Raw genomic sequence first — 253,161 nt, forward strand, 5'->3', positions numbered from 1 at the left:
CTTACCTTTGGCATCTTTGAGGAAAAAAAACCTGTATTCTATATACTTTTATTCTACTTTTAAGTGGAAATAACTGTTTTTGCTTTATCTTAAAAATGAAGACACCAGCTTTTTGATATATACTATATAGTAGCCTACACATTCAGCAGATATGCATTGGCATTCAAGTTTTTTTTTACCCTCCTGATTTCATTATTAAAAATGCTTAAAGACTCAGTTTTTATCTTGCTGATAACAAACAATATGAAGATGATGTTTGTGTCATGATGAGCGCCTGTGTGTTTGTGTGTGTTTGTGTGGGTGTTGAATTTGAAGCAGTAAACCGCTTCACCTCGAAAAATTGAACCCATTCTAATTAAGCAATTCAAAAGAGGCCTCTGAAAAAATGGATGAGATTCTTGAAAGGTTTCATGATTTGAACTGGAAGGCTTGTTATCTGACAGCAATCGTGTTATCTCTGCCTTGAGGACACTTAGTCGAGTCTTAAATCTCTCCCAGCATGAAGTAAAGAACAAATCCTTGTGCTGATCGGCTTACTGTAAATGGTAGACTGGTATTAATAGAATAAAAGGTAGTTTTACTGCTGCTGATGGGGATGTTTTAGAAGCACAAAATCTGACACGTCTGATTTCTTACAGTTAGCTTATTCAAGGTCATTACACCGACGCTTTGAGCTCTTTGTTTTACAGCTCAGGCTCAGAGTCCCTTTAATATTTTCAATGGTAATTCTTGATTCATGATTTCTTTGAGGGGGGGGAGTTTTAGTTTGCCATCATTTTTTTTTTCATTTCCATGCAGTTCAGGGACGTTTATTGTCACTTTTTTTTGAGTTTCTGTGTTTTTCTTCAGTGGAACTAGATGTAGCGAGGTCTTACTCGCCTTCGTTTCCACGTTTTTGAAACGCTTTTCCATTTCGGCGAAGGACACGCGAAGCTGTTTATACCATCCACGATGAAGAATGTGTAATTCAGGAGAGCTAAAGGAGATGATCTGACTTGTATTCTTCGAGTGTGCAGGCATGTGCGTCTCCAATATTAGCGTCGTCCTCATCTCACTGCTAATGCCATAGGACTCTGTTTTTTTTTTTTTTGGAACTTCTCATATATCATGTAGCGGATGTGGCAGCAGCAGCTTATTGCATGGCATTTAAAGTGTCACTTTGAAGCTATCTGCTTAATGCAAGTGTGGTGGAAGATGGCCTCGGTCAGTGCTATACCTGGAGGTTGGTGGTGGTGGTGGGGGGGGGGGGGGGGGGGAGTGTCGGGGAAAGATAACAGGCAGCCGCATTATTTTTCATGGGGAAATCAAAGGTTCAAGGTGTTTCTGAGTCAGGGAACAAGTGCGAAACACGAGCCTTTTAGCAGGCCCGTGTTCACATTGGGCTCATTAGCCCAACACTGGGTGAGTGATTGGATGATTACTTGTTATTGTTTGATTGTAATGGGGATTATTAAAGTGATTAATTGGGCTATGGGATGATTGAGATGTTGAGGCAGGCTCGCTCCAGCTGGTATACGTGCAGCTGGTGCAGCGTTCAAAGGTCATCAGTACTTTAGTTTCATCTTTTGGACATTAAATCTCGACCGAATGCAGGAATCGAGTGAGAAATCATTCAAATTGATGATCATTTGAACACCATGTGGAAATAAATGCTCACACATTTCACGCTAACAACAATACCCCCTCCCCAAGGATAACTTTTACATTTTCAAGCACAGAAACATTGCTATCATATTTATAATTTAGACTCTCTCTTTCAGTGTGCTTTCGGTTCAAAGTAGACTTAAGATCTGCATTTTTTTAAAAGCTTTGGTACTTTTTCAACACTACTGTTCATCAAAACAACTGAGTTTGTCCCGTTTTAAAGACCATTTTGACAAACTTATGACATTTCATGCTTAGAATAGAGTAAAAAAAAAACAAAAAAAACATCTCCGAGTACTGTGCGGTTAAAACATGGAGCTTCAACAGCTTCGAGCAAATTGATCAGTATGACTGCAGATAGAGAAAAAAAAAAAAAAAAAAAAAGACCATGAACTCATCTTTAGGACATCCTGTGAAAATGTCATGCAAACGTCAATATTCTCATCAGAGAGCAGTGTTTCTATTTTCTTTATAAAAAAATTATTGTGCATTTCTTTGCATTATTCAATCACCAGCTTTTCTCGAGTGTTATAGATCTTTCGATTTCTTTGACATGGGGCATATGGTAATATTAATCCAGTATAGCCTACTATCGGGTGCAATATTATGTTTTAATCATAGAGATAATTATCAGCTTTCAGCAAGTCCATGTGATTTGAGCCAAGAGAGGAACTTTAATCTCATCTTCAGTAGTTCCATGCAAGCCAACAATGTCCCTTAAAGAAAACAGTTGATCATATCTACCATCAGCTCAAATCAAACAGTTGATGGACAGTTCATGCGCCATATTTTCACTTTTCAGAGAAACAGGCAGTGGATTTCGCATAAAAATTGCAGTCTCAGGCACAGACAGAATATAACATAGGTCTCCCTGCCAGCCCCCAGGCAAGATAAAGCGTAGCCAGAGAGATGCTTTTTTTTTTTTCTTAAGGGGTTGTAGCGTCCTATCTCTGCTAGGTGGAGCCCGAGTATACTGCGAGAGCGGCAATCCACATCCGAGTTTTTCCTCTCACCTTTCACTGGTCTCCACACAGAATTACTCCCAGCCAGTGCGCACAATTGGTTTGTCATAGTCGCAGAAAAGAGCTCAGGTTTTAGGGACCCAAACAACTTGGACTCTTTTCTCACCTGCGGAGCTTCTTCTTTTTTTTTTTTAACCTCACAATATTTCCACTTCCTTCATCCCTCGTGTGTCCAATTCTTCTGGATATTTTTTTTTTCTTTTTTGTTGTGTTGAGTGGCGAGGTCGTTTTTTTTTTTTTTTTTTTTTTTCCAGCTCCGGGACGTGATGTAGCCCCCGCACAAGAAGGACGCCTCGTGCCATAAAGGGATGTAAAGAAAGGGGGGGGTACCTACAACAGTGCCGTGGATACACCGCGAGGAAGCTGCTGTTTACTGCGCGCAACATCACCAGGACACTCGGGATTGTGGACGCACGGCAGATTAAACGAGAGTCCATTTTACATTTAACGAGGATATTGAACTATTTGGATTCTCTCTCCTCCATGCATTGCGCGTGAAGCGGTGTCCAACGCCTGCAAGAGACTTTACAGTGAATGTATCGCTTTTACTTTGAATGGAAGGACGTGAGCGGTTATCTCCACTGCACCAGTGATTTCTAAATCCGCGGTAAGTGTGACTTTCCTTGACAAAATGCATGTGCGCACGTCTACGGTTATTCAGCTGAGGGCGATATTAAAGCCCACGAGTGACTGAGTGAATGAATGAAACCCTGCAGCAGTGTTGATGCGCTCTGTAATGCCAGTCTTGGCATGCACTCTTCTCTTAATTACTTTAACTGGGTTATCGATGCGTTCAGGTGCAATCAGCGCTGATCAACGCGCCACATATTGATAGCCTAAAAATGTCAATTTCCTGTTCGAATCATAGGAGCTTAAGGGAAGAGGAGATGTGTGGTTTTTTTTTTTTAATCCCCTTACTTGGTGATGTTAACAATATGCTTTTATGTTAAACGGCTTTGTAAAGAAGTTGCACGTTTGATGCATTCCTATGAATGAAGTTTTGATACAGGCAGCCTACAAATAGAAATATCGTCCAGCTCCAAAAGGAATTTGTTGAGCTTATGCTACAGGCTAAGACACTAGCTGTCTGTAAATTGTGTCTTAAAAGGGTGTTTGATGCCAGAAATGTACCTCTGCAGGCCTGCATGCTGTTGCAGTTTGTTGCTTAAAATGTACTGGGGGTGTTAGGAGGATATATGCACACTGCATTTTACATGAGGTGTGTGTGTGTGTTAAGGATAAAATAATAAAGATGTAAAAATGTCAAACATACTTGATATCCCTCTTCATTTAGTTAAATGTTTTTTGTTTTTACATTATTTTTGTTGGGCAAGATGTGTTGCAGTAAAAAGAAAAACAGAGTCTCTGCTCAGATATCTGGATTTCTTGCACATATAGGCTACAGTAGGAATATCGCCCATGCTGAGGAAGACATGCTTTTCTCACTCTGAAAGAAGTGCAGGGTTGAGGGGTCACTGTTGCTGAATGCTTTGATGTGAGGACAGCACCCTGTCTTTCAACATCAAAATCAAAGTGAAAATGTACCCAAGCCTATCACTCTGAATCAGATCTGATGTTTTCATTTCCAATGGGAGGCTTGGAATATGCTCGGATCCTTTTTTATTTTTATTTTTTTTTTTGTTCCTAAATTAAATAACTTGTAGATGATCTTATCGCATGAGTGTTTATCTTGTTTAGGATTTGTGTGATTCAGACGAGTGACTGACTCTCATGATGCATCTCAGAATGTCATTATTGTCGGCTGTATCCTTATTTGACAATTACATTCATTTTATCCAGAGCTGCAGTGCCATCTGTCACGTAATCTGCATTGGTAGAAGTGCCCTCAAGCAGATGACACACACACACACACACACACACACACACACACACACACACACACACACACACACACATGCAGTCCCCTCTACCAACAGCACAAGCCTTTTTGACTTTCTCCTTTGCTTAAACTCAATATTGAACGCTTTCTGACTAAACAGTGGTGTCTATCTTCACTTTGTGTTCATCTGTTTTGATTCACTTAATTGCCCCCTTGGTGGAATATCACCTCGGCTTTTATTTGATTTAACAGCCGTTGAACCTTGCATCTGGTGTGATACCTGATGGGAGGATGCTGTATGGAAATCAAACAATTACTCCTTTGCCTTAGATGAACTTTTGTTGCGTTTGCAGTCCATTGTAGGAGGAGAGCGTGTGCTACATATTGATTGGGCAAAGAAACACATAGAGATAAGGAACGATGGCACACGGGCAGAGTGTTTATTTTTTTTGTGGTGTATCACCTTCAATTTCTTCCACAAGTTCATGCTGTTTAACTATTGCAAAAACTCATTTTTTTTAATTGTATTAATCAATTACATTCCCTTGTCTTTCACAGAAATGGTGACAAGCCTTTCCCTGAAAAACACACTTTACCGGAATCATTAGCCGCCTCATGAATGAGTTAGTCAAGGCTGCTTTTGTCTGCATACAGTGACTCATTCTATCATGTGTTTTTTTTTTTTTTTAGTCCGACACTTTGTGCTCGCACATTGTTCCTCCCCTTGTATTCCATTACAGCAATATGTGTTAATTTGTCGCCCTCATTGATAGAGAAGCAGTCGTTTTCTTTTTCTTCTTCATGTATCGTTGCTCCAAAGTAACCCCACCAGTCTGTGATGTCGCCTCTCTCAACCCCATTGATGTAGTGCAGTTTTTCAGCGAGTGATTTTCCCTTTCCTGTGGCGGTTCCATTTATTTGATTTGATTTTTTTTTTTTTTTTGTACCTTTTTTGGATACAATAGCAAAAGCCAGGAGGAATCCAATTTGTCGTTGTGGTATGAATAGAGACATGGGCTCTTTCATTTTCTTCATTAGGTTACGGCTTCATGGCTCATATTATGGACGGTGGGGCTTTTACCGATGTTTCAATTTGGATAACCGTTCTTCAAAGTTAGATTCTTGAAAGTCTCTTAGTGACAAATGTTTCCTATTTTCTAATCTTGAACCGACAAATGAAGGTATACATTTTCTTTGTAGATGAACTGCACCTTTCTAGCTTTACACTTGTCTCTTTCACTGTTAAGATGTCTTGTAGTTGTCGCAAGCTGTGATAGCTTTGTCCAAATACAGATTGGTTGGTGTGAAGCAGAATAACTGAGTGAATGAACCCTTTTTTAAATCTATTTCTAAATATTTTTTTTTCCTTTAGGGATCTGGCCTTGCTTTATACAGCTGAATATAAAGGTCAAGGTCATATGCTTCACACTCTTTCAGATGTTGGATTCATATTTTCTCGCCCTGAGTGTACAGTCATCTCTCTCGGGATCAGAGAGTGGATTGGTTGTGATTCACTTCTCATGTTTATCCTGTTTTCCACGTATATTTAGCACTTAAAATCAAGATTAGTTGTGTTATTATTAATCAATTTGGATATGCAAAAGGTGCCGATATGCTTTAAGTTGTTTGGTAGTTAGGGTTAAATCGTCAGGTTTTGGCGGTTAGATTGCAATAGCAGCAAATTTGATGGTCTCCATGGCGACCAATCACTGAACTCTTTCATGGAATAATGTACTGTAAGGTCACTCATTTGTCAGTACACTTAACCTGAATCTAGTACAAGTTTTTTTTTCTTCCCTGTAGAGCTTTTATGAACATTTTAAAGTTTTGCTTATCTGGAGGATCTAATTTTCCATTTTAAAGAAGGACATGGTGTTGGTTAGCCACTGAGTGCTCGTGGCTGGTTTGGAAGACAGCCACTGTGGTACCTTCATTTTTGTCCAGCTTTTAGGACGTTAATGGCTAATACATCCAATTGTCTCAAGTTCTAACTTTTCATAGTTAGAGGAAAACAGTAAATTGCTGTAACCAGGGCGAATGTTAACTATTGCTCAACACATGCTACACATTTCCATCCGTTGCATCAGTTAATCGTCAAACTCTGCTGCATGGTGAAAGAGAAAAACCTGGAACGCACCTACCAAAATATATCATTATTTGTTCTCCATTTTTGATTCAGCAATTAGTTACTAAGAAGAAACGGACTCAGTGATATAAAAAAAAATGAAGAATCTTTAAAGTGATTTGTTTGCCAAATAGATTGAAATGAACCAGCCTCTAAACTGTTGACAGAATATCTTTGGGTTTTGGGACTGTTGATCTGACATGACATTTTGAGGGTATCACATTGGGATTAAGGACATTTGGACATTTTTAACAATTTCCTGATGTTTTAAATAACAAACAGATTAACCAGGTTGAACTTTTATATCTTTGTTTATCTGTTACTGGAAATAATCAGTTTAAACAACAGCTCTAGTTTTCTGTGCTGCTTGATTTGATGGACTTGAAGGCCAGGTTGAATAGTTAAATTTTAACCAGGGACCTCTCACTGTGCGCCAATAGAAGCACTGATGCACTGTGTCAGGTGTCAATCCCACCATGAGCCTCACCTTATTTAGTTAAATATTACACAGGGAGACTACTAACTGCTGTATTTCTCTCATACTCTATTTGCAGTCTGCTTGATAGTTGTTCATTAAGCATATTGGAACTGTTTTTAAGGACAAAAAGGGGAATGGTTTCAAGCACTGAACAAGCTTTTGTACTTTATTTTAAATCCTCGTGCTCATGACATGATTAGTCTGGAACTATTAGACATCTTTTTTTTGATTTGTCAAAGACAGCACAAGTAAGAAAATGAGGACCCAACAGAAAACGGCTCTCTGAAAGCTGTCCTAATGATGGATTTTTGGGACTTCTTTCGCCATTGAAATGTTTATCACTGTGGCTGGATGCTGAAGTTGTTCGGCATCACAGAAGCATCTTCAGCTATGGGAAATTACTCATTATGTTTTGTCTGATTTTTCTCCCACAATTTTCAGATAATAAGAGGCTCCATCTTCAGTGTAACCCGATAGATAAGTCCGGACTTCAGTGGCTAAAGACATTCTGGGTCATATCTCTTTGACACACAATTTGCTCATAATATCTTTTCAACATAATGCTTTAATTTGTACATGGAAACATTTAAAGCGAGCGCACCTTCTATACTGTGTTCACATTCCTGTGGTCAGAATATCTCCTGCTGCTGCTACAGCGAGGCCCTCGCTTTTTCTAAGGTCCCAAAGACCGGAGTTATCATGCTGTTAGGAGCAAGACAGGTTTGTCTGCTGGGGGGCCTTTTCTCTGGCACTAATGCCACAGAAGGAGAGAAGCAAAACGCTGAAATATAAGAAGTGAAAGCACGAGAGCGAGGAAAAAGGTCCTTGAGGTCTACGCCTCTCAACACTTTAGCTGTCCCGTCTCGTAAAAGAGCTACGACACAAAGGTTTGGAGACAAGCTTTCACAACCCCCTCCTGGCAGGAAATGGGGGTTGGAGTTGTGATGGAGACTTCAGCTGGTGCTTGATGGAAAGAACAGACAATTCTTTTCTTGATTCTGTAGAGGTCTTTTAGAGTGACTCCAATGTTCGGGAGCATTTCACATGCTGAAGTCAAAAGAAAACAGGAGATCTTTCTCAAACAGATGCTTTGTGAATCGCACATTTTGCTTATTGAATGTAGTATGTTAGCAGGTCAACTAAAGAACAGCTTTCATGTAATGTTTGGCAATTACATTTAACCCTCCTGCAGATGACACTGATGATAAAAATAAGGTTATCAAGGATTAAAACATGAAATATCTAAAACGGGGGAAAAAAAATACATCTGAATATTTGTGATGAAGCGTTTTCTACAAATGTCACATAAAAAAAAAATGAGTGTGATGTTATTTGGCAGCTTTTTATATCTTTTGAGAAAGAGAAATCTCAAAGTTGTCTTTAGCTAAATTGCCAAACCCAATATTTTTCTCTCTCTTACCGTCTTGTATTTACCATTCTCATAAGTAGAATTGAAAAAAAATCTAGGACAGTTATCTGTGGCTGTTATCAGCAAAATAATCATTTAGGTTAAGAGGAAAAGGATAGTTTAGTGTATTGATGAGCCTCATTTAAATTGCTAACGGATTTGCAGGGAATATTATACCACTCCAGTGAGAAGTAGAAAGGGAAAAAAATGAACTTAACAATACACATAGTTACTGGTAATGCCATACAATGAATCAGAAAGAAACATGTTTGGATTTAGTCAAACATTGGATGACGGCAAAATCAGTTTTGGATGCAAATGCTTTTTGGTACTTTAACCCTAACTCTATCCCTATGTACGCACAAAGAACCCACTAAGCCTAGACTATTTTGAATTCCACAAGCACGTCATTTTAATTTATGCATTCAATTTTAATAAAGGCCTTCAACGCTGGTACATTGTCAAGCTCAATGTAGCCAGTGACCAGTGACAGACAGTGTGCTTTAAAAACATCTCATGTTTAAGACTGCAGCTTTCATTATCTGCAAGCCACCCCACCACCCTTAATTTGACATGTAGTTAAGTTGTCCCTGGGGGGGTCAAAACACTTAGCGGACGCATTTCAACACTCAACAACTTCTGCAGGCAGAGATACAAAGATTGCATGCCAAGAGGATGTGAGCGCAGAGCATTAAGTAGCTTCTGCAGATGCAGATATGCGTTCATTTTAAGAATGGAGAGGGAGATGCTATCTCTCCATTGCAGCAAGGATTCTTATAAGAACATTGCTCACAGATAAGGGCCTCTGCAGTATGTCTGACCAGTGAACAGTGCAGAGATCAAATCACTTGCTCCTTACTTGGTTGAAATCTGCACTGACGCTTTTAGCACTCGTATCTGTATTCCAAAAACGCAGTTTATTGTACGGCATTGTTAACCGCAGCCCCAATAAGACAGAGAGGCCCCGAGAAAATTAAAACCCTCGAGTACAAAGGATACATTCTCTCGGCTGGAGTGCAGATATGGACCAAAAATGTCAACTTAGCATTTAAAGCTATCCAAGCCACTCTTACGACCTAGTTGGTGGTGTTAAAAGGTACCCAAAAGCTATCAAACTGACAAAGCCTGACAGAGCCGCAGTACATCAACCGCTTTACTACTCTGTAAAATCTGATACATTTGTCTATGTGCATTTTACAATATGACGGCAACTTTTTGCTCTAAAATTGATGGCTTTCCTTTGTTCTAAAGGTTGTTTTTTTTTTTTCCTTCTGAACTCTGGACCAGTAAAGAGGATTCAAACAAAGATGCAATGCTTCTCTGAGACCGACGCTCTAAAAGAAGTTAATTTATGGCCTGTTTCGGAGGCAGGTTTGGGCTTGAATACATAATAAGGTAGTGCACCTGCAGCCGCATACAAATGAATGGAAATGACGGTTAGTATTTACGCCTCCCTAAACCACTGGGACCTCCTGATCAGACCACTAATTGGGCAGCAAAGAGAAATGAAGATAGCTTCCTTGTTCGGAGGCTGCTGTATCTGCAAAACTCAGGCGCAGATTTGCACATGCCACACAAAAATCATCTGCTCCACTTACAGAAATGTGCACTGTGGCAGTGGGAAACAGACATAATCCGAGAGGTAACGGCAAATGCTGACTTCAATCTGTGTTTTATACTCTTAATGTAATCAAAGTGTTAAATTATTCAGGTAATTCCTGTGTAACTTGAATGATATGAGGTATAGTAGCTCTTCATCAAGGCTATAATAAGACAACTAGCCCCTTAACAAGGAAGTGTAAAAGTCTCCCACCCCTCCATCATGGCAACAAGCTCCCCAGACTGTATAAACAGTAGATACATTATGTTGCCTCTTTATAGTTGTTTTTGCACCTCTCTGCTGTTGTTAAACATCTATTCAATCATCTTTTTCTCTTTGCAGTAGTAATGTTGCTCTGTTGTCATTTTGTGTAGTTTTGTAGCAGACATGGAATATGGAATTTGGCCTTTCCAGGAGAAATCAGCGTGGTTATTATCAATATGATGTTATTGTTAATTCTGTTAGCATTTATTTATTTTTTATAAAGATTTAGGTAATGGATTCATTCTTGTCTAAGATGGTTCTTTAGCATTCAGCTGTCTTGCTACATTAATGTGAATAGCATGTGTTGGTGATATTGATGAAGTATACCCTCATAACTTTGTTTTCACATTAGCACTCTTTTGCTTTAGAAATGGATCGCCTATGAGGACGTTCTTCATTAACTATAGATGCTAATATTAGGATAATCGTTAGGTAGAGATTCCATTAATCTGGAAAATGTTTTGTTATTCCCAGACTGAGCCACACTCAGCGTCAGTAGAACTTCTGCCGCGTTCAATTTAACTCGGAACTTGGAAGGACGTCACACCCGAGTTAACTGCGTTCCAGTCGCAAGTCGGAAAAAGCAACATGGACGCTGTCCAGGAGTACCTTTGTTTTGTTAGCTAATACCAGACGATAATAACACACGACGTGATAGTTTCTGACCGAAAATAACAGGAAAACACCTCCGCAGAGAGAACTTGCACAATATCATCGATGTGTGTGATTTAATTCCACAAAAAGACGACTAAGCTGTTAATAAACTCAACAGTTGCATCTTAAACGTCCCTTTCGTTGCACGTAGCAGCCATATTGGATCTGAACTCTGGCTACTTTTTTTTTTTTCTCAGAGTTTCCGAGTCGTAATTGCAACTTCAGGGGGCGTTCCAGTTGACACTTCCGAATGGGAACTGGGAATTTCCCACTTACGAGATCAACTGGACTGCACCATTCATCGTGTTTTATCATATTCGTAACAATTTTTCCTATATGTGTACGTTTTTTTTTTTTTTCTAAAATAGTTCACTGTAATGTCTTCCAGCCCCAGCTTGTTAAAAATTTGGTCTAATTAGGGCCCGAACACGACATGACTGTACATCAAGGGGGGCGTGGCCACAGCTGGGAATCAAACTTGGACGTTTTGACTTTTTGTGCCAAAGATAGAAAATCATTTAAACTCTCATATACAATACTCTACCTTCTTCAACGTTCACATGTATGATCATGGTCTGCCTCTGAACACATTCACATAAGCCTGAACAGCCTGTGTGACCATCGCAAATGATTGCTCGCCATCAAACAGGAAGTGGCCTACTGCCCCCTACTGCAAGGAGTAATTACTACCTCCCATACAAAGTTAAATTTGCTCCAAATTTCACATGTATCACCATAGTGCCAGCCAGAACTGCTCTACGTAAAAATAATCTGTGATCTTCATTGCGTTGCCTATTTGAACTTGTCAGTGCTTCGACTTTTACACAAATCCATCTCCTGGCCTGCTCCTTGGCCCCAACTCGCTGCTGCTGCTGCGTTTCCCGCGGTCGCGACACACCCCCACATGCACGAAGTGCGAGGGCCCTTCGTCACCGCTTGCGGTTTTAATTAAATGGATGTTGCTAATGTGGAGTAGGCTAAGGGGCGTGAAGAGAGAGAGTTACTGCCAGTTACTTTTGTCTGCAGTGGGACTGTTTAGTGGCCGTTTGTATCTTGTCCTGTTTTTGTGATTTTATTTTTGCGTCGGAAGTAATTTCATGTATGTCTGAAGTTGATTTGCACCTTTGTTGACATTTTCTTATTTTAATTTTTTGACTTCTTTAAGTATGGTTGTGACTCTTCTATTAATCTTCTATTATATTTATTTGGCAACACTGTGTTGTATTTTGATCGACTTTTCAAAAACGTCTGTCACTGTAGAGAGGCTCTGGCTCAGAAATCCTTTGAGCCACTAGTGCCCTTGCTTTGTTCAGCAATCCATCTATGCTCCTCAAAGGGTTGACATCTTTTAAAAAAAAATGACAGAAAAATAATTTAACCTTTAATGCATGAACACCTTGCAGAATGATAATTACAATATCCTGTTAAAATACCCATTTACATTTAGAATACCATCTCCCCAATCATACTTGACAAGATTTGCAGAGGTGGATAATGAAACTATTTCTGCACAGGATTGATGCTTCTATTTTGTGGTTGTTTCCTTTTTTCTTAATTAAAAGAAGCCACATTTGTAATGCATTCAATCAGAGTGTATTCATTCTATTGATCAAAATCTGGTTCCACTTGTGCCTTAAAAATGTATTTCAGCATTTCCCCCCTATGCTTGTGACTTAGGCTGAATTGATTTTCCAAATCAATGATGGGATTGGATTCAGGACTGTAGGAGAGGAGGGTTGGTATCTGGTGGAACCCTCTGCCTCAGCCAGCTCACTCCTCAAGAGCAGTCCCCTGTAACTCCCTCGTTTTAGCCGCCGTTCACAGGGAGCAGTGCATTTAAATCTCTACACACCTGCTTTATCTCGGGTTGGTATAGTGACAGCAGCAAGTGAGTATCCTCTGGCAAATATAAACTTCCCTGCCAACCCTTTGTCACCTTTGGAATGGAGATGACTGAATTGATGTACCGCCCCAGTGGAGCAAAACGGTTTAAATGACAACACATTTTTGTCTCACCTTGAACTTAATTGACTGCCTGAAAGCTAGCGTTTGAAAAATTGCTGACGGAAAGGCTTCCCTTGGTGTTTTGAAACTGTAGCTATCGACAGAGCCGGTTTGGCATTGTTTTTAGACTGCTGTCACATCTGCATGCGCCATGCGCCCACACTCACACGTTAAGATGGATGGTATCTTTATAAGGTTGTGAATTATGCATGGTTCATGTGTTGCATATTACTCCTAATGGGCTGAATGTCTGTATGCATTAGTATGTAAAGCCTTTCTCCAGGTGAAAGTATTGAAGTGAGACTTAAAATGGTTTTGCTTTGGGGTTGGAAATAACCTGTTATTCCCATTTCTGCCTCTCAGTAAGAAGAAGCAGTTGTTAACAAGGTGCCTCATGACAAGTAGGTTGATAACCCAGGTTCCCACAAGCATCTCTGTCAGCCATGACAGCTTGAGGACTGGATGGCAGTTACGCTGTCACTGGAAAAGACCAGCTGCCCCTCTCCACGCCATTCGCTCCTCCATTGGTCTTGCCTGTGATGCCGTGCCGCCGCGGCGCAATGTTGGCAACTGTGGGATTTCTTAGATGGGGAGCCACAAGACTGTAATCAGTCATTATGTCAGAAGCGAGCCCCGTGAGCCCCGCTCCAGCTCATTCAGCCAAATAATAAGCAGCAGATAACACCGCTGGCGTGCAGGCAGGAAGGGAACCCCCCCCCCCGCGGGCAAGAAGCTAAAAAAAAAACGGGGGGGCCTTTTCCTCTCGTCCTCCACAGGGCTGTCACCTTGGCTCAAGGGCTGGGTACAAGCTTAACATACAGCGGATGGAACATTTTGGCATTTTTGGAACAACACACCTTGTGCTGCTGATTGGGAATGAGTGGGTTTGGTTGAGAAAAAGATCTTTCCCGTCAACTACACTTAAAAATGTTGGTCCTCTGGGCCTCACGATCCCTAGCCCCCACGGTTGTAACCACTGGCACAGGAACTTTGCTTTCAAGAGGTAATGAATTTACCCTCACTCAGGGAAAGAAGCTATCTGAAGTAAAGGTAATTTATTTAAAAAGAAAAACCATCTCCTCCTCAGTTGACGTCCTCCTAATACCCAGGCTGTAAATCTTCGGTGTCTAGCTCATGGTCTGGTGATTTTCTTTTCTTTTAATGTTGATTTTCTTTTCCTCGGCTTTCGGCCAGGAACTGATGGTTTTGAAAACTTTCCACCATACAAGTTGATGAGAGACAACCTGCCCTACCATCAATGTCCAAGTTTACAGCCTGAGTGTAGCGAGGGCATTCATGGCAGTGACAGCAGTGAAGGGGTTTTGCAGTGGCTGCCTCTGTACTATGACACATTCCTCGCAGGTGCTTTCCAAAAATGTTGATGCTGTCAGCAGTAATTAAAAGAGATGCTCTCACAAGAATCACTGACAAAACACCAGTATCACAGGAAAACAATGTGAAATCATGAGTCTTAATAGTTAAAGGCAGAATTTTAACTGGCCCAAGTGGGGCAGTGAAATGTGCAGTCAGCTGGCGAAAAGACTTTTCATCATTTGTCAAAAATGATTGCCAATTAAAGAAGTGCGCTGCATGTTTTAATTTGTGAAGAGATCAAAATAAAGTCAAAATCCAAACTCGCTTCAAAATTTCCAGCAGCTGATGAAATCAAAAAGTTTTCTTTCTACATTTTTAAAGATATTCACTGCGAGCTATCCACCACAGGAATGCTGACTTGTGATTTTGAATAGGAAGAAAAAAAAAAGACCCCCCCACTCCCATTTTTTTTCTTTCAGCCTGATTCCTTTCCCCTCACCCTCCGTGGAGTTTTGTCATTCCATAACAAGGGTCACAGTCCCCCATTGTCTCTCGATGGCATTCCTCTGCATGGTAGTATTGACTGGATCTGTTGGCTGTGCGGTGCCTTATAAAAACCATACATCATTTAGAAGACAGAATGACAGACAGGGGGGAGTTGAGATGTCAGATTGTCCTCTCCAGGCAATTGACATCCACTCCCTTCTTCTTCTTCTCCACATTGTTACTCTATCTCCTGACATAGCCTGCATTCATAGTTGCAGTCCCTTGTTAGTACACCAGACAATCTCAGGATATACATTTTCTCTTAAGGTGGATGTTGCAGGAATATTCTGCCTCATATGTTTAAGGGTTTTAAGATGCACAGGCTATAAAGTCATAGAGATATAAATGTTATTTGTATATCCGCTTGCCACATTATAGCTGTTTCACTTCTGTATGCATGCAAAGATTACTAGCTATATTAATCTCGTCAAAATGTTAAGCTTTTATAATCTTCCCATGGACCCCTTTTACCCTCTCATACATAATAAATGTGGCTAAAAGTCAGCCTGGCATACAGCAAATAGCTTAACACAATTGTATGCTAGTTGCACATGGAATTATGAAAGACTGCAGCATGCCACCAGACAATGAGCTCACTCAGGTCAGCGTAGGTCAACCCTTTTATGGAATTTCTGCCCATAATGATTAATAAGGGGAGGTGTAGTTATTGCCTTGGAAGTCATCAGTGGAATGCTGGAGTTAAGCAGTTATCTGTAATCCAGTTTCATTACACCTTCGCTTGCAGTTTCTCTTACTTAATGCATCGTTGTGTCGTCTTCTGTTTATTCGGTGTGCTGTACAGTCTCTACTAATGAACAGCCCGTTATTGATTGGTACCGTCAACAGACATTGCTTTGTTCACCATTTCTTATCAGGTCAGTCGTCCACCAGGAGATATCGAAAGGTGACATCCCACTACTTTTTTGTGGCTCCAGACCAAAAAGTGTATTTAGCAGGGAGTTGTGTTGTGTCGCCCGTGAGCGCTGTGAAAGGTTAGGCTCCTGTAATCTTGTTTATGTTTTTGGTCAGTAGTAAGCCTCCCTAAGCCAGCTTTGTGTCAAACACAGCTGGAGAGGCCTTTGCAATTGCAGTAGAGCAGAAATAATTGGTCCAGCAGCTCGGATGCTGCCATGACACACAGGTAATTTGCTAATTTCTGTCTCTCAGCTGGTGTTACCAGTGCAGGAGGCTGCGGTCTTTTGGAAGAGTTTGTGAAAATGATTTAGACTCGCGAAGTTGCTTTGGAGGTAATGGGAATTGAGCAGAGCAAACAACTTGTGTAATTACGGCTACTGATTGTTTTTCTAACTTTTGCAGTTGCAAATTCCTACTGTTTGAATGAACTTGTGTGATTATGCAGTTAAATAATAGAACCCCCTGCTATCCGCAACTAAGTGTCTTCACATCATCTCCTCCATGTTGTGGGAGGTTCTTTTCTGCTGTGCCTTATCATCTCGTGTTTTGTCACAGAGTGGCGGTCAATACGCCGAACCGCCATTCAGTCATCGTGAGCCCTGCATATGTGATGCAGCAGCATTCCCGAGAGAGTCCTTTTTCCCCCTGATTCCAATGTGGATGACTTTGAGCAGGCCACCTCCGAACTGATGCAGAAATTTAGATCGGTAAGTCCGTAGAAGCCACTTTTAATTATACTGGCAGCAAAGGATGAAATTGAGCAGGAACAAAGTGCTTTTTGTGCATCGATTTTTCTCTGCATCTGTAGACATGCTGGAGAGAGAGAGAGAGGGAGAGACAATTGTAACCTTTGCTTGCGATGCACTGCAGGCAAACACAGGAGCTTTATGTGTGGCTTTTTTTTTCTCCCCCCCTTCCTTATTTTTTAATACAATGAGAGCATGTGCATGAAACCCATTCTGATCTCATTAGGGGAATGCCATTGAATTGAATAGTGAGGAAGGCAGGTCTGGAAAGAGGCCACACAAGCACTTCCCCGTGATAGGGTTTTGATGAATTCTGTGTTCTGTTTTGACATCTGACAGAACTTTGGTGACCCTTTGGTGTGGCTTTTTGTAACTTTAATGACAAGGTGGTGTCAGGCTTTTGGAGAGATCCTCTGAAGTCATTCTGTCGTCCCCCTAAGGATTCATGTCCATTTCAGTGGCTGTTTCCAGTAATCTTAAGCCTTTATTTTGGCAGAAAGTCACCTCACCTGTGTATCGGGGAGACTGACTGCCACCTTGATTGCCCTTAGGTCCCCATGGATTCCTGCCCATCTTGGCTACCGCAGATGACTCTGGACTATAAAAAGACCTGTTCCTTTGGAAAGCGACGACAGCCTGCCTTTTGTTTGCTTGTTTTCAGATGGAGCTTCCTCGTGTTTTCTTGATTACTTCCTCTGTCCGTGTGCTTTACACAGTCACACCAGCAGATGCGGCAATTCGTCATGCATAAGAAACCCCACTTCGACAGCCCATCTGTCTCCTTGTGTCTGTTACCATGCACCAGCAGTTTGTTTTCGTACCTACTGCCCATATACAAAATTTAAGACCTGCAAAATATGCTGAACCAATCTCATGACCTCTCTACCTTATTCTAAAATCTCATTCCCGACCTATACGTGACCCAAGTAACAGAAACCAGAAAATATACTTACTGTCACCTTATATAGCTTCTGAGACTCGTGGAAAGATTTGCCATTTGGTGCCCTGCTATACTGTTACCTCCACTGGATGGCTGGAATGAATTATTATGCCCCGTTAAAATGAAATTTGACTCCCCCGACCTGATTCCTAGAAGAACTTACAAAAACAGCATGCCAAACCATAACAGGTAAAAAGCAAGAAGGTCAAAAGGATTGCTTTAATAGCTCTGGGAAATGATACCAACAACTGGAGCTATTTACCATTTCACCAAGTCAACTGACATTATAAAAACCACTGCATACTGATAAGAGTAATGAAAAACAATGTAACAAGGCCATTTGACAAACCCTATTGCTTGACAAGAATGTCAATATTGCACTATTTTGCAAGACCCTGTCCAACATTCTTTTTCCTTGTATTTTGATCTGGTTAAGATTGTTGTGTCAATAAAATATGATTCAGTTATAGTCAGGGTAAGGCATCTAAATCACTTTGCTAAGGTTCTGGCATGATTAGTTTAAAGCAATTTCAAAATCTTGGTGCAGGAAAAGATTACAGCGACGTGGTGGATCATCAATGGCATGTCTGTAGTTCATTGAACTTAAGTTTTCAACCTATCAATCAGAAGTGCCATCTGCTAATCCATCACCCCAGAGCCTTTTTTGTTACCTTCCTACCAAGCAAGAATGTCAATATTGGACTATTTTGAAATTACCTTGAAGACATTTAGTGCCAACATTTGCTGGCTATTACAATGGCATCATTAAAACATGACCTGGAACTGAACGAGCTGGTCTTAAGTGTTAAATGTGTTGTTGCCTTTGAGGCAAACACATCTAGCTGTAGATGCCTGATATATTTATGAATGAGGTAGATCTTGACAAATATTTGCTGTTTTACTTATTTCGTATCTTTTAATGTATTCATGTGTCTCAGATTAAGTTTTTTTTAGTATCGCTGCAAGCTGTTTGTATGAAACTTTGTTATCTGTGCTTCTTCCTGTCCTGGCCAGGAAACCTTTGAAAAAGAGATTTTAAATATCAATGAATTTTTCTCGTGGTTAAATAAAGGTAAAATAAAAATAAATGGAAAGATTATTATTTACAGTACATGTATAGCCAGAGTTTTGCAGTTCAAACAGTTGGTTAGGATTAGGGAAAATCTAAACTAACATGAAGGCTTTAAATGTAATTTGTGTGATTGATTGAAATTTAATTTGAATTTTCTCAACAGTACCTTGTTTTCTGTATGAAGGGTACAAAACTTCAATTGGCACTTGATGATTAAGGAATTTGCTATAATGTTGGGATAGGACTATACTGCATTACTTTCAATGCCAAAATTGTTCTAACTACAGCTATTACACTGTCAAAATGAGAAAATAATGTCGTTATTACTATTAAATTATGATTAAGATATGTTAAGTCAGGGTTGGAAATATATGGCTCAAGCCATGGCAGGGTTTGGCAAATACCATTCTGTCATTGCTTGGGGGAGACTACAGTTAATAAAATAATCAATATGTATTGACCTTGGGATTGATTGACCTTCAGGCTACAGAACAGTGAGACCAGCTAGCTACCATCCATTGTCTCGTTTTCCGTCTTGCTGCATAAAGAGTTAACTTCTTACTACAGTGAAACTTCACATTTGCATTGTACATACATTGTAAATGCAGCTCAATCTTATGTGGATATGTGGCTCCCAGAATACTAGGCTGAATATATCGTTTTTGCTGTGGCTTTGTTTTGGTTCTAGAAACTTGCCCAATTAGCCAGCATGAGGTTGTTGCGAAAACGCAAGGTGCTTCAAAGCTGCAGGATTCCATTAGTATGCTGGTCTCTTTTTTTGTTGAGTATTGAGCTTTGGTAACCACAACACAAGGCTGCTCACCATTATGATTGTTTCTGGTTCCTGCTTCCACCACCAACCATAGCAGCCACGTCCCTGCTCGGACGACTAAATGTGGCATTTCTGGTGACAGGAACAGATTGGATTTAGGGGGGGGCTTTAAGTGTCCTTTCAGAGTGCAGCGTAAAGGTTATGCATACCTGGCTTTTCACTGACAAACACTGCACATCTGAGCATTACATTTCTCTCTGCAGCCTTTTCTTGTAATTCTGAGCATTAAGACACCTTTCCCTCACATTGTGGCCGTGCATTACCAAGGCTAGCTACTGTTCCCCCCCCCCCCCGCCATCTGCTCGGTTCTGTCACATTTGCCCATTGCAATTGACACTCTGAAAACATCGCCCTCTTCTCTCTGTTGTGCCCAGGAAAAATCAAACACGTTTCTTAGTCTATATTGTGGCATTAAAGCACTAAATTGCCAAATGCTGCCAAATCAGCCCCGAGGATGGAATAATGCGGTGCAGTTTTTCAGCGATAGAGAGATGCCTATCATTCTTTTGCTGAGCTTTTACTCTCCTCAGGGCTACGTGTTTAATATGACTCTACAGATGTGATTTAGTGGGCAGATAGCCTTGGGACTCAGGGGTCAGTGCTTCAAACACCTCTGTTGTATGGCTACAACTCATGTAGGTAAAGGTTATAGTGAGGATCTTGGATATGTTTTGCATCTGGATATAGCCAAGAACAACCACCAAGGCCTTTTTGCTTTGCCAACGAACACCAGATGACACAAATGTTATATTTTACAGATTATTTAAAATAATCAGGTTTTTTTTTTGTCTTTCCTGCATATTTCCTAAAAGAATTCTTTCACAGAGCGTCAAATTTCCAAGACATCAATTCTTTCAACTCCCATCCCACCCTGTCTATATTAATTCTCGTTTTAAATACGGTTTTTCTCCAGCCTAGACTCGTTCTATACCTTATTGCTCTCTGATGCGTGTTGCTACCCCACAGATTTATGTCTGAGCTGAAGGATGGCTGTCCAATTTTCAGCATGGATAGCAGTGCTGGCAGCATTGTGTGTGTTTTAAAAGCATTCATCGGATATGTGTTAAGGTAGTACGGACATCACATCCATGTAAATCTTGTTGGCTATCAAAAGTTGGCTATTCCTGTCACATACAGCCATTAGCTTGTGTATGGCAGTGATTTGTCACGCTGGTTCTTTCCATCTAGATGATACAAAGTGTTGGAAATTGTGTGAATTGGTATACAATTGGACTGGATTTGAAACCATGATTCAGCAAATGGGCATGCAAAGTTTTAGCTGTTAAATTCCTCAAATTGTCAGATTTTTCTCCTGCTGGTTGTTATTTTAAAGATAATTAAAACTTTTATCACATGAATGGCCAATGCACTCATCCCTGTTAATGTGTTATGAATACCAAATTGGAAATTAGTCAATCAGTTATGTCTGCCCTTGGATTTTGTATTTTTGTTTTTGAAAAAATTGATGGCCAAAATGGCTTTCACGTTACATACTTTTGAGGGCAAATGTATTTCCTTTCCTTGCAGATTGCCTTTCCGAACCGTAAGGGGATGATCTATATGTAGCACACATTGCACCACTATTTGGCACCAAATATATACTTTATTAAGCCTACATTTAACAGAATGTGTGTGCAGAGGGAATTGGGGAGATTAAAACTGCAAAGACCAAGATGCTAAATTCTACAATGTGTTTATAATTCAAACATCAGCATACTCCTCTTTGAGAAGAAATACATGCATTGCTAACGTATTTATGTTTCTAGTTTTACAGGTCAGACATAGTAAATATAAATGTCATAGCCCTTGCCTTTTAACTATTTTCAAAATGGGTGAATTAAAGAAAGTGATTGAGCTGGTCTGGTGTTCTATTTGCACTGACCAGTCGGCTAAGGGTCTCCACTATTCGGCTTTATAGGTCACTGCTATTCTCCACTAGTCACCTATGAAGACCTATGGCCCCACGTTAAGCCCAATTTATAGCCTCAATAGTCAAAAGTTTTCCTTGAAGAAACTATAGAAAACCTAAATCCGTCACATACCAGTAGACATCTCCCCAGCATGGGGGCACACAGCCCATTACTGTGTTGATGCAGTTATAGTTATGTCTTTCTTTGTAGTCACCGTGAAAGGTTGACATGCCCCCAGATGACTGCCCCCCTCCTCACGAGGGTCCTGCGATATCTCGGTTGTCTCCTTCCAGGCCTGAATGGGCACATTGTGCTGCAGCCCGCTGCTGCTCCAACAGACCTCTAGGTCCTCCACACACACCTGTCAAGCCATGTCCTTGGCGCCTTGGGGTGCTGAGACACTCCAGAGCCCCCCTGCTGCACACATGGTTATTGAACCCTTGCACGCCCATACAAACACACACATACACACACACCTTAAGCAGCCATATGAGAAGAAATAAACACATGTGGTTACACAGGCTTATGTAAAGACATAGACATGTATACAGAGTAATACACAATTTAATTTCACCTCAACTCAGAGCATGCATACATGCCCTTTCTCTAACACACACACACACACACACACACACACACACACACACACACTCTCACACTTTCAAAGACTTGTCTTTATTGGAAACACACCTCACTCCCCTTAACTATGCTGAGGTTGTATTGAGTGTGCAGGTCGGCTTCAGAATTCAGAAAGGGTCAAGTTCCATATTTGTCAGGCTAGGGAGGGCGAGGGCACAGAAGGCTGGTTGAGGCTCACATGGAAACAGGATTGAGAAGTAAACTACTTGTAACTCGATATGCTGCTTCAATCAGTTGCAGGTTTTCTGCGTTCCAGTTAAGAGGAGAAATACTTTGCTTCCAAAGAGCCAATATGTTTGATTTACATTTGTGCTGAAATGGTAGAAGGAAATCAATCAGCAGTTGTTTTCTATAATTGATAGAGAGCAGAATACATTAGCTGTTATTAATCAATCAGATTGAAAGGAAATACATAGCAACCATAAAATGTTGAAATATTTTCTTAACGAAAACATACTCAGAAAAACTAGCTTCTTTAATTAGGACATTTGTTAGAAAAAGCTGACATATGACTTTTGGACCATTGTCCAAAAACAAACAAACACTAGATGTGAAGACGTCATCTTGGGCTGTGTGGACTTTTATAGACACCTTCAATTCAAAACATTCAACCATTTTCTTGGGGGGGAGGAAAAAAGGCACATTCATCAACAATGAAAATTGCGGCCGTTAATCATTAATGTAAGCATTAAGATTCAAAGGAAAATGTAATTTCCATCCTTTTTTTTTAAATTTATTTATTAACCATCAAACATGAGAAGGAAATTGAAACCTTAGGTTCTGTGATCTTTCAGTAGTGTTGCACAGACCCATTGAGAATCAAAGGAGAATACGCTGAGGCCTTGGTTTACATTAATAAGAATCAGACGGGCATTATTTTCAGTAGCATGGCATGTTTCGAGAGCTCTATATAATGAATGACCCGTTGAATGTAATGCTCTTTTTTTTGATGTCTTGCAGCACTTATCTCATCTCAAGTACACACTCCTCGTCTCTGTGCCTCTTCTATGGCCTTGGCCGGTAACCCTTCACAAGAACAAATGTAGCGTTACCATCACAGAAGAATTGCTAAATGGCTGATTGTACATGCAAACAACGTGCACCCTCGTGAAAGGACCTATGGTGTCAAGTCCCACAAGTGTCACCCGAACAATTTTCCTCCCTATTGACTTTTATGTTCTGCTGCAAGGTTGGTCGTCGTGGTGCATATGTATGTATTCCAAATAAAAGACAAGCGTGATTATCATAATGAGATTCTCCTGCTCAGGTAAACAGCTCTCCGTTCCCAGGAGAGCGGGAGATTTTCACGTGGACGTTTGGCATTTTGACGGCTTATTTTTGACAATAGGCTTCATGCGTTTCGTATCGGGCACCTTAAGACTTTTAAAGAATTGGCTCTGAGCTAGGATTTTTGAGTAAGATCATGTGATAACAGAAAACCTTGCTTTGGCTTAAGAAGCAATCTAGGGCTGAGAAAAATCAAAACAAGACATTTACATAAATATTCAAACACATGTGCCTGCATACATCTACAAAGAAACCTTCAAATGACTGTCTGTAGTTTGTATTTCAACAGATGAAGATACAGGCACACATGCGTTCAATACAGAGAAACCTACAGGCTTGACGTCCTAAGCTACATCTCTTTCCAATTAAAGCCAATTAGGGCTCATGTATAAGAAAGTCTGCAGGGGAAGGACCACGGCGTTCAACACTGTACATCCCTCATCACCTCCTCTCATTGGTATGCCACGGCGCGAGAGAGAAATATGGACTGAGGGAAAAATCATGAAGATAATCATAGAGGGAGGAGAAATATGAGAAAGAGAAGCAAGCCGAGGAAGTGAAGAGGCAGAGAATTTAAATGAGGATGTGTAAGTATACATAATCTTCCTGGAGTTGCCAACAACTTCAGTCAATTGTTATCAGCTTGCCTGAATTTAATGCGACCCTTGGGGGTAGGGATGCTGCCTGCCTGCGCATTATAAATGCTGCCCATTGACCTTAGCTTCTGAATGAGAAATCCGTGCCTGGCTATGATTACTTACCTGATAAAAGTGATGCAATTTGTTAAGCTGAAATTCCATAAATAGTGAGGACTTGCTTTTTTATTCACATTTTTTTTTTTCTCATGCCGTGATTAAACTCTTTCTATATGCAGTTTAATTCTCATAGTGCGCGAGGAGTTGTGGCTACATTGGCTGAAAGTCATCATGGTGTGTTATACTAGGAGTGCACTTTACCTGAGGGTGCAAACGAAATCTTTATGAAGCCGGGTTATTTCAGTTGCTGAGAGCAGCTCATTTGAAAGAGTGTGCATTGAAACAGCTGCAAGTAGTCGAATAAGCACTTAACACTTCACACGGGAGTATGTAGGTTACTCAAGGCCGACTTCTCTTGTAAAAGATGCCGCCATTTCAATACTTTTTTTCTGTTCATTAGCCGTATCTCTTTTGCCTTTGGCCTCATTGTGCACAGGCCGACTTGTCAGTTACAGCGTTTGCAACCGCGGGGTCGTTTAATTTAGAGCCCCGCACTGCAGATTAGAGCTTTTGTTGTGAGCGGCCGCGACTACTGTAACGTGGCTGTTTGGGTCAGCGATGGGCACAATAGCTTTGTTACTCTCGCTGACTTCCTCACTATTGCAGCTCCCCCACTCTCTCTCTTTCTCTCTCTCTCTCTCTCTCTCTCTCTCTCGCTCTCTCTCTCTCTCTCTCAGCACATTTTCCACTTGGCTGATAAAATAAGCCACTCTTTGATGAGCTTTCGGCGGGCCACGGTGCCGTGCCTCAGTAAATGCTTTTATAGAGACACACCACAGGCTGTCGACTTGGATCAGTCATACAGCGGCCGCATGCATCCACTGCTTTATCATGTGTTCCTTTGTCTCCTAATAGCGCAGTTTTTTTTTTTTTTTTTTTTTGACACACAATGAAAAGCTGGTGCTAATATATTTCAAGGATGACTGAAACAATATGTAGTTTTTTCCTCCTTGAGACATGTCGACTTTGTTAATCCTGCTCGGTTTCCCTTCAGTTTCTCTAATCCATGCCCCTGTACAATTCTGATTAGTTGTCTACCTTTGAAACAGCACGAAGCCTGAGGCTGTGGTAACCAACAGCTGCACACTTAGTACATGCTGCAGAGCGTTAGACAGCGATTGCATCCAACCCAAAATAAAAAGAATAGACGGTTATGGGTTTAAGACTTGAACGAATCAGAATGAACATTTTTATTTGGAACGATTTTTTTTTTTCTGCTGTTTTTTACGAGTTTTCTTCCTTGAAATGGAAATAGCAGTTACATTGAGTATTTCATCCACAAGCTGGTTCTAGTGTCAGCTTATATATTTCAATTCCATTTCAAATGTGCAACTTTTCTACCTTGAGGTATGTAGAGTAGTGTTATGCTCTTGTTCTCTACAGCTGCATAGTCACTACATGCTCGAGCAGCTAGACAGGAAGTTGACTCATAATAAAAAAGAGAACATGTTCACTATAAATTGCATCTTATAGGCATCATATTTAGCTGTAAAGTTCAGTTTGAAACTATTTTTCTTCATTGTTACCATTTACTTTGCTTTAAATGTGAAAAAAAAGCTTTGCTGAGTTTTTATTTTCACATGCTGTACCACTAATCTTTTTAAAGGATGCACTGACTCAATATGCAGCGTCATCTCCTCGAGATGTTTAGAACAATTAAGTTCCTGCTCAGTTTTCTTTTCCAAAACATGCCCTTGTAAATTTTATCGTGATTAGTTGTCTACCTTTCAAACAGCATGACGCCTGAGGCTGAAGTAACCAACAGCTGTGCAGCCAGTGCAGGCTGAAGGATAGCAGACGGTGAGTGCATCCAACCCCAAAAATAATAATAAAAAAAGATAATTATTATGGTTTTGGTTTTGTATGAGACCTCTTTATTTCTTTGAGCATTTGATTTGGATGATAAAGAAAAGGTCTACTTCCTCTTCTTATTTCGACTCTTCTCTAGAGATGTGTAGCCCTGCACTTGTGCTTTCTTTTGTTCGTGTGTGATTACTTCTTCAGATTAAACGCGTTAGACTTTTCATTCAGTTTTTTTTTTTTTTTTTAAAGAACATAAATGAAATGAAGGGAACTAAGGCCAGTGTTGGTAGCTGTGATGAATTCACACCTTCAAAGGAGATTTTGTAAGCTCTTTTAAACAGGGAGGTCAACACATTTATTTGCACGCTTTGAAGGCAATGCTAGTCACTTATAATGTTAGAACACAGCAGCCTTTTAGAAAACAATGATAGATCCTTTTTTTTTTAAACTGTTTTTTAAAAGTTTACTTTGTTCTTCTTTTCAAGTTTTTAGTTTTTCATTTAAGGAAGAGTATGCTCTGCATCTGTCATGGCAGAAAAGCATTGATACACCCAACACTACTGTTAGGCATGCTGTGAAACATGGTCCGCTGCACTTGTGAGCACAGTCAACAGCGATGTCCAGCACACTGTACCACAATGAATCACATTTGGGGTGTGAAATCAAATTTAGGTGCAAGTTCATGGCAGTGAGAGCGGGACAGTCAGCCTGTGTTTCATCATTTTGTAATTTACCAACCTCCCTTCCACCATGGGAACTAAAAAAAAACAAAAAAAAACAGAGTAGAGTAGATAATGTGATTAAGAAGAAAGGCCAAAGGCGTCCTTTTGTGGATCATTTTGTGTGTGTAAACGCTCTCCTTTTTGGTTTTGTGCCTTTCTGCAGTATGGAGTCATTCACTTACAGATATTGAGTGATCCTGGCTGGCTCACTTGGCAATGCAACAAAAGTATTTCACATTCCTTGTTGCCCTCTGTAATACTGATGGACTGTGTAACCTATATTATAAGACAGTGAAAAATTAATAACATCATGTAAAACCAAAATACCACTGTCGTTTAGTCTCAGCATGATATCCCAGAAGGCTTTCGTGACATGAAAAACACATATTGTTTTGCATCATTTTTAAATAATCTGTAGAAGAAAGTTGCAATAAGAGGTCATTATGTAGAGCTCACTGAGAAAAATCCTTCCTTGAGCCCTTTTATTAAAGAACACCCTGCCAGGATTTGACCGAGCTAGCAGGTAGCACAAAACGTTGTCAGCAACGATTTGAAACTTGAATAACCTCTGTGTTTAAAAAAAAAAAAAGGACTAAATTAAAAAATCTTGCCCTCTTTTCCTCCTGTCAGATGCTAACTTTAATCTTAGCCTAGCTTGTATTTATGTCTAAGGTTATCATACAATTAGCTAAGGGTCTTGTCTATTTTTATTGGATTGAGCTAACATTAGCTTAATGACTGTTAGCTTGCAGTAGACGGGCAAATGATGTGTAGCCTACACAATTCGGATCGGTCAATTTTCTTCATTGAGGGAGTAAGTTCTTAAAATATGATTTCCTAGCAATGATCCTGGGCCAGTGGGCCAATGGCATAATTCACTTAATATCAACCCCTGTGTTGGTTTGCACTAACATTAGCTCATGAGTGTTAGCTTGTCTCAACATTACCTTGACGGTTAGCTTTTAGTAACGTGAGCTCAAGTTACAACACCTAAAGTAACTAGAGTTCAGGTTCAAAGTTCAAAATGTTAGCTCATGTGTATTCATAGACATTAAATATGCATGTTTATTTCTAATTTGAGTGTTCTTTTGGTGATTATACAAAATAACATGATAATATCTAGTATTTTACGGACTTGGTTATTGCACTTTTAATACAGGCTTACCTTAAATCTTGTATAGTTATTTCAATATCTCCCAGAAAAACGTACAATGAGGTTCTTTTCGGACATCATTAGTGTCTTGCTGCAGTAAAAACTCAGCACAGTGACTCCAAAATTCAGTTTTCATTAACAAGCAACTTGGCATTAACAAGCGGCTGTATCACACTGTGTCACATTAGGTCCTCCATCTGTGATGCTTCAGTAAAATTGCATACCTTTTGGTTTAAACGTCCTTGTAGTAATGGTGCAAGTTTTCCTTGAGTGCCTGGAACTGCCTCTTGTACATTTCTCTGCTCCAGAAAACCCTTTGAAGATCCGTTGGAAGCTTCAGTTCTCAACTCCTGCCAGTGCTTAAAGACAGATCATTAGAAGAGAGCAGGTTCAAACAGTGAGAGGAGCGGTGGATTTGTGTTTAAAAAGGCATAAATATGTTAAATTAGAGTTTGTACAATTGCTGTAATTACCGCAAATCAGATCTACATCAAGTGTAATCTGATGATGAAAGTCGGTTACGGACCGTTTAACTGCCTGGGTCATAATTTAAATTTTCTGTGATCCCTGTGTCTCCCTTTGTGCAACAATTTGCTCTTTGCATTGCTGCAATATGGTGCGATTTGTATTCCTTTCCAAACACTTCCAGGCTTGGTAAATGACTGGCAGATGCTCTGTTGACCACAACGAGCTCCGCTGGTTCAGCCGAATTGACCTATGGCATCTGCTTTCTCCGCCAAAGTCTCAAATTTGATCAAACGTAATGAACAGCAGATTTGATGCACCACGTCCCCGGCACTTGTGCAGAGGCCAGGATCAGTTGGCCATTGTGCCTGTGCCTGGAAGACATTTGAAAGTTTGGCAGTGTAATTGAGTTGTTGTTTTTTTTTTTGTTTCTATTGTTTGTTTCACTTCACAATGAAAGTGGAACAATTTTACTTGGAGTATTTCCGATCTGTGACAGACTTGCAGAAAGCCAGACCTGAAGACAACAGAAGATATGTTTATTTTCTTTTGTTTGTCTCTGCTTTATTATGGAGATAGAAGGTACTTTAAAGCAGGTGCTATAAAAAGAAATGTGGATATGTGGTAGACAACCCAAACAGGTCAACGTAAAAAAAAAAAGCCTTTTTAATTCTGTTTAATCCAATATCTGCTTGATTAGCATTTTAAACACAGGTCTTCTGATGAATCCCTTTTTAACTTCGGCTCATTATTCAAGCCTCTAACCTGCTATCAACGCCTTAATTATAAGCTTTGGTCCTCATCTCCTCTTTTATGATTGCAGGTGAGATTTAATTAGAAAGCATGCAAAGATAGTTTGCATCACAATAATGAAAGGGAGTGAGGTGACATGGTTTTCAGAAATATCCTTTTCTGTTTCACTGAACCCAATTTGAATGAATGCATGTGTAGCTGTCCATTTAATTAACGGAGAAAACCACTTCACCTGTGGACACTGCTATCAGACCAGCAGGTTTCCTGTTAAATGACGAGTGAGCGAAAGGTAATGAAGGCAGGAAGAGAGCAGGAGGCAAGAGATGTATTGTTTCAAAGGCGGAGAAGAGGCAGAGCAAGGGGAGCAAAAAAAAGTGTGCGAGGGGAAGTGAGACGGCGCAAAAGAAAGAGGGTGACTGGGGGAGGCAGTCATCAAAATGCTAATGTTGCATGGGATATTTACTGCACAGTGTTAATGCAGTTTAAAGCAGGCTCTTTGTCCTGCAGCCCATCACCAAGCCCCTGTTGGGCCCTAATAAATCAGCCATTAAAAGCTGATGTGACCTGAATAGCGTTTCATACAGCGACGAGCGGGCTCTAATTCCAGTGTGGGGACAACAGCTGAAAAATTTATGAAGATGCCACTTAATGAGGGCTGACCCAGAAGTGACCGAAATATAAAGTTTGTTTTTGATGCTGTTACGGGGGAAAAAAATAAATATTTCTGCCATAGCGATTACTATAAGGCAAGTTTTCCTGAGTTAACAGTGACTCAAAGTCGTCTTGGCAGACATCAAAACTTCCTCCTGCTGGACTTTTTAATTATGTCCCCTGTCATTTATTGTGAACAAATAATACGTGTTGAAATGCTGAACTTATGCAGCGCTAACCTTGTTCTTTTTTTTTTTTTCCCCTCTTTCCTCACAGGAAACAGAAGATGGTTTTATTATCTGGCATGTGAAATGCAGGACTTGTGAAAAGACTCAAACTCCTTCTTCAATCAAGGTATTTTTTTTGATTTAGTCCCTTTTTTTTCTTCTTCTGCAATTCGACCTGAAAACAAAAAGGCTTAAAAATATGTGTTGTTTCATGTTGTTGACTCGATCTGAGATTATCCACACAGCGACCTAATGAAGAGCGCTCGTGTGGGCCGATTGGGCCTGTTGCTTTCCGAGCAATAGGATCTTTATGAAAATGATTCATGCAAGGTACTCATCGTAATATGCAAATCTGTGGGACATCACCAGTAAGCCTTTAATTTCTGCTGCCAGCAACAAGGAGGGCTCCTTTTTTTATTATCATTATTTTTTTTTACGTACCTACCGAGTGTGTGTTTGGATTTCATTCCCTGATGCAAATGATGTTTTCAGTGTAATCATGCAAAAGCACAGCTGGCTTCCATTTCTCTCCGCCTCGAGTCTCCTGCTCCACACACTACACCCTCAACCCCACCCGCCTCCACCTCTTAACCACCAAAACCTTCACGCACCAACTCGTCCTCCTCTCTCTCCCTCTCTCTCGCTCGCTCTCTCTCTCTATCTGTCTCGGCCTCTCTGCCTGTTTGTCATTGTTGTCGTCTGCAACCCTGTGTTTGCTCTCTGCGTCTCTCTGCGTACTTATCTGCTTTCCCTTTCCTCGCCGGCTAAAGCCCGCCCCTCCTCACCCTGTCGATACACACACAAACACACAAACACACACACACACACACACACACTTCCCTCCACCAACCCTCTCCATACTTAATGGAGCCACCAGCCTCTGTGCCTCCTGCAGTGAGCCTGGATTGAATTCAATTAGGGAGATTGTTTGCCCTCCAGAGTTTACTGGTGGGCTCTGTGGATGATAGGTTTGCCTGCCGCTGCCGACACCGCCCCTCCTCCTCCTCCCTTCCTTCCTTCATTCACACAAACACCTACACACACACACACACACACACACACACACACACACAAACATACTCCGCTTCATCCATCGACCCTGCTTCACCTCCATCCAACTCAATCCTACCCCTCCCTCTTCGTTTTCCCTAACCGCTTCCTTACAGCGCTGAATATTTATTTCTTGGGTACATTGTTTACATTGCTTTTCGAGGCCCCCGTCGATGTTTTCATGTTATTTTACAGCCTCGTATTCAACAAGATCAAGGCATAAAAACTTGCCACCGAGGGAGAATGTGTCATTTCACCTTTTTTTTTCGATAAGGCCTCGGGGGCTCATATCCTCTGCGCGACTGTTTCAGGAGAATTGATGGGATGGGAGATTTCAGAGGGAGAATAATTGAGCTGCAGTTGAGCTCAATCCCAGCATCTACCTCCTACACGCGCACACTCATCCCGGGATAATCCCATTTTTAGAATTAATTTGCCACTCCGCTAGCATATCCCTCTCCGGCACAAAAGAAAGGGGCAGTGAATTTGCTGACATGGGAGAAACGGTCACATTAGTTGCAAGGTGAAAATAGAATAGTGCTGTCATTTGAATAACATTGAGAGCAGCAGGCGGTAGCTGTGCGTGCCGCTGGCGTGTGCCTTTTTTTTTTTTAAATATGAAGAGTAAATCTGACACAAACATAATGGGCTTGGTCTCTGTTCTGTGCAGAAACACATTCCAACGACTCGTCCTGCATCCCGCTGCTTTCCTCCAGATGTCACGCTGTGTGAAGGTGTTCTGGTGCTTCTCAGGAATCACATACTGTATTCGTGCTGAAAGATGTCAAATGAATTAAAAGCTAAGGATCGCTTTGATGAGAGATACCCTAACGCTCTCCGACGTGTAATCACAACCTTTTTTTTTTTTAAACCTAATTTGCGCTCACTTTAGATTACGTCTCATCGACGTCAGTGAGATCTTTTTCCTGCCAAGAAGTAAATACAATCTTCTTGATTTACAAACACACACCTACAAGTGTGCGGGGTTAATTCTACGCTAAGGTAATTGATTCTTGCTGGGGATTGTTTCAAGTTGAAGATATTCCACTAAAACTTTGCCATAAAACGACTCGGAACAAATTGTTCCAAATCGAGCAATCACCTTAATTAGAATTTTTTCCAAGGAAGAAAACCAGCTACATTCATTTTTTTTTTTCATATATTGAAAGACTTTGAGTTTCTTTAGAACTTTTCGACATTAATCCAAAGTTATTATGTACCCCTGATAATAAAATGCTGTTATTCTGCAGGGAATGTCTTCATACCATGTTGGACTTACAAAGATGTCTGGGTTCTAGATGTTTGTCGGGAAGTAATTATCAAGGAAAGATCTTTGATTTTACAAATCTAGAACAGCAAGCTTTCTTTCAAGAGAACAAACCTTTCCATCCTCCTGAAATACTTTGCATACCCAACATGGTTGCCCGTAGCACCGGCCATTCAAGTTAGTTTGACCATAATGGCCTGCGATGACATTAGCCCTGCCAAGCTTTGGTTCTGTTATCTTAAAGCCCTGCCATTTGTTTTCATAGTGTGATCCTGCCCAGACCTCTCCAAAACATGCAAAGCAGCTCATTTGAATGGAAAGGGAGAGAAGAGCCTTTTGGCCGATGTCAGCAGTGTTCTTCGATTTGAATCCTGTCCAGAGATAGTTGACTTTGCACGTCTTTGTTGTTTGTGTCCTGTTACTTGGGCGACTGCGGTCAGCGCCCCAAGCCGTCTGGCTCGAGGACACCGGACAGGGTGTGGAAACCGGCTAAATCACCTCATTATTTCAAAGGCACACATTGCTTTGACGTAGTGCAACGCAAAATTGGTTGACCCTCTTTGCAAATTGGCGTTGTCTTGACAACAGCAACCAGCGGATATAATGTATTCACTTGAGACATGTTTGTGGTCATTTTGTCCCAAGTTCATATGAGAACAGTCCTGCATCTGCATAAACATGTCACTCATTCATCTCTAACCCTAAGCCTAAATTGGGGTTGGACATTGTGGAAAAATATGTGTACTTGGAAGATGCCCTTAATTATCAAACGATCGTTGATTTTCACCTAAAGTGTACGTACATTAGCCTAAGGTGGCAGTTTCAGGAATCATCAAAGTAGTTTAATTTAGGCCAGCATGCCACTCCAATGCAATTATTTGTTTTTGTTTGAGCAGCCTTTTTGCACTTAAGGCATCTGTAACCTTAATAATTCAGCATCGGGTGCTTTGGGGATATATATATATATATATATATCTGTGTGTGTGTGTGTGTGTGTGGTGGTCTTTCTATATCAGCAAATGCGTGCATGTCAGCTGGGATGTGAAAAAAATGTGCCTGCACATCTGCTTAATGTGGTGTTATGCTGCGATGTTTGTCCATGTCCACCCACTCCACCTATTCCTATACAATATTCATGTACTCTGTAGCCCTACATTACTCTCTCTCTTTCTCTCTCTCTCTCTTTTCAAGCTGCATAATCATGATAAAAGCATGATTTCATTCATCTGTGATTTCTGCATGCAGAACATGCAGTTAGCTGAGCATAGGTATACAGTATTAAAGGGGGAAACACTGTCTTCCTCAAAATGTAACAAAATTGCCAACCAGAGCATGCAAAGTTCAGTTAATATACTCACCCTATATTTCCTTTTTCTGTTTTTTTTAATTTATTTTTGTCTAAACCCCATGAAGTCACTATCCTGGCACGCTTTTCTTTTTTAACATTGTTTGTTGGCCGGATTTCTGCAAAACCACACTTTTACAACAACTTGTCCTTCCCCCCCCCCCCTCCCCTCCTCTCTCCCAATCTTTTCCCTCTCACACATAAACTCACACTGTTATTGCCTGTCACAACCCACCTCTTTCAGTCCCAACAGGGCTGTGCAGGTGAACGTTTTTTTGGCTTGTCTTGATTGGGAGAGGTAAAAGTCCATTCGACAATGGTGCCCCGTGAAACGAGAGAAGGGGTTACTGGGATGTAAGTGCGAGTGGCCTGTCACGGGCCCAGGCTCGCTCTCCTGATACCTGCCCTGACAGTTTGGGCCGTCTTAATAAAACGACACCCTTGACAGTGAACTCACACAGCTAGCTGAATGGCCCCTCTCCCATCGCCTTGTGCCAGCTCTACCTCTCCTTTCTCTTCCCACTGTGACTCTCCATGGCACCACTCCTCCTCACCGTGGCCATTTATGCTAATCTAAACGAACGAGACGATCTGTTGACGGTGATTAGATCCAAACGCGCCTCGCACCTCTGGGGCTACGCTGATACCATCTGACACGACAGAAGAATCAAAAGTAGCAACGGCCCTAATTTGAAGGACACTGATGCTATTTGAGCTTCTAGGCATTGGGTTAGAGATATGGTAAGTGGATACTGAAGTCAGTGTTTACAGTGTCCAAATGCATCTTGACTAGAGAGTTGCCTGCTAACTTGAAGAGCGTTTCCTGTCTGGTTTTTGTTACACTGATTCTCACTTGAACTCCTCCTGCACCCTGTCCAACGCTTCAGCTCCGGCGAAGGTGTGCAGCTCTAATCAGCTCCGTTTGATGTGCGGAGGCAGAAGGCTTTACGGAGGGAGCCGAGATCTCTTAGGACATTAAGGGGAGAGTAGAGGAAGAGATTACTGCTGGTCTTTTTATAGAGGATCACTCCATCTTGTCCTTTTTAGCTCACTCATTAGTTCTCGCCTTCCCCCCCGGAGGGCGATTCTCTCTTTCTGTCTCTCACCAAGACCGGGGCCACTTGCCTCATGTTGGCGAGGAACCTGTCTTGGCTATCAGTTAACCACCAAATATGAATCCCCGAGCCCTGCTGCCGTTGTCAAGTCCCAGTCAGAAGGCACTCGTGTGGTCGGAGCTGCTCCTGTGATGGCAGGTACTGGGATGGAAAAAAAAAAGATCCCAGGAGAGGGGAAAGGGAAGCAGATGAATAATGATTTGCACTCCCTTTTCTTTTGTTGGCAGTGGAAAGCATGACATGCCTTTACTCTGTTTTCTTCCCCCAATTCCCCTCCATTTCCTCCCCCTTCGGCTGGTACCTGTGAAATCAGACATCCTTCTGTGCCTGTCAAAAAATAACCAACAGTCTGCGACTTGCTGTCGGGGGAGTTCACCGCCTTACAAACTGGCAAACACGCCGAGGTAATCAGAAGTTGTCAAAAGCGAAGTGTCCTCCGTTATGGCTGAAAGTGCGGTCCATGTTTGCCTGTCGAACATCAGAGCTTTTGGCTGCGGTCTATGTGTGCTAATGGCCTCCTTATAAACTGGAATCATTCAATAATGTCCTGAGACCGCATATTCGCCAGCATATTTGTTGTTTAGCATAAGATAATGGAGACACAGATGGGGGGGGAAAAAAAAAAAAGCTGCTTTTTGTCACTGCCGTCCAACCCTATTGTGTGATGTCTGGCTTTCTCGGACTTTCATAACCGCTTCTGATTATGCATCATTTTCTGAGCACAACAACCGCTGCTCCTTTTTTTTGTTTGTTTTTGCATATTCCCAAGCGGTCATTTACATATTTGTCCTCCATATGCATGACCCCACTCCCTAGCCCCTCTTGAGAGGAAGCACCTGTCCTACGGAAACACAACCGGAGAAATTATTGATTTGCATCTGTTTATCTGAGATGAAGCCGGGCGCCTCCCTGCTGTCAGCCGCGCGTCCTCCGCGTGACGATCCCGAAGGTTGCGATCACGCCCGTCTGTCCTTTTTTTTTTAACGGTGGCTCTAAACCGCGGACAGGGGGCTGCAATCTGTTTCCACCCTTCCTTGAATTTTATTTACAGCCCCAGCCCGGCAATAAAGCTCCAAATTTATGGCTTACTTTTTAATTAGAAATAATGTCTTGTAGAGTTTTAATGATGGATGGTTTAATCAATATATAGACCGCGGCTTGGCCCTATGATGAACGTCCGTATTGACAGCGTGCAGAGTAGCCTAACTCAACACTGTGTCTTTCAAAGAAATATGTAGTGTTTTGTTGGGGTGATGGAAACTGTACACTGCCCCTTTCTACGCCTCGCTTCATTCTGTCTCCCTCCTTTTTTTGCTGTCTCTTGCTACTCTGTCAACACTTTTTCACAACAGGCGATGTTTTCTCCAGAATGAATCAACCTCCGCTGTCACACTGCATTTAGGCAATTATTTTTTACCTCGGTAAAAAACCCCATTGTGTTGGATGCCACATTTGCTCGGGTTTAAATAAAGTAAGTGTTGAAGGTAGGGTTCCCGTGAATGGAAACTGACAAGCTTGGTGGAATGCAGTTCTCAATAGGTAGAAATCTTTTTTTAAACGGGTAAAGCAATTTTTCTTTTTTCTTTTTTTCAGGTTTAGAAAAGAGGGAGCAGAAAGGATTTTCGAAGGCGAATAATTAAATAGGAATCAAGTCAATGGGATTTGTTCCCTGGCGCTGTGGATGATTGCGTAATATACACCTGGGAGGGAATTATGGTACTTGACAACTGAAGTTCAATTTTGTCACTTGTGGCTTATTGAGAAGTGTTCGGGCAAGGCTTTGAAGAATGTATGGAACTCTCTGATGGGCGGAAAGCAGCAATTAAAGTGGTGAGGAGTGCTTCTGATCTCATCCACCGTTTGCTTGATGAAGGTCTAGAACTGCAATATTGCGAACAAATGTCTGTTTCCAAGTCGGGCAGTGTGCGGGACTTTGCCTGTACGTTTCTGGATGGACACATTGCTCTCCTACGCGCCAGTCTTAAGAATAGATATGAAAAGGATTTTTCAGTTTAAAATCTTCAGAGATTCAAATTTAAAGTGAATTACGTTTTAGCCGCGTCCCGAAGTGATCTTTGCAATGTGATTGTTGGTGCTACACACCAGACCACCTGCCTCCAAGAGAACTCTAATAGATGGAATAATCTTGTCCATATATGCACAGACACGGAAAACCAACACACAGCAGCAGTATACCACTGTCCTCTAAGACCAACCACAAAGCCTTTCTTTCTCATTGATTAGTGTTGCAGTCACTGCCCAGGGCATGCAGCGGCCCCAATAATGTCTTTATGCTTTGTTTTCATGCTCTCTGGAATAGAATAACAAGGAATGAAATGGATCCCATGCTTTGGAGCTTGACTAGTCCCCTCTAGTCAATGGTTAACTGTTCTTCGGCAATTCAAAGCATCCGGGCTCTGTCGCAACTGACCGCACTTCTGTAGATCTTGACCTGGGTTGGTTTTCCTACTGACCCCCCCCCCCCCCACACACACACACACACAGCCTCACGGCCTCACTTCCACTGTTCTCCCAATTCCTTCATTCTGCTGGCATGTCTGAGCTTATCTTGCCGCCTTTGTGCAACATAAGCACGCAGATAAGCAGCATATTGGGCAGGGTTACTCATGTCTGTCTTGTTCATTCATCAGAATCCTCTAATTCCCCCCCCAGAAAACCTATTTCCCAGACTGCAGGTGGCCCGTGTTGTAACACCAAGGGCAGGCCTGATCTCTACAAAGCAAACATAGACATTTAGTCACCGCTGCCGCTTTTGTATTCCCCACAAGTGCCGGTAATGCTCCACTATGCATGTGTGCTGCGAGTGTACACATGACTAATCTCGAAGACATTAGAAAAACAGACCACAGATAGGTACGCAGCTTAACCCGAGATTAACAGTGAAACCGGGAATTATTCATCTGTTGTATTTTCCCCCTTGATTGACAGATTTGTTGGCACACACAAAATAAACAGATTCCTACAGGGATCTTTACAGTGGTTACCCATAAGCCCAAGAGTCCACAGGTGTTTCCAGTTGTGCTATATCTTTTGAGAAGCCTAGAGCCTCCAGCAGGCTTTAACTCGCCTTTCTCCAAGCATGACCCAGTTCTTGCAAATCCATGACACACAGAACCCTAACTACGTTTGAGGTGAGTTTATTAGGAACAAGCTGCTACAAAGCGGAGTTAGAGTAATGCCCTGAGACTCCAACTGGTCCTGTTTCACCAGTAAGGGGTCAGCCCCCGTCCACGATTTTCGTTCTGGGCAGTTAATTAGGAATTAGAACATGGCACGACCCGCAGGATGTTCTCCATGGTTAGAATAATGAACACCTGGAAATGACATTGAGCAAGAGCGGGAAGAGAAATTCATTTGGCTTGTGCGCAAGTCATTCCATTAAGACTTTTGAACTCTTGCGGCCTTGATAATTACACATCTTTTCTCCATTTCTTTGCAGTCTCTGTACATGCACGCGGAATTCATTTAATTAATTTTGAACGATTTAAGGGATTGAGGTGTTCCCTGGCTGGGAAAATTGGACTCCTATAAGTCATGTGATCTGTGGTTTAATAAAGTTAGTGAGAGGAAGATACTTAAATGTATTGGGCAGAGATGGGAATGAATGCAGTCGTACACAGCGCCCATGAAATCTTTTGTAAACCAGTTTTACTTTCTTTGAAATATTTAGATTGAGGTTTGTCTGACTCCATTTCTTTACAGGTTTGTATAAAGTGGGGGTAATAATACATTTAGAAAAGTATGCATGTAGATAAATAATCCCAATTTAATAATGTAACATTTTTTGCAGCAATTCCCCTGTTGCTTATGTGGTTTTAGAAATTATGAGCAGGGATGAACTTTTAATTCTTTGTCAAATCTATGTTGCCTGCTCATATCTTATGCTCCATTTCTATCACCCAAACGGTAACTGCCTCGGTGCTGATTGCATATTCAGAGTCGAATGCAGCACAGAGGGAGCATGTATTCCACGGCCAAAAAATACAGACCTTAAAAGTTTCATATACATGCTCTGTTTTATAAAAAAAAAAAAAAAGGAGAAATCCAATTCAAACTGCAATTCTCATATTGCTTTTCTGTTGCAACTTGCATGTTCATGTGGGCTCACAGTGATTTTAACATTCTGCTTGTTTATATGGCTCAGTTTTTGCTTCCCGTCTGCCTTATCATAATCATTTGGCCCAATGCCTTGATTCGAATGGGTGAATTGTTCCACCCTGAGTAGGTAGAGTATGATACATCTGCTCGTAGGCCACATTATTTTATCAGCTGCATTTGCAGGTCACAGTGCAGAAGGTGGTGTGTGTGTGTTTTTTTTCTTCTTCTCCCTCTGTCTGTGCTGGCAGTGAGTACGCCCCAGTACACACAGTCCCTCGATGCAGTCTGGCAGACCTAGTGAATCATCTTCCCGTCACAGGTGGAGGAAATACAACAGCGGGATTGGCAGTCCAAAGGTGGCGTCTGGCCCGCTGTTGAGTGAGGTGTTTGGCTTGCTTCCGCTGGAAACGAGGATATGTCATATTTTTCATGCAGGAGGAGGAAAGTAGTCCTGAGAGTTTGCATTTTCTCTACCCAGAAGGAGCAAACCAGTTATGCTGTTAAGTGAATCAAATTATTTTGAAGATTATATTCCAATTCCCTTACAAAGTAGCACCATTGGTAAGAATTGTAGCTATGCTTGCATTTCTTTTTGTGTGGTTGTCTTGCACTCTTCATGTGCGTTTGAGAGGCTGTTTTTAAAAAAAAATCCTTTTAGGGAAGGTGGTTGCGAGGGCCGCTGATCAAAGGCAGGATCCTCAGGGCCAACAAGGGCCTCAGCGCGAGCAGCAGATGTTTCCCGTCTCCGTTAGCGCCTCAGTTAGAGCCATCCCTGTTTAACCAGCTCCTGCTAATAGTCCCCGCTGGTGTCGAGTACGCGGGATCGCTTTTCTTCTCTTTTGTGTGCCGAACATGGGACTGAGCACGAAACGCCAGGGATATCTTGTTCCTTCTGTGACACTCTCATTGTGCTCCTCGGTGAATTTTTGGCCAGAAAAAAATGCCTTTTTTTTTTTTTTTTTTTTCCAGTAATTGGGTGTGAATGAAACACTTGCGCTTGCCTATTGTCTACAGTATACTCTTGCATTCAGGCCAGTGATTAAACAAGCCAAGAGAGAAGGGTAGAGAAGGGTATAGAAAACTGTGTTGGAGGGGGAAGTTCATATTTAAGGCATCAATGGGAGATACAGCAAGAAAAAGACCGGTGCACTCGGGGAAAAAAAAAATCCAAAAAATCTGGCATTTAAGCTTGCGGAAAGTGAGGAAAAGCAAAAAGATACTAAACTTTCCAGAAGTAGCAAGGGGATGCATATGGTTTCCAGCATGTGAGAATAAAGACAATTCACAACCCTTGGACTGGAATCCAAAGAGGACAAACACTGTTTTTAATATGGAACAGCTAGATAAGAACAGGGTTGTTCATATGGCATGCGGGAGATTGATTGAGAGATTCGGTGGGCCTAATTGTGCTGTACCATCTGCCCAAGTTACAGAACCTGCCAGGCATGTGACAGTTTCCAACAGGCTCACTGACGAGCAGATGTGTGCAGGAGAGTGTACGTTTATGTGTGTGTGTGTGTGTGTGTGTGTGTGTGTGTGTGTTCAAGCAAGTCAATCTCACTTTACTTTGTGATCACATCTTCTTTTAGGGAATTAAGACAAGAATATTTCTGTCTCGAATCACAGAGAAGTGACAAATGCAAATGCACATTGTGAAAGTTCCTCTTTCTGCATAATTAAATCTCTTTGTGTGGCACTTTTCTTGTGTGTCTTATTATTTTTGGGATCTGCCAGTAATTTTGGAGCAGTCATCGGTGCTGTCAGCATTGCTATTGATATAACAGCCTGACAAATGTCATAGGCACAGAATGAATTAGCATAAATCAATCAACCAATCCCCCCCCTCCCCCTTTCCTTCCACAATGAAACATATCACCAGTGGAATTTCACAAAAGAAACTAACAAGATGCTCTACACAAAACACGAATACTAATTCATCCAGTAAACTCATTTGGTATTCATTAAGATGGACGATGAGGGAATGTTCTCAAACCAAATCTGCATACAGCATATTATTTGCAAGGGACGGACGTAAAACAAAAAGAAACTTTGTACTTGTTATCTCAATTACTTCGATAGCTGAGATTTGTCATGGAGTAGGTATATATTTTAGGAGATTGCTTGTTCTGTAAGAGAAGAGCTGATTGATGCAACCGCTGAAGTAAAAATTAAGCTATGCTGCTGCTGTCGGTTAGCTTGCACAAGATAAAGACTGTAAAAATCAAAGACAGCTGACCTGGGTTTATTAGCTTACCTATTACCATATTACATGTAGAAAATCAGATTTCTAATCAAATAGAATGGGATCCAACATTATTGGAGCTGGTAGGCGTATTTTGTAACCTTTGACCATCTGTTTACTAGCTCCCCGTCTTAATGCTAAGCTAACTGTATGTTTTACCATAGAAAAATAAGAAGGACATTCATTTAATCAGACAAAAAGGAAATAATAAATTGGCTAATATTTTGATTACTCAATACATTTAAATGATTATACAAAAAGGCTCTTTGCTATACCCTGAACGACAAACCTGGATATTCCCAAACGGAGAATATAGCTTATTACTGAATCACCCAGATCTCTCTAAAGTCAGACACCGAAATGATTCCAACAAATGGAAGAAGGTACAGTACACTACCCTTTACTCGCTTCCAAGAAGAGCAAAAATTGGACATATTTGTCTTGCCAAAGTGAGGACACCAGATTAGCATTGCAAGCTAATTGCATCTTTCTATCAAATCAGCAGCAAACATCCTTCTGCTGCTTTCTCCATGCCAGGGGTTTGACTTGGCTTTCATATCTCCTTATACTCCCTTTTAGCTATCAGTGGCTTATATCATTACTGTTACTACTATAATCAATTAATTATAAGACATTCATCGAGAGATTGTGTGCTGCATCTTTTAGGTATATAACAATGATAGCCAAATGTTTAGCAGTCACTTAAGGGCTACTGAAAAATACAATTTCAAAGATTTGCATTCATTGCTATTTATAAATTGCAGCTGGACTCTCTCGTCCCAAGAGTGAACATTTAACGGCCTCATTTATTGAGTTATCAAGCCGCAGTATCTCCACCTAAATAAAATGTACATGGAATCCTTGTTAATGTCCAGCAGCAGGCCAGGCCGCCAAACATGACAATAAAAGAATGGATTTGAATTTGCATGCAGGAATAGAAAGTTAACTGGTGCAAATCCTTCAGGTGATGTCAACAATACGACAATGAGGACATTTTGTGCTTTCAAATGTTGTAAAGACACGAACCGCAGACGAGATTCCATCTTACTTAATCATGTTTATAAAGAAAATGGGACCAAAAGTTGTGTCCATTGTTGTCATATCTTTGCTTGTCTTTGTGTTCTACAACCCTGTCCCTTTTTCTTGATTTGGCCACAGATGACAGCGGAGGTTGGCATGTGTTTCATATTCTGCATACTCATATCCCTAAGTCCCTCTTGTAATTACTATTCAGTAGATGCACTGTTTGGCACAAGGACAAGAGTTTGCATAATTTATGCAGAGCCGTCATCAATTTTTGAAAAATGGCCCCGGCCTTTTCTTGTGCTTTTAACTAAATAGATGCACTTCAGCCTGGACATAAAACGACCACAAGGAAACGGGAAAACTTTATTTATATCTTTACCTAAACTTTGAACCAATGCAGACTTTAGGCAGTAGATTAAAGCTGCGATATCCAGCTTCAGACTTCACTTGTTCTCCCACTGGGATAAGGCGACAACACTGTATGAAAAATGTAAAAATAATACTTTGCAAGACATCTCCTCTGCCTCCTGAAAAAGTCAGCTCTAAGATAAAGTTGTTGAAGATGAAATGTGTGTGATAAAACCTGGCAAACTTCCTCTGGATGTGTCCCTTAGGACTGTCACCTGAGGACAGGAAACTTTACTCTAAATCCCAAGAGAAGGTTCCTTTTTTTTTTTAGTTTAATGAAGATCAGCACGATGTAAATAAACTCCCTTTATGTTACTTTTTCTATGCCCATACATCCCACATTGGATTCCTGTGTCCCTAATCCTTGTTATGAACGTTTTTTCCTGCTGAATTGTCCTCTGGTTTGGATTACAGTAATCTATGGATATAACATCGCAATCCTTTTCTGTTGCCAGACCACAGGATGGATGTTTGCTGTACTTTTTCTAGCTCTTTTGTTTGATGTCCTACAAAGACGGAAAATTGGCATTTGTCCTTTAATTTCTCAATAGCTTATGTCGACTGGACTGGGAAGCATTATCCAGAATTCTGGAGGTAAATGGTAAGATTGAATAATAAGCTTCTTGGCTCCTCTGCCTTTTCTTTCTGTCTCTGGTGATTGAGTATAAAAAAAGCGGCATATAATTGCATGTTTGTCTCTTTTTAGTCCTAAATCTGCTGCATGGAACTCCTAGGTAGCCATTTTTAATCTCCAAAAATGTGATTATGTTATTATTTTTCTTTATTTGGACATATTTTTTGTTAGCTCTGTGATCTATTTAAAAAAAAAACATTTGTTATATAATATGCATTAGGATGAACCAAATCTTGGAAAGGATCATCATTTCTCATCATTTTTGATTTAATCTTTTTTGCAGACAAATCCCTTGTTGTACCAATCTACAGACTATTATTACATATTTTTATTTAGAACTATAGATATAAAAGTATGTTGCTGGTACAACGTCAAGTCAGTGATGATTTATGGACATATTTAATGGGCCATGGTTCCATTCAGACAGAGCTCATCAGATCATATTACCATTCTCTCATGCAGACTTAACATTTCCATTTAAGCCTGCTGTTTGCATCTGTGGAACCAATCAATAACCCAGCAGAGTGTGTTATTTGCATGGTAACTACCGCGGAGAAGGCGAGGAAAGTCGAGTTTTAAAAGAAAGTTCCTGTGCAACATCCTCTTAAAGGTCGCATGAGAGCACTCTCCCCTTCGACCTTGGAAATATCTGTTTTGGGTAGAAAAAAGAATCAGATAAAAAACTCAGTGACTTTGACTGTGCTTAATGACCGTTCTGCACAGACAAAACAAGGGCAACGATGCAGAAATATTCTCAAAATGGCTTACTAGAAGCGTTATTGCCCAATCTTTTTTTCTTTCCTGAAGGAAAACAGATCGATGTGCTTCACTTGGTTAGGGCACTCTTGGGATGTATTACTCGTTTTTGTGACACAAAGCACCAAAGCCGGGATTTTACCGAGGTTTTTGGATGCCAGACAAATATGTCAGAGGCGTCTCACTTCATAATCTGACCTGGAGAGCTGTAGAATTTGAATACATACATATTTACAAGGAATAACATTTTGTTATGGATGGATTTGTCTGATATCCCACTTACTCTGCACTATGTATTGTGTTGTCGGATTGGAGCCTGACCATTTATTACAGCCTCAAAGAACCTGCGTGGAGACAGTGATGGAGAATGCTGAATACTCGATTGTATTTATTTGGGATTTAAATGGAAAGATGAACATTAAGTATTTATTTAGTATTATACAGAGGTTAGCCACTGTTTGCAACCTCTCCTGAACTCTATCAGAAAAAGAAACTTTCCCTAACTGAAGGCAACAGCATGAGGATACTTCTCCTTTTCTCAGCTGCCAGAGACAGCTTGAGTTTTTCCTTCAGTCCATCAGTTTACACACAACACTGCTGAAAGTGGATATGACGCCATATGGCACTCTGAACCCTCGAACTACACTCTTCTAAGTGCTAAGTGCTTCATTTTTCACACTTGCACGAGGTCCGCTGTATTTATAATTCATTCAGCGGAAGGGCGAGCTTCACACGGTGGACGATACATTATATGCATGTTTAAACAATTTAACGCCCCCAAACCGCGTCGCCTTCTCTGAGCTCATGCACTACAGGGTTTTCCTTCTCTGTTTGAAGATGGGACCCAGGATATGTTGCCCTATTAGAAAGCAATAACGGATAAATTGCTTTACAGATGTTTAATAAAGGAGCGCTATGAAAGACCGCAGGCTCTGAATAATTTCATTTCCAATCGTTCAAATTTGACACATTATTAAAATTTGAACGCTTTTTATTTTTTATTTTTTATTCTTGACCTGGAGGGTGTTGCTGTGTTTATTTGGTGGGAAATATCATATGCAAGTCTGACTCGCAGAACTATCCATCAGAGCATTTGCACTGAGCTGAGTTATGCGTTTGACACTTGTTTCCCATCATGCACTAGCTCTATATGAACACAGATGTGCATTCATGCTGCTCACACTCAATTTAGCATGAAACGTGAGTCAGGTTTCAGGCCCCGGCTTAATAACTGTGCTCTGGTGTTTAATGCTCGGGTCATGCTGTCCATGTGGTGTGATGGGATACATGGGAATGAAGACATGCTTTGACTTTGGCATGTGCACGCCGTGTGTTTTGATTGCAGCTGCACAGCACTGACAAACAGCTCAGGGAAAACTGAGCTGCTCAAAACCCACATGAGGACAAGGAAAAAAAAAAAAAAAACGAAAACACCACATCTAGCCAGCGGGTTATGGTTCCCTTCTTGTTGAGCCTATCAGCAGGAGAGTAAACACTTAAGCGTGGCAAAATTCAGCTTGTTTCATTTTACGAGGTAGGATTCGGCTCCTAAATTTGTAAAAAAAAAAAAAATGTGCCCACAGTTATTCGGGCTACAACTGGCTGTTGGCAGAGCTCCTTCCTACTTCTATTTCTAAGCCTGTTTATTTTTCTGATATCACGCATCACATGTTACAGTCTAAATCATAAAAAGTGACTCAAACTAGTCTACATTTCAATTTCTGAGTTTTTTTCCATGATTTCAGACATTAGTAGACATAAACAGCCTTTGATTTTTATTTTTTTTTGTCTGCTTATGTTGAATTTGCCTTCAGAAATTATAGCTGGCCGCTTGTATTAGCTTGAAGCTAGGTAGCATTTACATTAGCTTCCTAAATTGGCTATTAAACCATCTTGGCCGTAAAAAATAAATAAAAAAAGAATGTTTTGTATCCTGCCTGTACCTACAAGCTGATGTATCCAACTATTGCCGTGCTCATCTAAAATGTGTTCTTCTTGCTACTCTTTTTAGTATGCTAGTTAGCATAGCACCCTTGTTAGTGCAGTGAAAATTAGATAAACACCCAATTTATTTGATTCCTCACAATTTGGAGTTTGTGGTTTTGGATTTTGGAGGGCAGATAAAAAGACTGTTGACTTTCTTTAAGTCCTGCATTGTCTGTCGCTAAATTTGCTAAAACATTGATCCCTGTGACGGCAACTCAGTATGATAAGAAATACAGCGCATAGATGACGCAAAGAACATCATGTGCAGCATTTATTGCTGTTTCAAAGTAGCCGAGACGCTAATCGGCAGCAGTACCATTAAACTAATTTTGATAAAACTCTTCAGAAAATCATGATGACTTTGGTCCGCTGATTCTAAATGAATGCCAACATTACACGTCGCAAACTGTCTCCGTCTCCCCTTTTTTTTTTTTACACCCACACTTACACACACTGCTTCGTCTCACTCAAGCCATTTGAATTTTTAAGGGATCGTCAAAGAAACTGTCAGCATCAGCTTGCACGGGAGAAATCGCTCAGACGCAGTGAGTTATTGGCACCATTTGGTGCGAGCATTAGTGCGTGCGTTCAGGCTGGGATCGCTGAGGTGTGCTTCATCCTGAATAATGATTTGCAGAGTCGGACCGAACACGGGACATTTCTCCGTGTCACTCCACTTAACATGTGCCTTTTCCGTTCTGATGACAGGTCCCTGGGTTTGACTGAATATCTGCTGGAAAAGCTGTGGGGAAAGGGGTGGGGGGGGGGGGGGGGGGGGGGGCGTGTTCAGAGCAGCCAAACTAAAACCATGTGGTGATTAAAAGCAGTTCTAGAAAATCATTTAGAGAGGGCTGTAACATTGAGATTATAAGAATAAACCCAAGTGTTGCTGTGGTCTGAATCAAGTTTTCACTGTGCATACCCTTTGACATTCTCCTCTGACATTACATTTGCTTTATTGTATTATTTTTATTTGAGAGTTGTTACATTATCTTTACTCCTTCCTTGTGCATTAGCCTCTGTGAACTTTATTTCCCCTCATGATGATTCAGAGGAATCTATTGTAATGTTGGCATTATGCTTAAAACACAATGCTTGCTAGAATATATACACACATACTCACACACACACACACACACACACACACACACACTTGGAATGTGTTTTGGCTGACATCTGAATCAGCTCCGGAGGCATTATGGGAGGTCAAAGCAGATGCAGCCTATATGCAGATAAAGCTGCAGCGATTGGAGCAGAAATGATTGCAATTCACGCTTGTGGGCTTTTTCTCTGCACAGTTTAGACAACAGAAAAAAAGCAGGAGCAGAGCAGTGCATGTTGCCATCATCAATCACCTCAGAGGCTGTGATGTGTCAAAAGCATGAATGGCATGATTCTCATAGATAGGGCTGTTTAAAATTCAGGCGTCTGGATATGTTGCGAGAGGAGATTCCGTCAGAGCTGAACCAGAGGGGAAGCTCATCTCACGGTCCCACTCACTATGTTTACATGCATTTAGAAGTCCAGGTTATGAAGGGAAACCAGGCATGGAGGAAGGAAATCAGAGACATGTTTCCCTATAATGATTACCCAAAAAGTTCTGACTACAAGCACCCATTGGACTTGAATTGAGGAAGCCAATATGTACTGCAGGGTAGTATTGATTTAAGGTATGGCTGAGGTTTCAGATAGTTCTTTTTGAGCGTTTACATTGGCAAAACATTGACAGATTTTCATTATTCTCTGACTGTGCCTGACTTAAACAAAGTCCAACAGTGAAACCTTGGGTTTGATTGTTTAAATTAAAAAAATCTATGACTTTGAAATGCAATATATTGTTCCATCTTGCTCTAAAAACAAGGTTTCTCTTAATCCCTTACGCTGATTCAGGAAAACCAAGTTTCCTGGCTGCATTATGTTTAAGATATCAGGTTACAGCAAGGCCAACAATAACCAGGTTTTGTAAAGGGACAAGGCTAGCATTATATGTACGCCTTTTTTCTTATCGTCAACCAATGCCATGAGAAAAAACCATCATTGGTGTTAGCTTGTCTTTCTGTCCGTCACACTCAGCCTTAAGTCTAATTTCTCCGACTAAAGACCTACATTTTAAATGCTTAGTTTCTGCAAATGTTGCTCAAGTGGGAGTAAATAGTGCATTTGTTCAGGATTATCTTCAGCTGCAGATTAATACACATCTGGTGCATTAGAGAGTATTTGCAGCATTAGGATGGGGTAATGTGGGATTCAAAGTAAACCATTATGCTCATATACATCTTAATGAAGGAACATGTCACCTATAGTCCATCTATTAGACACGTTGACAAGCATTTAATAGTTCACAGAAAAGTGGAGAATGATGGAAGAGATAAATTCGATGTATATAGGTTTGGTTTAAGTAGAATGCACTTCTTTGTGAGATATTGCCAATGGGATAAGTTAACAGTAAGAAATACATTAGAATATCCTTTAACATTTTCTTTAAAGTCTTCTTAATGTTTTGCCCTTAATAGAGAAATGATTCATTTTGAAATTAAAGACGACACCAAGGCTTGGAGCTGGGTTTCGTTTTTTTCCTGGCTCCCAGTGTTTTAAAGACCCTTAATGGTAACGTTTGCAATGAGTTATACAAAACTGCACTGAAGGAAACCTCTCGAGTAAAATAGTCCCTGTGATATATGTACGGTCCCAGACAAGTCTACACCATTTAAGTGTTTAAATTTATGTGAGTTAGATCTGCCACACGAATGAATTTAAGTCTCCCAAATTGGCTGGATCACATTTCTCATTTTTCAATCTCAGCTTGGATGCCACTATCAACTTTGATGAAACCTCTCAAACTCAAGATGGTAACAGATTTTTTTTTAAAAAGGAAAGCAGCCTCTCTACTGGGAGTTCTAAGTCATCTGTTAATCAGAGACAACCATAATTATCCTAGAAGTGAGGCATTCTTGTCATTACTCAGTCTGCATGCCCAGCATTGCCAAGAGTTGCCGAACTATATCCATGCTGATGCTTTCTTCACATGAGCATAGAGGTGTTGGCTGCTGCTGCCATATTATCACCCTTCCCCAGGGACATATTGAGTAATAAATATTAGATCCACCAGTACTGTTTCACACAGATGATGATATTAGACTTGCCAGCCTGAGGCATCAGCTGTGTGTGCTGGATGTCTGTCAGAGCAAGAGTCCTCCCCTCCCCCAACACCAGACTCCCCCCCCCCCCCGTGCTGTCACCAACTGGTCCAGGGATTGCATGCCAGATTTGTGGTCCCAGAGACCCCACTTTGCTTTGTTTCCAAGTCAAAGAAGAGCATTGAAATGGACTCATGATATAGAAAACAGAATTCTGCTCTCCCTTGCCGGCTTCAAATGGGGGGCCACGGTGGGGTTGGTTTGTAAAGGGCTTGTGGGAAGGATAGTGTTTCAGACACACTCCTGATGGCCTGTTGCGCAGCTTGAAAACATTTCACTGTTGGACTGGAATAAAAATGAAATAAGAGAAATCTAAAGAGAAAGGACTGTGGGGTGGAAAGTCCTGTTCACTTGAGATTTGGGCATCCAGATGTAAGTTTGTGATAAAAAAAAAAAGAAGTGCCTTACAGGACTCCCCAGATATGAGTCAACGTTGTTCTGTCTGAGATGGCGTGAGGTTTTGGATCAAACAGGATCATCAGGGATGCAAAAAAATAAAAAAAAAAGGCTACTGTGAGATTGGCATCTGTGTCGAAATGATTTGACAGAGACGCTTGAGTAAGTACACATCTCTGAGATTTTCTCAATGAATAAAAAATTGGAACGTAGATGGGCTTTGTAGCAGACTTTCAAAGTGTCGGAGTTGTCACTCTTGCTTAAATAAGACGAGTTTAGATTCATGGTTACAGCTGTGAGGGTTTTTTAAGGCATAGTGGCACTAACAGCAAGAGCTAACATCTACATACTGGGATGCTAGTAATGATAATGCTGGCACGATAATTAATGCTCCATGAGAGTTTCTCAGGCTCTGCTTTTTTTATTTTTTTTGTAATGCTGACATTGCTGGTATAATAAGAAATGTTGATCTGAGGACATAGCTTGAAAAAAAAAAACTTGTGTGGATAATCAAAGTGTTATCACTGGGGAACATGATACTCTAAAGGAAATGATCTTCCAAGCCATACAATGGTTCTAAAGCTATTTAATGTAATCTTCTTGGAAAATAGAACTAATTAGGTGGATTTGCTTGTGATTTGGCGCTTAATGATAGACATTGAGACCAACCCGTATTGCCATCCCTAGAGTCATAGCACTAGTTCATAATAAATAAATGTACCCATTCATTTAATTCGTATGCAGAGACATTGTAGACATTGTTAATTGAGTTTAGTAAATAAATGAGTTTGGCATAAAAACCTAACTGGATGACTTCACTACTCTTACTTGCCAATCTTTTTGGCCAAATTAAATACAGGTTGCTTTGGAGACCTCCCAGCATTGATACGCTTGTTATTGATTGGGAAAAGGCCCATGCCACCAAACCAGATTCCTGTTTTCCCGTCTGCATAAACAGGAGGCAATCTCATTTAAAAACTGACAGCGCTCCGAGTGGGCCCGCGAAACTTCCACTTATTTGGGGGTGTAGTGCTCTGCAAAGTCAAAAGCAATTACTGGCCTTGCTCTGTAGAGGGGCAGAATTGTGTTTGTGGCCATGGCGTAAGTGGCTAAAAAAAACCATCACACCAGGGTACAATTAGGACTTGGAACTGTGTCACAAGTCGCGACGATTGTGTGTTTTGTCAATTTAAGCATTTTAATGCTGCCGAGGAGGAAGAAACAGGAAGAGCAGCAGGTTAGGAATGCAAAGGAGCAACTGTGTAAGAGTATTTGTCATAGAAGAGGACAGTGTTTATGCACTTGCTCTGTTCTCCACAATATATCGGAGCTGCCAACAAACACACAATATTGCATTTTCTACAGAGGATCTGGGTGCAAACCCTATTATTATGCTTTCCAGTCCAATCACACTGCAATTGTTAGGCCTTCCAGGTCCATCCATCCAAACCCCTTATTTGAATCCATATTGTGTGTTTGTAATGCTTTTTCTTAAACAGACTGTCCAATGTAGCAGCCTGTAACTGTCCAATATGTGTGTAAGCCCCAATCGGGGCACTGTAAAGGCTGTGGTTTACGGTCTGTTCCTGTACACTGACATTCGCTCACTATCCCCCGGCCGTGATGTGGCTGCCTCACCCTGAGAGGACCTCCGCATTTAGATTTAGAAAAGGTCGCCTGCAGAGTCCAACCCAAACACATTCTGCCACTCGGCCAAGAGGGCAAGGTCAGTCAGTGGATTTTGTGTGTGTGTGTGTGTGTGTGTGTGTGTGTGTGTGTGTGTGTGTGTGTGTGTGTGTGTGTGTGTGTGTGTGTGTGTGTGTGTGTGTGTGTGTGTGTGTGTGTGTGTGTGTGTGTGTGTGTGTGTGTGTGTGTGTGTGTGTGTGTGTGTGTGTGTGTGTGTGTGTGTGTGTGTGTGTGTGTGTGTGTGTGTGACGCCTCTCCCTGAAATGTGTCTAAGTACATTAAAGCACACACAGGTCACAGAGTGCCTCCACATTGGGTGTACTAGACTTACTGACCGTTCATGTCTGTGAAACACACAAGATAAAAACATAAAAATCAACTTGACTCTCGCTCTGTTGTCTCCTAACAGAGTTCCAGTGTGTTTTCACAGTTGTACTTGAACTAAGTCTTTAATGACTTAATTAGAATTAGTCAGCATCCAGTGAAATAGACCAGTACAACCTAAATGGCGTTTTTTTCCCTCAGTAAATTGCTCAGCATGAGAGTCGCTGCTGCTGAGTCTATTACAACTACTGCACTAATTGAAATCATGGTTTATGCAATGCTGCGGCAAATCCCATGCCTACGTTTTCTCCTTTGTGTTAGGGAAAGTGGTGTACTGCATGGGATGCAAGGAAAAAAAACACATCAAGATGAAGAAAAAGCTTACTTGAGAGTCAGTCGACATTTAGATTGAGGTTGATTTTAACCTCAAGGCCCCAGCTTTCTCATCAAGTTTCAGAACTGGAGGTAAGACCAGGCATCCAGAGACCAGCCGTGATTTGTCAGACCTTAGAGCACTTGCCTTGACAAGAGAGAAGAGAATTGCTCTCTTTGTCCGGAGACATACCCCATGAGGAAGTTTGCCCAGACCAATCACACTTTCATCAAACTCCATTCTAGGCTACCCTGAGTGAGGATTGAAGGACCCCAAAGCCTCTCAGCTCTCTAGACTTCTAACATATTCTACGAGCAGGCAGCTCTTCTCCATGCCTTGGAAAAAAAAAAAAAAAGAAATACCCAATTATAGATGATTATCTCTGAGCATTTTTTGTACAAGGCAGACTCAAGAAAGACAGGAAAAGCAGTTGGCAAGTTTCAGGGCTTCACAGGGCAACCTGATCCATAATGATTCGGAAATGGTTCATACCATCTTGGCTTGGCTGGCAGCTGTTGCCAGTGTACTCTGGGCTGTTTCTTTTCACTCAGGTCTGCGTTGGCTGACTGTGTAAGTGTTACAAAAAAAAAAGTACAACAAAAACAGTTTTATTATAAGAATACTTTCAATTGTATTCCTCTGAACACCTTGAAGTGTTATCCACATTCTTTCGCTTTTTCTGAACTTCTCAATTTTGAGTTAAAAAGAAAGTCAGTCCTCCCGGGTTCTAGCAGGGCCTTCACAAGTTTATTCTTGCCCGCTAATCGATCACTCCGAAAGCAGGGTCACTGAGGTCTTCACAAGTGAAGCTCTCTCATATTTCAGCCAGTGCTTTCTAAAAGTGGTTAGACAACACAAAAGGAGCCAACAAAGCCAACACCGTGACTGTTGACCCTTGGGTCAGCTATGTTTGGATGATTATTTACCTTAAAACACTAGGGGACTAACATTGGTGATTCAACAAGGAAAGAGATTATTGTGGTTGACAAATACTTGTTGGATGAATTGTTTGCCTCATGTTTTTTTTCCAACATTTTCCTGATACTTACTTTCTAAACAAAGTTTTTTTCCAGTCGGACTGATTTACTGTCTTTCAGATTATGGAAGACGAGAAAACAACCCAAACCAAACCCTCTGAATGAAATCAGAGTTGCAGTACATTGATGTGATATAATCTTGAAATTAGAAGCCACATTAAAAGTTTGGGTCAAAGTTCAACCCTCAGTACAAAACACACACCAACAATACAGCAACAACAGCTGCAGGAATTCACAAGATGATATGTAGGACAGTCATTTCTAAAACTGCAGAGTTATTCTTACACAATGTTTGCTTTATTGCTTGAATGTATTCCAGCAATGTCACTGGTGAATCAATACTGTCTCGCAACACAACATATTGCATTGATTATTTTGGTCACACTTTCATATTGGTATTTGCAGATTGAGGAATATTGCCAGGATCATTACTTTTCACACAATAACAGACAGAGCAGGTTCTTTCAAAAGGTGTGTTGGCTGAAATGTCAACGCTTTAATGAAGACGGCCTGTCAATAGTTGGCAACTAAATCATTTTTCACACCCTGTTCAAAACGAATACCGTCACTACTTTGCTTACAAGATGTAACAAGACGTAACGGAAATGGTTGGTCATTTAGGACAATATGATCTCAATGAGGCTATTCTTTCTGTAATTTAAAACAGGATTTGAGAAAAACTTGTCTCTTTTCTGTTTGTCATTTCTATGTCGAGATTGAGCATGTATTCATGAGCATATCTGCACACACCTGCCGCCTGTTCCAACCGCTGGATTTCCCTGGTTTCTTCTCTCTTTCTCCCCCCTTCCTCTCCCTCTAATTGAGCTATGAGTAGAGTCCAGGTGGAACCCATTTGAATTCCCTGTGGTCGTGACCATTGTGGTTGCTCGTGACACAGTCATAGCTCTCATTTCCAGACCGTTTACAACATATTCTTGCCATTGCTAACGCTCGCCACAATCATTATGCCACCTAGACGCACGATAGCAATTTGCGGTCAAAAAGCACTAACACAGACATGCGGGACCAGATGGAAGGCGGAATTAACATCGTAATCAAGTCTGTATTGAGTGCATGCAGCAAGATACATAATGTAGCCTCCTATTGTGCATTGCATTTGCCTAGCCAGGGATGATATGCAATTCATGTTTTAAGATTTCATTATATTCTGTGCACTTGGCTCAGCATCAGATAATGATATTGAAATGCATGCGCCATTGGGATCAGTGTTATTGACATTGGAATTTGCTGTACCCCTGATTCAGGGGCTGAGCTAAAATTGCTGCTGTTGTTTGTGAGTGTGTGTGTGTATGCAAGTACGTTTTTTTTTTTCCCTCTCTTCTGAAATCTGGCAGGGAATGAAGTGTCTATTGGAAAATTATGCAAATGCAGTTAGAGGGAATACAAAATGAAGGGAAATTGGGACCTGAAAAGTCACATGCAAATAAAAAGAAAATAAATGGAGCAGATGCCCTCCAAACATTGCAGAACTGAGAAAAAATGGCCTGATTGGGCTTTGTTTCACGCGTGAAAGGGTGTGCCTTGTGCTGCGCTTCTCTGTATGCTGTTGAAAAAAAGTGCTTTATATGGTTAACAAGCGTTCTCTATGCTGCCCATATTGAAAACAAAAAGAGGTTTGCTATAGATGGACAGCCATTCATGTTTTTCCTCAATAAGAACCAGGTGTTTATTAGCACATTCAGATAAGCCTCGTCAAAGTTTATAGCCATACTACAATAGCTGCTCTTTAAGTTTATAGCTGGGGCTAAAATCAGAATGCTGTCTTGCTAACGATGATATAGTGATGTGCTTATTTTAAACAAGTGTGTTTACCATGTTCAACAGTATTTGCAAATGAAATCAGATAACTGACATGCACACTTTAGAACCGTTTTAGCCCGCTAACACATGCTAAAATCAAACTTTTCTTCAATAAGTTTGAATACAAATCTAATGATATAAGTTTGCATTAGCAAATATTATATGCATTCTTAATGACCTACATGTTTATTAATTGAAGTAATCTTACCACATTCAGCATCTAAGTTGAGCAAACAGAATATTTAAGCTCAAATCAATGACATTACTAACATGCTAATATTGAATAGGTCTTTTACTACATTCACCATCTAAGTTGGCATGCATTATAAGTATGCTAACATGCTCAAAAAGACAACACTAACATGCTTCTCTCTAGCAGATATGTTCACCACATTCTCCATCTAAGTTTAGCATGCTAACAATACAATGTTAGCACACCCTTTTCACACGGGTCTGTTTACCGTCTTCACTGCCTAAGTTAAGCATGCAGAGTTAACAAAATAAAAAGGACTAATTTGCCTATTTTAAGCAGTTCTAATGTTCCACATTCGCCATCTAAGTTAAGTATATAGACTTGGTATGCTAACTAGCTTACAGAAACACTACTAACAGGCTTTTTTTTTAAGCAGGTGTAATGCCTAGCTTGTTCAGTCAAAGTTTGATTTGCTAGTATGCTCACTTCAACTTGTTAAAGATCCAAACAAAATTACAGCTGGGTATATTTGAATTTCTCACCACTACAATTCATCTTGAATAAAACATGAATGGGTGTACCTGTTTTTTGTTGGGTAGTCTTTAGATTCTTACAGTCTGGATTGAACAGCGTTGCCTTTCTTATTGCTATGCCTCTGACAATGCTAAAAATCATGTGAAGCCTTTGGCACCATAGATGAGGTCATATTTTCTACAACACATCTATCATACCCATAACCTTGCCAATACTGTCATCTTGTATCATTGAAAATTGCACGTCAGCACAATACATTGGCGATATATTGATACAGCTGTCTAAAGAGAAATCTATACACTGCAAGGGATATACCTTTGAGGTCCCAGCGTGTTGAATCTATATATCTATATATCTTCTTCTATGTTATATAATAGTGAATATTGGGAGTATTGGGAGCACAATCCATTTTAGTCCCCCTGCGTTTGTATAATGTGTCACATTTTAGCTCACATCCAAAATGAAGCCTGGCCAAATAATGGCTCTCGGTGTTTGTGGGCACAGCATGCCAATTGCTTCTGGAAGGTGATTAATGGCTAATAGGTAATGTTGTCATGGTAACCTGCCCATCTGACTCCCTATGGCGTCAAAAGCTGAAGTCAAGGCTGTACATTGGACTCCCTCACACTGCAATAAATGACCTTCAGATATCAGCTAATATACGTTTCCTTTACATCTCAGTCCTTGTCTTTTATCCTTTGTGTACATTTCATCCATCTCTCTCTCTATTTATCTAGATCGGTCCTCCCTCTCGCTTATCCTCCATCTTTCATTCTTTAACATTCCTCCATTCCCCAGTTCTTGAAAGTCCATCGCTCTCTCTTTCCTCTCCTGCCTATTACCCCGCCTCTTCCTCTCCTTCTTCTTTTGTCTGGCAGCCATTTGAGCTGCAGAAGGAGAGATATGTCTAGAGAGAAAGAAGATAGGATGAAGGAAGACGTGGAAAATGGATAGTGTCTGAGCTTTGCTTTATAATGGAGAACTGTCTCAAGGCGCACATTTCCTTCCTTTAAACGATGCATCTATCTGCATTTATTCACCTCAGCTCTACGTCCACTGAGGCCTTTGTGCTTATGTTTCTCCTCTTTGTATAAATGTAACCCATCCCAATTGTAGGCATGTGTAATGTTAAATATTTGTTCTATTTGTTTTCAGCTTGTTTTTTTATTGTTTGCCAGGTAATTTCCTCCTAATGGATTGTGTTTCTATTGTTATGTAGTTAGTTGGTGTTTTGTGTGACAGGAGGGGTTGCAGTGCCTTTGTGCACACAGAAAGGAGGAGGGAGGGTCCCATTATTTAACCTGAGCCATCAGTCACACTCAACAAGCCTATCATATAGGGCCATTCAGAGACTCTGGCGGCTAAAGTTAGCGCTATTATCTGCCTGTCACTGGCTAGCTGTGTTGCGGTCCCTCGTGGAAAACCAATTGTATGAGTGAATGCCTTGTCAAGCTCCAGGGATGCTCACATTGCCTTAAAAAGAGCACTCTCCATTCACCTTCAGTGTGTCACACCTTTCAACTCGCATTAAAAAAAAAGCATGATTTTGACATTTCTGCTGTTTTTCTATGTTACAGAAAAAAAAAAAAAAAAAGACCGCTCAATTTTTAAGCCATCAGTGATGTTTGGAAACTCAACCAAGTGGAAAAAAATAATGTTCATACCTCTGGAAGTGAAAGGATCATCTCACTTATAATCATCTCAGCTCATCTCTTAAGATTTCCGAGTGAGTGCTCATCAATCAAACGGTATGCAGACAGCGTGCGTGATTAATATTCATCTTTATATATGAGGTGCTCCATTTGCATGAACACTTGTCTGTCTCATGAAAATTACCTCCAGTCCTCCGTGCTGGTGTGATAAGCATCTGGACATGGAACATGTTGAAAATGTAAGACGTGGTACTCAACCCGGCAACACGATCACACTTCATTACATATTGTTATGTGGGAGGGCTTCAAGCAGGCGTGACTAGTAACATCATACTTAGCGTGCCCCCATCAGATAACACACAGGATCAAGTTTCACTTTGTTGCAGAAGCATTGTATGGAACGAGTCCTGATTAATGGAAATCATCTTTGGTTTCCTCAGGTCAGGATGTGACAGATGGAGAAATGCCCTCCAGGTAGTGATGTGCATCTGTGTGATGGCTTTCTTTACATTCAGGGTAACGGAGATGACGGCGCTGAAGTGTGGAAGATATTTCTGGTTAATTCAAAACTATTTTCAGATTGATCCAGGTATATTTCAGGTGCCATTTAAATACGCACACATGTATGAAGAGAACATGTCTTTTCAATTTGATCAGAAACTTAAAAAATGCTGCTTGAGCCAGCATGGTGACCGCCACCAACAGGCTTCTGAAGCACCCTTCAGTAACCAATGGGTGACTTCACTCAGGCTTCTTACCCTATAATGTATAGTCCATGTGCTGCACTAGTTAATTTCATAAGAAAATTTTAAAAAAAGCATGCTGCCTACAGATTCATGCATCATACTGTAGTTGACATTTCATCGAAGGCAGTTATAAAGTGAAAGGACAAATAATAATGCCTTTCAATACTCACAGAGTTTCCGAATGAACCTTTTTGTTCCTTTGCATTAGCGTGTATGCTACAGAGAAGAGTTCTGCCATGCTGCTCAGAGTGACAGTGACCTTCGATGCAAATTGGTAGTTGTGAATTTAAATATGAAAAGCATGTGCAAATAGCATGGAAAGCGAATGGCATACTGTGTTGTGCTGCTGGCAGACACTTGAACATCAGAGAAAGAAAAGGAAACAAGGTCCAATTTTCAGTCATAAAAGTTTACCTATCGCTTAAAAAAAAAAATGTTTTTAATGAACTGAAATTGAAAGTAACGCACTTAATACCAAGACGCATTTATTTAGATTTTTAGCTTGCCCTCGCTAGAACTGATCTATTTCAGGTGTTGTGTCATCGACAAATCACAGTCACACAAACTGCCTAATTGCAACATCACACATTTGACTCCCACCCAACGACAGGAGACTGAGGAGTGTTATCGATGCCATGGTAGCGGATGGTATTTTGTCGCACGTCAACATCTTCTTTCATAGCTTTTACCACCAAAATCATATCAACACGAGCATCCTTGACACCTTTTCCAGAAAAGTGTTTTTGTCATTTTCCATCACACATGATTAATGAATCAATGTAAATTTCATCATGTACAGGCTTATTTCTGGATCCTTAAATCAAGCTCATTTGTTTTGGTTTCCCTTAACGCTCTTGGCCTCTCATTTGTCTTTTCACCAAGTCAGATTATTGCTGTGAGACTACATATTCCCCCCCCCGTGATAACCACTGTGGTATCACCCGTCTCTGTTTTGCTTTAACTAGATAGAAAAGTCAATTCATTCAATCTGTCAGGTTTCATCTTGGGGCCCCGTTGGCACTCGCACCGTCGCTGAAATAACAAAAACAACATCATCGCAGATTAGAAAAAGTAGCTCCGCAAGGAGACGGCGAGGCGGTGAGGAAGAAGTCTCCTTGATGTGGCAGAGAACAGAAGCTGCGGTCGCCGCTCGGCCCCGCTAAATGTTGGCCGGTTTATCTAAGGGAGTTATACAGAATTCCCCTCAGAACAAGTACCCTTGAAACGTCAGCACCGTAATGTATCATAAAGCTCCTTCTGGAATACAAGACAAGTTGGCAATGCTGGACTTCTGCTCTGTCTTTTTTGTCTTCTCATTTTTCTTACATTGAACTTGGTCCAAGCCCTCCTCATAAATATGTATTTTATGATGTGTTGTTTTGGCGGTTGATAGCACTTCATGTACCTAAGCCCACAGGTTTTTTTTTTCTTTCTTTCTTTCTTTCTTTCTTTCTTTCTTTCGAGAACAAATTAACAACTTTGATAGCGAAGTGTTTTTCATTTTATTTTAACACCTGTGCAAGTAGTCCCTGCTTTATCGGCTGTGCTGTGAGATACGGCGCGTAGAGTCTCACTCAAACACACACACACACACAAATACACACAGAAAGCTACACATTGTCATTGTCTTTCCCTGTAAAAAACAACTGCTACCTTTTGGTACTTTATTTCTCTTGATTTTTTTTTTTCAGGTGCAAAAACCTGCAGAATAAGCCAGATATTTTAACATGTTGTCGTTCCCCTGCCTCCCTTTTTTGTCTCTTTTTCTCTGCCACCAATTTAGAAGTTGTCCTACAGTATAAACTTCAAGTCCAATTTGCCGCTTGGACAGTGAATTTGAATGCGATTATTCCAGGAATAATGTGTTTTTTTTTCCCTGTCAAGGGAGTCGCACTATCTGATTTGATGTCATATTTAATTTCGCTCTCCGGCAGCTGTCACGGCGTTTTATTAAAAGCGCTGTTTACTCACAAGGATATTTTCTTTGATCAAAAAAGAATCCATCACACTGCTATTTTAATGTCTTAAAAGCCCTGTCATCATGTGTATGTATAAAAAGAATTGAAGTCAACGGTACAGCAGATGTGGTTCAGAAGAGTTGTTGGACTTCTAGTTTTTTTTGCTCCTCTCTCCTAAGACTTTGCGGATGAGAAAGATGACTTTTAACCTCTTAATATCACACAAATGGTCTGTTTATGCAGAGACATGCCATTCTCAAACCTATAAATAATTGCTCCAAAAGATCAGATTACTCTAATGGAAGATTTTTTTTTTTCGATTAGGAGCTAGATTTTGAGACTGAAAGAAGTCATAGCATAACTCCATTACGGATGTCTGTAAGAGGTGTATTTAAAATGTAATGTCAGTCAACCTCCCCAGTGCCTTGTCCTTTGATGCAGCGTGCTAGTTTTGACCTTTTGTAACCAGATTTCCCAGCATCCCACAATGGAATTATCTCCCAGCAATATTAAATGCAGCATAGAATGCTTAATGTGCAAGGGATAATGCGCGTGTAGAGGGATGGCGGCATTGTGTGTGTGTGTGTGTGTGCACTCTGTGGCTTGTATCATTTTGCAGAGATTATATTTCTGCGGCAGATCATGGCTGATAGTGGATAACAGAGGGGCTTGGATTGCCTAATCATTAAAGCGGACTTAACCTTAATAGCATGATATGGGCTTGATGGGAGATAATCTCATCAGAATATAGATTGAAAATACATGTATCCTCATTTAACTGGTTTTTCCCCCCCGTGTATTTATTTTAGTTCAGAGTTTTGGGTTTGAAACTTGTGTGCCATTGTTTAAATATCCACTCCGACTCCATTAAATCACATTTTACAATTCTAATCCAAGTATGCTGTCTCGTAATATTTGGCAATAACTTCACTCAGTGTCTTGTGCGTAGCGGTAATGTCACATTGTGTATAAAGATGGACATCGAGTCCCCACCTCTTTCCATTATGAAGCCAAAATATACATATAAGTGGGCTCAGACGTCTTGGCGCTGGTGATGTCATTGGTAGCCAGAGTATGTGCAAGAGAAATGTGTCGGTGTTAGTGTCTCATCTTTTCCGCCACCCAAAACACGTTTAATCGAGTAAAAAAACATGGTAAGGCTCAGTGGTTAAATCATGCTTCCCATGTACACAGGTATTAGCCCTTGAAGCGGCAATGTCAGATTCCCTCCCTTGGCCATTTACCGCATGTCATCCCCCACTCTCTCCCTGTTTCTGACTCTATCCAATCTACTCTGTCCTCTAAATAAAAGCCTAAAGAAAAGGCTTGAAAAAAAGATTGTCAAAATCTTAAAGTTAATTTAAGTGCAAGTTACATCCTCATGTACTTTGTTTGTATAACACTGCAGGAACTAATAACGGCTAAGGCTCATCAGAAAACACTTTGACAAAAATCTTCATGATAGGAACCAGACAGAAACTGTGTTCAAGAAAAAAATGGTTTGATCTGTTTTTTTTAATTTTATAGTTATCTCCCATCTGTTAACATGGAGGAGGTGGGCTTTGTAACCTGTACGACAGCTCACTCACCTGGGGGTGATCTAGATGTTTTAGCTTCACTTCTGGGGATTTGTCTTGTCACCCATATTCATTTTTAAAGGCTATGTGACGGCGTTCCAGAGAAATTTGTGGAGGTCAAAGTTAGCTTTGTCTCTTTGGGCTGATTAAAGTGCATCTGATCAGGCGATGTTTTTTTTTTGTCTGGTATTTTGGAATCAAAGCCTTTCGAGCAAAGTAGTCTTTTCTAAAATATTCACAGGTGCAAAATCTCAAATTGTGAAGTTATGTCACGTACTCAGAGGGAATGAAAAAAAAACCCACAGCAGAGCTTCTGATGTCAATTACCAAAAGGCCTCGCCAGAATACACCCAAGGTCTGGAGCATACATACTCAATACACACACACACACACACATTTGTTTTCCAAAAGTTGCTTCATCGCTCCCTCCTTGCGTCTCCGTAGGAGTGATTTGTTGTTAAGGTGGGGGAGTTAACACATCGATGAGCAACAAACAACAGAATATCCCAAAATACATGATGGATTTCACGCTGTCACACCCGGTGCGAGTTGATCTGACTGGAGATCGAGCAACTTGCACCCAGTCAGTCGATGACAACTCGAAAACCCACAACGCCATAAGGAATGCTCACAAGGATGCTGAAGCCTTGGTCGATCCATCTGTTGTGTGTCTTACTGGAAAAAGACACAGTTTAGTTTTAAATGAAAAAAACTGTTTTCTTAAAGCTAACTAAACTTTCTTTTTTTATTTCTTTGACAGATTCTGGACTGCATCCAGGTTCTGAGCAGCAGGACTTGTGTCCTTGTGGTGAACGTGGCACAGTGGAGGGAGCCGTGCCATAAAGGTGGAACCCCAATTCCGGCATTTGCCAGCTAAAGACTGACCTAAACCGGGACCTTCAGCAGCGGGCGGTAAGAGGAGGAGGAGGCCATGTGGACCGCACGCCTGCTTGTCCTCGCCAGCCTCTTTGCACCAGCCGCTCTGGGTGAGTTTAGCTCATTAGGGGGCTGGTGTTTGTCTGGGTTGGCGTCTATGTGAATGTGTGGGTGTTTGCACCAACACATACCTCTTGAATTTGTTTTGAAGCCTTACAGAATTCTATCCTTTAGCTATAAAAGTGCCTCATTCTGGGATCCAGAAGTCTTTTGAGTTTTTCTGCCTTTTTGTCTTCTTTTCTCCTCTCGCTAATTAGCACTTTTTTCACTTCTCAATACTCCCCTGAAACTTTTGTCTCCACTTTTCTTATTTGCACTCTCGTGTGTTTCTCGTTTTTTTCAAACCTATTTTGAGATCCTTCCCTCTCTCTCTTACGTCTCGTTCTCTTCCTCTGCTGGTGTTGGTAATGAACAGAAATGACTTACAAAGAATCATTAACACTGCCTCAGCTTTGTAGCACATGTTCAGTAAAACAAGAAGAGCAGGGGGAAAAAAAAGGACCTCTTTTATCATTTCACGCATTAAGATCTTAAGATTAAGTTGCTAAGTCTATCTCCCCCCCCCCCCCCCACCCCCTTTTCTCTTAAATGGAAACCACTCTGGTTTTGCAGAGTTTCCCTTTTTCTGTCTGTGGATTGTTTCAGAGGCTAAATGAAGTAATTTAAATTCAGATTAGAGACTTCTTTGGTGGTGGTCGGGTGGATTGTGTGTGTGTGTGTGTGTGTGTGTGTGTGTGTGAAGTGTGTGAGTGAGTGCAGATGGGCTGGTTGGTAACAATCAGCTAGAGTTTAGATGTAGGAAGTATTGGGAGGGGGGCAATAGCCCGTAACAATGTTAATTTGACATGGCTAAAACCATTAATGGGAGATTTGAGGCTAATTGAATTGTTTTTTATGCTGTAGTATCTTTATGCTGTACTTGGTTCATCATCCAATGCTAATGAAAGCCCACTTATGGCATCTGTAGTTTGCCTTAATGCTCAAAAGAAAGAGGACAGGTGACAGCAGTATGCTATATATCCAGTTTGCTTAATATTAGTGTTCTTTAGGGTTATGACTGTTTTTTCTCGCTGCTGTTCACCCGCTTCGTCAGATATCAGTGTTGTTCATTATATCCCTTCAACTCCAAAGTCATTTCTCAGACATTTAACCAGCCGGGGGAAATCATTCTGGGTTGTTTCTTCTCTGCAGGACAGTGGGATTCTGTATGTAGTCTCATTTTCTGATTGACATCATGGAGTAACAAACAAAGAACAGACGGCTGAAACTTCCAGTTGTTCAGAGTTTTGAACAGCTTGGTCATTTGCCAACACTGAAACTGGAGCCATGAGAGACAGACGGTTAACACTGGCTTCCTTTTTAATAATGTGAGAAGGATTAAACAGAGTTTGCGTAGAGTAGCGTCCCATGGAGTGCTAACCTTATCCAGCAAGTCTAACTAACTTCTGATTTCCTTGAGGAACTTATTTAGCTGAACTTTTTTTTTTGTTTTCTTGGTTGTATAATAACTAAAAAAAAAAAAATGGGACAGAGGGACTTAACAACTGCTAAAGGTTGATACAGTAGTGAATGCGGGGCAGTGATGTCATGAACAGGTCTCCTCTTCTTTTACAAATTAGAAATTAAAAAAAAAACAAAAAACAGTTAACTGATCCGATTTAACCACAATGTTTATTTTAATCAATCAAACCAGCAGGGTTAGACATACATAGTATTTATTCTTTAAAAAAAAATCCCTCAAAATACCCTTCATTATTATTACAAAGACATTAAAGAAACCATTATGACTGGTTTAAATCTTTTTGGCCACTGCTACAACACAGAACCATAGACCATGTGTCAAGGGAGTTTATTTTCCCAAACTCCTGATAACATGATCAAATATGATGAGACACAATATGGCAGGATAACACGGCACAACAGTATATATACCCTGTAACAACTGTAGGGAGAACACTTTGATGATATTGCACGAACCCTACAGCCCCAAGAAACATTCTTCACAATGATTGTGTTTACCGAAGCACAAGTGAGTTTTTGAAACAGTTGCATTGGGGGCCTTGAAACTTTCATATAATCTGCCAGATCGTAAAAGCTCCTACTCAGAGGTGAGGATGGGAGATTTGTCCGACAATATTTTCTGTGCTGACCTGAGTACAGACTGCGCATATATTGACAGGAGGGACTGATGTTCACTCCTCACCATAAACCTCCACAGCTCCGTATCTGATGAGCAAGCTGGGATTTTAACTGTACAGAGAGATTGTGTGTGTGTGTGTGTGTGTGTGTGTGTGTGTGTGTGTGTGTGTGTGTGTGTGTGTGTGTGTGTATTGTGCTTGACATCACGTACCTGATGATTGCTCACTAACACAGCCGGGTAAAAGAAAAATGTTATCCTTGTTTGCACCATACAGTACAAACTAAATCTGTGTAGAAAATGAAATGTGAATTCCTATTCTATTTCTTGTGTACAATTATAAGATTGTAGTTGCCCTCAAATACCCTCAACAACAATTCCAAACACTGTAAGGAGCCAGACACACACACACACACACACACACACACACACGAGCATATAACTGGGCAAAGAACCATAAATAGTAAATAGGTTCTGTGCGGTCAGTGTCATTGGTCCTCATTGTTTTAACCTCTTGACCTTTTATTGGATTAGCATTGAGTCTAAAGTGCTGCCTACAACAGATGTGTCAATCACACGGCATGTAAGCATCCCTCAACCTGTCCGTGTGAATCTTCAGTCTGAATTTCTCATTCTTAGCCGCACTGTCAGACATGTTTTCATGTTTTTTTGTCCACACCGTTCTCTCACTGGAAATCTTCTATTCCCAAAACACCATTCAAGCCAACAACATTTTAGGATTACAAAGATGTAAATTGATGGTCTCTTTGGCTGGATGAGCAGGAACTCCAAGACAACCAGCCTCAGCCGATTAGGGAGTGTCATCGGGGATGGATGTGAATGGTTTCAAGAAGATGGGAATTTAAATAAATGTGGCCCCTGTGGAAACCCTACGACAACCATTTTGGTCAAGGGAATATTTTTAGCAAATACGCCAAACACTGAAAATAATATTAGCAAGTCACTTTTTCTAGTTTGAGGGCTTAGTTTTCCTTCGATCCAGGCTTCTATTGCTGTGTTTATTGCAACAAAAAACATGGGAAATTATTTTTTCTCAATATTTTAGCCCATTTACAAGTTATTGACTATATTCAGAATTAGTTCATGACTACTATTTCAAACATTTTCTGGATTTGTGGCTTGATTTTCTTACCTATAGGGCTGCCATCGCCTTCAGTTTATGTCAACGTGGTGTGAAAATATGAAATATGATACGAGAAAACATGTATTTTATCTGAACAGCTGTTTTAGCCATTTCTGAGAGGCAGCAATGCATGCATGATTTCTGACAAATGAGCTGAAACGTGCACGAACAAAAAGAAAACCTACACGCAGTCCCTTAAATCAATCATGCTGCTTTGTCGGAAACACTCGGACAATCAATCACTCATTGATCCCACGCGAATTGGTGACATCCAACTGACAAACCATCTAGCAGCCCTGGTTTTTAGAACAACATTGGAGCATTTAAGGCTTGTTTAAACAACAGATGAAGTGGTTGAAATCCCTTGTAAAAAAAAAAATTCTGACAGTTTTATGAAGAAAAAAAAAAAAAAAAAAAAAAAAAGAACAATTTGACACCCAGCACAGCAGTGTTGCTATAAGCAGACTCGACCAGATGTTGCCAGTGAATTGTTCTGCAGCTGTGGGAGCTTTAGTGGGAATATTCACCACAGTGTCATTGTGCATGCGTCTCCCTGAGAGTGTTGGAGATGTGGACTTTGGGGGATGCTAGCCTACTTCTGGCTTCATAGTCCCTTTTGTCTTTTCGGTCCCGGGCATGCACACACATGTTCACGGCTGAATGGATTCACACACGGGGAATAGCGCTGTTTCTTTTGACACACATGGCAAGTGCTGATCCCAGGTGTTCAAAATAATGCACAGACTTGCATCGGATGAAGACGAGGAATATTTTTGGACAAGTGTCTCAGCAGGAAGATGAAAAGAGCCGATGATAGGATGAAGGCGAAGGACCTATGAGGATGTGTGTGGGTGGAGTTAAGTGCCTTCGGTTCCTGTGTGTGTGTGTGTGTGTGCATGTGTGCCGTCTTGCATGGCTTCCTTTTTGTGTGTCCTGCAAGATTAATAAAAAAGGTTCTCTTCTCAGATGCAGGCGCTGGGTTGAAAAATGCGTGAAAAGCCATCCTTGTCATTGTTTTGGTAGCCGTGAGTAACAAAAGGAAAAGCAATGTCCCAAACACTCCGGCCACGCCTGAGCAGCGCATTAATCATGCATTTCTGTGCACGCAAAACGCTCTTGGAAGGATTTCATATTCATCCCACTTAATACCGCGCCGTGGAATCGGGAGACATGGCGGCTATAATGGATGACGGCTCGTGAACCAATGGAGGGGACGAAAGCGTGAAGTCTGACATGTATTTTTCATGGTCAGAAACGACTGCATACATCAAGTCTGAAAGCAGATGTCATCATGGGGAAAGGGGGGGGAGGGGGGGGTAGGTAATGAGGGATGGACGAGACAGGGAGGCATCTGCTCAGCACATGTGTACGGTGACTCAGAAGGGGTCCAAAGGTCTTCCATTAGGAGAAGCAGGCTGCAAATAAGGAATCTATGCAAATTCAAAAATATTTCAAGAACTATATTATACAACTATTGAGTATGTCTCCATCCCCTTCCGTTGTACAAAATTGAAGCCAAAAAGTGTCTACACTTAGACAAGCACAGAAAGAAGGGATCTGATTGGTTAAGCCACAGAATTGAAGTCTCGTCTCTTATGCTTACCAAAGCACTCATTGAATCTATACTGCCAAATTGTCGATGAACCTTTAGGTCAGTACAGTCTACAGCAGAGGAGAAGCCGTCTACATCAGTATCACCGTTCCTGGGTAAAAAGCTTCTCAGAAACTCTCAAGGGCAAAGAAAAATTCTATACACTGGCCAAAAATATAAATCAATGTTTGATGCACAAGAGCTACTGACTCAAGTAAAAATGTGATGTGTAATACTAGAATTTCAATTACCAAAACAGCTCGATGTCTATCAGTATCCACCTGTCACTCAAAGTGACCTCCCCATTAGTTATGTATAACTGAATGCTTGACATATAAAACAGATGGGTTAGAATATTTCAGCCTTCAGCCCTTGTGCAGTTGTCATGAATAGAGAAACGAGCTACAGAGACGGAAATCATTTATTTTGTACCAGGCTGTAAACATGTTGTTTCTGCCGCAAAAAAAAACAGCTTTATATATGGGCCATAAAGGGAATCTTTTGTGGTTTAGAGGTCAGCCTCAAGTGGATATGCAAGGTGGTACTTTTTATTTCTGTTTCACATCCGCATTGGGTTTATTTTTTTTACCCTTGAGGTTGGCACTTGGTGTCTCTTCATGGAAATTCTTTTGAATGTTGTATTGCGTTTTCCCTTTTCAGCCGCTCTGTAGACGTGTGTGTTTGTTGGTTTTCCATGGGTCTCCGATCAAGGTCAGGTAGGAGCAGTTATACATCGGGTCTAAGAAGACAGAATGTAAAGAAAAAAATACCTTTCCCTTTCTGAGGAGAGTCATATAGAGTCATACTCTTTTAATGCTCACACAGAGTTTCATCCAGGCCACCGTGCACTTTACACAAACACCCTCTGTTGCTTACATTGAGGCATCAGCACACATATTCAAAGGTTAGCTGTGTGTAACCAAACAACAACAACGACATAAAAAACCCTGACGTCACCCTCCCTGTTCCTGTATCCGATCCACTTAATTAATCTCCTTGTGCCAGGGCACCGTCTCCGACCGCCAAGGCATCCCTGGATTTGCCTAATTTGCTTAATTAATTAAACAAATGATTTATTTGAGCTCATATTTCAAAGCGGCAGAAAGTTCTTTGTAAAGCCCACAGAGGCATGTACTGTTTTGTTGTGACTGTGAGACGCCTCTTGAAGCGTAGAAGAAATAAGCGGTCTTCGGAGTGGGTGGATGTCAATCACTCACTTGGAGCTGCATAATGTACGGGCAGATAGACGTCAGAGCCGTGCTGAATTATGTATGCATTAATAGATTAAGGATATAACTTTGAACAGTGTTTTTATGAAGTGTTTATGAAGTGTCAGTGTTTTATGAAGATGAGGCAGAGGGATGTGCATAGTTATTTTGTCTTTGGTAGAAGGAAAGAAAGTAGAAGGAAAAAAGTTTTATAACTGCAGGTTTTGAAGACTCAAAATATTGACCTTACATATTCCATCAGGGTTTATATGTGTAGTGTGTGGAATACATAAAGGTACAAAGGACGGGCAAGGGAATTGGAAAACCTTTTTTTTTTTTCAATTAACTACCAGCTGATTCCCAACACAACATCCAGATAAAATACAGTTAAACTTTACACTTAATCCAGAGGTAGTGTTTAAAAATGGTTGATGGTTTTGGGCTCAGTTCAGTATTTATAAAACACATTTTCTAATTACCAGATACATTTTTTAAGTGTTCCAAATCCAGCCTAAGTCAGGTTACAAGTGGATTCATGCTCATGCTCTATTTTGATACATTAAGTTGATTTCTTTATTAAACATTGTTGTTGAAACATGTGTTTCCAATGCAAGCATTGTATATCTATTTGCATGGCTAGAATGTCCCACGCTGCGCTCATACTAATCCAGTATTTTGCATACATACTGTGCATGTCATACACAGCATAAAGGACATGCTAAATAGCATTACACAACACACACAGTATGTGACTGTGGCAATGAATCCTTAAGGCCAACTCTGTGTAATCACATACATTAAAGGCATCTCAGAGCAGTTATTCTTCTTCATGTATTGATTAAAGCCAGCACAAATGCCAACAACTGGATGGCACAATTCTTACAGGGACTATGCTAATGTAAGTGGATTATGTTTATCGGTAGTATTTTTACTTTGTAGCGTTTTAGTTTTGCAGGTTAACGTGTGCGATATGTGAAGTAGGACGAGCATCTAAATGCTCAATTTGTTTTGCAAATACTGAGGCATAAACTAAAGTCTCAAACAAACTGAAAGTAAGACTTAATGCCACGAGAGGAAAAGTCAGGAGCACAGAAAAAGTGGCAGTAATTCATCTTTGGGGGATATAAATGTCTTAACCAAATTTACGGTAATCCATGCAACAGTTGTGAAGATATTTCACTCGACCACAAACAGAAAGCTGGTGGTGAAGCGGGAGGAAATGTCAGGGGATCCCATCCTCTGGGGCCCATGAATGCCTCTGCATACTCACATTGTAATCTATTGCCTACTCCAAGAGAGATTTAAGTCTGGTCCTCTAGACCACAATGTTGAAATGTCCAAAACGCCATCCTTGTTTAGTGCTTATGTTAGTCATACACAAGTTTTACAATAGCATACGCCTCATTCACACTGGTATGGAGGTAGAAAATAAGTCCAACACCCTGCAAACTTCAGCTTGGAATGAAGAATGTGGTGCACATACTGGTGCAATAAATGTCACGGCAAGGCCACAAAGTGCTAAACAGGCTCAGACGGATAACTTCGGCCTCTGCAAGTTGACATTAGCACATCCCGAGTGCATAGTCACCGCACTTTATCTTCATTCGCATGAAAATATAGCACCGTGCGGGATAAACAAAAACCAGTTCAGCTTAAAAGATAGGGATGATGAGATGACACGGACACATTTCAGTTGAGAGGACTTGAGAACAACAGATTTTAATTAAACAACAGAGAAATTTATTGCCTGCTAAATGCATTCCCTAAGTAGTTTCTTACTTGAATATCACATAAAACGTTGATGGCTTCTGAAAATGGTTTTTGATGATATTCTCTAAAATGCCTTGGGTTTAATGCTTTAACAGATTTTTTTTATTTGCCTCTCTTTTTACAGGGAATGGATTATGCTTATCCCCCCCCCCATACATAAGCCACACAAGGTTTCTGGAAAAAGATAATAGTGTCGCAGTTATGAAAAAATTAACTTTGTTGTTATACCTAGCCTTGGGGTGGCCTCTGCAGCTGTCATTTGGATTCCAGATTATTCCATTGCTTCATTCTGCATGATGATTTTCTTTTATTTTTGTAAAGGAGTTTTATTGGGTCTTATATTTGGGCAGGAATTATTATTATTTTTTTAAACCTTATTTTACATAACTGCTTTGAGTTTTTGTTTGTATTCATTTTTCCACCCTTGGTTACATTTTGTGTGGCATTTGGCATGGCGCTCAGAAATCCCCTCCCTTTTATGTTCTTCTGTAATGAGTGAAAAATCAATACCTGCTTGATATGGGGGAATAAAAGAATGGCCTTTGCTGCCCGTGGCATCCCCAGCGACTGCTTGACATTGCCAAATTGCTGTCAGAACTGGCAACCCAAGAGGAATGAATGACAGCAACATTAAGAATGGCAGGGTGGGGTTAAATACCCCCGCATGTTTTATAGGTGTCCCGACTTGGACCTGTGTATATCTTCCAAATACGATTCTTAGACTCCCCATTCATTGAGCCCAGTTACACAGGCATAATACGGTAAGCGCTGAATGATGCCATTTAAAGTAGACTCGCTGCTGGCCGAATGGTGTTTAATGAGTACAGATATTGACAGCGAGGTCAAGTGGTCGTGGATGCTAGTTTACATTAGGCTGCATTGTGTGTGTGTGTGTGTGTGTGTTGTGTGTTGTGTGTTGTGTGTTGTTTGTACTTTCTGGAAGAGCAGAGAGAGATTTGCTGAAGTAACCCTGCAGACCAGCTCACAGGGCAAAAATGGTGGGCGTGCAACACCAACAGGGTTTCCCACACTGCATAACAGCAGGGGTCAGGCAGTAATTTGGCATGTGGGCGGGAAGCAAGGAGCAGGAAGGGCAAACAGGAAGCACACAGAGAGACACAATGCGGCGACCTATGCTTTACTCAATTTGTGAAATTAATAACTTTTTTCTCCTCCAGCCACAGTGTGAAATCTATACGAGCGACGTATGCTTTTTTATCCCGCCGCCTTTCAAAATAAATCCGACATGCAGATGACACATTTGCATTGTGATGACACAGGAGATGCTGTGAAAGACTAGGCCGATGATTACATGTAGCTATAGACAGAACAGCGCTGTATATGCAAATGTAGCGGCTTTGTCGGATTGGCACAATCATGGGTGAGGTTATGACCGTGTGCATGGTGAAGCTGTCAGAGCCCCCCTTCCCCCTCCCCCGACACACCAACATGATGAATTGTTACTGCGGCAGTACATGATTACAGTATACGCCTCGAGGCTATTCTATTTGCATGTTTGCTAATTATTCAGATTAGAATCTTCCCTTTTTAAACCACATGTTGCTAATAACGTGCGGCGATATTTTCGATTTTTGAATGTGTGTGTTTGTCTGTGGAAGGAGAGTTGGTGGAGGGGGTGTATTTGGTGAGGTTGTGCAAATCTTTATCTACAACCGTTCAATGTATCATCTGTCCAACATCAAAGATAACCCTTGACCTGATATATGACGTGAACTGACAGTGACATTCATGGGTTACTTTGATTTAGCTGTATCCAGCTGTGATAAGGATTTGATGCTTGTAATTATAAAATTGTTCCTTAATTGCAATTTCTAATGCTGAAAAGCCTCAGGAAATGTGTCTTTGGTGGTTACATGCTACGTTTCAATGAATCTAATGCAACAAAGAAATACAGGAAGACATTGAGACTGAAGCTAACAGCTGTAGCAGCTAGCCACAAATTAGCGTAAATAAACAGTGGACTAGTGGCTGCAGTTTGATTTTTGGGAGATGATCAAATGCAGTCGTTTAAATCATTCAATAAGGGTAAGTTAGCATGGCTTCAATATTAGCATTGGTCATGCAAGGCTAGCTGTTTCAAGTCTTTGTGCATAGCTAACTTTAGGGTAACGCGTCCTGGGGGTACTCTAACTCTAATCTTACTACAAGTGTCTACAAGGTTGATGGCTAGCTAGCTAGCTATCTTCGTGTTTGACCTTTAAGAGACTTTTGATCAAGTTGTCGTGGTTTTGTCATTTGTTCATGACATTGACACACGTGAAGCTCTCTAAGAGGCTTTGCATTTCGACTTAAGCGTGTGCTACATGTGCCGAGATTGACGCACTACATGAAACAGTGAAGCGTCGCAATGGCATCAGTCTTGTAAATTTAGACCACGTTCTTTAGCTTTAATATTAAGCTGTACAGCGAGAACACCCAGACGACTGCTTCCCTTCTTTCGTTTGTGCATTTGTCAGAAATTATTTATCATAGCCTTGTGTTGTTTGCTGAGTGAGGGAGGCTTTGTCGAGTGCTACAGGAGCAGAAGGGAGCATTACAGAGCTGCTGAGGAAAATTAAGGTGGCTTCTTTTGTACAGCTCAGAGGACGGGGGTGAAGCGACAACATCTTTATTGGACCAACAAAGGGAATAATTGAAAACCAAAAAAAGCATACGCAATTGATTGGTTATTTAATGTATTCATACAGAAACAAAGAAAAAGTAGAGCTCTTTCATCATTGCTTCAAAATACAGTTCAATACAAGACGCAGTAGGACAATTACGGGTAAGCCTGTTTATGACCCTGCTCTCTCCCTCCCCACTGCTCTGTCATTGAATAAACCAAGCATGCACAGTAACTGGTGATTTCATCGCAGCAAATCAATATGGAGAATTGTAAAGTCTGCATTCAGAGCGAACGGGTGGGGGTGAGGATCAAATGATACTGTGGCACAGATTAGCCCATGAGACCTCGATGATAAGGGAGAGGGAGGAAGAAAAGAGAGGTGGTGGTGGTGGTGAAGGTGTGGGGAAGGTTTGGGTGATACTAGAGATGGCCTTCAATATGGCCCAGTGGCCTTGTAGGGGAATTCAATACGGCCATTGACAAAAGAAGGCCTCCATTGTGGAGCCTCCTTTGGGAAGCCGTTCCATTTCCTTATTAATTGTGCTCTCATTAAAATAAAAGGAAGGGGAGAAGGGAACGGATAGCGCACGAATAGTGATAGCTCTTCTGTGTTGCCTCCTTGTTTGGAGGAAAGCCAAGGTCAAGTAGTTTACAGTTCCAGCGCTTTATACAGGATGGAAAATACACTGTAGTTTATGTATTTTATGTACTGCACTCACAGTACACACTGATATGCACACACATTCCCTGCCTTTATCTTCCTCTTCCCTTGCCCTCCTACACACAGAAACACAAATCTTCCTTATGGGGCTCCATCCGCATCCTCTGCAGATGTACAGTATCACGACTCAGAGGGCACGGCTTCGGCTCTGACTCGCACCACAGCTGTCAGACATGGGAGGAGTCGTCACTCCAGGCTGTGGATCACTGATAAGCTAACCAAATATACTCCTCGACGAAGCCCTTTAACTCTCCGCTTATCTGGTTTATTACCACTTGGGTAATATTATTGTTACTTTTTAAACATCATTTACATGAGTTATAATGACATTGAACTTACCAACTCAATTGCTCAATCTAGCTGTGAAGGTTAGATGGTGGTTGAAGAAAACCAAAGCAAACAATATATCCTTTATGGAAAGTCAAAAGGGACATCATTTGAACAGTCTTTTTATTTTCTCTTCTGAAACACTTTTGACCCTTTAACATTTGTGAACGACTTATTTTTGACGGTCTTGTCAGAGTCTTGGATAAAAGCTCTTAACTTGGTGAAAAGAAAGTTATCATGAGGGATAGTAACGATGACCTCATCTATGACATAAGACCAAAGTTTTGAATAAACCGCAGTTATCTTTTAAGAGGTGTGAGATGATACATTTCCCACTGCCAAAAACAAGATTATCAATGGCAAAACAATTCCGATACAGACTAGTCATGTTTCCATTTGAGACTCATTTCAAGTAGTTTTAATCAATATGGCAAAAACCTAAAAAAAGAAAAAAAAAGATACCTACACTACCAGAGATTATTAACATTTTTCAGGATTTAACAACTTAGCTCCAGTTTCTTGTTCTCAGAAAATGAAACATATCCTCAGTCACACCGATACAAACTGAAACACAAACATCTGCTGCTTATGGCTGTTTCTGTATATCTAATATCTTGATTGTACCTTTAATTGAAGTTGAAGATCATTTCTAACTTGCATTACAAATAATAAAGAACCCAATTGATTATACATATAGACATAAAGACATGTTCCCCTTCCCATAAGGAGCTGCTGCTTGTCACATTTGACAGCCCTCAGATATACATGTTTTTATGTATGAATTGCTACAGATCACCCGTGTCATCTGTGGAATATATTTCCTCCCAGTTCATGACACAATCTTCCAAACTGAGATGGAGAATACCATCATGGAGATGTCTCTTCTTTTTTTCTTTTTTTTTGGGGGGGTGCGGGGGGAGTCTGGGTTAAAGGGCAGAAGCCATAACTTTCACAGACATCTTGTTGTGCCTGAGACCCTACAAAAGACCAACTGTGTCAAATAAGAAAAATTGCAGGTGCACATTCCCCAGTGGTAGAACTCCCTCTTGCCTCCCACTCCCGACACACACATTAACCCACACATACACGCATGCTGCCTCCGTGATCACTGCCCCTCATTTGTTGGTGGGTTTAGGAGGAGGAGGAGGTGGGGGGGTAGAGCGGGATCCTCTTTCACTGTGATAATACTCTCCTTTCTCTGCCACGAGATGGACAGAGGAATGGGTTGAAACTGGAGCGGCAGAGTGAGCGATGTCATTCCACAGCGAGCGACGGCATCAAACAATATGGCATGCCATTTTTTTATGGTCCCACTGCAGATGTTTCTTAGCTGCGTGTTGTCGGTTAACACAATGGTGGGTATTTTGTACAGGGTTATGGTGAATATCCCAAGGGTGGCCCTTTGACTGGGAGGTCTGGATTTATTGTCTAGCGCCCAATTCTTGAAGTCATGAATATGTCAAATGGGTTAGAAAGTGAGGGTGCAAGTGCAGTTTGAACGCAGCACAATTTTCCCAATCATGTTTAAGAATACGGCTTTGCCACATCGTCGACCCTAACCCAGATTTTCACGACTTCTATCCATGTAAACAAGAACTACTTATAGCCATAAAGGATGAGTCTCGTTAGCTTTTATGTCCAAGTTAGCCTGCTAATCAGCTAACTGATTTACACCCTGTGGCATCAATACACTTCCTGCTAATATCACCTGGAGTAGTTGTTCCCAACCTTTTCACCACATGGCCCTTTAAAGATTAAAAATACCATCCCTTTGACACAACATACATAAACCCTCGTCCCCCACCTGGTCTCTAGAAATGACTTTTTTCAATACTAAACTGATTTTCTTGTTACAGTTGATGCCGAATCACAAGACTAACGAACCAAAAAAGGCAACAAAAGCACGTTGCTAATAAAATATCATGTATTACAAAATATCATGTGTAAAGTCAGTGATGTCATTTTATTTAACAGAATCATAAAACATTCAGTAATGAAATGGAATGGTGATACTTCCATATAAACTTACCTATATGTTAAAAATGACTTTACAAGACGAACATATTTAATGCAGTTATGATGGATCCATAATCCTTTAAGCAAAGGGATTGAAAACCAATCTGTTATTGAAATTATGAAGCACCCTGTTGGGTTCATCCGGCTGGCCAAGCTGACAATTTGACTCCACACATTTATGGAGATAAAAAAAATTAAGAAAAAGTTTGGACTTACACTAATGCATGCAACCAGGGAAGCTTGAAGTTCTCCTGTAACAGGTTTTTCAGATAAATTAGTTGAATTCGGAGGTGTAAACCTGTCTCAATGTGACATTGTGTCACGCATCACAGCTTTACACCTGCTTGTGTGAAACCATGTGTTCCCAGAAATCTTACATCCCCTCCTATTTCATGCTTCTCGTACTCGTTGTCGAATTCCAATCTGCCACTTGTAAATATTCTTCAGCCAGATGATTTAAAGCATGAGCATCATGTACATCTTGCCTCATACATATTCAGTCCTCATTACCTCCACACAATAACCGTGTGTCTGATACCTGTCACTTTAAATACAGGAGAAAAAACACGATCAAAGGGGATCATTGTGGCTGTGTGTCTTAGATGCAGCGTAGCCACCCAGGCTAATTTCAGCAGCGCTGCTGTGATTGCGCACATGTGAATGCGATTACTTCACACTCCGTGGGTGGTTTAAGGAATCGTTGCTTTCACATTCACCTCTATCTTTAACACTAGGTTGTTTTTTTTTCTCAAGCACCTTTTTTTTTACCTGCTTTCTTGTCCTTCCAACTTTTATCCCACTTTTCCACCCTCACTTTCTTCACAAATCCATCTTTACCCTGATGTCACCCACATACTCCCTTTGCTCATTTCTTTATGTTCAACTTTTTGACTGTTGGTGTGCCAGTGCTTACTGTGCTTTGCTACAAGTTTATCTCTTGCTTTTGTCATCCTACTGAAATAGAACTCCTTCCTTTTTAAAGAAATGTGCAGAATCTGAGCACTACAATGGCCTTTGAAATGACCTGTATTATCTCAAACCAAGCCAAGTTCACTGATTTGACAATAACTCTTTGCAAAAGAATGGCACCAGCTGTATGAAAATGTGTTTACATTTAAAAACACCAGATATTTGGTTGATTCAAAAGGAGAAGACATATTGGCATCCAGAGTATATTTCATGAGCAGTAAAACGTTGAGCTCGGCCTTTGTTTGGATATCATTTTCAAGTGATTTAAATGTGAACATTTTACAACCATCCAGCTGAACCCAATACAAGTTGTAACCAGTCAACCCACCACCTTTGATTCATCAAAAATGCCATCAAAGGAGTTCTTGATCAAGAAACAGATAACCGAGTGTATAGAAGTTAATCATAAAAGCCACATTTTTACATGAACAAGAAGATGTATGGACATATGAAAGCCTGGGACTGTAGTAGCGGTTTGACATCAAATTGAATCAGTGCTACACTTTTTTCAGGGATGTTGTAGCTCAAGGAGTATGAAGAGAAACACAGCAAACAGAGGACTTCATTTAGAAATTGTCTTCCTTGAACGGTGTCACGGTTCTTGCGCGTAGGTGTATTAGATAGAAATATTCCCCTTGGGAAAAAAAACACCCTCCACCCAATGAATAATGTATCAAAGGGAGCACAAATGCATACACACACACGTGAAGGATGAACAAACCACATAGGAATCAACAAAAGAAAGGGGTTGTTAAGTACAAACTAATCTGGTAATGCCACCCAGCTACAGATTGCACCCCCCTTTGGGTTCTTATGGTATATAGGGCAAACCCCACCCCCAACGGCTTTCCTATTTAATCTCCTTGTTATCTAGTCATACAGTTCCCAAGTATTTAGTTTAGGGATTTGATGTGTATCTTATGCTAAACATATTTTTATCATCCATTAGGTGTGTGGTAAAATCTAGGACATTGCACTAACATTTATGCATGTGTTCTGTATTTGTGAGTGAAAATGTTTGGCCATGAAAAAGTTGCTCCACTGGCACGAATAATGTACAACTAATGTCTTTGTTATAACAAATGCTTATGCATGAAATCACATTTTAATTTAGTCATTTAAATAATTTCCTGTTCTTCATTATGTAAGTAAACATTACAGCACCGAGCTGTAATTGGTATTAATTCATGCTATTTGCCCCTCGGATATTTCACTGCAGTAAAAAAAAAAAAAAAAAAAACATAAAAAAATAAAAACACACTTGCAGTAGTAGAAGGAGAATTGGGTTTATTTCCAAACTGCTTTGCAGCAGAGAAAAAAGACGAATCACTCAAATGTAATTCACAGAGTCCGTGTGCGGGGAATACTTTTGATAAAATACAAGGCAAACCAGTTCATACAAGGACGCTGTGAATGCAAGCGACGCTTCTCTGGTTTTGTCTTCAAACTGCGAGAAATTGGAAAATTACATTCCACAACCGCAAATTCCAAAACGAGGCCGCATTTTTTTTTCATTCATTCCTTGTGACAAAAGGAACAAAATATTTCATCAACAACCAATATTGTGTTTTATGTAACTTGTGTTGCTAGGTCTTCTCCGCTGCCGCTTTTTTTAAGATGAAAAATATATATATTTTCTTATCAGCCTGCAGCAAATGACTGGCCATATTGTACATACTATTGATTTAGATTAAAGTGTGTGTTTTGCTGTTGTAGGCAGACACACTCATATGGTGTGCCAAAGCAGACAGCTGTGAGCTAAGCAGGAGTTCAGCTCAATGTGTGCCCTCCATTGCGCCATTATTACACCTCTAATAATCCAACCCCCCCCCCCCCCCCCCCCCCACCTCCCATTTAGACAGCCTGGTTTCCTATTCATCACAGGAGGAGGCATTTTAAGGTGTTCTGATATTGGTCAGTGCTGTATGTCCCGTTATGGGAGCCTTTACAATGCTGTGTTGCCGTGGCAATAAATGAAGTGCAGTCAAGTGTTAACATGAATGAAGCGTCCTTTAGATACAGGAGTGTGCATTACATACAGCGTGACAATGAACGCAAAGTACATGTGTTACATCTCTCATTGGAACATTTTGTAAATAACTAATTTAGAAAATAGGCACACACCAACGTTGTTTTATATCACTTAAGAAGAAGTTGAACTCATTAGTTTTCCTGCTGGTTTTAAATACAAACTGCCTACGACTTCATAAACAAGACTTTGAATATGTTTGTGGTTTGACTGTGGTTACAAGGAAACTATTCAAATATTACTTTAAGCAGTTTTACTAAAACAGATGAATAATTTAGTGCTAAGCAGAGTGAGAATCCAAATAAATGCTGAATAATAAACATATCTGCTACCAGTGTTTGAAAATTGCAAGTATATTGCTTTGATACTTACATTGAATTCAGTGCTACTGTGACACTATATTTGCTTGACCACTGTCCTTTTTTTCCAAGAGTAAGATTGACTTACAAATATATCATTAAACGTACAAATGATCCCATGCAATGGATTCAAATAATAACTTACAAGCACACATTTTGGATACAGTTTTGCAGCGATGGTGGTAACAGGATAGCTACCGGACCTGCATGCTGTTTATGCTGGCCGCCTGCAAAAGGAGAGCAACCAACATCAGCAAAGACACAACACACCCAGGACACAGTCTGTTTGTCCCCCTACCATCTGGGAAGAGCTTCTTTCCCTGAGCTGTAGTCTCCCATCACCCCCTCCCCCCCCCCCATCGCCAAAATAATGATATTGCAACAGTAACTGGAGTATTGTTTCCTATGTATAAAAAAAGACTATTGTCAAATTTTGGCTCAAAAAATATCTATGTCTGAAATCTACGAGTAGTAACACCGACGTGCTAATACCAAAATAGCTCCTTCAGGATGCCTCCGAACAGACGCACACTTTGTTCTATATTGATTCCCTGGCCCCTGTCTTACAGTGTTTTCCTTGTGTGAACACTGAACAGCCTCCGTTTCCTGAGAGGTTCCGATTAAGAGCGCTTGCTCTGCAGTCTGTCTCAGTTCACCATGCTAAACTTAGCCGCGCTCTTGCCTCCAGTGCGCCGTTAGGCAATACCATCTGATAATGTGTGGTAAAAGAAGAGTGAGGAAAAGACCCCCCCCCCAACCCCCCCCCCGCTCGCACAAGCCGAAAAATCGGGCTGTTGTTTCTTTTCTTTGACCTCAATTACTATCAGGGCATGTGTTACTACAGGGGCATGTTGAGTCATGTCTGCTCTGGGAGCTGTGTGTGTGTGTGTGTGTGTGTGTGTGTGTGTGTGTGTGTGTGTGTGTGTGTGTGTGTGTGTGTGTGTGTGTGTGTGTGTGTGTGTGTGTGTGTGTGTGTGTGTGTGTGTGTGTGTGTGTGTGTGTGTGTGTGTGTGTGTGTGTGTGTGTGTGTGTGTGTGTGTGTGTGTGTGTGTGTGTGTGTGTGTGTGTGTGTGTGTGTGTGTGTGTGTGTGACGGAGGATTGTGTTCATTTTAGCCCAGAAGGCATCGTACAGTAGGTGGGGGCCAAGGTGCATTAGTCCTGGCTGAGATGCTCTCTTGAGTAATGTTGGCTCCTGTAGGTGGGTTAAAGAAAAGGGGAATAAGAGGTGCAGGAGGAGGGAGTAGGAAACGAAGGCGCGGGGGAGGGGGGGGGAATACGGTAGGTATCAGACATGACGGGAGCTGAACAAAGCCCAGCTGGCTGTCAGGAGCGCCGCACACTCACCTCCGGCTTGGACAAAATCTGACAAATTGTCACTACGCTGATATGAAACAGAGCCGACGTCTCTGCTCTGTTTACAGTTTGAAAGGAAAATTGGGTAATGACCAAGGCTTTGTCAAAATGATCACAAAAACATTGAAATAGCAGCTAAAGTATGTTTCTGAATCTGTTCCACAGTTTCTATTCTTTTTTTTTTTTTAAACCAGCTGTTGTAAATCTAGGACTTTGATTTGTTTAGATGAATCCAGAGTTCCACATTGTCTGACCACATCGTTCATGTGAAACTTCTGAAGAGTGGATGTCGCACTCCTGAGTGATAGAATGAGGCGTTTCAGGACATCTCCAGGGTCAAATGCATATTGAAATATCTGTGGGACAGAAGAAAGGATTTCAAATCGAGGTGAGCCATCCATGCTGTTCGTGTTTATTGAACGTGCTAATCCTCGCAGGTTCTAGCAAACATCCGCCGCAAGCTAATGAAACGGTTCATCGCTGAGAGTACGAGCGAATTTCGATTGGCGCCTTGTGTCCGTGTGCCTAAGTCGCAAAAGCGATGTGTCACTTTAAATACAGAATGTGCGATGTGATCAGCTTTTAGGTCATGGGTGTCGTCACTCAGTTGTCATTTCTCCCCTTTGAAAAATTTCTGTCGGGTCGAGCTGTATATTCCAAACGAATTAGTTTCCCCCCCCCGTGAATGCTGCATGGAGTGTTATCAAGCAGCAGCGCGTTATTTGTGTTTCTTTTTGTGCAGCGCGCGTCTTGGCAGGTGAAGAGTGAGTTTCTATGGTGACAAGGAACGCGATAACATTAAAACATGCCCCGCGCTCGCCGTTGTCTACGAAGTCCGTTGCTAATCAAATTCTTGATTGAGCCTCTCAAGCAACACTGAAAGAAATCACAGATTTTGACTCGTCTGAAGAGGATTCGACCTAAAGTAGCTAGAACATTGTTAGCTGCAAACTGAAGTAGTTTTTAAACCTAACACCATGATGGGAGCCTTCCCCGTACCCTCTTCTTTTCTTTTTTTTTTCCCTCTCTCTCTCCTTGCCACGGCTATGCACTTAATGAATTGAAGTAGTGATTAATTAAATGAAAGTGCTTGCCTGATGGAAAGAAGACACTTCACCCCTGTGTTCTCAGTATGTGAATCAAGCCTTTATGGAGTGACGGCACGCTACTTGTATTTGTTAGTTGTGTGTGCACAAACATGAGGTTACTGTCTGCTGGAGGTATATCACGCTGGAGGGTTGACGGGGGGGGGGAGTTGCTGTGCTCTGCAGAATCCTCTCCGTCTACTGTAGCAGCCAATTTATTAACTGTCACAGTTATTAACTTTAGCTGTGTCAATACGTTGTCACAGAGCGAAAGAAGAAAAGGCAATGCACTGCTACTCTACTGTTTTTTATTTTATTTCACGAAGTCGAAGGAAGCGGCATCTCATAAAAAAACAAATCTAATAATCGCCATGTGAGGAGGTTGACTGTCTCTGGTCCTCCCTCTGTGCTAATTTGTTAACACTGAGGAGATCATTTCATCCCCCCCCCCCCTGCCCGAAGCATCATGGGCAGTTTGACTGACGACCTCTAAACTCCACGTCTGCACGTCGCCCGCCCCGCGCGTAAACGCCATCACTCTTTCCCCTCTGCTGGATTCTGCGAGTGCGCGGCGCGTTGCCAATTAATGTGCTCAAATGCGTGTCAGCAAAAACAAATGGCTCGTTCATGCAGAGCAGCGAACAGATATCTGGCTCCTGTCATAATGAGTAATGCTAATTGTGCTTAGCGGGATCGTTGGTCAAAGTTGTCAGAAGGCATCAAGTCGATTTGAGGAATTCGTCAAGATGGTTCTCGTGGGCGGCTAATAGATTCATCACTGTAGAGGTGTTATTTGTCATACAGCTACTTGAGTTCCCCCCCCCCAAAAAAAAACAGCCTTACTATGCCAAATTCTTCCAGCTGATAAACTTTCCTGCAAGTTTTTTGGCCTTCTTGGCAATGCAATCACGAATGTCTGCAGCAATTCCAATCCTCAAATTGCCCCATGCACCAAAAAAAAAAAAAAAAAAGCACTGTTTTATTGATGCTGTTCTCTTCTTCCGTGCTGCATCTGCAGAGTTCTTTGACAGTTCAGTTCCTGGATAATTTTTGCACTCTTGTGTAAAAAGCCTTTGAGATTCCACTTGCCTTGGGCCATATGTAAACGTAATTTACTTGGGAGAACAATTTGCCTGAACTGTTTCTCACATTAAGACAAATAATCCCTCATCAATTATTGAAAATGCTGCATTTTTATTTTTATTTTTTCATTATTCCTCGGGTTGCAATCCAACCAGATCTTCCCCTCTCAATGCAAAGCAGTCCTTCAAGCTACTTATTTTATTATTTGACCCTCTTAGAAAAGCCCTCATTGCAAACCAGGAAGTGGGTGTGACGGGCTCGCGGTGGTCTAATCAAATAACGGTATCGAGATGCAGTCGCTAATTAATCACCGGCTCTTGAGGGACGGACCCACCCGGCCGGTTCTCAGTGGAGAAAGAGACATTTGATCTGTTGAATCAGCTTCCTTGTCGTCTCCTCCCTTTCTCTTCCATCTATCTTCCATTAATTCAATAAAGTCAGAGTTCATTTAGATGCAACCCCGCACCCCCCCCCACCACACACACACACTTTCACTTCTCTTTGTATTAGTGCTATCTGCTACACAAACCGAGCCTCCTTTTTGAAGAACTCAAATATTTCATAGTCACATCCATTTCATCCATTTCTGGGAACGTCTTTGGCCCTTTTCCATACTCTCCAGCTGCCTAATCGAGAGAGCATTATTATTTATTGGGAAATTATCCACTGTGTCTGAGCTTAAACACTTAAGCCAAAGCCTGAAAAATGATCTGACAGCATGTTTCTCTTGTTGAGAGCTGTCACAAGTGCCTCGACATGTGCTTATCCGAGGGACGCTGGTCCGCTCACTTGGACTCATTGTAATTACGTGCGGCGGTTGACCTTAACTCCTTCTCCCTGACATGTTTTTCTTGGGAGATGAAATGCAATACAAGCTCCCCGAAGACCCCTGTTTTGTTACTAATGATGACTTTTAAATGTCATTGTTACTGTGCTCCGTGTACACTTCAAGGCCCGCTGGTTCTGAGAAGGTAATTGCTCTTTACTTGGTATGACTGGCCCAAGAATGAGCTCTGCTTGTAGACAGCAAAAGTGAGCTTCTTTTTTTTTTTTTTTCTCACTTTAAACCCTCCCCCCCCCCAAAAAAAAAATGCAAACTCCAAAAGCATTTCCCCCCTCGGAGTCGGTTTTTAAAGGCTCTGCGGGGGAGCGACATTTTCCAAATGAACATTTCTCTCCCTGACCTTTCCGTTGCCCTTTTTGGTGAGTAATTACGTTTTTTGAAATATTCATTTGTGAGTTATGTCATTTGCGAGCATCCTGATGAATAACACTGCTCTGTAGTGTGGAAGTAATGAAAGCATCCGGCATGACCCCGAACTACTTCTTCCTTTTTTCTTTTTCTTTTTTCTTCTCCTCCCCACAGTTTTATGCTCTGCGCTTGACGGAGGAATTATCAAGGGAGAATCTGCAGAGGGGAAAAAGAGACACACTGCATATATAAAAAAAAAAAAAAGAAGCTCTAAAGTATTATCTGGAGAGGGGAAGACGGATTGAAAAGAACATGGAACTTAGATAGGACTTTCAATAAGACAATTTAGATTTTCAATAGCTCCGTCGATGATGTGTTCAGGTACACAGCGATGCGTGCGAGCGGGGCAGGATGCTGGCTCTTGAAACCAGAGAAATATGAGCCCTATCAATCACCGCCTCCGGGCACAAATGTAATTACACCACAGTTGTTGACTGGTCGGGTAATCCGAGCCATGGCTGGCATGCGTTGGCTTGCTTACATTAGGGGATGGCTGGTGCCCATGTTGACGCCGTCATTGCTCGCCACTTCTGTGTTCTTTTTTCAGGATCCAGGCTTGACTTGAACTCTTGTTTTTAAAGGATTCAAGGCACGGCACATTATACAGATCAACGAAAAAATCAAGATTCATATTATTCAGAAGCATTTGAGAGGCTTTTTTGTGTCTTTCTCTGCACTCGCAGTGCTCTCAGAAGAAGACAAAACATTGCAACAAAAGCTTGAAGTGCTTAATCAAAGCAAGATCAACCTTCCTCCTTCAGTGTCAATTACGGGTCTGTCATTTATCTAAGTGCACCTGCCAAAGTCAACCCAACTTCTTTCATTTCTCCATGGTTGTCGCTTTCAAAGAAGTTTGGTGTTTTTTCTTTCAGAGTGATACTTCTCAGGGGGTGGAATAAATCTCACCATTAAGAGGAAGATAATTGATGGCTTTCATCACCAGAACAAATACAATTATTCCAATCTGTGATGATTCAGTGGAAAGCGAGCTTTACGGTGTTGGGTTTGATGGATTCATAAGACTAAGTGATTCAGTGCTGAAGGTCCCTTTCATGTTTGTTGCACCTCACCTTTCTGTTGTCTCATCAGTTTTTGGTAACCGTCAGGGCAAGATTAGAAGTGGAACCTGGCTGACATTTGAAAGAAAATGAAAATGTCAGAGATCGTTTACGCACACAGGAACGCAGTTTGATGAACACCTGTGCCCGGGTGACTCAAATCATGACTCTTTTTTTTTTCATCAGTGGAGTAGTGTGACATTTGACTCTACATGATTTATCCTGATCTAAAAAAGCGTTACAATGTTCCGTTTCAAAATGGATATTTCAAAAGTGGCCCACGTGGTCCTCGTCTGTGAACACCTTCTCATGCCTCATGCCTCAGTTTCCACTCATCGTGTTTCCACAGCAAGCGCCGCCTGCGCACTAGAAAACACATGTGAAACAACAGTAAATTAAAACTGACATGGAAAAACTTTTCTTCTGTCAAAGCCTCATGGAGTCACTGGTCATGGGCGAAACGGTTGCGTGCAGCTCCATGGAGAGCTGACCCGATACGACCTTTGTTCTTTTCTCAAACATTAGCTTACATATCCAACTTATAAACACTTATATTAGCTGAGATTTAAAGTTATATTGCTTGCCAGCAGGTCAAATATTCGCTCCTCTTTTAGCTCCGACTACCTCTCTATCAACACTCAAAGGTTATATGGTTCTAAATTGTCTCTAACACTTAACTTTTGGATAACTTGGATAATCTAAGAGAACCAGGATGAACTGGGAAACACCCAAAATGCCATGTGAGTCAAAACGCAGCGGAAAAAAAGTCAATTTATCTTTTTAACTGCTCGAAACAAATCTGAAGGAAAGCAGAGATGTTCGCTCTAAAACCACAATACATGGTTTTCTTCATGTGACAAAGTTAGTTCACTCAAGGTCCACGTATTAGTACTTAAATGCTGAATGTTTCTCTGCCTATCAGTGTAAACATCTGATAAGAGTCCCAGAGAATCTTCTTCTTCTGCACATATTTACATAAGAAATATTCTTCTGTTTCTTGTTTCCAAGCTTAAACGTGCCTTTGAATCACAATATTGATTTAAGGTGATAAAGTCCGTCTAGTCTCACACGTTGAACACTCTCTCTCCAGCCCTCGTTTCTGCGCCTCTTTCTATCCGTCCTCCCTGATGAATGTCTGTGCTGCACATCGTCTCGCGGTGGCTCTCGCGGCTCACACGCTCTGCTCTGGATTTGATAAAAATCACACTCCCCCCTCTGCGGTCACTCAGGCCAATGTTTACGTTCCTCGCCCATTTTTCTATCCTCGCTTGTAAACACAGAAAGTGCACATTCCCCTGCTCGTGCGCAAAAAGTGTGATTCTCTGCGGAACGTGCATGCATGTGCCTGTGGCAAGGAGAGGGAAAACAGCAACCTCCGAACTGCTGCCACTAGCCCTCCCGGCCATTTTGGCTCTGCGGTAAACAACGGATTTCTTTGCCAAGCCAGGCTCTGGGCTTTTGGCTTGAGGCACTGTGAACACCTTTTGACCCTCTGCTTCCTGTCTGCGTGTAGCTAACTGAAGTGCATTGTGTCACCCAAAAAAAAGGACAAAGCATGAAGCAGCTATTATGATTTAAAAAAAAAAAAGAAGCCTACTCTGGAGGGGAATACTTACAATCTACATAAGACACACTCTGCTCTGTTTCTTTGTCTCTAATTTCTCACTTGAATGCTCGTGTAATGAATGTTTCTTTTCTCACACGAGCATGCAAACACCGAGTCTATTTCCTTATGTTTGATCTGTGTCAATCTCGCACGCTCTCTTTCCACAACCCCCCCCCCCCCTTGCCTCTCGAGGGCCCCTGTGGTATTGCTCATCCTCCCACACCAAACAACAAGCGTCTTGTCCGCCCACACTCTTCAGACCAGGGTGGACAACCTCATCTCATATGTCTCTGTGTGTGACCTTTTAGATTGCGCGTCCTCCCATCTGTTCTTGTGTTTTCTTGTAGGAGTGCAAAAGTGTTGTTGTGTTTTTTTTTTTTTTTTTTTTTTTTTAAATCCTGGATGAAGTTGTTCGAATGCAAGTGCAGAAATCCATAAACCATAAAAGTGGGAGGTAAAAAAAGAAGCAATTAAAAACAACTCTTTGTTTGTTCTTCTTCCCTCTGCAGCCTTCAGTCGAGCACCCATCCCCATGGCGGTTGTGAGGAGGGAGCTGTCATGCGAGAGCTACCCCATCGAGCTGCGCTGCCCAGGCACCGACGTCATCATGATAGAGAGCGCCAACTACGGCCGCACCGATGACAAGATCTGCGACGCGGACCCGGCGCAGATGGAGAACACGCGGTGTTACCTGCCAGATGCGTACAAGATCATGTCACAAAGGTAAGGGCACAGTTTGGGGTATCGTTTGACAGCTCCTGAACACTTTTTGATAAACTGTAAAGTCAACGTAACACTTAAAAGATGGTCATCTCAAACTTGATAATAGTATGTCCTTCTTGCCCCACACTTACTTTCCACAAATATATATTTTTAAATGGTTGAAGTTCTTGTATTTCTTTTTGACGGCCGTGAAATGCCTTAGTTTTAATTCAAACACTCATTCAGAAACTGAAATAAACCCAGTTCTATAGAAAAACACAACCCATTGTTCACTCAGTTTAGAGCACTGTCGGTCCCCTGAAGAAGTGCAGTCACATCTGTTTGATATAAGAGAGTAGACTTTTGAAATTCACTGCCTCAGCAAGTGCTTCCAGAAATTTGAATAGTTGTTTCATAACTGCTGAGGTTCACGCGAACAATATATTATAGTTTTCATGAACAGGCAGAAAAGATATGAGCTGGATGCATTTAGTTTTATTGCTGTAAATATTGGGTCTTGTTGTCTTGGACCTGGAACTAACTTCATTTCTTTAAAGTGTATATTTTAGTGTGATAGAAGTGGTGGTAAAGCTTCCGGGAATGCTCATTCATTTGATGGAAAAATAGAATATGACGTGAGCACTGTAACAACTACACTCAAATACCTTTTTATATAGGCAAAGTGACAAAAAGGCCAACCAATGAGGGAATGTCATGCATTTGAATTGTGTTAATGCTGCCATTGGTAGTAGTATGTTCCTTATGGTTGCATTGTGTATGAAGAATATTAAGAGCTTTTGAACACATTTATTTGTGAAACCACGAGTGTGCAAAAACGCAATTTACTATCCTTTTAAAAACTGCAGATATGCACACTTAGCGTCAGTCTTTAGTCAGTATATAACTCCTAACATAAAAGTCAGCATAATTCATTATACAATATCCAGTGACTTTCGGTATCGGGTAATTTTATCGCAAGATAGGAGCTGATATTACCAGATTTAATCACCAGTCACATAGCATTTCATTTGAGTATCGTTGGTAGTACACGAGCTGTTCTCACAGAGTGTGCTATATGGATTATAACGATCATCATCACCCTCATGAGTGTCAAGCGATTGCGCACTTACATGCACAGTTACTTTCCAGTTGAGAGACCGACTTGTCTTTGTTATGCTGTATATCTTTTCTTCAAGTGTTGGGACAACTGCATTTGAGGGATGAACGCAATGAATGTGTATATCTAAATCTATCTCTCTCTACAGGTCTAAGAAAGATGTAAGCCCATATACTGTATCTCTATCGGATTTTGTCTCTCCCCAACATTGATATCGGTATCGGCGCCAAAAATGTCATATCGGTCGGCCCCTGATGTCTTTGACTTAAACACATATATCACGATATATTCTTCTTGACGTAGATCTGAAGCTCTCTTTTATTGAACTATTTTAAAGCTCTATGGGTGATTACAGCACGTGACAATAACAGAAAAGGGCTTCCTATTAGCGTCATTCAAATATGACTGAATAGGTTTTCTGACATGTGTGAATATGTACACATGCACAGCCATACTCGCAAGCCAAAGCTTTATTCTTCAATTCTCTCAAGTAGATGCGTTTGTTAAAAGAATCTTGGAAACTGAGTCTTCACCTAACGCGAGATACTTAAATTCACAGCTGAGGTCCGCTGCAGTGGATTGAGATGCTGTATTTGTAGAGATATGTTATGCTCAATGACAGAGCTCAGTGATGGATGAGAATATGGAGATATATTGGTTTTGTGGGGGGAAAAAAAGGGACACAGTATGTCAACGATTTGTTTTGTGTGATCAATATTAAGATCTCTTGGGATTAGCAAATAAAATAAAACAAGCGTGTTGGTTCATGAAATGCTTCAGGTTTTCAAAAGTTCAACAGTTAATAATAAATCCCTGATTTTAATAAGTGAGTGATTTAATTCCTGTTATAGATCCATTTGATCAACAATCCCATCGTGCTGCTAAAACACTGAATGAAAACCTCTCCATACCTGGTTGTTCATCTATATTAGCTATAAATATGCCTGAAAATCAATCTTCTCTCCAAAGGATATGAATACATTATCAGTTATTTGTCAGAATTGAAATGTCCTCCCTGGGTTTCGTGTCCTGCTTGTGGAATTATGACCCTGGTGTGCAGAAACCGGGACATGGAGACCTATTTGTCAGAGCAGACAGAGTGTAGTCTTACTGTCCCTTTGGCTTTCTCACATCAATAATGAATTACAGACATTAAGGTAATGTATACGTAAGTTTCAGGGTTTTATTCAGGAGGTCTGAATTGAAGAAAAAGTAGAGCTCAGGGTGTGTGGATGTATCGTCCATCTTGTTTCTTTTGTTGACTTATTGCAGCACTTAAAAAGGGTGAACTTGATCTGAATTGCCCCTCTGCGTTAGCGTTTGTCTGCATCTTTTTTTTTTTTTTTTTTTCCAAATCCGAACTCTTTGGTTCCACACAGGACAGACGGCTTTGAGACTGCTATAATGGACCTTTGAGCTTTATCAAACAATTGCTCTTGGCTTTTTAGTCTGGAGCCGTAAGAGTTCAGATAATCAGCTGTGTGAAAAGCAGCTGATGGCATTAAAAAAAAAGGGGTGGTTTGAAACATGTTGTCGGATAATTGATGCACCCTGTAGCTCCCTTGTTCTACGGACGCCCACTCAGACTAAAAAATCCCTGCAGGAATGAATCAACGGCTGCTGCTACTGTCAAGAACACAAAACAAACACAAAGTGCCAGGGAAAGACGAGTCTTTTTAGCATCTCGTCGCTACTGGGGGCGTTTTAACGATGCAACAAAAAAAAGCAAAAAAAAAAGCTAACCAGAACCTGATTCAGCACCAGGGCATTTAGTCTTGGGAGAGGAAGTTGCAAAGTGGATGAAAAGGTGTGGGCGGTGCTGATTGAGAGCGTGTGGCGAGGCCCGGTGCCAAAGTAAGGGATGGGGTGAGAGCGTTCAAGGATATTTGTGGCTGTAGCGACAACGGCTCGCACATTAGCATGCAGGGGTTAGCGCAACAAACGAAACGCCACCCCCGACTTTTTTCATTGTCGAGCTGTCAGAGCCGTTGCTTGGCACCTGCAGCTAAGCTCATTAGGGTTGAAGAGAGAAACAGAAACAAGCAATTTGAGCAGAGAAAGCCTTTAACAGACATCTTATAAAGAAGGAGTCAAATCCAGGGCACGCAGATTTGACTTGGATGCATTTTGTGTGGGCACTGCAGTAATATGATGTTAAAAAAAACAACTAACTTAAAGACACTGTCTGAAAATGATATTTCCCTAAAGGGTGGCTTCCTTTTTTTTTTTTTTTTAAATGACTGATCAGATTTGTAGCCTGCAAGCTTCCACTGAAACAGTTGTAAAGTAATTCTCATATTTAACAACGATAATTATGTTTTTCCTCAGTGCAATGCCTACCCTATAATCTCCAAAAAGTCAATATTAGCAGTTAAACAAGCCCATTCTTTCATTAATATTTAATCCTTATTTTCCGTCCTATTCTCATACTTTCCTGCCGGCTTCTCTCTCCCCCCCCCCCCCCCCCCCTCCCCCGTCTATTGATTATTCACTATGTTTCCATGCACACTCACTGGAAAACAACCCAAACAATGTAATAGTGTGATTAAAGCATTTACTTGCTTCGCAGTAACCTGATTTCCCCCAATAATTGTGCTTTCCATGAGCTGCTTGATTACAAGGCTGCAAGAATATGTTGCTGTCTACAGAAAAAAAAAAACAAAAAAACAAAGGGAGACAGAAAAGTTTGATGTTTTTTTTTTTTTTTTAACGATGGAGAATTCACACACATGCAGTACTTTTGCTTGCTGAACTTACCTTTTGTGTGTAGATACTTTCCCACAAATCATTATTGTTTATCAAGACAGATACCAATACTTATTATCTGGGAGATTAACAGAATGATGGTTAAGATATTTCATAAAACATAGTTTGAAAGGATAGCTTCAATTTGTGTCCGAGAAGAACTCTACAAAACTCATGGCTGAATAAATACACTTAGACAAACCTTACGGGTGGGACAGTTGGGGATGTGCATGATTAGACAACTAAACGATTAAACATTGTCATCATCACCACCACCAGAATCGCTAGTCACTTAAACTAATTATTAATATATTGAGCCAAGGATGAGTCAAGGTCACCAGCCACTAACCGGGCTGTCGCTCTTCCCACTCTATTTACGCAAATGTAAACCCAAAGGATATCCTCTTGTAGGAGCAGCACAATTTGGCAGAATCTTGAGCTAGAAAATGGAGATACAGTGGTGTCAGGTTAAACCGGCATATAACCATTCGACTAGATCCAAACACGTCTACATTCAGCACAGACATGTGGACGTAAACCTGCCAGGAGGTGGTGCTAGCAATGCCAACTTAAGCTACAGTCCGGGAACCAACTTGACAGCGCTTACCCGCAGAATAATGCATGCCACAAAGTGCCTGACATTTCAGCGGCTTTGAAAATATCTGACATTTTCGTTGTGAGTGTGAATAATGTTTCAAATAGCAAATAAATACACTACACATCTCAAGGTTTTGGATGTTGTTAGTTGTTGGTTTTGACAGTTTTCTGAGGGCTTTCTTGCTTTTAGACAGGTTGACTAGTTTGCAAACTGCAAAACATCTTACAAGTATAGATTATGTTATAAGGCTGGTACTCAGGAACAGAATGTATCTACAACCTGACAGGAAAATATGTGTGGATACTCATAGCTCATAACTTGAAGCGGAAGATGAGTCCAGCAGTTTTTTTTAAATAACTCCTCATTTTTTTTTTTTAAGAAATCGCAGCTGTGTCCTATTTTCATCTATTCCCTAATTGTAAGCAGGTGTTGAGTGCTTTCTGTCTCCAAACTTGAAATGTGACTAGACTAAGAATACAAGAAAAAAAAAAGAAAACACTGTGCATGCTAAAAACATCCATTAATGATGTTTACAATGCACAAAAGGTAACGGCTCTTGTTTTTTTTTTTTAAAACGAGCCCCTGAAAGACCGAAGAAAATAAGTATGAAATATTAAAAAAAAAAATCTCTTTGGGAAGTTAAACTGGCATCGTAATACAACAGTTGCAGTTTGATTGATGTTTGTTAAGAAGTGTCTAATTTCGTGTTTGTGAAGAATGCCTCAATTCTCGTATTGAACTGCTAAAACTGTAAAATGGATTTTTTTTTGGCCAAAGCAGCAAATTGGCATCAATCTTAATTGTTGACTCCCATATGAATCTCAATTTAACCAGGATAAATACTGGTTAAATCGTAATAATCTGAGCATTACCTTGATATTGAATTACCATGCTTGTGAATGCACTGACAGCATTTTCCCCTTGTGGGACTCGTGCCCCCCCCCCCCCCCCCCCCCAGCCTGCGTACCACCTGCCTCTCCTGCTGGCACCAGTTAAGTTGCGATGACTGGCAAGCACACTGGTTAGCATTCACGTCCTGTCTGAAGATGAGCCACGCCGCTGCCGGCTTAGTCTGTGTGTGCCAGGCCCTCGCATCCATCATCGGCAAATCCCCAGCCGTGTCACCGGCTCGCACTAGCTGTCAATATACATTGAGGCTGTCCGTTCCCCCTCTGCGTCCCGCCGATGCCGCCTTTTTAAGAGCGCTCAATTGATATTCCACCATCAAACCCCAGCACCACATTCACCCAGTTTAGCCCCCTCATTCAGGTGTGCACTTGTCTCCTCCTTGGCTCCATTAAAGTCCTTTAAGCGGGCGCTAATAGCACCCTGCACCTGAATGATAGCCCACCACAGAGCTCGAGCGTCCTGTAATGCATCTCAAAATGAAGGTTGTCTCATGCCGTGCTGCGACAGGATAAAAAAAAAAATGAATGGCTCTCTTTCATTAGCCATTCGTTTCTTTTGTGCATCCCCACGGCTGTGCAGAATCCAAAGCCCCCTGAATAAACATGTCAACCATAGGTGGTGCTGTGTTGCAAGCTAGACGGTGCTAATGGAAACCTGCTAGCAAGGATTCATTTAGCCCAACTTGAGGCCATTTGCATTCCCGCAGCCTGAGATTTAACCAATCATTGCTTTTTGCCTCGCAGGTTAGTTTTTGGAGTTTATTGTTTGGTAGCTGTGTTGTGTTCATGTGGTTCCATTTTCCCACTGTGTGTAAAACCACCGCAGAGGCCAAGCACTTGTGCTATCAAACAACACTGACCCTTTTTTTTTTTTTTTTTCTCATCAGAGCCTCTCAGTGTCTCTCTCCTCCCTTCTTTTTTCTGTGCTCCCCTTTTTTTTTCCCCGTTTCCCCAAGGCGGTGTGGCCTTCACGGCCAGTAATTACAGGCTATATCAAAGCTATATATCACCTTATATCTCAGTAGACTTCAGCAGACACCTTAAGGGACAGCTGATAGCATTGTGGCAGGCTTGTGCGTGACCCCTGAAGGAGAAAAGCAGGTCAGGAAGGAGCAAACTCCTCCCCTGTAACAAACACACACACACACATATTCCAAACTCTCCTTTTTGTCTTTTCAACCACTTTATTTATTTTTTTCCCCTTCAAGTCTCTTGGGGGATTCCTTCCACTGCTTTTATCATCACACCTTTCTTTTCAAGGAACAAAGATTGGAAAAGAAAAGAAAAAAAAGATTTCCTTTGCTAGCATTTGTGCTAATGCATGTGACACTAATGATGAAGGTTAATAGATAGCACAGCTTGATGAGTCTCATGAGGAAGATGAAGCTAAATTAGCGCAACCTGTGATATCAACCTGCTGCCCTGGTGACAGCTGACATTTGACAACCTTCGTGTTAATGATGTTTACGTGGGGGGGGGGAAAGCGACCGAGCCATTATTTACCTCAGCACACTTAAGCTGCAAAGCTCGAGACAAATGACTCCCCTCCCGTCAGGATGAAAACATGTGCTGACAGAGGGACAAGAATGATTGAGGGATAAGAAGAGGGAAAGCAGATGGGAGGATCCTTCCTCCTTTGCCGATGATCTCTCCCATACGTTCCCGTTCTCATTATCCTTGGCTTTTTGACCTTATTTCAGAGTTGAAGGATTTGATGAGATATTTGTTTTAGCAGGAGAGAGGGATTAAATGAAGAATCCCCTCTGGTTCTTTCGCCCATCTTCATTTAAATCCCCTCATCTCGAGCAGGTTGTTACAGGTTTTCTGGGAAGAGGAGATAGAGTCTGATTTGTGCGTCTCGTCTTTGCCAAAAATACTGAGCAATCGAAGTCGAAGGGAAGTTCAGCTGTCCACTGACACTTTAATACAACTCCTGTCAACTTAGAATCTTTGTTTATAATAAAACACAGAGGATGAAACATTATAGTTGGCATGTGCAAGGGGATTAGCCGATCAGGCTAAGTTATATGTTCATCAATTTACAAAACACAAACATGTTGTTCTTCTGAGCAGCTCAAGTTTAACCACATGCCGACCTGTCCTTACATGCCCTCAGCTCTGACAGTGACTAGGTGGTGGATATTAGAGCGTGACCATCTGTTTCATATACTCCCATATATCCTTTGGCTTGGTTTGGATTTTCTGTCTTTATTTCTTTTTTTCTTTTTTTTTTACTGCATCAGTGTGTTTAGAATACCTTATTTCACATGCTGAATAGATGCTACATAAATGTAATAAAGGGACAAACCCTTTATCTTGGGTAGAGATGGAACATTGCCTGGAACAGAGGAGGCATTTTTTGTTTTTTATCTGAAATGAAATAATAAATCATTGTACATCACCAAAGAAAGTAATATGTCTTTGTGTGTGTGCTGAAATAAAATAATAGTGGCTAATACTATTCAGGATCATTTAACTTAAATTCATTAAGTTTCATTTTCACCACTCCTAACCTAAATTGTTTGATCTATGGAGCAGTTTTTCACACAATGGAGTTTTTTCTTTGGCTCAACAAAACACCAGTAGCCCAAAGCTGAAAGGAAGTTTATCCCCATTCGCCATTTTCACTAGCTGCTAGCACAAGCATTAGTGTGCTAGCTAATAAACGATGGAAGGACCGCCTGTTGTTTGTATCCTTGTGCTTCATAAATCATCATCAAAGTAGTTCTTTTAAGGTAAGGGAAGTTGAATGTTACAAAGCTGACGCTGCACGTTTGTTTAGATTTCTTTGCCAAAAAATACTGAAATAAACACCACTTTTATCCCAATATGTCGCCATTTTGTATTTTACAAAAGATGGCTACGTATGACTAAAAACATTTAACGTCATCAACTGATACTTAGATTTATCATTTTTCATACTTACATCTCCCCAGGTATCCATGGAGACGTGCTATATCACTGTTTCCCATCCAAATAGCTCAACTCTTAATATTCTACAATTCACTTAGCAGACGCTTTTATCCAAAGCGACGTACATCAGAGAGTAAGAACAACACAAGCAAGGATCTAGAAAAAAGGGAACAATGTCAGTGAGAGCAAACGATCAGCTTTGAGTCTGATTGGACACACAGGTGCTGACAGGAAGTGACCAGAGGCAAAGCACAACATTGAGGGCAGTTCTTGAGAGCTCTAATCAGTATAGAAACCATCTTATAAGTCGTCGTTATCAAACAAAAACCATCATCATCATCAATAATATGGAGACCGTCATCATTAAGTTAGTAGGTATTCATGAAAGAGCTGGGTCTTTAGCTTTTTCTTAAAGGTGCAGAGGGACTCTGCGGATCGAATGGAGTTTGGAAGTTAATACCACCACCGGGGGGCGACAGAGGAGAAGATTCTAGTCAGAGACTACGTCGATGTTCCTTAAAGTTTACATTCATCAAATGGAAATACTGTATTCATTGAACAAATTCTTACTTCCAAAACCAGTAATTGAAGTAGTTACACCCACAATTGCCATTCGAATATATTTTTTGAAAATTGAAAAGTGTACTTAGCTCATTTAACATAGTCCCTTTAACCCTTCACAAGGAGGACTATCCAGTTTTCCCAGAGGGAGATTCCTGAAGTTTGATAACATTTCACTGATGATGTCATCTGAGTTATTTCAGCTTTGGCTTAGTCAACCTGAAATGAATCAGAAAAGCAACACAAAGCCAGCCTTAAAAAAAAAACTGTCAAAATGGGGTTGGAAAGAAGTGTCGTATAAAAGACAAGGATGATCTTGTGCATAGTGTTGTCACTTGGCATTGTGGGAAATGAAGGAGCCATTGTTTTTGGAGCTTGACCCAAATAAAAAAAAGGCTATTTGAGTTTCTTTCCAAACTGTTTTTAAATGTGTCCCCCAGCTGTAAGGGAGTTCAATGCTAAGCTGTTATTGAGAATGCATGCATATTCATATCGTAGCCTTGAATTCTTAATAGACTCTTTAATATAAACAAATAGAAAGCTGCCATTGACATTAAGACGGAGCTTATCAGGCAGAGCAGACTTGGGAGTAATGCCATCATTGTTCATTCATAACCTCGAAAGACCTGTCTGAAGTGGACTCCCTTGTCTTAAGCCGCTGTATGCATAAACATTTAACTCTCCAAACAATAAGCTGCTAGATGAATTAATGCATGACTTTAATGTTTGTAGTGCAAATATCATGCAGGTTCTGCTTTAAATTAAAGCGTCTATTTGGCAGATAGTAATATAAGGGATGTCTGGTACTTAATTATATGGACAGATCCACTACCACTGCCGTTTTTAGTCATCCTAACAATGAAAAACAATTTAAAGTACATGTTTAATTGTGTGTTTTAACAGCAGTGTATATTTTATGTGAATGCATGTGTTGCACTCAGCTGCTTTCCCCACCAGCCTTTCTCTGTTTATGCAGGACTCATTGGTTGGTCTTGCATACTCCTGGTTACAGGCGGTTTTTCCATGATACAATTATGTGTTGAGCACCTGACAATTACCGAACAAAAACATGACCGATGAGCGCAGCGGGGGGACGACTGCCTGTTTTAATAGTTTGAACAAATAGAGAATAGTGGGTGGTTTATGGCAGCCTGCACTAATATGCAAAAGCGTATTAATAAAAGCTCTGACAGGAAGGGAAGATAAAGACTCCCTTTTTCCTTTTGGAGCAAACATGCAAAGTAATAAACACATTTCAAAGTTCTGTGGATTACTCGATAAGAACTTATAAACCGCCTTTCCATCTGTGCATGTTTTGCCTCCTGCCCTTACGTAACCCTCTTTCCATAAAGACTTTAAATCAAAGAGGTTTATTTCTCCCACATCCTGTCCTTTTTCCTGACATCACCTGAGATTCATTATTCGCTCTCATTTTTCAGCCCCTGTCTGACTCCCTTTGAAAGAACATGCAGCATTCAATTCTGCCCAATTACTTGCTGTACATTTGGAGCTGGCAGCCTATATTGCCAAACCTGGTCGCTAGACGTGGTGGCCATTCAAGACTCTTTGGTGATTTGTTGTTAAAGAAACGGTTGGGAAATTTGAAATATTTTAGGTCTTTGCCCAATACCAACTGAATTGGTTGCTCTCGGGAGATAGCAGAATTGATCTCAACCAAGCCAGTGGTTTGAATCGACTGTAAGAGCAGTCATTTTTGGATTCTGATCCAAATGCCCCATAGACTTCATTATGCCACCATAAGTTTAGTGCTTTGCCAACAATTCCAGAAGTTTTGGACTCTCACAAAATAAAATGAAAGGACCTCAGCCCTTAATATGATCCTCATAAAGCCCGGGCCTGGTCATTGGATCTATGGTGTCAGATTAATAGCTGTCTCAGCGGTGGCTCACTAAACATGGGGTTTAGACTCAGTCCATTTGTCAGCAAGGGGAGTGAGTTTCACTTGGATGAGTGCAAACAGTAAAGAAAGGGCTAATTCAGACAGGAGCAGGTGGTTAGTCAGAGTGCAGGGAGCCGCCTGGGCTTTTTCCCTCCCTCTATCTTTTTGATATTTGCCCTTCTCTGCGCTCCATAGTCTTTCATCCTTGTTCTTCTAGTTTTCTGCTTCTTTTTTTTTTTTTTTTAATTGGCAGGTGGGAGTATAGGCAACAGACACATTTGATGTCTACTACTCTATCTCCTTCCTTCTGCCCTGAAGCCCTGGATCCAGTTTTTTTTTTGCTTGTAACTTCTTCTGACCTTTTTAATAACATTCCCGGCTATTCATCATCTCTCCCCTAAGACAAAAAAACAACAACAATATCCTTTTATACTGATTCATTGCTGAGTTTTGGAGCCAGTTCCTGAAGTTCTTGTAGCCCTTACATCCTCTGTCTACCCATTTTTTTGAGAGAAACAACTGCCCCCTGATGGCTTTCCTTCGTATCAACATCTGCAGTCGCTAGGCTACAGCAGAAGTCATAGAATGAAGTCACCTTGATGGACTGGGAGCTAAACTGTTAAAATGGTTTAGTTTATTTGTACCCATTGAACAATACTAAGTTATTCTAATGTTAGAGATGGTATTTTGTTATTTATTGGCAGACAAAAAGTTAAAATGAATGTGAAATGTCATTTAATTTATATGCAAAGATAGAGTGGTGTTGGAATCAAGTTTGTAGTTTGGTTTGTCTGCGAGCAGGAGGTATGAAAATTATAGTAATGTTCTGCCGGAACAGAATATTGCTTAATTTTGTCAATAAACTTTTAAATTAGACACAACAAATACCTGACTATAGTTAGACATTTACAACATTTAATTTAACTTTCTCATTAAAAGAAGTGTTGTTGTTAAATTTGTTTGGTAATAATACTGTCCAAGAACCATTCAGAGACAACCAGTACCATTTAGAGTAATTACTCAATTGCCCCTCTGTTCACCCATGCTAACCTGGTATTCTCCAAATGTAGGCTTAAAAAGAACTTTAGGTTTAGGAGATGAGGACTTCCTAACTGGCAGAATACTGGACACAACTCAGTTAAAAAATGTCCGTCTTTTTGTCACATCAAGAACAAATCTTTCTCTGTATTATTCCGACCAATCTTCTCTTTATATCCTTGGCCAAAAAAAACAGGGTTGCCAAGGGCAACAGCTGTGCGAGTCATCCCCGTCCTTTCAAATCATCTTGCAAAACTTGCATTGCACTTAGAATGCATTTTAAACAGCATTTTGATGTTCCCGCAGCAGGATTATGGTTGTAATAGTTTTGATTAATTTTGATCGGGGAGAGAGGAGGCAATTTATCTTTTGAGAGAAAGAATCAACAACTCTTTCTGGATGGCCATGTAAACAGGATTATTGTGGAATTGTCTGTTTATGCAATCATATAAAAAGCTTAAACAAACTGCTTCAGCCTCGGTTTTGGCAGCAGCGGTGCTATCGTTGCATATAAAAGTAAGCCTATCTAATTGGATCCAATCTTAATAATCACTTAAATGAAACAATGGCAAACATTAAAATATTATAATGCATAATTCATTTCATTTTACTACAGAGTCAGTGTGCGACTGTGGATCATTGTCTTACTTAATAAAACTTTTAGTATCTCTTCAAAGACACAGACAACACCAATAACCTTCCTTCAGTAGTACGTCATCACACTCTGCTTCATTTCAAGCCACCGAGAGTACAAAATCATTTCCGACTCTACTCTCAGTCTGGGGCATGATTTTTGTCCGTCAGCACTGCATTTGGCAGAGCTGTTTGTAACGTACCTCCCAGACAGATATGACTGTCTGGGAAGATCATGATTAATCAAAACACACCCCTTCTCTGCAGTCTTATTTTTGGCAGCTATCTAAGATTTCGTCTTAATGTATTAAAGCATGTGCTTCACATTTGAGTCATTGTTACCTCTTAAAGTTTCAGTTGACGAGATCCATTTTAGTCAGAGGCTCAGTTGTTGCAAAATAATAGCCCAACAAGTTCTGAGGCTTCTAAATATAATTGCACTAACTCCCTAACCACTAATGCTGATATAGACCAATTTCATAATGTTGCTCCATTACAAAATTAACATTTGATCCTGTTTTTCTAATGTAATGACCTTCAGTATTTAAACAACTTGAAATAACTTTGATGAATCATGTTTTCCTTTGATCGTGTGGGCTAATTTGCTAATCCTTCATCATTTTCTACTGATGTTGGTGCCATAGTTTCATCTATGCACCGTGCAGCTCTTTGTCAAGCTTACAAGGCTCAACCTCCTTAGTCCCAAAAAACAAAGGGCGGAGTTTCCTGGATTGTCTTTATTTTGGGATTCACAGTTTTCATAATGGATCTCTCAGATGCGTGAGTGCCTCGTGTGCGTTTGTCTCTATGGGAAGCTTGATGTTTGTCTTTCACTCTGGTGTTGAACATGGCTTAAAACTGACTCATCCTTGATAGTACTGTAGTCCCACTCAAACGATGACTGGTAAAGCCACCAGCCGTTGCTCAGCAAAGCATTTCAAGTCACTTTCTACCTCCCTTAATCCTGCTATCTCCCACTCTCCCTGTCTCTTTCCCTGTCCTCTCAATTACTGTTCGACTCTGAATCCTTTTAGCCCTCCTTCGCACTTTTCTCTTGCAATGTCTCAGTTTCTTTAATTTCACTTGAACGTGTCTCTTTTCCTTTGTGTCTTTGTCACATAGCCCTCTCTATAATGGGCTTACACTGGGCATGAGTGAGTGGCCACAATCCACAGTGTCAGGGTGCTGTTCTTGAGAGGGTTGTGAAAATGGAATCTACGTTCACGTCGCTTGGCCTCTAACCTTGGCGAGAGGGAAACCAAGGAAGCGAGACAAGGAGCGGTTTCACCTTGTTTCCTTCGTGACTCACTGACGGCTGCACACGGTTAGAACCTTGCAAAGGACCTGTTTTATTAGTCTTGTTTAAATTCGCACCGACTGCTCTCCTTTCATTCTTCATTCTACTTTGGAAAGAGATTTGATCTCGTGTCCTGTTTCATATGTCTCTGGTGAAGTTTCAGAAACAACAAATTAGGGATAAAGGTGACATCAGTGTTTGTGTTTATCTAGGGGGATAAAAGTCCGACTTTTAAAGGCTTTTTCCTCTTCATCTTATTAGATCTTAATCCAGTCTTTGGCTCAGTCTTGGTAGATACACCAACAAATTCAAATGGCCCAATTACCCAGCTCTTTGATCTTCTGCTGTTAGACCCACCTAAATGGTAAATATGGAATGTGTGGTAAAAAATAATGAATCAATCTTTAAGCTGAAAAACTGATGACACCCTTGTAATCAATGTTTCATAACACAGTTGAATTATTCACTTTGATCAAGCCCAAGAAGATGAATATTCATAGAGTTTGTACCACTTGAACTCTATACATATCCAGTAATCCATGTGGAAATACTTGGCAGTATGCTCATTGCTGTGCATTTAGATTTCATGGTAATAGATTAATTTAATTTGTGTCCCTTGTCTCATAAATGGCTGACATAATTTCAATTGGTTTGATAATCACCATTAGGCTAATTGGCCATTCATCACCAATTATGACCTCATTTACCGGCATTTAGAGACATTTTTCAACAATTCACTTCTTAATATTAACCTTTGTCACTATTATAGAAGCAACCAAGTGGCTCATTTGTCAGTGCCCACATACTTTAATAAAACAACTTTTTCCATAAGGACTTTTGGACCAAATCCAAATTGTGTCTCAAAATTTAGAAAATCAGGTCCAATTGAGATCTACTCCGTGGCCTTAAAAAATAATGTTTGAATGATATTTGTGCAAGGCCACGTCTTGAATTTCCATATTTTCTCACACAATTGTCAGAACCAAAGGACTTACTTTTTCTAAATTTGTCAAATTAATTTGATTTTGTATTGTTTTTTTTATATTCAAGCCTTATTCAAAATCTATATTTACATCATTTCAATTGGAAAAATACGTCAGCTTCTTGACTATATCACATAACCCCCATTAACAGATGGACTGATTCAAACGTTCAATCTACTTCGACTTTTCTTCGGTCGTGTTGGCTTTAAAGTTCCTTTAACATTTTATTTCTGAACTGGTAAACATATGTCGACAAAACAATAGAAATGAAAGGTCTTTAAGTTTCTGTTTTGGAGCTTTTGATCGAATCACATAACCATTATATTCACATTACTCACAAACTCAATGATTTCACTTCTTGGAACCTTGTTTGTCAGGACAACATATACAATTTTCTCAAAATCCTCAAAGAATCAGGTGACTCCATACATTCTGCACTCTTTTTTTTTTTCCAATAAATGGTCTGTCTTGCATCAAATGTAAACGATTGTCCCTCCGCCTCACCCAGCCACTGACTTACATTCAGAGTAGCACACATTCCTGTTGAGGGTTCCTCTGTGTCTGGAGTGGCCTCTCCTTTTTTTTGGCCTCTTTTGAAAGCTAATTACGCTGGGCTATTTTCTGACTGGGGAGCATGTCAATATTACACAGCGGGAGAGCTCTCACTCGCCCTGCGCTGCATTCTTATTCATGAGCCTTAATTCCATCAATGGCCTCCTCAGCCACTGGACCGTGGCTGTTCCTCGCTATGGTGTGTTTTTTAAAGGCGAGTGCTTGTAGCTGCCGCAGAGCAATGCCAGACCATAAAGGAGTGAAGCTTGTAGCCGCACCCTCTCACCACTCGCTTAGAACATGCTCAGAAGTGCTGCGTATAAAGCAAGAGAAGGGTTTTTTTGTGGGTGCTGACATGGACCTAATTTTCTCATGTACACGCACATCGATGTGTTTGGCGAGATGAGAGGCTGTAGTGGCTCTTGCTGGGGACCTTGCGGTGGAATTGAAATCGGTGATAAGCCTGTCTGTAAAGTGGTGCAGAAAGCTGTTTTTGATTCAGCCTCTATCTGTGAATTTGAAGAGTTGGGGTTGGCAAAAATCTCAAAAAAATACAACACAAATTCTTAACCAAAGCTTCGTTACTCGCTATGTTAAAACTGCCAAACAACACCGACGAGGAGGACAAATATAGGCACACTAAGGGATTGATAGCTTTCTACTTTTTCACATGTGACCTTAATTTAGTCAGGTAATTCCCATTGATGTTAAGAGTCTATTTCCAAGGGAGAGCTGTGTAGATTATGTTAATTTAATTAAATAATTCCAACTATAATTATTTGAGGTTTTGTTTGAGGCTATTTCTTAAACCTCTGGGAAATTGTAGGGATCTTCTTCTAGAGGTTGTAGCTAAAATAGATATATAGTCCCTTCACTACACCCTAAGTAAAATATATTACTATCTGGTTGGATACTCAGTTCAGATTGGCTGCAGGTAGGCAACTAATCCTGAGAGATGTAAACCTATGAAGTTCAATTTCTGGTGACACAGTCAGTTCAGTGTTCTAAGTAAATGTGATGGGTATGTATAGGACTCTCGACTCTCCATCGTGCATGCAGTAGTACTGGCCTGTATATTGTCCGTGCAATTCTGATGAACACATTGTCAGGCATTAGATCTGGGCAAGCTCATTAGGAGTCATGAAAGACTTGAATCTTTGTGTTTTAGATTTGTAAATGTATCAATTTTAGTTGAAGAATGTGTTCAAATTTAAATAAAAGGTGGCTGTTAGCTGTATCTATGTAAAAAGCAAAGAGGGTGACGGAAGGAAGTGAGATGCAAACTGTTTTTTTTCGCCTGAGAGTGTCAGAGAAGGATGAAACAGAAGATAAAAGACCCAACTCTGCACCCCTTTCCTGTTTTACCTGCTGCTACTTTCGCCCCAAGATGAAGTTCCAAATGTCACCTTGAGAAGTTGATGAAATTTGCTTTGCGTCCACCGCTCCCTCATGCTGTTGTTTACAATGCCATTCACTCGCAACCGGGACATCTTGTAGTTTTTGATTAGTTACACGATCAGAATTTGAATTTGCCTTTCAAAGGACCTTGAGTTGCCACCGCATTGTGTCATTATTTTTTGTTACATTCCTCTCATCCATTTCAAGATGATAGCCCAAATGTTTCCTTCACTGTTACTGAGGCTTTTCAACATGATGCAAGTTCACAGCAGTGCATTGACAGCAGTACATTTAATCAAAGATATGTTGGAAGTGTTGACTGCAGTTGGGAAATTAGGTTACTGCAGGAGGATGAAATAATAAATACGAGCAAAGTAAAAGAGATAGAATAGTAGCAATACAAAAGCTAGGAAACAATGCAATATTGAGATACTCTAGGGAATATTGTGGCTTATTTCATTACTTTTCTTATAGCATATAAAAGTTCAATTTAAAATTAATTCTTTGTAGGATAAATTCATTGGAAATAAGAATTTGAGAGCATTCAACCATAATTCCTACCAAGTAAAAAGTCAGTGGAGATTTAAATGTTAAAGTCAAAGCGTTTTTTAATCAATGGAACCAATCGCTGTTACATTAATTGTTTGGCTGCTATTGATAGTAGCCACTGACTTAAACTTGTCACCTATTGCAAGAAATAGTTAGCTGCTCTGTCTCGGAGATCAAAGTGAAAATGGTTCTTCCATTTTTCTGACAACAGATCGGTGTGAAGGTGGTCTTATCGTAGGTATTTATTCAAAAGCCTGGACAAAAGACATTATCTTTGAGGTGTGGAATGCAGCATTAAAAACTATGGCAACAGAGCTTGGTTTGAACTTGAGACGTCTTTGTGAGAAACAGTGAGGGTTAAGCCCAAAGTTAGCTTGCCTACCCACTAATCCTCGCCTTTTGAGACAGGCTTCACGCCGTAATAGATCCCAGAAATGATGGAATTAGGAGAGGATAACACTTTTTGTGTTTCGGTACAACAGAAAAACAAAGTACGCTCCAGAAATCTGTCACTTTTCAAAGCTTTTTTTTGCAATAAATCTTCTGCTTCAAACATATGCCGACACCAAATACAAACCATAGTTGGGGAACAAGCCAAGCAGAAACCGACAGACAGGATGACACACTCTAGGCTTTGTTTTTCCACCAGAATGTGACCCCCCCCCCCCCCCCAGGCTGTATCTCAGGAGACCTGTTGGTATGGAAGAGAAGTTAAAAGACAGCTAAATGTCTTGGCATCCCCTGACAAATTGAAAGGGACAGTGGTGCCTGCGTCTGGTGAAAAACAAGGAACGACTTGTCACCTCTACCAGTGCAGGAAAGGGACAGGGCTATATCAGTCTTTGTACTTCTTGTTTCCTCCTCATTTACATCACTTGCACTCCTGTTCTGTCAAACCAAAGCCGTGCATAATGTTAAAGCAGTCACACAGAGTTCTTTTTTATGAAGTAGGGCCTCTAAATTGAAGACCTCCAAACGTTGTATACCTTTCAAACAGAAAACAGTGCTTTTGCAATGAGTTTGTTGGTCATAGAAGTTTGGTTGTCATTATTTTTTCAGCAAAAAATGTCAGACACTGATCAGAACTGATCACACCTCAGAACTCGTGATGGGACATTTCATAAACTAGAGGTTTTGTGGTGGCATTTCCCTCCGAGGAGTTAGCTTCCCTTCTGTTAAAACATGTCAGAACTTGCAAGATAAATATTGACGAATTCAAATGATAGCTGTTTGTACATTATTGGTTACATCTGTTTATTGGGCAGTCACTTAAAATTGAACTAATTGGAACAGTTTTCCACATTTACCACTGTCGTCTTATTTTGAATCTTCCACCCTAATAAAGATCTTGCAAATTAAAAGTGTTCTAAAAGTCACAGCTTATGTTTCGTCACTGCAACCATCAACTTAGTTTGGATTTGAACATTTGTGCATTCAGATGCCAGTATATTACTTTCCCCTTAGACTTAAGCGGTGACTGACAGTACCTTGGGCATATTGACACACAGAGACAGGAGAGTTCAGTCAAGCCCAATCTTTTTTAATCCCAACCATGCCTCCTGCAGGACAATTCCTTAAGTCCTGCGGTGATTTCCTGCATGCCAATGCAGGGCTGGACTCTTGCCGAGCTATCGACGGCTGACCCCTCCTGTATGGAGCAGTAAGGTTGCTCATAACCCCTGCTCGTCTTTCATTATTGAGATGTGAATGAGGAAGGTCAGGGGGGTGGGCTTGCATCGATCGGTCAACACAGGAATATCTGATTGTCGCTCGGGCGGCCCTGCCAAGACACTCTTCTTCATTGGAACAAAGTCGGCCATTTTGAATGCTCAACAAGGTTTAAATGTAGATATACCATATTGAAATGGCTGGTTAAAAAAAAACTGCAAGGTCATTCGAAATCTCTATCATTTTTTTTTTTCTATTTTATACTACAAAACTGCAGCTATGAAGCTACGTATTTATTGCTAAACATAATGCTTTCTTCAGATAGAGTGGTTGTTATTAGAGCCTATTCCTCTTTGTTACACGAGGTAATTAGCAGCTGAGTACCCTCCCAGAAGCAAAGCACTATGGGAGACTGTTAGCGAAGAAATGCAGTTTTAGGCTTTGAAAAAGGGCTTTGAAGAAGGAAAGTGCTGGAAGCACATACTGGCCTTAGTCGGACATTGGGAGTTACCATGGTGACAGTGACTGGAAATGAAAAATCTGTGCTTAAAGGCAGGCCTTGGTGTGTGTGCAAGAGTGTGTGTGAAAGCGGGACTGAGAAGGAGAACGAGAGAGAGGTGGGGATCAGTGATACAGTCTGCTTATTGATTTGTGTGTAGATTATAAATACAGCCAATGCAGCGCTATTCTATTCTGGTGTTGGTTGAGTAGTTTTGTTTTCCTTATTCAGACTAACTTCAGAATTTCTTCCAATCTTTCCAAACAGAGATTGAATAAGCATCCGAGGGAAGGATTAGAATCTTTTTGTTGTCACTGTGCGGCGCATGCAGCCACATAAGCTCCCCAAAGCATCTCCTTTTGACTCGACACAGCAGCAGACGTCGCTCTTTGTGTGTGCAACAAACACGACTCGATGCCTTGCAAAAAAAAAAGTCAGACTGGTGGCATTTCTGCAACTCCTTTTTTTTATTTTATTTTATCCCCTGCCTGTCCATCAGAAGGCCAACACAGCAGTTGGGACCCCTGGGTATCTGGCACGAGAATCTGACGCTTGTGGAGACGCTCTTGAGATGGGCTTAGAATCTCTGCGGGATTGGTTCAAAAGGCTAAGCCTGGTCAGCACTTCAATGGAGCCTGTCACTTGAATATTTCAGGATGGATTCCTTCAGGCTGTGAGAAGAGTATACTGGTTGTGCATATGCATGTGCATGTTTGTACGCACCCTGCTAACACCCGTACATACACAGCCTCAACTAAGCCACTGATGCACATACGTCTTGCAAATCTCCCATCACACCTTGCCCGTCACATCATCGTTTTTCTCCAATTTGTGACACATTAATATTCATACGACTCTGCCTGTAAAAAAAAAAAAATACAACCCAATCCTCACTTTTACACATCCTCCCTGGAATGAGCCTCAGCCTAGAAATGGGCCTACAGGCACCGAATCCCCAAGGGCCCCTTTTGCAGGAAGATAAATCAAGCGTCACCAGCAAGATAGGGGAGCAGCATCATTTGTTGGCAAGAATAGAAAAATTCATCCTGGAAATCGTAAATCATTAGACGGGCAGGCCCCGGTGAATAAGCCTCACCCAGCAAACAAATCGATTCGGGAAGTTATTGCACGTTTCAATCCTCCCTTCTGCCTCCTTACAGGCACCTGGAGAGACCCTGTGGGCGTCGTGATTTACATACCCCCAGATTAGACGCCTCTTGTCTTCTGACAGACATTTAAATCACACGTTATTTATTTGCTTACTTTTAATGGGAGACATGTATCAAAAAAAAAAAACAAAAAAAAATCTCATTATGGCTTGAATATCAGGATCAGCAGGTTTGTTTCGCCATGTGTGGGTATCTGGAAGTGAAGCTTTTCCAATCAGAGCCCATTCTTCTTTAGGCAACACATTTCAAAACATGTCTTAATTAACTATTGTCCTGAAGCTGGAGGAAATAAGTTTTTCTTTTCACCCAATTTCTCTTGGTAATAATTTCTGACACCATATTAGTACCTGCTGCTTTTAATTACTTCATGCATACAAATTACATCCAGTCATATATCAGTTTCCAGGTCGAGACATTTTGTTTTAAAAACGGTTTGTTTCCATTTGAAATTCTCCACTCATGCAATAAAATAGCCTGAAAAAGACAATTGATATGTAACTAACGGATCATAAGTGTCGAATATAGCTCCCCCATGGGGAATTCTGCATAATGTACCTTACAATCTGTCAAAAGTGGTATGTTCAGTTGCCAGTCAGTCGTAGTTGCCTTGTTTTAAACCAGAGCTGTCAGGGGACTTTTATTGACAGGAACTCCATGCTGTGTATTAATTAACCACCATCAAGCTGCTGAATCATATGAATCATACATCTCTGCATGTACGGTGATGAAAGCATTTGCATACAACTCCAGGCTATTTGTCTAGTTGAGACTGTATAAAGAGAGGGACGATTATTTTGGCGATCTGTTTGGAAATATATATGATATCAGTTTACATTAGTGTTGGATTCAGTGAATTCCACTCTGGCTTCAGGGCCACAGCTCTATAGATGTGAAAGAGATTGAAACTTGTATTGGCACAAGTTGGAAATGCTATCACGTTGAAACAAAACATTATTCTTTTGCTCTCTTTTTGAGCGGCGCAATTTTCAAGATGCATATCTCCTGACGTCCAAGGACATGGCAGGAAGGGGAGATAGGCTGCACTTGTGAATGCATATCAGAAAAGGGTCGAAGAGGATTCAGACGCTACACAATGTCTATTGTCTACAAAAGAATTGTTTTCCATTGCCACTTGTGAAAGAATAAACTTGAACTCGCTCATCTAAATGAATTATCATACAGGGCCAAGCTTTGATGCTGTAATTCAAACAATACACTCGCAGTATAAACTCTATCTGCACTACAAGCACTTTTTACCAGATTTATCTGGATCAGTAATTTTTCTTTTCCCCCCCTAATGTTGGATTTGGAAGCGTCTTAACTCCCCCTGCACTCTCCAGCATGTGCCAGATTCAGACTTTAATGGAATTTCGGTGTGCACAGCCAGATAGATGTCTCCAGCATGTGCAGAATCACGGATTGACCTGTCAGGTGGAGAGAGAAATTGTATCACCTGATACCTGTTGTTGCACAGAAATAGATGGATTAATTTCAAAGAGGCTGGCTGAGCAAGTTTGATCTGTCTGCAGCTGGATTACGTGTCACAGGGATAAGATAAATAGCTGCATTTTTTATTTGTGTGCATTTATTCTGAAAAACAAAGCTAGCATAAACACGCTGGGGGAAAAAAAAAAGCAGGGTCAGCCACAGTGGTGTCAGTGAAAACTCGCCCTGATGAAACAACCCATGGTTTAAAGCTCAGTGAGAACAGCAGCAAACCTGAGGTAAATAATATCCTCCTCAGTAGCAAAGCTCCTCATAGGAGGAGTGAATCCCCTGAGATGATAACCTTTGTCCAGACCTGCCCTCTTGTCCACGTGTTGCCTGAAAACTAACAGCCCAGAAAAGTCTCTGAGAATGAGTCTTTTTTTTTTTTTTTTTTTTTGTCTCAGCTCTTTCTATTTTTGGTCAGAACGACCCCATTATCTTCCAACTGCAAAGCTATAACTTTAAACCTTTTTTTTTTTTTTAAATGAGTTCTTCATTGTATGTATGACAATGTTGACACTCAAATATCTTAATTAATCAAAAATTGACTTAACCTATGTTCTAGATTAGTTTTTGTTGAGTACTTACATTACCTCAGATATTTCCAACGGTTATCAAAGCCAGAGAAATCATTGTTTTTATAGTTGTGACGGGACTTGTCGTCTTGCAGCAGCCACCATGATGAGCCGCCATGACAGGACACGAAATGGTTATCGTTGCCAAGGAAACACCGGATGTTACGTCAAAAACCGCTGCATAAGGAAGTGTGAGCTGCTACTGACAGAGGCCGTAGTGTTGCTGTAGGTGCTACTGTGATTAAAAACATCATGTAAATTAAACTCGGATACATCGTCGGTGAACATATTCTTTTTCTCAGGTCTTTTTTTTGTGCCCGTTAATATTGACTATGGTCAACACGGAGTTTGTTTTCGGGAGGGGGAGGGGAATTGCAGGGAGAATCACTCCCATGATTCCCCACCAGCCTCGGCGTCATCTTTTTTAATTGTTTTGATTGAGAGCCACCTGGTGGTGGATTTTACATACCGTGCGTTTTAAGTAAGGCAAAAACAAAATCTCTGGATCTCTGGAGTGAAGAAGAGTTTGAGTTTCTCCTTGGATAGCTGTTTGTGTTGGGGAATCTGACACTTTTTGCAGAGGTACAAAAGTATGCAATGGGGCAAATTCTGCCCCTTAATAGTGACACAGTGTCACTCTATTCCCTGCAGTGGACTTTGGGTTGCAATTAACCATTGCATGTGCTTCATATCACGGGGCAACTTCCTTTAGTCTCATGTGCGTGGTTTTGTTAGCCACACAATCTGTGCAACGTTTTTCTGATTTAGACCCCAAGTTAGTTATTACTTTCAAAATTCCTCCTGAATTATGTTACTTAAAAAGAAGTGTAGTTACAAAAAAAAAATCTGAAGAAGCATTAAGTACACAAGCCATTGTTTAGAAAAATAAAACAAAGTCTGAGTTTGACTGCTGTGCTGCATCCAGGGCTCGACTGTAGATCGCCAAAGGACTGAACATGGACAACTTGAACTTGTCGTGAACACGGCTGCGTACATTATTAGTCCCGGCCCTACAAGCTGTTTCTGTACAGTTGACATTGTTGTTTAATATTGAGCATAGAGTCACAACAAGTTCAGATGTGTTCAAATGGAAAATGCCGGAAACATTTTTTTTTCCCTCTAAAGTAAGTGGCAATAAAAAGCACATGGAGTGAAAAGAGAAAGGCATTAAGAGGCCGGGTTTTTCTTAGTGTGGGCTTCAGTGAGCGAGGGAATGTACAAATAGAACAAATCAGAGTCGGATAAAGTTTTGACTGTTGTTTATATGTGTCTCATCCATCATCGTGAGCCATAAACAAGCCCAGTCTCTCTCCTCCGATATTATTTTAGTCATCACCTCAGTGAAAGTGCCCACTCGCCCCCAAACACGGCACAAAACAGAAAAAAGCATGTGTTTATCAAGTGTTCACTTTGGGCTCTTGGGTTTTTTCCAAGCGTAGACGAATCCATATATAGCCTCCGTCTATAAAATCTCAGCGTGAGTGGAGATTTTTTTTTTATTTTTTATAAATATCCAAGAAGTCTGTATATTCCAGTTGATCAGCTCCCCACATTCATCCACTGTATCTCCCTCCGATTGTTGCTGAATTTGGATGAAGTGCGGCTTATCTTCCAAACACAATATTAGAGAGAGAGAGAGAGAGAGAGAGAGAGAGAGAGAGATAGAGGGGGGAACTGTGTGATGTAAAAATCTTATGAAAGCTACTAATCTGTGTGAATGGCTGAGAGGGATTATGCTTGTCAGGCTTGGAAAAAAAAGAAAGAAAAAGAAAGCCAGAAATGCTCTTGGTTTTTTTTTTTTGGGAGAACTAGAACTGAATTTATGTAAGCACTGGAAGCAGTTCATGAGAGATGATCAATCTCGACCTTTGTTTGACCATCCCTAATGAAACTCTTATTCCATACTTAATAGAGCCTGATAAAGGTCATCCATATAGCTCATGCACATAAACACTCCATCTTCACCGTACTGACTTGGCACTTCTTTCATTTCTGCTTAGTTCCACGTAGTTAATCCTGTGGGAAAAAAAGGAATATGGTTGATGTTCTGTCACCCATGCTGTTTGTACAAACAGTGCTGCAGAGCTAGATATATTTTTATGCATATGCCACCCAGTAAGCAGGTAATGCTGCAATGTGTTAATCTTGAATGCACCTGACATTTGGCAACATCTTTTTTTTTTTTAACATTAAGATGCATGCACATGTTTCTCGTACTAATGCTCATGCCTGTATGTGAACAGGAAGCTCCCTGGGCGATGCACTTTGAATACTCCTCCTCACCCACACTTTTGCCGTCGTATAACTGTAAACATTTATTCCCTATCTTCTTTCGCTTCGGCTTTTTAATCCACGTCGAAGCGGCTCTCCTGGCATTTTGGAAACAAGCTCTGAAGCTTTGCAGTAACAGTGGAAACTGTCGAGGGGATTCAGGAGTGCCAATTTAAGATAATGTACAGCATATAGGTACATGTACAAGTGCAGAACATCAGCTTGTTTTAATATGTTTGCAAGCATTATCGATCATGGGAGTTTAAAAGGTTTCTTCTTACCAAAGGGGGGGTGTCCATTTGAATCCTGACAGAAAGAAAAAAACATTAGGGTAAGTGAATGAAAGATATAGTGCTCTAACATGTTGGCCTCTACCTTTTAACCCCCTGATTATTGTTGTACAGTTGCTCAGTAGCTTGTATAGGATGTTTTCATACTTCAGGTACAAATGTTATTTTAAATATATATTTCCTATCCAAAAAGACAGAAAATAAAAGTCTGTTAATTTTTACCAATAATACAAATCCCAGACTTATCGGTTAATCTTCATGATTTTTAATTGACATTGCCTTTTATCTTTTAGTTGTTCTTTAACTACTTCATCTGTTTTCATGTTGAATCCTTGCTTAACTTTCAAATCTTGCGGATTTTTCTTGATTTTAGTAACTCAATTGTTGTTTTGTGCATTGGCACAATTGCAGACAAAAGCGCTCCCTTTCTGTATTCTTTAAGAATTTAAACAACAAGAAGATGATGATGATAACCACACATGACAACCACATGACCACAAACCACCAACAAACACAATCCACATCGTTTGTGTTTGGTTCTCCGTCAAAAAACCTGCTTCTTGAAGGTTTTCGTATTTATTCCGAAAAAATCTTGGATGTATATTCATGGCAGTCTGTTGTTGTAATGATGCATTCAAATGTTGTCATTACAATCAGCAGTCAGCGGGGCTGGCTTTTTATCATTATGTTGTTTTCAGGAATACAAAATGATCATATAATCTCGGAAGATTAAGCTCAATCTTTCCATCTGACTGGCACTTCATGGTTTTAAGGCTGCTTTATAAACAGGTCTTCCTCATGGAATTAAATAGGGACAATGATTATAGGCTCTTTATCGTATGGCACAGTTAAGAATTAAAAAATGAAAGTTGCTGCAGCAGAATCGCGGGTATTGCCTTTTTTTTTTTTTTTTTTTTCTTCCATCTATTTCTCTCTTCACAAAGTCTGGTGCCTACGTTACCCACTGTGCAACCTGATTCAGGTGTGTTACGCTAGTAGCAGGGAATGTAGCGTTGAGCCACTAGCCTCAAGCAGAGATTAGCGGGCTACAGAGGTCTGGTAAACTCACTCCTTTCTAACTTCACACACCTCCAGATTTTCTTTTTTTTTCTTCTCAAACTTGTAGACTTAAGCACTTGAGGCAACTTATCAGACTCCACGCAGCTTCCTCTGGAGACACAAAGGGCTGGAAAAGCTATTTTCACATGGGTAAAAGTGCTCCGCAAGACTTAACACCAGAGTCCATTACCATTGTAGAAATGTCTTTTATAGGCTTTAATAACAACATGTGTTGAATGGAAATCAGCTCATTTCAGTGGCTTCGGTTTGATCAATACATTCACAGATAGAACTTAAGTTACCAACATCGAATTTAAAAAAAAAAACAACGCATATCCCCACATATTTTGTCCGAAAATAAATCCAACCACAACCAATGGAAGCCCCCGAAAGTACTGACCACAATTACGACCTTTCTCTACCATTTCACAAATAGGCACAACATTTTCTATTACACTATCTGGTTTAACTAGACATTGTAGATATGTCACTACAGCAGATGTTACAATGAAACGCATAGCTTTAGCCACTTTCCAATCCATCATGAATAACAAAACATGAATAAAATATATCTGTTGGCATAATTATGTCTTCTAAAACACCCCTTTGTTAAGTTTTGCTCCACAGCACTGAAGCAGATGTGTTAATAAAACCAGTTTAGCTTCACTGGATACAACAGCATGTACTAAAAGAGCATTAGCATGGCTGTTAAGAGTTCTTCGATGATCCCCAGCTTAGGTTATCTTTAAAGTAACTCCCAACAATGGGACTATATAAATGATGCATTATTCTATAGCAACTTCCCAACAGGAAACTTGATGCATATGCTCCTTAACAAGCTTCTCTATGTGAACAATGGACCTCCACTGGGACGTTCACTGATAATTCCTCTCTCTGTAAAAAGAGCTACACTAATCGACACTCAGCAGTTACTCTTTTTAAAATCGTTCTTCTCAAGATAGAAATGCGTAGGCTCAAGGCCATTGCTTTGCCTTCTTTTTTCTAACATATTCTGAAGGGTTTTTTTTTTTTTTTGCTGGAGTTTTAAGGGTTGCTGTTTTTATGTTTGTGTGTGTGTGTGTGTGTGTGTGTGTGTGTGTGTGTGTGGGGGGGGCGCCAAGAGACAGGCCGAATGAGAAAAGATGGATGCTGCGGCGTGCAGCTGGGAAAGATAATGAATGAAGTCGACCGTGGGTGGCGAAGACCATCACTAAAGCATAATGGGTCCCAACAGAGAGACGGGGATATTGACCCGTCCGTCACTCCCCTCCCTTACTTTTCTCCCTGTCTTACAAATACTCCCCCCTTATGAGTGTGTGTACACAGCCTGGCACAGACACACACTCTGCAGTGTACACATGAATCAAACAATCCCAAAATGCACTTTGTCATTGCGCACACACACACACACACACACACACACACACACACACACTGCGAGTCCCTACAGCACCTTGTGCATCTTTTTCTCGTCCTAACTCGAGAAACTTCTGCAAGTGTGTGCGTGTGAATTTCTTGGAGGTGGGGGGCGGGGGGGGCCTCTGTGTTTGCTCTTCTTAACTGAAAGCAAATGGAAGAGTTTGTGCTCCATGACAGGAACTGTGTCATCAAACACATACGAACTGTGCAAGAAACTCCACAGAGAGAGAGAGAGAGAAAGAGAGAGAGGTCCCCCTCCATGCCGAACGCCAGCTGAACCAGCTCCGCTCTTATTTGACTTACTTCAAGCAAACTTCTTTGATAAGGCTTCTCTGAAAAGCTCTCAAAGCCACTTGCTGTTTTGGAAGCAGACTCAGCGACGCATTTCTTTCCGTCCTGAACTTTTAAAAGCTGGCAAACCATTCTATACTTCCACTTGGGTGGTGTATCTTTGTCTGATGTAAATCGTTCCGAGTTCTGAGAGGGAACAGTGGTGCACACCAATTGTCTTTCATTACTCTCCAATGTGGACACATCTGTCTAGCTTTGACAGCAGCTGTTATCTTAGAAGGCTTGCTGTTTACTTTTTCTTTCTTCCCTTTCATTGATTTATTTATTCGCACATTCATTAATTCATTTTTTCGCTGTCCTTAGTCAGTGGTCAATAAACTGAGGGGACTCAACCGCCTAACATCAGAGGCAGCAGCAGGGATCAGTCGGCGATTATAGTCATTACAGTTTGTGCTTACATAGGGCTCTTGCGCTTTGTGCCACATCTCCCTTCGTCAGCTGGCAGTCTGAGCTCTAATCTGCCAGTTATAACAAATGGCAGACGAGGGAAGAGGAGGAATAAGCTGTAAGAGAGGAAAGCAGGAATGCGGATAAAAAAATGGGCCATTGGTGGCAAAAAAAAAAAAAAACCATATTTGAGTCAGAGTCTTTCTTTTAGTCTCACCTGTGACATAATGTAATGTTATCCTTTATAATGTGCTGTCATCATATGTCCAGTGGACCTTTTGTTATCATCTAGAAATGATATACCATTAATGTATGCTTTTCAAGGAAGTCATTTCAGCCCGTTGTTTACTTGGGTTGTGGAAAACGAGTTTCCAGCAAGAGGCCAATTAGAGCGTTGAGCCTGCAGTAGCTCCAAACCACCTGCTGTCTCCATCCTTCTATAGTGCGTATGGAAACACTATACATATTTAAATGCATCACTCAAATGTGGATCTATTTCCCTCTCCCCCGCCAGTTCAAAGGGCTACACCAGAGACAAGTGTCTGATGAAATCCTAATTACCCCCCTAATTGGTAATTGTGAAGTGGTTGTGGCACGTGGCAACGGTGCAGCTTCTACTGCTATCGATCGCCCTCCTACTCTGCCTATTGATTTGCACTTGATCCATTTAATTGCAATTATTCTTCCACCTTATATTATCCACCTCCCCCCCCCCCCCCCACCCCCGCAAGACACGAACAGAAAACTGATCAGCTGGTATTTTTCATGCAGAGGTAAAAAAAACAAACAACAACAAAAAAAAAACTGCAGTGCAGTGATGGAAGAGGTTTTGAATGAAGGTCAAGATCGATGTTGAGGCTGGGATTAAGTTTTTCAATCGACGTTAAATACACTTGATGATGCTTAATCCCTTAAGAGGAAGTCAAACTATGATTTAAAAATCCTGATTTGGTGCTTGCTTATTACGTTCTAGGTGCAACATCAGCGAATAAAAAACAAATATCCATGTCATGTTAGGACCTTGAGATATTATTTTCTTGTTTATCTTTTTACACATTACAGTACACTTATAAACACATACCATACACAGGAAGTCAAATAACACACCTTATTCCTGGTACAATAATACACTTAGTAGTTACCTGATATGTTCATCTTAATTTTATTGTAAAAAAAAAAAAAAATGTCCAAAACACAAAGTGGCAGAAATTAAAAACAGCTATGGGGTTTCTTCTGTGGTGGAGCAGGGGCTCCTCCCACACACGTGATTTAACTCAAAATGTTAATTGAACGCCCTCGATGCGTTTTACTTGTTAGAAAGTGTTAACGTTACAACACACTATTTCTTTACCAACATACTCAACTTAAAAACGCATCCACGTGTGCCGACGTCTGTTTCTAAGATGTTATAAAGCAGGAACTGTGTGAACGTGTCCATCCATGTAAGTGTTTTGTCGCTGCTCCAATCCCTCGTTCCTTACATCTCTTCTTTCCACCTCACTTCTAATTTCATGTGACACTTAATCTTAACTTGTGTTCTCACTCGCTGATTACAACCCCCCTCCCCCCTCCCCCTCCATACACACACTCTCAATTCTCCATAGAATGAACTAGAAATGGTAGTGAGGAGTAAAGGCTGTAGAGAACAGAAGGCTGTTTTAGGCCTCTATAATTGTTTCTCGGTTTCACGGACTTGACCCCTTATTTATTTGACTGGCATTTACGACCTGGGAATTAACTCTTCACTTGCAGGGACAGTCAAGAGACAGAAGACTGGAGTGAGTGGCAGTGGGTGATGCTGGCTGGCTGGTGGGGGGGGGGGGGAGTGAGTTCATGAACCCATAAAGCTTACATGGGAGAGACTTGACAGACCATATCTCATTACTGGCTCGGCTTGGAATGAGATGGGCCCCTTTTTGCTTGTCCCTCACTGGTTCGATTGATTAGTCGGCAGCCAATCAATGTTAATTAAGGTGTAGAGAATCCTTTAATTGTGGCGTATGAATCATTGTGTCAGACCCCGCCTTGACCTTCACAAGACTTACACTGTGAATGCCTTGCTGGGGAATAAATACCGTTAATAAATTGTAAGATAATGGTCGTCCTAATGGCTTTTCGATTTGATCGACAACGATCCTGTATATGTCCTGTAATTTTGGCTCCAATGGAATCCATACTCCGCTTCACTTTCTGTCTTTCACTTTGCAAACACATGATCAATACCTGTCAAAACATTCAAGAGTTAATGTTGTGAGATAAGCGTTGCCATTATGCGCGGCGAGTCACTCTCGGTGCATAAGAAGCGGGGCTGTGATTGATGACTGCCAAAAACAGAATGGCACATGAGAACACCACCGGCACCGTAATTGTGTTTTTTAATGAAGACCTACATTTCGTGTTGGAGCTGATTTCGCACTCAGTTGATTGTGTCTGCCCCCCCCCTCCTCTCCACCGCCGCTGCCATCCATCATGTGTTAATAAGAATGTAACCTGTAACATGGGTTAAAGACTGGCTCTATGGCCATGACGTCCAACTCTACTTCCCCAATAGAGACATGAATGTAGCCATACCAGTGCTTTCTTGGTGAACCTTCAAAGAAAGGTGAATGTCAGAATGTCTCAGAATAAAATGCACACTTGGGTCCCCATTCACACAGCTTTGTTTCCTTCACATTTTCAAATAAATTGTTAACCAGGGTGCTTTGTGAGACTGTTATCCACCACTGTGTCTTGTGACTTATACGTCTACACATAAGCAGTGTTTTTATGTAAGACAAAGTTAAACTAATGAATACAATTGTATGTACTTTGGAGGAACATAGAAAACATTATTATCTATTTCCACTAATATATACAGTACAATCTCTTTCCAATGGTCCGTATAGAACTTCTTTTCATATTCTGCTTCTGCTGTGTATCTAAAGGAATCCTTTGTATTAAAAGGAAGAGACTGGATGAATCATTTCCTTAACCAATGGAGCTTCTTACTCTTCATAATCTCTTCTACAGAATGTAATACTTTAAACTTCATTACCCACATAGTAATTATCTGACTAATATGCAGTTGTATATTCTGGCCATTTAGGAGATTGTCTGGTGAGGCTATTGTTGCTGGTTTTTCTGACAGACCTTTTCTTCTCTTTCAGATGTAATAACCGGACCCAGTGTGCCGTCGTGGCCGGACCAGATGTATTTCCTGACCCCTGCCCGGGAACCTACAAATATCTGGAGGTCCAATATGAATGTGTGCCCTACAGTATGTATTCCTTCATTCTTCCACACGCTACTGCACCTCCCTAATGCTCTTATCCATTCTCATTTCCTATGAACAGCAGTGACTCATCAACAAGCCAATCATCGCGTATGCTCGTAATGTTCCAGATGCTCAAAAATATCTCGAATGTGTCATCCAGTTTAGTAGAAAAGATTAAGACGCAGCAGTGGCAGCAAGGGAAGTGAAGACGAGTGATGATTCCTGTGATCTGTGAAACATAACATCCTGTTGGAGTACAGGAAATATTATTGACAGTGTTGTTTACATGTAGAAAAAAAAGATAATCTATCAGTGTGTGCTTATGGACAAAATACTACTCTTATAAAACTGTGAAGTTCTTGTCATGAATGACAAATCATTCACGCTTCATTTCTCCAATCTACATGGACTCAATTATTTAGAGAACTTGTTGAGCTTGTTTATTTTGTACGAGTGTTATCTTCATCGGGACATTGGCTGTGTAATTTATTAAAGATAAAGGAAGATAAAAGTGCTAAAGCCACTGGAAACATGGCTTTGGATATTAAAAACGCATTCATAATATTAAAGATTAGTCTCATCAAGCGTCCATGACAATATTAGTGAAAATACATGCTGGTAAATTAAAAAACCAAATGTTGCTGTTAAAACAGTATGTCCATAGTGTGTAGGCGTGGTTGATCACATTTTGTTTGACATGTCCCTGCCTCCACACACACACACACACACACACACACACACACACACACACACACACACACACACACACACACACACACACAACAGTGGCTCATGTGACAATCATGTCCTTAACAGAACGCTTGATTCTGAATCAGAGAAGCACGCATAAGGACTGCCATCTAAAAATATTCACATCAGCTCGTCCCTCAATGATGTGCTTCAACATGCTTTGCTCTATCACACGTTAGCGGCGGTGCCTCTATTTCCTCTAATGATTCTTATGCTTAAAGAACCTCTGCAGCGAAAGCCAGAGTTACATTTTTTTTACAAAGCTAAACTTGGTAATTCATGCTCAGCACCAGCTGCTGAAAATCGACCAGTGATTGCTCGTACTCAAAATACCACTCAACATTGCTAAGTCTAGGTCGACAAAATTGCAAAGTAACTTCCCCGTGATTGCTTCTGCGATTTGTTCTCACATTTATTTGCAAGATTTTCTCTAAAAATATAACCATGACCATTTTTAAACACAAAATCATTACACTTCATCACTACAGAAACTTGGTTTTGGATTTCAACTTATTTGAGGGGTTTTTCAGAGGCCTGCTATAATCTGCAATAAACGCTAAATAATATAGTTGCATAGCTCTTTCAGACTCGGGTGTCCAGTGGCTTTAGGGTCAGAAAAATTGCCGAGTTGCCGAGCAGAATAACACAACTGTGAAGGGATTCTGTCAACAACATGATGAAAGTCGCATATGTTTCATAAGATGAGATATCATAAGATTTATGTCTCCAACCTAACATCAGGTTTCACAGCAGTTTAATATATTTGAGGACTCATGTCTGATTCTCAAGTCTTTGTAAGTATAGCAGCAAGGATGACCGGTTGAATTTTCATCAAAGCCAAATGTACTCGTTTCACTTGTTTTTCGCTTCAGTTCAGCTCAGTGGACGTCTGTTAATGTTCAGGCTAGTGAGGCATCTCGGAAGGGGGCAAATAAAAAAGGATTTAATTAGTGCGGCGGTAGAAAAATGCTGTCAGGCTCATGCACAGAGCTTGAATGGAAACATTTGGGCTGGGAATGGAAGGACCAGCATGGGGTGACAGGATGAACACATTCACAGAGGAAGTTCAGGTGAGGCTAGAGGAAGTGGCATGGACATCACCATGTGACCTTAGGTATTGTTTTATGATGACCTTTGAAGTGGAAAAACCAAAGTCACCATAATTATGCCTGCCAAAAAAATCTAATCTGTTGTGTCAGTGGAAATTTTGGATCACTGGTAATTTATCGGTTTAGTCTGCAGCTGCTAGGTTCAAGTGAACTCTAATTCAAATTCAAATCGAAACCATCATTTTTTTTTTAAACATTTGATGTCCTTACATGGCTCCCTCAGTAGTTTACCTCAAAGGAGCTTTCATGTTTCAGAGTAAAAAACAGTTCTACCTGTGATCCAGCGCTGGCAGATGGCTCTTTTGTACCAGACCCTCTGCTATGAGCACATTTTGCCACCTCAGCCTCTGAATGTCAGAGTCTTTGCTAGATGTCCATGTAGACACTGACTTGACTAAAGCTACTGCAATAAATAGAAACAAAACTTTTGATCAGTCCTCTAGTTTTCAGTTTCTGTCTGTATTCGAATACTAAGTGTGCATTGCGTTAGCTGCCAAAATACATTTTTCCTCCAAAATTTTTCCATTGGGCATTTTGCAGGTCAAATTTCCATTTACTCACATGGGAACCTAGAGAGGCTTTGTTTAATCTTGTTTAAACCAAACCATGCAAACCTGCCTACGGCAATATGGACTTGAATTTTGTCGTACTTCAGTGTTCTACATGGCATACCATTATTTGAACAATTTGTCAAAATACGTGTTGGTTGTTTGAAATTGTTTTCTTTCAGTCCTGGTTACGGTGTTGGATAATATAAACTTGGGGTGGCCTAATTTTTTAAAGGCTTCTGGTGTAGCCAGCAGTTATTTGGTCAAGTGATAAAGGATACCTCGGCTTTGACTTCCTTTTCAGAGTGAAAGTTGTTCGACAGTCCAATTAGCAACCCAGAGAATGGAGTTCACATGGAGAGATGGCTTCCTCTTACAGATTGTTGGCTCCTCTTATAGTTATATAAGATGCTAAATCTTGGTGAGATGATTGTTTCTGGCTGTGTCCCGTCCACATTTGGACTGTTTTCATTAACTCAACCAAAGCCCCATTGGACACAATCAGACAACAATGCTTCGGCTGCAGACCAAAACCAAAAGGCTTCCAACACCAAAAGATTGAGGGCAGTCACAAAAAAAGCTCCGGTCCAGTGCAGAGGGTTGGTTTTTGCCAACCTTCCCCAATCTTTGTGACTGAATTTAATAACTATCCTGTCCACTGGAAATTCTTTGAGACCCAGGGACCCACAGCTTTCCCATTCAGCTGTCTGCCCACTTCCCCTTCCTTTTTAATTATATACTCAACTTCCTCAACAAAAGCCAAGTCAAAACAGTCTGCTGAATTGTTAGGAAAACTGCTTCTGGCAGCTTTGTTACTGTGACATGGGGGCTGCCTATTAGGTTTGCACCAGGGAGGAAAAATCGGGGGCACCTTGTCTGGAGTAAGTGTAGATGGTGCCCAGAGCCATCGTAGGATAAAGAATTCTGCTGGCATAGCATAAACATTGCAGAAGTCATGTAGGCGTTTATTTGTATATTGAGCTTGAGGCAAAGTGTAAAACGGTCACTTGAGACACATTTTTATTGCAGGGTGTGAATGCAATTCATCTGTGACGGCCCAGTGGACTCTCTCCTAAACAAAGCAATCAGATCCTTTTAGCAGGAATGAGCCACTTCTGCAACAGTTTGATGTGTGTTTTTCTGACTTGAAGCGCTAAATAAATGGAATTTTGATGTTGAAATCTCTAAGAAATGCTTTGAAAGACACATGTATTGGTAGAAACATTAAGGGAACGTGTATGATTGGAGAAACAGCAGCTCAATTCTGGATGGGCTTTCAACACAAGTCTTCTTTCCAAGTTCCTGAGACAGACTGAAGGATTTGAGTGTCTAATAAGAGAAGCAGCCACCCATGACTTGGACTCTCCTTCAGTTGTCGAGTTCTGACTCTGTATTCCACAGACGAGCTCTAAGCCCTCAGTCCTAATAGTCCTTTTCTTCCAAGTCCTCCCTCACTTTCACTAACATTTTGTCCCTTAAGTGCTCTCACTGCCTTTTACCCCCTATATCCCTTTATTTGCTCCCCAACTTCACAAATCCAGCCGCCCCTCCTCCTTTTCACCGCCACCTTCCTTGACAGCTTTTAATCTGTATTCCGCTTTAGGAGCTCCTCTTTTCTTTTTTCTTTTTTTTCCTTCTTTTAAGGATAGATTACAGCTCTCCTCTCGATATCTTCGTAAGCCTGCGAGATTGGACGATCGGATCCGCTGTTAATAACATCAGAGGAGTGTGCTAAATCGATGGACACATGGCCGCAGACACAATGTTGATTTTATTAATTTGCAATTTGATCCGCTCCATCAGTTGTAATAAGGAGAAAAAGACATTACAACATTTACAACTATGTGTGTGTGTGAGCTGTGTGGCAGTGTCACAGCACGGGGCGATCCATCGTGTTTTCATTTGAACTGCCGCCTGGATAATTATTTGATATTAGCTGCAGGGAAATAGCATAAAATTGAACAACAGGGGAGGGAAAATATCACTGATAGCAAGCTAAAACAATGGACACTGAAAAGAAACCACTTTTTGTCCGTACCCATATTAGTCAAAGTGGAGTCATGTGAACATCAGAATACACTCATTTTTCATCTTCCCCAGCTCCCTTTCGCCTTTGTACTGCTGCAGCATGTGCATGCTGCCCAATGCACTCTCCAGATTAGTAAAGCGACCCTCAGGCAGAAGCGATGTGCTGACCCTTTATGATGACTCATAAACATGACAGAGCTCCGATGGCTGACATCTGCCTCTGCCCCGCCCTCTTACCTTGAATTTTCATGGGTTCAGCAGAGAGAACCTATGTCTACTTCTCTCCGTGCCGTATTGAAACCTCCTCCTTTCTCTCATTGCAACTTCTTTAGCTCCTCCCAAAGGTTGAGCTCATAAGAGGTCAACACAACTGTGTCTCCGTCCAACGCCAACCGAGTGTTTGTTTCCTTGGCAGTAATGAAGCGCCGACACCCCCTCGGTGGCCCTTTCTCAAAGTTGTCAAAAAAAAAAAGGAAAGCAAACCTGGGTTACCGCAATGTGTTTCGACATTTCTGTTGTTGGTCTGCAAGCTTTCTTGTATCCAAACCCTCTCCCTCCACTAATTAGATGGATGGATATCTTTCTGTGTAGTTTCCATGGCAAATTTGCTAATTTTGCGAGCGGTCAAACCTCAACCCCCCCCGAACGTTTTTTTTTTTGGAAGGGAATAATTACACATCCTTTTCGGAAAAAGGCTTTTGTTCAGTGCATTTTTCAAAATTGACACCTCAGTATGTAATGCAAGATGAGGTGAAGAGAAAGTGAGAGACTGAAAGAAGGCCGAGACGAGGAGAGAGCCGCAGAACAAAGGAAGAAAACCTGCTGGCAGTCTGATGCTATACATAAGCCACTGGTTCCCCCCACTGTTTGCAGCTAATAAGGACAATGTGAAATCCTGTCTTGCACAGTGGGACCCAGCTCAGCCTTGTCAGATATTGCTCACACTTTGGAAGCTAAGCCAGGACATATAATCATGCAATCAATTCTGCGATTTGAGCGTAGCACAGTATAATCCTGAGCTCCTACCTCATAGAAACTCACCATGTAATTTGTCAAGTTCTTTTACTTCCAACTAATCCTAATTGGTTTTTAATTCATTTTGCTAATAATAACACCCCAAACAAGTTCAGGGGGGGCCCTCAATGAATAATGAAGTTGATTGTTTTGGCATGTTTTACCCGGCACCTGCTACCTGTTGGCAGGTGAGGCCATGAAATCGATGGTGTACACAGGGCTATTGCTAACAGTGCAGCATGGGCAGAATGTAGTGTCATTACAGGGCCCCATTATGCAGTGGTCACGCTGAAGGTAAACACCACCTGTGTGACCACGATTGGGACTTCATGGCTGTGATATGGACCCTGCCATTGGTCATGTGTCACGCCAGGGTCTCTTAACTGTTTAAACGTTTGCCCACATCAAAGGATTTTGTTGGGGTCGTTAATAAAGCAGCGGGACATGTTTCCTCCGGCATCATGCTTTGGCCGCTCAACTCGAATGCCCTCATAATGTTTTGCCGCTGTGCTTGAGGTGACGAGAATCTCACAAACCGTTAACGTTCTACCATTAAGGCTGAAATACATTTTATTGGGAAAATATGAAGGACCATCAGGGCAATTTTTTTTTTTAATGTAAACTCATTAGCTATCATTAGACAACAGCTAACACTCCCTGTATTGAACCAATTCCTAGCTATCACCACAATAACTAAGTAACATGACTGCAGGAATAGAATCCCAGAATTAAAGCATTTTGACAAATGTCATACATAATCAATTTGCACCCATCATTAGAATTCAACAACTTACCATTTCCATTTGCTAGGATTCAGTGCCCTTCCTGTTACATCATTTCAAACCATCAAGGGATTCAGTGCTAGTCAGCTGTTGATTAACAGTCAAGAAAGAGTTACCATATATGTTGTTAAACTTGTTATATGGCTAGATGTCCTTCAGGGGGTTTGCTATCCACTGTCTCTTTAAAGTTACCTCCCATTTTTAAAAAATGGTTAACCATCAAGATTTGTTGTCAAGTTTTGATATAGACTTATTTCAGCTTCCTACCCTAGGTTACGGTCCTGATGTCAGTGGAACATGGTCACCATTTATACATTTCTAATTAAACCATTTTCATGATCAGTACCCAGGCACTTCTCTTAGCCCCTGGATAATCTTGTTGCAACTTTTAAGCTTCTCAAAGAGTAGATCACTCCACTTGATGCTATCAGTAAATCTACTAAGCAGATTGTATGCAGTTTCAGTGGCTCTCCTCGCCTTTGAGCTCTCAAATCCACGTTCATCAAGTCTTAGTGTGGGAGTCAGCACCGTGACAGCAAATACATCACACGACCACGCCCTCTGCGCTCCCTGCTGAAAATGCCGGTGACCATTAGCCGTCTTGTTCAGACAGCGTTTTCTTCCTCTCCTTCTCCCCTGACCTGAGCGGACCTGCTCCTCGCCTTCCCGTGTGTGAAGGAGGCCTGTAATGGCATCACATCGCTCAGTGACAGCTGACCACTCCCTAACCCACACAGAAAGCCCGATGACTGTGACTTTCTGTCAGGTCTCGCACCAGATTTACGCTGGTGTCACGGCCTGAGTGTGCGGAGATCGATCTTGTCATAACACTTTGTTTTCAAAACAAGCTTTGCAGAACGCTCTGGATTTACACCATACATATTGAAGTCAAACTAAAATCACTGTTAGTCATCATCATTTGTGTTATTATTTTTTTATGTTTTGGCTTTCGAGATTGCAAACTAATCTTAGCAGCGGGTTTTTTTGTTGATGATGATTCACAACTCCTTTTAGTTGAATAAATACTATTTTTCTTTTGTAATAAACCCGACTAAATTCTTGGAACTGCAGATGCAGCAACTGATAATCAAGATTTGACTTGCAATTGAAAAATCATGATGATACCAAAATGTACGCTTTAAAAGATCGAAGGATGTGATCATGCTGTGGTTATACTGTTCAAATCAAACTTTTACAAACACCTTTTTATTGGCTCTTACTTGTTAATATGATAATATGATACAAAATTTAAACCTCCCTGATAAAAACAGCCCGTTATAAATAACTAGCTGATCTTACTATTAACTTTGCATCATTAAAGTGTGGTAATTAAATACCTTGTAGGGCCTGGATTTACTATGAACCTATGAAAGGAAAAAAAAAAAAAAGATATTATGTCAGTGGAGAGGTGAGATAATTGCACCGGGAGACGGTGATTATTACCATTGTGAATAAATGATGGTGTGAGAGGGGTGAATCTTTACATGTGCAAACTGTTTCCCCCTACTGATGGCTGAATAAACTGTTGTAATCTATCAGGTTCTTATTCTGTGCCTACTCCTGTTTTACTCGATAATAGACATAAATGATCCAAACACTTCCTTTTATGCAACACGCGCTTTAATCCCAGTTTCGCCACCACACACGTGTTCCCATCAGACGCCGACACATGTCTGAAGACTTGTTGGGGAGCTAGAAGTTGAGGATATAGCACTAATTAGAGATTGGTCTCTTCAGGGGGGGTCTCTCATTTTAATGATCATCCTACCAGTAAAAGATTCCTTCTCCGTTTCCTCGTTTATTCTTTCTACATTCACTGGTGCTCAGCTACTGCCGGACGAAACACCCTCTTTTTTTCCTTTCTCTCCTCCCCCCATCCCTCTGTTCTCCATAATCTCAAGGTCTTTCGAAATCAAGACATATTTTAGGAATTAGGTTATTTCTGCTCCAGTTGCCACTAAAAAAAAAAGAAGTATTTAATTTTGTTTTTCCTAGCCGCACTTGTCTTTCCTCCCTCTGTTGGTTGTTCTCCCACGTGGGTAGCGGGTTGGACGGGCGCCAAGTCCTTGCACCTGTCCCTCAAAGAGAGACAAACAAACACACACTCAGAAGAACAAGCACACACACACACACACACACACACACACACACACACACACACACACGGAACACAGCATCCTGCATTGTCAAGGTTATAAGATAGCATAGCAGCTTCCCAGCAGGAGGGTAGGGAGAGAATGATACAGACTGAGATTGAATAAGCACAAGGAAGGAGCACAAAGAGAGCAGACAAGTGGTTGAAAGATAAAAAAAAAAAAAAAAAAAGGGGGGGGGGGGTGGGGGGGGTTGAGAAATGAAACCTGTAATGATGGTATGAGAGACTCATGAGCACCAAGTGAGGGAAACGATAGGAAGAAGAAGGGAAAAAAAGCAAAGAGAGATGGAAGCCTGCGTGTCCTCCCCCATCCTTAGGCACATGCTATTCAAAGCCTCGTAATTTGCGTCATTAATTAAAAAGCTGATGGGATGGAGTTAAGGGGTTTGCATGTCGCCCGGTTGGAAGAGAGAGAATAAGGGGGGGGGGGGGGGGATAAAGGAGAAGGAAAGAAGGGGGGAGATATTTCAAAAAATATTGCAGTCATCCCACCATGAATCTCTATTAGCCGCTAATGATACCATTCTGATACCTCTCAACCATTAGTGTGAAATTGGGAAGCGTTAATTATTCAAATGAAAATCCATACAGCTGCCGCTCACACGACGGGGTCGCCGCTAACAGTCGCTAAAGGTCCTCATTGTTAGCTGCTCGGCGTGTGTTTCAAGCGAGGGAGGAGAGTACAATGAGTATGCAGAGTGTCTTATCAGGTGTGAATTATATTAGAAATGATATTATACTGTATGAACAAACACAATATGGATTATAATAATGTCATTATGCAGGGGCATTATAATTGAATTTTACAGAGTGTGCTATGACTCAACAGCAGTGTGCTTAGCCATTGACTGCTTCACATACAATTCTGAATTATGTGCCACAAAAGCACAACACTTCATGCACTTTCTTATTCAAATCGTGATTTTATAACCATGAAAAACATCGTGCATGTCGTCGTCAAACGAAATCAAATTTGGTATGGCAGCTTGACCAATTAGGCAGGCTGCACAATCAGCCACTTTGCCTTTTCCAGCTGTGTGTGTTTGGCAGCGTGAGCCACACAGCAGCCAAACTGTTGCAAGCCGAATGCACACGGTTCACTGAGTTATTGTTTTCCCCCCCGAAAAAAAAAAACCCTGTTTCCAGAAATCTGAACCAACCTGGCCAAGCAATGCATCTGCTTAATTTACTGCCTTGGAAGAACCTCTACGTGATTGGCTGTTTCCATAATTGCCATGAAATCAAACTGACCTTTTTAAAAGATAGAACATTTTAGAAACTATAGTGTCATGACATGTGAACAGATGCCGAGATGTTTGTAGGCATATTGTTGTCCTTAAAAGTCTTCAGAGGGAGGTGAATGAAAGACATTGATTTTTTTGGAAAGTGCCTCCTTTGAAATATATTGCATCAAAGTATCCCAGCCAAAATGTCTTGTTGTAGAATAATAAAACTTGTATAAAGAGCTACAATAGAGAACCATCAGTGTCTGATTTACTTGACAAACTTGTTGCTAAAATCCCTTCATTGGGTGTGCAAGACTTCTTCAATTGTTGGTTAAATTCTCCCTGCAGCTACAGCACAGAGTGTGAGATGGTTTGAATGGAGATTGAAAAAGCATTCCTCCCAGTATATATTCTTGTATAACCTTTTTTTTCTTTCTCCATACTGTTGTCCTTCTTCAACCTTTGTCCTCAGCTGTATTGCTGCTGTTCAATCCATCCATTCTCGCTCTTCCTGGCCAGTTACGCCTAAGAGTAACAAACACGCTTAGATGTGATTGCATCTGTCCAATAGTTGACAGTTTACACAAGTTTAAGGTGCATTTTAAATAGGAATTCTTCTTTTATTTGAAAAATAAATGTTGTTGTTTGATAATCCACGGGCCTGCATTCCTCTTGATGCATTTTAATAGAGCAAGGCAACCCCAAGAAAGCTTCTCAGTAGCCAGAAGATTAAGACTGCTTCCACTGGGCTTCTTCCAAAGCTGACTGCTGGTAAAGAAGTGAATTGCAAATCTTATCCTAGATATCAGAAAATACCTGGGGGTTTGGATTTCTCCTTGCCAATGATAGCTTTTCCTCCTTCTGATTTGCTTTGGCATCCAAAGACGGGTGCTTGCAGCTGGTCAAGTCATTCTTCTGAAAAATGTGCCAGAGCCTTCAACAACGACATATCCAAGTGCAGTGCCTGTTGCAAAAGCAGAATTCTGAGCAATTTTCCTGAATCACTTCAGCCATCCAAAACAATTGAGAGCAATATATTTAAGTTTCAAGTAAAGGAAAAGCCACACATAACCCCACAAGTTGCTGAAATGTTGAGAGACACCGCCTTGAACTTCAAATGTGGTAGTTACCAACAAGCCCCATCACAGCAGTCATGTATTTTCTCAGTCCCATATCTGCTATTGAAAAGTTTGTCACTCAATTGATAATTACCTCTTATTCAAGTAATTAGCTCTTTGCAGTGATTAAAAGTAGATTTCACTGAAGCACAGTAGATCGTACAATGGCAGAATTACCATTAACATCATTGAACAATCCAGTCGAGGATCTCCAGTAATTGTGCTTTTTTTTTAAAATAAAAAGCTGTTTGTGCTCGTTCATTATGAAAACTGATAATGTGTAATAGAAGGTGGCATACTGAGGGAATTGTGAATAACCCATTAAATGTTTTTTTTTTTTTTTTTGTTCTTGGTATAAGTGGGGTTTTGACAGAGGATATGAATGATGTGCTCAAAAGTAATATGCACAGCTTCATATTTTTGATACGTTCAGTCTTCTCGGGCGTCACAGAGAAAGACAAGGAGATGAAAGAGAGAGGGATTGGTTGAGAGGATGAGAGAGCTAAGTGCTTTTTAGTGACTCAATGACGGCCGTGACCAAAATCGTATTAAGGTCACAATGGGGGTGGTAGGGTGGAGTAAAGAGGCTTTTCAAATGAATCAATTCTCTGTCTCACTTTTTTTTTTTTTTTTTTAATTTCTTTTCCACTCTCCTTGCTTGTATCTGCAATGCCAAAACGTCAACCCTCCAATGGTTGTATCACAGGTATATCTCGGAGTATACCGGCTTTGTAGGAAAACACAAGTGGACGTGACATGTACAAGTTTGAGTGATCTGACGGGTGACCTTGTTGCGTTCAGAGGCATTCTCAGGTCAAGCGGCGAGGCCACACACTGTTCAGTAGCCCGGGGAGTATAGTGTATTTCCTTGTCAGGGATTTCATCCGAATCCTTTCCTCCCTTCTTTCTCACACCATGTCCCCTGGGCGATTGCTTTGTATACCACTTCTCACATCCCCATCGCTAATGCCTTTTTCTATAGATCATTACCCTCCTCTCCCCTCGCCACTGTTAGCGATCGCTCAATCAGAAACGCTGGCCGCCCTGTGGTCCCTGTTGTGTGGCCGCTGCTCATGGGAGGTGAAGAGGCTTCGATCGGGGATGTTTGGCTATTTACTTTGATTTGATCTATGGGGTCCATGTGCAGTTCCGAGTTATTGGCAAATTTGAGTCGCCAGTAATGATGATTCAGATGTAGCCTGCAGCTATTGTTGCCCAGACTCTGTATGGACTTATCGTGTTTCAATGACAGCTGGAGTGTTTGCTTGTTGATGAGGTCCTGCGCTCTACCACTGTACAATTTTATGATCTGACAAACACAGACGACTTGTTGAAAGCTGCTCCCCTCCCCATTATTTTTCTCTCTTTTTGCCCTTTCCCTCAGCTGACACAGCTCCCTCTCGCTCGCTGTTTTGTCATTGGCTCACCGCTCTGCATTAATATTGTTCTCCTCTAATAACTTTCCCATCTTTCAAACTTTACCCCACCCGCCCCTGCCTGCTGACCTCCATACCTCAGTCTGTTGCACTCTCCATTTGGAGGAGAGGACTCTTGTAAGCCCTGGTAAGAGAGGTTAATCCTCTCTTATTAGAACCGGGATTACTGGAGGGGAAGGGACAGGACCGGCAAAATGGCATGACTGACTGAAAGCTTGTCCACAAGAGGAAGCAATACATATAGTGTGGAGGGAGTTAAGATGTAATAGCCGCAGAAGAATGGTCACAGCGTTTCAGTGTAGCTGTTGCGCTGCGGAGTCAAGGCAGCTCTTTCACTTCCAATACACCTGCAGGTTTTCATTTGTAAAAGATCTTTTTGTATTGCAGTACATTGATAGATTAAACATTGACAAAAGATAAAATAAGTGTAGAAATGGATAACTGTTTGTGAAAATGCACCTTTTCTGCTCAGTTCCCCTCATCTCTAGATAGCACTTCAGTGTCTTTATCAAATTCTTTTGGTTTAGTCACTGAAGCAATGCTTTTTTTGCTTTAGTCTTACTGATTTAGTACATTTCATTCCAGCAGCTGCACAAATATGTTTTTCACATGCCTATAAACGTGCTACCAAAGCCACTCACAGTGCTAGCTCCCCAGTGAAAAAGCACATGAACAAAGCTAGTAGCCAGCTGGTTGCATAGCGTCGCATTTTGCAGCTAACACACACATACTTCCTCAGGAGCACACTGTCTAACTTGCAAGCAAAGTTCAGTGTGCAGGAGTTTGTCTTTAAGTTTTTGATGGACACATTGCTCTCCTACGCACCTGTCCTGTGAAGTGGATATGCAAAGGTTTTTTTCTAATTTATACCAAGATGTTAGATGTATTGTTTTAAACCTTAAATAATGCCTGTATTGTTTTATACAGTATATGATGGATGTGTAGCTTAGCAACAGTGTCCTCACATAAAGCTAGGGCATTAAATGTGTCAGTCTGTCTAAGTCATCCATGACAAATTATCCGTTGAAGTGGACTGCATTGCTATGCAGAGGTGCTTTTTTTTTTTTTTCAACTCAAGGCTTGAGGTGATTTCACTGCTGTGAAAATGTTTTTTTTTTTACATATTCTCATCACTCAGTCATCTGCAAAAAATGACAACACACATTTTGTACAACTTAAGACCTGATTAATCTGTCTTTTTATCCTACAGGATCACATGTGTACTTCATTCTCCTTCTTTAAAGCTGGTGATTGAATGTTCTGTGTGTCTACCCACTAACCCCGTGTTCTTTTTGAATGATTATGTTACTGGTATGAACTATAAGTCTTTTCCCAGTTATAACACATCAATAATCTGTTTCTTTATTTCTTCTTTTCTCTTCCCTTCATGCCTAAAAATAGAAGTGGAACAAAAAGGTAACTAAATGACAATAACTTATTTTATTTTCATCTGCATTATCATTTAAGTAAATGCTTGCATTTGTTTGGTGACGGGTTTGCTACAGCAGGTCTCATGACATTTTGTAGATTCACACTCATTGTCTGGTTCATCGGTGAGGTTAAACATGTCATTCATGGGGAAAATTAAATTGCTTGGAGAGACGGTGTTAGAAATATACAAAATGAGCCAAATCTCTCTTTGATTTAGTTACGCAGCAGCTTGGAAAAACCAGCCCTTCTTACTCCAAAATATTCCAATTTAGCAGTTGGTCTGTGACCCAAAGCTTTGAAATATGAAGACTAGGTATCTCTCTTGTTTCAGTATGACACATGTAGAGCTCCACAGTCAAGAAACAATCGATCATTGCAGCATCCAGTTATTCTATAAAGATAAAACAGGCAAGTTAGCCGTCATAAAATGGAAAGACCTTGTTATATTTTCAAAAATGGAACATGTGTTGGACCCTTACGATTCTTGATTTAATATCCTAATGCCCTGCTCTTTGCAATAGCTGAATGATCACTTTATCCATCAAAGTTTTTTTTTTAATTAAAATGTGGAGAGAGCCCAATGAATCAACATGAACATGTAAATATGCCAAATTGTAGCCATAGGCTTTTTCCCATCTGTGGCCCCTAGTCGGTTGGTACATGTATAGGTTGGAAAAAAAGAAGAACAGAGCGGGGGGAGATACTGGAAAAGATTTTGCAGTCATCCCACCATGAATCAGTATTAGCAGCCTATGATACCATTCTGATACCTTGTGTTGCAAGTCAGTTGGCTGACAAATAATCAACATTTTAGGACTTTTGAATATGCAACAATTATAATGATGTATAGCATTTTGTGAAACACTTGTAGTTGAATTATGTGCAACTAATATGGGGTTGGGTTGAATTTGGGTTAAAATAAGTACTAACCCTAAGTACATAATGCTACCAATAAACCTTAATTAAAATATAGATACAGTTCATATCTAGCATAACCAGCCTTCCGTCCATACATTACTAAAACACAACTAATATGTGTCTTCATCCCTTGATTTATTGATCCAGCTATACCCTGATTCCAATTCTAAAAATACGCCCCAACTCTTCATGCTACTTCACAACACTTTATGGTCACATTAAAAAAAAAAAACAATGTTGACATACAGTGTCCAGAAGTGAAGCTAGAGATCTACCTCAAGGATCTACTTTTGAAGGATTAGGCCACTGACTAAGCTGCTGAATCTTTGTATGAAGTGGAGTAAGAACAGGCTGTCATAAACACTGAACATCGGGCTGGACTCCTACCTTCAATCAGTGTTCATCATCAGTACCACAGATTGACAGCTCTTCTGACATTACCACATATACGATAATCATCACAGCTAGGTCATTAGAGACTGCTCTCCAGTGTAATCCTGTAACCCTGGGATGTTTTTTTTATCCCCTGTAATAAGTGCTGGTTTCCCCATCTTTGCTTTATAGCTGAATAAAATTAAAGTCGAGGGTGATCAATAGCTTGTCCAATAAGCTGTCAGCATTTTTGATTATAGCTCTAACATGATGATGGCTATAACCTTCAGGGACATACCAGTCAATACCGGAGACGGATCAAAGCGGTCATATTCTTACCTTATCAGCACTGCATGATGTTAGAGAACATATGCCAAATCTCCACTTGCGGCCCAAGAGAATTGTGTTTGCAGTGTTACCTTCTTACATGAAATATTTCCCTTTGTCAGACGTTAACTGTTAAGTTGAATTTAAAGTCAAAGATTGAAATGGAATCATTAAACAAGAGTCAAGAGTCTCGCTTTAATAGCTGTGCAATAAATTTGAAGTTTCATAGGAGTCATTAATTAATGACACATCTCTGGAATCTGTGGCAAAGAGAATGAGCAATGAAGGTGAAGGGGGAATCTGAAACATTTTTATAGAGATGACTTTATAGAGATGGCTTTGCCGCCACGTTAACAGTTTTTGTGCAATTCCCCATGAAAGCCATGATTGCTTTTGTATCACTTCTCTAATATCCTCTACCCACTCCTCCATCTATTTGCTTACAGCCTTAAAAAGCATATTTTACAACCTCCTCAGAGCCCAGCGTGCTGTCATTTCAAAGCTTGCCCACTCTGACCTTGTTCACTAGCACAACTCATCTTTTTCCAACCATGGGAACAGCCCTCTTAGCATTTAGCACAGCAACCGCTGAGACGTGTGCCAAGGCGCTATGTCAACGGGACGCATCTCTCCACATTTTTCACCCGCAGGTAGACAACATGTTTAATCTTGAGAGATTACAAGGGGAAGAAGGCTCTGTTTTCGCTGTCTCTTTCTCCCCTTCTCCTCCGAGCGTGCTGCTTTTTCCTCTCGACGGATCTGCAGCTAAAGCCTGTCAGCACTGTGTCAGGCTGTTGGCCCATTATTGTGAAAAGGGCCTTCAAACACACACACACACACACACACACACACACACTGTGTTTTTATACATGATTTATTGTGTATGAAATCTTGGTATTTCCTTTATATTGTCTTAAGCTTTGCCCTGTTCAGATTTAGCATTTTTAAAATGATTTGAATAGATTGTTTTGGACTACTTCATAATGAGATATCTATATAAATATTTTGAATAAAACTATTCTGAATAGAAGCACCATCTCCTTAGAAAGACAGAAAATGATAATTGCCTGAGTCCATGATAATCCACAGTGAACTGAAATAAGCTTTCACAAACGGTTCAAAGTATTGACCTGCTCCAGCTGGATTGCCTGGGCCTAGCTTTATCAGATTTGAGTACAATCCAGCTCACATATAATTAGTTTACAATGTGGGGTGTTGTAAATCATGCCGCAGACTAAAACTGTCATGTGGATGAAATAACGGACAGGCAAATCATTATATAGATGATGTAATTATTGTGGGTTTTTTTCTCTCTTTTTGTTTTCCTTTTCCTACAGGGCTGCCTCAGCCAATAATTACAGCGTAGCTATTTGTCAAACTCTTTTAACTTTGTGATTGTGTGTTTAAGTCTATTTATTAAGAACTGCCTGCAGGGTGTTTTCAATAAATGAAAACAATGAAATCTTTTTAGTGTAATTATATTTGATTTAGTGGATGTGTACAGAAAAGGAGCTCTGTGAAGGGTAAGGAAACAAAAAGGTAACTGATAAATGAGTGTGAGTCAGTCAGTATGTGGTTAAGTGTTACCAGGATCTACTGCATGGAGTCTGGTCTACATTCAGTGAGTAGATAACCCTCACTTAATTTATCCAACCATATTCATCAGTGACACGATAAGAAATTGCCCCAAGACTCAGAGGCATACAAAACAGAATGTGAACTACAAAAAATAGAAGTGTAGTGTGTTATTACATGCATTGTACAATCCAGAACTCATTGGCATCGTCCAATAAGAACATTTGTCTGACAATCAGTTATCTTCCCTGCATTATATCTAGAAGTTGCAGATGCAGATTTCCATTACAGTGTCTTTGCATTTGCTTTCTGGGTTAGTTAGTGATGTCTAATACCTGCCAATGTAACTCTGTACTTGTCTTTCCCCTATTTTGGCTCCTCAGTATTCCTGTGCCCAGGGCTTCTGCGCAGGGTGTACCAGAGCGAGCACCTCTTTGAATCCGACCACCAGTCAGGAGCCTGGTGCAAAGACCCTCTCCAAGCGTCTGATAAGATTTACTACATGCCCTGGACACCCTATCGTACCGACACGTTGACCGAATACTCCTCCAAAGAAGACTTCATCGCTGGAAGACCGACGACGACCTACAAACTCCCACATCGTGTCGACGGAACCGGTTTTGTGGTCTACGATGGCGCGCTCTTCTTCAATAAGGAGCGCACGCGCAACATTGTCAAGTTTGACCTGCGGACTCGTATCAAGAGTGGCGAAGCGATCATTGCCAACGCCAACTACCATGACACTTCTCCATACCGCTGGGGAGGGAAATCAGACATTGATTTGGCCGTTGACGAAAATGGCCTTTGGGTGATTTATGCTACCGAGCAGAACAACGGGCGGATTGTGATCAGCCAACTCAATCCCTACACATTACGAGTCGAGGGGACCTGGGACACCGCTTACGACAAGCGCTCGGCCTCCAATGCCTTCATGATCTGTGGAATCCTATATGTAGTAAAGTCAGTGTATGAAGATGATGATAATGAGGCGACAGGGAACAAGATTGACTACATCTACAACACAGAGCTGAGTAAAGATGGTTTTCTCGACATCCCTTTTCCAAACTCCTATCAGTACATTGCTGCTGTGGATTATAATCCCAGGGACAACCTGTTGTACGTTTGGAACAATTACCACGTCGTGAAGTACTCGCTGGACTTTGGAGCATTAGACAACAGGCTAGGTAAGACCAACTTTTTTCTTTATACATTTACTCTCATGGTATTTGTCCACGGCACATGTTCTTTTGTCATTTTCAGTCCTTGTGATCAGTTCAAATCTTACTTTTAGAGTAGGTGAGATGTGCTCAAATGTTAATGGAAACTTGTAAGTTGTTGACTTGTAAGTGTTCCTGTGTTACTCAGTCTGGGGTAAGCGTCAACACCATTTACTGCTTTGTGTCTGTCTTACATTCAGTGAGAACATAATCCTCTATCCAACCCTAACCTAATGGGTTAATGAAACAATTCAACAGACTCAGTTTTGAGGTGTTTGACAATCTGGACACAGCAGTATTTTTACTGGTATTTGGAAATATGAAAATGACAAATCAGACGTGACTATTTTTCATCCATGAGTTTTGGAACAAAGCTCACTTTCTAATCACTATCATTTCTGCAACAGGATCATGACATTGGCCCATCCAATCATGCAAAACATTGGTTCAGAAAAGTAGAAAATAGATACACCAGCCAGATTACACAACATTTTGAATGCATTCCCTTGGATCTAAGAGGATCATTTTAAAGGATTTCATTGAACCAGTAACCTTTTCTTGACACCAAAAATCCTCACACCTAGCCATGATAAATACTTACAAAAGGAATGGGCAAAAAACACCAGTCAACAATGCAAACACGTTCTCCAGAGCCTTGGCACTGCAAATTCTCTCTATACTTAATGGTACTGTAGTGGCACTATCAAAAGGCAAATACTACATTTATGCATGTTGTCTGCATGAACTTTAAGCAATATCTCTATCAAATCCAACCGAGACATATATGTTCACAACAAATTAGATTCTTTTGTCTCTTTAAGTGACCCATTTGATCTGAAACTCACAGAATGAAGTACATTTATCGCCTTGTATTGTGACTTAAAGGGCTCTGAAAATAGCAAAACTCACCATGTTTGTTCCACCTCACACTTTAATGTTGTGGGATCTAAAGAACAGCTTGGCATGGCAATCTCTTATCACTGTAGCTCTTCATATTTGTCCTATTTTGGTCAAGTAAAAAGCAATAAAATAAAAGATATATGTTTTCCAAATGTAGCACCCCAAGACTGTGTGGGCTGGTGATAATTGCTTATGTGGAATGTTGCTCAATGTGCCATTTTGCTGTTTTTAATTAGCCTCAAAAATAAAAGGGATGATTTAATCAATCATTAAGATAAAAAGAAGGATAAAATAATATGGGTAAATAAACAAAGATGCCATTAAAGGAGCAGCAGCCGTTATTACCTTTATCAATTCTCATTAAACAATTCAAGAAACTGGAGGCATACAGAAACTCCTGGTTTAACTGTAAGGACGTTTATGACACATTGAGTTCAACACTAAGTATTGTCACACTGTGTTCAGCCGCAAGCCAGATCTTTTACCCACTCTTAGTGTTGCCTTTGAAAAGGAACAAGCAATTTCTCATGTTAAACTTCTTGGAAGTCTTTTGAAAAGTCTAATTTCTCCACGCCATTGTTCTTTTTATAAATTGGCTCTTTGGAAACCAAGAAACAGAAAAAAATGAACCGGTTTTGACACACCAAGGTAATTCTTCGCGCTATCTCATCAACAGCTCGAGTCAAAAATGTCACGAGTTATTTGACTGTGAAGTCCTTGCCTCAGCGTTCTCCTCTGAGGCTTTCTCTACCTGCCGCTTGCCAGTTTAATTTATTTTCCTCAGCTGGCTGCCGCTCGACCCCAAATCTCTTTCTTGTACACTAAGTCCTGCTTCAATAAACTTTCAAATATATTCATTCATTTACTGGGCAAGTTTTGATGACACACAGCTACCCAAAATATAAATGATCGCAGTTGAAGATGGCCAAATTATTTTTTGCTTGGTTTCTGTGCTAAGTGATTATCCATCACTTTGTAAAAAAAAAAGTGGCACACAATGATCATACACATTCACATGCAAATTGAAATTGTTGATCAGTCAACATCTCAAGCCCCTGTTGAGATTTGTCGACTTGTGCGTTTGGCTGCTGTTGTCCAGGATATGCTGCCCTCCAAACAGGCTGCTGCATGAATATAGACAATAAAAAGTTTCATTAAGTGGATGGATGGAGTCAGAGAACAAATATAAATGTCAGATAAACACACTGATAAGAAATGAAAGAGTGATTGAATAGGCTGGGGAGTAATAAACCATTTAATTTGAGCAACTCAGACCAAGTACACAAACAGACGATGCAGGCATGCTCTGTGTGACTACTTAGCTGTGCATATTTTACACACTGATGTGCCTGTTTTTGAGATTTTAGGGTATTTAAAAAGCTGCTCTGAGGAGGTTTCTAAATTAAATTCCATTATTTCTATGTGTCTTTTGAAATAAAAGCCAGACAATCTTAATGGAAGCAGACAGAGTTATATCTTTTTAGGAAAATGAGCCGGAATGTACAGGACCTGATCAGGATGTTCTGTCGACTGTACAGCTCTGCAAAAAAAAATAAAAATCAATACAAATCAAAATGACTCATACCAACATTTATTATAATGGGTGTAGATTGTTTATTTTTTACACCTAAATTAATATGTGTTTTCAAAGTAAAACTTGCAAAAATATAGTTAAAACAACTCTTCAAACACTGAAAAATGTGAAAACTAGAAAGAATCAGCATCAATGGCTGCTGGGAAAGAGCCACAAAGATGAGGGTGATTTTTAAAGCATTTGAGGTATGTATGCTTCACCAAAATGGGTAAACTGAAACTCAATATCTTCACTTTTTGAGATGTTTGTTTAGTAGTGACAACAAGCATGGTCCTGTGTCTTTACTATAGAATGTGTTTCATTGCCTGTTGTCCCCCCCAAGCAATTAAAAACCACCAAAATTAGAAAGTCTTCTAATATGCACCATATACAGTATAAACAAGCAAACCAGCTCTCTGCAGAGACCAAAGCCAGCCTAGCACTTTCCTTTGGTTGCCAACATGATCGTTTGGAATTTGATCCAGTGTCATGAACATCCGGCCTGTTAACACTCCCTGAAAGATGCCACTCTGTGATCGCTGTGAACACAAGCTCATTCAACTTGTGCTCCCATCACAATGAGCATGCATGACCTGCCATACCAGTGGAGCATAGTGTATGTGCAACAGAGCAGCAGACATAGGGCCAGGACCACAGCTGAGGCTCTGACGCCTTATGCTGAACCACATGGGCCATGGGACAGCACATGCTACAGGGAAGTAGGCAGAAGCTGGGAAAATTCTGTATTATCTGAAATGTTACATCAAGGACTTAAAAATATCTTATGGTGTCTTTATTTGAAATGATTTGTGTGCTTTTCAATCTCTTCTGCAGATCATCTTGTTGTATTCCTATCGTCTTTCAGGAAAAAAACAAGAACAAACTTTCTTAAGCTCACCCCAAAAAATCTTGAATTGATATTCATGAAAATCAATGTATTTTTCTCTCCCTTTTGGAACACTCACCTGCAATAATTATCACCTGTGATAATATCCAAAGTTCCTAAACTCTTTTGAACAGAGACAGCAATATCTTTGCCCAAACAGGCTCTTTTCAAGGACTGATGATCTGTGCCTCCAACTCCATTGATAATTAAATTCAGTGAATTGGTGATATTAAAAAAAAAAAAAAAAAAATCGGTGCTGCAAAGACTGCCATAAGCAGGCAGATAAAAGCTCTTTTATCATCTATCCCTGAACATGATCACATTGAATGCCTGACTGTACAAGGACAACTTTGGAAGGAATTGCTCGGTGATCTTCTTTTGAAAACATTGAATCAAATAAAACTTAATTAAAGACACCAAGGACTCCATTCTGTTCATGCAATATTTGAATACACAGTAGCAAAGAGGAACATCTGGCAAACTTGACTTGTGTCCTTTTTCCGAAAATCAGAAAATGAAAATTCTGCAATTTATCATTTTGGTGTTCGGACAGTTGTGGAACTTTGACTGCCAACTGTCCATGACCAAGTTCATGCAAGTTAAGTCAAAAATAACCAACCCAAAATATGACTTATTGTGTTTAAACTCTAATTATTGATTCTGCATAATGATTTAAAATCAAAAGCGCTTCGCCCTATTGTGGGTTTCAATAGGGTTCTGATTTCCTCTGTGGTACAAGTTGTTGACCAGTTGTCCACTTTTGTTTCAGTGCGAAGAAAAGCCATCGCTGAGAACAAGCGCAAATGCACTTCACAGTGAAGCAGGCCAAAAACACAAAGACAGCTATGTAACAGTGACTGAGCTTTCATTTATCTCTATAGATATTATCATGCAACCACAGCTAACAATGTGCTCTTAGACTTTGTCTCTCAACTCCAACTTCATTCTCTTTTCTCAAATTGTTAGTCAGGGAGTGGTTTAAGGAAATCTTGGTTTGAGGTCTTTAATTTCAAACCACTGGCCACACCCAAGACCCAAAGTTGCCTTTGGCCTCCCAGAGGCTTATATCATCATCAGGTGATAGCCAATGGATTCCAAGATGCCATACGAGTTTTATCTTTGGTTTTCAGTAAAATGTCCTCAAGGCTCTTGGATGGATTGTGGTAGATTTTGGTACAGACAGTCATAGTCATTTGAATTTCCCTCGGGATCAATAAAGTATCTATCTATCTATCTATCTATAGTCCCTTAGGAAGAACTGTAATATATGTTTTGTCCTTAACTTCCCATTCAGGTTCATCATTTAATCATTGTTTTTTATGCAACAGTCTGTGCTCTTGCTTTGTAGATTTTGAGAGTGTTACACAAGTCTATGTTTCCAGCCTATACTGAATTCGCTTCCTGCGCTTGCAGTGAATTAGACCCGCTGCATATTATTTCCTTATACTTGAATGAAGAAATTAATCCCAGCCCGTTATCTACCAGAATGACCTCAGAGCTCTCTGCTACAGTGAGCATGAGGCAGTAGCTGCATCAAGTCCACAACACTGCAAAGGCGAGTGCAGCCACATGAGACAATTTGCCTCAGTTTCCCACACCTGCTGTTGCGGCACTAATATGCTGTCGTCAGATGCAAATCCATGCCGCTTCTACAGCTGTATGTGGGTTTTTTTTTTACATGCAGTAAATGCAGTTTTTTTTTTGTTTTAGCTAAAATCTAACAATCATATTTTTGACAAAATACAGCCGTCAGAATCTTTAAGTCTGTTAATACAGACATTTCTACGGGACCTTTACTTAGTCTCTGAGAAAATCCCTGACGCCTGAATGCTCCACTGTAGCAGTGATTCTTTTGTTGGATCATGATTGGTTCATAGGACGAGGCACAGTTGGTGTCATAGATACACGCGCAGTCTGGCAGCCCCGTAATCTTGCCACATGTTGCCATCTGGACAGGGCACAGTGCCAGCTCTGCCAGCCTGGAGGGAGCTCGCAGACGTGCTGCCCCGACCTTGCTGCCGAAACAGCCGATGTTTTGGACGCCCATGCCCGTCTTGGCTCTATTTGGAGGAGCCTGACACATGCTAAATTGATTAAGAGTGTCTAAGCGGTAAATGCAGGCTGGCAGAGTCTGATGGAGATTATCTGAGTGGCTCAGTTTTGCTCTTAAAGGCACAAGCTGTAGCCGTCCAGTATCTGTCGTGTCTTTTAATTGATATACTTTGACAGGCAATTTAATAAATTCAAGTGACACCCTTCTGTCGGTATGTGTCATACGAAAACATTTTTTCTGTCTCGATTGCAAAGCCTCATGGAAAATTGTGTGTGGTAGTTTTTACTTGAAGCTTCTATCCCAGGAAAAAAAAAAAAAAAGTATTTGCATGCTGCATGATGCCCTTTTTGAAGTCGAGGCTTAGAAATGTAGGCTGCATGCTTATTTGCAGGCTACACTCTTATCACATGACTGGTGTACCTCTGGCAGAGGGCAATTTTCTTCCTGGAAAAGAGCAAGATTTAGGGTGTACTAGTATGGAGGGATTTCTTTTTCTGACACATGGACACATGCACAAATACACAGTCTACTTGCAAACCCTTTAATGCTGCAACACAATGGGTCTCTGTTAGTAATGCAGCTTTAGATCTTTAGCATGGAAACAGAGAGCGCTTTGTTGCTGCTGCAGACTCTCTTTGATTTTATTCTCACATCTTCCCTCATGTGAGAATCATTTTAATCATTGTTTCCATATTAGTGCAGTGGGTGTTTGCCTTTTTTTTCCTTCCCCAGTCTGATCTGGTTTTTTTACTGAAAATTGTGTCAGTTTGAGCAGGCAAGCTCATGTTTCAAGTGGTTTTTAGAATATGGCATGTCCTTTCCCTCTGTCTGATACCCCACTATATATATCACATGATTTTGTCTGGCGTCCCTCCTCCTGACTGACCATCCATCATGAGCCTCGGCGGCTCTGCCTTGATCCAGAAATCATACACAGATCACCTGCGTAGTGAGAGAGGTGGCAGGCAATCCTTCAGTTAAGGCCAACACCCTATCCATCTCTCCTGACGTGTGCAGAAATAGGGAAAGCATACTTATAAAAAAGATCAGACCACTATTGAATGGGAAATTTATGTTGAAAGATGATTATTAGGTACAGGTTAGTTCTTGTCCTGACCTCTCAATATACACTAGTTCTGTTTCTTTTAAGCTAGTAGAGTGTACTTCCCAAATATTTGGTTCCACTTACTTGCGGAGGTATCAGAAGTTCACATATTCTTTAATTTTCACATATATTTGTGAAAAAGAGACTCGTAAAGGAAGAAACCTCGTGCTACATTTGGGAAGCCATTAGACTAAAACGATTCTAACTTCAAACGACAAAACAATATCGGATTCACAAATGTGGAACCACATTTATTTTTGTTGGTATTTCAACTCCAGACATGTATATGATATGTTTTTGATAGTTTACGACACAATACAATACGTCAATATGTCTTTTTGTTACATGCTGTATACATAAACGGACTGAAGATGAAGTAAATAATGTTCAACGATGATGTGCTTTCAGAGAAAATCACAGTTTTATTCTGCGTGATTCATGTCTAACAAAGAGAAGTGAGCACAACTTTAAAATGACCTGAACAAGGTTTTGGTCAAAATTATAAATGAGCGTTTGAGGTTGACTTTCCTCCTGATGTGTGTGTTTTTGTGTTTGTACAGCTACCAATTTCTCTCGAGCCTCCCCCAGAAATTGCCACATTAGCTCTAACAGGCTCGGTGACACACAACCTCAAAGTGATTTTATTTTGGCCAATCAGCTGAGTAAATCTTATTGGTGGGGCCTCTGAAGCGTCTTTTTCTCTCTTTATCGGGAGTGTCAGAGTTCCTCTGCACAGCTTTTTCCCGACCCATTTGGCCCCATTCAGCTCTTGGTTGACAGTCTTTTTAAAAGCCTTCCTCAAGGTTTTCTAGCAAACGGTGAGACCTTGAAGGAGTCTGAAATCCCCTTTTGCAGATGGACTCACACTTTTCTCCCCGTGTTCTGCTTCCCCTGGTATGTTCGAGGATATTTGGCCTGGTCAATAGCCTGGGAAGTTTGAGTTTTCACTCCAACAAATAAAACCCTATCCAACGTCCATTTTTTGACTTAGAAAAACTGGCTATATACTGTATTAATACTAAAAAATGAAGACATGCGTCAGATTTGCATAATACATTCAATTGGGGGTTTGAGACTATTTGAAAATATTTGAAAGACATAAGTAAACCAAATTAGCAAAATCCTCCTTCTCCAATGCAGATCAGTTTATATGCCTACAACAAGCAGTTTTCCTGTTATTTAGCATGCATCTTCACCTAAAAGCACTGTAGTGAATATGCAAGCAGGCTTTGCTTCCTCTGTCATTTAACCCGAACACTGGGAGTGTCTCTTCAGGCCTGTTTCCATGTGTGCATATAGATTAGCCCAGTATGTATGCTTCTCCCAGCGCTGTGTGACCTCCATAGATGCCCTCTCAAATCCCGGCAAGAGAGCTTCGGGAATGAGAAATTAATTGCCAAACAATGCACAGCTCTCATCCATTACGGATCTCATCATGTCAGATGATATCGAGGCATTACTGGATGTCTGGCTGCGCAAGTTACCGCAACCCCTCCTCACCACAGCCACCACCACTACCTCTATCCCTCCGCTCTCCCAAACCACCACATCCCAGTCGCAATCTCTGATGGATTTGTGGGTCAGTCTCCTCAACAAATGAGGACACGTGTGGCATCTTAATGGGATTGTATGACACAAATGTGCAGGAATTGACAAGCTCTTGGGCAGAGTGAATCATGCCATAATGAACATGAGGATGATGTTACTCGTTGCTGTACGCATTCGCCATCATAGCCTAGAATTGTTCAGTACGACCGATGATGGTTTGGAAATCGAGTTTGTTTCTCCATTTTTCTCTGCTCCTGTTTCGTCTTGTTTGGGTGACGTGAGTACATGTGATTTGATGTTAATATCAAATGTTTACATTTAGAAAAGACAACTTGTAAAAAAATAAATAAAAAAAGGACTGCAGTGGTGAAATTGACCAAAATGTACCAGAATTTCACCACTGCAGGATGTATTTATTCCACCTAGCATTTCCATACTGTTTTTTTTAATGCCTATCATGATGACTTTTAGCAACATTGGTCAATATTTCAGTCCATCTTTTAACCAGACATGTCATTAGCTGATGACTGAGAAATGAGCAAATTTGTTTCTCTGGTTTTTCCATCTTCTTTATTGTAAGGCTGTGGCTCACACTAGGATGCATTATCTGATCCATCCATCCCTTATCTATACCGCTTACTCAGCTAGAGCCAATCCCAGCTGTCATTGGGCAACAGGCAAGACACACCCTGTACTGTACACCAGTCAATCACAGGGCCAACATACAGAGACAAACAAAACCAGCTACACTCGCTTGTTGATGAATTGCTAACAACATTTTGGGGTAGTCCAGAACAAAGACTTTTCATTTTCCCTTAGCTACATGTACCTAAAAAGAAGTGAAGCCTGAAATCCAACATGACCTTAAGAGAAGCTGACTGAGTTACAAAGTGGAGGCAGCACCCTAAGATCAAAGAGCCAAATGAAACAAGTATAAGGTTGTAATTTATTTCTGATCCACTCACGGCCATGAGCATGGATTTGGACTTAGAATACGCTCTAAAAATACATGTCCCAGCACCCAGAAATCCCATTTCACAAGCTATAAACAGGCTGGTAGAAAGTTAATAAGTGACACACAAAGACTGTCCAATGTATTCATCTAGAGTCAGTTCAAGTGCCTGCTGAAAATGTAACCACGCACAAAGGTTCAAATACTAAAATTAGGTAGTAATTGGGTTCAACATTAGGTTGGACGAGCGACTTCTCTGTCTGACGCTCATTTCATTTTTACCCCCGAAAGCCCCTTTCCACCTCTTTTGATCTCGAGTTTGCAGAAGTTTCTCGCTCGCTCTCGGTGAAGGAAATGGCAAGTCATATAAACCGGATTCATTTCATAATAGCAGAGCAGGGTTTTTTTTTTTTTCTCTCTCCTGCAGCGAAGTAGAGTGGGCTTATCTAATTGTGGGTGCCACGAGCCCTGGGATAGAGAGAGAGAGAGGCTAATTAGTTAGAAATTAATGCTTTGAAATGCAGCACAAAGCCCTGTGTGTGGTGGAAACAGACTTCATATGTTTGGTTTGGGTGGGGGAAGTTGGTATAATGGAAGTGAAGTGTAAATGATGAGAGGAAACTGGAGCACCCAAAGAAGTTTGCTCCTGTCGTTTATGAATGAAAAGGTCGCCAGCTTAAAAGTAGGAACAATTTAAGCCCCTTGTCTTAAAAATCCTGAACATTGAATAGCTTCATTCGGTTTTGTTCAACTTTTTACTGCTTTTGAAAATGTATTGATCCTCGAATATACCAGAGATAGGCTACTTTGGGGTTTGAGTCCAATTATATTGAAGTATTCCCATATAAATGTCATTGCATTGAATCATGTCGAAACCAAGCGGCAACCTGCAGTGTAGAAAAATGAAGCAAATGCATCAGTGGATGTATGGAGGAACAAGGCCAATTCTAAAAGAAATGATGAGTCTGTACGAACTGATGTAAAACTGTCTGTTAAAAAGACAAGACCAGTCTAACACATGGTCAAAGACCCACCCATCACTCCAGTCTGTTGATTTGATGGTCAAATGTGTCTAATGCTGCGCTGAGGTCTTAAATAAAAAGGGAGGACTGCCTAATTGTTTTTATCTACAATCATTTTGATGTAATTTGTCTGAGTGTGTCTAAAATATTGTAAGAGTTAAATGAACAAGTAGTTGATGATAAACAAGTTTCTTTTACATTTTGATTTGAAAGGGTAGATTATAAATTGGTCTGTAGTTTTTTTAGCGCACAGGAGTCTAGATAGTTTTTTTCAGGAGAGGTTTCACTATGGAGGTTGTAACAGCTGTGGGGATATTTTATAAAACTTTCACCAATTTAACATTCAAATCTTCCTGTAAGGTCACACACGGGTCCCTCTGAGCGTACCAAAGTCTTGTTCAAATCGTTGGGTGTTCTTGAGCCCAGGTTTTTTTTCCCTCTCTTTATCCTTTTGGATAGAAAGGGAAAGCTGGCAAAGCAAAACAAAATGTCCTTGTGCTGTCTCCAAGGCGAAAGTGCCGGCAGACTGTGGCTGCTGTGTGCTGCTGGCTTTCCCTTTTCTTTTTTTTTGTTTTTGTGCTCGCCTCATGGAAAAGATATACAAGTTTTCTCAAGGACAGTTTTTTTTTTCTTTCATTCAACTCCTGATCTCTATCTCTAGCGCGTGTCTTTGCAGCTGTATTTAACATGCAGTGAGTTGTAAAATAATTCAACACCGGGCTCAACAGGATCAACTGGAAGCATTGAATTACATTCTAGTCATGGTTCCATGTGACTTTGAATTAACCTCCTGCTGTTATGGCGATTTCCTCAGGCCGTATTTCTCCATAGTGTTATATTACCTCAAACATTAAACAGGCATAAGATAACTTTGTATTATTGTTTATCAATGGCGTGGTAAGCTTAGTTCATCTCATTATCTTTCTCAGTGAGATAGTGACATTTGACTTGGTATTATCACAACCCTTAAAAGTTAGACAATGTGGCATTGGAGAGATGTGATACCTGCTGTTACAAGTAGCACATGGTGGCTAATGTTAGCTTCTATTAGCATACCTCAGAATTTGGATATTGTTAGATATCTTACGGTGAACAAATGTTTTCTCTCCTTTTGCTACTGATAAACCGAGTACTAGCATTAGCATTAGCACTATCAGCAGTGTTAGATGCAGCTTGTTACAGATGACACCAGATTAAAAGTCTCAATGTAAAATTCGCTATACATTTCCTGAATCAATTGTGGTATTGTTGTCACGTTTTTTTTGACATGATTGACATTTCAGGACTTAAGGAGGAAGGTTAAAACCATTTTGGCTGTTCAGATTTTTTTTTTTTTTAAACGGCGAAAAAAATGTGGCCACTAAACTTTTGCTGACCCTCGAGATATGAAAAGTATCCAGTAGCAGCAAATATTGCGTCTTTGCGGGACGTGTTGTGTTTACCTTTAACTTAGTATTGAAAAGCAGAAAGAACTTTTCAAGTATTAGTTCAAAAGCTAAACAGCCTAAGATCTTTGTCATACAAAAATGTATAAACATTGGTTCTAGGCCAGTGGGATTAAAGCGCAGATACATGGTGATAGCAACACAGCTGCTATCCAATACAAAACATTGGAAAGCTGGTGTTTGAGAATGCAACAGTGCCATCCTGAGTAATGGGAGATGAAGCTGAGATACAAATAGCAGAGAAAAACCTAGAAGAAGAATAACAGTGAGTTTCCTACAATGTTCTTTGAAAAAGTGAAGGTTTAGAGTGGCTATTATATTGAAAAGAGCATCTGCTCCATGACTTAAGAATCAATTTAAATTGTTTAGTAAATAGTGCCATTTGAATCTGTCTACAAAATCTCAAAGTGAAGTAAGCCAATGGATGACACTGCAACTGTGACTAATCTGCTCTAAAGCTATATATGAAATGATGGCTCTATATGCAATGTCTACCTCTATGACTATGCTTGATGTGTCACGTGCCCCTGTGCAGCTTACCTCCTCATATCAGTCTGCATTTTTTTTTGGTTCCTTAAGCAACAAAATTACTCAGCAAAAATCTGCCACAGCCAGAATCACTCCTCTATCAGCCACCCTGACCAGGACAAAAATTCCCTTATCCTAATGCGCCCATCTGAACATCTTTTAAGCTACTATCTTATCTTGGCTTGTGCACTGTGACCCCTTCTAACCTTAATATGTGCTGTGAATTTCCATCATCAGATTCCCATGGGGTGCACTAATGGTCTCCTTTACTATAAGCAGTTTAAGCACCAGCAGCTGATTTCAATTATACTTGAATCGACGACTCTTCCTTTTACTTCCTTTTTCCTTTATCGTTGGTGGGACCTCTTTGGGTTTATCATCACTTCTGCTCAGATACAGATACATGTATAAGCCATATCATGAATAATACCATAAATAGAGTAGTGTCCTTGAAGGTATTTCTCCCTCGTAATAACGTGGTCATTGCTGCTGAAGGACACGATGCAGATGAAGGATTCCGCGTGATGCTGCAGTGCAGATTAATGATGATGCCTGACGGTGGTTACAGAATGTAAATGGTGATATCTTGGTGGCTTGCGGAAATGTTAAATACCTATTTGAGTATTCATGTGGTTTTTAAAGGCCTGTTGATGGGTGTTAGTGTCAGATTTTGTTGGTTGATGAGGGTTTGTGTTTGAGTGAGTGGCTGCCAGTGTTTGCATTAATGAGCCCCAGTGTTGGGTCATAAGCTCTATTGATGTTCTCTTAACATTTACTCGTCTGTACTTTGTTTATTTGTTGTTTGTCATCCGCGAGAGAAATCTGGAATTCTACAGCCTGCTTTACTAGCTGTTTGCCTTTAGTTCACATTGCCATTCAATTAGATTTGTGTAATAGTTCCACCTCATTGATAGAGTGCCTCCGCAGGAGTGTCCACAGTACCTGCAGGTCTTAAAAAAACAACAAATCCTTTTGTTAGCAAGAGAAAACAAGTACTCAATCAACTTGGAACTCTTGCTGTGGCAGCAACCTATTTAATCAACCCTGGCTGTTGTTGAATGCTGTTAAGCGTTGAATGCATTTGCTGCTGATAGTAGTCTGGTCCGTGTCATTACAGTTCCAAGGCATCTATGCGATTCCCAAACGCTGGCACTAATTTATGCCGTCTGATATTACCGCTTTCAAATTCACCATTCAGAGAACGCGTCCGATTGCAAATTGAAACTCAGTGAACTGGATTTCGGCAGTGATGTCTGTTATCTAAGCTCTCCCTGAAAGTGTGACGTCCATTACACCTGCCATCCTTAAATTGACCCTCATTAAATTTTGTTTTGCTCCCCCTTTCATTCAGAGATTGGGACCATTTGTCACTTCTGTCATTTTGATTGTATCTCCACATTAGGCGGAAACAACGCCTTACCCAAATTGCTTTTTCGCAAAGGCTCCAGATTGTGTGTGTGTGTGTTTATGACAAAGGTTCTCTTTTAAAGACTTCATGACATATTAAGATATCAGTATAGCATTTGAAGCAATCTTTATGCAAAAAGCAATCTAACTGTCCAATAAGAGCATTGCAAATATGCCATAAAACATAGTTTTAAAATAAATGCCTGTTTTTCCAGTTTAATGAAGATAAATCAGGAAGTCCTCTTGTGTCATCTGAACCTCTGTGACAAGTCACCAAGTCACCACATTCGTAAAAGCTTGCCGATAAATTAATTGCGGGCCACTCTTTGCCAATACTCTTTGCCAATCCGCGGCACAGGGGAAGGTTGATTGTATGATTCATTGTGGAGAGTACATGAGGTTTTTATCATTTGTAGTGTGAAGAAAAGGAGTACAGTGCTAGAGTCTGGTGCATCTTAATTTGATGTGTGAGTGTTGGTGTGATGATGATAGGCCTCGTCCCCAACAGCTCAGGTAAACAGCGTCATTAGCAAGAACCTCCTGGAGGGTAACCACAGGGAAGAGTCACATCCAGGAAATGGGTATCCTAGTTTGTCCCGGCTGACCCAGAAATAGCATGTAGCTACAACAACCCTGTTATTGACTGGCAGAGATATGCCCTCATCAACAGCTCTATTTAGACTGCACAGATGTAAGAGTGTGTATGTGGTGTGAGTGTAATAGCATAGCTAGTAGGGGTCCAATACTAGACACCGTGCATGCCCCTGCAAGAACACCTGCTATTTCCAATTGATCCACAGCGAGCTGTCCTCTTTTAAATTGTCACTTCGAAAGGAGGAAAAAAAAAAATAACCAATTGTATGTATTTTCATACCATCCCCTATAACGAGACATGGTTAAAATGTGGAAAAACATGTTTGTTTTTTTAATAATACCTTAAATTTCTATATTCCTTCCAGACCTTGAATTTTGCCAAACCATAGTTTCATTGTTGTTCCGTCTTTCTCTTTTACCAGAAACATCCTCCTCCATAATGGTCTACATGGACACAACTACAATGACAACAAGGACCACTACTCGGCCCACCACTGTTACCCTGACAACCACAACAGGCAGGACTACCACTACCAGGATGCCAGCTTCTACAACTGCAATGGCCCCACGGACGACCACCACAGTGGCGAACCCTGTCCAGACGGTGGTGGAGGGTTTGGCTCCAGAAGATGATGATGAGGGTGGACCGCCTTCCTCCAAGCTTCCCAACATCAGGGTGGAGTACTGCAACCCCTTGGTGATGATGGACATCTCCTGGCCCAAGACCAAGCCGGGGACTGTAACCAAGATGCCATGTCCACCTGGAACCATAGGTAATGTGAATTTTTTTGACTTAGTCTATGGGATAAACCAGAGTAGATTTAGGAACACACATATTGATAACAAATAGATAATAAAGTATGTCAGAGGGGACAACATTTTTATTTGGTTAGGCATCTTGTTTGGAAAACTTAGAGGTCCTCACATGTATGGAGTACAAGCACGTACTGCATGGGGACTATATTGTTGGACTCTTCACCTTGCTTTTGGGTTTGGAAAAATGTATTTTATTTTGAAGGAAACCCCATATTGGATAAATGGGTGTTCATTTCTATTGGGAAACATTTTGTATGTGGCCAGTCAGACTTTTTGGTGGAGAAAATAGACGATTGGTTCCTTGTATTTTGCCATTTTTGGCATCAAAGTTGGACTTATTTGAGGTGGTAGCACGCCCCAGTTACACCTGAATTACTCTTGTTTATGTGTAGTCGTTGCAGCTCAACAGCTTTAAGGTGACTGTTGGGTCAGTAAAGTCTAACAATATATGACAAGCTGTTTTTCAAAACCTCTCACACTCCTCTGTTTGGACATGAAAAACTTTACTGGTTAAATCTATATGTTGTTTCTTGATCCCTTCACTCTGTGAGGATGTCAAAACTCTTGTTAGGAGACAGTCAACTGCAAAACTCTGTGCCTTGATGTCGGTCTGTTGGTCGCTGGTGTGTGCTTTTGTTTATGTTTACACTCCTGCAGCACTCGCTCCCTCTTGTCCTCCGTCCTCACTCTATTATTCCTGACTCACTGATGCAAGCATAAAGCTAGCTTAGCATTGCCTCTGTATTGAAATAGTCACTAGAACACAACCACTTGCTACACACTACACACTTTAGTGTTGAGCTGTTCAGCTTTGTTTCACTTTTTTTTTTTCTGCAAATTCTGGACTATTATCAACACTAAGAGAGTTCAGTCAAGTTTGCATTAAACAATCGATGTTTCGTGCTTTATATTAAAGAGCTTTATCTCTGACTGTAAAAGTATCACAGTGCTGATTTTGCAGCAGTTTGTGTTGTGGTAAGACCCGACCACAGAGGATAGAGTTTTGCATAAGGAGGGAAGAACTGAAGCTTAAACTTAACCGAAATGTAACCTAGAAACTAGCTTTCAGCTGTCAGACGGTATTGTTGCATTAATAAATTAAATGATTTGTGCTAATTTATTATTACAAACCCAGAAAGAGGAGGAAACCAGAAAAGAGTGTTCTGAAACTTCCTTTTCATCATTTTTTTTTTTCAGGGCAAGTCACTCTAGTTTGGGGAGTGACATCTTACCCTCGATTCTTGCTCGAAGCTGTTCATTTCATCAATCAGCACACACACACACACACACACACACACACACACACACACACACACACACACACACACACACACACACACACATACATTCAGCCTTCATTAGTGGGCACCACCAGCACCCTTCGAGACCTCACTAACAGCCGTCATATGGCTAGATAAGAGCAACACATACCCCCCCCCCCCCTCAGTGCTCTCTTCAAAGCCACCGCTCTTCACACGACACCGCCGAGCAGAAACACGGCTGCGTGAGCTTCCTCTGCCACACTTTGAAAGTTCCTCAGGCTCCCCCTTTTCCCCCCTTCCATCTACCTCACTTCACTTGCTGTCATTCTCTCTCTCCCCCCCCTCCCTCCCTCTCAATCCCTCTCTTTCATGCCCCCTTCTCCTGCCTCTCAATATAGACGGAAATGCAGAGTCCCTTATCTTATAAACCCATCAAACATAAGGCTGTCCAAGGTGGACCGGGGAAGGAAATTATATGTCAATCAAAATTTATATCTGTTAATGCTGGGCCGTCTCACCCTCGCACACACACTCATACACTCACCCACCCTCAATCTGAGTACAAGCAAGGGCGATTTAATGGCAGCATGTCGCCCTGCTGATGTCAGCGGGGAGTATATAGACGCCAATTTATTTGAGGTACGCTGAAGAACAAGTCAAAGACGTATGTTTTGAAATACAGCACATCCATTGGAGTCATTATCAAATCAAACATGCCAACAAAAACTATGGGCTGGTCCTGTATGTTCCCAGAATAAATGCATTGAATGTGTTAATTAAAATTCATATAATTAGACTCAGCAGACGACTGTCCCACTATTTAATTTGACCCAATATGTGGAGGCTTATTCGTACGAAAGCCCACGAGTCTGTCATTCCCACAACCACATCTCAGACAGCAGAGACACTTTTCTCGAAACCAGCTTAATTGACCTTTCCTGATGAATTCAGCTATGGCCGACTTAATTGGCACCTATTTTGGAGCTTTTTTTCTTTCTCATGCCAGAGTTGAACTGTCACACACACATGCCGACACTGTCTGACTTTTAATGATCAAATACAGACGCTGTCTGGGCGAGCTTGGCTGGCCTCAAGTAGAAATGACTTTATTCCAGTCACTAAGAGATAAAACCATCCAATTACATTTTTCTTCATCCATTAATTTAATCACTTAAGAATTGTGCTTCTTTGGATGGATTATTTATTTTTTTTCTTGGCCAAGTTTTGGGGATTTGGCAATAGTTTGAGATTACCTTGAAATCGGTGTGCAGTCCATCAGTTTGTAATGAGGAAAAGGGTCAGAGGAGTGAGAAAACATGTGCGAGTGGGATTGTCCCGAGAGAGATTCATATGTGGTGTTGTAGCTGTTCTTAACTGCCGTGGCTTCAAGAAAACATTCTTTTTGGTTCAGTTAAGATGTGATAGAAAATAGGAGAATTTCTAGCCAACTTCATGCTTGATTAGCATTCACTAGACCTCATCTTTGCCAGGAAGCGGCTGACTTTTGGTACTAGCTGTTGTCTCTGAAGGTCTCCCCAAAAAATGTTGTTTAACCTTGATATGAGGCCCAATTTCCCTCCATATTCTCACTCTTGACTTTCTTTTCAGTTGCCATTTCATTGTGAAGCGGCGAGATGATAACAAGTGTCAGGAGAAAACATTTATTTGACTTAAGCAGTACAATATAAGGACGACATTCCCTGCCATGTAGATATGGGGAATAGGCTTCGCTTTTCCCAACAAGGAGCTTCATGAACTGCTATATAGTCTATTTATTTTTCTCACTCAGCCATTTTTGTCTTTTCTCTCCCAAGGCGTTGCTTCATACATGTGCGTTGGTCCAGAGGGATACTGGGACCCCCAAGGACCTGACTTCAGCAACTGCACCTCCCCATGGGTCAACCTCATCAGCCAGAAGGTACCGAAATGCACGATAAAAAAAAACTAAAAAAAAAACTCACGGTTACATCCCAGTTGGTTTGCTTTGACGGGTGCTTTTTTTTATTTGCTTTTTCCCGATAAGAAATCCGTGCAAATTCTCTTTTGCAAAACAGCAGTTAGAAAAAAGGCTTAAAGATCTTTGCCACTGACTTTAAATGTTATCTTGATGTGTTAATTTGTTGTTCTAAACACCAGTGTGACCTCTTGGCCTGCTCTAAGTAACATTTGCCACAGCACACAATGCAAACCAAGGGTGTTTATATTTCCCATTGACTCGGAGGCTTTTAGTTTTCATGCGTTTTCTCTTTTTTTTCCTTTTTTTTTCATAGTCTCATTTGAACTGTTCAATTAATGTAATAGATGAGCTGGAGGGTTTACTCAATTTAAGTGTTATGCTTGTGTTTGTGTGTGTGTGTGTGTGTGCTTGGTGTGGGAGGTTCAATTGGGGCAGAGTGAAAACCAATCCCAAACCACCAACGACTAATGGACAGCTTTGTGTAACAGCTCATGCAGACCGCTCTCTGTCTTTTTAGATATGATACACCAGCTATTTGCATCTCAGTCTCCTCAAGCAGGAGCCCATTTGTGTGGCTAAAGTTATTATGCAAAGCCTCATTCAAAGCTTCCTAGGTCAGAATCTGCTGTGGAATCAAATCAAAAGAGGGGAAGGTAACTGCAAGTGAGGATCAGGGTTCTGGGTTATGAATTGCCGGCAATGTAGAAAATGTTCTCCGTTAAACTCAGAGGACCCTGAGGCGTGCATGTTATAATGCTTATGATCTACTCGGCGGCGTCGAGCTCGGCCCATTAAACTAACGGCGGTTTGCAGACATGGATGGAGAATGGCAGTTCAGCAACAAAATAGAAGGGAGAGAAATTATCAGGTTTAGTAAAGCTCCTGTACAGGCTGCTGTTTTGAAATTAACTAAAGGGTCTTCTGTTTATCCATAAAACGGCAACATTGGTTCTGTAATGTAGAATATTTCATGTTTACATACACAGGAACGTGGAATACGCAAGTTAAACCAGTAGTGGCGACTGGAAGGCTTTAATGAAGATCAGCGTGTCACAGAATCTGCCACTTTGTGATTTTACATCCAGAGCGTGTATATCCTTGTGTATGTGAAGCTGCTCATTACCAGATAGTTCTGTATACAAAATGAGAAAGGAAGACGTGGCGAATCAAAAAGGGAAAGAGGTGACATTACAGTAGAGCTGCTTAAGCTGTGTCGTCAGCTCCGAGCAAAACAAATTCCAAAAAACACGTTCCCCTGCACAACATTCTGTGAAGACTGATTGAGGCCAGATAATTGGCTTTGCTAATAAACTCACAGGAGATGGGATGAGTATGTGCGGTAGTAGGTGTTTTTGAGGTTCATCTTTCATCTATTGGTTAAACCTTAAATGTAGCTGACTTAAGAACTGTAATATCAGACCAAAGAAGTTCAAGTTGGCTGCACAGCTTAGTTATTCACTGTTTATAATTATGGGTAGACAACTTCTGCAAATATTGTTGTGTAAAATGTGTACACATATGTATGGATGCAACGTGTTTCAAAGCAAATATATATATTTTACATAGACGTATGGATGTTGGATACGGCACGTTTATTCAAATGTCTGGCAATTAGAGACTTAGAAGTGGGAAATGGTTGACATCAAGGGGCAGCTCTTCACTCTAATAGGTAGAGAGAGCTGGCTTGAGATTGAAACTGCAAACTACAAAAGACGTAATGTAAATGGCCCTTTCAAGGCTTGTGGTGAGACTCATTAGCCCCAAAAAAAAAAAAAACAGAAGCCTCAGAAGCTCAAACGTAAGATGTTAAGAAGTTTTCCGGATGGCAGAAAAGACAAGGTCGTCTTTGATTGCTGTTGAAAACAAAACTTTTAGCCATTACACTATTGCGGTACACGCAATTCACCATTGCTAAATCAGTGTTTCAGTGGCAGTTTTAAAAGAAGACCTTTTTTGAATCAACATTTTCATCATGTTTTAAGTTAATTGAATAATCAAACATTTGATAAAACATCATTTTTAGGTTTGGTTCGACAATGAGGCAGCTCATCTCAAGTCCCACATGAAGGGAGACAAATCACTCGCATTTCATGAGTCTACTTGGCTCACATCACAAAAAAACGAGCTGACATGTTTTGCTGTAAAAGGCTGTTTACAAAATGACGATGGACATGATGTCTCACTCCAAGACTTTCTTCGGTTAACCTGTTGGGTCTTTATGATGCATTAACTGCAGTGGTTCAGGCACCTGACGCCGCTACTTCCGTCTTTTTGCTCTCTCTTATCTTTTGCAGTTTATGATGATGTGAAATTGTCCGTCCATCGTTTAAATAATAAAAAAGTTATAATTGTTCAACTTTAGATATAGAGGAGGATGAGAAAATGAGTTGCTACATTTGCTGTCGGTTGATTTCATGAGCCAAAAAGGTTAACGCTGTCAGCAATAGGGAGATAGCTTAAAAGGCAAATTTTAGTTAAATGAATTCTATAAAATATGAATTTACTCTGTGGTTTTTTAACGTCTCCTGTTGACTCATTCTCAAATTTAAAAGCCTCTTGCTTGAATGTCTCTTCACATTGCATCATGCCTTAAGGATAAGCGAACACGTTTGAGCTCACATGTTTACACCCTGACCACTTTATGATCCCGGCAGAAGACATCTGTCTCCTTCTCAAATTCACTTTCAACAGTATGTCTTCAAATCAAACTCGCAAGAGAAAAAGGTTTCTAGAATTGCAAATAACCAGCTGATATCCCACGTACTGATGATGCAAGCTAATCATGTTCTTATCTTAAATCAGGAAACAACAACAGACTATACACTCGCATATATCTATAAGCATTGCTGTACTTCAACCAATCCAAAGCCACAAAAACTTTACAAGCTTTCAAACGTTCGAAAAACAAACAGGATCTGTCCTCTGTGTACAACATATATAGACTTTATGGTACAGCCTCCCCCGAGCTGCAGGGCTTCCCGTTAGTTTCATAAAGGTGTAAAGCTACCTGGGGAAATCCCCTCTGTAGTTGATTTCATAATTGCTTCCGGATACAATATTGGCCCCAGTGCACACCTCATTTGAGCCACAGCTCAACAACAGAAAATATGTGTGCAAAAAACAAAATCAGCTTAAGAGACAATATAAAGGCTTATCAGCATTCATTGTGAGGGGCTAGACATTTTTTTATGGTCATTTTGTTATATATATATAACCTCAATAGTTAAGGTTAATAACTTAATTTGCCTTCAAACAAAAATGAGAAGGTTCTGTTTTGATTTTGTTGGGAAATATATCAGCCAGTTCAGATTTTTTAAATGTACTTTGTTTTTGCCCTTTCTCTTTCACAGCTCAAAGCCGGAGAGACAGCCGCCGTCATTGCCAGAGAGTTGGCGGAGCAAACCAAGCGTAATCTTCAGGCAGGGGACATCACGTTCACGGTGAAAGCCATGGTTCAGTTGGTGGATCTCCTCGACGTGCAGCTGAGGAACCTCACGCCGGGCGGCAAAGACAGCGCCGCGCGGAGCCTCAACAAGGTATAGAAAAAAACTACGACCTCAAAAAAAAAAAAAAAAAAGATGAAAACTGCCCTTTATTCACTTCTGCTTTGCTTTAAAATGAAAATCCAGACAAACTGACAGTCCAGATAAACATGACCTGCAGGAGTAGTGACCTATGCTCCCGCTTGTCTGCACTGTTCAAATCAGCCGTGGAGAACACTAGAAATGAAGGAAGTTTTAAGGGAGCAATTTTACTCAGAAGTGTCCATTTTAAGCCAAAAACTTCGTTCAAGCTTCTTAACCTCTCTAAATTCCCCAAATAGGAGGCCCACTTTCTCGAGAACTTCACCTTAGTCAAAAGCTGAACAGTAGGTATTATTTTAATGATCTGCGATTTGGCCCTGTGCTGTCAGATAAAATAATATCTATGATTTTGCCGACGGGGGCCAATGAACTCAAAAACATGCCTTCAATTTCAGCGGACGCTCAAGCGCATCTCTACCTCCAGTATCATGTTTTATGCTATCAGTTTCACTTTGATTAGTTCAAAAAGATGTTATCAATATAGCAATGCTTGTCAAAAGGACTAAATTTGCACCATTTGATTTCCACTAATGGGACAGGCTAAGATTTCAGCTGGTGGGATCCGAGCTGTGGGAGTGCACAGTTTCTCATTTTAGCTGAACCTGAAGCTAATGCATTTATTTCCCAATCCACTGCAGTGAGCGACGCAGGGCACTCAGGCGGAGCGAGCTAAAATAATAATTTCTGTGTGCTGAGCAGCCAACAGAAAAGCAAACATCAGTGAAATCCAAAATGTCGCTCGTTAATTTGCTGGAGCGGCTTCACTTGTCGAGGAATACGAACACCTGTTCCCAGATAGCTTCTTTTTTTTTTTTTTTCCCCGAGACGGATTTTTATTTCATTGCCCGCAACAGACACAGATGTCCCCATTGAGATTTTAGTGCCAGTTTCCTCCAATGGAGAGGGGAGGCAGTAAAGATGGCCAAAGGGCCTCAGAAGGGAACGCTATGAGTAAATTCACATTGAGGAGCAACTAGAGTTTATAACGCCTCTTGAAAAGAAGGTTTCTCATAAAAGAACAGCATTCAAGTAAGGCGACACTGCTGCCGTAGAGATAACTGTTGTAGTCTTAAGTTTCTCTTGTAAAGAAGAGGAAATGGGGTAAAAACATCTGGACGGAGGGAATGAAAAAGCCTTTTAAAACGTGGATAATTTCTTTAAGAGGTCAGAGGCTTACCTATGATAGAATCCTCTGTCTTATATAAAAACCATTGTTCTTGTGTTTATGAGAAAAAAAAGGGCCTCACAGCTTTGTCAATAACAACTCGAATCGGCAGAATGTTGCATTTCTTCTCTCGCAGCGGTTGATGTTTGAGCTCAGTCAATTTGACGCGATCTTCAAAGGGGCTGAGAGTGTTGAAGATCATTCTTCTGACAGTGAAGCACAATGCCTTCAGCCAGCAGACACAATGAGAGGATCGAGTTAGCAGAGCGGCGACGTCAGTGTCATATTTATGATCGAGAGGGTTGTTGGCTAACTTTACAGACGGGACCCTTCCAGAAGATCAGGCTATGCTGTCAAGCAAGTGGCTCTGGCAATCGTCTGCATGGGATTTAACATACAAGGCCTGTTTCCACCAAACGTTGGGACACTGAAATGTAAAAGAGATTTGCAAAGCATTGAAACACACTGCACTACGGATGGTTAATATTACTAGAGTACTCGAGCACTTGTTGAATAAACGCTTACCTACTCTCAGCATCCCAATGCTGTTGTTGTTATTACAAGAGGATTGTAGAAGCTAGCTGTTAGCTCTGTTCTCTATCAGAATTCAATAGAAATGTTCTCTTTCCTTGCAGTGCTCACAGTATTTCTTTGAGCCTTTCATTTAGCAGGTATGCTAAAAAATGTAGGCACAGGCTCAAAGAGTGAATAGCTGTCCTTAGTTCTCACATGAATATCTCCAATGAAAAGATAAAATGATCACCTTGAACTACCATTACAGTGTCACAGTTCTAGTCTCTTTTGTATTGTCTCATTGTGAACTTAAGCTTCTGTGCGGTTTTCCCATGATAGAGTATAATTAACATTACCTTTCATACATTCTGTTAAGTGAGTGTCTTGTTTTGTCCTTCTTCTGTCAAATCTTTACTTCAAGCAGAAATGTACTTCCAAGTGGAGCCGTTGTGAGTTGTTGACCTTCCTCTAACTCTTGCATTCTCTTTGGGTTGCAGCTACAGAAAAGAGAGCGCTCTTGCCGGTTTTATGTTCAGGTATTTGGATCAAATTTTCCCCCACTCTTTCCATTCCACCCTTTTTTTTATTTTTCATTTTTGCAGCGACTTTGCTGTCATTTTCATTTCAAACAAACCATTTAGAAGTTTGACCTTTTGACCTGCAAAGAACATGAAAAGAATTGAATCACAGAGATGTAGTTTTTAAAGTAAGTCCACTTGTTAATTTCTTAGCATTTTGAAATAAATCAAAGGGTCAAATTTCACAAGTTTCACATCATAACTGTTGCATCCACATTAATATGATAGTCCCTAAATGTCTGAGTCATGTTTCATCATTTTCCCTGCATGAACACTGTATTTTGTAATATTCTTCCCTCTTTCTCTAATGTGCTGAGCATGAGGATATACATCTCTGAACTTTAAAATGCCTAACATCTGGGTGGATTTCCCAGATTTCTCAATCATTTTAAATATTCCCTCAAAGCACCCCATCAGCACTACTTTCAGCGAACATAAGTGGACAGCATCAGTCAAAAAAAAGAAGCTCTCAGGCGTGTTAAGCACTCCTACTTTTCTCAGCAAATACTGAAGGGCCAAAAGAAGTGACCTCATTATACCAGCAAGTCAACTAAGTCAGCCAAAGTCATTGCATGTTATAACTCTCCCTGATGCATAATACATATGTGTCCCAATTTAAAGGGGGGGGGGGGGGTGTCTCCATCGCTTCAGTCAGCTATTTTTCGGGCCACTGGCTGATTTTGTCAGCCCTCGGGTGACATTTGAGCTGTCATCAGAATCATTTCTGCCTTGACAAGAGAAACGTGGAAGAAGTTGACATCCCCGTCTTCCATACGGATGACTCCAGTAAAGCTGCACATTAGAGACAGATGTTGTTTTGTGTGTATGCTCTGTGGCGCTTCATGTTAGGCAACACATATTCTGTCTGAGTCCTCTGAGGCAGCGTCAGCAGGCACTTAACTATGTATAGTTATGTGATTGTGCAAATGACTTCCAAGTGGTGAGCGTGTTTGCGTCTGCTGAGAGTCGGCTCACATTTGCAGATGTTTTTTTTTTTTTTTTTTTTTTTAAATGTGAGATGCCTAAAGGAAGACCAGAGGCTGGAAGAAAACACATCATACATCCGATAGACTTCCATTGTTGACCAATGATGTCATAGAATCTCACTTGCCCACATGTATATTATTGTTTTCAACCTTATTAATTGTTCTGAGAACTACAAGTCCCGGATTTGAAGAAAAGCTGTTTACTTTAAGAAAGTAAAACATGTCTTTGGTTAGGAATCAGAACCAAAGTGTGTTCAATAAAATGTTATGTTTAACCAAGGCTACAGTCTTACTAGCAGTGCTTTGAGTTAAATAAAGGGTAAACATTTTCCTCTGATTTCAGGCCAAAGGTGGGACGTTCAGGTGCTGTTAAAATATTCTGCTGTGTTCCAGGTTGCAAGTTGTAATAAAGTTGGACAGCTCGTGAATCTCTGTCAATTCGCTCATCATTAATTGACTTGCAACCGAAATAAAAGACAATGAACGGGAGGGTAAAACTCAAGGTGAAACAAGCCTTGAGATACTGTTACACAACAGCTAATGACATCATTCAACCACTTCCTGGCTTCATTTAGTGATTTAAAGTGTCACATGTTAAAATAACAAAACCAATGAAAATAATGATTATTAAACACAAGTCACAAACTTTATTCTCTTGTGTAGTGTAACTCTACCAATTGGTCATGTTAGCGAGCTAGTTACTGAGAGCTAACTTCAGCTGTTGTCTAATGGTTTGTCCAGGTGTCCTTTTTGGATTTTTTTACTATCCATTGTCGTCTCAATCACCTTAGGATTGGTGAAATCTTAACAATTTGTCAGATTTATCACATTTCAGTGTGACAACTCACACTTGGTTTGAAATGTTCATTGCCATTGCTGGCGTGCCGCAGTGCAGCTCAAGTTGCCTGTCTGAGCTAGCTTCCAGGCGTCACTCTCTTTATACTACTTGCAACCTTGAACACAGAAGTCTGACGAGATCCTTTTGACAGCAGAATCGAAGCATCCTATCCCTAAGTGTAGCATATGGTGTATAACTTGCTAACCAATTGAGTTTAGTTTTGGTAGATGCTAACAAATGTTGTCTTTTTTTGTTTTTTTTTATGCTAGGGTCGACGATTTGTTTGAGAAACTCTTTATGGCTTATTTCTTGCAACGAGCCACAATTCTCAAGAGCTAAATGAAGTCAACTTTATTGCAGAAGAATGATGGAGAATGGTCATCTCCAGTGCATTCTTTGAACTTGTTCATGTCCGCGTGTTAGAGAGTGGCCGTGACATTTTTTGCAGTACGACACTTCCAAAAGCTTACTCTTGCAAGTTCCGCCCCAAAAAGATGCTTACCCCAGTTTTAAAACTAAAAAACACATTAGAGCTCTGCGTGACAGGAACGTCATTAATATTTAAAAGAAAGATGTCGAAGTACGAGAAGATTTGGATTATTCAACAGAAGACTTTGCAGTATCACAATTAATCATAAAAATAACAAACAGATTGTCAACGCTTACAGTTATGGATTTCATTCTATCATAAAGACCTGCACAAATATCCCTGTGTTATAGATGAAACTGAGGGATCTATGGACAGATATAGACAGTTTTAGAGTACAAATAAAGAAGAAGTGAAGTAAAAAATGTTGTTTGTGTCCTTGCCAACACTCTGCGGGGTCCATATTTCCATATTTCAGCATGCACTCTGAGGGTGTCTTGTACTCCGTACATGACTGTACACAATACTCAGCCATGCATCTCCTCTCCTGCGCCATCCCCTCGCTTATTTGAGGAGCGCAAACAACACCGAAGAGCTTTCACTTGACGAAGCAGAATAATGGAGAAACATCTGTGGCCTTAGGTAAACACAGGCATTGACTGCATGTGCCACACAGCCTTTGAGGGACTTTCATTGATTAGGGAAATTTGGGCGATGTTTTTCTCCAACAGGGCCCTGGTGGTCGACATAAGTGGGATTAGCAGAGGAATACAAAGCTAATATGAGGCGCACCTGCCTCTGCTGTCCCTGTGCACGCTGCTGAAAACAGACAGTACCCTGGGAGATTGTGTGCGTGCAGGTGTGCGAGGAGGACATACTGTACACGGCATGAGTTTGGTTTCTTAATGAAATGAGGAGGGATTTTTATCAGGTTTAAGTGGTAAACTAACACTTGAATTTGCCTGCAAGGGAGGTCTTAATCTTGTTAGCATGATCAGCGAGTTTCAACACGAGGAACTTAATTTGTGGTGGCATTTACATGAAGTATGTCCCTCCTGTGTTGATTCTACGCAGATGAAACAATAATTTACAATGATTACTTTTGAAACTTCCTGTTTTTTTTTTATGTTCTCATAATTACCCATACTGCCAAGTGTCATATCAAATTTAATCCCAGCAAAATTGGGAGTTAGCCTTGATAGTGCTACAAAACGTGTAATGATCCACTCCCTATGTTCTCCATTGCCCTTGCAGGGATGTGTCTTTGTTGTTTGCCTTTGGATTTGGAGCACATGTGATAAAAATAGAAGCCTACCTCCGATGCCTTTTGGTCAATTTAACAGCAGCTTTTTCATATGGAACAGAAATATGCTCGCCAATTATTGTGATTATGTTCTTTTGTTGTTGGAAATGCTTTGTCCTGCGGCATTTTAGTCTAAAAGTAAGTCAGAGAAGTGGCATTTGCAGTAAATCCAGACATGAATAAAGCCATTTCAACACATCAAATGATATCTCGTGCCTAAGTAGGGGCCGTGGAGTGTGAATATGCAGCACACAGGGAGGATATTGCGCTCCGACCCCTCATTAAAACGACACCTTAGACAGCGAGGATGACTAGGGGGAGTGTCGCAGCGCAGGATGACCTTAGAGCAGGCAGAACGCAGGGAGGCTCCTCGTTCGGGGATGTAATGAGATGATAAAAATTTCTCTGGTAGTCAATTTGTTGAAGGATGAAGATAACCAGATGCTTATAAACAGGGACCGCCTCAAGTGGACCTGAATTGCAGAGCTTTGCCTGAACAAAGGTGTGTAGAGAATGTGGAAGAATCTGGATCCATTTAGTGGAATTTACCGTTGTGTCGTTAGCATTAGCTTCATGTTATATGGGATGAAACACATTAGATCCGTCTCACTGATCTAGATCAACAGTAAAAACAGAAAATGATACTATAAACGAATGTTACTTGTCTCTGATATCAGAGTATTTCAAATGGGAATCTGCCTGTCTCTGCAGTCAAGGGGAATAAAGGGATGTTTTGGAATTGTACAACAGTAAGGTTAAACTAAAGACAGAAACAAACACACGCAGGTAATCCCTGCCTGACTACAGAGTTTTATAAAATATTAAAGTGGAAGTTTGCAGATATTGTCAGAGAAGACAGGTGATGATTTTTAAAAGCAGGTGAAATGAAACTCAGGGAGTGAAAAGCAGAAATGTTGCAAGAGCGTCACCTGTGCAAAGAGTCCTTTATAGGGACAGAGGAGGACAGCGAGATCAAGATATCCCACCTTTTTTGTCGTCGTCCTCCCCTTCCCCGCCACTTGTGGGGTTTTTTTTTTTTTGTGATCATCCTTAACGCCAGTGCGAGAAAAACAAGCGAGGAGGAACCAACTTGCGAGCAGGAAAAGGGAGGACTGGGGAGAATTGCACACCAGAGAGGGACGAGAGGGAGATCAGCCTCAGCCAGAATCAATTTCCCAGACCCAGAGTTCATTTCATCAATCAGCACACAGAAAGAAGCACACACACACACACACACACACACACACACACACACACACACACACACACACACCATGGGTTAGCTTGGACTCCTGCCAAAAGCATGCTAATGTCCACGTCTCCCTTCCTTCCTCCTGTATTGGTTTAAATGGCCTGTGCACTGCAGCTTTTCACACCCGGTCATCATCCTTGTTCCTGGTGGAACATTCCAGAAGTGAGTCTGGTTAATGATTAGCATTTCCCCCATGTGCCAGAGAGTAGAATGTCTTTTTTTCTTCTTTTTTTTTTAATATATATATGCCCGTTTACTTTTTAAGTGCAAGGAAATAAAAGAGCTGAAAAAATGAATGGGATTTTGCAGCAGCGGAGTGAGCCGCTACATTTGACAGATGGAGTGGCAGTGCGCTAATAGCAGTAAAATAGCAGATCGACTCGACTGCACAGACTATGATGATGGTCCTGGTGTGCTGCTGCTGCCCCCCCCCCCCCCCCCCCCCATCCCTCTCCTTCCTCGCTCTGCTCTTTCACCACAAAGTCTGGAAACGATGCTTTCCTCCGTGCACTGATCCCATACATTTTTGCAGAATGAGCCCAAGCGTTTTTCAAAATGCAATTATCCTGCTCTGTGCATGAAAAACATAGAGATACAAGATTCTCCATATGGGGACGGATTACATGGCAGGAACACAAACAGGCACGGTTCTGCATGATGCAGAGAAAAGGAATGGAAATCTGGTTTATGTAAAAACATCAGCCTCTCTAAATGAATTATAAACTTAACTAAAGTTATTATTTATCCATTAACAACCAGCCACCCATGCATTATCCACTTGCTATCCATAACCTTATCATCATTACCTTGTTATCTTAATGGAATTGTTGGATGAACAACATTACTCAAAAAAATGCACTGCCTGTTGCCAAGAATTATTATTTTTTTTGTATTCAACAGGCTGGCGTAAGAAGTTAATTATATTGATTTAGATAATTACAGAGTGTCAGGCCGGCTGTTTCCCCTTGTTTCCAGCTCTAATGCTAAGCTAAAACAACCTAGCCTAGTTTTACTCATACAGAAACGAGTGTACAGTATCAGCCCTTTTCATCTGTTTATCAGCAAGAGGAGAATTTACCACAGAGTCAAACAATTACCTAACTTCAGTGGAAACTTTAGCTATCAGCAGCCAAGTGTGCAGTAAAAAATTCACTGGGGAACTAAACTAAAGCACTGTCAACATGAGCTGTCATGTGTGTTTATAGTCTCTCGATATATTCCAGACTTCACCTGCTCCAGCACTTACATTAAAGAGCTTTTTGGATGTGTATGTGTCCACTTGGATTAAACTAAACCCATCCATTAACCTTCAGGATCTCATAAAATGGCTTTTAGATGCCTTTTCTGTCTTTGGTTTGATGTCTTTTTCCATTAAATCGTGGGTTGGATGGGATTTTACATGGGGAGGGATTTTATTAAAGACCTCAAACATCGCCCAGGACACGGGCCGTCACTTCCTACATGGGGAAAAAAGAAAGAGATGAGTGACATGTTTTTCTCCAGAATGACAGGTCACGCTTCATGTGACAGCACCAGTGATTTTTTTTTTGGGAATGATGTTGCCCAAATGCTCGCCTTTCAAATGCTTCCTAGTTGTAGACAAGACGAGAGACAAAAATGTACCTGCAGGTTTCGTTTCGTAGGAGGGGGTTGGCAGGACCAACGCAAAAATCAATTATGGCATTTTTTTGGATGGACTTTTTACATCCACCCTTGGCTGCAAAATCTGTCAGTAGACATATTCTGACACAAAATAGGAAGGGGATTTAGCAGCGTTTGATTTGCACAAACATGTAAATAAACAGATTTGACATGATTTTGGCAAGGGCGCCATCGCTGAAAATTAAAAACTAATATCTTAAAATAACCTTTTCTTTTAGAAGTATTGTGCTGTGCTAATCTAAGGGGCTGCTAGATTAAGTTTCTTATTCCCCCTGCTGACATTATTAGCTTAGCATTGCATACCATCTAAACAAACTAGAAGCTACGGGAAATGTATAGCTGGCTTTGTCTACATGATTCTACCTTTACCATTAAAGCTCGCCAGTTAACAAGTCCTGAATTGCTCGTTTAACCTGTGGCAAAATAAATTGCGCTAAACCAAGCTAACCAACTGCTAGCTGTAGCTTTCAAACGCCCCTTCTGACACAGGTTGGGTGAGAGTTGTCATGCCTTACATCCTGCCACAGGGCGAGCGACATCATTTCTACAAATATGACTGTTCCTTCCAATGTTTGAACGTTTAAATCGAATTTGTACACAGAGGAATACGTTTAAGCTGGAGGTCGTAAAACAGCAATGCTATTTTTGAAGTTTGGCATTTTGAAATTGTTTCACTTTTCAAAAATGTTAATAACAGTCTTGGAAGCACTTTACTGGACAAAGGAATTAAAGGTTATTCAACCGGATGTTGAGTTTTGTTGTTTTGTGGCTCGTTTAATTTGTCACAAAACAACAACGTTAGTTTAGGTCCCATATGCTCAAGATCAAGACTTGTCTACACTTTTGTCATCACATTATTATTGTCTGGTTTGAATGAAGTAAGTTTGTTTAGCATTATGCATTTTTGAATAACTAAATGATGCACCATGAGTGAAAGTCAGCTTTATTGCTGTTATTCTAAAGACTTAAAAGCCTTAAGGGCCAGTAAGAAAACTAATCTATATTCATATATTAATTCCAATGCATAACTCTTCACCATGCCCTCTGTTATTTTATTCAACTTGTTTATTAATAATCCATTCTGTGTATCCTCCTCATAAAGTTTATGACCCATGCCGCTGCTTTGCCTCCACCTTGTCTCCCCTGCATGCGAAAAAAAAGAAAGCTGCAAATCCATCAATCCTTTCCCTTAAGAACCATTACTTCAGTGTTTTAAGAAGTGCTGGAGAAAAATCTTTCCATGGTGAACAAAGGGAAGAGAAATGTCAGTGCCTGAAGAAAAAGAATGCCTTAATTGAGAGTGAATCAACCTCTGCCTCTGGCTGAATGTCAAAAGGTGTGATTGGAGATTGGCTGCAGATAATGAATAATTACATCAAAGTTGGGAGACTGCCTGTGTGTGTGTGTGTGTGTGTGTGTGCATGGAGTTTTGTCTGTGTTTCTGTGTACTGGCAGGTGCAGAGGTGTGTGTTCGCTCTTGCGTCAGTCTTTCACTCTGTGTGTGTGTGTGGGCGGTTTAATGTGTGCAGGGTATGTTTTGAATGAGGAAAAGCCAGCTGGTGCTATTTGAAATTCTCAGCCAGCGTCAGTGAGCTGAACACAATCAGTCCTGCCGTCTCCTCTTCCTATCACAGCATTTAAAAACAAAAGTACAACTTAACATTTTAAGCTAATTGAGGGGTCCATAACTCTCATGCTTTTTCTGATCAGGAAATCATTCAACCCATCAGAGCACACGACTCATCTTGGGATCTTTGCCTGTTTATCATGCACACATTTGGTGTCATGCTTGAAATCGTATTCACATGTAACCCATTGATTGAAAAAGGGGATCAAGGTGAAGTTCAGAGAGATATCTGTGGCATGACATTCTGTGATTGTATCACAGCTTCCAACCTTCAGGATGTCACAAGTACGTCAAAAACAGCTTTTGAAGAAGTGTGAAGCAATTTTACCTCAGATGCAAGATTTCCTTTTTGGAACTTGAGAATTTTTTTCTATTTTTAGCAAGCAAGAGAACATACTTTTATGATCATCCTGACCACCTACTGGGTTCGAAATAGCTTCTTTTTTTTTTCATGCTCAGGTTAGTCAGGCTTATTTCGCCCTTCGGAGCATTGGCTCCTGAAATAAATCCTTTCCTTGACCAATTAGCATTCCTTTTATACATCTTGCCATTGGCATTTTTAAATCTTTAATGGCTCCTAATTTTTCATCTTGTCTCTGGAAATGTTCTTGTTTCCTCCTTGCTTACAAGTTTCAGCATTGTTGTGGGCGGATTAAAGAAGGCGTACTAGCTGTAATGTGCTTTTAATATGCAGGAAGGTTGCGGCAAATACCTTGCACTTCCAACGGTATGACTTAATGTTGAGCTATTATTTTCTACTGCTTTTGTGCATTGGGATTGTCTGCATGGAAGAACATTAATCACACCAATTAAAGACTATAGCCTTAAGTCATGTAAGGATTGGCCTCTAGCCTTGTAGCTCTCATTCATTAACATGATAAGTTGAAGTAGGCGAAAAAGTAGCAGAAACAAAAACATATTCAAAGTTCTTTCAGATTCAGGTGTTGCTGCTGCTGGTTGCAATCCATGGCCAGATGCGTAACTGGTTTAAACATTTGGAATAGGGTCAAACAATTACACAGCAAAGAGCAGGAACACTTTCTTTTATGACCAATCCAAGAGGAGCATTTGATTGGTTTTCCATTTTCAAACTGTCTGTGATCTTCCTCCATTCATGTCACTGTGTTTCTACTTCACCATGTCAAACAACAGCCGTCCCATGGCCTTGGTCCATTCTTTCTTTCTTGTTGAATAAATCCATGATTTTGCCTCCCAAGGCCATGGTGGAGACGGTCAACAACCTGTTGCAGCCGCATGCGCAGGCTGCGTGGAGGGAGCTGAGCACCGGCGAGCAGCTGAGGGCGGCCACCATGCTGCTGGATACGGTGGAGCAGGGCGCTTTTGTGCTGGCCGATAACCTGCTCAAGACAGACATAGTGCAGGAAAACACCGACAACATCCGTGAGTATATGCCAATGGCGCTTCATTTGATTCTATTAAAACTGCTCAATGGAGGTTACTTTGGGGAGTTTTCTGGCCAATCCAAAACATGCCTCTTGGACTTCCTTGCCAAGGGTAACCTACCTAACTGAATATGTTTCTTATAACTTTAGTCCCCGCTCACTCATTGAAACAAGTATGTAGTGGACGATGTATACTTCTACACCGTCCACCTCCTAGTTGCATATAGCCAATGGGCAAAAAAAAAATATCCATATTCACTGCGATTGTCGGCCTCTCTCATCTTTCATTTCCTTCATCTTCATTTCCTCAGGAAGCACTTTGAGATTTTCTACACTTAATAATATTAGTCCTTTTCCAAAGCAGTCCTTCTAATCTTTTCCAGGGTGCTCACTCAAGACTCGCCTTTTCAGAGGGAACGCGCAAACATCAGGGTCGTGAGGGTTCAATTTGGACTGATAAAAAAAACATTGGTGGAGGTTCAGAAAGTGCGTGAAAGTTTGCAACAACCACAACCAGGGTTGCTTTTCGAACGAGCTACATGTAGCTTAGCATGCTCACCAAAGCCTGAAGCAGGAACGAGTATTGTTATCGGGGGAAAAATGAGAAACAATCCAGTGTTCTCTTGTTTGATCACTTCCAGTCAGGAAATGGTGCCAGGCTCTACACACTGTATATGTCAGTCTGAACACTGAAGGTTTAAACAATAAGCACACATTTTTGTCGTAGAAGAGGACTTTAAATAGCTAAATGTTTGTTTTCTTTTTGTTGAAGTGAAAGCAATAAAAAGGGTCTGCCAGAAAGCAAAGCGCACTTTTAATTTGCTTGTCTTTTGTCTGCGTGAGTTAACCAGTTTGGACTGAATTAAGTTAATTTCTCCTCAAGCTGCTGGGAAACTGATTATTTGCTCAGCTGGAGGAACACAGCATTGTCAATTATGATATTTAGGGAATTAGAAGCAACATTTAAAGAGCAGAATGTGTGGTGTATGGTCGTTGTGAGGTTTTCTTGTGACATTATTCTCTTGCGTTTCATCGTTCACCGGTCCGACCAGTTGAACAGGGGTTACAGAGTTCACCTCTTGCTATTGATCGGGGGCACTCTCGTATTGACAGCAGAGCTCCTGAGACTGCGGCGCTGGTGTGAAGGTCACTGGATTAACGCTTTCTCTTCTCACAGGAGGTTAAGTTTGGCAGTGATTCTTATTGCGGGTGGCGGGCTGCTGCTAAATTGACAATTATCTCAAATGATTGTGTTCATATTCACGTCGATTATTAGCCGGAATTAACCACTAGTCGCACAGATCAGGGCTCAGCGCTCATTATTGTGTGTATAAACACCATGTGAGCAGAGATAATGGAACCTCTGTCATCAAACTATCATTTTACAAACTGGATGCATCAGAAAAGTCACATTTTATTGCATTCAGAAAGCATGAAAACGAATTGAATAACCATTAGTGGCTGAAGTCGCAAAGGGAATTAGGGAAAAAAAAAAGAAAAAGTGGCCCCCCCTGTGCTCTTATATAAAAAGGGGGATTTTTTTCCCAAGTTCCTGTTACCATGGCAACCTAAAAATATAGGTCTACTGACTTAAAGGCAAGTGTAAGGAGAATGATTAAAAAAAGGATTTTATTGTATCTGGCACACAATTCATCAGGGTATTAAGTAGATTCTGGGCTCGTTTGAGAGGGTCTGCTCAACTGGAGTGAGATTTTATAGCACATAGGGGTAGTCTGGTTAATTATGGGCTGGTGACATGTTTACTAGGCCTTATCTCTCTGTTTCTTTTCCACCCAGTCCCTCACGCCATGCGGGGTTGTTAAATGAGGACAAGGAGGCCCCCAGTTTAAACATTGGTAATCACCGCAGCTGCTAATTATTGATCACTCCCCTTGAATTACACCTTTAAGTTAAGGCTTTTTATGTGTGCAGGTGCAGGCTATAGCTTTACATGCATTCCACCCGGTGACACTTTCTCAATGTCAGGGCGAGCCAGCTTTAAAGTGCATCTCTGAAGAGTAAAAACAAAAAAACAAAAAAAGCCTCGTTCCGAGCCCATAATGAGATCTATTTTCTTGGCTTTGAAAGATATTTCCTTGCCCATTGTGTCTGTGTTTGTGTTTACACGTTGCAGCGCGAGTGCTCGACGAGCAGCTTTGTCTGCGCCTCACTCCCCCTGCATGATAATCTCATGAGCAGATTTCCACCGATTAGCGTGTTATTTAGGCAGGCTTTGAAGGTATAGCCTCTGGGTCCAGCAACTACTATGGCATCAAAGAAAAATTCCCCAAAGCCCATGGTAAGCTCTTTTACACAACCACACGGGGGAAAGACAGGCGGAGAGGGGGAAGAAAAATGCTTTCTTTATTCCAGAGGCGGGCCTAGAATCCTGGGATTGGTGAGCTCGCTGGGATATTGTCTTTGCTAAGTTGAATGGGAATGTATCACCCAAACCCCCTGGCCTTTAAAAAAAGAAAAAAGCACAAGAGAATCCTAATGCAGAGGTTTTTATTTCGTATTGTTTTAAGAGATGGGAAGCCTTGGTATGATACAAAGGGGGGGGGATTAAAAGTAGCCCTCTCTGAGCTTTCCATTGGCACTAACCTTTATCAAAGGCAGAGGTGTCATACTCTGCAGACATCACATCACCAGCTGAATGCCTCAGCAGGGCTTTAATCACGTTTCTGTTTCCCACACGTGATGAAAATGTCTTTCAGGTTGAAATTCTCCTCCACAAGCTAATCTGCCTGCATGTTGCCTTTGGAAGCACGGCCCTAAGTGTTGGAGCATGGATAAGGCAAATGTAGTGTCCTGAAATGTATAGGTGTAGATGTTTAGAATTGACTGGTCGTGTTTGGGACCAATCGATATAGCCTGAGACTAAAGTTTTATTAGTCGTCATTTTGAAGAAAATTCAATTACATTTCAATATGAGACGCTTCCATCAAGGCGCAGCAAGATAGTTTCATTTTGAGGGAGAGGATGTCCAAATGAGGGATAAACATGGCAGGACTCCTCATCCCTTTTAGAGGTCAATTGTGAAAGATCCAAGGAGCTAACGGCACACGTCTTGGCAGAAATGGATGTTGAGGGTATGGATTTCTAAAAGTGTCTGTGAATCGGGATGAAAAAAACAAACAAACAAAAAACAGCAGTTCTGTGAGATTTAGAGAACCGCAAAAAAAAAATCACACAACAGCCGAGGAACTTTGCTCAGAGCTCTGCTTCACGTTTCCATAACATCAACATGCATCCAAAAAGTGGCACCTTTACAAAACAGTGGTACTGTACATCGACACACTTCACTAGAAGGCTTTTTTAGTTTGAGCTCCGGTGAGTGACTTTGGGTTGTGTAGATTTTGGCGACCCTGTGGACAACGTAACTCAACTGTGTGTGACACCTAACCCCCAGCACTGGTTAAAAGCACTAAATGTTACGACATAGAAATGAGACATCTTGTCGCTAATAGCCTTGTTGGATTATTATTATCTTTTTTTTAGATCAAATAGATCCACATTTAGTTCAGTCTGTTGCATAACCAGCTCACAGGAGCTTTGAGAAATCGATAAGATGACACAACGTATTGGTTTGGAAATTGTCTGATTGATTATTAGTCCATTACACTGAGCATGGGCAGCATCTATATCAGCAGCAACATTTAACACAGCCATGTCACAAATGATAATAAATATTGATAATAGTTGAACATTACATGGAATGTGTCATCAGATAACATACATTGTCAAGCTAAACTACATCTGTTCCATCTGAGCTGACGAGTAGGACGATGAGCCAATAGCAGCGGTTTGTTTATTCAAATCTGCAAACCACATGAGTGGGTACTTCTCACCTTTTGTTTTTGGAATTTGACATTTGTGCATCTTCTTCTCTGCACCTCCACCTGGCAGTGAATCAACGGACTCTCCTCAGCGCTTTGAGAGTTCGTGTGACATTTCTGTATTCACACAGGTCACCAGTGCTTGAGAGTAGAGCACACTCCACTGCGTTATTAAACTCAATTGTATCTTGCCATAATAACGTTGATGGAATGAGCTTTTTACTTTTTTATTTTTTATTCCATCCAGGCTCCTATCAGCAGCTCATTTCCCTCTGCTTTATGACGCTGGAGTCTTTGAACCGTAAATTAGGAGCCTGCTTCAGACACAGCAGCTGTTGAGCTGCAGCAGCAGCAGCAGCAGCAGCAGCAGCAGCGAGCTCGTCTTTACAAGCTGGTCTTTATCTCGTCTTTGTGCGGCTCGCTCTCAACGCTCCTCGAGACAAAAAGATTCCCTCAAATCGAGGCATCTTTTCACACAACGGGCAAAGACGCCCCCTTTTGTTTTTACAGTTCGGAAGAGGAAACAATGCCACCTGAACACTTGACGGTAACTTGATTAAGAGGCCTGTAGCAACAATCTAACCTCTCCTCCTCTGCAATCAGTAAAGGCAATGTTGCATTTAAAGCTTGTCACACATGCTTGGATTCCTAAAAAACAAAACTACTCCTCGTGCCACTGCAGACAGCTAACAACAATGTCTGCAACAGTTTTTATCCTTACAAAACATGTGCATTTGTTTTTTACATTTTACATAACTGCATGGTATACAGAAGAGACAAAGCACATCTATGTCTTCATTGCTCTTTGTCCTAAACATCCCGGCCTGTGAGCCAACATTTCATACACATATTGATACTGATGCAGAAAAAACAAGAAAAAGAGTCAGAATAAATATTCAGTGAAGAAACAACAATGATGATTTCATTTTTCTTTTTTTAATAAAAGATGTGCAGCGTTAACAATTCAGCAGATTGCAACACGTTATGTCTATCAGCCTGTGCAAAAACAAACTTATTGATTATTGATTATTTCTTTCTTGTTCTGTTTTTTTTTGTTGTTTTTTTTATCCGTGTAGAGCTGGAGGTCGCGAGGATGAGCACAGAGGGGAATTTGCCGGATCTGAAGTTCCCACAAACTGGAGGACAGGGTAACTCCATCCACCTGTCAGCGAACACACTCAAGCAGCATGGAAGAAACGGTAAGACCAAAAAATCATTTTCTTTTTAGTTTAGTCAGTGTAATATTCAGTTTGAATGTAAATTATCTGATTTTTAAAGCTAAATGTTATATGGCCATAGTAGAAATTCTGCTTTACTTTCTGAGAATTCCCCCCCCGCCCTCCCCCATATATGAGTGTGACACTGCATGGTGCTCCAGTCATTTCTTTGGTAGGAATATCATTACTGATGCCTGTGAATAACATTCAATTTGCTTCTCAAATCCTTGGTTGTGCTGCACATTAAGCACACCAATCGTTCTGCACTTTTCAAATAGCACCCTGGCTGTAGAATTAGTTCCACTCGAGCACTGCCTCTAAACTGTAAATGAGGCAGTTAGACACAATGCATAGCCATCCTCAGCCCCATTTTTAGACTTTATTATCAGCCCATGCAAATCAGAATCAACTCAAGCTGTGCCTCGTTCCCTCTCAGCTGGATGACTAAGAACATGTCCAGCCAGGCCCAGGCGGATCATTATACTGTAACACGGCCCCCGTCATCCAGCGCTATAGCACCTGAATAGTTTTCTTTTTATCTGGGTGAGCGATCTCAGACTCGGCGGGCGGGGGGGGGGGGGGGGGGGGGCTTTCTGCTGAAAAGTGAGGCAACAGGAGGAGGAGAGAAATCATTACAAGAAAAAGAACATTGTGGCTTTGTCAGAAAGCTAAACACATTATTTCAATATCTTTCAATATTGAATTGAACTAACTTTTGACATTTTTTTCTTTTGAAACTTTTGAGGCAGACCTGAGATTGGTTTCTTGTTCGGCAGTTTAATACAGCTTCTGATTTCTTCGCCTACAAAGCTTCAACAGAGCAATTATTTCCAGTATTCTTTTCAAGAGTAACAGTACATCTTAAGTATTACTATGGCAAAAAGGTAGAGAGAAAAACAACACTAATTGGCTGTTTATTTGCAATATTTTCATTTTTAGGTTTATACTAAACTTCATGAATTTTTTAGTTTCATGTTCTTTTACTCTGGAAAACAACAGGCAAGGGAATATTTCTCGTTCCATTTGAGGGTTATCTCAATCCTAAAGCAATCAATGACACAAAAGTGGACTTGCGGCTTTTCAGCAACATTTTGAATAGGACTGTTTTCTGTGTGAAGGTCACACTGAGCTTGTCGTGGTCACAGTGACCTTGTGCTGTAAGGCAGGTCTATAAAAACATCTCTTTTGAAGTTGCACTTGTTTGCTGCTGCTTCTCTCTGTATGTAAATGAATGGCAGGAGGGATATTGGCTGCTTCTGGTCCATTTCAACGGCTGAATCAACAACCTCCTGTCTTAAAGCACCTCAAGTTTTCTTTATAAAAGCTGCACTAGTCAGCCGCGCCTTTCGGAATAGTTTGAACTCCCTCACATATACATACCTTTGATATATTCTTGTGTTTGAATGAAAGAAAATCCTCCACCTTGCTGTAAAATTCTTTACAAACTGTGGTATTATTGCGGATGCCTTTAAAGTTGAAAGTTCCACTTGTGAGAAGCTAAAACGTTTTCCCTGACTGCCGTCTTGCAGGTGAGATCAGGATAGCATTCGTCCTGTACAAACACATCGGGGTTTACCTCTCCACTGAGAACGCCAGCATGAAACTGGGCAGCGAAGCGATGGCGACCAATTACTCCGTCATTGTCAACTCCCCAGTGATCACAGCTGCCATCAACAAGGACTCTAACAAAGTCTACCTCTCTGACCCTGTCATTTTCACCATCAGACACCTACAGGTAATTTTCTGTCTCTTTTGTCTGAGCTGTGATTTCTCCTTTGATGTGACTCTCCCCTTCATTTTGATATAATTTCTGTCATTTTTTTTTTTTTGTTTAATGAATTTTCTTTGATCGAACCCTTTCATCAAAATCTCCTCTTCCCCTGAATTGCAACCAAAAAAGTGCCAATCCCGTCTCAAAGCAAGAAAATCAAGTTGTTTTTTTGAAAGAAAGATGTGGAAAAATTAGATTATGATGCTCACAAGGTGACGCCGCAGATGATTTGTGTTTGTTTCTCAGTCGGAACAAACAGCAGCCTGATCTCCTGAACAAACATCAGTCCTATTGAGCCTCACTGGAGGCTGCTTAGTCAGTGCCAGGAGTCGCGACTTCTCCCTCCTGACTACATTATCTTCTCCACACTCTACCACCCTCGAAATATCCCTGTTTTGTCTACAAACGGCGCCTTCAGCGATTATCGGGATGTTGAACAACCATGAGAGAATTGCAGCGGGGTCTCATGTGTAGGAGGAGGAACCTGGAAGGATGCAACAATGGCAGAAAATGAAAAAAAAAAAAAAACCACAGAGCGTAGAGGGAGAGAGAGTAAAAGTATGGTAGCTCATAGATGTAAAAAGTAAATGCTTGGAAAATGTCAGGGGGCGATGTCAGCGCAGTTATTGCTGCTCACTGCCTGACTCATCTGTTTTAAGTGAAATTAGTCATTTGGATTCAGTAATTTTACTGTTGGTCTAATGTTGGGGCACTGACTCTTTTATACCCTTTTCTTGCTCAGATCAAGTCTTCTCAATAAAAAAGTGCCCTTTCGGATAAGAGTGTTTTCTGCACAAGCTTTACTTTCTGCTCTTAACCCTTGAGAGCACCAGAAGAGCTACCGCTTTGATAGCTATTTTATCACATCAAAGTTAAGTACACAAAAAAAACAAAAAAAAAAAACAGCACTATGGACTCTGGAATAAAAAATAGAATTAGGCTTCTTAAATGAATTGGGAGCAATAGCCTACTGGTGTTTTGCATAAAGAGCCCTCGCTCTGCTCCATCAAACCAAAAGCTCCCTTTTCTCTGGTAAACTGATCGACCAATCAGAGGTGTTGTTAAGGGAACACTGATTGGCTCGTCTCTGCTTTCAAAGCGCCGTTGTGGGAACAACATTCTCCCTTTCTTTTTCCAGGAATGAAACATTTTCAATTGATGTTATACTATCAACTACATTTATTTTATATATATATTTGAACCAAAGATGTTTTCTGATTATTCTGACCATCTTAATTGTAGAGTCATGAGCAGGAAAATGTCTTTTTATCCATAATTATACAGACCTGGTTTGGATTTTTTTGATTTTAAAGCTGAAAATAATAAATGATATCATGCCATAAAAATACAGGAAGGCACTTTGGCATGGTCTCTGTGCCTTCTACACCTTTTCAATAGGAACAAATAGTCTTGGGTACCTTTGCAGCTCTGCAGCCAGGCTAACAGAGATCATTTAGATATGTATTATTATATTTGTAACAGTTTCATTAGCTTCTGTCATCATGGTACAATCTTAAAGATTAGAGACAAAATGAGTTACTACCAGACCTAAACTGGTGAGAATGAATCCTCAAACGATAGACTTACGTCTAACCTTAACTTTATATTCAAACCATTCAAGTAAGTGGTGTTATATATCAAATGTATTGATTGATGGATTGACTACAAATAAGAATAAGAGCATCATCTTCAAAATGAACCTCTATTAGGGTAAACAGTGTTTCTTGTTTTCTGTCTTCTCACAATCACTCCCTCCTCTCAAGCGTGATGGTTCGGATCACTGGTCTTCTGGGATGATGATGTGTCCTCTAGTTATTGTTTTGCTTCCTTGCCTCGCCACTTAATGGGACCAATTAAAGCCATTAATGGGACGGAGGGTCATCCTATCTCCTTGCTGTGCGATATTTTACACAGGGTTTTGGATGTGTGAAGGGGAAAGTCAATCAGCTGCAAATTTGCATTCACAGAGGATGAACCTTATTAGGCTAATTACCTTACAGCGAGTGTGAAACTATGAGGAACTACAGCTCCTTCTCGTGTTTAAAGCGAGTGAAAAAGACGTGTTTAACCTTGGAAGCTGTGTGTAATCTCCTTTGTTTGCAGGGCCGTACAAAAGAAATTGAGCTCAAGAGGGATCTTTTTTTTTATCAGCAGTGACGTTTTGTTGTGCCTCGTTCTCAGTGTCGTGGATTATTGTTTTTCTAAAATGGCGAGCTGGATAGCGGGGAAGGCGTGCGCGTCGTTAGAGCCGTCGCCCTGGTGCTGACAGCAGCGGCTCCCATTAAACAGTGGGGCAGACCATTCACACGCAGGGAAAGTTAACGAGAAAGGTCAAATCACACAATGAAAAAGAGGCATGAGGCCGCTCGATGCTGGATGATAGTTAAACAACAAATCGCTTTCGAAATTGATGCCCATAGCCGCGGGAGAAATTAGCTTTTTGATGTATTTATGCTGCAAACAAAGGAGAATAAAAAATAAACAGCTAATGGGTAAATCACCACAAAACCTCTCTGCGTACTTCATTTTTTAAGTTCCATTGTGTTTAATTCTGTTCATTTATTTCTGCATTTTTTGCCCTCTATCAGCAATCTGAGGAGAACTTCAACCCCAACTGTTCCTTTTGGAGTTACTCCAAGAGAACCATGGCCGGTTTCTGGTCGACGCAGGACTGTCGCTTGCTAGGCACCAACAGGACTCACACCACATGCTCCTGCACCCATCTAACCAATTTCGCCGTCCTAATGGCCCATGTGGATGTCAAGGTAGGCCAGCTCCCCCCCCCCTTTCTTGCCTTAAAGTTCAATTTACCAGAGAGATATAAAACACATTGATCCATCCTGGGTAACTCAGCCGGTCCAATTCACGATGATTTGGTTGACAAGAAAAGTAAGGTCAGGAGAGTGTAAAGCATTGTAAAACAAAAGGCATCTCTTTTATTGCATGTTTTTTTTTTTTTTCTCCTGCTTTTTAGTGCAGACGGTGAAAGAGACTGAAGAGTTTTTTGACCTTCACAGCACTTTTTAGACTAACATTTAAAGTGCCAATACACAAACACTATTCATACAGTTTTAACCAATGACCCTGTCTCTGTAAAGTGGGTATCGATTGTGGCCATTTCAAAGCGCCAATGTGTGAACTAGACCTAATATATGAAGGACTCCAATCTGTGGTGTGTTTTGTGCGCAAAGCCTTTAAGAGCAAGTTTAGAGTATTTCTTTAAAGCATATTTTCTACTTTTTCTGTACAAATAAATTGTTTTTTTGGCATGCTGAGCATTCTTCAAAACAGAAATGTCTTTTTACTACCTCTCTTTGCCTGGCCACATTTTGAGGGCGTTCATTGGGTAGTGGCGGTATGGAAATTGATCCATTTTGAATCTGATCACTATCACTAAATAAACCAGATTTGTAAATGTTTGACAAATATTGTATTGCTATTTTTAGTTTTTTTCATGGTAAAACATTTACCATAGTCAGCCTTCTATGTTGCCATGATCTACTCCCCAAAAGATTGACTCTTACATGTTAGTAAGTAATGGTCCCAATCATCTAATTTGTAAAAATATGCTTAGATTTTAAGTGAGAGATTGTTTTGCCTATGTGTTAACTGTGCAAGAGTTGATTAACTTAGCATAAAGTCTGGGCTGCAGAGTGATACAGGTAGCCATAGTCTTATTATTAGAATTATGTTTTAAGAAAAACATCTTCTCCAAATCTCAAAAATTAACACAAGAGAAAAGTGTTTGGGCTATAACGATGGAGCAAGTTTTGCTAGCTCTAAGCTAACTATTAGGAAAATTTCATGTCTAATTGAAATTAATGTTTTTTTGTAAGCTGTTTAATTCTCTTGCCTCACATTAGCTAAGGTATTACCACTTGAGTGCATTGGCTCTTACTTTAAAGCTAGCTCAGCTTGCTAGCTTTAGGCTAGCCAAGCTAACTACAAAGACGAGAAGCAGGGAAACTGCTAGCCTGGCTCTTAACTTACCCCTACTGTACCAGCAACTCTTAAATGTAGTTATTTACACCATATATTCTCTTTGTTTGTTTTTCCAACAAACTGAAAATGTATAAATTGCAACTTTTATCCTAAGCTTATCTAGTGAAATACTTTTTATAGTCTAAAACTATAGAAGTGTTTCAGTTTCACATATTTGGATTCATCCGGTTCAACCCAAAGCCTTATATCAAGATTTGTTCTTACTCCCTGCCGTTTCCATTTGCTTCTTTTTGTTCATGCATGGATACGCTTATTTATTAATGTTAGTGTAGAAATGAGAAAAGGAAAACATTTTGATTGTATCCCTGTCCTGCAGCATTCTCTCAGTGCACCATTAGTTTGTTTGCCTGCAGGGTAGCCACTGAGCAAAGTGAAATGAGTACTTAAGTGTGATGTGGAGTGCTGGAGAGCACTTAATTGGGAGGTGCTAATGGAAGTTGTTTTGGACCAAAAAAAAAAAACAAGTAAATTATAATTTTGCCATTTGATTTGTGTGGAATGATTATTGATGGCAGCTCTTACAAAGCTGAAAAAAAAAAAAGAGGGAAGGTGACAAGGCTGTTGGAAATGAAAAAAAATCTACGGAATTGGAGGGTGAAAAGGTACTTGAATTGGCGGTCAGGGAAGAAGCTGTGCCTGACGGACGGTTTAATTATTTCTGTCACTTGAACTTTAAGGAAGTAGCTGCTGACAGAGGGGAGTAGTTCTTTGTATCTGGTCGGGAATCTGTCTCTGCAGAATGTCTATTCAAAAAAAAATCTCTGAACACTGTCACAGTTGGCCTTCGCCCATGAAACCGGTTGACCTTTCTTCACCTTCATTTTATTCCTTCATCAAACTCTCTTTTTTTTTTTTTTGAACACAAAGACACAATGCACAAAAAATGTAAAGCTAAATCTAAAATTCACAGTTTTTGTTGTCCCACACAACATTGCAATTGGAGAAGATGGCTCACAAAGTGTGGTTTACCTCCAGCTAGAGAGAGCTGCTGTTTGTCACCGAGCAGCATGACTTTTGGACCCACTAAGCTCTCTGCAGGGCTGCAGCCGAGTCTGGAATAGAGAGGGAGTCGCAAAGAATGGAAGCCTTGACGCGATGAAAGCAAAGAAGGAAAGAAGAAAAAGGGGGGAAAAGGATGAAGTAAAAGGGGGGCTTTCAGTCAAGTCAATCCCTAACATTTTGGAATGCCTGCATTCACTCGAGGAAAGTGGACAGTAGTTACACCCCGTTGCTGAGTGATTTTTTTTCTTTCCTATTTCTTTATCTTTTCCACTTGGATGTTATAAAAGGCAGTTTGTTGGAAGGTGCCACTAAATGGGAGATACGAAGGCTTTTTATTTGACAAACTGTCATCGTGTTGTGTGCGAGAACACAGTGAACAGAGGCAAAGAGGGTGCATGGGAGAGAGACAGAGAAAAGAAAATGTCATAAAATTGAGGAGAATATCTGTTTTTGTATCCATGGCAACAGAACATGCCACTGCTGATCTCTGCATTGTTATTACTCATTACCCTCAGAGCAACAGATTATATTCTAACCTTGTTTATTTCTCTGTGGCATCTCAGAGTGTAGGAAAAAAGAAGATGAGGATGCTGTAATTACAATTTTACATTGGAGAACCGAGGCTTGCTACACCACCACCATAATCTTTCATCTCGTTGTATTTTTGTCTCAGCCGCTGGATCGAATGTTAGTTGGTAATAATGACAGTGTGAGATTCAGAGATCTTTATGTTCAGCTTAATAAGCTGTCTGCCTGTGGTATTATGTTTTGATCGTGGAGTTATGACTGCATTCAAAGTGCCACATACTTCACGCAAATTAGAGGGGGCAAAATGTTTCTGCTTGTTCGTGTGACGTTTTGAGCGCTGTCATTTTGTCCTTAACGGCAATTTAAAGTTGCTGTAGGGTTGTGGGTGCTTGCATTTCTACAGCATGCATTGCATTTTCAGCTTTCGTATGGTATAAAAACAGAAAAATGAGTCTCTTTGGAAAAGTTGGATTTGGAGACATTGTTGTTGGGAAACATTTACTATTAAGCTGTTTATTAATAAGGCGGTGTTAGTGGTCAGTGTGTGCGCCTCATGTCTGGAGGCTCATGCCTCCAAGCAGGCAGCCCAGGTTCCAATCCGACCTGTGGCTCCTTTGCTGCATGTCATTCCCAAACTCTCCCCTCTATTCACTGTCCTGTCTCTAAATAAAGGCATAAAAGCCCCCAAAAATAATCACAAATCATATCAGTCACGCACTACAAAAGCAGCCTACAAAAGCTCTTAAGAGGTATTACTGAGTAAATCCCCACTACTTTTAGACCAAGTATTTCCAACCAAACTAACAAATGTGCACTTATATGCTTTGAACAATAAGTATCTTTAATTACAGTGAAACCTGACGTTGATTCTCAGTGGGATTTACATTACGTTAAGTCAATCAGTTAGTTACAACAGGTGGTGTTTCAAGACTGTTTTGGACGAGGTTGGCCTAACTGTGGCATTTATATATGCAGGGGGGTGTACAGTATAGTAAGCACACACACTTCAGAATAGTATGTATCTTCAAAAGTCTTAAAAGGTTCCAACAAAAGATTTATTTTTGGGCGTTTTGTGCCTTTGTTGTAGAGATGTGACAGTGGATGGAGTCAGAAATCAGGGAGAGAGAGAGAGTGTGGAATGACATGCGGGGAAGGAGCCACAGGTCGGACTCGAACCCGGGCCCCGCCCGCTTGGAGGACTACAGCCTTCATACATGGGGTGCGCGCACTAACCAATGCGCCACCAGCGCCCCACCAACAAAAGGAACTATGATATTTTGACAAATGCTACAAGCCTCTCAAACCACAGCCCAATAGGCAGTATGAATTTCAGTCCCACATGTGACCAGGCATACACCTCAGTATCCTAAACTGTGGCGGGTTGTATGCCTTATAAGAGGCACCCAACAAATTTCAGGCAGAGGTGATGCCACCAGGTCATCCTCTGCAAACACCACTGTATTATAATAGTTACTAATTCAAATATAAGGCTGGATCTCGGTTGAAAAATTGCATGCTTATAAATATGTTTAGAGCCTTGCTTCTCTCTAATGCAATATTCTGAACCCAAGAACCCAATGTGATATCTTTTTCAACTTGCAGTCTAGCAAAAATTCAACCAAGCCTCCTATTTTTCAGGAGTATCTGTCAGATAAAGAGGATCAGGTAACCGCCACTTAGGCGATCACAAGGGCATCGAGTGCCACCACCGCTGCCGTCGTTGCCACTTGAGCTCTTTGTTTGCTAATTTTGAGCTATCTAGCCGGAGAGCTGATGCCTTTGATTGATCCTTCAATCCAAGCTGAGAAGCGCTGTGGGCCGCATAAACAAATTAAAACTGTACTCACAGATGGCAGCTGCATGCGAGAGATTATATGACTCTTTTGTATCTTTTTTTTTTTTTTTTTTTTTCAGAACGATTGCACACTGGAATTTGTTTTTGTCTTGTTTGAGCCAGTGATGTGAGTGTGGGTGTGCTTTCATGTGACTTTGCAAAGAACACAGATGATTCCAACCCTGAGATGTCCTCTTACGGGGCCTTGAGTCATTTTACTGCAGAGGAAGATGTTCAGAAAAGTACTTCAAATAAATTCACTCCGCTTCACTTGATATAGTAAGACATGATACAGCCTTTCAGTTGGTGGTTTTGACTTGGTCACAGCATGAGCATTTCATAGTGAATTATTTGACCTCAATATGCCGCCCTGACACCATGGCAGTGTTGATGTCGGCCTGTTTTGATGAACTGATAAGCCTCTGCAATTGCATAAACCCCTTCTGGGTCACTTGGTCTTGCCTCAGAAGAAGAAGCTCATTGACCGTCACAAAGACACACCATGGAAAGCTGCTATTTCATCCTTGTCTCCTTTGAATCATATTGTTCAATTCCCTTTCTGCCCATGCTCACACTAGCTCTTGGGGCTCCTAATTGGACTCTTCGCTTTGGATTTAAGTCCACCATTGGTGAAGACGGCTTGAGGGCATTTGAATAAAAATATATGTATTTTAAAATATGGGCTAAAGTACAAGCCCCAGTGCAAGATATACAGACCTGCTCTGGTTTTACCTTCAAGCCATTCTTTACTTAGACGATGGGTGTGCTTAGGTTGGCCCCAGGGAGGCGTTGAGATACTGGTAAGTGGCACTAGTCCCGACAGACCAGTAAATATAAATCAATGGCGCATCCCACTGGATGATGGAGAGGGTGGTATTTGGGTACCATTCATCTATGTCCTTATAGAACATCCCCAAACTGGCGTCATCGGCTTGTAACTATGACGGGAAAGGACATTCAAGGTTATTTGTTGTGTGATGTTGCACATACACATGGTGCAGTGCAAAAGGAGACAGTTCAAAATAAATCGATTTATTTTGGGGGCAGGTATTAATGGAAAAGATGGAGACAGCATAAAGCAAGATAGCGTCCTGAAGTCCTGCTTGGGGCGTTATATCATTGTTATTGTAGCTTTGAACACGGTGGGACATTCTGTGCATGTGCTGAATGTCAACTCGCGCTACGTTTGCTGGAATCTCTCTCCCACTCCTTTTTTTTTTTTTTTTTTTTTTTAAATGTGACAATTTTGCCAGGAACCCCTGATTCATGCGCCCTCTCTCTGCAACTGTTCCTCATCCCGGTGCAGATCATAAATCCTCGGTCATACCGGAGGTGAACTTGTCACGTGACTCCCTGCAGTGGGGCCACTACCCCTTAGCACAACTGTCTGCCCTGCCTGACTGTATTTCATGAGTCAAAGCCTAGCTCTGGAGGCATATAGGGAGATTTATGCATTTTAATTGGATTGGCTTCATGGCCTCAGAGCGGTTCTTTGAGGTATAAAGGATTGCCGCTCTGTTCTCTTCGGCACTTCAACCTCTTACGCATTTCATTGGACTAGTTCAGGAGATTTCAGCTTTGGTTGTTATGGTAATTCAGTGCGTATGTCGGGTTCAGATGGCTCGGCCAAAATGACCAGTATGTGTTGCAAAAGAGGCCTCGCTGCCTCGTCTGCTCCTCCTTGTCAGAACGCTCGAATGCCCGGAAATCTTATTCTGTGCTTTGTGTGAGCAGATCAGGGCCGGAGCCAATCTCCTCAGGCATCCGTCTGGAATGAAAAATATGTGTGTTTAAGAAATAAAAGAAAAATGTAGCAGAGAAAGATTGGAAGACAAATGGAATGTGCACAAACGCGCCTCGCCCCGCTAAGTAACACGGATGCTGTGTGACTCGGCCGCCCCCTGTGACACAGCCAGTGAATTTCAGAGCAAATTAGGTCTGCCCACTTTAGAGACCTCGATACTGATTCCCATCTTGGAGGCTTGTCGGTGTGAGGTTAGGTGTGGAGGCTCTGCAGATCACATCATTTGCCATCCTGCCTGGGCAGAGCCCGTCGCTACAAAGGAAACTCTCCAGGAGAGACATTGTTCCTGGCGATGTCTCAGCCATCATCCACCTCACAGAACAAAGAAATCATTCTGCAGTAAATCCATCACCCAGGTGTAGATACACTCCATGGCTTTCTTTTACTGTTTCCACAGCTTTGTCTCCTTTTCTCTCTCTCTTCCTCTGTGGCCTTCTCTTTCTCTCTGACCCGGCTGTTCTCCAATTGAAGGTGAGATTGTGATGGATAGAGCCTGCAGCCACTGCACAGCTCGCTCGCCCAGGAGACCTCAGGGTACTTTCAAAATGTACCACCCACCGCATCTATGCCTATGGAACACAGAAAACAGACTTCTATGTCACATCCAAGCACAAACATCAACATCTGCTGCCATCCACTGTGTAGGCAACCCTCTAAAGTACTGATGCTTACTTCCACACACACACACACACACACACACACACACACAGACGTCTGCTCTATATAACATCTTGCCAACCCTCCGACGTATACACAACGGCTCATCAGGCAGGAAAATCAAACGCGGCGCTCTCCCCAGACTCAAGGAGCACTGCGGCTGTTATTGTACCAGAGCCCCTTAATGATCAGCATCTGTTCCCCCTCTCTGCTAGTGTTAGCAGTGCTGCCACTAAACAAGGCTTTTGTGCAATACTTCACCCCCCCCCCACCCCCCCACCCCCCAAGTTTCCTCACTTTGACTGGAGGGGATGAAAGATAAAGAAGAAAGAAAGAAGGAAAAAAAAATACCCATAGATGTTGATGTGGTCTATCTCTTTCCATGCCGCCGCGAAAAAAAATACTGCTGACTGTGGGCGAAGTATGATTTAAAGAGGTGCCTGTTTGAGATTCATATTAGACTTATAGTGTGCTTTTGCAGCCATATTTCTCAACATAAGCAAATATTTTTTTCTTGAGTGTCTCTGACTCTGTAGCTCCGGGTCATGCATTATTTGCTGGAGGGCACAGTCTTTGAATCGAACATCAAACAACCAAAGTCTAGAGGTTAATATACAGTGTCAGTGCTTGATGTAAACAAAGTTAAAGGGAGTTGCTGTTGCACTTGTGTCGAGTTTTTTTTTTTTTTTTTTTTCAGCCTGTCAAAAGCTAATTAACTGTCTGCCTTTGAGAGTCTTTAAGTTGTTCTGTGTTTAAAATAATGCATCACTTTAAAACTCAAAGTTATACCCAGGCAAATCCTGAAGTCCCAGTAGAGATAACTTGTCATTTCTGAAGAGGTTGGCATATTTATCTGAACCTCCCTCCGCCACTTCCCATCCACTTGTAATTTTCCCCCTCCATTTTTTTAAATCAATGCCCAGCAGGCTGAAAAAGAAAACTGTCCCTTTGGGAAATTAGGAAGCCTCAAAAGCTGACCAAAGTGTTTGGATGCAGTGATTATGTTTAATTAATTAATCAAGATGTCACACTCTGATTCCTGTCCAATTGTTTTTTTTTTATTATAATTTATTTATTTTTACATGTTAAAGCCACATACTGGTGGCCTGATTCATGTTTTGGCATCTCTCTTGGCAAGTCTCGGCTCCCCCACTGGAAGCATGATGAATTGTCATTCGACAGTGCTGTTCATTATACTAGATGTGAACTGTAAAGATGATCTAGGTATCTGCTTGTTGTTGAACGATTTTAAATCTTTTAGAGAAATGTAGTCATACCTTGATGTCAGTTGAAACTCCACAGTCAAGTATGGTAAATACAGATAACACTCCAAACCCTACAGACCCCATGACGATTGATCATGAATCAGACTTTACTGAACTTTTAATCGTATAAAAGTACAAAAAATAAAATGTTTTTTTTTTTTTTTTTTTAATTCGATTGAACTTGAAGTGTTTACATTTGTTCAACTGCCACCTTGAGCAGCTGAAATTGAATGTTTAGAAATGTGTCTGTTGCCTTGAACCACTTGAACTTTCATCCACATGTTTCACTTCAATATTTCAACACGTGTCCATCATATTTAACCACTTCTACCATTTATCAACTAGTTTAAGCTAAAAAAAAAAAAAGATCATCTTTGAATTTCAACTATATCTATCATTTATCTATTACTTTTTGATCGTAAAGTCAAAAATTCAAACGTTTTGGCAATTTCTGATAACATCTGATAACTATTTGGGAGTACTACTTTCAGCTTTCTGATTCGTCCTCTTTTTTTTTTCCATGCCAACCGTTTTAATACATGCTTAGTCATGCCCACTTTATATGCTAACTATTTTTAAATAAAATGTTGATCTGTATTTTATCACCTTGGTTGAGCTTCACCTGTGCCTTTTCCATGAAGAACTCCACGTAGGAACCATAGATTGCAAGAAGTTTGCTGATCAAGCAAGAAAGTCATGGCACCTTTTAAGTTTCAAAGTGAATTTACTGACAGGATGTCGCTTATGACACATTCCTAATGAAGCTCCTATTCTAGAGGGGCCCAGACTTTAATCTTTGGCAGCTTCTTGGAAGGATAATGCATCTGATGTGTTTGTTTTAATGTGTTTAAGGCCACAGAAGTCAGTCATTCTGCAGATGCTGCTGTTTTAGCCTGTGCTGCCTTTCTCCCGCTTCTGCACAGCATCCCTATGTGCATGCAGCTTTTATGGAGCGATGTAAATTCTCTTTCATGGCTGCTCTGGACTCACTGTTGATCCTTATCTCTCCAGTAAAGCCACGGATTTATTGTCAGCGGAAAGACTTTTAGTGTCCAAAACTGGCTTTGGTGGCAAATTACTATTTGAAAAGAGAAAATTGTCTAAAAATCAACAGTGAAAGTTATTGACCATGTTGTGGTTTGATTGCATTCCTGTTGCGCCGGTCTTAGACACCTGTGGCCCTGTGGACTGCTCACTTTGTTTCACTTTGTTGCCCCGAACAAAATGAAACAATAGGGGGGCATTTTAGATTGATTCCCACTGACTAATTCATGATTCATATCCGCCACCTGTGGCCCGCTCTGTTGTGGTTTGTTGGAGCGCTGAATGACTGCTCTTTACCCCCCAAAATGAAACAAAAATCAAATTATACTGAAAATAACAGCTTCAGGGTTGGTGCTAGAATAGAACGGTGAATTGTACTGACTTTTGTCATTCATGCGTTACCATTGATTGGCTTATGATTAGTTATTCCCTTTCACTAACAATCCCTTTTCAGTCGTTTTTATCTTTTCAAAAAGTTAAAAAATAAGGTGTTGTGTTTCAAAAATTAGAAATAATTCTCACATCATGTCTACGACTTGTGTATGCCAACCCGTTTCTCTCCTCGCCTCCCTTACAGAACACAGACCCCATCCACGACATGCTTCTGGATGTCATCACGTGGGTCGGCATCCTCCTGTCGCTGGTCTGCCTGCTCATCAGCCTCTTCACCTTCTGCTTCTTCCGCGGCCTCCAGAGTGATCGCAACACCATCCACAAGAACCTCTGCATCTGTTTGTTCATCGCTGAGTCCCTGTTCCTGGTGGGGATCAACCGAGGTGACCAGCCGGTAAGAAACCGATAGACCCGACTACCATACATGGACAAAATCATCATTAATTACAATTATATGACGAAAAAGAAGTTAAACAGAATATGTTTAAAGTAATATTTTGATAATCTGTTGGAAGGTGCCAACGACGCAAAACAAATTGAAAAAAATGATTGATTATTAATTATTATTATTGTTATTGTTTTGAGGCCATTTTCCCAGAACTTTGAGCTTGATAACACAGTAAGGATTGTTGTTTCTCCACCTAATGCTAAGCTAGGCTACCTGCATTGCTTGCTCAGATAAAAATACAGTTTTTATTGTTAAGTTTTAAGATTGATGGAGGGTCTACTAATTTTGACAAAAAAAAAAAAGAAACATTGGTGTATTTTCCATTATCAATTTCATTCTTTAATACCACTATCAAGAGATGAAGGGTTGGAAGAAATTAAAAATGAAACACCAATGGAATATGGAATTGTTTTTGACAATGTGGTATCACTGGTAGCAACATTTATTTCAAAAATATTTGACTTTTAGCTTTATAACCATGTTGTAGTTGTAGTTTTTAAATTAAAAATGAAGACATGCCATTTTCTACACCTTGCACAACAACCTTGAATCTCAAAGTGTGTTGAATTGTTTTGTTTGTAGTCCCTAGGGGCTGCTAGAAGTGTTTTTGTTGTAAATTTCCACCAAAGAATCTTCACCATCCTTTCTCTAAATTTAAGAATCTGAAGCTCTTAAGCAAACATAACCTTTAATATCCCGTTGTGTTGTGAGTGCTAGTTCCAAGCAAGTTGCAGTGGCCATGATTTTTTCTTTTTGTATTCTGCCTCGCTCACTGAGACGAAAAACTGTGGAAAAAAGAATTGCATGGTCTTCAGTCAACAAAGGTTCTTCCCTCCCCCCTGGCTCCACAGAAGCAAAGACATGCTTGAAATTACTCACACATGCTCAATCACACCTGCCAACTCACTGTCACATCCTCATATCTCGATCACTCTGACATAGTACACACTCACTGACATGAATTCACCTCCTGGTGCCGTTTTCTAATTTCTCAACACTTGAGATTAAACTGGATGACGCTGTTCAATAAACTGCACCTTCTTCTAGTATAATAACTGTGCTTTGAATTGCATTATTTTCCTCCGAGAGCTCAGCTGTTGTAGCAATTGGAGGCGCACTGTCACTGCACGGTCATCTTCAAGTGTGTGTGCTCAGCACTCACACTTTAGACAAATATAGAGTCATTACATTTGAACAGAGCAGCGGAGGGCTTTATTCCACCTGCAGCTTCTGTAAATTATGCCTTTTTTCGCTTACTAATGAGGCAGAATATGCAGTTAAACTTGCTCATCTCCAGAAAGTAAGCATTACCTTATAATGGGGTCAGTCACTGGATTAAATCTTTTATAATAGCTATTTTGAATAATCACAGTTATTTATTGCCGTTGCTTTTATTATCATTTAGTCCCCTACATACCTACAAGCCTCATACTAACCAATCAAATCTGGACAACTTCTACAACTTATCAAATCAAAACTCACAGGTCATCCCCGATACGCAAAACTACTTCCCCACCAAGTGAAAGATAATGCTTTGCCCGACACCTTTTCACTTCCATAACATTTTATGTGTGTGATTCACCGCCCAGACTCTAAGATCACTCTCCTGTACCGCAATTAATGTCCACTCAACCTTTTAGTTATTTAATTGAATCCATCTCAGTGACAGAATACGCTAGTTATGTTCAACTGTGCCGATAATTACATCAATCCGTGTAAGTACTTGGCCTTATTATTGTAAGAAAGTGAGAAGGCACCTGAACACACACCAATGACAGACTGCTGTATCTCTAACTGCGCGCTATGTGAGAGCACCTGGCCGCACTCTAAAAAACCAATGAGCTCCAAATGGCTCTTGGACTGTTGACTCGGCTTCTTCATATCTCTCTTTCATCCGTGCCAGCTACAGCAAACAAGACCACATGGGCTCAGTAGCTGCGGCGTTCCTCTGCCAGTCAGTACAGGCAAACATCCAATCACGCTAGCCAAACAAAGCTAAGCAATGCTAATGGTTGGGAAGACACGTACGTGCAGAGGTCAGAGAAATACTTTCTCCTGGATGGCACAGTCCCCTTATCACACTGTGGCCGCAAGCATTGCATTAAAATCCTCTCGGGAATCCAAAAATGCACCCAAAGTGATTTTATTAAAATGTTTCTTAAGCACATATCGTGTAAATCTCCCCCAGATTGCCTGTGCCGTCTTCGCAGCCCTGCTCCACTTCTTCTTCCTGGCAGCGTTCACGTGGATGTTCCTGGAGGGCGTGCAGCTCTACATCATGCTGGTGGAGGTGTTCGAGAGCGAGCACTCGCGTCGCCGCTACTTCTACATGGTGGGCTACGGAGTTCCGGCGCTAATTGTGGCCGTTTCCGCTGCAGTGGACTACAGGAGTTACGGCACCGACCGAGTGTGAGTAACATCAGGGTTTGAGATATGACTTCAAGCTGATGAAGAAATGGCTTTATTCTCGTTCTTATCTCTCTCTAATTTGCCGTTCAAATATTATGTTTAGAATTACGGACAACTTTCTTGGTTTCCACAGTTTAAAAGTCCAGTATGTAAAATATCTAGTAAATGAAATCATAACTTTACGTAACCTTGTGTAGTGACCATACATCTGTATATCATCAGACATAAAGGAACAGGCTATATGGACAAACTGGTTTTCCTATCAACAGCACAGCAGCCAGTATGTCCTCCTCAACCATAGTTGAGGAATAACTGATTCTACCCGACCTAAAAAGCCTCTGCATTTTTCTAATAAGTCCCATGACCAGAAACATGGTAAAAACTAGGATAAATATTGGAGATGCTTTTGAAGAATGGAGAGAGGTTTTGAGACCGATGCAGAGCTGGCTCTAGGGAAGAGGGGGCGGGCTCTCTCCAATGTTTTGAATTTGGACTCTAGTACTCATTTTAAACGCTACGTGTCAGAGTTACATATTGCTGCTGTAATGCAAGTGCTTGGAGTATTACATTGGGCTTTTCTCTCTCTTGCCCTTAGTGCTAAAAAAAACAAAACAACCATTTCTTTTCTTTTCTGGTTAAGCTGTTAAGTTACATCACCATCCATAGCTGTATGACTAAGATGCAGTTTAAAATGCAGCCAATAGCCCGAGTCTTTAGGAGAGACTGCAATATATACTTTGTGTCGTCAGCATAGTGGTTGACTTTTCTTATACTATGCCTCCTGAAATGTTGCATCAGGTTTAATTATTAACAGCATACTGATTCTGTGAATCACACAGTTGATATTTTCCTGGCAAGGAGAGCTGCAGGTTTGCCTTGCCTTGCCTACTTGCCTTTATATTGTACATTTCATAACAAACGAAAGGGGATTTTTTTCACTGCACAAATATAGGGAAGAGTTGGTACTCGGGCTATTTAAGACCTACTTATAGTACTATGTGCAACCCGCTTAAATGACCAAAACGCATTAACAATCTACCATTTACTGTAATTGTTCCTGATCTTTACAATTCCCATAGTCAAATATGTTTGTCACCAAAAAAGCAACTTATTGGTTTTCGGTAAAAAAGTAGAATCTGTGTGAAAGCGTTTGTCTGGTAGGGATACGTGGCTAAAAAAAAAGCAGACCCCCCACTATTCTGCATGTATCTACAGCAACAGAAAGCCCTCTAACAACATGGCAACTGTTTGTGTTCAGCAATCTTGCAAATGACGCTCCGATAGCTATTGCTCATCATCATCAACTTTTAATGAAGCAGAACGGTTACTCATGCTGCGAACACTTCCCCGCTGCTGAATTGACATTGTTCCGACAGTGAAAAATGCAAACTTCAGGAGAGAGCACTGCTGAATAAATGTTTGGCTGTAGTGGCTGATGTCTCCGGCGTTTTAGGATGCACAAATTCAAGCACTTGGAGGGATAGATTTAAAGGAAGGAGAGTGAGTATGAACAGGAGGATGGAGAGTGAAAGAGGGAAAACGAGACAGGAGATTAACAAACCAATGCAACATGGACTCCCTTTTCACATTTCCTCCAAAAGCTACATTAGATAAAAAAAAAATTCCCAGCACTCTACTTTGAGCACAAAGTGGTCCATAAAGCAGTGCTATGTCAAGAAGAGGATGGCCCTCCATTCCTCTCTGATAATCTCAAAGCCATCTGAAAATAATGAAGACCAGCATCAGCAGTTTGCTTCCACGATGTTTATCATCCAAGGCCCACACACAGTGTTACTGGTAGACAGCAGTGCATTTGTGAATTGGTGGAGCCATAGTTCTTGGTGATGGATGGAGGTGATAGGTGCCACCGCCTGAGCCGTGGCATCATGTGAATAATTAAAGGCTGCCACCAGTGGAACAATTATACGCAGCCATTGAGTGATGAGGGAAGGGACAAGGTGTGACACCTGGTGAATAGCAGAAGGTGCGGGAAGGTGCAAAATCTTGCTGCAAATTGATTAGGGGACCATTATGGCGTTATCATAGGTGGTCTTATTTCAGAAGAAATGTCTAACAAGTTGTGTGATAATGTAGCGAGAAAAAAAAAAGAACTGGCAGGGGAAAGTCACTGGTGATGATGAAATGGAAATATTTGGTCTCAGGAAAACGAAAAAAAGCAAGATTTCTATTTAGCAACTTTTAAGTGATCCCTCTAATTGTGCCCTCGAGCAACACACTCTTTTTACATCCACTAGTCAGCAAAACAAGGCTGTATTCCTGTGGAACTTCTCTAATGAAACACAAATGGCCTAAAAGCACCTGTAAACAGAGCAATAGCCTCTTTTTATATTCATCAATCTATTTACTGTTATAGTCATGCAATCGGTTAATAATGGTGAATGATGGTGGGTATTGCCAAAGGTCAACCGTTGAACATTTTGCAAATAAAAACAGCTGAACTTGGCCTGTTGACTTGCATTATGATGTCAAGTTCCTTTTGGAGAGCAGCAAGGCAAGAAGGTACCGTATGTAGCAAGCAGAAGTGACCAAGCTAGCTATGTTACTGTTAGCATGTTTACCGCAGGTTTACTCTACAGACTGGGTTAGCTATATCTTACTTGCCGTGGGTTTGACTATTTAGGTTATTCTTACATTTTCATTGACTATATAATATAAGAGTTTTTTTCCCACTTATAAGAGCCTTTGTCTGAAGCTAGCGTGTATTCTGTTCCCTAGCTTGATATTCTAAATACTTTGAAGTTAGAAGAATTAAGCAACTGTTAGTTCAAGTATTTCAGATCATTCTTGAAAGGCATAAAACTGTGATAAAAACTGTGATTAAGAAATCAGAAAGTTACATAAATTGAAGGTATCTGTAAATGTATGTATTATTTTGGAAAAAGGCTAGCATACAGTACTGGTCTTATTTAAAACTGTATGATACTTTCATAGTTATACTTATTTGGCAGTTAAGCTATCAAAGCTACCAAAAATTAGCCTATTGACACCTTCAGTGTCTATCAAATGACCCTCTGATGACAAGTTTGTGGGACCTTGAGAGTCTCTTGAAAGTGTTTTTTTTTTTTGTGTGTGTGTCGTCTTTCCTTCACTTCTCCTTGTTCATGTCTTGGTGCATTACATTAAAAGCAACAACTGGAACATGTTAAGCAAGATTGACATAACCCAAACAAAAGAGCTCATCAAACACTGCTCCATAACAGCCCCAGGTCACAGAGTATCTTAAATCTATGTCTACAAAATGCAAATGCCTTACGGATCATATTTCAAGGCAAAATGTGCGCCAGGCCTTCAGGCTGCATCAAAGAGCTGCGAGTGATATCTCTGGCCTAAATATTTCACGTTGCTTCACTCACTCAGATGGTCATCAGCTCGCTATCACGCCAACCAAATGACTATCTCTGTCGCAGAGACGTCTTTGCAGATTAAGCTGCCTTGGCTCGGAGGACAGCCTGTGTCAGATCACTGCAGATTGGTGGCACGAAATGCCAAAATGCTCAGCCCAAGCTGTTGGCACGAGCAAGCCTTGTGTTTTGACTTCGGCTTTTAGTGCTCGGTTATTAAAGGAAGAGTGCACAAAGTAGAAAACCGCGAGGGGAAGATTTAAAAAAAAAAAAACAACTCCAAGAGCTCCAAAAGCCAAATAAAACCGTGACACGAGTGGAGAAGGGGAGGTAGAGGGGAGAAAGAAATGAAAGCCTGGCAGCTTCCACCGCCCACCAGGTCTTTAAATCTTTCTATGATCTGAAGAAGAAGAAGAAGAAGAAGAAGAAGAAGAGGCAAAATACAGACAATAGAACCTTCAGCATATTTTATAACAGCGATGTTCAGAGCGAACGCTTTGATGAGCTGCCACAGTCTCTCCGCATGTTGTGCGTCTTTTGTGTGCGCTCTTTCACTTCTTTATGCACACGTGTTTCTTCTGTGTTGCCTCCTCTTATCCATCGATATCAGCGAGGGGGAGACATATCAAGCCCCAGTGACAACAAAGGACCAGTCAGTTTTTTTTTTTTTGTCCCATCACGTCTCGTTCGATGTTGTATCGTGTTTTTCAAAGACAAAAAGTGAAACATGTACAAACTTGACCATTGTTCTTGAGATTTTTTTGGCTCGATATTGAATGTTTAAAAAGTGAAGATGTCCCATTTGTCTTTCCTCAAAGAGACCAGAAAAGCTTTAATCATACCATGGGTTATTGTATTTTCTTAGTTTCTCTATCTACATTGAAAAAGAAAGGCTTTATGAAAAGAAATGGCTTTACACAAGCACATTTCAAAGCTTTGTGCCTCGTTTTTCAGACTTTTATTTTGTCTGCACGTTCCACTTTACAAGCTTTATGCTCCTCTTGAGTGCCTCATACACTTCAAATTGCCTTAAAATGCTATTGAATTACAGCTAATTCTCTGCCACTTCCATTTTCCTCTCCCTGTCAGTCGGAATGACAATGCGCCTGCTTGAACTGTAATTTTCCAGTGGCCAAAAATGGAGGCGTCTATCTACTGCGGCAGGGGAGATTAAAAGATTAATAATTCAACCACAGGTCATGAATCAAGTTATTTTTCTTCCTTTTGCCATTTCAAAGGAGCTCTGTCACCTTCCGCCAACCAACCCTGCTGCTTGTGATCTGCATTTAGTTTCACAGAGCGAAGAAGGAGCGACCATCTGTAATGTTTTGACATGAAACGTTGGGTCATGATATCATGTTATTCAATTATTGACTTCATTACAAGAGGGCTGCAGTGCCATCACAGTTAACATGAACATGAGAGACACTTTGTTGAATCTGTGTGTGGCCGTGTCTGTCGGGGTCAAGGTCAGTCTGATTCCTTTGGAGTGATACAGTTGGGGTTCAATTGTGGACTAATTGAATCATCCATAAATGATCATCTGTAATGGTAATTTGAGTCCTTAACCAGACAAATTGAATAAGAAGTGACTGAAGTCTGCTTACTCTTTAAACTCTCAGACTTTACACCATGTTTGTTAAGACCTGTTCTTTGCATTTTCATGAATTCAACCTTTATTGTTTCTGGAGAAGCAACTTAAGATATCTCTTTTCATAGAGCGTACTGGCCAAGACCAAGCGGCCACTTCTAGTGTTGAAAAATAAAACCAACAAATGCAGTTTCTCAAGGGCTCCTTGACTCTGACTTCACAGTTAAGAAATCGCCAATAGATCCCATCCCATATTAAAATAAACATTTTTAAAACATGGTTCAGATAAATGATTTTGGTCTCTTCTCAATTGATAAAAAAAAAAGTTAGGGTTATTGTTTTTTTTTTAAAGGTTCACCTCAACTCCACCTCTTTGTCTTTTACTGACCACATTTTCAGTGGAGTCAGCATTTTCAGTATGGCGACCACTATAATTCAGCAGCCAAAGGGGAGATGCGTCCATTTTTTATTCTATCTGTGGCCAAGACAGGTGGCTGAACAGTTTACAGTGTGTGAGTTCTCAACAAACACAAGACAAGATACATGACTATAATAAATGAATAGGCATGAAATAACAAGTGTAAACCGGCAAATTCTGTGACAAAATCGACCGTGAATATAAATACATCAAGAAGAACATCTACAGACAGACACTCCAAGTGATTTAAAATGACCTTTGAAGCATCCAATGACACCAGTTCCTTAAATTTCAGGTCTTTTTGTAATGAATTCCAAACAAAGGGAGCAGCGAACTTGAACACTCTTTCCCCCATAGAATTAAGTTTCTGTAGGTTTGAAGATATGAAAGAAGCACACCTGGTCTTGTAAATGAGAACACAGCAGGCAGACCATCCAACATGTGCATACAGCAAACAGTTCTGACTGTTCTTAATCTCTTCTGCTCATGAGAGTCCATTATTATTGTTGCTGACACTGACACTAAAAGCCCCCTTTTCCCGCCAAATCCTCACTGTTGGTTATCATTCTTTAAACCCCTCACGGCAGTATATGTTTTGAAGAGCCTATTCCTCTGTGTCACGTCTTCCTCCTTCTTGATGTATCTCCTCTGAGGAGGAGTATAAAGCCATCACCTCAAATCTCTCTCTCTCTCCCCCCCCCCTCACCTCACTCTTTCTTTCTCTTTCTTTGCAGTTGCTGGCTTCGCCTGGACACCTACTTCATTTGGAGTTTCATAGGACCAGCAACCTTGATAATTATGGTAAGCATGACACCCCCCCCACCCCAACCCCAACCCCCTCCTCGACTTTCCTCATTAACCCTACTTAGCCTGCGGGTCGGCGCTTAAATGCTCCGCCGAGATCCCCCCCCCTCCCTCTTTTTTTCCAGCCTCTATCCTCCCTCCTTTCCCCGCCCTGTTGAGCATATATGCCACCGCAGGCACGGAGCCATCCAGAGAAACGAATGAGGGGTGTAGAGAATATATTGCAGTTTGTCGCCCCGCGCTGCAGTCACAGGCTGAGACAGTTTTAGGGGGGAGGGGGGAGGGGGGTTGTAGTAGAGGGGTTAGTGAGAAACGGAGAGAAAGAGAGTGAACTCTGCTCAGTATGCAGTGTTGGAGTAATCCGCACTGCGATTATGATTGATTTTGTTCCCGTTCCAACTTCCCTACCTTTTTTTTTTTTTTTTTTTTCTTACCGCTTCTCCTCACTGGAACTCAGATACCCAAGCAACATGAAGCAGGACTCACACACATACACATACACACACTTTCTGACTCATTCCCAACTAGGACAGCCCTAATTTTTTTTTTAAAGAGCTAATTTATTGATCTGAGTGCTCTAAATCTGCTGTCAGAGTGCTGTTTATCTTAGCCTTTAAGCTAACGCCAAGCTATAAATATTGCTTTGGCACAAATGATGTGCGCCCCTGATTTTTCAAAGTCATCAGTCAGCCACATAATAAATACTCAGAAACAGTAAATCAAGATGTACACCCTTAAGAAAGATAATATTTTGTCTAGCAGGACACACAGTGTTTACTAACTTCATTCTAAGTTGCATAATGCTCTTTCTGGTAGAGGAACTAAGGCTGGAGACAAAGCAACTTCCTCCTGTCTACTTAATGAAACGGGTGGTTGTGTACAAATGTTGCACTACAAAAGAAGGGTATAAGGGTCTACAAAATATAGAAATATTTTCATTTATAAATCATCTCAATGGGGCGCTGGTGGCGCAGCGGTTAATGCGCGGGCCCCATGTATGGAGGCAATGGTCCTCCAAGCGACAAAACCCCCGTGTGAGAGGCCGGAGACATTAGCTCCCACTTTCAGATGTCTCGACTCAGGTTTTTCAGAACTGATCCAGGACCACGTGCTCCTGGTTGTCTACTGCAGAACTGAAGGCCAATAGAAGGGGAGTTACGGAACAAACAGAACAGGGATTTAAAAAAAAAAAGACAGCCATAACATACACGTTAATTATTATCATTATGTCGCTCTACCTTGTGTGATCATCCACAATGCATCTCTCTCTGCGTCACCTGGCTCACCCCTGTATTTCTTAGATTTAAAAAAATGAGGATATCTATGTAAGAAAGATGGCTTAAAAAGTCAGATTCTATCTCTGGCTATTTACTATCATACATGGTTAACTCTTCAAATTGTCTCAGATTAGCTAAATGTCACCTGTGAGCAGCAGCACAGAAAGTGAAAGTGCTCTAATGACTGTTATTTGTTGAGGAGTCATTATGTAAAGACCAGCGTGCTGTGACCAGATTTGAATTCTTGTCTTTTGTTTGAAAGAGAAAAAAGGAACATAATGTGCTAAATTATAGTTTGTTTTATTTTCACACAATATAATACAAAACATTTTTTTTTTTTTGTCTGGTTTATTTGAATGTGTTTGGCAAACACAGCCGCGGAAGTTCAACTTCGTGGAATTTGCTCGACATTTCTGTGTTTGATTCTCAGCCAGATTTTTTTATTTTTTTTTATTTGAAGAAATCTGGTATTTAGAGAAACGGGTATTTTGAAAATACTTGAGGAACTCTTGCACAGAGCGCGAGGGTGAGTAAAAAAGTGTCCCGTTTTACAACAAAAAGGGCACATCACAGTGTGAATAAAATTAAACCCTTCCTCTGTTGTTTGCTCGTGCAATAGCTCCAAGCGCTATGTGAGAAATACTGAAAGTTCTTCAAGTGGAAATTTCAAGCGATGCCAAGTGTATGTTTTTTTTTTCAAGATATAGACACTGGTAAAGAAATAGGAGTGCAGCAGCAGCAGCAGCAGCAGAGATGGCAGTTATTCCCTGTGGTTGCCTCTAAGTGTGAATATGATGAGACAAGTGTGACTAAGTCAGATGGAAAGGCTCGCTCATACAAGTATGCAGCTGTCTTGTCTCACCGCCCCCCCCACCACCCCTGTTTTGTCTGCTGTACTGCCACAGAGGTTCCACAGGATTTTGCGCTCTGTTTGGCAAAGTGGGAAACCAAGTCTGGGGCTGTGGCGTTCCAGCTTTGTGCTACAAAGTGCTCTGATTTAAAATGAATGGGGCTGCAACATGAAATCTTTATCCCCCTCTCTCTCTCTCTCTCTCTCTCTCTCTCTCTCTCTCTCTCTCTGAATCTCAGCTCAACGTGATCTTCCTGGGCATCGCTCTCTACAAGATGTTCCATCACACGGCCATCTTGAAACCAGACTCCGGTTGCCTGGACAACATCAAGTAAGAGCACTCAGATCACCCAGATATCCATTAAAAGCCGTCCAGAAATAGCACCGGCATCGACGTTTTTGTTACAGATGGGAAGAATGTTTGAAAATCAGTGTGACGGGCTCGCTCTGACAGCTGACTTGTGTCTGGTGTGACTCAGGTTGAGTCTCCTTGTTTCCTCCACTTTAGAGCTACTGAGAAGAACTCACGTTATTAGTCGGTTCTGGTGCCCCAGTGGACACAGCGCTACCCACTTATCTCTTTGCTGAATTTTGTATTTGTGCTTTTTCACAACAAATATCGTCCTGGTGTCCTCTAATATTCAAATGTTTCGCTCGCAGTGACTCTTTTTTTGGTGGTATGAAAATGTTTCTCCAGCTAACTGTCTGACATCTACCCTCCTGCAGCAGTTTCAGGCATTGATAATAACATTATAGAAATAATCAAGTCTTGTCCCAGATGATATTGTTTGATTCTGCAGCTCCTGTAGAGGCTTCAATATCCATTTCAGTCTGTTTAATAACCAGCTCAGAAACTCCTCATAGGAGCTTTAATGAACGCCTGCTAAAAAAGCAATATTTCCGATTGGCCCTCTGTACTCACAAGTCTTCCCGAGCTTTTCACTCTTGTTTGCCTTTCTCTTTTGATATTTTGGAAACCTCATTAAAAGTACTTAAGGTTGTGAACAGCCAACCCAAGAGTCTGGGAGTCGGAGCCTGCAAAGGTAAGCACCTCCCATTATGCTGAAAGGTTGTGTCAGGCGGGGTTAAAATCAAACAGATATGCTGCTGCGTCTCCGTCATTATCTGAAGAATGTTGTTGTCTGTAAGCGGGGAAAGGCCAGGGGACAATCTGACAGGCCTGACCTGGTGTTATCTGGGTGTCAACACGCCGACGATGAATATTCATAACGTAGCGTGTGTGTGTGTTCTATGTTTATCTGCCTGTGCCTGGCTGCTTACAGATACTATGGAACCTAAAGGGACAAGGAAGGCTATACAACTCAGATGCAGACTTTTCTTTTAGCGCAAGTAGAGGATACCTAGAGAAACATTTACGATTTGCACAACTAAAAACTTTTTTTTTTGTTTTTAACTTCTTTGAGAAAAAAAGTCTCTTTGAAGGTGAAGGCTAATGAAGGTAAATCAAAGTGTTAAAAGGACAAAAAGCTCCACTGCATAAGTTGAAAGAAGCGAAATCTCTTTCTACAGAGGAAGCTAAATGTGGGAAGCACTTGGGTACATGACCAATTTGGCCCAAGGGGACAATTTTCTTTTTTTCATTTTGTTTTGTATCCTATTGCATCATGTCATATCCTTTTGTTTCATATCGCAGTGTATCATGGTGTATCCCCTTATCTCGTCACAGAAAAGTTTCTTAAAACAACCTTTCAATAAGGAGCGCAGGAGACAAAAGAGGACAAAACTAAATGTACGCAAATAATGAAGTTAGTCTAAGTTTAGTATATAAACCAAAAGGGTGGAGGGGCGTATGGATAGAGATAACTGAATTTGGGGACTTGTATTTTTAGCAAGGGAAAAAATAAATTTCAATTTCGATTCAGTTTTAACAATACAAATTCAAATCATGTTATTTCACTTCAAATATTTAATTCAATAATTCAAGTGGAGCAATTCAAAGATATAAAAAAAATCAGATTCAGTTTCTGTTGACACTAATTTAACAAAAAATGAATGCAGTAAAATATGTATTATGTTGACTATTATTGATTACATAATGGTTCAAGCACTAATCTTCAGACAGAAATGTATTCATTTTGTCGATTTAGGGCAGCTAAATTAGCGCCGTGGGGTTATGAGTGACCCTTTTCACGTTCAAGCTGACATGTGATCAATTTAAGATTTTAAAATATTGCTAAGTCTAGCTTTGAAGCTGCAGGTTTTCATTGAATTACCCATGCATTACACTCTGGAGATTTAGCTGTAGATTAGTTCTTCTTCTGAAAGTTTCTCCCAGAAGTTCAGCACTGTAAAAAAAAAAAAAAAAAAAAGCTTTACAAGTTTGCTTTTAATGTCCTTTACCACTGAAGGGATGACACAGCTTTTTCCGTCATTGCCTTTGACGTAAGCCCGGGCTACCTGGTGTCAGGGCACACTCCTTCAACAGATGGTGTAAAGTTGTTTTGCTGCCTGTTTGCTATGATGGATAAGGGTCTCTGCTCTGTTTTTTGCTGTCTGCCACGCTATTTTTTTTTTTCTGTTTGGAGCCACTCTGGACACATTAGTCTCCTTTATGGCCGACGCTCTGGCTGTTTTTTTCTTAGTGGCCGTCTCAGTGGTCGTGTCTCTGCACAGTGGCCCTGTCTGCCCTGCTTCTCTCCGCACAGTGACACGGAAAAAAAAAAAAAAACAATCTTCTGCAAGCATGATATTGCCTTCTTTAGCTGCGCTGCGTCAGACCGTACTTTGCTGATGTGTTTTTCCATCACGGATTCTCTGCAGGATGTTACTGAGCAAAACCTGGGGGTTTAAGTGCTGCTATGAGAAAGACAAAAGTATGACCTGTACTCACACTACAGTCGACTCTGAAAGACATGACGTAGAGGGAGTCACTAAATGATCTTCGTCTTCTGAGAAATGTAAAAGTATGGAGTCTTGTTTTCATCCTTCAATCAGTGGCCGGCTACTTTGAAACGCACAAACTGCTGCCACAAACCGGTACGTGCTTACTAAAAAAGTTTCATGTCACCAACTGATGTGTCGCTGACAGAATAAGTAAAAAGAAAATGGTGTTAGGTTGCTTATATACAATCTCTTTACCCTTCACTTTGCAACTTCCTGGGGCTTCCAATGCAGCCAGAAGTTAGAAATCCAGTTCTTTTCTGCCAAGACTCCCAACGCCATGTGTTGCCATGGCTACTAGCAACATCATACTCGCAACATCAGAAGCGAGACTGGAGTTAGAGCCGAGGAACAAATCTACATGGGGATTATTAGCGAGACTTTTAAGCAGATCGCTCTTCTTTTTTTTCTTTTTTTTTACATTAACGAGAGATAAATCAGATGAGTGCTGATGGGTTCCAGGGTTGCGCTGGACCACATGGACCCGTTTGACTGCGTACTGCCACAAGCCTAAATTCCAAAATTAAAAAAAAAAGATTCAGCCAAAAACATTGAAGCGAGGAGCAAATAAGAGCAGTTAGGTAAGCATCATTTTGTGTTTCCCCACTTGTTTTAAACCCTTTTATTTTGAATGACCAGCAGTAACTCTCAGTGTCCCTTTCTCACAAGTGTAAACAAAAGGGATCCAAAAGATTGGAATCACCTTGAATGGTTTTGCCACTGATTAAGGGTATGGGTAAGGCTTTGAATCCTATAATGATTTCATGTTCATAAAGGTGATTGAATGGGATTGGAAAGGGCTTCAGATGTTTCCCTGTACAAATGTACTCCCATCATCACTTCCATCTTCATGTTTGTGAATAAAGGGAGCTAAATTCAATGGTTTAATGTAGCTGAGAGGAGAAAATAATTTAACCCACAAATTCCATGATTTATGGGTCAACCCAATCCTCTTTTTACTGTTCTTCTAACTTATAGGCGCAATTTTCTGAGTCTCTCTTGCTGTCATTATATATCAAACATAATGAGATCCCATAGTTTCCTGCAAGGTGAATAATTTGGTGATCCCAAGTGGACACCTCCGACAGTGAATACTTGATGAAGCAATTTAGCCTCAACTAGTTCCCCATGTATCTCATCAGATTCTGTAAAATAACCAACGACACTCTGCAAGAGTGAAAGTCCTCAGATTATCTGAAGATCTCAGCAAAATGAGATATCAACATACTTGTCTTTTAAGATCAGCCTTCCATTTTTAAACACGTGGTCTGTGCCAGATACCACTTCTAACATATGAAACTGAACTCTGTTCAAACTACAAGGCACGTCCACCCAATCAAGGGCCGCCCTAAGCCCCTTGATTGGCTTGCTGGCTTAAATGATGACAGTCAGAGCGGAGAAAGATTGGCAATTTCGTACAACTCTCGACCAGAAACGAAGTGCAAGTCCAAAATCTCTGGTAGCAAAGATGCACCGTGTAGTTTGTTCTGCAGCAAAAAAAATATCGACTGCCGGAGTTCTCAGTGTCATATGATGTATTACAACGGCCTCCCATTATGTAGCTGAGAGCTGACCGCCTGACCTCGACTCTTACTGACTTTCCAAACAGTCTGCAGTGTTTCAGATGACCATTGGAAACGAATGTGAAGCTGCGCTGCTGCTGTCAGCTCTCATTCATCTGACGCCATTTTTAAATTCAAAGGCCATTACTCAACACACGGCTGCTCAAGCACATTTGGAAAAAAAAAGAAAGAAAACTAGCTTCAGCGTTAGGCGGTTTGCTATGACTCTTGCTTTTGTTTCATCATAAACAAGATTTAAATTGTATGTAGGATGAATAAAGCCTCTTCTTTTTTTTTTGTGCAGTTTTTCACATGGATTGAAATAAAACTGTCATCCAAACATCACAGCCGATGTTTTTAGCGCTGACTTCTTTTCCCTTCCTTTCATTTGGGATTTCTCTGAGTTATCAAGGTGAAATGGTTTTGATGCTGTCGATACCACAGGTTAATTAAGTTCTTCTAGCTTAGTTTAATGAGGTGTGTCTTCTTGTGTCTTATCTTGCTGCAATTTGATTCCCATTTATGTTCTGATGTCACGTTTTCCGTTCTGGTTTCATCACACTGCTTTGTTTTTACATGATTGTTTCATCTCTCTTTCACTGTTTTTCTCTCCCTCTTCCTCCCTGAATTTCCTCTTTTGATTAGCATTCCAGCCTTTTTTTTTTAAATCTTATGCTGTGTTTATCTTTAACATCTTTCTGTTTTTTTTTCTTCTTCATCTTCCACTTTCCCCCCACTCTCCTTCTTCATTTTAGCTACCGTTATTATGATGGATGTATTATTGTAGAATGGCACTGGTAAGATGCAACATTTCTCAGTAGAGGGTGTAGAGTAGAATTGATATTGTGTTTGATGTGTTTTCTTCCCTCCTCAACCCCCATAATGGAGACAGTAGCTGCCAGCGCGCTGTGATTCATGGAGAAAAACGTGACTTTATATCATTGTGACTCTAAATACCAAACTGGCTTCTGAATGCGACTTATTTAGAAAGCGATGGATCAAACATTACTCCAGAAAAAGACGTACATTTGTCTGGCAGAGCTTCCGAACAAAACTGATTAAAAAACAAAAATTCAAATGTAATATCCAAATCAGAATGATGTCAAGGATAAAGAAGGTCTCTACCTGCATCGCATTTTACACTATTGATGTCTCAAACGTTTTGAACGTTTTAAGAACACCATGTGTGGTCGATCAGAGCACTTTCTCTCTTCCCTCTCGAACCAGCATGTACACGACTTCATACAGATTGAAAGCAGGCTGAATTGACCTATAGCAATCTCATACATAAATGATCTGTGACATTGCGAGGAGTGGCATGTCTGCAAATTAAGCCATTTTGAAGGAAATTGGTGGTAATTTGATGCCATAGTCTGAAGCAGTTCTCGGCTTTGAATGGCCCATTTTGGGTGTATCTTCCCAACGATTAGCTTCCCTCATTTTTTTTTAGTGCTTTCAAAGCCTGTAAGTAGTCCACCGCAGCCACCATGGAAGGAAAGTCTTCATATAGACATATGACCTAAAGAATATACTTTGACTAGCTGCTTTGCTAAATGACGCTACATGCTGGATGTATGTTGGGTATCTGTAAATAATAGAATAAACAGAAGGGGCTAGATCCACTCTTTTTGTGAAGTGCCTTGAGATTACATTTGTTATGAATTGGTGTTATGCAAATAAAGATAGACGGAAAAGGATGGAAAGATTTTACATTTTGGATGCCAGAAATCTGAACTGAGAGATTCTTTGACTTTTATTATTTAAGTAGACATCAAGCAGCACTAGTCCAGACGGGATAAAACCTCATCTGAACTGCCCCTCTCTTCATTTGTAAGAGATCTGTTCTGCTTTTCAGTGACTGTTATGCAGTCTCAGAAGTTTGTGCCTCCAGGCTCCTTCCATGCCGCTCTCAAATTCATGCCCATATTTATCTGATAACTCCAGAAGAAGATAAGCCCTGCATGATATGAGTCATAGCCTCTTCATATCCTGTCGTCCTGGATGCGTTTCTTATGACCTCTGGAGTCTCTATCTGCCTCTATTTCCAACAAAAAAAAACTGACAAGTTAGAGGACAATATTTAGTTCCCTTTGTGCTCACTGCTTGTGTTTCTGTGTCCATTCCGGGGGCAATCGCCTTGATGAAGTACCTCTACCACCAGGTCATTAAGACAGCTCAGGGAAAATTATGTTTAATGGGTGCCTGGGTGAATTCATAAATCATTGATTTTTCTGCACACCTGGCCCATTTATAAAGGCTTAAATGTGAAGGTCTGCCAGCATTTATGAGGGGAGCTAGATACTTGCATATACTGAAATAATTATAGTTGTTACCTGTGAATCGCTAACCAACCCCTTCCAGAAATGTCTGAATGTGTAGTCTCAGCGTTTGAATGTGGATGCTGTGAATGTAGCTTAAATCCTCTCTGCCAAAATAACCCAATTTTGTGTGTGCCTTTGTGTATTGTTTACCTCTTAATGTCTAAATGTGTACATTTTCTGTATGGCCACACATTCTGGGTTACACGCCCATCCCATTGTTCTGTGATTTAATTGATTTCTGCTTGTTTTCTTTGTGTTATTTTGTTCACGTTGCTCAGCTATCAGGATTATGAACCAGAGATCAAGTAAGGCAAAACAAGAAAGGCCCCTTTTCCCCAACAATGCCATCTATCATCACTCCCCCATATGAACCAATCAGCAACCCAGTCCACCTACCATCCCCTCTGAAGCATTGAAATGATTTATTGTAAAGTGCTCAGTCAAGTTGAAGACTGACACAGAACACTAATGTGCTCACAGCACTCTCGTCTTGCATATACATAGCCCGACAGATGTGACAAGTTAGATAGGTTTTCAATCGCACCGACCTGTATCTTCAAAGTGCACTGTAAAGAAATCTAAGTGCTTTAATGTAGATACAGCAACCACATCTGTCTGTTAAAATCTACATCCAATCTTCACACCAGCGCACTCACATGAATGTTAGTGTAGTGCAAAGATTCCCAGCCAGGAAAAAGACTGTAGAGTAATGAAAAGCTTTAACACCTGGAAACATGCTGCCATTGAGTGTGCATGAAAAGATCGCAAGAATATGAAACAGATTACATTTAAGTAATGATTACACTGCTAAAAACTATTAAAAAAAATGTTCAAATAGTTCAACCTCACATAATAATTTCTTCCTTAGTATTACAAATAACAGCAATGACTTCCTGTTTAATAAAAATAGCTAAAGTCAACACAGATGGAAAATGGCAATGACCTTTCAAGTGAAGGAAGATTGACCTATGTGATGGTATGGCTCAGAAAAAAAACATTGGTGTAGCTCACATCATGTTGTCTAGACCCTTGAAAGGAAAGTGGTAAAACTTTAATAAGTTAGCATCTCAATAAACCCAATGTTCTATAGGTGATGATATACAGCAACTCAAATATGCCACTAAGAGGGGGGATCTCATATTTTCCTTCTTTAAAGGTTTCATATAAGCTTTGTGATTTCAGTATTTCAACTAACTACAGAATAAGTTTCACAGAAGTATCGTCCACTACACAGAAAGAAGAGGAACCCAACTTCTGAAGGCCTTTATCAGGTTAAGACCAAAATGCAACATGAAATAATGAGTTTGCAAGAAGGAGTTTTTGTACTTAGCTTTCCTGTGACTCTTGTCGTCACAGTTGCAGGTTAACCTGTAAAAAAAAATGAAAGGGATAAAACTGGAATGGATCAAAGAAGAGTGTTTTAAACAGTCAGATGTTTGCACAATACTTCATTAAGGTCACTAATATTGTGACAGGTGAAATTGTACTTTGACAATGCGTGCCACTCAAATTAGAGGCCCACAGAAAAGAGATAGAAGTGCTTTCTTCAGACGGCCCTTGAAGCATTTAATGGACTCAAAGGGAAGGTTTTCACACATGCAGGCTTTTGTAGATGACAGATGCTGGCAAGAAACCAGATATTAATCTCGACTCCACCTCGGATTCTGCTACACAGAGGGAGTCACCAAAATACCAAAAGAGGGTGCAGGTGAAGAAAAAAATGCCACTTGTCCGTGCGGTGTTCCTGCAATGAAGACCGAGCCCGTCATTCTTAATAGACTCTGCGTTCTCAGGGGCATTTATCTTCATTCAACCTCTCAGCTCGAATAAGAATTTATACAACACTTTCCCCAATCTTCAGGCACTGGAAGCCAAACGCAATGCAGTCATGTAAATACGTCTCTCATGAAAACGCCATATTTGTTCCTCCTCAATTTACACACACCTCCGTCACCTTATATACGGAGGTGTGCTTATGATAATTTATGACTTCAAAAAGAGGCATCGCTTGAAAGACTTCAAAAAAGAAGGAAGGAAGCGGTAACTAAGACAAGCGAGGAATCAGAAAATGAAGATTAAATCCATAATCATTCCTTTTTCTCTTTTCATGTGTTTTGTGACTCTTTCCCCTCTCAGAGGAAAACCTATTTCAGCACTGGACTAGATAATTCCTTGCAATGATTGCTTAGGATATTTTGACGTGTTAAATATTTCCTCTTTGTATTTTCAAAGGTATTGTTTTGACGTATATAATATGCTTTCTTCTCAGGTCAAAAGCTGCTTTAAAGTACTTCTTTTTTTGAAGTCTAATAACTTTGTCGGCTGCTTTCTAAGACAGTTGTTTGTGTGTGTGTTCCAGATCATGGGTGATTGGGGCCATAGCCCTGCTATGCCTGCTGGGCCTGACCTGGGCCTTTGGTCTCATGTATGTCAACGAGAGCACGGTGGTCATGGCCTACCTGTTCACCATCTTCAACTCCCTGCAGGGAATGTTCATCTTCATCTTCCACTGTGTGCTGCAGAAGAAGGTATAGTTGTGTTGTTCGTGTCAGACATTAGCACACATCATTTAAAGCTACTGTCAACACAAAACACTATGGCTCACTCTTATGCATGCAAAGGACTGGAAATCTTTTGCACTCCAAATCTGAAATATTTTATAATATGATATCATTTTAGTTTCTTGGACATTTATATAGAAATTAATTACGCAAACTAAACAAAGGAACACCCAGACAGCAGCAGCTCAGATGTTTACATCCAGTGGTAACAAAGTGATCATTAACTGCTGGGGATGATTGCTGATGTCTGCTGGTGTTCAGTCTCCCTCCAGTTGACCGTTTTTCGGGCCGCAGGAGTTAAGTGCAGGCCATTATGGTCTTACTTGATTTGAGCTGGTATTGTAGATCACCTGAGGGGGTTTACCTCTGTAAAATCAGAGCACTAGGTAAGGCTACTCAGCCATTTTGGAGCATTGTATTCATGTTTTTTCTAAGTTAGTGTTGCATGTGTTTACCAACTTGTAACTATGACGTGGATGGCTTCTGCTGGTTGCTCTAATTTAGACGATACAAACGTTCTTAAAAAGGCTTCATAAAGCCGAGTGTCACATGCCCCATAGTGTACAGGAAGATGTCATTATTTGAAATATTGAAATCCAGGTGTCCAACTGTTGTGAAAGTTTATCTTTACTCTGATTTTTGTTGCTGCTTAAAGACATTCTTCGATTTTTTTGCTATTTCAAGCCACATTTCATGTCATGAAATGCACCGAGATTATCCTTGGATTTGGTCTATTTGCTATAATGCATGTGCGCTTGCTGACCCCTTTTATGCGCTTTTTATTTCAAAGGTCCGTAAAGAGTACGGAAAATGCCTCCGTACTCACTGCTGCAGTGGCAAAAGTGTGGACAGCTCCATCGGCTCGGGAAAAGGCACCGCCTCCCGTGCACCAGGACGATACTCTACAGGCTCACAGGTTGTTGGACACTTTTCATGCTTTCTTCTTGATTTATTTTTTTTGTACATTCCTGATCTAATGCACTTTGACTGCATCTCCCTTTGCAAACGTAAACAGATAAATGCCTTTTGACTTTAGGCTATGGCTATGTTTGATCTTCGAGTAGTTCATGTGCATTGCTAGAAGCTGAGACAAGAAGACACAACACAAGTTGACATGACACAAAAATGCACCTGGTAACAAAAGAAATGGGGACAAGCTGACTGTTTAGGTCTCCGTGAGGGATTCCAAGAAAGTGCACCATATGTTTGGAAGTGATAGCAGGATAATGTAGTGCCTGTAGAGCTTAACATACAGCCATTCATTTTCACTGGAGCATGCTGCACACTCACCCAACTTTGGGCTCCGGCATTGTGAGGAAGTGCTCACAAATGCAGATTTAATTGTCTCTACCAAAAAATCTGCCAATACTGTGCCTGTGTGGTAAGTCTCCTTGAAAAGTAAATTGGTAATGCATTCCTCCCACATTGACATGAAGTATAGGATGAATTGCCATGATACACTATAATTGAACATCACATCAATTCATTCCGAAGAGAGAGTGATTTGCTTCCAGTGTTCAATTATAAATAGTCCTTTGAGTCGAAGCATGCAGTGACAACCCACGATACACGGCGGTTTTCTGCATACAGATCAAAGCGTTTAATTATACACAGTGCTTTGACAAGACCGCTCTAACCTCGTGCTCAGTCACTCCATATGAGCGAGACAGGAATGGAAACACTCTTGGAAAGACGTGGTTGTTTATCGCTAACTTGGAGTGAATGTGTAATCACCAGAGTACATTCCAACCCGCTGGCGACGAGCGGTTTTTCGAGATTTTTTTTTATTTATTTTTTTTTACCACGTCCAGAAAACAGCAGTGTCATTTTCATCCCATCTGTGTCTCCAATGCTGGGGATAACATGACATACAGTATGCTAATGAGATGTGCTGTGACAGTGTATGTTTGAATATTTGAGCTTGTTTGTCACCTGGGGTTGACGCTGAAGGGCCAAAAATGACATACAGTCTGAGGGTGCAGTACAGATTCAGTGCGTGGGCATTAAAAAAAATATATATATATGACAACTGAGATTTATGTGTGGAAATAAACATGAAGAATGTCGTCCATAATGGGTATTACAAGGAAGCATTAATTCAGGTTCTGTGAAATTATTGAAATAATTCCATTTTGTACCACAAGGAGCAAAACAAATACCATGTTGTAAATTTCATGTCTCATCACTCACCTCTATTCTCCATGCATTCTCAACACAAAGTACACCCTGTGTGTTGTATGTTAGCAGGCAAGCTCAAACAAGATTTAGCTCAAACTAAACTGGAGCTATCCGTTTAGGAGGGAAAAGGAACATGTCGTTCATTTTATTTCTTCTGCCACTAAACGGGTTTTATATTAATCAGAATCCTCTGCCAAGCCCCTCTGGCACAGGATACTCAGCTCTGTGGTTGAATATCCAGACCCTTAGCTTGTGCAACAGCCCATGGGACTCTATCATAATTAACCAGGATGAACCCTCTTGGATTGAGCCTTTTTGCAACTGGAGACACTGATTCCAAGAGCATGTCTGATGGCTTTATTACTGTCTTCACCTACACAAGTCCTAGTGCTCATCTTTAATTGGAGGTTACTTATCCCCTCAGCGGAAGTGTTTTGTGGTTTGGATTCTGGATTAGTGGCTTGACAGCCTATGTTTCTATCTGAGGATGTATTGTATTCAAAACGGAGGTGAGTCCGAGAGAATACTTTAGAAATACTCTAAAAATAGCATTTTTATGTCTGGTTGATTTGAACTTCTTCCATCTGTGTTCTTTCACTTTTGTTGCTGGCATTGTTCAGAGTTCATACTCCGATGAGTTCTGACATGTTGTTTCTTCCGCAGAGCCGCATCCGCCGAATGTGGAATGACACGGTCAGGAAACAGTCCGAGTCTTCTTTCATGACCGGTGACATCAACAGCTCCGCATCACTCAACAGAGGTACTTGGTCCCGCCGCAGATATTTACTTGAATGAGTCCACAGTAGAAGGGCTTTCACCTTAGACTGTATGACTAATGCGATGATAAAAGTGTTCACTAAAGCTTGACTTTTTTTCTGACATTGCAGTTCTTCTCCTTTCCTATTTAACATGACTCGTACGTTCTTCATCTCAAGTCAAGGAAAATCAAATGTACTTCAGACAAAAGAGACGTTATTTGTCAGGGTTTGATTGTTTGAAAAATGACAAAATTCTTAAATTTGATCGAATTAAGTTGATCTCTTAAATAGCTGGTTTTGATTGTAACATCTGTGCCAAGTTGAGAGAACATGAACATGACAAGGCATTGATAAAAAGTGTAAAATTAAATGAAACATTGAAATTGTTTATTATGGTGCATATTTTATTGTGGAGAACAATCAAAGTCTAGTTGTTTAAAACATTGTGCATAAATAATTGTACTGATATTAAAGGTTTTATTAATTTACCCAGCCAGCAGTGTAACATGGTGCAAACCTTGAGCAAAAAAAACTGAACTGAAAACTGACGCCGGTCTTCCTCCCAGGCAAAGTGCTGAATAACATATTTGAAAAATCGGTTCAGAGGAATTCCCTCTCAGGAACACGTTAACAAAAACTATTTCCCCATAATGCATTTGACAGCGGCTCTGAGAATAGAGTTAACTTCAGAGTCTCTCAGGTTTCACAGAAAATAGACACCAGACTATATTTGACTCCAAGTAGCAAAAAAAAAAAAAAAAAAAAGTCCTGGCTGGCATCCCTCCCTGACACTCTCCCCTACTCATTGCATCTCTTGATAGAAGGCTCCAGTTCCTCACCACTCTCCTGCTCTCTAAATTTGCTCTGGGCGCCCGCTCCCGTAGACACTAATGCATAGTTACAATGATGGATTAATGTTCGACACGGGGAGGAAGTGTCAAGATCTCAATAATTAGGCACTCAGCTTAGCGCACCACCAACCGATGCAGACTTGAACCGGGCGCAATCGGGGGCGGTACTGTAGGCCACGAGTTGAAGACAAGCCTACATGGATCTTCCTTATAAGTAAAAAGCAAAGATAGAAATTATGAATGTGATGTTTATTCCCCTTGGCTTCATACCAGGCTGGGTCTGTTAGAGACAGCACTTGTAAGAGTTCAAGAGTGTGTCAGCCGTCACAAGTATCATAAGGAACAGATGCGCATAGAATTGCACTTATCCAGAGCTGCTCCTGTGTTGTTATTAAGGAATTACATATTGAGGAGCAAATATATCCTGCTGATTTGTCCTTTTCACTCGTCACCTCCACATTACACACAAACACAAACACACACGACTGAGTAAGAGCCTGCAGCTGACACTCCTGCAGCGCCCGTCTCGAGAGCGCAGCCACGCAATCAACTCGATAGCGTTGCATGTTCCATTTATCCCAGTATTCAGAATTATTTGCAATCAGTGCGGCTTTTGGAAATTGTCCAATTTATCAAATACAGACACAATAAGTGGGGGATCTGTCATTGGGGGAGAGCTCACGAGAGGGCTGGTGTTTATGGAATACACTGTAATTAGGGCAAGCAGAGGAAACATCAACAAATTACTGTTTTTCTTTTTTTAATCAAAACAATATTGTGATTCCCAGACAAAATTGTAATACACCTAATTAATATTTAAAAGGAAAGAAAAATTGGATTATACTCTAAGATTAGGTTTAATTGGCTTCTTTCAAAATTTCATTAGGGAGAATCTTTGAAGATCGAAAATACTTAAGCAATAAGAATGCTCTCAAAGCTGTAACCCTCATTTTTGAGAAGTTTGTGGAAGACAGAAGGTGATATTTGAGTCTTTTTTTTACATTTGTGTGACTGATTCAAAGTGTTGGGGGGGGGGGGAGTAATTGCAGTGTACTCAGAAGATAAAATGTGTTTACCCACTCTAGCGTAGTGCATTCTGGGAGCACATGCCTGTATCATCCACAGGAGTCTTCAATTTAAAAACATATTAGAATCATATCATTTTGACAGGGGAGGCAAACAGGAAATACACGCGTCTCACAAATATTCCCAGCAAACTTGATATTCAGCATAATGTATTCAAGCACTTGGAAATAAATTATTTTTTATCAACAGCCGGAAAAACAAACATCAGGGAATCTTGCACCATTCATGTTTGAGATTGCAGCCTTCAAATCTGAAGCTAATCACGGAGCTCAGGCTGTGAAGGTTGCTCCGCTGCGTTGAATGTGGTTGGGGAAATTGATGAGTCATTCAGTGCAGGATCCTAGCAGCAAGTATCTGAGGACAAGCACGGGCATAAATAGTAAATGAGCCTCTGTCCTGTTTGTGCGGAAGAGGCGAAGCAGGGCCAAAGTAATGACCATCTCAGCTAAAGAGAGGACATGTGGCTTCTTTCAGAGGTTATTTCAGCAATGGCACATAAGAGTGTCTTCCATATTTGAACTTTGCTCTTTGGAGAAAAGGAAATATTATACCACTTCAGCTGGTAAGATTGTCAACGCCACGGGCAATAATAATATTCACCGTTTGCTCGGCCTCGGCCTCGCTATGCCTGTCAAGCTTTGAATTCTCACTCTTCACATACACAGCTTCATGATGATAGCAGCCAAAGATACTCGGTCCCAGAGAAATAAAATGTATACTGAATGAGGCCTCTTGATTTTCAGGCAGCTAAAGGCGGTTTGGCAGGTCTAAAAAAAACAAATGTCCCTGTCCCTGTTTCATAAACTTTAGCTAGCTAGCACTCTCAGCAAGTTGGAAAATACCACAAATTCTATTTCCTTTCTAGCGTAGCTTTTAAGCTAGTTAGCAAGACTTAATAGAAATAACATCTTGTATGAAATCAAACCGAAAAAAAAGACACTCACCTTTTAAATACTTTCTTCTTTCATTTAAAACTAAACAGTTATTTCATTTTGTCCTGTTTTTGAGTCTAGAAATGTAATGATTGTGTTTTGTTGGCCTCGTCGATGCTTCTTTGTAATAGATGTGTGTTAACATGAGTGCGCTGGCTGAATGTGGGGGGCACAAAAACTAGCTTAACTCTAATGGCTGGCATTAACAATACAATTAACACACTTTTCATCGGTCCCAGTAGCCATGTCAGTTCAGCTCTGTCTCAAACCCCTCACATTAATGATCACATGATCATTTGGATGTAAATGGCTGTCATTGCTCAGCTGCATCTGCCAAACTGATATGTATGTTCTCTCTCCTTCTCTCTTTCTTTATCTTTTTCTTTACCCTCCTACCTCTTTCTGCCTTTACACTCTTGTTCTCTTCTCTTTTTTTCACTCTCACTCTGTCTCTTTCTGGCTGCTCCAGGGGCTATGGCTAACCATCTTATTCCTAATGCACTCCTACGTCCTCATGGCACTAACAATCCCTATAATACATTGCTTGGGGAATCGGCAGTCTATAACAACCCTCTGGGCATGTACAACACACAAGGTGTGCTAGCTTCTTTTCATTCTTTAACTTAGTAGCATGGGCAGTGTTTTTTTTTTTTTTTTTTTTCAACGTCTGGTCCTGGAGAAACTGTGAGGCTGCACATCTTTGTTCCTGCACAAAAAAAACGTTATGACCAGGGTGTTAAAAGTAATGGACTTTGACTTAGCTGGAAACCCTGTGCTCCCCCCTTGAGGGTTTTTACGGGGCTTTGATAAAGAAAAAAGAAAAAACACTGCTCTAGATGTTGTACATAAGCATTGAACAAATTAGTTTGATCTCAGTTTCGTTTTCTGTGGGTTTTTTTTTTTTTTTTTTTTCATTGGAGGTGTATCTCGGCTTCTGTATCGGGCATGAATTCTATTTACATAATTTAGACCAAGACGTTTGGCTGTCAAAGATGTTGTAAGAAAGGATCAAGAATGGGTGCCCGTAGAGAGCCGGATACATCCCCAGTCATTTATTTTAAATGTGCTCTAATATTGTCAGTGAGGCTTGTGTGCCATGTCTTCTGTCTGTTTTTTTTTTGTTTTTTTTAGCGTAGGCTACTTTTTGTTTTTATGCTGCTGTTGGATTGTTGAGCAATTTTGTTTGTGAGGAATGTCTTCCATTGCATAGAAAAGAAAAGTCTGAATGACCAAAATGAGGACAACAAGTAATTTAGTTCTTTGTTAAACATTTTTCGTTGAATTACGAACGTTGTGCTTCTTTCAAAAGACATTTACAAAAACTAAATAGCTGTTTATTTGAAACTTTTACTCGTTATAACTTCTAATTCCTTTTATTTAAAAAGTGGGTCATTTTTTAGATATCATCAACACATACCTGTAATTAAGTAGTAAAGGTTTTAACTATAGATACTCCAAAAAGGTCCCACTTGTCTTAAAGAAACCGTCTTTCAACTTTATTCTGGTATCAGTCTGAGTATTTTAGTGATCTTATTTCTCTTTGCAGAGCTGTTATTATTTTATCTCAACTCTCTGCAGTCAATATGAAGTTGCTGTATAACTCTGCAAGTCTGTAAAACTGAGAAACTTGTGTAAAACCCACATATGAAAAAGAAAAAAAAAATCTCAGAGAGCTTTGATCAGGAGATAATTTATGTATGCAATACAAGCACTGCATTGGGGCTCGTGACAGAGGGCTATAATTCACTTACATTGCCATAGATGTAAAAGAAATATCTGAAAGGATGAAAATGCTAATGCATCAGAGATTTACTAGCGCTTTTGACGCACAAGTACCACTGCCATGTTTTACCCCAAGGATCCTGCCATGAGATATATCAAAAACGTCCTTTTTTTCTTCTTTATTTGTCGAGAGATGTGGTTCCTGCTAAATTTGCATGGTGACTTTAAAAGAAACTGCATTCCAGAGACATTTTCTTGATGCTTCATCAGCATACTGTATGTGCACATTTCTCTTTCAACCTGTCACTGTTATGCTTATTGTGTTTTCTTCTTTCCTTCCCCTCATGCTGTCCCTAAAAGAGCCCTACAGAGAGACAAGTATGGGAGTCAAACTAAACATTGCTTATCAAATGTAATTGACTTTGGCTTTACTTTTCTTTTCACTCAATGCTGACAAAGGGGTAATGAAAGAAAAAGCATCATTCCCTTTGGAAGTAACAGCGTTCTTTTATGACAAAGGCCTCTCACCATTTCAAAAAGGAGCTGTAAAAATCACTTTAAATCACATCCGCTGCTTTTTGTAGACTTGATTTTAAATGCAGACCGCAGATTCTTACAGGCAAATATCCATCAGCTCATTTGTTATCACACTCCGACAAAGCTAATCCAATTACAATCAACATTCAGACTCACCTCAACATTTCATAAGGAACATCAATATAATATTGATCTGTCGTTTTTTTCAGTGAATACCTAACACCGGTGCCTTTGTGCATGCAGTAATTTTTTCACCACCCACCTTGATCAATCTAGTCACTCCTTGAAGGTCTAAGATAATGTGCCCTTTGAAAATTTGAAGAGGTCATACTATGTGTATGGCCTTGTCCTGGCTTATTAAAACATTTGCTTTGATATGGGGTAGCATGAACTCATGAAATATGAAATATGAATGTCCATGCAGCGGAGAGAACAGAAAATCTGAACAGAGATGTTTTAACTAATTCATGTTTAGAGATTCGGCTAGTTTTGCTCACACAGAGAAAAAAAAAAAGCAGACATGAATATAGAATGTTTCCAGTTTAAAATGTGTCACATTGCAATGCTCGAATGGGACAATATGGCAGGGGCTCAGTTCTACAGCTGTTGCTAATGTTGCCAATGTGTTAGTGTTGCATGCATAGTTATTTTTGTTCTCGCTTGAATGGAATGCATCGCTTTGTGTTTTCTGTGCTGTGTTTTTGCTGTTGTGTGTCGCACATATATCAGTGTGTTCATCACCGCCATAGAAACATGTACGGGTAACGAAAAGTACAATGGGGATATAGAGAATGTTTCTTTGTATCAAGGTAAGTGGGTATGATGTCTAAATTATCAGTAGAGAGGTTTTTATTCTGCATTTTGTGCTTTCTGTGTTACCTAATCCAAATTCTGTAGGGTTACATGTCCATAGAGTGCACTTTATAGAAATGTGAGTGACATTATGTTCTGAGGTAGCTGTAGGGTCAGGACATATTTGAGAATAAAAGGGCTGCAGTGTTTGATGGACGTAATTTGTGTTTGTAAAAAAAAAAAAAAAAAAAAAAATGGCTGACATTTAGCTGTGATAATTACATCCCATCAGATTTCACCCTTCTCATTCGCCCACTCTACCCCCCCACCCAATCCATGTGTGTCATTCCAGAGGGAATCCTGAACAATGCCCGGGATACAAGTGTCATGGATACTCTACCACTGAATGGTAACCATGGCAACAGCTACAGCATCGCCAGCGCCGAGTACATGAGTGACTGCGTCCAGATTATCGACAGGGGCTACAACCACAAGGAGACCACCCTGGAGAAAAAGATCCTGAAAGAGCTCACCTCCAATTACATCCCATCCTACCTCAACAACTCCCACGACCGCTCAGCCGAGCACAACCGGAACCTGATGAACAAGCTGGTCAACAACGTGAGCAACGGCGGCAAGGACAGCGGCTACGGGATGGGCTTGGGGATGGGGTTGGGCATGAATGTTGCGCTGAGCCTGGATGACCACTCAACCTTTGGGCCGCACCACGACGAGGGCCTCGGCCTGGAGTTAATCCGCGAGGAGTCGAACGCCCCGCTGCTGCCTCAAAGACCGCCTCCATCCCTGCAGGCGGTTGACAACCTTCACAATCACCTCCACCAATCGGTGCCGCCTCCCCTCCCGCTGCCACACCACCCCTTCTCGTCCGCAACCACCTCCTCGTCCTCTCGGCGGAGGATCCCCCAGGAGAACAGCGAGAGTTTCTTCCCCTTACTCAACAACGAGCACACAGGGGACGGGGGCTCGTCCCCGATCCACAACCACCAGAGAGACTCGCTCTACACCAGCATGCCCATGCTCTCTGGTCTGCCCGACGTGTCTGCGGAATCTGCAGACGGCTCCAAGGATGGAGGGGACGCCAAGAGCCCTGAGGCCAGCTTGGACGACGTATACTACAAGAGCATGCCCAATTTGGGCTCGGGCAACCACCTCCATCAGCTGCACTCCTACTACCAGCTAGGGCGGGGCAGCAGTGACGGGTTCATTGTGCAGCCAAACAAAGAGGATCTATCTCCGGAAGAAGCCCACCAGGAGCCATCACACCTGGTCACCAGCCTATAGGCCCCAAAAACCCCACACTCCTCCAGTGTCCCTCTTGTTACTGTAGTCCTCTTAATCCTCCATGTCTCTCTTTTCCATCAGTCGTCGGCAGTGGTAGCCTTTCTTTTTATTGCGTGTCCAGAAAAAACTGAGGGGAAGCGATTAACTGTACAATTGCGGACAGGATGATAATTGCAACATACAGGGGCTAAAATGTGACTGTATTCGGGTAGACATTGCAGAATCTGTTGATGTTGTGCCCCCCCCCCACCCCACCCCCGAACCCTCCTCTCGTCGCAAACCCCGTGCGGTTTGCTGTGTTTTGTCTCAGTGTGAAAAGAGACATTACCCACACAGGATTTCTAGGTCACAGCGATATAGCCTGACAGTCAGAAAAAGGAACTGCACAGCCCCAAAACTATTCAAGTCTAAAGTATAGACTGCACCAGAGTAAATGGGAGATTTAAAAAAAAAAAAAGACTATTTTATTATACTTCTCTGTCTATATTGACTTTTTGAAAGATTTTCTTCCTCTTTGGTGAGTCGCAGCACATTTTGTTTGCTGAAAGTGTCCCCTTCAATGAAAAAAAAAAAAAAGACAAAAAAACACATTTTGAACAATTACCATGAAGGAATTATTGATCGTATGCTTTCAAGCATAGCTGTTCTGTTTTCCTTTCCTTTTACTGTAATAACAGTTGTTAAAGAGGGAGAAAAAAACTAATAAGAGAACTATGAGATATTTCTATGTAATTGTACAGATAACTAGCATTGCACATTATAGTATGCTTTTTTTTTTTCTTTTTTTTTTGTTGTTCCGAGCAAACCCTTCGTCTCTGTAAATGTAGTGGTTAGGAGCAATTCTGTTCTGTTGTGCTGGCCTCTCTAGGTTTCTGGTACCAATCTCTCTTTTTTTTTTCTGTTTGCGTTTTTTTTTTATTTTTTCACTTTTCAAAAAGTGACCACCTGAATAGAATGAAAATATCCAAAAAAATATATATATATCACAACAAAACACTTAACATGCAGGCATTTGTGTGTCAAATTGATCTTTGTTTCATGTTTGTTTTCTGTTTGATTTGTTTCCCTTTTTTTTTTTTTTACAGTGTAGATGGCTCATCAATGACACAGAATTGCCCAATCCCAATCTCCCACCCTAAAGACTAAACAACAAACCCTCACAGACTCGCATGTCTTCAGGCGTGCAGTGCGGGAGTGTGTTAGATGGTATAAAATTAGGAATGCGACACACTATTGCTCCATAATGCATAATTAGAAAAACAGCCTGCCTCCAGTATGTTTGTGTTTCTTCCATTACATTGTTTTTAATGTAGCAAACTATCAAAAGTAAGTAAAGCCGTTATTGGTTTTCTAATGTGGATATTTAACTGAAAAACAAACACAACTTTACAAACTTACTATTGATAACAACCAAAGTTAATACAATCATTTTGAAGCTGATGGATTCCCTTTTTTTTTCACGCACATCCCTGATTAGTTTACATTTATTTTTGAATACTGCTTACGTTCGACGTTGAAAGTCACGCGAGAGAGTCTGCAGAAAGGGACACTTACAGAAATTGTGTTGTTCCACATAGTAAAGGCCACGTCAGAGACTTCACACACATGGCTATTTGATTATTGGACAGCCCGAAGTACTCACACACTTAAAAAAAACGATCAAAGTTTGGAAGTCTGTGAGTGTGGGGATTGGGATTAGGCCAACAAGTCCGAGTTCAACAGGAGGTGTCCCTCAGAAAGCTTTAGAGATCCTTCTGCATCTTTATCCAGGAAAAGCTTGTGCTTCACAGAGAGAGAACAAACAGAAAATTGATGAGCACTTGGCGCTTGTGCAAAAAAAGTGTGATCGTTGTTTTACTTATTAAAGAAAGCGCTTTTGGAGTGAGACAAACTGGAAGTGATTTTCTTTTCTTCCACTCGGAGAAAATATATTTATTTATTTGTTTGAAATTAAAAGCAGGATGGATGTAAGTTTAGTGGCACAGATAACATTTTTTTTATACAGCTTCTTATTTATTCCTTTATCTGTCACAGTGTCCAAGTTGAAAGATTTCATAATTACTAATATTTGTTGTAACAGTGAAACATGTTTGACAACAAATGAAGTACCGAGTAAGACTCATCACTAAGATATGACAAGAGTTTGACTGTTTTGTCCGGGGTTTGGAACACTTTTATATATCGATTACAGCGAAGGACCTCCCAATGATGGAACGACAAATTCTTTCGGTTGAATTTTCAGTTATTATCCCTCATTAGCCCTCTGTCCATTTTAGTGCCAAATGAATTTTGGCCCAGCAACAGTGGATGTGCTCTGTATGCTCTGGTCTGCTTTACAATAGAAGCAGTGATTTCATAAGCTGTAATAAATATTTCAAAATCAGCGCCGGTGTAACCAATGAATTCTTTACAGATCATGTGTGTTTGACATGAGTGTGTTAGGCTGAGCAGGAGACGTGGAAGGTCATCTGGACTGAATATGGTGAGAGAAGACATGAAGAGAGGTCGGTATCCCTCATCCGACAAAGTAAGTTTTTTGAATGTACTCCTTTTTGTCAGAAATGGTTGATGGTGAACACAGTTTGATCATTATACTTCTCTGTAGTGGAGGTCCCCAAATCATCTCAGGAAATATTTATATTCCAAAAAAAGAAATGTAAGTATGAAATGTAAGTAAGAAAATGTGTATTTTTCTCTTCATTGCTTTTAGTGGCTTTTAGCTTTGTCATACATGTCAAGCCTTTTGTCTCTGGAATTTTAGACTTTAACCTTTTGGAAGAGTGTTGTAGTTTTCTGACTCAGAATAAAATCCCCCTTCCCCATGCAGCTGCTGAATTGATCATTTTAACAACGATGGCAGCCATCATTTTAATTGACTATGAAGGAAACTAAACAGACGCCTCAGAGTTAGATATTAACCTTTGGAGTGGGAGGAGGCAAAAACAAGTGCTAAAAGGAGAGGGAACATTTGACATGCATTAACTGACCACAATTGAATTCTAATTATGTTGCTTTGTCTCTGGCCAAATGCTTAATAAGCCAACCTCTTCCAACAAGCTCACCACAACAACTTTTTAAAACTTGGAAGTATGTCCCCACTGTGTGTCCAGCTTGTTATGCTGCCCCCAAGTGGCCAAATAAAAATGTAATGAATTTGTTAATTCCCCCTTTTAAGGATCTCGGCAACATATTGTAAAGTATTTAAAGCCAGGAGAATTGAAATAAAAAAATCCAAAGCTGCATTAAAGGATTGTTTACCATGAAGAAAGGAAGGACTCCTAAAACTCCCACGTGGCCTCATGCTAAAATCTGCCTATTGATTACTTACCGCCAACATGTTAGCAAACCTGCAGACGGTGTGATGAATCTAAACTCAATATTAAGACAAATAGAAAGTCTCTGTAGGGTCTTGAATGCTCAACTTTCTGATTAGGTCGGATGTTTATTTGAGCTACTTGCTTGTCAGGTGGTGAGCCTGTTTGCAGCTAAAGCTATGTTTTTGCAGGTAAAGCTCAGATATTGTCTTGCATTATAAATGCTGTATTTATCTACAGAGATATTCCCTCTTACCACAGCCAGGGTCTTTCATCCAGAATAGAGATCCGGTGCTTACTCTAGCCCGTATGCTGCCGCCAGGATCTTCACTCAGAGAAATGGCTCGGTTGGACAGAGAGAGCCCCGGCCGTCACCACTGCATCACTTTGACTGGCATTTGCAAACCCGCGCGAGTCCATGAAATGTGCTGAAGATGTGACTCTGGCCCCCATCCTCTTTATTAATGAGATGTTATGCAAGCTCATAAGCCACCGCGGGCCCGGACGCTGCTCAGAAACATGCTTGCGTTGCATAAAACGCTACTGCAGCTCACTTCCCATTGGCTTGAGATACTTCTAATGCTCTACAGATGTTTACTGGCACATAAGGGGATGCAGATTGCAGTCAGTGTATTATATTTGCAGTCAGAGGGTTATCCTTTTATTCACTTTGTGTACCCGTGTTTGAACACTCCCTGACTAGCACAAGAGGATATCGATTTTCTTATCAGACTTTACACTGAATTCTTTAATTGCTAAAGGTGTCTTTTACCTCCTTAACCACAAAGTAAGTGTTGCCATAGTGCTCTCAAAGTAAAGCACTTTCCAAAAGGGAAAATCGATACACAGGATTGAGCTGATTTGTATTTACAGTATTTGTGGTAGAACTTTTATTTGAAAGATGAGCTTCAGTGATTTTTAAGGAACACACAGCTTATGTTAAATACAGTCTGTGTGTTTTATTTACCAGGTTATGATATAGATTCAAGATTCATTTTACAAACAGAACAGATGATTTTGTCAGAAAGAGCTGCCAACTTCAAGTTGCATGTATCCCTCTTCTACAAACTGTGACCCAGCGTCCCATCGTTGATCCCCTTAACTAACAAATGTTTCACCTTCTTTCTTTTTTGCTTCATCTTTGATACAGGTAAGAATCAAATTCGCTGGATGATGAGTCTAAAAATCATGTAATTTGATGCGTTTACATGCAGCACTTGAATGTCATTCAGAAAATCGAACAATTTGTTTCTTTGGACCTTTTACTGACGGTGAAACGATTTGATCTTTTTTCAAGACTTAACACCTCTTTACGCTATTTCCCGGCCATGTATGATGGCAATCCAATTACACAGGAAATCATTTTAACAGTTCAAAACGAGGTGGAAAAAAGAGAAGAGCAATGTTGATGTGCTGATAAGGACAAGTGTCCATTTGTGAGCTGTCTGCTTGAGGAGACAGTATTGGAATACTGTTCTCTGCCATCTTCAAATATAGATTAAAATCCCTTATGAGGCTGCATGTGTGTGTGTGCACCGTCTGTGAGTTAATGGCCTTAGAAACACCTGCAATCTGTGTGAACAACACTGTATCGTGTGCTCAGATAATAATTCAAAGAAAGGCACGTTTTAAATCTGCCCCCTCTGGTGAAAAATCAATGTACAAATGGCTGGCAGAATTCCAATGAAAGGTAAATCAATGTCATCTTCAGCTTTGTGAATTGGGACGACTGGACAGCTTTCACACAGAACAAAAAAACACCTCTCTAACTTTTATTTTTATTTCAATGAAGATAACATTGATTTACCAAAACTTTGCTTTTATAAAAGGTCAGAAAATGTGATGAAACTTACATTATGTGGTCTAGCGTATGACTACAGGGTTATCATTTTGTAAGGCCATGCACACCAATAGTAGACTTACACAGGTGTGTTCAAATGAATCCAAGAAAACATATATCCTGTACCATGTGTTTATTATTTTTTTAACTATAAGAGGAATGGCTTGAAAAAGTGTGGGTCGTTTGACAGAGAGTTTTCTGTTTTTTTGTTTTTTTTTAGTCCAAGCTTTTTAAAGAATGTTTAAAAACATTAGCAGTGCTTGACTTGTGGGTTAAAGTTGTTTGTAAAAAAAAAAAAAGTGCTTTGGAGTAAAAAGCAGGTAACCAATGTGTTAATGGTTCGTAATAATCATCTCTCGTTAGCCGAAAGCGCGAGCTAGCTAACATTGTGAATAAATGTGTGTCTGGTTCGTCACGTGACCGATAAACTCATTGAAGGGTGACAAACGGCTTGTTACCTGTGCAAGACACAAACAGCTGAGAGTTTTGTTTTTATTACGGAGGTAGCTAAACCAGTTACTAAATCTATTTCAACTTTGAAATAAGATAATGTATTTATGTTAATGACCACTGCTGAAATTATGTTGAGTCTGTTGTGCGGCATTTAATGCTAGCGTTAGCTTACTGGGCTAAATCATCTTAATTATTAATTAAAAATTAAAAATTATTATTATTATTATTTTTTTTTTAATTACAACCTCGGCTGTTGTTTGCCTTGGCTCAGATTGAACATTTACATTTTTCTTGCAACTAACCAAAGTTGTAGTTGGTGTTTGTGTTTCATTGATAGTGATTCGTTGTTTTGTATTAATGTCAGTGTGAATTAGATTTAACAGCATCGTTAAAATGCGTTTGACAGAGCATATTTACCCTGACTTGCTAACGAGGAAAAATAAATCTGTGTTTTGTGAAACAGATACTCAGAGGTTTCAAAGGTTCACAAATTGCGGATGCATCCGTCAAAACAATTAAGTTATTGTTTTCTTGTTTTTGGACTAGACAACACCCAAATATTTGGGAAAAATGGATAGAGAAAAACAACAATAACTCTGTTGTGAAAGGTATCTGCAAGTGATTCAACCCTTAAATAAAAAAAAAAAAAAAAAACACAATTAGTGCTGCACAACAAATCATAGTTTTAATCATTTTTTCTATTCATAAGTTTGGTCTGTTAAGAGATTAAAATATAATATATTAAAAATATTATGTCTAAACAGATCTTGTTAGAAATTGATTCATCTAATGTTTGACTAGCTGTCCAAATAAATTAAAATAAAATCAGTTCACTTTTATTGAAGAGTAAGTGAAAATGAAACTTCTTTGTTGCTTTAAAGAATTCACTTATTGAAACATATGAACAATATTGACAAATTACTATATAAACTTATTAAATAAACCCTTTGTACTTGTGATTTCGTCACTTTTAATAGTGTTGAGCTATTTTTTCTGTCATGCGCAGTTATACATCCCATGCATATCAACCTTACTCCATTTTGCTCCATGTCTGTCATGCATTGCTCTGTATCTTATAGTTCCTCCCAGTTGCCACTGTCACTTTTGTTCCCTCATAAATACACTTCATCATGCCCCATCACGGCCTTGTTTTTATGACGGAAGGGATAAGCAGTTAAAGCCCTCGTACCCCTTTAATGCCAGACAGTATCACAACACTTACCCACCCGGGAGCAGCAAACAGGCCCCCTCGTGTCACAGGCAAACAGGTTACGTGACATTGGACAAAAATCCTCTGTGAGTTAATTTGGAGGATAATTTTCAGAGCAGAGGCCACAGGAGAAGGTGTATGCTTGTAGGGGAAGCATTAATGGCTGTCGGGGGATTTTTTTTTTTTGTGTTACTGCAGGTCACAGGATGGAGTGTGCTGTACAGTACATAACCAGGCAGACTGCTGCAGTGTGCTGTAGTTCCACTCTTTCATAACTCCTGAGGAGCAGCCTGAAAGCTCTTAAGTCAGGTAAGCTGTATCTTGTTTACTGTCAGTCTGGACGTGAGTTGAGATGTTGCAGCATGCTCACATTTAACCTTGAATTAGATCATAGATAGTGATTTTACATGATATACTTGACTTGGATTAAATCTTTTAAATTATGATCTTCTGTACTGCATTTTTTTATTTGGACATCTGGCATGAATATAATGTATCTATAAATCTGATCCAATATTGTCTTTTATTTTCGTAAAGCAAAGACACATTTTGAACTAAAAACAAAACAATAAATTGCTACTAACTTTTTAAATTCTCATTTATATGTTCTCAATTTTGGAACCCATCGGTAATCATCATCTTTCAGATATTTGCCTCTGGAAATGTTATGCACGTTTCTCAGTAATTCCAGTGAAGCCAGCAGTTAGAATTATACGACTTCCAGGCAAGACCTCCTTATCTGTGCTGTGTTTACATCTGCGACGTGATTATCTTTTCATTTCTAGGTCCATAATATCCTGAAGTAACGTCCGCTCATCTGTTAACCCTCCGTTCAACAGTAGACACATGCCATTTTCCCATTAGGCACAATCCCCGTTGCCCTGGGGAGGGTGGAGCAAAGGCCCTCTCTAAAACTTAGAACATTATTTTTTTTTTCGACCTGTAAAAAATGTAGACTGTTTATTTTGAGTAGACAGGAGTCGCTTTTGTGAAGTGGAACAAATGTGAAAGGGACTCGAACCTGAATTATTCTTATGGCTCACAGGATGGAGACACTCAGTGTTTTGCATAAAGTAGTCTGACTGCATTAAAACCAGTTGAGATATTGGCCTTACTTCTCAGTTGATTAATTCACTTAGAAAACAAATCCAATGAAGTTTTCATCCATACAGCACGATGTTAATTGAACAAACTATGTTCCCTTTTCACCCTGTCATGCTCTATGGTAAAACCACACATATTCAAAAGTTGTAGCAGTCATTTTTATTATTACATTCAAATGTCCTGAAATTAAAACAGTCTGATACAAATACTCATAATCAATTATAATCAGAAATGACAACAACGAGTGATTTGATTGGTTCTTCAATAAATAATTGCTGTTTTTTTCAGTAGTGTATCACTAAGATAATATCTCTTTTTTTTTACTGTTGCTGTTATTTTTAGTTCCACGATTTGTGCTTTTAAAAATTGATTGGGGAGTTGCTCATCTTGATTTTACACTGTTACACTAAGCTTCACTTTTGAATGAATCTGGCTGTAATAAAAGCTTTTTTCACGGTTTAATAACAGTTTACAGATGAAAATCGATCATTTCATTCCAACTTTGAAATGTTCATCATGGCCTCATGTTTTAGCTCGTGTGTTCCCACAGTTTTTGTTGTACTCCAGAGGCATATATAGTGTGCAGTAGATGAGGCTTGTTGTGGCATTCAAAGGTCATTTCTGATGGGTCAGCGATACAAATTTGGTTGTGGCAAGGTTGCGACAACTATAATGACACTGTAATTATGCTCTCACACACCTCTCGATGAATGATAAAATTGCAGCGTTTGAGGTAAAATAGTCCTGTCTCCGAGCCAGATGGCACGCAGTGATCATATCTGGCCTGCAGTCAAGGTGGACAGCAGACGAGCCAGCATTCTGACAAGCCAATAGATTCCATACTCGCCGTTGCCCCCATCCTTTCCACCTCTATGGCCAATCACCAAAGATAATCTTTTGAATTAAGAGAAAAAAATCCAGGGTGAACACTTTGATGAGATCAGTAGCCTTTGTCAGTGCAGGCAATGGTATTTTAATTAAATATATGAACACATGGTCCTGCCCCAGATGCTCAAGTCTAAACAAAGATAGCATCATCTAATCAAAGCCAGGCCCAGAGTGTTTCAAGGGCAGAATTATTTTCTATTAGAGCTTCTCTCCTTGGGGATTGAGCCAATTTTCTTTATTATGATAGAATCAGCATATTGTAGATCGACTCTGGCGATAGTGTCAAAGCAGGTTGAGTGTGCTGGTCCCAGATGCACCACAAGCATCTCAAATCCTTCAAACAAATCCAGGTGTTGTCTTTTATTTTCTTCTTTACGTGTCCAAACTGTAGTTATTTGCCCTTTTCTTTGATCACTTGTTGGGTTGAAAGTGAAGCAAGAAACGTGTGCACATTCTTGGTGTCTGCTTACCAGATCGCCCTGTGCGGTCTAATGAGCTCACTGATCCATGAATCTCTTGACCTTACTCGATTCTAATCAGCTTCCTTGAAAATATGCTATTGAGAACCACGATAAGGCTCCCCGTTGCTCTGCTAATTGCAGGGTTAAACCAAAAAATCATCTCTACATGCATCCCCTGCTAGGATAATAAAAATATATCCGTCTGGATCCTCTGTGGATACTCTTGATTGGACGCTGCTGTGATCCAGCAATTTAATGAGATCTCCTAAAGGGATGCTCTCACTAATGTGTACACATCTGCTTTCATGGCAGGGGCCGGATATGGCTGGATGCTAATACCAACACCGGGTTATATGCTAGCCCATAGCATTACGCAGATAGATAGTTAATGATGAAGCTGTAAAGTGTTGTGTTTTCTAATTGGGTCGCTCAGCAGCCGCCTTGTTGAGTCTTGGATTTCTTGGAGAAGCAGAGAAACCCTGTGGGATCTAGACGCTCAATTTATGTGGGATTATAACTTTAGATGTAAATGGTATCACATTCTTGCATTCAAGAAATTAACGTGTTAAACTTGATTTGCATTTTATTAAGCGGAAAAAGTGCCGACTGGCTTAGGTTTCATTGGTACCTCGGGAGTGGTCTTGTTGTATGCCACACATCAAAAAGACTGTATCTGAAAGTGCGAGGATTTGTGTGATGATTAAGAAGTTTGATTTCAGGCTTTGAACAAGGCATCTACAGTAAATCACTAATTGCCCTGCTCTCCTTGTACATTCTTAATTGGCTTAATTTCAATCCATGGCTTTCAGAAGCAGCGCACTGAGTCAAGCGTTAAAAATTCCATGAAGACGTGTTTAGTTTGAATTTGTTACCATCAATTATCACAATTGTTTTACTATAATTGTACTTTTTATCTCTCTCTCTCTCTCTCTCTCTCTGACACATAACATCGATACATTAGTTTACGTCCATGGTTTATTAAACATGTTCCTCAGACCATGATTAAAATGATCACTCCTTCAAGACGTTTTTATCAGGGCCGTCCCTAACTCAGAGCTTTCTCTGTCAAATATGATTCGAATATGAAATGCCAGACTTGCAACAACAAACCATTTCAGACATGCAGCTCAAGATGTATCACTAGAATGCATGTTTGCCAGAGTGTCCGAGTTTCCCACCTTTGTGTCACTTTTAACAACGAGTCTGTGTTGTAGATTCACGAGTGCTTTTGCTCACACTGGCCGAGTAGGTCTAAGTCTAGATTAGAGATTCAGACGTGCCTTGTCACTGAAAGAGCTAAATGCACCAAAGTTAAAGAGAAACTAGAATGGACTATTATAAGGATAATATCGACACATAAAAGTAATCTAATCAAAGGGGGCATTTAAAGATGAATATGTACATGAAGAAAAAACTTAGAAGAAAATGGTTTGATTGTAGATTATTGCGTAACGAAACGACTGAACTCTATTTACAAGAATGTACATATTGTTGAAACTTGACTGTATTTTTCTCTCTGAATAAAATGTTTGCTTCTTAATGAGACACAGCAAACATTACATTTCTGTCCAACAAACCAATTAACCTTGACTGTAACAAATGTTTTACATATTACTCAAGGAACAGCACTACATAATTTCCACCCAAACTCTTGTTTTTTTCCATATTTGAGCATAATCAGAAGGATATAATTAGTTTCATTACATCCTGTGTATTGTTATTCCAAAGCCTTCTGAAGTGAAGTTTTGCAAGGTAAAAAAAAAAGCATAAAAAAGCATAAATTCATCCTGTTCTCTGGTGAGCGCCCCAAGAGAATAACTTAAAATTCAAATATATTTGAACTTGATGAGCTGATGACAGTTTGGAGAAAAAAGGTCAGTGTCTGTTTTAACTGGGAAAAAAAATGTTTAACCAAAAACGGAGACCAACACTAATTCTAAAGTTTCACTTAAATCTGTGGGTGATTACTTTTTTCACCCAGAAGGTCATGGGTCAACTTACATTCAGCATCGTTATGTCCTGGAAATAACCAAGCCATTATTTTTCTAAAATATCCAAGGTGGTCTTGGTCAAGGGTACAAGGATGTGACTCATTTGGATCGCATTAACTTGAACGTGATATCACAACAAATTGATTTTATATTAAATGACTTGAATTCAATTTATTAAAGATTGACATGAGGAAGACAATTCTTTTTTCATAGTGTTCATTTAGATGACAATGAAACTTTTTGAGGAGAAAATCTGATGAAGGCAGACAGTTTCAAAACAATAAACAAATAACTCTGCAGTCATCACGGGTCAGATATCAAGCTGTGAGTCGTCTCCATCTATCTTGTTTGGATATAAATTCATTTATAGACCCGCAGGAGCAAAACCAAATGGCAGTAGGTCTGATAAAGTCATTTTTTACAACACAAAGGGCAACACACACACAATCGGTTTATCTAAAATCTCTGGGACTTTGCTTTTGTATCAAATGTCATGGGACCCGGAGTCAATAACTCACATTTAATGACCGAGAGAGAAGTTGTGGTTTCCTTTAATGAAGCAAGAAAACAGTTTATCTGGCTAGATTGACCTAAGGCAATTACTTTAAGCGCATTCCTCAATCAATAAAGCACTGGTTCTGGTTCTTTTTCCTGGGTGTGTGCGTGCATGTGTGTGTATGCGTGTGTGTGTTTGTGTGTGAGTGATGGACGGATGTGTTTTCCAGTCTGTGTGGTTGGTGTAACTCTACAGATTGTATTTGATTAGATGTTTTGCTTTTGTGCATTTTGAACTTCTTATTGCTGTAGAATTGTTTTATTGGAAACATTTGCCCCGTAATCGTTTGTGCATGCCTCTGTCATCAACCCAGTGGATAAGAAGCAGTCCACTGGGACTGAAAGGGTTTTCCTGGCCTTTAGTAACTAAATATGTTTGGTGTGAGTGTTCTGTGTAACCACTCTGTCAGCTCTGAGCAGCACCTGTCAAACTAAATGCCCACTGGCTGTTTTAAGAGAATCTAGATAAAAGTGACCCCCCCCCCTGCAAATAAGCTTTGTTCTGCTCTGGGCTCTCAGTGGCACAAGGGTAAAATAAGAAATCACATTGCAGATGAATATCTGCACAATGGCCCTTTCTTCTGTACGCCTGGGTGACCTTGTAAGATCTGAATTCCAGATAAAGTATAGAGAGGATGCTCCAAATTAAAGCTTTGCACAGGAAATTGAACTGTCAGACAGATGGAGAGGGAGGAAAAGCCTTTTTTTTGTAATATAGTTGATTTTTATGCTGAGGGTCTCCTTGTGCAAATGTCACACTTAATGGCTGTTATTCTGTTTGAAAGACCTTATTTGGGAGGGAGGCTATATATTTCTACCGAGTAAGTTGTTACTGCGACAATTTATTGTGAGGAGTTGCTGCTGTACACTGTTTCTTTATGCCTTTTTTACTCACAAAAGGTAAATCAAAGCAGAATGAAATGAAGGCCCACTCATATAAGAGAAGACATAAATTATGTGTTAAAAATGCTCAGAGCGGCTGAGACACTTGAACTTTAGAAACATGTGCCGGCAATAATAATGGTAGTGATGTCATGGCGGGGACATTTTCTGTTAATTATCAAGTGATCAGCATTTTTCAAAAGTAAAATATAAATCAACATCAATTTTTTTATTTTAAATGATGTAATTGTACATCATTGTTCTCTAAATGATTTTGATTCCTTTTTCTAGAATGTGTTTGTGTATCGTACATTTTCACAACAGGTCTCTAAGACTCACTGCGTCCTGTATACCGGTGCGACCAATACACCAGTACAAAGTGCTATACCCCGTTGCTCTGCTGATTGCAGGGTGAAACTAAAAAATCAGCTCTACATGCATCCCCCGCTAAGATAATACAAATATATTTGTCTGGATCCTCTGGATACTGTTGATTGGACGCTGCTGTGATCCAGCAATTTAATGAGATCTCTTAAAGTGACGCTCTCACTAATGTGCAATGTGACAATTCAAGTCAAGACTGCAAGTGCAGCAGAATTTACTCTCAGTTAATCATGAAATGATATCTTGTTGAGGTCTAAGGTTTGTTAAGGGACTGTTTCTGAGCTAAGAACTGCTATTAGGTTGCTTTTCAAGATGATGGAAATTATTTTTTTTAAATATATCAAGTGCAATAAAGGAAACACCTCAAGTATTGACAGAGCTGAAACTTTTGGGAAGTTAAGGCTATTGCTGTTTAAGGGATGATTCTTCCTCTCTCTGCACTATATTGCTGCATTTTTAAGCAGAGAGTCCTATAGTCTCTTTGTATGTCCAACTAGGGTATTGCAGTGAGCAAGCGTTTCCTTTTCCTCAGCTCCCTGGTTCACACTAGCAGCTTTCCTGCATTTGTGCTCTGTTAGCTTGTCAGGTCACACCTATCCTGTTTGACAGCGCCAGTAAAGTATGTTCAGAACCGAGCAAGCACACTGGCAGTGACAGTTTTCATGCTGTTTGTATTTTCACACATTGACATCAAAAGCCACTTGGTTTTGGAATGACTGATTCAAATAAACAGCAGGTTGGAACACAAGTCCCAGCAGAAGTGTATTGATAATGGGGCTGGCTGCTTAGTGCTTGAGAGACAATTTGGAAATGATGTCATTCTTAAAGTGTTTCTTGGACCTTCCTTTTCTTTAATTGTTCTTGTACGCATCCTCAATGATTTGATATAGGCATGTTAATTATGGGGATCCTCGTCTGTAGTCAATATTATGTTTTTGTTAAAGAGTTTTTGTCATACTGTAGGTCATTAATACATCTTCTAATCACAAAAGTATATAAAATAGACTTAACATTGTAACGACGGGTATTCCTGGCGAGCCTATTTTTTATCTTCTGGGCATTTTGTTTGTATTTCGACATTTGTCCAATTGGAAGAATGCCACGTTTTAAAGAAGTAACCTGACAGTTGTGTTTTTCGTAAAAAAAAAAAAATGGGAGTTTTAAGACAAAACAGCTCGAAGGAAACGCCCATTGGGGGAGCGCCCTAAGAACAATATATCCATTTGCACTGCCAGTAGAAACAGTGAATCTCCAGTTAGTGACTGGTATTGCAACAACAACAACAACAACAAAATGAAGGAACACTGTGGTTGCAGCTCCGTGTCAAGTGTTGTGTGGATGTTACCGAGTTGAAAAGGAGACAAGCTGATTGAGACTTCACCATTGGTCCATTTGTTGGCGTTGTGATCCAGTTTTAAGGATGCTTGCGTCAGATAGCAAAGGGACAAATGAGGTTGTTTGTGTATCATTGGCTCATTCATTTGGTCCAGTAAACCTTTGGCTTGCCCTTGGACCAGACATTTTAAAGAACATACTGTGACTCAAGGTACCGCTTGTGCTTTGAGGTCTATCGTCCTGAAGTAGTCGCTTGAAAATTCCCTTTTGAATTTGGTGCTGAGATCTACTTTCCAGTTCTTACGCAAAAAAAAGGGGCGGAGCTCTCCGTCTTTTCTAGAACTATGAAAAAGTTCCTCTGGTCAGAAAAAGCTTTTAGAGTAGTGTTCTAAATCATCCAATGTTACAAATAGTGCCGTGTTGCTGTGACATCTGTGCAACAGCCGTGACCTTACATTGTCTCTTGAGATATGAGTTTCAGTCAAAATCCCCTTTTCTTCCATCTAACTTAAAGTAACGACCCAAGAGCTTACCAAGCTTACCAAGGCCCATTTCAATTTCAGCAGTGCAGCTATTCATTTATATCTGATCCTATAGACAGTTGTGGTATTCTCCTCCCCCAGAGGGACTAACCAAGACAAGTCTCCCAAGCCTTTGACAACACACCATTTCTAGTAGACCATACATGAGTGAACCAGATGGCCTTGTCTTGGGAGCAATTTAAGGCAACAAATGGCCAACTGGGTAGAAAGTGTTATTAGGCCTCTCCAGGTATTATCATATCTTAGAGGAAAATGCTGCCTAATGTCTTGCACCCTTAATATATATTGAAGGTTTACTCCAAAATAAAATATCCACACTTTTATATATATCAAGTTCTTTTTGCTGTTATTTGCTTTTTGGATGTGACATTCTTTTTTTTTTTTCACGGTAAAACTATAAAGTTGTTTTTATCTTAAAGAACATGAAAAAAGAAAATGCAGAATATGTAAATATAAATATCTAATAATTTATCCTTCAGACAGGTTCCCTCCTAAATCCCTCTTGGGAACAAATTGAATATAAAACCTTCATGAATGTCCTGTACATCCCCGTCAGTAGCAGCCCTAGCAGTGTCCTTTATGTGAGTGATGACTGAAATTAGTATCTAACTAAATCTGCAATAAGCTCCAGTATTAGGATAGAGCTCCCATAGGACAAATGATGTGCCTGCATTAAATTAAGTGAGCCTTCTGATGCCACCATATCACCCAGAGCATCTGTGTCTGTGTTTCCATATGCATGTCCCTGCACTAAGAGAGCTTTAAAAGCAATATATGCCATTGCTCATTTAGTTTTCCTGCACAAATAGAGTCAATAAAGTGTGGTTCCCAACTGGCCACCTAGACGCAAGCGGATTGATTAACTCGTAACATTTGAATGCGTTTTTTTGATTGTTTTGATTTACTGGAAATGAAATTATAGGCTGATTTGGTATAGTACTCTAGAATGACAAAGTATCTGTGACGTGTATTCTGTGGTGGACTAAAACTTTATGACCACATGGGAATGCCTTTTTCTAATACCTCAATAGCATCTTTTTCTGGCTTCAGGTCACCGGGCCATGGGTCGTATTGAACCCTGTTTATGGAGGCTGAGAGAGAATAGGCTTTCAGACGGCTTCTTGTCGTATTATTGGTGGATATAAGACAGGTGTTCAGAAATGACGACGCAATATAAAAACAACAAATAAAATAATGTCTGCCCTTCTATCCAAATATGTTGACTTTATATGCCCGGATAAGTGAAACTGTCAACTGACTCACAGTCTTAATACAGACAAAGTTTTAACCTCTTTCTTATGAAAGTTTCAACTGAAGGTGTTATCCAATATCACATTATAAATAATTCATTGCTGTGGTTTTCTGGGTAATTTATCTGTGAGTTCAGGGTGGCACCGTGCAGATATTAAAAAGCAAGCATCCAGCAATAATAAGTACAACTTCATTGGATTCTAATTTGTCATTCCTCCACCAAATGTGACCATTAGGGAGAACGGATAGCTATTTAATTGTCTTGCTGTGGCTATACTTCAGGCCTCTCAATGACAGCAGTGTCTAAAGCGCTGCCGAATAACCTGCTCTGCTTTATTTTGATGTAAGATCCACATTCAATTTCTCACCCCTTTGGCTCACATCTCTCCCTCACTCCCTGTTTTTCTCTCTCAGGATTATACAAAGGTATGAATCACGTGTGAGGATTAATCGTCACCTTCAGGGACACTTCTCTTGGGCCAGCTCAAAGGATTTAAGGGGAGCTGAGCAGTGTTCGTATACCAAAGCACTTTTTTTCTAAAGTGTATTATTGATAGTCAGTGGGCTGATAGTCAAAGAAATATATTTTTCAGGTCGACATAGTTAGAGCAGTTTCCTTTGGTGTCTTTTCTGATCTTTACACATTTTATTTTATATTTATTTAGTCATACAGCTAGTGCTCCATTTATATGCAATATCATGTCTCCATGGTGACTTCTAGGAACAATGAATGCTATCACAAGCCAGCATGATATTAATTATTAAAACTCCATATTCTTTATTAGCGTAATAGTTCCCATTCAGACCCTGGCACTCCCTGACGCATGAAGCCAATAAACAGTTCATCAAACTGACCGATCCGGAAAAGGAAACGGCGTTTAGCAATGTGATTAATGGGGTCAATACGCTGCTAACGGGGGGGGGGGGGGGACACTAAAACATGTCATTTTAATCATGGCAATGCTTGTGGGGGAGATGGGAACAAATGATTTCATTACCATTTCTGAGCATCTTGCTGCAAACCCTTGGGCACTGCATCTTTCCCTATGAACGGAGAGAGCGGGGACAAAGAGTGTCTGTCATTTCACTTGGCTGTTCCCCCAGTGAGTCGAGGCATAATGTCATACACTGTGCACTGTTTTACTCTGGAAGCAGCATGCCATCATTGTCAGAGCTTGTGAACTTTACATTTTTTTTTTTTTGTATGTGCTGTCATGTTTTGTCAGGGAGTCCTGGAGTGTCTGAGCTTTGGTTTTTCTCTGGACGTGTTGACACCTGCTTTCTGCACAGGGCCTTGATTAGTCAGCTAGTCCATCGCTAATATAACGGCTTTGGAAAAATGTTTTTCTTCACAGGCCGCCTGGCAGAAATGGCAGCTCGTCCAAGCACCGGTCTGTTTGTCACAAGTAATTAATTCTTCTCCTATAAAAACGCCCACCGGGATGATGGAAAAGGTGGGTTCATTAACCTTCCTCACCCAAGCTTCCTGTGGCACTTTACAATGCGTTGGGTTGATGGTTCTTCCAATCGCCCGTGGCAAAAAATGTGCTGGAATGAAACTTTTTTTCATTCAGAGATGGCTGTTTTGTTCAGGGAATAAAAAGGATTTGCTTGTCGGCTCAGTCCAGGAAATTTTAAACGCTTTTAACGACACGCTAACACTTGTACTCTTACTTCTTCCCTTCCCAAGACACATAAAAAGACATCTTAAAACCTCTCTCTCAACACTCTTTTGTGCATGTGCCATTCCCTCTTCCCTCTAACTCACTCACTGCCATCACTTTACTGCCCCCCCCCCCACACACACACACACACACACACACACACACACACACACACACACACACACACACACACACAACCCCAGTGCTTGGGTTGGATTTTGTATCACTTTTTTCACAGTTTATTTCAAATTGACATTTCATGGAGTTTAATCTCCAGGGGGAAACAATGGGTACATTCCATCACAGAGAGTGATATGAAAAGCCCCGGACCCTGTGAATGGGAAGCGAGAGACAGAATAAAATAAATAAAAGAGTATCTCAGAGTGACCCAGAATACTGATGACAGGAACCACAGTGGCAGACAACTTCAGCACTGCAGCTCAAACACGTTCTCCTCTTTCTATGAGTCTCTCTCCTCTCTCACTCCATCCTCTTGATTGTCAGTCAAGGCACTTGCAGCCTCCGTACTCAAAGTGCTGAGATATTCACAGATATTATCCACTAGACTGAATGAAGCTTGTTAAAAACGAAGGGCGGAGCGTCTGTGCGCCCTCCCGTAGTGCATTCTTGTAGATCAATACTTCTGGACAACTCAACTTGCTTTGCAGAGAAGACATTTGACTTGTTTTTTTTGTTTTTTACCCTTGCAGCTATTAGGTTGATGGGTTGCAACAAGTGTGGCTGCCTGTGGGTACTTGGAAAGCTTGGACCGTTTCCTTGCAAAGGTCTCTTTGTGTGAACGTGTGAACACAATTCATCGTTCAATACTTTTTTTAATTATTTTTTTTACAGCCTTTGTGGGATTTGAGATCTTTTTCTACCTGGCAACTGCATGTAATACCGCATTTTCATTTAATTTCTCTTTAATGTTAAAAGGCATAACCATTCCATTCATAGAAGACAAAGAAAATACTCTAAATTTGGAAGACAAATTTAGATTTGTTTTTAACGTTACGTGAAATATGCAGCACAACAGTACAATACATTTCCTGAACAATCATTTTAATGCAAAGATCCAGGAGTATATGTATGAAAAGTGAATTAACTGTCACAACAAATACTTGTTATGTGTGAAATAATTGTTTATATACTAAAATGTATTTGGTAATTTAACAGTTGAAAGTTCCTTAAGCTTTTCCTAAAATGCTAAAAAAAAAAACATATTGAGCAAATTTACCAAGATAGTTTTGGGTACAATTGAACCTCAATTCTTTCCCCATTTATGTATTGATTTATTGATGTTTTGCTCTGATTGTAATGACAAACAAAAGCACATTTATAATAATAGAGGAAAGATGATATGCAAGGAGCCTCCTGGCTCTTTGTCCTCTACTTCAATTATATCATTTGTAATTTCACCACAATTTAATACTAAGTTATCAACCATGTCATTGTTTCTCTTTATTACCAGCGAGTCTACGTGTCACTTGGTGCTGCGACATGCATATAAAGTATTCTCTATTTGACTTTTTGAGCCATAAAGCTAAATAATAACTTGTGTGTATGATGAGGTGTCAGTAGATTCTTGAATGATGTGCAATTAGAGGTGAACACCTGTGTTGACTTAAGGCAATGCTTTACCATAAAGAAGAATAATAATAGATATCCAGGTTCATGTTAACCTTGCACATTTGGCCGCTGAATTGGACATATGTAATAAGGCCAGCAATCGGGTGCAGCTGTTGAAATAGATTGCTTGGCCACCTCTGAAGCTGCAGGTCTTGAGGTAATCAAGCTTAGAGCTTTAAAGCGCCATACTTAATTCACTCTTGATTTGTTTCATCATTTGAAATGACAGAGGAGCTCTGTACGAACACATCATTGTGAATGAAGCCGCATCAGACTTTAGGTGTCACAGTTAATAGTTGAACTAATTTAAATCCACTATCTTCCTTTTTATTTAATTATTTTTGAGTTAACTGGTTTAAGATGAATGACTATTGCGTGCAATGCTCTATGAATATCCTATGATAGCTTTCCCTGATGCGTCTTTTAATATATCTTTTGATATATCTTTATTCAACCAGTAATTATTAACAGCATAATATTACAGTCAAACGGTATTTCCCTCTGTAGGAGCATTTCTAACCACACTGCACCTGATGGCACACTAACACAAGCAGATGGGTTGATCTTGGCTCTAGGACCTGAAAATGCCTATTTGAAGGTAGTGTATTAACTCTCAGCGTGCTCCCTGCTGCTCCGGCTTGGCTCTGCTTACAGTCATTCATCTTCACAGTCATCACTCGCATCATTCACAGTCATCCCAACCCTATCCCCAAGGGTGTTGAGGGAGACTCGCAGATATATTCTGGACGCTCCATGAGTGGCACCATTATCCCAGCCCAATAATGGATCACCTCAGTGGTCAGCCTGTCATGGTCAATGTTTGCCCTGACATTTCATGTAAAGTTCCCTTCCCCTGGTGGAATCTATTGCGGCAGCCAGGCAGTGGTTGTTATGCCAAAATTGCTTGTTACTGTGTTGGCGGTGTAATACCCTCGGTGTCCTCTTCTTACTCTTTTTGACTTCTGTTGTTGCCAGCTTGGCTACAGGAGCCTTGATTTTTGTGATGTATGTTTCTCTAGGACAAAGAGTAGGACATAGTAAGGGGATCATGGGGAAACAATATGTACTACACTGATCTTGGCTCTATCATGGTTGTTTCATGGCTTGACTTATACTATACAGTCTTCTGGATGTATGTACAGTCAGTGTGACGCCCCAGTAATGTCATCAGGTATTGTTTTCATTGCGTTGTCATTGTCTTGGAGGTGTGTCTCTCACCTGTGGTCTTATTGCAGCTCTCTAATTAGGGTAACTCAGAACACCTGGGCCCAGTGTGCTGAAGTTACTTAAACTCTTACAGGCTCACACACTCTCTCGCTCTCCTCTGAGTTTCTCCACAGGTATACTGCATTTTGCTTGAGAATGTTAGAGTCAATATACATACGTGACTATTGCTGCTTAATATGACACTTAGTGGCAGTTTAAAGAGATTTCCCCCTTGAGCTAACCTTGTCTTCACTTTCTTTCCCCATGGACAGTGCTCTCTCCCATTTAGCTATTGTACTTCTCATGGATGGGGGAAAAAATCACCACAGGCAAAATGAGTCTGACATTGGTCCACAGTACAGGCAATGGAGGGTGACATATCCAATATCCAGAGAGTGGCAGGGCTAAATATCTTTGTCAGGCCAGCGGCTTTACTGTGAAGAGATGTGGATGAAGGGTTCATTTGGGTCCGGATTTGAACACAGAATTCTGGAAAGTCAAACTACAGGTAAATGTTTGTTTGGTTTTTACCTTCTTTTAGGCACGCAGAAGGCATCTGAGGACAAATGTGCAGTCTTTTTAGTTTACAAAATACAAACCTATGAGAAGAACTGCAAGTACTTGAAGTTAATCATAAGGTAAACTAAGCAGGAATATACAAAATATACGAACAGTATTTAAGTAAAAATGTACAATGGCGTCCAAAAAAAGTTTGCAATCTTAAAGAAATCAACTGCACCACTCAGGAATACAAATTGCATTAGAGTATCATTTATATTCTATAGTGCATCATAATTATCCAAAAGCAAAACTCAATCTTAACTTTGAATTGAGTGCACAACGCCACAAATCAGGTGCTTGTTTAGGTTCCCAAATGCAATGATGCTTGTCTGTGTCTCATGAGGCTCTGTCGTTCAGTTGGAGAAGTTTAGAGAATACAGATTTTTGTTGTTATTTAAAAATCTGACATTTAATATTAGCAGTTGGAATCAAAAAAGTAAATTGATTGGAGTCGTGATTGATAAGCAGGAACAAAACTTAAATCAGATTATACACATTCCAAATGATAGGCAACCCTAAAAATTAGTTGCAGCTAATTTATTTATGTCGGCCAGCCAGGTAAAAAAAAACAAAAAACAAAACACCACCGTGTTGCTTAGGGTTTTTTGTCCACTAAGACAGAGCTGACAAAACAGATTCTAGGCCTCATAGATAAAGTTCATTCCATACCCTGTGGTATAATGGACAACATCATGACTCATTGTGGAATACCCATGTGTTTACCAAGGCCATGCTGCCAGAGCAGATCTATTTACGGTGAGGGATTCTTACAGTAACAAAAGGTTTGCAGCTCTCTACTGTGAATTCAAGGAAGCAATGTGACTATGACATTCTGGGTAAAAGCACCTTCATGGTTGACTCTAAAGACATGCGGTTCAATCTGTGTGTTTGAGTACCATCTTTGTCTGTGTCAGCCTTTGTTCACTAATGGTTTTACAGGTGAGCCAAATCTTATAACATGGTGGTTTTAGCCAGCTGAGACTGCCCGCTCTCGCACTGAGCTGCAGGTTAAGCGTCCTGCTGGGATAACAGCCTGGGGAGTGTGTCACAGTTCAGGAAATAACCTGGGCAAATCGATGGACTGTTTTTTTTTAAATGCCAATCAGATTTTGAACAGAGAGCAATTTGGATCAGCCCGAGCTGTCTGCACTGGAAGGTGTGCAGCCAAGGTCAAACCTTTTAGAAATGCATTGTCACCCACAGCCTTGTAGTATGAAAGTCAAGATAAAATATTTCAAGAAAGAAACCTTAAGAGTGTCTAATGGATGGTAAGAAGTTGTGGGTTTGACCTTTAGCTTTATGCTTTTGTGACAGTTTACCAACTTGCCAAGCATTCTTTTACAGCTTAGCATTAGAAAATACAATCTCATGAATCAGAGGAAGGCTGTTCTATTAAAAAAAAAAAAGTGTTTAAATCTGATCTTGTGAAAGTCTTATAGGTTGGAAACTAAGATTTTTCCCCCATGCGAGTTAGAAAAAACTCCCTTCTCTGGATGTCACAATGCTTTATCTCTTTGGCTCGTGCGGAGATCTGGTGCATTGCAGACATGTCGTATATTTACCGGACAAGACAAATCTTAACATTCAAAATAGCCAGTAAACTGTGAAGAAAGTACGGCCATAGAGCAAATGCCTTGCATGCAGATGCTGCTACAAACAGTGTCCTCCAGGGCTGGTCTTTTTATTAATTGACTGATGCAGCTCGTGCAAACGTCCTGCGGCCCGTTTATCCACCTTGTATCGACTGTTTCCCCTCATGCAGTGAGGGGAAACAGAGCAGCCTCTTGTTCTCAAATACAGCATGGAAAGATACAAGTCAATTTCCTGTATTCCCTGCTAAAGCTCAAGGCTGTTACATCACACTGAGATCAATTTGTAACATCTGTGTTTGTGTTAGCCGTGCCATATTGTGGAAAGAGAAGGCTGGGGAGCGCAGCGGATGTGTGGCATTTTGTGATGAGGTAATGTCTTCCTTGCACTGCATCATGAGTCACTTTTTTTTTTTTTTTTTTAACACATGGCACCTGATAAATCCTGGTTTACATATCCTGGGAAGACAGCAGTTTCTGGCCATCAGACATAGGACTCCTGGATAGAAAAATTCTATGACCTTGCATAGACACACCTGAGGTCACTTGTTTGGTAAAGATATGGCTTCTTTTTCGACCAGCATTTAAACATCAGCACTGGTAAAATGAAAAACTGCGGGTTGATAGTTCTTGACATTAAAGATGAAGTTAAACAAATACTCAAAACCTGTACACAAGGGGGTTCCAGACATTTCAGCTTGTTTACCCCCAGAACAAAGGCGCTAGAGATTGGGGTCCCCCACTGTCCCTGAAGGTGGTTAAGGCGTATAACAGAGCACATCACCACACAGACACAGTAATAAGCCTAGCCAAACACTTGGTATTGCAAGAGAACAACACAAAAGAATATAACAGCCTAAGATTTTAGCACTGAATGGACATCTTTGATTACACATTAAACAGTCATAATGCCAAATAACATTGTGATGCACAGTTAAAAGTGTAAATGTACTCAAAAGAAGGTTACTGGAATAATTGGTTTGTTGTAAGCATTTACAGGGTGATTTTTAAAGGATATATATTTTATATTATTGTCAACAGTTCTGGTCAACCTTTTGGAAATAAGGATTGTACTGCTGTATCAAGAAAGGCTTGAAAAGGAAATTATTTTTAAACACATTTGCTCTGAAGAGAAATGCAGTTAACTCAACTTTTGTTGTTTCCTTGCCTGCCACACAGTGAAGTCCAACAGGGGCGTATGATGCAATTACTGTTGTTTTTAAACCTTTGTGAGTCCCAATCAAATATCCAATATCAAGGCTTAACTTAGAAGCAAAATAGCCACCAGACAAATCAAAACACGACAACACCCTGAGCTGCTGATCCCTGACGCTGTGTGCAAAGAAAACTGGCCTCATTTCGATAACTCAAAATTGGTTTGAAAAAATTGATTCATGTTTTGTAAGATATGTGTGCTGTACTTTATTTCCTAATCCTCAAGAGATCAGGATTAAATGTCATGTGTCTAATAATTACACTGCGTTCACACTTTATTGGGGCCTTCTCTACTGCCATGGTTGTTCATAAATAAATGAATAAAATAAATGATGATAAAATTTGCACACATTATATCCAACCATTTATAGATTGACAAAAAGAATCTCACAAATGTGGTTTTCTTTAGTACACCAAATCTATGCAAGTTAAATGTCCCTGACCGTTTAGCAGGCTTTATTTTGATAGCTATAGATGTTAATAACTTTACTTTTCCTTTTGCCACAACCACGTCTTCTCAGCCTATTTTAGTTTCTTTAAAGATATTATGATATAGCTAAATGATGGGCACCATCCTTTTCTATAAAAAACATAAGGAAAGAGGGTAATTTAAATGTTGTTGTAATTTACATGAATATATTTCCATATTTGTCTGAGCTAGAGGAGTGCTTATTGCAGGAACATGACCTACCATTAGCACCATTTTTTTTTTTTTAGATGAAACCATAAACAGCTGGCAGAGCACACTACTCACCAAATTAAAACCCTAACTCACTTGGAAGCTATAACAGTATAATAAATAACGTCTAATTCAAAGTTGTGTACAGTGAGAAAAAAAAAACCCCAAAGTAGAATTTGTCCTTAAAATACATTCAGATTGAACATCGTCTGAATAGCCTCTTATGAATCCGCCATTGTTGTCAGTCCTTTTTTACGCGGAATAATGAGAAAACCCAAATGTGTTTTCCTCAAAGTGCCATTGATCAGACGATCCCTTTTTTCTTTCCTCAACACAGCGTCCCATCTCCCAAGCCTTGGACTGCTATTTTTATCAGTTTTGGTCACATAATTAGATATTGAACCAAAGCACTCACACAATAGATGAAAATAAACTGCAGGAAAAAGAAAGAAAGATAGAAACTAACGAGTCGATTTGTGATGTGTCCCTACCCGTCAGAGGCCTACATTTCCATAACGTTTCCATTCCTCAGTGTGCCCTCTTTATATTTGCATTGTTAGAGACTGCTCCTTTTAGACTCTTAGTTAGCAATGTATTTTCCTCATTGACCCACAGTGACAGCTGACAATATGGCAAAGGCTGCTGAATGTCACCAGGATGAGTTTAATTTGAACAAAACATGTCTTTGGTACATCAGGTTTATGCATCAGTCAGGCCTTTTTTTTTTTTTGTCAAGGCTATATATAATATGGCCAACTACTTCTCCAAAACCAGATCAGCCTTTGTGTGCTTGTGTGATATGGTAAACTTTTGACCTCTTGTTCAGACATGCCTCAATGCAGGCACAACACCATTCTTACTTTAATAAGGGCCAGGGGTAGAAAACATCAAGTGACCTCATTATCCTTTCTGATTTGTAAGATCTTTACAAAACAGTAGAATAGGGTTCTGTTATCTCTACAAGTCACAATGAGTTCCAAGCACACTGCAGGGACAAGATGCCTTCTCCTAATTGTTTTGGCTGGTAGTAATCAATACGCAATCAGTTGTTATTTTTTTTATTTTGCCTTGCAAAGAAATGATTTGCTAGCACTTGCACAATGTTGGCAGTGTCATTGGAGGTGGGCATAACTGAAAGATTCAGCACAAAATAATGCCACCCAGGGCAACAGCCCAGCAATAAATGGTTTCTTTGTGCAGCTTATAATGTAACACTGTGTCCATTGAGGTTTTAATAGACCTCACCTCTGCATTATTTTGTAAGGTTTCACGTTGTGTATACGGTGTTGATGATGAGTGGACACTCAAACTGGAAGGGGACACTTGAATACCTTAAATGGCAGCCTCACTATGCATTGATTTAAATTAAAAACCTTTCAAACGCAGCAAAATTAGAACTCTACCAAATTTGTTGGTAGTCAAGTGGGGAAAAAAACTAGAGGACTGCACTTTGTGGGGTTATTTTAGAGGTAAAGCATTGCTCAATTTGAGCCAGTGTCAATGTCATCAAGAATTCGTCTGCCTTTCTTGTTAAAAAAAAAAAAAAAAAAAAAAATCAATTGCCATTTGTCGGCCTTCTCTGCAGTTACTTCTAACAGATTGAAACTTATTTACAGTCAAAGAATCCCCGGGACAGTCATCTGTCTGGAAGATGCCAAAAATCTGTGACTCTCTGAGATAATGACCTTTGTAATGATCAAGCATGTCCAAAATATAATTTGTTTGTGGGGCAAGTATTACAGGCCTGAGATCCCATCTAGGGAGATGAGAGGCTTTTAAAGGAAAGCACTAAATAATTAAACATTTTTACTGAACCTGAGATATAGAAGCAGGCAGATGTAGTCACAAAAGCTATCAAGATATTCTCTTTGAAACCTGATGGTGGACTCCTTGACATTTGGCTTTAAATGGAAGTTTAAACTTGTCATATTTATTGTGTGTTATTGTTGAGATGGAAAATTAGGTATTCCAAGCTAGCACAGGCATTCAAATCAACAGTGAGACATGGCTTGTATTTCCATTAGGGATACAGATAAAAAGCAGAGGTACTCATTAGTGCTGCTTTTATCTTTTTTTTGCTAATGTTGGACTGTCTCTACAGTCTCTGCTTTTGAAAAAAGGTGTTACATTTGGGAAATGTTTCCTCGAGTTAAAAGCTTGGAACAATATGATAGATGATAGCGCAGACTCCTCTTTTGAAAGTGTTCTTTAAAACACAGGTCTGACTGAGTAACCTTATTGTTGCAAGTCAATCCCCAATGGTTTGTAAATCAGTTATCTTTGTAAAAACATAAAACGCAGACATATTTTACCAAAAAGATCACACATGAGGGTACCCATGATTTTGTTTCAGCTTTAGGCAATGCAAAAAATCAGTTATCTTATTCAAAGTAACGTGAATGATAAAGCATTGAGTTCTAGCTTGAGGCTTCCAGTGCAAAAATATCAATATCATCCATTACAGCTATTGATAACACACTATCATTTGCCAGAGTTGCACTAAAGATAAAAATGGCTCCTTTCAATTAGATGACAATTTAAAAAAATAAAAGTTAGTGCTCCAGCTAGCCAAACTGATGGAGCAGTAGCAACTACTGCAGATGATAACCATTGCTGACTTTGGCCATAACAATATGCTGGCAAACACCTGGGTTGGCACTGTTGTTTTTGGAGTTCTCCATGCTAGTATAGCAGCAGGTGCCACACCTGGCTGAGGACTGTTCGCCCATTTATCACGGGCTGTCCACCTGCTCAAAGAGAAAAAAAAAACATATTCTTTCCCTCTCTGATTTGGTCGGACCAGTTTCCCAAACACTGCATGCTCTGTTGCCAGGAACATCCAACGTTGGCCCAGGGACGGCGTGAGCAACCATGTTCCCCCAACCATACTGTATACCTCCTATGTTAAACATAGCCACTTGCTGCTTTAGTACAGCTGTCAAAAAGTAGCCCCAGCTGGATAGCGCAATATCCTCTGAAGTTAAAGCAAGCCTGACAGATTCTGCTCCATTTTATGTAGAATGCCATGACAATGCCCCTAGAGCCACCATTGTAATGTCCACAATGTGATCCTATGCAGCCTCTCAGTCATAGTTCAACAAGAGGCGACAAAATAATGTCACTGAAAATTGCTGTCCAAAGGAGTTACCATGGGAACTTGAAAAATTCAAGCGTGACATTATACAACCATAAATTAACATGAGGCACATGTTTTAATGCTACATGAACGTGATTTTGACTGATTTTTTTTTTTTACAATTGTGCTTTTTTAAAGGCTTTGAACTAAAAAGCAATACAGACTTTAATTGTGTCATTTGTCTCTGAGGTAGTTTAGCACAATAGCCATGGAGAACACTGTGCTTATTCAACTTTAAGCTTTCTGCTGGAGTCCTTTGGTTTCATTCTGAAGATAAAGCTTGCATGGTGGTTACCAGTGACAAAAAATCTTATAGATATCTGTTGTGCAGGTAAGTTACTATTGATCAGTATCTGTCAACTCCTCTGACATGATCTGCTGAGTTTTTCTTACTGCTCTTTCAATTGCACAAAACATGGAAACAACTGAACACAAACCCCCTGGACGACTAAAGTTGGACAAAGCTGCTTGCAAAAATGATCACACTGGTGTAGGCCTCTCCCAAAGTCCCAAAAGCTTCAGCCTAGGCTGGTATACACTTTTTTTCAAATTCAAGTTTTGCAGTTCTACAGCAGATATTTCACTGCTTACTATTGTTTTCTTGATCAGTGTAACAGTGCGCTGTTCTCTGTTGGCGTCCTTTTTTGTTCTTGGTCACCTTTTTACTTTAACCTTTAACCATTAGCATTTTATTCATCTTATCTCATAACAACAAAATTGATGGGTCCAATCATTCCCTTAGAAGAAGCGATTGAACAGATCTTCTGCTTGAATCTAATGGCCTTGTGAGTCCATATTTCAAGGTGTTGTTTTTCTCACACCATGTTCTCACTGCAGTCCTTGCAGTGGTGATGTCAAAATAGACAACACCGGTATAAAAAAAAAAAAAAAAAGTGTTGTTCTGCCTCTGCACAGTCTGTGTGGGCTGTGCTGGCTGAAGTCAAAACAAACACAATTGTACCCATGGCCAGCAGTCAGGAAGAGGCAGCAGCATCTGTCGAGGAAGACTGTTATTTGTTTTTCTCAACTTTTCTGGGTTTATTTTACCCAGGACAACTCTCCACATGCTAAGACTAAGACACAAGACAGAATGAAAAGTCAAAATGCCAGCTGTGACTCTATCGGGATGTTCATCTCTGCCCAGTGTCCAGTCTGTCCTGATGAACATGGTTAACAAGCACCTGTGTGTTTCCTTCTCACCTCATCATCGGGGACAGAGAAATTGAACAAAGTAAGGGCAGAAGGACACGAGCTAGCTAACCAGCTAGCTGCCGCTCAGGGAAATCTCTGTTGTATTACATCTGATTCTCTCTCTATAGGCATCACTTTGGATATCCTTGCTGATATTTCTTTTTTTTTTTAATTGATAGAAACACAAGCATTCAAGATTCTAGTCGAAACTTGAACTTTGATGCACATAAATTAGTCAGTGAACTTTTCAGTACTAGAGTTCCCCTGAGCAGGCAAGAAAATGTAGAAAGTTTTGCGAAGACTCTCGTGCAGTGGTTCTCAAACCTTTTAGACTGCGTACCACCTCTGAAAATATTTGGCTCTCCAAGTACCACCATTATGGTAGACGTTAAAATACACTGTAGGCCTATTTCAACACACATTTCATGCAAGAGGCAAATGAATTCATAAAAAGAATATTATTTATTATTGACTGCTGGCAGCCGCACTGTAGGCCTACTAAGGGCCAGCGCTAGAACTTGCACACACAAAAGTGCAGAACAATAAAAAAAAAAAAACTTTATACGAACAACCTGTTTGGAAATATTTAGTCCCTAGTGTTTCCCACACAAACACAATACCTGGGCCCAAGTATATTTCCGAGCTATTCTCATTTAATCTTAAATTTATTCATAAAATGTATTTTTGCCTGAGAGAGCGAGAGGTAGCGGTGGAGAGAGAGAGAGAGAGAGAGAGCGAGAGAGAGAGAGAGAGAGAGAGAGCGCGTGAGAGTGCAGGCGCGCACTCCGCAGGACTCGGTGCAAACAGCGCCGCTTTATTATTTAAGTCTCTGGGTTCAAAACTGTCCGTACATGCATCAAAACTGAAGCTGCTCCTGGCTCCGTTTTTAAAATGTTGATGTACAGCTGCTTGCTGCGGATTGTGTGCTGAACTCCAATAAATAACAGAATATCTGTTAATGTAGGCCTACAGCTGCTTGCTGTTGCTTCAGTACTGAACTATAACGGAATATCGAGTGGAACTTTTCAAAAACGCGAGGCGTACTCCTGTTGTCGTTCATGTCTGTGCGCGAGCATAAATTGAGCAGATTATTAAGTTGTTTGTTGCAAAAACTAGATTAATTTAGAGGGGAAAACACATTTGATATAAAGACAACCCAATAGATACAAGACAGATAAGTACGACAAAAAAAAAAGTTGTTTTATGCTGAACGGGTTTGTTTTTTATATTGTGGAGATTTCTTTGCGTACCACGACAGGGAGCCCATGTACCACCGGTGGTACGCGTACCATAGTTTGAGAACCACTGCTCTAGTGAGTGGAAAGGGGGTAATTTACTTTACATTAGTGCTACATAACGATACGAGTGATGCAATAGGTTGAAGGTGTGAGTTTGAGCATCAGTTGTTACTTCAAAAGCTTTGTTGGATTTAGTTTAGTGAAATGTCGAAAAAGCTGACTTCAGACTCTCCTTCTTGGTTTTCAACATCTGAAAACTGGGAAATAATTTGATGTTTGATTTAAATGGCTCAGTTCTTTTTAACCATTCATCTAGTCTGCAGAAACACTTGTTCCGCTTGTAAATAAGTTTCTGCTTTCCTTTTACAAAATATGAAATCACTGTTCCATCATTCTACACAGACATTCCCAGAGACAGAAAATAATGAACCGATACGAGTTCAGCTCTAACATGGAAACTATAATCTAAATAATTAGTTATAAAGAATAGTGATTTCATTATGTAATCATTTCACTGAACATGAATAAATGACCAAAAAAACAGTAAACACTGCTGTGCAGGTTCCAAAATCAACACCTGCCATTGGCGGTGGCCCCATCAGACAAGAAAGTTAGTTTTAAACCCTTCTGCTGTGTATTTTGAAGTCCAGGTGTTTGAGCCAAACTAGTTGTTGTTATGTGAATACATTTGAGTGCACCTGCAAGAAATGTAAAGGTCTTAATTGACTCAATAAATGTCATTGTGTCATTCTTACTAAAACTACACTCTGACAGAAGAGGCTAACGGGTGCGAGAGCATCTAGCATGAAAATATGACCTATTACTTAATTTGTCACTCTCAGAGCCCATCAGGTGGAAGGCCATTTCTCTTCTAACATCACTAAGTGAGGTCAAAGAAGGTCAAGGGGGTCCAAGTCTACATTCAGATCAGTGGATTGATGTGTATGAGGGGTGGTCAGAAATCCATTATCTTTTTTGATTTACAGATTTCCTTTATTTTCCTCAAAGAGCAACAAGGTGCTAAGTTGGGCTTAAACGATTCCTCGGATCAGTCGAGTACCCTGATTTCTAAAACGCCTCAAGCAGAGGCTTCGTTCAAATCCGCAATGTCGAAAGGCACCAAATACTTTATAATTAGAATTTATGTAGGCTTCTGAATGTGCGGCCGTTTTATTTTTAGTGCATGAGCGCCTGTGTTTCTCTGTCCTGATCAACGTCTCTGCTCTCGGGTTGCTACAGAGAGTGAGTTTTCTTCTTTGATACAATCACAGCGACTGACACACATATCCTTTATGGTTTGACTCAGACGCATCGGCAGGATATTAAGTTTGGCTGAGCCTGAAGAAGTTACAACTCTTTCCTTTTCTTATACCGCATTCTATTAGATTGTATTCGAGATATTTCACCGAATGTTTACAATGCCAAGACAGCTTCTATTCACTCGCTGACTTTTAATATCTTATTTGACACAGGCACGCTGCTCTTAAAGTGCAAAAAAACAGGATGTATGGTGTTAACAGTTTTTCATAACACAGAGGATACTTTTCTGTTTAAGATGGTCACCGGATGATGATCTGTATAGATTATTATTAGTGTGTATTTATAACAGAGGGAGGGAGACAGATCGTCAGTGGGCGAGCTAACGGAAGAGAGAAAGTCCTAGTAATAAAACAAGATAAGATAATCCTTAATAAGTCTTACAGCAGTTGAATGTGTAATGTAACAGCAGTAGACAGTCAAAAATTGATATAACCATCAATAAAAAAAAACAATAATAATTATTATAAAAATGCAAGAAAACTTGTTGAATTTTAAAAAGGCAAACTAAGTTAGTTATTTTTTTAAGAGACCTGTCTAATTTTCTTTTGGTATATTATCATAGCTCTTGAAAATAGCAAGATATTTATTGGGAAAAAAAGATGGCTGACCGGTCAATCTTTCATATCCGATTACTCGATTAATCTCCAGAAACAACTGATAGATTTCTCGATCACTAAAGGAAACATTAACTGCAGCCCTTGTGCTCAGTGTGTGGCCCTTGACCTTTCCCCTGAGGTCAGGTTCAGATTGTGTTCAGTGGTTTTGCAAATGTGCACCTTGTATTTTGTTTAGTACAGCTTCACAAAATACCGGGTAGGTGACCGGGGAATAGCTGGTGTACTCTAGCATGCTGGTGCCTGTGAGCGGCAGCACTTCATTAGTTGAAGCAATTACTTTTGGGCAGTGGCGGTTTCACCTGAGTTCTGTGAGTGTGTGTGTGTGTGTAATGAATTGAGACTATGAACCTACACCTCATGAGCAAGTCACAGTGACCCCACTGTGATTGAAAGGGACAGACGTGTTTTTGTGGTAGTTTGTTAGGACACAGGGGACTAGAGTTTGAGCAAAACCACAACATAAAGTCACATTTATATGTCTTAGCTTTGAGGACTTTCTTCACACACTCCCTTGAGTTTTACAACTAAACCTTTTTTTTTCACTAGATCAGGAAGTTTGTAATTCAAAGTTTTTTTCTGCACAACAATGTCATTAAAGTTAATTTAATTATTTCCTTTAGAAAATGAATAGTGGAGTTCAGTCCCTGATGTTGCTGTGGTCTGTTGTAAATTATATCTATATTGTTTTCCGGAATCACACATCCTGATATACTCAGAAGTCTCTTCCCGTTTGAAGTTTCCTCCTCCTTGT

General features: G+C 40.5%; 1 protein-coding gene across 1 annotated transcript; it reads left to right on the forward strand.

Annotated features, from left to right (window-relative positions):
- Positions 1–2,672: 2,672 nt before the first annotated feature.
- LOC110003601 (adhesion G protein-coupled receptor L3) lies at positions 2,673–222,538 on the forward strand. The gene is made up of 27 exons (XM_065950385.1): positions 2,673–3,273; positions 29,819–29,896; positions 61,972–62,197; positions 86,992–87,205; positions 118,699–118,808; positions 132,373–132,387; positions 135,978–136,778; positions 151,247–151,597; positions 154,717–154,820; positions 158,210–158,395; positions 160,619–160,657; positions 169,952–170,135; positions 175,053–175,175; positions 176,723–176,928; positions 179,553–179,729; positions 189,678–189,887; positions 192,130–192,350; positions 198,456–198,522; positions 200,892–200,983; positions 205,871–205,912; positions 207,715–207,741; positions 209,796–209,964; positions 210,788–210,913; positions 212,839–212,935; positions 216,272–216,397; positions 217,885–217,902; positions 219,206–222,538. Exons 3-27 carry the CDS (start codon positions 62,143–62,145, stop codon positions 220,153–220,155), a joined length of 4,710 nt encoding a protein of 1,569 aa, XP_065806457.1. The 5' UTR covers positions 2,673–3,273; positions 29,819–29,896; positions 61,972–62,142; the 3' UTR covers positions 220,156–222,538.
- The last annotated feature ends 30,623 nt before the right edge of the window (positions 222,539–253,161 follow it).

The sequence above is a fragment of the Labrus bergylta genome, chromosome 22 (genome assembly GCF_963930695.1).
Source record: "Labrus bergylta chromosome 22, fLabBer1.1, whole genome shotgun sequence".
Classification (NCBI taxonomy): Eukaryota; Metazoa; Chordata; class Actinopteri; order Labriformes; family Labridae; genus Labrus; species Labrus bergylta.

What these genes read in the sequence shown, in the direction of transcription:
- LOC110003601 (XM_065950385.1), top strand. Translation starts at nt 62,143, where the DNA reads ATGTGGACCGCACGCCTGCTTGTCCTCGCCAGCCTCTTTGCACCAGCC. An exon ending in CTTGCCGGTTTTATGTTCAG is followed by an intron (nt 160,658 to 169,951) that starts GTATTTGGATCA and finishes TTGCCTCCCAAG; the next exon opens with GCCATGGTGGAGACGGTCAA. An exon ending in AGTTACGGCACCGACCGAGT is followed by an intron (nt 192,351 to 198,455) that starts GTGAGTAACATC and finishes CTTTCTTTGCAG; the next exon opens with TTGCTGGCTTCGCCTGGACA.